The 288,358-nt window shown below is 38.8% G+C and overlaps 1 protein-coding gene and 1 long non-coding RNA gene across 12 annotated transcripts in view; one reads left to right on the top strand and one right to left on the bottom strand.

Annotated features, from left to right (window-relative positions):
* The first annotated feature begins 154,225 nt into the window (after positions 1 to 154,225).
* On the top strand, positions 154,226 to 279,875 carry LRRC3B (leucine rich repeat containing 3B). Of its 9 annotated transcripts, XM_079114302.1 has the most exons (4): positions 154,226 to 154,311; positions 182,504 to 182,570; positions 187,578 to 187,738; positions 273,321 to 279,875. In XM_079114302.1, the coding sequence occupies exon 4, from the start codon at positions 273,481 to 273,483 to the stop codon at positions 274,258 to 274,260; it is 780 nt and encodes a 259-aa protein (XP_078970428.1). In that variant the 5' UTR covers positions 154,226 to 154,311; positions 182,504 to 182,570; positions 187,578 to 187,738; positions 273,321 to 273,480; the 3' UTR covers positions 274,261 to 279,875. The 9 variants fall into 9 exon arrangements, 8 of the variants coding, with proteins under 8 accessions (XP_078970428.1, XP_078970426.1, XP_078970427.1 ...); XM_079114300.1 differs by lacking the exons at positions 154,226 to 154,311; positions 182,504 to 182,570; positions 187,578 to 187,738 and adding exons at positions 190,115 to 190,245; positions 190,926 to 191,691; XR_013759785.1 differs by lacking the exons at positions 154,226 to 154,311; positions 182,504 to 182,570; positions 187,578 to 187,738 and adding an exon at positions 190,564 to 191,691 and having other exon boundaries at positions 273,321 to 275,356; positions 279,223 to 279,868.
* A 5,743-nt stretch (positions 279,876 to 285,618) lies between these two features.
* Positions 285,619 to 288,358, bottom strand: part of LOC306646667 — a 7,302-nt gene continuing 4,562 nt past the window's right edge. For 2 of the 3 annotated variants that reach the window (XR_013759934.1, XR_013759936.1), the window contains 2 exons: positions 286,877 to 286,963; positions 285,619 to 285,844 (listed from right to left, as the gene is read on the bottom strand). This is a non-coding gene — a long non-coding RNA (uncharacterized lncRNA). The remainder of the gene's footprint in view (positions 285,845 to 286,876; positions 286,964 to 288,358) is intronic. The other variant, XR_013759935.1, reaches the window with a different exon arrangement.

Here is a 288,358-nt window from a genome sequence, read left to right as displayed (position 1 = left end):
CACAAATTTACATATTTATCACATGCTTATTTACCTGTGTGTCTTCCATTCATTACATCATTAATTCAGAAAGTAGAACCTGGGGCCTGGCATGTGAAAGCAGCTGACCCATACTCAAGTATAATACTAGCTCTGTTCTCAGCAAGCTCCAAGGTCACTGCTTAGTATAGAGAGAGACACAAGCAGATTGCACACAGTGAGATGGGCTTGGTGATTATTAGTGAGACTCTGCCCCACAAGGAAGAAAATGATATTGTCTTGTTCACCCAGTACGTATCATGATAAATTTTGAATATTTGATAAACATTGACATTGATAAATGTTTTAATAACTTAAATACTGGATGATAAAGTCAGTATAAAATATTAAAGAAAATGTGGCAGTGGAACACCTGGACCTGCCTGTGAGGGTTTGGTGGAGGGTGTTGGGGTGTGGACTGTCATTCAGATGGCAATGTGTGTGGATGAAGGTCCAGACATAGAAAGCAGTGGAAGGCAATGGAAATCCTGGAGCAGATGGGAGAGGTGGCACAAATATCTCAGAAATGTGGCATATAAAGGGTGAGCCATGGTGAGGAAAGCTAGAAATGATCAGCTTTTGCTATGTGATGTTGCATAAAAAATGACCTCAAAATCTCAATGGCTTACAAGAAGTATTTCTTGCTTGCTTGCTTTATCTGTTGATGGTTTTGAGTTAGGTACTATGGTTCTTCTGGCTCTAAGATTATATCTGTTCCTTATTCCAAGACTCGGATGCAAGGATGCTTCTGTAGCATGTTTCTTCATGAGAAAGGGCAGAAAAGCATCAACATGCACATTTTAAAGTTTCCTCTTAGCATGTTTTGTCACATCTACCAAAGCAAGCCAGAAGGAGAAGCCCAATTTCAATGGGGCAAAATAATATACTCTCTCACAAGAATGGCAAGCATGCTCTAGAATCCTTTCACAGGGGAGAGACAAAGAATCATGCAATCTACCCGTGAGGGTTTCCAGTAGACAAATTACTGCGCATTTAAGTCAAAACATAGACTTTGAGGAAATGAAAGGGCTATAATCAGAGATTATTTTGGATTCTGTCTCAATATGTACCATGTAACACTTGGATTATGCAATGATTGGATGACATTAATGAACATGGGCTATTTAATAGTGACACCAAAGAAGTGCCAATTGATAGACAATGTTGCAGGGAGCAGGTAAATCTGTTTCCACCTGAGACCACAATTCAGTAGTGATTGATTTTGCCAAAAGAAATGTTTTCTGTATTTCCTGTCTAGCTCTCTAGCAGAGAGTACTAATGGGGCAAAATCTGTAGCATGCAGAGGTGGCACACCCACCTTAGAGAGATGAAAAGCACCTAGGCATCACAATATTCAGGTTAGCAAAAAGAAGCCTTTCTGAGGGATAAGGCAGATCAGATTTTCAGAACACACTGGAAAGAAAATTTCTTTCATAGGGAAATAATCCAAAGCCATTGGCCAGGTGGTGACCAAGTTCTTTCATTAATTAATCCCTTTTGCTCAGATGCATAGTGACTAGTTCAAGGAATGTCCTGCATGCCACATGAAGTAGTTTCAGTGTTATCCTATAGGTCATGGGGAGCCATTGAAGAAATTCAAATAAAAAAAGATCAGTGAAGACATACCATTTGTTTACAATAAAAATGAATTTTAAAAAAAGTAAAAAAAAAGAAAAATAACCTCGATGTCCTCCACCAAATCATTCAAAACTTTTCCTTAAGTGAATCAGTTTTATCACATTTGTTACAGAGAAATCACACTATGATACAAGCAATTAATTATAAAAAAATCAGTGAAATTATCCATACTATGTACCCAGGCTTAGATGCTTACAGATGGTAGACATGTATGTTGAGTAAGGTCACAGACTTTGGAGCCAGAGCTTTGGCTTTACTCTATACTTACTGCTCAGTCCTGGATGAACTTTTGAAACCACTCTATTTCTTATCTTTGATTGTTTTGTTTTGCAAGTGCTGGGATTGAACCCAAGACATTGCATATACTAGGCAAGTGCTCTACCACTGAGCTGTATGCTCCAGCCCTTTCTTCATCTTTGAAATATGAATAATAATACTATCTCCACTAATATGGTTATTGGGGATTAAACTTCAGTATGTGGAGTGGCAACATAACAAGACCAGAGTCTTGATTCAGATTGCCAAGTTTTAAACTGTGCCCTACTACTTGGTATCTGTGTGACCTACAGCAATTTCTAAACCTCTCTGTGGTCAATCATAATATTCTTGTTATGAAGATTTACATAAAGTGAATATTTAAGTGTTCTGTTGTGAGTTATTATACTTCTCAGCCCAGAGTTTTATGTTTAATTGGGTTCTTTTTTTTATGTAACAGCTGAGGGAAAATTACTTTTTAAGTGTATTTAGAAATAGGATGATTGAATTTTACATTTTTATTTCAATATCTTACTACCATTCAAACCTTTTCCAAATTCACCTTGTGCACTTGACTCTGCAATGGTACTTTCTCGGTAACTAAATTTTTATTCATTTATTCATCTATCCATTCATTCACTTAGAGACCCGTAGTCCTATTGCCGTGTGTGGCACTTAGTTCTGATAAGAAAGCAACAGTATTAACCTATGTCTTCATTGAGGAAGTTTTCTTGAGGATCTATTATTTCAGCAGCAGGAAGCTGAGTTCGAATTTTCTGCGTCCATTGTATACTCCATATTCACCTACCAAAACTTATCTTCCATGCATGAATTGGTTCTCCAAAGTATCCAAGTCTTTAGATTTTAGAAAATGACTGTGGACTATAGCCAACATAATAATTTGGCAGTCACACATTGCAATCTCTGAGTCATCATCAACTTTGGATATCTCTGAAGGGGAACTGAAGGTCCAAAGCAATGGACATCTCACAGAGCAGACCGCCTATGGTCGCTGGAGTTGAATCTCAAGATGCATTTGAGGGCAACACAGTGGGTTTCCTGGCACTCCTTGCTCTATAAAATACTTCCAAACCCATTACGTCATTGCACATTTAGTAACCCTGAGAAAGAGGCAAAGCTCCTGGAAAGGAACTATTTCCAGAGCACTTCTCAGCCATTGGTATTCCTCTGGCCAGTGAATGATACCAAGTCAGCCCCCCAGTGGGAAGGAAAATAGCAAGGAGCAGTGGAATGTTTGTTCTCAGTAGGACTCAGGATGTCAGGACCCTGGGCAAATATTTGAAGCAAGGTATTCAAATCAGCACTATGTCTCATGAAACCTGTTTTAAAATGTGAATTTGTGCGCTTTCTTCCGTATTGCATTATTCCCATCTGTTTCAATTCCTGAATAGTATTTGGTTTGTTTAAAAATTTCACCTTTAAGAGCTGTTTGTATTCATTCTTATAAAACTCTGCAGAGATAATAATTAAGGGTGGTATATATATGGGCTCTAGAATTTTATGGTCCTGGTGATGTTCTTGCTCTCTCTGCCTTTCACTAGCTTTCAACAAATTCTGTTTCTTGAGTTCTTAGTTTCTAAGTCTCTGGATGAGCATTTTATTTGTGAAAACTCACACAAATGCACTAAGATTTATATTTTACATATGAGAGAGTCTTGTACAGGAGCAAATGGGGCAGTTTCTCAACAGACTGGAGTTGAATCTCACTTTTGGCATTTCCTAACTGTGCATCCTGGGGAATTTTCCCCATCTGTGCCTTGGGTTTTTCATCGGTAAAGTGGGTTCCTCCAAGCTTTGTGAATGATCAAATGAGTTCATATGTGAAAAGTATATAGAGTTGTGCACAGCAGGAAGTATTCACATATTTTAGCAATCAGTATGAAAGAATCTTGATTCTGTAATATAATATAAAGCTGCTCCCCTGCCCTTTACACTGTGGTCATTTCCCCACCTCCCAACTTCTTGTCAGTCTGTGAACATCCTAGCTAGGTATTGGTTCATCAGTCAGCTTGTAAGTATCCTTCTCCATTATTGGTCCCGTTAACCCATGGAATTCAACTGCTTAAGGATAGCTCCCCACCATTTTCTCTCTCTCTCCTCCTCACTTTCATGCTTTCTCACTCCTACTCACTTTCTTTCTCTCTCCTTCTTGCTTTTCACTCTCTCTCTTTTCCTCTCATTTTCTCTCTTACCCTGTAGGGAGACACTCTGTATGCTTAATAAACTCCCTTATGTGAGTTCCCATGTCCAGAGTGGTTTCTGGGTTCTTACAGATTCCAGATTCTTGAGTTTAGATAAACTTCATCTGAACTCAGGGAAATAATCTTCAGTTTAAAGACCTAAATATAGACATGTTGGTTTCACCAGTCCCTGGAAAAGAATTTTGGACAAAAGTTGAATTAACCATGTGTGAGCATTGCAACAACATTCACATTTGTTTGTAATTAAGTCATGACTCCATGACTTAACTGTTTCCTTCCCTGCATAAGTGTCTGTTGTGTGTGGCCACATATCACCTGCGGGTCCTCAGCAATCCAGAGATAGGGGCTTGAGAGCTGTGCTCAGCTTTCAGGGTCTCCCGTTAAAAGGTAAATTAATTTAATTGTTGAAGAGGCTATATCTTTTTATGACCTCCTTAGAGGAGGTATTTTTAGTTTTTTGTTTTTTGTTTTTCCTCTTTCTTTTTCTTCTTAGGTTTACTCAGCACAATTTGGGCAGGCAACTTGAAAGGAGTACACATAGGCCTCTCTTTGAAGAGGCCTTTGGAAGTGAGAAGTGATGGTCAGTTAAATACAGATCCTGCCTTCCAGTTCCTTTGGACACTTTTCATGTTTTGCATAGAATCTGCCACAAGTTTGTTAAATGTATTAAAAGGCCACCAGCCCCTCATGCAGAATGTGTCTGTATATACCTGGGATACATGCTACCATCTGCCTGCTATGTGACACAGCAGTACTCAACACTCTCTTCTTGACCAAAACATTTATAACTACATGAAGTGAGGGCTGGTATCCACTCCATCCTATCATGTTAAAACTGATCTTCCTTCCTGCAACCTGCCTTCAGGGTTTGTTTCCTTCTTGGCACTAGCACAAAATATTAAATTTTTTTCCTTAAATAAAAGCATTTGCAACTATTCAAGTGGGCACATGCCTGTATTCCAAGCAGCTCAGGAGGCTGAGGCAGGAGGATCACAAGTTCAAGGCCAGCCTGAGCCACTTGGTAAGACCCTGTCTCAAAATAAAAAGGGCTGGAGATGTATTTCAGGGGTAGAGCATCCCTGGGTTCAGTCCCTAATACCACACAAAATAAAAATCATTTGCCACTTTTATTCCAGAATCACACAGCCTTCCAATGAATAAGTGTGTGCAAAAATATTCACTTTACAGCAAGATACCTGATTTTAGTGCCTTTCTTATGATCTCTTGATCTATAAATCATACCTCCTATACGGGAGAAGAGTAGAATAAAAATGATGAAACAGCTTCAAGTCTTACTTTGAGAACCTTTTCAAGTTTATTTATTTTTCCCCTTAAAAATAGAGCACAAACAAAGTTTAGATAATAAATCTGATTTTGGTTCAAAGTATATGTTGAAGGAAATGATCATTTTTGTATCTATCAAGAAGATTCAGTGAGAGAATATTTTGATTAATTGTTTGTCTAAGTAATATAAGGTGATTGAAACAGTGGTAGTAGTTAAAAGTCCCTGTGTAAGTCAAGATAGGTTAGGTAATGCTGCAGTAATAAGCACTGTCAATGCCTACATGGTTTGATATAACAAATGCTTGTTTCTTTTTCTTTAAAATCTTCAGCAGATCTCAGTGAATTCCAGGACATTGGCCTTCTATGCAGTGGCTTAATATTCCGGGAGACTAATTTGATGGCACCTTCAACTCAACATATACTTACGTGTTCACTGTAACAGAGAACATGGGAAGACTTAGATTACAACCAAAGCCATAAGTAAGAACTGGTTATATAAACCCACCTCTTGCAAGGAGGTGAGGTAAAGTAGAATACATTCAGGGGGCAGAGGAGAACTAGAAACATCTGTGAGGTGATATCTACCTTTGGTAAGTACACAGACAGAAATAAATTAATGAGGGATGAATCCATTTCTGCAATTATAATCTTGGGGTGAATGAGCTCTGATGGGAAAGAATGGAGTGAGTACCAGTGGATCTGAGCTCTGCTCACAGACTTAAGGTACTCCAGTCAATGCTGTAGCCATGACATTAGGAGGTTACTCAGAGACATAGCCCTGCTGGTCCAATAGTTTTAACACAAGAAGGAAGAAGCATGATCATCAGGTCTGCCCCAAACCATGTCAAGCCCACCAGGAGGCAGGTGGGTACCTGAGGGTCATCCACACTGGGGCCAGGGCAGGGTTTTAGAAGGGAATTGACTGACCGTTTCTTTTCTCCTCTTTGCGCCCAAATCCACCAAACACACTTCTTTTTAATCTACATCATTGGTGTTGAAAAAACTGAATTCAATTGAACCTCACAGGTTGACTAGGAAATAAAGTATGTTGTAAATTCTTAGAATTAGCTCACAAAAGTCAGTCTTAGCCTCAGTCCTATCTGGATTTCAAAGAACTACTAATAAGTGCAAATCTTTTATCTTTCAACAACAACTCACAGATCACTGAAACACGTTTTTACTAGTCCCTTTATTGATGGGGATAGAATGATGAGCTTGGCAGTATCTTCCTTTAATGAGATCATAGTGTAGGACAGAGGCAGGTATTCTCAGTACACACGATCAGTGCAGAGGGACAAGTTCCAGATGCAGAGTGAATGAGGAAAAGCAAATTATTAACCCTGGTCTTTGGTGTGGGAGTGGGATCAGAAAAAACTTTACAATAAGGAAAGATGGAACTTGAGTGTGCAAGGGTAAGTAGGATTTTTGGCAAGGAGGCCCATGCACCATGCTGGGCTATGCATGGAAGATGCTTCTCTCAGGTCTCAGAACCAGCAACTAGTTTGTTTTTATCTTGCAGAAATAATGAAGCTTCTTCCTTTGATTTTGCTTGTGGGAAGTACAGGAATAAATCTGAGTCCCTGACAAACAACTTTATGTATTTTGGTGGCATGTATCTTTACTTCTGATTTAATCTTTTATTTTTCCCTTACCATATCTTCTCTTTTTCTGTCTGTTTTTTTAGGTTCTGTTGTATATTTCTCTATAAGTCACCTCCAATGCCTTTTTTAGAAAGCTAAAAAAAAAAAAGTTCATGATATTGGCATAGCTTGGTTTTATTGTTTTTTAATTTTTATTTATTTATTTATTTGTTTGTTTGTTTGCTTGCTTATTGGTAAGGACAGGTAAAAATGGAAGAGGTACCATACTTTAGTCATCAATACAACATGAGGGATGTTGGAGAATGTTGGAGAAGGTCAGAGGAGATTCTGGGAAGCAAATTAGGATTCTTTGTCATTTGTACAGATAATCAAGACCTGTAGGAAAACAGCTCTGGCAATGTTAAAAGAAAAAACTAGATTCAAGAAAGTGTTTAAAGATGTACTGTGCAAGATATGAGGACTGCCTGGATATCAACAATGACTTCCAGATTTATGGCTTGAGTTTCTGGTTAGTGAGAATAATCTATAGGTTCTATGGTGGTGCATAGAAGTTTGAATAAGTAAAATATACTAAAATGAGGAGGAGACTTCATAGGTGTAGAACAGCAAATGGAATCAAAAGCGGGCACTAGATGTTTGGAAGGTACTTTTTTCAAATTAGAGTTTATGAGAGTAAGTCCCAACAGTTCAGACAAAGCAGAGGAAATGGGAATAAATCTTCCTGCCTGATGCTTCATAAGATTAGACTATAGAAAAATGAAAAAAGATAAGTGAAAATGTGTAGCTGGGGCTTAAATGTTGGAGGTACTGAGAACACCAAACTAGAATTAAATCTCCCACGAACTAGAATTAAATCCTTCTCACTCACAGTAGGCTTATTGTGGCTCGCATTCGTTTCCAATCCAGTCATGTCCAAAGCCAACATTTGTTGCCATGTAGCCCCAAGAATCACAGCAGTGTGCCAGGCAGCTCATGATGCCTGAGTATAAACACAGAGCACTAATTGAATATGTGGCTACTGGATAAAAGTAATCCTGAATCAACATGGATGTATGAGAGAATAGAGATGAATTTCACTTTTGTGTTTAAAGTAACCCTACTTAAAGAAATTTTCACTTTTGGGTGGATACTTTGGGTTGCCCTACCATATTAATAGTGGAGATTGTGCTTTCTGCTTTCCCTGATTGACAGCATGTCGAAGAGTTGGAAAGTGTGAATGGGCATACTCACATGAGCAGATGACGGAGGCGACTGTTACAGACGTGACAGAAGTTGCTCAGTGATTGAGTTGAGGGTACAATAGACAGCTTCCTGGAGTGCTGGTATTGAACTATCCAGGAATCTTCAGAAGCAGAAACTCCAGGAAGTTTGTGGAAGGCATAAAGAACATTTCTGTAGATACTCTCTAGAAATACTTACGTGGTCTGACAATAAAAGAATTAAACAATTATGACTCATCTTTATAAGAAAACATTATTAAAATGATGACAGACATATTGAATTATGTGAAAACAATATTCATTTTAAAAAGGTCATTGCAGAAGAGTATTCTGCATAATATTCAGTTATTATTCAAACATTATATTTATTATATATATAAAAAAAATTAGAAATATATATATGTATATATAAGCATATGTATAAATATATATGTATATATAAGCATATGTATAAATATATATGTATGCATATATGCATATATATGTGACTTTTTGGAATACCAGGATTTTTGTGTATGCGTGTGTATTGTTTAATGTTTTTTTGTTCATCAGTATTTTCTAATTAGTCTGCAACAAATACTTATTGTTAGTGTGATAAACACAATATTAAAGAGAAAATAAACAGAATATCTACAGGGAACTCGCTCTGGCTTTGAGCCCCCCAAAACCTTTTCAGAACAGAAGTTTGTTTACAGTGGGTGAGTTAAATCTGCCATTTTTCTGTTCCTACCTTTTCATAATCCTATCCTGTGCATGGGCAGCTTCAGGGTATATTTTGGTTCTGTAAGTGCAGTATTTCCTTTTGACCATGATCTTACTGTGCACTGCAAAATACACTAGACTACAATACCTGCTAACCTTTGAAGGTCATAGATAGAGTCCTGTTATCTAGTGCAAACTTGGCTTTATGCTCACATGCTATAATTCTGCTCTGTTCTGATTTGAGTCTTGAGGGTATGTCTTCAACCCAGCTTTAGAAGAAGCTGCTGCCATTTGTGAATGCAGTTAATTAGAATAACATTTGCTTTTAAATATTCAATATTTGGCACAGTTATCAGACCTAAAGGTTATGTTGTTCCATCAGATAAGCTGGGCTACAAGGGATGTCTGTTGTCTCCCCAGACTGGTTGCTGGCTAAATATAGGAATCCAAGGTGGATAGGAATAATTGCCTTAGATATTAAATCTGTTCATTATAATGAAGCTTAAGTGTTTCATGGTATTATTGACATGTGGATTTCCTCTGTATGGACAACTGACTTGTTGCTTTAAATTTTTCATGGCAAGTAAAGGAAGTAAAGGTTGATTCCCTCGAGCATCCTGGAAGATGTAAGAGGTCCAGGTAGACAATTCAAGGGGAAGCCAGCACAAAAGGTTTGGGCAAAAGCTATATGATTTCTGTCTGGGGCTTACATGCATTTCTAAGTGTTTGGCAGATGGAACTGTCCAATTAAAGGATACATTTCCCTCAGATAGCACAATCCCCTGCCCCATCTTAACAATCAACCAAATCTATTTAACTGAATGGCTCCAAGCAACTTCACCTCTTTTGGGAATAACTTCTCTGCTCTCTTTAAGGGCTAGTTGATGAAGACAGTAATGGGCTGAGTGCAGGGACCTAGGCTTTGTCTTACCTTCAATGCCATGCAGCAAATGGAGGTACTGTGGGAAGATACCATGTAATTCTTTAATATGATCAGCTGCTTTGGAGGGGAAAACTGAGGAATGTGTTTATTTGATCAGGGCTTGAAAAAATGAGTAGGGAAGCCAGTGTGGGAACAGTGCCTACTGCCTCAGGCTGAATATCACAGTTCTTCTCTCCCCAAGAAACTAGCATGCATTGACTGTTTCACTCAGAAACTGTAGTGCATTGCAAAGGATGAAAGGTACATGAATAATATTAGTGATAATGCTCAGTGGGGGCTCAGGCTCATGAAAAGTTTTAAGAGGAAACCCTGTTTGTTTTGATGGCTTCATTCATCATGTTCCGGATGAAGAATCCTGGTGTTCTGGGAAACTTATGCATCTAATCTTTGGCTTAAATAAACTGGCTCTCATGAATTTAGTTTCCTCTCCCTTTCCTTCATTTCCCAGTCTGGGGAGGGCTGAAGAAAGCTTCAAAACAATTTACTGCTGGAAAATTTGCTTTCGTCCTTTGACAGATGTCAGAATTTCTGAGGCCAAGGATGCCAGATTTTGATTCTCTTGAACATGTCCAGTCACATACTTGCTAAATTGGGCTTCTGTTCTTTGCTGTGGGGCTCTTCTTCCCTGCAGGTTGGAAATTTTGAATTTTGATACTTGTATTCATTCTGAAAAATTATATTGAAACTGCTGTCTTGTAGATTATAGAATGTTATCCAAATCTTGACCTACACCTCAAGGAGGTTACAGACTGAATACCCTTATTCCAAACTGCTTTACCCACTGCATCCTGTTCATTAAAATAAGTCAACAGACCCAGCCCTGATTCAAACAGAGGATGACCCCAAACTGTGAACATTAAGAGGCATGATTTATCATTCCCATTGTGTGTCAAACTATAGTTGCATGAATCAGTATAGACCATGCTTAGTGGGCAGAATACTCATCCTAGGTCAGGAGCCAACTTATCGGCAATTGCCTCTCAGGCAGCAATTGACTCTGGTCTCATTCACTGTGACAAATTCAGAGGAGTTACTACCACAAAATCTTCATTACTCATGAACAGTTTCACATAGGCATTCCCCCACCCCCAGATTGGTATTATTGGTAGCAGGGATTCAGCATTTCATAAGACTCCTTGGTAATGACAGTGAGTCTAGAAGTCAGCTCCGGTCTGAATCTTAGTGAACACTTGAGTGTCACATCCTGGGGATTCAGAGGAAATTAACTGCTGCAGAATTTTCCTTTAAAATGTGGCCAGGGTTTTTCTGGTGGTTGTAGCTATGACTGCTGGCTTTTACTGCTTCAGGAAATAGATTAGCAGGAAGGAATACTGGCAAAATCCATGAATCCTATTATTAAGACTTTTCTGGACTCAAATCAGTTTTACTATGCATAAGCAGAAATGATGCACGTTGATAAGCCAATTAATGTTACTGCAACTTAATTTGAAGGGCTTGCAAGACCAGATTTAGATATACTCTGGAGCAGCATTCTCCACATGCTTTCCATTGGTGATTCACCTGAAGGATATGTCCATACCCTTGTGCTAGAATTCTCAGCTTAGTAGTTGTGCTCCATCCCTTGCCCCAGAAGTAGAAAAGTTAGGAAAAAAAAAAAAAAAAAAGCAATTAAGATTATAGAAAGAATAACTCTGCTCTAATCCATAGATTATATATGTTCAAAGGAGTCAGTGCTAACCTCTGTACTACAAGTCTTGCTAGAGGAAAAAAATGTCTCAGGAGGATAGACTCCAGAGTCACTACCCCTGTATATGATTTCCTGTTTCAATTATTTAAAACTGTGTTTTCAAGCTTCAGTGTGTGTAGAAATCGCTGTGGAATGTTGCTAAGCTGCAGAGGCATACACAGCTGATCTTAGGTAGGGCCTGACACTGGACAGAGGATGCTAATGAAGAATCACATTGAGAGTAACAAGATTTTACAAATAGCTGTGATTTTCTCTCTCATTCGGGAGTACTTGTGATATGTAAGTGGGAAAAAGAATGGAGAAAAACCTGTAGGGAAAATTCAAACCTTGATGTTGGGTTACTTGACCTTCTAGAAAGAGAAGAAAAACAATAGAACATAACCGTGATAGACCAAGTATATTAGGAGGTGTTAAATGGGAAAAAGAAAAACAAAAGTAAGCCAGTAAAGTCAGTTTTTCTTTCATACCCATCATTCTTTACACAGTATTTTTGGTCTTCATTTATTGGATAAATACTGGAGACCTTCCATGCGTCAGGGAGCATCTTAGTTCCTGAGAATATAAGAGACAACTGAAGGAAAGCGGTCCCCACCCTCCCAGAGTTCACACATCTCTTCTTCATCCCCTTCTCAACACCACACTGATCAGAGATCTGTCTGTACATAATGCCCTTTCATGCTGTGGATGGCAGCTTCTCAGATGTGCCCCGTGGCCCTTGACTCCCGGCATTCACATCCTGTGCAGTCCCCTCCTTTTGAGTCTGGACTGAATCTAGTGACTTACTCCTAATGAATAGAACACAGCAAAACTAAGAGAATGTTGCTTTGAAATTAGCTTATAAAAGACTGTGACCTCTGTCCTGCTCACACCCTCTTGCTTCTCTTTCTCTGAAAGCCACATGACCCTCAGCTTACAAGAACCTGAATCCTGTCAGCACACATGGAATGAGCTTGGAAGTGGGTCCTCCCCAAAGCAGCCTTTAGATGACTGCAGTCTTTGCAAACATGTTGATTTTGGATTTGAAGGAGGAGGATGATTGCACCTAACTTAAGAAAATTTTTCTTTAACGATTTTTTAATACTTTACAAACTGTGGTGCTGGCCATATAGCCCACCACGTAGAGTGCCTGCCTTGCATGCTCAAGGCCCCGGGTTCGAGTCCCCAGCACTCGGGGATTGCTGACACAAACTGTGCTAGGTGCTTGGGAAGAAACTCAAGGTAGACTGAGATTTTTTTTTTTTTTTTAATAATAGTAATGATGGAGGTAAAAGAAATGGAAAGACTGACAGCTGAATTGGGAGTAGAAAACGGTGCAGAAGGTGGAGAGGGAAAGTCACTTGTGCTGTTTCTAATGCAAGAAGGAGTAGAATGTTCCAGAACTTCAATTAGACCCCAATAGCAGGTGCAGAGTGAGAAAAATGGTTTGGGGAAGTACTAGAAGAGAAATAGGGGCTAGGTCATGCTAATTCTTACAAACCGTGGAGAAAAATTATGCTGTTATCACAATTGCAGTGGAAATGACTTTGAAGAGTTTTATACACAATAGAATGTATGTGCCATTATACTAGGTGAAGAATGGATTTTATGGGACAAACGGGTATAGAGAGGTCATTAGAGGGTTCTTGGGGCAATCCAGGACTGTACATGTACAGTTGTGACATGTACGAAGCTACAGAAACTGGAGGTGAAATGAGCTGATGTGTTCAACGTACACACCAATACTTCCAGCCTGTGCTCGCACCCATCCAACCAGGACAATGGTTAATTGAGAATCATCTTAGACATTATTACCTCTGGGAAACTTTTCCAGATTTATCAAACTGAATTAAATCTACATCCTCTATGCAATTCAACATAGCATTTAATACAAATATTCTCTCCTCTGTTCTGTAACAGGTTTCCATAATAGGTCTACATTTCTATAATAGATTTTTCTTAAATAGATGAACAGTTATTTGGGGGCAGGAACAGAATTTTATCTTCACCCTCAGCACCGTAGTCTGTGCTGGGCACGTACCTGACATTTAACGAATACATATTGAATGCTTTGAGAGACTGTGACTTTCATTATTGAGACCATGAATGACTGTCCCTCTTCAGATAAAAACCTGCTTCTCTTCCTCAGATGATTATTTAAGTATTCTTCCACTACTGAATGTTGGAGGCTCTGCATTGAGGTTTTCTTTTACTGTCTTTACTTATTATCTTTAGTTTTCACTTTCTCTTCCTTGACACATATACAGAATCACACCCATGTTAGTTGCACAGTTTAGTCATATTCTCTATAAACATTCACAAGCAGGGCAGAGTTAAACAGTTTGAGGGCAAACTTCACTTTGATAAAGAACATGTATATATTTGTTCATTGGATTTCATGCAAAGGATGATATATACGAGAAAGAAAAATTTTGTTCTCTCTCTCCCTGTAAGTCTTAATTTCTGTTAGATAATTCTCTTTTCCCTTTTTAGACTTGTCAACCTACCTCTCTAAAATAGCTTCAATGCCATTTCTTGTCCCTGACAAAGCAAAGCCACTTCCACTGGATTAGGTCCAGTAAGACTACAGTTATCAAGACACCTAACTTATACTATTTAAGAAAATCAAGGGAAATCAGTAAAACACTTCTGAATGCTTGCTGACCCTTAACTTAGATTCCAGAAGATACTGCCCAGGATTTGGGTATACTGTGAAATTTTCATTTTACCTGTGCTAACCTAACTAGAGTTGGCTATTCTCACCTAAGCTATATAGATTCCTTACCCTTGAGTATACACTGGTAATAAATTTCCAATATTATATAAGAGTTATTAAAATAAGAATTTGCCACATGGTTAGAGAAAAAAAGATGTTCTACATATTCAACTTGTTTGGACTTAACAACTATAGCAAAAAGGTAGAAGTACCTCAAGAAAAATTAAACCTTGCAATTTTTCCATTTATATTCCATTTAAAATAGCCATAGGGTTATAAGTTACATTTTTCAAAATAAAACTTTGGACAGAGACATACTGTATAATACATTTTACTGGTCAGAGAATTTTTTGTTCTTCATTATTAATCCATGAAAAGAAAAATGTGAAACATAATTGGAAATATATCACATTGAATTTTGCTGTTATCAATTATTAACAGAAGCATGGCAGACAGGTGGAGGAAAGACAAGCCATGACCAGAGGCACAAACACCTTTTCAAAATGTTTTGGGGCTAATGTAAATGAATGTATAAGGTTTTTTGATTATTTGCTTTCAGGGAGTGTTGTTGATTAACGAGTCCTTCAACAAGGATTTCTTGGTGGCGGTCTGTAGGCAAGGAACCTGCAGCATCTTGATACCAGCCCTACAGCCCTAGGAACTCTGAAGCAAGACCAGCTTAGACATGTGACACACAGGCCAAGGTCACTCTTCTGTGGCTGCTGCCCAGCAGGCCCAGTTTCTAGGACACCTCGATGTACATTCATGTAACTCTAGACATGCTTCTATTCTCATGTTAACTTAATTCTTTCACTAGTGAACTTTCTTTCTCTCAGATTCCTAATGCATTCATTCATAAGAAAGCATCTATGACCAAATAAAGACTTGCAAATTATATCATTTATTGAATCTGAATAATAGTCTAAAGACATTTACTAATTATCACAGAAAAAGTATCATTGTCTTAAACTCCAACCAAAGGAACTAGAGCTTAATGAGATTTCATAGCATATTCAAAACTATGTAGTCAGTGCATGAGAAATCAAGTCTTTGAAGCCAGGTCACAGGACACTAAAGGTTGTATTCATGTGGCCAACACTCTAGGAAGATTTTAAGAGAAATCATGGGTGGCATGAATAGTCAAACTAATAGATATTATCTCTAATGACAACATTTCAGACATTGTGGCAGATGAATATGAAGTGATTTCATGGAAAATGGTAGACAGGGAATATTTAAGTCCTGGTATAAAGGCAATTGCTATATCTGTTTGAATATAATTTTGAAAACAACTACCCCAGAGAAGGAATCAGGCATAGCAACTCTCAACCTCTGTTCCCATATCATTCTCTCCCTCTCTTTCTTGTCCAATATAGGGCCTGAATCTGGATCACTGATTGGTTTTCTTAAGCTCAAACAGTATTTCTTTTCTTTTTTTTTTTTAATTAAGCTAGTTGCCAAGATTTAAACATATGCTCATTAAACATAATGATTCTTATCTCCAGTTTTTTTTTAAAATTCAAAGTGTAGCAACACCCAGCTTTTCTATTTCATCATGGAAACAGGAGGCCAGAGATGAGTAATGACTTGGGCCTGAGCATGGGGGCCTGTGCTGTTCCTAGTCTATCACAGTCCTTCCCTGGATCACTACCTCCATTCACGGTACCTGCCTTGCAGGACTTCTGCTACACACACACATCTGGCAACTTTGTTTAGGCATGTGAGACCTCTGACACATCCCTGTTGATGAATCTTAAATGAGTTTGGTCCATAGATATGAAATCTTGGCAAGCAGGGTTGCATCTCAAATAACAATTCTGTATTTCAGTGGTAATGTTTTTGAATGCTTCAAGCAGTGGCTCTCAGACTCTACCATGCAACCGAAGCAGCTAGTGCTTGTTAGGACATGGATTGTTGGGCCTCAGCTCCAGAGTTTCTGATTCAGTAGGAGTGGGCTGGGTTCAAGAGTTTGCATATCTAAAACTGTCCCAGGTAATGCTCATGCTGCTGAACCCTGGTCCACACTTTGTGAACTACTGCTTCAGGGAAAATATGTTCATGATTGTGGAATGAATAGTAGTAAAACCAATAGCCTGACTTCTAACACTTGTATTTTTTTCCTAGATAACCCGCTTCCTGACATTTCTTGAATATATGTCATTTTCCACCAAAATAAAACACTTCTCTTTCTTTCATTTTCCTGGAGTTTCTATGAGGCCAGTGTGTCAATAGCTCTTCACTCACAATGGTTTAGAGACAGGTGGATTGTCCTGGCCACACATGATACATGGACATCTTCTCCTGCCATGCTTCTGTATACTTCTTCTGAAATGTTCTGTATCTTGGTGACCACCAGCTTGTGGTTTCTGTCCAGTTGATCTCACATAGTCACCAGTCCCTGTAGGATTTGAAAATTAAGGGCTTTTCTACTTCCAACTCTTCACAGTCCTTAACCATATCTTCTGCTAATCTATTTATGTAACACAGATGGCTAGAATCATCCAGAAAAGTCACACTTTGAAATCTGGAGAAGTGAATGTACTGTAAGAAAAAATAGTTTGGCAAACTTTTTTTTCTGTTGGCTATTTTCCACTGTGTGTGTGTGTGTGTGTTTCCCCTTCTACATATTGACTCTCATATATTTAATGATCACTTTTAAGTTACCTTTCCCCAATAAGATGACTCATTCTACAAATTTCCCTCTAAATAAATTGTGCCTTTAGATCTTTCTCAGTTCAGCTCAGTTGAAAGGTGGCAGGAAAGTAGGACTGAGAGGCATTAAGGACAGATAAGCTGGGTGCAGAGTGGACTTCAGGCTTAAGCAGGGAAGTGTACGGTTCTATGCAGCCTGACTCATTAGTGTTAGTTTCCTGTTTTCCTGCTTTGCACAGAGGCTGTAAACACTCCCTCCCCAGCAGTGACCTTTTAAGCCCTCATTACATTTAATCGGTGATTAAAAAAAGAAGAAAAGGAGATACTCAGAAGTTGTTTGTTAAAGGCTTCATTTAATAGGAATTCTTAATGAGATGAAGATGTGCAATGGCCAATATGAGGATGGTGCACCCACATTGGAATTTTTTTTAAAGGTAGAAGTCATTTTTTGCAGACATTTTTGATCAATAATCTCTCTTCAGGTACTCTTGTGCATGAGGCACAAGCAGGATCACCTATTCTACAAAAGATGGACAACAAAGTACAAATATATATTAAGCAGAGATATGGATTGGAGAGTGCCATTTATTAAGCATCAACCTTGTACCAGTTTTCATATAAATCAGAGGGTTACAGTCCATCAAAGTACTTTCAATTTCTATTTAATTATAAAGGTGTATGTTCTTGTAAGAAAACCCATTATGTAACCATAAAATTTTATGAAGCAGAGGATTTGGGTTTTGATTGTTCACTTTGAAAAATGATTCTGAGTATAAAAATATTCCTATAAATAGAGAGTTCAACCTAGTGCATTCTCATTTTTATTTATAGATCATTAGCTATTTGACTAAGGAGTGGGACATGGCAGAGACTTGAAACTAAAATCATTAGAATTTCAAAATGAAGAGACAGCATAGAGTAAGCTTCTGGTGATTATTAATTTAGGTTATAAAAGTTGGTTTATGTGCCAATTTTAGATAGACCTCACTGGTGTACCTGGTTAAGGCAAAAATGTAACTTGAATTTAAAAGTAAGAAACCATTTAATCTGGTATTATTTTTCAGTGGGCAACAGAAGCATAAGACTTTTCTCTAAGTTTCTTTTTTCCTGTAATACTGTTCCATCACTTGTTAAGTAAGCGAGGATCTACTTTTAGTAATATGTACTTGCATTTCAGGTCATTATTAAGTTCATTTTACTTATGCTAGAAAAAGGCTCAGGATACCTCCACTTCCTTTCTCACTATCTTTTTTTGAAAACAGAACAAGATATATCAAGGAGTTGGTGTCAAGAGAGGAAGTCTTCTGATATATGTCGAATGGTCTTGGTAACGGTTTCCTTTTAACAAGGTTCCAACAATAAGAATTTAGGGGTAGAAGGAGAGTGCAGGGACAAATGATTTCTACTTAAAGTCATCTTTGTTCCCTTTCATACAATGAAGCAATCATGGAAGAAAATGCTAGAATGATTCTAAGGATCACTCAGGTTCTCTGTCTTATTTTAGATCATCATCTAGTGACAATGTTTCTCTCAAGATGGTAATGGGGGCAAATGAGGATAACAGGGAACAAAATGAGCTGATGGCCCATCCATCAAAGTACTTCAAAGTCACTTCTCTCCTCAGTGGAAGACACCCCCCTCCCACCCCTCTTTTATTCTTTTCTCTTCCTTTCATTTTTTTTTAAAACAAAATTATGTCAGGAAAAGCAATGATTCTTTGAGAACCCAAACTGTTCTCTAAACTATTAGTCCTTGACACAGTTGGTTCTATAATGAATCCAAAAGCAAAAAAGTGCAGAGTGTCTCCAAAGATGAGACAAACAACTCTTCCAGGACAATTGGGAAATTGTGGGTGTGTGGGTGTTGGGGGGATAATTTGTTAAAGGATTTGCAGTGGTCTTCATTTTCCTGATGTGAATAATAGCTTCATTTAATTTAGGATAGACTTATTGGAAGATGTTAATTGCAGTAGATATAGAGTTTTTTACTTTACCTAAAAATATGAGAGGATTTGGAGAATTCTCATACCTTCCATTCCGTGGTTCCAAGACTACCAACTATCCCTACATTATCAACCCCATTCTGTTTAGATAAATTACACTTGTGTTTGAGTTCCTGACATGTCCTCTTGCTCTCATAAAAAATACTCTGCAGCATATATTTCATTTTGAAATAGAGTTAAAATGAGACTATCACAATATTTGCAAAAATAAATGTACATGACCAAGAGTGTCTACAAAAGGAAATCGGTTCTTTGTTCACCTACAGCACAGACATAAGAATAGAGTGTAAATCTTCATCATTACCTGATTGGGCTTTGTTCTTTCTTTCTGGGAATAGTTAAGTGTGTGGTTTATCAGGTTGGCCCATTCTAACTGACAGAAAATTCATGAATATAGTTCTTCAGATTAATTTTAAGCTTTTCTCACTGACTTTGGCTCACACAAGTGGCTTATCCTGTAATACTTTCAATGCACTAAAATAGCTCCTGAGATGAGGCCTCAAGTGACTTACAACGCACCTGCCCAGGGTGGGTGTTAGCCTCAGCGTGAACTCCTTGACTAACTGAAATTCAGACAGTTATAATCCCTCACTCATGCTATTCCCAAAATGGAGGGTGTTTCCACAGACAATAATTGGGCCAGAGTTTCTATGTAAGAGGGAAATAGAAACTGCTGGGTGGATCTGCTTTCCTCCTGGCTTTCTCCTCCCCACTGTTCTTGCTCCATGCTTTGTATGTATGTTAAATTTCTTCATATTGGATAGAAGAGACCTACGATGGAGTTACAGCTTTAGTTATAAGAAAGCAAAAGAATCCTTAACCTGATTTTATTCTCAGAGTTCTCAGTTTAACTCAATTTAGTGTGTTAGTCAGCTTTTCATCACTGTGACCAAAATACCTGTCGAGAACAACTTAGAGGAGAAAAGTTTTATTTTGGTTCATGGTTTCAAAGGATTCAGTACATGGTCAGCCAATTCCTTTGCTCTGAGCCTGAGGTGAGGCAGAACATCATGGCAGAAGGGCATGGTGGAAGGAAGCTGTTCAATTCATGGAATCCAGAAAGGAGAGGGAGAGAAAGAGATAGAAGAGGGGAAGGGAGAGGAAGGGAGAGAAGAGGAGGGGAGAGGAACTCTTCATAGTTCCCAGTGACTTACTGGGCCTCCCCTGCCAGTAGTCCATCCACCTGCCAATGGATTGATCCGTTTAATGAATCAATGATAAGACCAGAACTCTCATAATCCAATCATTGCTTTAGAAGCCACACTTCTGAACCTTGCTTCCTTAAGGAATCATGTTTTCAACACACAAATTTTGGGGAGACATTCCAGATCCAAATCATAACACTACATTAAAAGGGGTCTTAAAGTCTAACTAACAATGAAATATAACTAGGAAATAGTTTCACCTTGTTGTTTTTTTTTTCCTTTTTCCTCTCAGTTTTTGTCTCGGTTATCTCTGTTTAGCTTCTTAGCAAAAATGCGACTTTTATGTTGTCCTATATTTTGACCATTACTATTTAGGGAGGCAGAATAATAGCCTCCTAAAGCTATCCTTGAGTATTTCTAACCCTAGAAACTGAATGAGTTATATTACATGGCAAAGGTTGCAGATGCAATTAAAGTTTCTAATCAGCTGTCCTCAAACTAAGAAGACTATTTGGATATTTTGGGGTGAGGGCCCACCATAATCACAAATGGGAGAGAAAGAGGCAAAAATCAGAATCAGAGAGATGACACCATGAGAAAGACTTAACTGGCCATTTCTATCTTTGAGGATGGAAGAGAGTCACCAGACAGGGAATATAGGAAGACTCTAGATATTATAAAAGGCAAGAAAATAGAGTCTGCCCTACCTTCAGAAAGTGCAGCCCTGATAACTCCTTGATTTTAGTCTAGTAAGACCACGTTGGATTTTAGACTTCCACATTTATAAGAAAACACTTTGTGTTGTTTTAAGCCACTTTGTTTATGATAACTTGTTAAAATAGCAATAGAAAATGAATGGAGTCTGAAGTCTCATCTTAACAGAAACTCCCATCTAAGCTCTCTTTTCACCATCTCACGTCTTCAAGAAACCTCTTCTGAAGTAATGAGCACCGGTTCCCTCCGCTTCTAATGGCCTTGGCCATTCTCCTTTTTATAGCTCCATTTCCTCTGAGTGGTCTCTCTCTCTCTTTTTTTTTTTTTTTTTACTTTAGTCAATAAATGACTCAAAGTAAGAGTTAAGAAAGTCAAATATTAAGAGGTAGAGAAACCTATCACAGAGTGAAGGGAATAGTTATAGTCCAAATTGGGTTGGTTTTGTATGTGTGTGTGTGTGTGTGTGTGTGTGTGTGTGTGTGTGTGTGTATACATGTGTGCAGAATTTTATCCCTTGAATTAGGTAAGAAAAATCTTTGAAAAATACACCAATTTCTTTTAAAACTTTATGATTTTAAAACTAAATGATCTTAAAACTAAATTTTAAAATGCAACTATTTTGCCCATCAATCAAAATAAACAAAGAAAATAATGGTAAGGGCTGTGAAAATTCCTTTGTTTCCTGGGACTGCCCTAACTAAATCAGTGGGCTGTGGCTCACAGGAAAACCTGGAAATTGCAACCAGGTTTTTAGGGCCCTGGCATAAAAATCTCTGCCCAATAACCTTGAATGTGAAATTTCATTTGATATAGCACCCCGAAATGGCAGTTAAGTTCCTTTTGTTTGGTTGGTATATATTTCCCCCCAGAAAGCCTTGACTCTAAATAGGGCAATGATTAAGAGATGAATATAGTCTCAATATTTTTACAAATGTTTTATTTGCACAATGTGTTGGCTTTCAAGTTTTGTAATCATTGTGCTGCTTCAGTGTAAGCTTCATTTATGCAGATTTTCTTTCATTATTTTTCTTTGGCACTTAATTTTTTAAAAAAATTAACCGATACATAAAAACATAAAATTTGTACATATTAATGAAGTACCATATAGTGCAGATGTTTCTTTTATATTTAATGACATTACATTTATAAGTTTGATTTATCTGTTTCATAAATACTTAGATTTTGTTCATAAACATTATTTTTCCTTTCAGAGATTTGAAGTGTTTGAGAGAATGAGATGTGTTAAACTGTACATGTGGTTTCAAATGTTTGGGAGAATCTGCTGAACTAAGTAAGTGATTTCAATGCTTCTTAAATGTGACATCTTAAGACCATGCCTGGCTCTGAAATAAGTTTTGAAATTTGTTATGTTTGTAGTGTAAGTATTCATTCAAGAGATCTAACCACAGATGGCATTTATTTTCTTAACCATCTCCCTCCCAACAATTAAAAACTCCAATTGGCAATGGGAGATTTGAAGGAAGAGAAATGCTGTGATGAGCTTCAAACTTTTGACGTTCATTGTGCCATGTATTGCATGCTTATGTCTTGGATGCTTTCTAGGTGCTGGTGTATAAGGCTTGGAACAGATCTCACCACACAGGACATGCTGAGCACTGGCTGTTGTTCCAACAGCAGCCACTTTTGTGGCTCAGTCCCTGGCACACCAGTGGGTATATATGTGTGTGCATCTGTCTGTATCTATTCCTGTGTCCACATTCATCCCTTTCAATATACCAAGTTATTTGGAAGGAAAAGGGAAAGAAAAGAGGTTATGAAAGTTAGTGAAATTTAAGACATGTTTGTTGATTTGCTATAGATTTGTGTATTGTGTGCATACCCATACAAATCTGCTATGAACCTAGGGGAAAAAAACCACACACATATTGTGACCAGTCCTTTTTAGTGAAATCTAAAAACCAATCTTCTCTAAGATCAAAGTGTAAAAACTGGGATAGGCAGCTATTTGCCTTTGTATGACAATTTGACAGGAAAATGAAGCCCCTGGAAGATGATATAGCTTTCCAAAGACCCCCTCAGGAATGTTGTCCAATTTGGAGATTTCTGCTTTATGATTTATCCAGATTTTAGTAAAGATAACTATACAAGAGATAATCTCCAAAGCTTTTATATATCAAAAAGAAAAAAAAAAAGTTTTCTTTCATCTTTGCTAAGTGGTAGGACCCAGTGTCACATCTGCAGAACTTCTTTCCAGTTTGATTGTCTGCAAGTTGAAGAGATTCTCTTTGTGCACAGGATAGCTGTCCACTTCAATTTGAAATAAACACTCTGAATTTAATGAGTAAAACCCATCATGACTATAAATAACATCATCATACTCAATAGGTACACTTAATTCCTGTTATTGTTTCTACTCTGACAAATAGTACCTGTGTCCTGTCTCAGTGCATTGTGTTCTTTGAAACAATCAGGACATCAGTCTCCAAATATCCAGCGCACTGACAGCCTTGCATTCAGCATCTGTAGTAGGATCAAGGAAAGCATATTAAAGATGCAGATTTGTTTGCTATTTTGTCAATTCTTGAGGTATTTGAGCCTAAAAGATCCCAGTTCCCTTCCTCATCTATTCTAGGTCTCTCTTTGTGAAAGTTTTTGCCTTCTATAAACCTACATATTCACTCATTATAAGTTTGGGAATATAATGAATGTGTAAGTTCATCACACAACTTCTATTTATTGCCCCAAAGGCAATATTATCACATTCAAGGTGGTGACCCTATTACTAAAGGATAGTTTGCTTTCCCCTTTTTCCAAAAAATGATCTATCTTTAGATCTGTTTCAAACTGCTTCCTTTGCTTGAAGTGAATCCACATCCACATTCTTCTGAGCCTAATAGGAGTCACAGAATAGGAAAAAATTTCTTCTTTTTGCAGAGTTTAGTTCACTCTTAGATGTACCTTCATTATTTCTATTTAAGCCACTTTGTTTTCATTCTTAGGAAATGCTTAGAAAAGTTTAAAACTCTTTCACCCCTATAATTTTGGCTAATTCGTAAGAGTACTGAATAGGATGTGTGAAGGTGAATGCACTTTTTTCTTTGTTTTTTTTTCTCTTTAAAAATATATTCTGTCTCTATTTTTTTGTTCCGTTTTCATGCCGCATGTTGCATTTCTTTTACTCTAGCTTACTCTGTTATTCTTTTCTTTATCGATTTTATATCCTTATGGCTCTGGGAATAAGAATAAAGGGGTAGTCAATTACAATTCTAAATTGCTCCTTTCTGCTAAAAAAAATTGTGAACAAACTGGTTTAAAACTTTATAAGTTGGTTTTGTTCAATAACAGCAAGTCTTGTATTTAACTCAGAAATAGAGTAGTTATTATTTTAAAATTTAATTTAATTGCAAGTATCTAATGTATTTTTAGTCAAGATATGGACCTAGAAGCAAGAGTGCCAATTAAAATCACGAGTGGCAGGTGGATTCAGTTTCCTAGGAAAAATTAATCTTTCTAAAGAAAAACTGACATCTGCCATTTAGGATCTGAACTGAAGAGCCATTAATGTTCTTGTAAAAATTGGTGAACCCAATGGTGCAAGTAGGAGAATAAAAATGAGATGTTAGACACTGAAAAGTGAAAATCTGTTGAAATCCTATGGAGATACAATGATGAGGAAAGAACAGAATGCTATCTACTTAAATATTTTTAAAAATGCATTTTAGAAAAGTGTTTTATGACTATGAACCAGAACTAGTAAAAGAAATGGTTAATATGCAAATGTGCACATTCTGTGCAAATTAGAATTGCAGAAGATTAGCTTCAAAAGACAAGGAGATGAAATTAAGCGAACTGGTCAGGTAGAAGAAAATCAGAGGAAAATGATGCTCTTATAACTCGGAGCACTTGTTGCTGTAATATACGTCTTGTTTTGGTGTGGGCCATGGAAAGGAATTGAAGTAAGACACTGAATGTGGAAAAATATTTCCAAGGTCTTGTAAGGGATTAGCATAAATTGTTACAAGGGATATCTCTATCTTTAAGTAATCTTATCTAATGAATTGTTGTTGGCATCTAGGGCATTGTACATATGGATGTAAGACTTAGCTTGTGGAATATGTTATGCTTTTCATTGTGCCTTTACATATTTACCTCAGTGGAATCTTACAGCAACCCCAGAAGCAGGGAAGGTGGTTGCTATTTATCAAATGAAAAAACTGATACCCAGAGGTTATGTAATTTTTCATGTCATAAAATTAATATGTACCCAGTGCTTTTATTAAAATCATAGGCTCAAATTCTTCAATAGGCTTTCCACTAACCTCTTCTTCTTAGAATAGTAATTACTGTGCAAAGATTTAAACTCAAAGACTATGCACAAGAAAGGACAGTATTTCATCATTATGAGGTTTTAGAGGCTATATTTCTTTCAATCGGGGGTTGACAAACTCTGGTCCAGAAGCCAAATCTAGCCTACCACCTGCTTTTGCAAATAAAGTTTTATTAGAACACAGTTAAACCCATGTGTTCATAAATTATCTATAGATACATTTGAGCTACAATAGAATAGTTGTGATAGAGATTCTATGATCTGCAATGCCTGACTGTTACAGAAGAAATTTCTTAGCTTGTGATTCAAATCAGTATGTAAATAGTGTATCACTACTTCAAGTATATTATATTAGTTTATATTTACATTTAAGGTAGATTCCTCCATTTTTTATACTGTAAATTCATGGTAAAAATGTTTTCTTAATTGATGGAAACTTTGAGGCTCCAGTTCTCAAAATTATTATAAAAATACATGATTTATAATCATAATGAGACAAAGTGACTTAGTGCCCAGCCTTTAAAACTCAAACTGATAAAATTGCAATGTCTTAGTCTGCTTTTTGAGGCTATAACATGATACCACAAACTGGGTGTTTTATGAACAATTTTATTTCTCATGGTTCACAATTTATTTCTCATGCTTCTTGAGACTGGAAAGTCCACTATCAAGGTGGGGGGCCTCCTTGGTGGTTCATCCCATGAAAGAAGGTAGAAGGGCAAGAGAGGGTGAAAAGAAGAGTAAAAGGCAGAATTTGCAGCCTCAACTTAGAGACCATTAGTCCAGACAGTTCTCTGTGAAAAGGTTTAGAGAACAATGATGATTTAGAATGTTCAGATGAAAACATTCTGTTCTTTGCTTGGTATGTCAATCTTCATTGGCAGCCAAGAATTTCCCACTTTACACATACTTTTTTTTTCCCTCTTTTGCTGTACTAAGGATTGAACCCAGAGGCACTTTAGCCCTGAGCTACATCCCCAACTCTTTTAAAACATTTTCTATTTTGAGAAAATTCTGGCTAAGTTGTCCAGGTTGGCTTTGAACTTGTGATGCTTCTGCTTCAGTCTCCTGATTTTAGGCATGTGTCACCACACTTGGTTTAATGTACTTTCAAAAACATACCATTGCCTAAAAACAAACAAACAAACAAACAAAAAGAATTTCCCACTTTACAGCAATGTGGGTTTTTTTTTGTTTTGTTTTATTTTGTTTTGTTTTTCAGCCAGAAAAAGAAATAGTGCTGAAGCACTTTGGTCCTTTCTTGATCAGTAACTCTGATTATGCTAGTTTACCCAAATTGGCCTGTTAAAATTTATGTACATTAGAAGATAATCCCTGTGCCTTAAACTGCCTGTGAAGCTAGAACAGGTAGACTTGGGTATAAGAATTAGAGCCACAGAGGCAATCTGATAAGCATGCAAAATTGGCCTCCTTTACCTCTTCTTCCTGTATCCATGTCCTCTTTCAATAGTATCTCCTCCCAACCCCACTTCCAAGTACCCAGAGCTTGTGTGTTGACTATGTATGCTTTGTATTCCCAATGAAAGATTGATCTGGAAATCGTCATCAAAAACGGTGTTAGTTAAGTAATGAATTTGTTTTCCAAGAAATGTTTTAAGAAACTGAGAAAGCTTGGTACATACCTTTTAAAATATTATAAATATAACCCCCCAATAAAAAAAAAACACTGAATATGAAGTTCTGGATTACTAAGAGAATATTTTGGGAACTGCCAATTAAACAATGGTGAGAATGTTCTGGGAAAGCATATATCAGGTTTCCTGTAAATCATATGACCACAGTGACACTCCCTATACTTTAATTAGAATCATTCCAGGTCCGGATGGTGGATGGGAAGAGATAAAGCACCAAATGGAGGAGACTAGATTTGACTAAGGCCTGGGGTTATAAGAACGAGTCTGACTGACAACTAAATGTACTCGAAATAGTTAGATTCAACCATGCTTTATAACCAGAGGAAAATGTCAAGTCTCAGTTCTGTGGGATCTCAGTACTATGGTAGTTCTTAAGTTATATCCGTAACTATCAGGTAGGTTTTAAATTCTAAGTAGGCAGGCTGTGTCTTCACATTCTGGGGTTCTATTCCGACCAGGGGAGATGGGAAAGTCACAGCGTAAGAGGTCTATGGGTGTGTGAAAGAGTCTGCTTCACTCAGAGGGACCTCCCATCAAGGTACCACAGTCATGTATCCTAATCCTGGAATGAAGCTCTGATTTCATTCAATCATCTTAGCATGGATCAATGAGGGTTGACAGATAGGGGTTGTCAACCACAACAAAACTTCCTAGGGGCTAGGGAGTGAAGATTTATGTCCTTATTACTTTAAATGAGGTAAAGGGATGTTTCTTTTAAAAAGTGTAACAGTAATATGTGCACATTAGTAGAAAATTTCTAAAAATATGAATGAGCATAAAAGTATTGAAAATAATTCATCATTTCACTACCCAAGGAAAGTGGCTATTTATATTATAATGTATGACCTTATATTACTTCCTGGCTGTCTATATACTTTAAGAAATCTGTGTGAGTTTATTGTGTATCTGTGTGGGCATTTTAAAAATTGTTTTTCTGAATCCTTAAGAACATTATTATCTTCCAGCAATTAATGCCACCATGTTTTTTCTGACTTATTAAATGCAATTCTGCCAGGTGTCCTGGTCTGTCATAGGGTTCTGACAGTGCTTCAACCAGCTTCAGACCTCTTTATTGGCAGCAGTTGTCATCATACAGTAGAAACTTCCTAATATAGGAGGACCTTGTCACAGTCTTGAAAGGAGAGATACAGGAAGGGAAGTTGATTCAGATACATTTGCTATATAATAAACCATCCAAAAACTTGGTAGCATCAAAGAATCATTTATTATGCTTATGGATTCTGTGGGTCAGGAATTTAAACAAGGTTGAGTGGGGAAGGCTGACTCTGCTCCCTGATATCTGGGGGAATATAAACATTTGGGGCGATTTGATGGCTTGGGTTTAGAATCCACTGTAGGCATCTTGACTCTTCAGCCTGGCACCTATGATAGGAAGACTCAGGAGAAGCTTTTGACCAGATCACATGCATATGTCTTTTCCATGTGACCTGAACCTCTGCACAGTAAGACAGCTTTGGGGTAGTTGGATTATTCTACAGAGGTGGAAGATTCTAAAAGAGAATGTCCTTGCAAACAAGGCACAATCTGTATTGCTTTGTACTACGTAGCCTGAGAAGTCACCCACAACACTTTTTCCATATTGCACTGGTTGAGTTAGTCACAGGCAGCCAAGATTCAAGGCGAGAAGAGGAATAACCTCTATTTGTTCATGGAAGGAGAGTCTTAGATACTCTAACTAAACCTACAATATCCAACTCCTTAGTTCAAACATTGAGAAAGTAAATCAAGCCTCCTAGATTAACTATGTGATGGTTTGGATGTGAGGTATACCCCAAAATTCACATGTGAAACAATGCAAGGTTGGGAGAAGAAATGATTGGGCTATAGCCTTAACTTAATCAGTGCATTAATTCCTGATGAGATTAACTGAGTTGTAACTAGAGGCAGGTAGGGTGTTGCTGGAGGAAGTGGTTCATTGGGGGTGTGGCTTTGGGTATATATTTGTATCTGGTGAGTGGAGACCTTTCCTTCTGCTTCCTGATCACCATGTGAGCTGCTTCACTCCCCCACGCTCTTCTGCCATGATGTCCTGCCTCACCTTAAGCCCTAAGGAATGGAGCCAGCCAATTATGGACTGAGACCTCTGAAACCACGAGCCCCTAAATCAACCCTTCCTTCTCTACAGTTGTTCTGGTGGGTCCTTTTAATCATGGCAGTGAAAACACTGACTAAACCAAACTATAATTTAAGAAAAATGCTTCAAGGTTTTTAGGTCCATTTTTGTGATTTTTTTTTTTTTAATTTCTAGGCAAAAATTGTCTTACACAATTCAAACATTATAGTAAGAAATAAAGAAGACAAAAAATTTCCCCTAGGGCTGCAGCCAAGAGAAACCTAAAATATTAAAGAATAGATTATGACCAAGAATGGATAAGAAAAGGAACCTTTTTGCTGACTCATTTTATATCTAGAAAAATGCAGCTTACAAAAAGACAGAGGGAGACCAGAGGGAAGCAAAGAGCTGTGGCTAGAGAAGCTGGCAGGCTGTCAAGACTGGGGGACTGTGAGAATACAAAGTGGAGCGATCTGCCGGGAGCAGGGTTCATATTTGTACATATCACTGGAGCAGCTAACTCATCCCTATCTGAAATGACCCAGAACAAATCTGTGACTGGCTTTCTTTTTGGTTGTTATATGTAAGTGAAAACTTCAGATTTCTGGGTCTTTACTCTTAACAATTTCTGGTAGCCAAGGTAACATTTTTTTTTTTTTTTCCCCAGAACAGCATATCAGTCTGAAGCATAAATCTGCAATTAATCCTACAAAGCAACTTGTCGTGATGCACCATTTGGCATTATCGACTACTGTTTTCCTGCAGGTGCCAAATACACAAATACATAGAGCTCTTACAGTGCCCTAGGCAATAGAAATGCCATTCTGGAATATTTCCTTCCAAAGTAAGTTGTTTTCTTACTTTTCTTTTTTTTTTTTTTTTTTTTTTTTTTTTCACCAACTTTTTTAAATTGGAGAGAGAGAGATGAAAACACAGAGTTGGGGCAATTTCACCTTCAGAAATTATTTGGCCCCTGGCCTATCAGAAGTGGAGGTTCTTTTTGGATATGAACAAACAAAAATTAATCACGCACTGTAATATCTAAGGTAGAAAAGAGGGAAGGATATGACTGATAACCACCATTCAGGTGATTGCTCCTGTTGCTTCAAAGGAAGCATTCAAGACCACATGACCACCAGCAAGGTTGGGCTTTTAATAGTAAATGTGCAGAATGCAAAAAAAATAGATTGAGCTACATTTGTATGAACAGTGGGTGTACGCACACAAACCCAAATGCTCACTTGGCTTAGTTCAGTTTATCAGGCCAACGTTTATTCACCTGAATCAGGTTCAACAATCTTGTTCGGAGACATCTCTGACATATGGCAAAGAATGAACTGAGAACACAAGTATCAGGCTCAGAAAATATCTGCCATCTAATTTCTAATATTTCAGCACAGGAAAACAAAACAAAACAAAACAAAAATCCCATTTTCTGGTGATAGGTGATTAAAGTTGTGAAGAAGAAATCACCTCTCTGGAATTTTCCTTATCTCCTCCTGTGATATGCACCTACTATGTGCCCTGACATGCCTTAAAATATTTAATATGCATTGTCCCATTTATTTAATACTAAATCCATTACAGAGAAAGGCAAGGCTCAGAGATTTACAGTTGATATGTAGCAAAGTTCAATTTGGGTTCCAAGTTCTACAAATCCAGAGTTCCTTAAAGCACTAAGGATTATCTTGTCCACATTTATCATTCAAACTTTAATCAGTCCTTAGGGATCTCACAAAGCAGCTTAAATTTCATCTTCTCTATACAGCCCTCTTGGTCTCACCGTCAATTTTCAGTTTTTCCGACAATCCTGTGGATGTGGGCCTATACCTTTTATCCAGAACATTTCACAGTCTGCATTATTTTGTCTGGTTAACTTTTTTTAACTTCAATGTTTTGGAGAAAATTTAAAAATCACGGAAAGTTCAGGAAATAATGTGAACAACACAAGTGTACCAAACACTCAGAGTTGATATTTACTTTTTATAATACCCTGTTGAACTTTTTTTAAAAAAATAAAGGATCTACTATAATAAAGTCAAAGATCACTTTATACCTACACCCCAGTCCTACTTAACTCCCAGAGCTATTCAATACCATGAATTTAATCTACATTTTAGCACATTTTTATATATTTAGTACCTCATATTTATGTTTTTAATTATTTTTTTTATTTTCACAGACTGCATTTTGATTCATTGCACACAAATGGGATACATCTTTTTGTTTCTATGGGTGTGCATGATCATATTTATGAATCCACAAGCAATGCACTGCACTGTGTACATTTTTAAAAGTTACATAGATGGGAGTTGGGGTCGTGGCTCAGAGTTAAAGCACTTGCCTGGCCTCTGTGAGGCACTGGGTTCGATTCTCAGCACCTCATAAAAATAAACAAATAAAAGAAAGGTCTAGCAACATCTAAAAAAATTTTTTTAAAGTTACATAGATATATTCATGCTGTGTATTTTCTATAACTTGGTTTTTTTTACTTAATATTATCTTTTAGAGATATGCTGCTCTTAATATATAGCTACATAGTTCATTCCTTTAAACTGATAATATGCTATTCTATGAATGTCAATGCTTCACTGATTCATTTCTTCTTTTCCCTAATGATACTAATTTAGATGAATTTCAATTTTGGGTTGCAGAGAACATGTTTGCACATGTTCTTTTATTCTAGTATGTGCACATTTCCCTAGAGCATATGCCAAAAATGGAATTGCTGGGATGCAGGATATGATTTTCAGTCCTACCAGATCCTGCCAAGTTGCCCTCTAAAGCAGTGTGCCAATTTATACTTCTCCTAGCAGTATAATGTGGGAGTGTGTTCATTTTCCCACATGCTAGTCAGCACTTGGTGTTGCCTAATGCTTGCTGCTTTTTAATGAGGTTATTTATATCCACAGTCAGTTGTCAGTCTCTTACAGGAGGCATGCTACACTTATTATATTTGTTGATATCCTGGAGGTCCTACATGTGGCTAACTTACATTGTACATGATATTTCTGGATTAACTATTTGGCTTATTAAGTCCACTGCCAAAAGGTCCCTCATGATCTGTTGAAATATGTAAGCAACATCCATCTCTCTCTGAATGGAATTGCTCATATTGTCTCAGAATATCTTAAATGAGGCAGTGTGAAAACCCACAGAATAAGATATGAATTACTTGCTTCAGAGCCAGAAATGAGATAACTCATGGGCTATTACAATCAAATTAAGAACATTTAATCATTGGAACTAATTAGTCAAAAGTTGAGCTCAGGTATGCACGGTATTTTTCTGAGTACTTTTTCAATTAGATCATCAGCAGTTGCTGCTATTAAGATAGAGGCAGTTTCCTTGTTTATTCAAGTTTCTCTTCTCAACTCAGAGCTCCCCATCAGTATGAAAATGCTCATGTCTTGGCAATCTTTAAAAACATTATCCTTCACTTTTGTATCTCCTTCAGTAGTTTCCCCACATCTCTTCTTATCTTGGTCCACTACCAGTCTTCTCCAAATCATTTCTTCCTTCTCAGTATACTCCATTCTGGTTGTGATATCCATCCTCCACGGAATCATCTCTTGCCAGTAGCTTAATATCAATGCAATGGATATCTTTGTAGCCCTCATCTTACCTGATCTCTGCAGCATTCTAATTGTTGGCCACTGTTTTAGTCAACATTTTTGCTGCTGTGACTAAAGGTCAAACAAGCACAATTTCAGGAGAGGAAACATTTATTTGAGGGCACACAGTTTCAGAGGTCTCAGTCCACTGATAGTCGGCTCCATTCCTCAGGGCTTGGAGGTGAGGCTGAACATCATGGTGGAAGAGTGTAGCAGAGGGAGGCAGCTCACACGATGATCAGAAAGCACAGAAAAAGACTCTACTGGCCAGATACAAAATATACACACCAAAGGCACACCCCCAAACACCTACCTCCTCCAGCCACACCCTACCCACCTTCAGTTACCACTCAGTTAATTCCACTAAGGGATGAATTCATTGATGGGGTTAAGACTCTTATAACACAATCATTTCTCCTCTAAACCTTCTTGCATTGTCTCACACATGAACTTCTGGGGGACACCTCACATCCAAACCATAACAACCACACTCTCCTTTTTAAAACCTTTGTTCCATGAGGCAATGGCTACTCCATTCCATCCCATTTTTCTATGTAGCAAAATGTAGTTTTGTAGGATACAGGCTAGGCTCTCTCTTCATTTCACTTTATAGCTTTGTTCCTAGATTTACTCACCATGGACCATGATTTTAATTGCCAGTGTAAAATCCCAGCCAACATTTCTCTGAACTGACCTGAGTGAGTGGTGATCTTCTAGTTAAACCACCTGTATAGGCATCCAGAACACCAACATCCCCTCAGTGAAACTCACGTTCTTTCACCCTCACCCATACCTGTTCCACATCCTCTATTCCTCTTATCAGTGATATCATCTCCACTCATTTGGGAATCAAACGAGTAAACTGAAGTTTGCTTTCCCTTTCTTCCCTGACCCTTCTCACATCCACCTTCCCCTGTTCCTTTTGTTTCCTTTGCATTGCTTACATCTGTCCACCTCCCTCCTTCTGCCCACCCCTAACCTTATCCATTTTGTCACAGACCACCACAAGAATTTCAAAACTTGTAGCACATGCTAATTGCTCTTCTTGGAATTTCCTATTACTGCTGTTAATATATTACCCCAACTTAATAGTTTAAAACAACAAAAATTTATTATTGTATTATATTAGTGTTCAGAAATCTTCAAACAAGGTTTCCGTAGGACTGCTTTCCTCCTGGAGCTAAAGGGAGGAGTTTCATAGGACAAACCTAGGCATTTCCCAGCTTCCAGAGGTCACCTCATTCCTGGGTTCCTTCCCTGTCAATCCTGCTCTCCTCATCACATCTTCTTTGACCCTCACCCCCTGCGTCCATCTTATAAAAACCCTCATGATTACATTGGACCCACCTGATTAATCCAGGGTGCTCTCCCATCCCAGGATCTTAAATTTAATCATACCTGCATTGTTCCTTTTGCTTGTAAAATAAAGGATTTGCAGGTTTTTAAGATTAGTGTTGCAGACATGTTAGGGTCCCTTTTTCTGTCTACCACAGGAATTGTTATGGTTTGGATATGAGGTGTCCCCCAAAGCTCCTGTTGATGCAGAAATACTCAAAGGTAAATAATTAGATAACAAGAGCTGTAAGTTAATCAGTGCATCCTACTTTGAAGGGACGGGCAGGGTGGTAACCATAGGCAGGTTGCACATGGATGGAGAAGGTAGGTTGCCAGGAACATTCCTGGAAGTATGGCTCTTCCTGTGGCTCCTTTCTCTACCCTCCTCCCCTACTTCCTGACCCTGCCATGAGCTAAAGAGCTTTCCTCTACTGGTCCCCTCCTGGATGATGTTCTGCCTCACCTTACGCCCAGAGCAATGGAGCCAGCCATCTAAGGACTCAGACCTCTGAAACTGTGAACTTCAAATAAACTTTTCCTTCTCTAAGTTCTTGTTGAATGTTTTGGTCTCAGTGACATAAAAACTGACTAAAATAGGAATGCTGTTCCCCTCCACTCAACTTTCCCCTTGATTTGATAGCTCCCATTAAATCTTCTGATTTATGGTCAGATACCTTCTCCTATACCCCTCTTTCTCAGAGTCAGGTTTATCTCTTAGAAGTGTGAACACCCGTAATTCATTTGTGTGTTTACTTGACTCATGTTCACCCACCCCACCAGTCAGTGGAGTTTATTAAAGCAGGAACCAGGTTGGTTTGGCTCACTGATCTGTCTCCATGCCCAGGAGAGTACCTAGAATACTGGAGTCTGTGGCTTTCAAAATCTATAATTGGTTTTGCAATTTCAATTTGTTTTGTTACAAAACACAAACTTTTTTTTTTTACTTGAAATAATTAGACTTACAGGAAAAAAAAAAAACAGTCTTTTTTGTGAATGTTGGCATAATTACGTTTTGCATTTAGAAAAAAAAGAATAACTTGTTTGTTTAGAAAGTAATACAGAACTTTTCTTCTATATTAGGAGTTTCAGAATCCTACTGTTTTCCTCAAGTTCATATAAGCTTTATCAAGATAGATGACAAATAACATGATTTCAAGTATAGCAGCATTGACAATTACAAAATTAGTTATTTCTGAAAACATCACTTATCGTAGCTGTTGCCCACAGTTATTTTTAACACTCAACTATTCAAAAATGAGATTCTCTCAAGAAAATTATTTTGATTCTGACCAAATCACTCAATGACATTTAATGTATCTTTGGTGAAAATGTTAGAATACAACCTGTAAAAAGAGCAAAATTTCCTTTAAGAATAATTAATTCAACTGAAAAGTAAGAAAACAGATTAAGTAATTGTGTCTTTTTTCTCTCAGAGGAGAGACAGGTTTTGGGGAATATAATACTCCTTATTAAAAAATGATGTTCTATAAAACAAAACCAGATTAGATACAAGGTGTCCTGATATGTGGAATAAAAAGAGAAATACACAAAGCCTTTGTAGGCATAACCACTGAAACATTTCTTAGTATATAGGCGAGTTAGAGGTAAAGGTGCCTATAAAATAAAAGGTTACTTCATCAATTAGTGAGCTGTTAACCAAGAACATCTGGAATTTTAAGATCTAATTAGGAGTGATTAGCATAATGTGAATAAGCTCTTATATAGACACATGGCATGGGAAAGAAATGGGTAATGACACTGAAACAGAACAATTCAGGGTTGACTGAAAATCAACTATTTTCAAATGTCAGTGGTACCCACCCCAAGAAGCTCAGTTTGGTTAAACAAACATTTATTGAGTGCCTAATACTGTGTGCTGGCCATTCTGTTAGAGAAGATGGATAGAAAACCCAGGCAAAGGCAATTACAGACTTAAATCCACTACTTTTGTTACAACCAAAGATAAAAAAAAAAGTAACCATATCTATTCTACCTAAACCCCAGTATTTTAATTTGAATATCATGTAAAATATGACTGCATTTTGCAACGTAAACCTGTGAAGCAGGAAATGTTAAATTATATGTGAATGTATGCCAGTGTTTAGAAATATAACATAAACTTTTGCTTTACCATTGTGAATCCTCAACACTTACCAAAATGTATAGAGGATCATAGGCACTAAATCATTAACAGCTGCTTTTCCATTTACTTGAACTTTCATACTTTTTCTATTATAAAAATATTTGATGTGGGGGTACAGTTCAATGGTAGAGTGCTTGCCTAGCATGCGCAAGGCCCTGGGTTTGATCCCTTATGGGTTTGAACACCATAAAAAATAGGGAAAGATAGTAAAATAGTAAAAAAAAAAAAAAAAAAAAAAAGAAATATTATGTATGTATATATATGAACATCTTTGTACTTAGATGTTTTTCTCCAACTATGATATTTTCATAAACTACGTTTATTTTTTAATAAACATAACCACCAAATCTAAGGATAAAGACATGCTAAGGTATTTGATAAGTATTGGTTAATTTCTTGAGTGTCAATACTACATATAGCCACCAGGATAATACAAGAGTTTTGCATTATCTTTCAGACTTTAAGTAATGCTCTCTCTGCTTCCCTATGTGATACATGATATATGTGTATGTGTGTACATATGTTGTTAATTTGAGAGGTAAAAATGACATTTAATTTAAAATTCCATTGACATACTGATTATTAATGAGTTGAAAATATTTGAATAGGTCATTAGATATTAATTCATGTTTCTTTTGGAACTTCCTATTCTTATTCTTGATTACTTCTGAGCTGAGAAAAAATAATTTTTCTCTTATTTCTGTGTATGACTTCAGATAGTAAAGACGTTCCCAATTTGCCTATGGAATAGATAGGAATAATTTTCTAAAATATGGGATTTTGTTTAAATTCCACTATAAATAAAAAAGTAGGTTACTGTATTGTGTTGTATTTTAACACAAGTGAGAAACTTAGTTAAAAGTTTGAATTTCATTTATTTCTGTAAAAAATGATATGAGGTATTAAAAGTTTCCTCTAAAGTTTAAAATAAATTATGACATATATGAAGAGATTTCAATTCCCACATATTATTTTTAGATTGTGTTGAATCCCTGCTTTTAAAAGATGAGGAAGTTTATAAGAAATCTGTTTTTGCTGCTTCTTTCCTCTATCAACTTTGTATTTGTTAGTCATATTATTTTATATCATGTAGTCTCATGCCTATTCTGTAAACACAACTTTTGATCATCTAATCTTACATATTTAAATGAATTTATTTTATCATAATTCTTTTAGGTTCTTCAAAGATTTTCATCTTCAATCATTTCTCCTTGATTAAATGACTTTTTTTTTTAGTGAATTTTCAAGAAAGATTCATGAATGCTATATTATCTGAATTCCCACATATTTGAGATCATCTTTCTTTTAAAGGACAAGTTAAGTTGGATAACACACTTTGATCTCATTTTCTTTCCTTCTGAATTTGTAAATATAACTACATGGTTTCATAACATTCATTGAGGTCTTAGGTAAGACATGCCCACGAATTGTTTGTTCTGCTGGAATTCCTCATTTTTTTAACTGTCCAGTTTAATGATTCCACCATGTTGTTAATTTTACCAATAAAACTTGATATTATTGATATTTAAAATTCTTCTGATCAATAATTGTCACTTTTATAACGCAGTGAACATTTAATTCAGTTGATTAAACTTTTATTTAAACTCAAGATTTTTTGTATTATATTCATTGTATCATGTTTTCAGTTTGTCTCTTTTTTTTTTCCAAAGGAACCATATTATTTGAATGTTTTTCCTCATATCTTCTATGTTCTGTCTTCCTTCTAAGCTCTTGAATCTCCTTGATACTTTCCATTTAATTTTGTGGATTTTTTTTCTCAGCACAGAAACCTAAGATAGATACTTCAATGTGTTTTCTGATATTTTTTCTTTCCTTTGTGTTGCAATTTCTGGTCAAGTTTCATGGGTTGAATCTTATTTCTCTCTCTCTCTCTCTCTATCTCCTTTAATTTATTTAACATCTCTTTATGATCTAGTATTTCCTAGAGAGCAAATTGTGTTAATTTTTTTCATCTGATAGAGACTAATTTATCTGAGTCATTCCTCTGTTTCCTGGGGAAAATTCTGCTATTACATTTACCAACAGCCTTTATATTATTATTTATGTTCTTTCTCTCTCCCTCCTCGCTCCCTTTCATCATCCTCTTAGTTTCTCTGGTATTCGAGATTGTGAAATGATGGCAGTATCCTTAGTGTAGATGTCTAACCTACATACTCTTTCCTGGGCCACACTAATTTTTGGTATTGCAAAGTCCAGTCATTCAAGTTTTTAGCTTAGGCATACTATATACAGGGACGAGGATGATTTTCTGCTCCACTTGGGCTCTTCCACCCCCAATATAGCATCTTTCTGGAGTTCATGTCTCCTCTTAGTATTAGACATTTTAAAGGTTTCTATGGTTTCCCATGAATCCTTTTACACCACAGGTTTTTCATATTGTCGTCCCAGGTTAGCTGCATGCTTCCTACTTTAGCCCACCTCCCTGGCTAGTTCATTCACCCTAGGAAGCAAAGTCATTAAAAACGATGGTGTGAATGTGTCTCTTTTCACTTCTGCCTGTCCTGCTGTTTCTAGATTGTCCTGCGTCTACCCCCGTCTATTCTAACTAGCAAAGTTTGGTCGGATGCCCTTCATTTTCTTAAGATGTTTTCCCTCCCTGTTATGAGAGAGCTTGTGCCAGCCTTTGTTTTCATGCTTCATCATAATTTGAATTTCACTGTAATTAAGAAGTAATCTATAAATGTGATTTGAATGTGTGAGAATTGGTTTGTATTATTTAATATAGAAGTCTCTTATTTTTTTCCTGTTTTTTAATGTATTTTAAAATAAGAGAACAAAAGGTATTTGAAATAGCTTAATTCCACCTCTATTAACTAAAAAAAAAAAAAAAAACTTCTCAACCTTTTCCTAATCTAACTAATCTTGCTGTATGATTTCTTTAATTAGAAAAAATAAAAATAATTTTAAAATTAAGAAAAATTTCCATTCCCTTGCTGTAATCCTAATTATGATTTGAGGATTAGTCATGAGATAAATTATCATTCCAGTTAATTGAAAAGTCTACCAAAATTAATTTGTGATTATAGCTTAAAATGTAAAATATAAAAAGAATTAAATCCTGCAAGTTTACTGAACATTGTTAAAAGGTTATAAAAACTCATTGGAAAGGTAATTGAGAATTATTTTTTGAATTAAAAAATGGAAGGCCATTATATAAATGTTTGTATAAAAGGGTGGGGAGAATAATGAACTAAGATTTTTCTTTATTAAAATGTAGAATAAAATAGCAATACAAAGTCATGACAGAAAAAAAAGAAAACTAAGAATACTCCCCTAATGGATTATCGTTTGGAAAATTATTTCCTAATAAAAACATGGTTAGAAACATAATAAAGAACTATTATAAAAACACTGGTATTCACCAAGTTGATTCTAGCAGTGATTAAATCATTTCTATTCCAATGAAAATTATCTCGTAAAGCTTGAATAGACATGTTTGTATTTCACATGATTCTCATCATAGTTGCTATTTTTATTATCTTTTCTTTTAAATCTCAATCTATACAGAGATTAACACAAAATAATTTCTTCTGATCACAGTATTTGGGGTTAATTTGGGAGCCAAGTTCGTGAAAATTGTATTGGTCTTTATCTCCAAGAGACAGTTCCCTTACTAATAAGAAATTGTGACCTATCAGTTAATGTTGTTCCTCTGTATTTCTGTGGTCAAGACAAGAGCTTTCCAAGGAGAAAACATGGAAATTTAAGAGTTAGCATTAGCCAGAATAGCATGAAAGCAACATGCTTTGGGGATTCAGAAGAATAAGCATTCTCCTCTCTCTTCTGGGAGAGCACAAACTCTGTGTGTTAGAAAATGAGCATCTCTTCTTTTGCAGCTCCCTGAATATTTGCTGGTATGAGATTGTAAAGATCTGGGCAGGCAGTGCATTCTCTACCCCTCTTGGCTTCTTCTTCTTGTTCTTTTTTTTTTCCAGAAAACCAGAAATTTGACTTTTCAGAAAAAGTATATGTCAGAACGTCAGAACATGAGAACAAGAGAAGAGTGGACTGATTTTGAGGAAAATAAATTAGATGCATCATTTACACTTTAACATATCCCATGAAGTGAAACTCATCTGTTTCTAAACAGTCCCTCAAAGGACAAAGGAAGTTGAAGGTGAGAAGAATTGGAAAAAATAACCAAATAGGAGATAGACACACCTGGAAATTGGACTCTGATGGGAAGGCTCTAAACAAAGTCAAAAGATGGTTACACAACATGATAATCTCATGCAGCTTATATGCAGTGCATTATGACCTCTTCTGAATTACAACATTATTTGGCACTACTGAAAATTGCTATGAATATCATAAGACATATATGGGTTCCAAATTTTCAAAAATAAAATATGATATCATCAACACCAATGGTGAAACTGTCACTTTTTCGTTGACACTGTAAACACCTTGGAACCTCATGTTGCCATTAAATTTAATAATTAATATCTCATTATATTGATGAGGGTACATCAAGATTCCTATTTTCCAGAGTGTTATATGAAATACTTAATGTGTAAGAATGTGTGTTGCCTCTCGTCTTAAAATAAAAGCTAAGAAAACTATGTAATTTAATCTTATTTTGCAGATGTGGAAACTGAGATCCAGATGTGGTAAGAAATTTTCTCATTTTCTTAACAGCTGGATCTACATGTTACTTACTGTGTTATATTGCTTTGCAGGATATTGCCTCTATGTAAGAATAACATTGGAAATACTTGGTTACGTAAACTGGATGCTATGCTAAGTAAAGGATAACTTTACTAAGTTAGTTAATGAATATAAGCATGCATGCACCCCATATGCACACACACATATTCATATTATGAGTAAATGATTTCAAACTTGAAGTTGTTTGTCATTGGTATCCCTTCCCAGGGCCATCATCTCACTCTCTGACTAGACAAAGAATTCCTCTTCCTGAGCCTTAGGGTTTACTTCTTAAATGACTTAAGGGTCTGAGAGCAACCATTTTGCTGTATGTACACCAAAAGTTTAGAAAACAAGCACATTTAATCATACCACATAGCAAGATGATGTTCATTAAACATCAAAGTGAAAATGTCAAACGGGCATTTGAATACTTGAGTCTGCAATTCTGAGAAGAGACAGGAGCTCCACATATGGGATGAGATGAGCAGAGACTGCTTTGCATGAGTGACTGGACAAGGAAAATGGGGGGTGGTGGTGAGTCCTCCCCTCTGCATGTGGAGATCAAGAAGAGGAGAATACCAAGAGGGAGGCGACAATGTGAATCAGAAAAATACGATGTCTTAGAAAGCATTGAGAGAAAGGAGCAGCCTACTCTGCCACCAGGTGCTGAAATGTTAAGAAAACAGTGAGTTAACAGAACACCAGTCCTGTATTTTTAAAGTTCTTAAACTTAATAGGTAATTTTGCATATTGTCCATTTTTGTGACAATAAGGGGAATTTTTTTTGTGTGTGGCATTTTGCATCTCTTAGCTCACGTTCCTAAATGATGAATAAATAAATAATCTGACAATAAATGTCAGGTAGAAAATCTTCTTGGCAGCACATGGATAAAAGACAATAGCTTAGAATCATGTCCACTTTCTGTCAAACTTCTTGACTACTGACAGAAGTTTAATTCATGCCTGGCAACTGCTCACAGACTTGGGATTCTTGATAAATTCAGTGAGTAATGTCTTCAGCTAGCAGGATGGTACACTCACTGTGGGTCCAGCCACCCATAAGTGCTACTCTGCTTCCATAGCATGGGACAGTTTTCTCTCCTAGGGTAGACTATTGCACAGACACAACTGGGATGTCATGTTTTTAAGCAGTGGTGATCATAAAAGCACATCCTTGGCACCTCCACCACGATGCCCATCGACAACAAGGAAACAAAGTCAGATGGCATCATATTCTGGGAATTCCATGATGCTTCACCTTGTTCATTATATTTTTGTAGGGGCAAAGGGGGCCATGGGACATTTGTAGGATCTGCTGAAATTTGTGAAATCTCACTGTCAAAATATGCATGTGCACCTGGAGAAATTATTATGCATATAATTTGCCAGGGTAGAGAGAGCTCTGCATCTGAAGTCCATGCATGGGCCTCTAGAGGAGTTAGAACTTTATGTTCTAAAATAATATAATTTCTATACCTAAGAATAGAATAGCAGGGAGGGAGAACTCCAATCAGATTCTGAATGTTCAGACTGTGGTATGAATGATGGCACTTGTGACTTTGTCAACAGAATGTCCTCTGGTGTCAAAAAACTTTTGAAGACCAGAATGAACAGCTGGTCTAATTATGTTGTTCCAGGATAGTTGACCAAGCATTTTGTGCATGTGCCTGTGTGTAATAAACAGCCTACCCTGTCTAAGGTTGTTTATCATTTCCATCACCCAGAGTGAAGCTAGGCAGCCAGTATTCCTCCTGATGAAAGTGATCAGTGCCTGCTCACAGGGAGCACATTATTCTTCATGAAACATTGGCCTCATCAATGAAAAAACCAAAGTGTCCTCTTTCTGAAGCATACACAGCCCCACCGCCAACTTTCTCTCTTCCTTTCTTGTCACTCAGCTACAATATAAACCCTGTTGGCAGCCAAAACAATAACAGGTAGCTTTGGCCACTTTATTTTGCTCTGAAGAACCTGACATAAAAGTCTGATAAACACATACCCATGAGAAAATTATAAAATCATAATCATCAGGTTATAGGATGAGATGGATTTTCTGACAATCTGGAAATTTCCAAGTGTATACATTGGCAATATTTAGCATTCCTTGGCTTATAGAAGCATCTCTGCTTTTGTGTTCAAGTGACATTCTCTTGATGTGTGTTTCTCTGCCCAAATATGTCTTTTTATTAAGACACAAGTCATATTGGATTAGGACTCACCCTAATAACCTCATCATAATTTAACAAATTGTATCTGCAATGATTTAGTCTCCAAATACCCTCATTGTATGCACTGGGGGTTGAGTGTTTCCACAAGAATTTGGAAGAGTATCATTCAATCATTAATACTAAGTGCTACAGAGGTTTTAGAGAAACAGTCCCCTTATAAATGACGGTAAAAGGAGAAATAGTGCTATTTGTATAGATGAGTGTCTGCAACAAATTAAAAAACTTTAAAAATGTATGTACCTTTTGTGCAAGGTAATCTAAGAAATGATGAAAAACTTGGTGAAATATTCACTGTGAGAGTATAATAACAAATATTCTAAGTTTCTCAATTCCCAAAATAAAGGATTATTTAGTAGTGATGCTATCAGATAATAAAATATTGCTATTGTTTGAGTCCTGTATATCCCCCAAAGACCCATGTACTAAAGGCTCAATCCCTATTCTAGTGCTATTGAGAGGTCATCAGGCTTTTGGGGGCATATCCTTAGAGGGAATATTATAGGACCTTAAACACTTTCTCTCTTTCTTTTGCTCCTGGTCAAGAGCTAAGCAATTTTTGCACCACATGTGCTTCCTACTATTACTATCTGGCACCCCAACCAAAGACTTAAAAGCAGTGATCATGGATTAGACCTTCCAAAACCGTGAACCCGAATAAATCTTTTCTCTTTAGAAGTTGATTATTTCAGGCACTTGTTACAGTAACAGAAAGTTGACTAACTGAATTATTAAGCAGTTTGTCAAGACATAAATATGGAATGGCATTCATAATATAGACATTTTTCTATGTTGCAAAAAATAAAAGTTTATGATATCATGAAATTAATACTTTTTGCATCTATCATCTACAAACAGTAAAATCTAAAATGTATACCCCAAATAGTAACAGTGCATATTTCAAGATATTAAAAATATGGTTTTTATATATTCATTTTTGCTTTGGTATGTTGTATTTTTTCTACACTAAGTATGCAGTATTTCTTTTAAAAAAGGAGTAAAAAAGAATTTTAAAATATCATACATTTTTACTTCATTCTTTTTCATTGACAAACTGCTCTGAGAAACTCTGAATAGTACCAGTTAAGTGTGTACTTACGCTGAAGAGAAGATATATTGAAACACATTCTGTTCTTCTGCTCCATTGAAAGGAAAGTTTTGACAATTTATGGCCAAGCAGAATAAATACATAAAATTGTAGGAATTTAGGTAAGTAATATCAACCTTAAATAAAACATAATAAATATGTTGGGAGCAACACAGTGACCCAATTTGATAAAAATCAAATTTTCCAAGTGTCTTTGAATGATGCTTTAATCCAGGTAGTGTATATCAGGCTAGTTACAAAAATCAGAAGTGTTTTATGGAAAAATGATTCTCTCTTTAAGATTAGATTTTTCCTATACCTGTCACCTTATCTATTGTTACATGGCCACTTGAAACTTTATATGAAGTAACTAAGCACAGAATTATTCCTGCAGCTAAAGTGCAGACAGAGCAAGAACTTAGTTAACCATAGTAACAAGATAGAAAACTTTCTTCTCATTTCAATAGATTTAAAACCTGCTACAAAATTTGCTACGTTGGCATTATCTGACCCTTAAATAGTTCCATGCAGACTTTAGCTGAAGTATGTCAGTTTTTCTTCACAGTAGCCACAGGGCTTTGAAGGGGCAGAAAGTCTTTTATCAATGAGAACCTTTGCATGTGCAGTTTTAGAGAATTCTGAATACCCCAAGTTGCTCAAAGGAAGTTATTCAGAGATACCCCAATTCCTGGTGCCAATTTTTCACTGTGTCTCAGGGGAGAATGTTGAACACAAATGTTGCAAAGAAAGCTGAAAGCTTGTATTCTTGGATGGCCCCTGGCTTGGTGTCATTAAGCAAGATTCAGAGTGTGGATTGCCAAGGAATCCTGATGTTCCCACATGTACTCTTGGGAACAAAAAACGTATTAAGGCTTTGTGAAAGACAGAAATGGGAAACATAAATGCCTGGTAATACCCTGCCCAGCTTTTCAAGTATAGAACTGAGATTTTCCAAAGAACAGATAAAATCCTCATTTGGAAATTTATATTTAGATTCTAGGGTTTTCCCCTTACTTGTTCATTATTCCATTAACTTTTCAACAAAAGTAATTGGACAAAAACATGATGATATTTAAATCAGTGAATATTTTAACAGTAGTATTGTCCTGTAGTGTCTTTGTTTCAAAAAACTAGAAAGTCAATAAGAATCATCCTTTCCCTGTCCAGTGATTATTACTTGCCACATTTTTAGATATTCTAATTTATGTGTATTTATATATAGTAACATTTTTATAAATTGGGGTCAAATTTTACATACTGCACTGTAACCAGAATTTCTGACTTTTCAATTGATGAGCTATAAATATTTAAATCGTATCCCAAAATATTCTTTGAGAGCAAAAAGTAACTGTGCAGTATTTATTAATTTATTCAAGTCCCCTCTTCTACAAATATGTGAAGCAAGAATTGTGATCTCGATATTATGAAGCTACAGGGATTAGTAAGATGAAGTCTCTGCTTCTATTCTAGTGTAAGTGGCCAGGTAGAGGTAAACAGAAGTAAAGATGCCTGCTCTAAGGTATGTACGAAGAGAGAAATGCAGGCCATGTTCATGCAGTGTGGAGGGACAAAAGGCACCTCTGGCTTACAGGATCAGAAGGGAGTGTTAACAGTGGTCAGCCTGATGATAGAATGCTTCTTATCCTACAGGTTATCACCAAGTTCAAATTAACTACCTAGAATAGGTCCCAGCAGATAGTAAGTGCTCAATAAGGCTTCACTGTAACTATTGTTAATAATATGAGCACATGACAACGTAAGGAACATGTTAATTCTAGTGTCATCTGTTTAAGCCCTCTCCCCTTCCACCTCAAAATTCAATGAGCCATGTGTTTCTTATAGCCAATGGGCCTCAAGACTCAATCATGGATCCACAGAAGTGAAGAAGTCAAGATGTTTTCCATGCATCAGGCCCCAATTAACATTTCCCTTACAATTTCCAGTTGCCTAAAATGATCCAAGGAGTCATAAACTTGATGAGAGTATTTAATTACTTCAATAAAATAGGCCCATGGTCCTCCATGCTGGTTTAATAACTGTATTTCCATGCCTTTGGAATCACTTACAATATGCATTTTAAACCTATGACACTTATTTCCTTTTGTTATTGTTCCCCCTCTGTTAATATGTGTTTATCTTATTTTAGTCTCTGTGGCCCTGAAACAAGTACTTATTAATCAGAAGCCATTTAAAGGCTGATGTGCCACATTCTGCATTAGGAAAGAAAAGTGAAAGAATTCCAAGCAGCCGGGCACACATAGGTTCTTTTTGTCTTAATTAAAAGCTGGTTTGTACATATAATTCCTTTCCTAGCGTATTATGTGAAGGTATTAAAATTAGATTCAACGAGGATGGGGTAATTATAGGCATAACGAAAACTTCACCAGAGTCTTGTTTTAGGAACTTTACTCAGCTGCAGATGACAAGTTAATATATTGTGACTGGTAGTTCACTAACGGAGCTCTGCAGATTTGTACAACTAAACTTCCACATGTAGAAACCATGGTTTCTTTTCCTAACTTGGATGCTAAGGACCCTGAATGCTTACAGCCTTGGAAAACATCTTTAGGTCTGTGACCTGATTTGCTCTCCATTTTCCTGAAGGCTTTGATGTACCCAGAGATGTGTTCATTTATGACCCAATATAAATTCTGTGTTGTATGATGGGCTTCCTGAAGGACCAGGAAATACCCCTGTAAGCACAATGATGTAGGCAACAGTGCTAGGTGTTGTAAATAATGACGTAAGTTGGCCTGATCCCCAGATGAGACATTGGTTAACAGCTTTAAGAATGGAGAAGTGTCAGAATTTTTTACTCTAAGACTTCCTAAGCCAAATACTTCCATTCTCGTAGCTAATCAAAGTGATTAGCTAGGAGAACCTGAAGGGCATAGGGTAGCTTTGGGGACAAATAAGTTTAGTATTTAGTAAGGATCTTGGAAACTAGACACTATGTAAGTCTTAGTGGTGTCTCATACTGTGTTCTGTTCGTGAGAATGAATCAATTTAGGGTGGCACTGAGCAGCTTAGAGGGAGCAAGTCAAGAATTCTTGTAGCACCATAACATGACTCTTTATGTTGTTACAACTTAGTATGAGGAGGAATAGATATCCTCTGTCCAATCATTTTTATTTTTCCTGTCATACTGGGGATTGAACTCAGGGGTACTCTATCACTAACCTATAACCTCAACCTTTTCTCAGTTTTTATTTTGAGGCGGGGTCTCACTAAATTGCTGGGGCTGGTCTTGCTTGAACTTGCTGTCCTCCTTCTTCAGTCTCCCGAGTTGCTGGGATTACACGTGTGTCCCACTGTACTCAGCCTCAAACTTCTATTTTATTAAAAAGAGGCCCAGAGTAGATTGACTTGCCTTAGGATGCATAACGTTAGTGTCTGAGCTGGAAAATGAACTCAGTTTTTCACATCTCTGGTTCATGACTTTGTCTATTGCTGATTGTAAACCAAAGAACAGTACTCAATAAAGACTCCTTTGAAAATGACTTTTTCAAACAACTTTTCTTCTTTCAAACAACTCTTTTTTTTTTTTTTTTTTTTTTTGCAAGCATTTTTTATTTGTACAGCCCTTGGAGTTCTTTCATAGAAGAACTTGATATATCAATATCATTGTTTTGTTTTCTTTTTTTGAAGGAGGAACATTATTTCACTTTTTTTTTTTTTAATGTTTCAAACAACTCTTTATAGTTAAGGATCTTTCCTTATGAAAAACAAGTAGAAAATCGGGGGGAAATGAGCTCGATAAAATAAGAGGCCCAGGAACCCCTTTAGGAAAAGTGAGTGCCTGTTCAATTGCTGAGGTCTACCAAGGTGATCAGCCTCATGGATAGCATTGGTGCTCAGGTCAGACCTCTTAACACAGGCAGTGAACAATGTACAATACTGCTGCATTTGCTCTATGTTTTTAATGTAAAAGTCTTCTTCATGTCCATTCTAATGTAAATTAGATGTTACATGACTGAACTCAGAAGGAAATACAGACTTCATAAATTTTTTTACTCCATCAGTAGGGGATCATGGACTGTGTTTCATTTCTGGCTGATGTGCATGGAAAATACCCCAACTGTCAAACTTTCGACATGGCTTAAGTGTTGGTTGTCTTTTAGTATATTTCAAGAAGTTCAACAGAATCTAATGCTAAAATAAACACACAAAAAAGTCAGTTGCTAACGAGTTTCACAATTAGGAAATGCACCATGTAATTTATTTCTAAGAGTATAGACTGCTTTCTTCTGTGGAATCTGAATTGTTGTCTAGACATTACACCTGTTGAAATATCATGTTTCTTCTCCAAATTTGCAGAGTTATAGAATGGTGAGGGGCCCACTGAGATAGCATAACTACCTGAAAAATAGACTTGGGGTCAGAACATTAAAATAGCAGGAAGTGGCTTTTTATAAAGTTCAGAATCACAGCAACAAATTTTCCTCTCATATCTTATCAAATCCCAGGCACCTGCCCATGAAATTGGCAGCGGGAAAATTTTCTGTGCTGCCAATTACAGGTTTTTGGTCATCTTGCCAACTTGCTTTGTCTCCACAACCTGGCAAAATATAGCTATTGGCAGGGAAGTGAGTATTTGAAAATGATTACAGTATATAGGGATTTTTGGTTTCATAATGTTTAATTAAGTAATTTAAATACTATTTTAGCAACAAGAATAGATTTCCTTTCAACTTCATAATATGCAGCAGGTTCTTATAATTTAAGCCCTTTGGTCACCAATCCCTCAAAGAAAGAAATAGAATGGGGTCTTCCATCAATGGTGTCTATAACAAGGATATTTTAGCAAACCATTAATGACCTCTGTATTTTATAACTCTGCAGCTATAATCTTCTCCCTACCTAATCAGAGACCTCCAAGTGCTTGCTGCAGTAGACAAAGCAGAGAGCTAGAGTGTGACATTAGGAATGAAAAGGGAAGCAGAGTTCCTAGTGAGATTCTGAAAGAAAGAGTTAATCTTGAGTTGGACCCAAAGATCCTGCAGAAAGACAATTGTTTTCAAAGTCAGACATTTTTAGAGAGAAATTTTTTAAATGTCTTGAGCATATCCAGAACCAGGTCTTCCACCAAGTGTAAAGAAGCTCCCCGCTTTCCCGTGGCAGCTGTGCAATTTGGCCTGTTGCCTGGGGTAAGGAAATGTTGCATATAGGAGATGTGAAAGCCAAGTCCAATTATTCTGATTTCAAAGAATTGTTAAGGGGTGAAAGGATGTGTGGAAGAAGGGTGGAGGTTGGGACACATAAGAAGCCTAAAGAGGGCTGGTGTTAGATAATGGAAACATCAAAGAAAGGGTCTGGTTTTTTTAAATTCACTTTAGGGAATCAGAAGACAATAATTTTGTAGGTTCTCATCAACTGTATTCAGCCATAGCAAGATAAAACTGGAAGTACTGAAGTTGCAGCTTTCCTGAGCTGTGTTTTGTTCTCCTTTGACCCGTGGTTGTCTAAAGGAGACAGCAGAAGCTGAGTTTCAGCTTCACCTGTGAACATGCTAAAAATGCAAAATCTTGGACCATACTCCAGACCCCCTGAGTCACTCTCAGAGTGCAGCTCCGCAACCTGCTTCAACAAGACCTCTGGGTCTTTCTGAGACACTTTGAAGTTAAGGACTACTGACCAAGGGCCTGAATTTAGATTTCCATAGGTCCCCAGATCAGCTTCTTTGATACCAAAGAAGCTGAGTGAAGTCACACAGCACTGCTTGGGGCCTACCAAGTGACAGGCAGGGAGCCTGAGTCATGAAACACCTAGGCCAATGGCTGGATGGAGAATGTGCAGATACTCAGAGGCCAACTGCAACAAAGGAGCAGCTGAGAGCATCAAGGCACACCACTGGACCCTGACTCAGTAGGGAGAGGCAACCTCACAGCTTTAGGCACACATGGCAACATGCCACACATCAATCAAGGTACAAGCCAAGAGACATCTCAGACAGATGCCTGAGGGAGCAGAAGACACTCACTAATCCTGGAACTGCTCCACTCTCCAGCCAGGCGTGAACTCCTACTGGTGACCCTTTCTTCATCCTACTCTCAGATAGCCGATACCATCTAGGAAGAGGGCAATGAAAAGGATACAGAAGATGGAACAAGGACCATCTCATCAGAAAAGCCATAGTCTCACCAAAAAGTTAAACCAGTTAAGACTTTGGAGAACTGGTATAGGATTCAGTTTTGAGTGAATGTCCTGAAAGGAAGCTATTGAGCCAGAAGACTCTGGAAGTTCCTTCATTGACACATCAGAATTGTCCCCATTCCTGAGAGGAATGGGCTCAGAGCAGCAATAGAAGATAAATAAACCACGTGTCTGAAAGTGAGCTGCGTAACTCACATAGCTACGCTAGACCCTTTTGCATCTTGTAATGCAAAGCTCACATTTATGCCAGCCAGAACACCTTTGGAAAGAAAGACGGGACAGTTCACTAGACAAATGATAGTGTGAAATAATTGTAAAGGGATCTTAACACTGTGAGAACTGCTCATGACACTTTTCAGTTTGTCCTTGCAAATTCTCCTCCGTCTTCTCTCTTACAGCTGAACCATCAGGCAGATCTGCCAGGAGAGACCTCAGAGAGCACTCAGAGTGGGGGAGTTTGGCGACATGAGAGTGATGGACAAATTGGGAGGAGTCAAATGGGAATTCCACATTTGGAGACTTGTTTTAGCAGAATGAAGATGATGGACCTAAAATAAAGGAATACAAAATAAGAGAAAGGACAAGAAAGCAATAGATTTCTTTGTTCCCAAGACCCATCTGCACTGGATTTTTTTGAACAGAAGATAGTCTTGGAAAATCACACCGACGGGTCTTGACTGGAAGGTATTAAAAGCTCTTTAGAAATGTTCCCCAGCAGCATGTTTAAATATTTATGAACAATTTCTATAAATGACTAGCCAGTTGTAATAATTAAATGTATTCAGATGATATAATAATCTTTCCATTGCCTGAAAATGTACTGACTGTATAACACTCACCCTGAAAGAGCCTCTGCTCAGGGGACTGACCAGATTCTTTTCTTCCTGGAAAGACTGGCTTTTTTATTTTTAGTTACTCTTAAAAATAGCTTCATTATTGTGGTCTGAGTGAAATGCATTGATCTATATGTGTACACACAGATCAATATATAAGGTATTTTCAGTGCCCCAGGTCACTCGTCCACTTCAAAGGCAATCATTCCTAAGTCAACTACTATTATATTACTGCCTTTGGTTACTTTTCCATGCATTTGGACTGATAAAAATGAAATCAAAGAGTAATGATATTTTAATGACTGGTTTCTTTTACTCAAAATTTTGTTTGTGAGATTCATCTATGCTGTTGCACTTGACAGTAGTTTGTTCCTTTACATTGCTGTGTAGTATTCTCTTTTGATGGTCACTTCTAGAATATTGTTAAATGACCATAGTGAGAAAGGACATCTTTATCTTCTTCCTAACTTAATTTAGTTCAATATTAATCTTAATGTGAGTTACAATCCTTTTTGTAAAAAATCAATATGAAGGGAATATCTTATTTTCTGTTTTTCTTAAGAATTTTAATTAGACATAGATAATTATTTTTATCAAAGACATATAACATTTGAGATGATGATGTGTCCTTCAATAAGTGGGAAGTTAATTCATACAAATAGGGAAACTGATACCAAATTATTCTTGTATTCAAAGAATAATTCACATAAACTCTAGTTTGTCATGAAGCATTTTTCCTTTTATAAACCCTGGCGTTGATTTGCTAATGATAGCTTAACAATTTTAGGCTTTAAAAGGAAGACTTCAGGTCTGCAGTTTTCTTGTTTGGCAATTTCTTAGTTTTTCCACGAGCGTTTTGCTACCTTGGTAAAAATCACTATGGTCATCTCTGTTCTTTTTCTATGCTCGTAAATATTTTCAATGGTACTCATTACTATTTGCTTCCAAGGATGCCTTCATTAAATAGTAGTATATGTCACATATTTCTGGGTGTTAGAGATACAAATCAGAAGTAATTTAGACATGGTGCCACTCTGAAAAGAATTCACAGCAGAGTCTGCTCTTTGAAAATCTGAAAGAGTCAGTCTGGTCTCCTTTGGGGGGAATTGAAAAGGAGTGCATGCAGTTTTAGACAAATTTTCTCACTTCTTTCCTTTTGATGAATATAACCAAATATATTACTTTTATTATTCATATTTTCTTACAAACTAATTTATCTCAAGAAAAGCGTGGCATTGTTTTTTAAAAGTTTTTTTTTCTCCTTCTGTGACTATATCCTAATTTGTATGTTTAAATTTTTCTTTTTCTTCACTTTGATGTAATTGTTATGATATTTATTTTTTGAATCTAAAGTAAGGAACCTCCTCTCACCATATGATTTTTTTTTAAATTTATTTTTATTGTAAGCAAATGGAATACATCTTGTTTCTCTGTACATGAAGTAGAGGCATACCATTTGTCTAATCATAAATTTACATAGGGTAATAGTTTTTGATTCACTCTGTTATTTTTTCCTTCCCCCCCAACCTCTTTCCCTCTATATAGTCCCTCCTTCCTCCATTCTTGCCCCTCTCACACCCCCCATTTTGTGTCATCATCCACTTATCATCGAGATCATTCATTCTTTGGTTTCTTGAGATTGGCTTATCTCACTTAGCATGATATTCTCCAATTTCATCCATTTGCCTGCAAATGCCAAAATTCTATTATTCTTTATGGCTGAGTAATATTCCATTGTAAATATATACGGCAGTTTCTTTAGCCATTCATACTTTGAAGGGCATCTAGGTTGGTTCCACAATCTGGCTATTGTGAATTGAGCAGCTATGAACATTGATATGGCTGTATCTCTGTAGTATGCTGATTTTAAGTCCTTTGGGTGTAGGCCAAGGAGTGGGATAGCTGGGTCAAATGGTGCTTCCATTCCAAATTTTCTAAGGAATCTCCACACTGCTTTCCAGAGTGGCTGCACTAATTTGCAGCCCCACCAGCAATGTATGAGTGTACCTTTCTCCCCACATCCTCGCCAACACCTGTTGTTGCTTGTATTCTTGATAATCACCATTCTAATTTGGGTGAGATGGAATCTTAGGGTAGTTTTGATTTGCATTTCTCATATTACTAGAGATGTAGAACTTTTTTTCATATATCTATTGATTGCTTGTAAATCTTCTTCTGTGAAGTATCTATTCATTTCCTTAACCCATTGGTTGATTGGGTTATTTGTATTCTTGGTGTAGAGTTTTTTGAGTTCTTTGTATATTCTGGAAATTAGTGCTCTATCTGAAGTATGAGTGGCAAAGATTTTCTCCCACTCTGTAGGTTCTCTCTTCACATTACTGATAGTTTCCTTTGCTGAGAGAAAGCTATTTGGTTTGAATCTATCCCAGTTATTGATTCTTTCTTTTATTTCTTCTGCTATGGGAATCATGTTAAGGAAGTCTGATCCTAAGCTGACATGTTGAAGACTTGGACCTACTTTTTCTTCTATAAGATGCAGGGTCTCTGGACGGATTCCAAGGTCCTTGATTCATTTTGAGTTGAGTTTTGTGCAGGTGAGAGATAGGGGTTTAGTTTCATTCTGCTGCATATGGATTTCCAGTTTTCCCAGCACCATTTGTTGAAGAGACTATCTTTTCTCCATTGCATATTTTTGGCACCTTTGTCTAATATGAGAAAATTGTATTTATTTGGGTTTGTGTCCGTGTCCTCTATTCTGTACCATTGATCTACCTGCCTATTTTGGTACCAATACCATGCCGTTTTTGTTACTATTGCTTTGTAGTGTAGTTGAAATTATGGTATTGCGATACCCCCTGCTTCACTCTTCTTGCTAAGGATTGCTTTAGCTATTCTGGGTTTCTGATTCTCCCAGATGAATTTCATGATTGCTTGCTCTATTTCTGTAGGGTTCATCATTGAGATTTTAATTGGAATTGCATTGAATCTGTATACCACTTTTGGTAGTATGGCCATATTGACAATATTAATTCTGCCTATCCAAGAACATGGGAGATCTTTCCATCTTCTAAGGTTTTCTTTAATTTCTTTCTTTAGTGTTCTGTAGTTCTCATTGTAGAGGTTTTCACCTCTTTTTTAAATTGATTTCCAAGTATTTTATTTTTTTTGAGGCTACTGTGAATAGGGTAGCTTTCCTCACTTCTCTTTCCAAAGATTCATCACTTATGTATAAAAATGCATTAGATTTATGAGCATTGATCTTATATATTGCTACTTTACTGAATTCACTTATGAGTTCTCAAAGTTTTCTGGTGGAACTTTCTGGTTCCTCTAAATATATAATCATATCATCAGCAAATAGGGATAGTTTGAGTTCTTCTTTTCCTATTTGTATCCCTTTAATATCTTTGGTCTGTCTAATTGCTCTGGCTAGAGTTTCAAGGACAATGTTGAAAAGAAGTGGTGAAAGAGGGCATCCCTACCTTGTTTCAGATTTTAGGGAGAATGCTTTCAGTTTTTCACCATTTAGAATGATATTGGCCATGAGCTTAGCATAGATGGCTTTTACAATGTTAAGGAATGTTCCCACTATCCCTATTATTTTTAGTGTTTTGAGCATGAAGGGATGCTGTATTTTATCAAATGCTTTTTCTACATCTATCAAAATAATCATGTAATTCTTAACTTTAAGTCTGTTGATACTGTGAATTATTTGTTGATTTCCAGATGTTGAACCAAGCTTGCATCCTTGGGATAAAACCCACTTGATCATGGTGTACTATCTGGTTAATGTATTTTTGTATGTGATTTGCTAAAATTTTGTTGAGAATTTTGGCATCAATGTTCATTAAGGATATTGGTCTGAAATTTTCTTTCCTTGATGTGTCTCTGTCTGGTTTCGGTATCAGGGTGATATTGGCTTCTAGAATGAGTTTGGGAGGGTTCCCTCCTCTTCTATTTCATGGAATATTTTGAGAAGTATTGGAATGAGCTCTTCTTTAAAGGTTTTGTAGAACTCAGCTGAGAACCCATCTGGTCCCGGACTTTTCTTTGTTGGTAGGCTTTTGATGACCTCTTCTATTTCATTGCTTGAAATAGACTTATTTAAGTTGTTTATGTCCTCCTCGTTCAGTTTAGGTAATTCATATGTCTCTAGAAACTTGTTGATATCTTCAAGGTTTTCTGTTTTGTTGGAGTATAGATTTTCAAAATAGTTTCTAATTATGTTTTGTATTTCACTCGTGTCTGTTGTGATATTTCCTTGTTAATTCCGAATTTTAGTAATTTGAGTTTTCTCCCTCTTTCTCTTTGTTAGTGTGGCTGAGGGTTTATCAATTTTGTTTATTTTTTCAAAGAACCAACTATTTATTTTTTAATTTTTCCGATTGTTTCTTTTGTTTCAATTTCGTTGATTTCGGCTCTGATTTTAACTATTTCTTGTCTTCTACTACTTTTGGTGTTGGTCTGCTCTTCTTTTTCTAGGGCTTTGAGCTGTAGTGTTAAGTCGTTTATTTGTTGATTTCTACTTTTGCTGAATGTGCCCCATGAAATAAATCTTCCTCTAAGTACTGCTTTCATAGTGTCCCAGAGATTTTGATATGATGTGTCTTTGTTCTTGTTTACTTCTAAGAATTTTTTTATTTCCCTCCTGATGTCTTCTGTTATCCATTCATTATATAATAGTGTATTATTTAATCTCCAGGTATTGGAGAAGTTTCTGTTTTTTATTCTGTCATTTATTTCTAATTTCAATCCATTATGATCTGATAGAGTACAAGGTAGTATCTCTATCTTCTTGTATTTGCTAACAGTAGCTTTGTGGCATAAGACATGGTGTATTTTAGAGAAGGATCCATGTGCTGCTGAGAAGAAAGTGTATTTGTTGTTTGTTGGACGGTATATTCTATATAAGTCGGTTAAGTCTAAATTGTTGATTGTGTTATTGAGATCTATGGTTTCTTTATTCAATTTTTGTTTGGACGATCTATCCAGCAGTGAGAGAGGTGTGTTAAAATCGCCTAGTATTATTGTGTTGTGGTCTATTTGATTTTTGGAATTGAGAAGGATTTGTTTGACGCACATGGATGAGCCAATGTTCGGGGCATAGATATTTATGATTGTTATGTCTTGCTGATTTATGCTTCCCTTAAGCAGTTGAAATGTCCTTCTTTATCCCTTCTGACTATCTTTGGCTTGAAGTCCACATTATCTGATATGAGGATGGATACTCCCGCTTTTTTGCTTTGTTCATGTGCATGGTATGTTTTTCCCCATCCTTTCACCTTTAGTCTGTGGGTATCTCTTTCTATGAGATGGGTCTCTTGCAGGCAGCAAATTGTTGGATCTTTCTTTTTAATCCATTCTGCCAGTCTATGTCTTTTGATTGATGAGTTCAGGCCATTAACATTCAGGGTTATTATTGTGATATGATTTGTATTCCCAGTCATTTGCCTCATTTTTGTTTTTTGACATGATTTGATTTCTCCTTTATTTGGCTATTCCTTTAGGCTAGTTCCTCCCGTTGCTGATTTACATCATTGTACTTCATCTCTTCCTCATGGAATATTTTGCTGAGAATGTTCTGCAATGCTGGCTTTCTTTTTGTAAATTATTTTAGCTTTTGTTTATCATGGAAGGATTTAATTTTGTCGTCAAATCTGAAGGTAGGTTTTGCTGGGTATAATATTCTTGGTTGGCATCCATTTTCTTTCAGGGCTTGAAAAATGTTGTTCCAGGCCCTTCTAGCTTCTAGGGTTTGGGTTGAAAAATCTGCTGATATCCGTATTGGTTTCCCCCTGAATGTAATTTGATTCTTTTCTCTCGCAGCCTTTAAAATTCTGTCTTTATTTCATATGTTAGGTATTTTCATTATATTGTGCCTTGGTGTGGGTCTGTTGTAATTTTGTATATTTGGAGTCCTATAAGCCTCTTGTACTTGATTTTCCATTTCATTCTTCAGATTTGGGAAATTTTCTGATATTATTTCATTGAATAGATTGTTCATTCCTTTGATTTGTTTCTCTAAGCCTTCCTCAATCCCAATAATTCTTAAATTTGGTCTTTTCATGATATCCCATAATTCTTGTAGCTTTTGTTCATGATTTCTTACCATCTTCTCTGTTTCAACTTTGTTTTCAAGATTAAATATTTTGTCTTCAATGTCTGAGGTTCTGTCTTCTGGGTGTTCTATCCTATTGGTTATGTTTTCTATCACTATATGATTTTTATCACATCGAAGCTAATATGACAAGGTTTGCCTTCTCTAAGAGGAACTTATGCATATATTGAAGATTGTATTTTTTTTTAAATAGTGGAAAGATCAATATAATGTTTCACTTTGGGCAAAGAACTCAGTTGCCTGGGACTTAGTTTCCTAATGTATTATTTGAGGAGCCTTTGAATTTCTCAGTGCCAAGAGTCATGTTTTCTAAATCTGCCCCAGGGCCCAGGGCAGTGACGGATATAGCAGGCTTTCACTAACAATTTGTTGAATTGAGTTCCCTGCTGGAGGGGCAGTGAATTTGATTAAACAATTTCTCCAGATACATTCTAGTCCTAAGAGCTATAATATTATATTAGAAGAACAATTGAAATGTTGAAAAGAAATGTATTGTCAAAGACACCACTGAAGCAGGTAGATCAGGTAGGTTTTTCGTTTTTATGAACTGTTCAGTAATTATCACTCATGGCAAATGTAATCATTTCCTAGCACCACTGTTGTAAACAACTCAATCATTTTATTCTGAACCCTTTAAGGCCAATTGTTTTGGCAATGATTTTATAGGGGAAAATGAAATAGTTTAGCCGATCACACATTAGTAACAAGTCATTTCACACTTATGCTTAAGTCAGTGAGTTTTCTAATATTAGTGTTTTTTTGTTCGTTAGTTGGTTTTTCCAAAGCTCAGCCCATAGTATGTGCTAAGTGGATAATTCCCATGTTTTCTGAAAAGAGATCAAAGGAAAAAAATTTCACATTTTAATACATACCAAGTACCCTGTTAAGTATTAAGAGTAAATTAGGTAAAGTCATGAAATAAATCATATTTCTGTTATTCTCCCTGAGTAGCACATCGATCCAGCCTATCTTTGTGTTTTTGTTTGTTATCTCTCATGGAACATTTCCCATTGAAGTTGTTCCCATTTCTAAGAACAAAGCCTAGTGGCTTTACTTCAGGATTTAGGTTTTAGTCCTGTGTGGTTAATGTTTTTTTCTTGCAATCGTCTATAACTATGTATAACCACGTATCAACCTTGGGTTTGGAGCAATTTGTGCCATAACCAACCTCACATAAGCACTTGCTAAAAATTCTGTGGGGATATAATCATATTGAAAAATTCTTAAGCACTAATATAAATTTATAAAGAGAATGTTTCTTTCTTAAGCTTCTTGATTTGGGGGATCTTAAAAAATGTTATATAAATATGTTTTTAAAATAAGACCATCTCCTTTAATTCTCATTGGAGAGTCACAATTGTTTTTTTAAACTATAAATTAAATAGAGCCAATAACAAAATAAATCATGAACATCTATATAATGAATACCAAAAGCCTATAAATGAAATAACTTATGAATACCTTGATGAGTGATATTTTGGAGGATATAATATTGAATGTACTCTTACTTTGGACCCAAGCCCACTTTGCCTTGTAAGATGGCAGAATGAATGATAAGTAGCCTGCTAATTGTTTTCATACAGTCATCTTTGACCCTAAGATTTCTTGATGAAGTGAAACAACTACATGTGCCCCTCTTTGTTTTATTTGACTGAATACAATAAAACATTCTGTAGGACCTTTTTCTTTAGGATTCCGTCCTGCAAAGAAGCACATTTGTGGTTTATCCCAACTTTAGTTCCAGGCAAGGTGATCACAAAGGGAATTGAGTCATTGTCCTATGATGAGGGACTCATTCATCCTTACCGCAAGCCAAACTTACTCCTAATGGCATGAATTTACAAAAGCATTATGCCAAAACCCACTTCAACTCTCAATATCCCACTCTTAAAAGAAAGGAAGTACCGTATTTCCAGAGGTTTCTTCTAGTTTAGATATTTAGTGATTCAGGCCTTTGTTTCTGTGAGCTCTGATAACTGAAGCACGCACTTTGAGGGACTGTTGAAAACAAAAAGAATAAACTATGACCTGAATGACAAGGAGATTTGAGCCAAAGGCAATAGGTTGATGGTGCAGTGGATATGTCCCATCATTCAGTGAGGTTTTAGGCTCTTTGGCTTTTGTTCAGAATCGGTGAGAAATATTTATGCATGGCAGTGAACTAAAAAGGCATAAATTGGAAAAAACTGACCAATCCTGAGTTTTCTGATTTTCACTATGTGAAGAAACATGAGAGGTGTTTTAAAACTGAGTTCTTCAATTCTCCTTATTTGAATGACAGTGTTCAATGATAACTTTAATCACTTTACATGTACCTGGGCAGGTGGGAATTTTGAATGGAACACAAAGTACAAAAACTTCCCACTGGATTCCCTGATACCCACCTTCTCTGAATAACTCATATTTTGATGGTACTTTGGTATGAAAGTGAGTTTTCCATTCTATTGCTTGTTAAATTGAAACTATTTGATAAATGACATGTATGCCACACAATGGTATAAACAAATACCATGATGTTTGGTGGTAAGTAATTTTAAAGCTTTTACTTTTGCTTTTTATGTATTTATTGTTCAAGTTACCTTGGGAAATGGCTGGGGTATCAGACCATCTGCATTCCAATGCAGGCTTGTATGTACATTTTGGACAGAAAAGAGATGTGAGTTTGTGTTCTTATTGAAAAACCAACAGCAAAACATGTCCGCTACATTCTAATGGTTTTGCTATAAACTTCAGATTTAGAAATAATTTTATTTAAAATCAATTTTGCACATTAAAAAAAACTGAAATGGATTTTAGACCTTATCCTGCTATCTTTCATGAAATAAGTATGGTTTGGACAATGAGAAAGATTATCGTTTGATGTTGCCTGGCTATTATCTTTCAAAAATGGAATTTGAAACACCAGCAACTCAAATACATGATAAGAAGTACATAGGTTTCCACCTCATACTATCACGTTCTTTTCTTACATTTTGGAGATTTTGCTTGTCAAACAGAACCTTCCTTAATACCTTAGTGAGAGAAAAATATCTAGTTACGTGACAAAAATTATACTAGGTAAAAGATTGATGATGAAACCTGTAAATGACAAATAATTGTCAGTTATTGGTTTCAAGGCAGTAAATTTATGCTCCTATAATTTTGCTTGCACATTTAATGACTGTGTCAGACATTTTTTTCCCGTTATTTTCATTTCCAATTTTTAAAGAGGAGAGAATATTTTTAAAGTGTGAAGTCAACAGGAAAGACACACACAGAGATGTATAATGATTTATGAATTTGTGGGAACTTCATGCCAAATGAAGAATCTTTCTTTGTTGCTGTTCAGATGCAAGATAAGGCAATGTTTTGCTGTGTGTTCTTGACTTTCATCAGAAAGGTACCAGGTGTCACACATCTCTGATTAGCCTTTAGCTGATCAGGTTTTAATTTCTATTGAATGCTAATATTCTTCTGATTCTTTGGGTATCTTTTATAATCATATCAATTCCTGCTATATTAATGACCAATTATCCATAAATATACAGAATGAAATATTTTGCATAATAAAAAATTTCTCTGAATACTGGTGGATTCGGTAGGAAATTGAAAAGCCACTTCTTGTGAGGGAGGACATTGAGGAAAGCTCTACACAGGCCACAAATTTTCTTACAATATAGCAGGGCTAAATAATGTCCTAAGGTGGGCATTAAATGGACACTGGAACAAATCACATCTGTGTCAACTTCTACCTGTGCCATCTAGCAGGTGTGGCATCTTGACCAAACTGCTTTGATCTCCTGGGGCATCAGTTTCTGACTGTATAAAATTTTCATGGATATACCAGTTAGATAGTGTCATTAACATTAAAAGATATATAAAGTATTCATGTTGTGGCTGCCTTAGTGAGTGCCCAATAACTATTGTTCTTTTCTGAGCTTTGCAAATTACTAATGTTAGAAAATTCACCAACAGAATTTTCAAGCATTACCATGTACCTGGAGTCTTCCAATAGCTAAAGTTACTGGAAGAGGCAAGGAGTTAACCATCATTGACAGTAAAATTATTCTTCTCTTTTTGCAGCAGAATACCCAATTACTTAAAAAGTGATTCTCTGACAAGGGTGAGACCAATATAGCTCTAAAAGCATATATTTGACAATTTATTGATAGTTTGTCATCATTAAAAAGACATATGTTAATTTTAGAAAAAGATGCAAAAGTAAAAATAATTCTGTTTTGAATTCAGTTCCCATGCTCCAAAACCATTGAGACACTCTTTCTTTACCATGCCTTTGCTTTGATCTCTCTTCATTTACAGTTTTCTGGCAATTCTTTCTCTTCTTTAGAAGCAAGTTCCAGATGGAAATAAGATTATTTCTCACTTGGCATACAAGACTTTGGCTAGAATATAAATTTTGTGTTGAATAATAGAATGTTAAATCATTGCTCTCTTATCTGAGTTTGTGAGCCACTCGATACCTTGGTTTTCATACTTACAAAAGACACAGAACTAGTGTGGAGTAAGACCTAATCATTAACTGAAGTGTTAGCCCTGTCAACCATTGTGCATCATCAATAATCAGAATCATAATTTAAATTTTATTAAAAATCAATGGTGAGAAATATTTATGCATGGCAGTGAACTGAAGAGGCATAAATCAGAAGGAGCTGCTGGCCTCTGAGTTTTCTGAGGAAAATTTTGATGGAAAGCCAGCTTTGCCATTACTAAAGGATCTATGAATCTTAAAAACTTGTTCATGCTACAATTTTTAGAGTTTATAAGTTGATTATGGTGATCTGTTAAGCCCCAAGCCAAATTTTGGAAGGAAGCTTTAAAATTGTTAATACCATCAAGGATTGAGTAATTTTTGAATTGAATCAGAATGACTTCTTTAACTAGCATTAAAAATAGAATATTTTAACATATGAATCTTTGTATAGTGATTTTGGGGGAAACTATGGGTTCTGAATAAAAATTATTTCCTGGTTCCTGCCTATGGAATCAAAATGGGGAATAATAGTTATTATATTTTTATCATTTCTTGATTGTTTTTAAAGAACAGCTGATGTATATCTGGGGATCAGTGAAAGATTGTCCAGATAGTAACATTTCTTACTTGTTTTTTTCACCTTTTCTATTATTAATGTTTGAGTTTAATGAAAATGCATTTATATATTTATTTACTTTAGCTGATAGAAAACAATACATGCTGATTATAGAATATGTATAAAATACAGAAACGTGAAAGGAGGAAAATGAAAGTAATTACTCAATGTAAAACTATCATTCACTGATGTATTTCTTTACCTGCATTTTCTATTTTTGATTGTTTCACTTTTTTTACATAGTTGGATTTATACCGATATATAAGTTTGTAACAGGATATTGTCACTTATCTCTTCATCACATGTATTTTCTCATCTATCGAAAATGTATTGAAAATACAAGCTAAGTATGCATTTATAGCATCATGCATATTTATTTAACTGTTCATTATTTTTAAAAGTATTAGATTATTTAACCCTTCTACTTCTCTTCCTTCTACTGTTTTTATAACATTACAAGAAGCGTGGCAATAAGCATTTATGTGCATGCATTTTTTCCTGATTCTCAAATTTCTCCTTTATGATAGATTTCTGAAAACAACTTGGTCAATGAGCATGAACATCAAGGCAAATTGAACTCCCAGGATAATACCAGTTTACTCTCCTGTGAGCACTTAAGGGTTGTATTTTTTCCTCTGCTTGGCTGACTTTGAGATGTATGGTGATTGTTTACCCCTTCCTCCATTACAAAGTCTTTGAAAAAATGCAATGACCACTTTCCTATCAACTCTTCTTGATTTTCAAAAAAGGGAGAGTGAAACTCAAGAAGGAAGGGTGGCAGCATATTAGGACATCATCCCAGAAACAGTGGAATGGAGGACAGGGGAAGCTAGGGGTCACCGAGGCTCAAAAGGCTCTGCCTTTGGGAAGAGGAAAGAATAGACAGATGGGCATCATGATGTTTCTTCATAAGCAGGGCAAGAATTAAGGACAAAATATGGGTAAAAGAAGTGGTTGATTGTTTACTTCAAAAACCAGTTTACTTCTTTGACTCATGGGGAAATGAAATGTCATTTCCTAAAATTCCAAGGGAATTGGGTAGTAGAAAATCTGTCCGTGGTTCAAAAGTTCTCCAGTCAGAAGCATCACCAACTTCTGAGGCCTGGGTATTGAGACCAATCCCCTCTGTGCACTGTGTCACCCTCTCTCCATACTCCTGTCTCATGTCCAGGCTTTGCAGCTTCCTTTCAGGTTAACACCTCAGTTAGAGGTCAGCTTTTCCCACAGTGGATTGGCTCAGTTCTTCAACTTCCTAACTTCCTGTGTGTAAGGCAGCTTGGGACCCACGTCGATTGTAGCCGCTACTGGGCACTCCCGCTGAACTGCCGCCTGCTCGCTCGTCTCAGTTGCGGCTCACCAATAGCTCCCAGAAAAATGCACTGCAGACACCAGGTCTCACGCAAGAGACTTTATTATGCCCACGGCTAACGCATCCGCTCAGGGTGAAAAGAAAGGAAAAAAGAGAAAGATGGCGTGTGCACTTATCCCAGATATTGGAATCTCCCGGGCTGGAAGGAATCAATAGTGGAGGAGAATACTTGCAAGCTGACTGATGAACCCATAGCTATCTAGCATGTTAGGACATAACGTGGGAAGCAGGAAAATGGCGAGAGCTAAGCCGGAAATTCCTGTAACTTGTAAGAGGCGGGCAGAGCGCAGATTGACAAGTGGTTGGGAGGCGGAGTATCGGCTTTATATTACACTGTGTAACCAGTGCTGGTTAATTACCAGCATTCCCAAAGCCTCTGTGGTTGGTTTGTTTTCCCAGTAACTGCCTCTCTGCTAAGGTAACTGCTCTCTTGACTTAAACACCAGAGAAGAAATTTGCTTATTTTTAAGCTGTTTTTACAGTATATATTCTGTATCTGCTTCTTTTGCTCAATTTATCTTTGCCCTTATGTTTTTGCTTTAATAAAATACTTTTGTCCTTATTGCTATACATGGTAGTTCATAATATGATATCAGCTTACTTATTCATTATATTATTGAAGGGCATTGGGGTATTGCCACTTTGGGGTTATAAGGAATAGTGCTAGTGTGAACATTTTCACTCATCTTTTGGTGAATACTTGTGTGTTTTGTGAGGTATATGTATAGAACTGTAATTTCTGGATCATAGTGAGGTAGGACAGAAGAAATAAGGATAGGCAGAAAAGAGAAGGAAAGAGGGACGCTAAATCTGAAACTCCATGAATATCCTCACCCTCACCTCTGACCTGTCTTCCTCCAGGCCTAAATTCTTAAAATGTCCAATAAATCTTAGAGTACTGGAAATCTAGTTAATTAGTGCCTGTACATAGTTTACAGGATATATTTTTGTACAGATTAAAAGAATCCTGGGGAGAGAGATCGTCACCCATGATATGGGTACAGTCCGAGCTCTAGGTAACTAGGTATTTAGATACCGTCAACCTGAAGATCCTAAGAAGAACCAGAGCACTGTGGGCTGATGTGTGTCCCACAACGGAAAGAACTAAGCTCATTAGACTGACACCAGGCTCTCAAGCTTCCCATGTTCACCATTTACAAGGTTTCCTTTAGGAGCAATTTGAGACCCCAAAGTGTGTCTCACCTCCGATGCCCACGCTCCCTTCTCCCTCGGAGTGTGTGTCCTTCTCTTGTGCCTGCTTTCCTGAATAAGTCTCCCTCTGTGACTCTTTTGATGAACTTATCTTCCTTTCTGCAGTGTAAATCAAGAACCTGCCAGGCCTGAGTTCTTCTTGGACTCCATTTGGTGACAATAGGATTGTAGACGTATAGGTTTAGGGGTTACTTCCAACCACTTGTTAAAGAGAATTGTTCCAATACACATTTTCCCCTGGAAGCCTCTTGTATGTCACATTTTCACCAGAACCTGCTTATCACCTGCCTAATGTGATCATGTGATCGGGAGTGATAATGATATTAAGGTTATAGTTTCATATTTCTGGCTGAAACATTTAGGTGAGATGATGCCATTCATTGAGACAGAAACAGAGTTTGACCCTAAAAGTTGAATTTTCTTTTTTTTTTGATTTGTTGTTTTTATTTTTAGAGGCTGCATTTTGATTCACTGTGCACAAATGGGGTACAACTTTTTGTTTCTATGGTTGTGCACGATGTAGAGTCACACCATTCATGTAATCCTACATGTACATAGGGTAATGATGTCTGTCTCATTCCACCATTTTTCACACCCCCTCCCTCTCATTTCCTTCTACATAAAGTTCCCCCATTCTTCTGTCACTCCCCACCCCCCACCCCCATTATATATCATTCTCCACTTATCAGGGAATACATTCAGCCTTGGGTTTTTGGGGATTGGCTTATTTCACTTAGCATGATATTCTCCAATTCCATCCATTTATCTGCAAATGCCATAATATTATTCTTCTTTATGACTGAATAATAGTCCATTGTGTATATATACCACAGTTTCTTTATCCATTCATCTGTTGAAGTTATCTAGGTTGGTTCCACAATCTAGCAATTGTGAATTGGGCTGCTATAAACATTGATGTAGCTGCATCACTGTAGTATGCAAGAAGTTGCTTCTTTTAGACTAGAAGATTGTTACACTTCTACCTATGACTTGTAAAATTATGACTCATTCATAGTTTCCTTTACAAGAAGGAAATAATAAATTCAAGAGAGGGTTAAAATGGTGGAATAAAAAAACTCTTAAATTTATTCTCATTCATTTTCAAAGATGACAAAAAAGTAAAGAAAGGCAAAAATGATTATTTTCAAGTAGAAGCTACTTTATGAACTGAAGAAGAACAGAAAGAAGTAGCCTATTCCTTAGCAAATGCTGATTTTCATGAGTACTTCAACACATCTCTGGTTCATAGCTTTCTTTTATTGCTTCTTTTTAGTTACACACAACAATAAGATTCACTTTGATATAATTATAAAAGCATGGAATATAATTTTTCTGAGTCAGTCCTTAGTACTTCCCCTTCCCTCTCTTACCCGCTTCCCTTGTTCCTTTCCCTTTACTCTTTTTGGCATTACAGTTTCTTTTAGTATATGATGTACATGATGGTGAGATTTACTGTGGGATATTCATATATGTAAACAGGAAAGTTAGGTCAGATTCATTCCACCATCTTTCCCTAGCCCATCCCTCCACACTTTCCTTCATTTCCCTTTGTCTGCTTCACTGATCTATCTTTTCTTCTTTCTTAATAATGCCCCCTTTTGGATTAGCTTCTGCATATCAGAGAAAACATTCAAACTTTTACTTTTGGGGACTGGTTTATTTAACTTAGTATGAGAGTCTACCAGTCCATCCATTTACCAGCAAATGTCACAAAGTCATTCTTCGTTTTGACTGAGTAATAGTCCATTGTGTATATGCACCACATTTTCTTTATCCATTTATCTATTGAAGGGCACCTAGATTGGATCCATAGCTTGGCTATTGTGAATTATAAACACTATTGTGGCTCACAGCTTCTTTATGTGTGGGTCCCAACAGCACAGTTCAAAGTCCCTGGGAGGAATACAATTAAAAATTGAAGCAGACGATCCAAGATGGCAGACTAGAGGGTGACTGCATCTCCAGTTGCCCCAGAACCCAGGATTCAAGAAGGGGAGGCATTGAGAGACTCGGACTAAAACAGAGCCACGGGGTGAGTCTCCCCCACCCGGTGAAGCGCTACTCAGGTGGCAGGCCCGGATTCGGGTGGCTTATTAGAGTAGGGTAGAGCAGCTAGAGTCTTCCCCAGCCAGCTCTGAGCACTCCAGCGGTGGGCTCCTCCCACAGGGCCAGATTTTCCAGCATCTTGGAGCAGGCCCCCCAGTGAGAGCCTTTCTGCACAGAACCAAACTTCAAGTCCCTGAACGAGGGTGGCGAGTTCCTGCCCGCAGGTTGCTTCAGGGACCAGGACAGGGCAGCCAGGGACTTCCCCAAGCAGCCCGCAGCCCGGCCCCCTCAGGCGGGAAGCGCCTTTCCAGGCTAGCTTCTTGGAGCAGGCCCCCCAGTGAGAGCCTTTCCACACAGAGCCAGCTCCAAGTCCTGGAACCCCTGCCCAGGTTAGGGGCAGCTTTCCTTGGAAGCACTGCATTATCAAGTTACTCCAAGACTTCAGGCTACTGAAGACAGGAAGGTGATACACTGGAAATCTACAGGGACACTATAAGCCAATAGAAGAATTCTGCAATATCACGAAGTCCCACTGACATCTGACCAATATGAGAAAACAAGGGAAGAAAATGTCCCAAACAAACCTAGATACTATATCAATAAAACCCAATGACAGCACAGCAGAAGAAATGTCAGAAAGGGAGTTCAGAATGTACATAATTAAAACAATCAGGGAAGCAAACGAGGAGATGAAAGAACAAATGCAGGCATTAAATGATCACACCAATCAACAGTTAAAGGAGCAAATATGGGAAGCAAGAGATCATTTCAATAAAGAGTTAGAGATATTGAAGAAAAACCAAACAGAAATCCTTGAAATGAAGGAAACAATAAACCAAGTTAAAAACTCCATAGGAAGCATAACCAATAGGATAGAACACCTGGAAGACAGAACCTCAGACATTGAAGACAAAATATTTAATCTTGAAAACAAAATTGACCAAACAGAAAAGATGGTAAGAAATCATGAACAGAATCTACAAGAATTTTGGGATATCATGAAAAGGCCAAATTTAAGAATTATTGGGATTGAGGAAGGCTTAGAGAAACAAACCACAGGAATGAACAATCTATTCAATGAAATAATATCAGAAAATTTCCCAAATCTGAAGAATGAAATGGAAAATCAAGTACAAGAGGCTTATAGGACTCCAAATATACAAAATTACAACAGAACCACACCAAAGCACATTATAATGAAAATGCCTAACATACAAAATAAAGACAGAATTTTAAAGGCCACAAGAGAAAAGAATCAAATTACATTCAGGGGGAAACAAATAAGAACATCAGCAGATTTTTCAATCCAGACCCTAAAAGCTAGAAGGGCCTGGAACAACAAGTTTCAAGCCCTGAAAGAAAATGGATGCCAACCAAGAATCTTATACCCAGCAAAACTTACTTTCAGATTTGACGATGAAATAAGATCCTTCCATGATAAACAAAAGCTAAAGGAATTTACAAAGAGAAAGCCAGCATTGCAGAACATTCTCAGCAAAATATTCCATGAGGAAGAGATGAAAGACAACAATGCAAATCAGCAACGGGAGGAACTAGCCTAAAGGAATAGCCAAATAAAGGAGAAATCAAATCATGTCAAAAAACAAAAATGAGGCAAATGACTGGGAATACAAATCATATCACAATAATAACCCTGAATGTTAATGGCCTGAACTCCTCAATCAAAAGACATAGACTAGCAGAATGGATTAAAAAGAAAGATCCAACAATTTGCTGCCTGCAAGAGACTCATCTCATAGAAAGAGATACCCACAGACTAAAGGTGAAAGGATGGGGAAAAACATACCATGCACATGAACAAAGCAAAAAAGCGGGAGTATCCATCCTCATATCAGATAATGTGGACTTCAAGCCAAAGTTAGTCAGAAGGGATAAAGAAGGACATTTCATACTGCTTAAGGGAAGCATAAATCAGCAAGACATAACAATCATAAATATCTATGCCCCGAACATTGGCTCATTCATGTGCGTCAAACAAATCCTTCTCAATTCCAAAAATCAAATAGACCACAACACAATAATACTAGGTGATTTTAACACACCTCTCTCACTGCTGGATAGATCGTCCAAACAAAAATTGAATAAAGAAACCATAGATCTCAATAACACAATCAACAATTTAGACTTAACCAACTTATATAGAATATACCATCCAACAAAGAACAAATACACTTTCTTCTCAGCAGCACATGGATCCTTCTCTAAAATACACCATGTCTTATGCCACAAAGCTACTGTTAGCAAATACAAGAAGATAGAGATACTACCTTATACTCTATCAGATCATAATGGATTGAAATTAGAAATAAATGACAGAATAAAAAACAGAAACTTCTCCAATACCTGGAGATTAAATAATACACTATTATATAATGAATGGATAACAGAAGATATCAGGAGGGAAATAAAAAAAATTCTTAGAAGTAAACAAGAACAAAGACACATCATATCAAAATCTCTGGGACACTATGAAAGCAGTACTTAGAGGAAGATTTATTTCATGGGGCACATTCAGCAAAAGTAGAAATCAACAAATAAACGACTTAACACTACAGCTCAAAGCCCTAGAAAAAGAAGAGCAGACCAACACCAAAAGTAGTAGAAGACAAGAAATAGTTAAAATCAGAGCCAAAAACAACGAAATTGAAACAAAAGAAACAATCGGAAAAATTAAAAAATAAATAGTTGGTTCTTTGAAAAAATAAACAAAATTGATAAACCCTTAGCCACACTAACAAAGAGAAAGAGGGAGAAAACTCAAATTACTAAAATTCGGAATTAACAAGGAAATATCACAACAGACACGACTGAAATACAAAACATAATTAGAAGCTATTTTGAAAATCTATACTCCAACAAAACAGAAAACCTCCAAGATATCAACAAGTTTCTAGAGACATATGAATTACCTAAACTGAACGAGGAGGACATAAACAACTTAAATAAGTCTATTTCAAGCAATGAAATAGAAGAGGTCATTAAAAGCCTACCAACAAAGAAAAGTCCGGGACAAGATGGGTTCTCAGCTGAGTTCTACAAAACCTTTAAAGAAGAGCTCATTCCAATACTCCTCAAAGTATTCCATGAAACAGAAGAGGAGGGAACCCTCCCAAACTCATTCTATGAAGCCAATATCACCCTGATACCTAAACCAGACAGAGACACATCAAGGAAAGAAAATTTCAGACCAATATCCTTAATGAACATCAATGCAAAAATACTCAACAAAATTTTAGCAAATCGCATACAAAAATATATTAAAAAGATAGTGCACAACGATCAAGTGGGTTTTATCCCAGGGATGCAAGGTTGGTTCAAAATCCGGAAATCAATGAATCAATGTCATTCAGCATATCAACAGTCTAAAAGTTAAGAATCACATGATTATTTCAATAGATGCAGAAAAAGCATTCGATAAAATACAGCATCCCTTCATGCTCAAAACACTAGAGAAAATTGGGGTAGTGGGAACATTCCTTAACATTCTAAAGGCCATCTACGCTAAGCCCATGGCCAATATCATTGTAAATGGTGAAAAACTGAAAGCATTCCCCCTAAAAACTGGAACAAGGCAGGGATGCCCTCTTTCACCACTTCTATTCAATATCGTTCTTGAGACTCTAGCCAGAGCTATTAGACAAACCAAAGAAATTAAAGGGATATGAATTGGAAAAGAGGAACTCAAACTATCCCTGTTCGCTGATGACATGATTATATATTTAGAGGAACCTGGAAATTCCACCAGAAAACTCTTAGAACTCATAAATGAATTCAGTAAAGTAGCAGGTTACAAGATCAATGCTCATAAATCCAATGCATTCTTATACATAAGTGATGAATTTTAGAAAGAGAAATTAGGAAAACTACCCCATTCACAATAGCCTCGAAAAAAATAAAATACTTGGGAATCAATCTCACAAAAGAGGTGAAAGACCTCTACAATGAGAACTACAGAACACTAAAGAAAGAAATTAAAGAAAACCTTAGGAGATGGAAAGATCTCCCATGTTCTTGGATAGGAAGAATTAATATTGTCAAAATGGCCATACTACCTAAAGTGCTATACAAATTCAATGCAATTCCAATTAAAATCCCAATGACGTACCTTATAGAAATAGAGCAAGCAATTATGAAATTCATCTGGAAGAATAAGAAACCCAGAATAGCTAAAGCAATCCTCAGTAGAAAGAGCGAAGCAGAGGGTATCGCAATACCAGATCTTCAACTGTATTACAAACAATAGTAACAAAAACGGCATGGTATTGGTAACAAAATAGACAGGTAGATCAATGGTACAGAATAGAGGACATGGACACAAACCCAAATAAATACAATTTTCTCATACTAAAGGTGCCAAAAATATGCAATGGAGAAAAGATAGCCTCTTCACCAAATAGTGCTGGGAAAACTGGAAATCCATATGCAACAGAATGAAACTAAATCCCTATCTCTCACCCTGCACAAAACTCAACTCAAAATGGATCAAGGACCTCGGAATCAGACCAGAGACCCTGCATCTTATAGAAGAAAAAGTAGGTCCAAACCTTCAACTTGTTGGCTTAGGATCAGACTTCCTTAACAGGACTCCCATAGCACAAGAAATAAAAGCTAGAATCAACCACTGGGATAGATTCAAACTAAAAAGCTTTCTCTCAGCAAAGGAAACTATCAGTAATGTGAAGAGAGAGCCTACAAAGTGGGAGAATATCTTTGCCACTCATACTTCAGATAGAGTGCTAATCTCCAGAATCTATAAAGAACTCAAAAAACTCTACACCAAGAATACAAACAATCCAATCAACCAATGGGCTAAAAAAATGAACAGACACTTCCCAGAAGAAGATGTACAAGCAATCAAAAGATATATGAAAAAATGTTCAACATCTCTAGTAATAAGAGAAATGCAAATCAAAACTACCCTAAGATTTCATCTCACACCAATTAGAATGGCGATTATCAAGAACACAAGCAACAATAAGTGTTGGCGTGGATGTGGGGAAAAAGGTACACTCATACATTGCTGGTGGGGTTGCAAATTAATGCAGCCACTCTGGAAAGCAGTATGGAGATTCCTCAGAAAACTTGGAATGGAACCACCATTTGATCCAGCTATCCCACTCCTTGGCCTATACCCAAAGGACTTAAAATCAGCATACTACAGAGATACAGCCACATCAATGTTCATAGCTGCTCATTTCACAATAGCCAGATTGTGGAACCAATCTAGATGCCCTTCAGTTGATGAATGGATAAAGAAACTGTGGCATATATATACAATGGAATATTACTCCGCCATGAAGAATGATAAAATCATGGCATTTGCAGGCAAATGGATGAAATTGGAGGATATCATGCTAAGTGAGATAAGCCAGTCTCAAAAAACTAAAGGACGAATGATCTCGCTGATAAGCGGATGAGGACATATAAGGGGGGGTATGAGGGGTTAGCGTTAGGATTAGGTTTAGGGTTAGGGATAAGGAGGGTGGTAAGAATGGAGAAAGGAAGGACTGTATAGAGGGAAAAGAGGGGTGGGAGGAATGGGGGAAGGGAAAAAATAACAGAATGAATCAAACAATATTGCCCTATGTAAATTTATGATTATCAATTAAAAAAAAATAAAGTAAAAAAAAAATTGAAGCATATTCATCCCTTTCTATTTAGCTGAACCCTAAAGAACTATCCTCCAAGTGCTCTGTTACACCTATCAAGGTGTACAGAGACTTTTACATCCACACTTAAATCCAGGGAGTAAAACAGTAATTTTTTTCCCATTGGTGTGCTGCGAGGTGAAAGGTACATTTGGAAGTGGTGGACTGAGAGTCATAATAAAATTAATAATTGATGTGTCTATAGTTCATTTAATCTTTGTATCCCGCAGCTAAGTTGTCATATCAAATTATCTAAATTTCAAACAGAAAACCTTCCCAGTGACATGCACATCAAGGTGAAGACAAGGCTTGGTAAACCTTGAGATGTTTTATTATGCAAATGCATTGTCTGTACGGAGCTTCCCAGGCACACCAAGATTGGATTTCAGGGGTATAAGAAAGGTTTCTTTCCTTCAGCCCATGGCACAGCCCGGTATTGCCCTGGGGCTCATCTCCTCTGATACCAAGCAGCACCTCTGGTCCTTGAGCAATGTCTGAAAGCCAATTCAGTTGTTCCATAGGCAGTGAACATGAGTCATTTCCAGCATCGTTGCTGTTGTATGCCTGATGCCGTAAGGAAGGATTTGCCAATAGCAAAGCTCACTGCGTTCATGGTCAAGTGATCTGTGTGCTGTTGAATGAGTTCAGGTGTTCTCGGAGTGCAGCTGGCATTCCAGAGCCGGAAAGCGGTGGGGAGATGATGAAGAGAAGAGTCTGGATGAGAGCTTCTGATTGGCTCAACCCCAGGCAGCAGCCCTGATTCTGTGACTTTGATTGTTGTGTCAGTTTGTCTGGATGGATGCTTTCAGTAGAATCCAAGCTAGTTTCCAAGTGACGGTTCTAACAAGGTGTGTATTTACAGCTTTGACATTTTCAGAGACTTGGTACAGAAAGGTTCTGCCAAGTCTAAAAGCATTTGCGTTATCGTGAAAAACAAAATGTTATAATTTGAACAACAGGGGATAAAGAGCCATGTGATTACTTTTAATATATTGTGAACTATTGCCAACTTTGAATGGTTGTAAATTCCCTACTATTTACTTGGGCTTACTAATTTTCTCTTCAACATAACCTCAAGAATTTAAGGAGATGAACAATAAAAAAAAAAATCTTCATCAAGAACTGCATGTTAGTAATTTTTACCATAGAATCTGATGTGAAAAATTTTGTCCCCTTATGCTGCTGCCATAAATGAAATTGTGTCCCTCAGGAAGCTATGTTGAAGTCTTCACCCTCTGTGAAAGTGGCCTTCTTTGGGAGTAGCATCTTCACAGAGGGAAGAAAGTTAGGACGAAGTCACTGGATTAGAGGAAGCTCTGATTCTAATTACTGGTGTCCTTCTCAGTGGAGGGGGATCTGGAGACACACACAGGAGAATGTCATGTGATGACTGAAGCAGAAAGCAGAGTGACACGTCTACAAGCCAAGCTCTGTCAACAATTGCTGGCAACCACCAGAAGCCAGAGAGGCAAGGAAGGATTCCCCTCTAGAAGTCACATGCCACTGCTGGCACTCTGATTTTCAACTTCTGGTCTCCAGAGCTAGGTGAATTTCTATTGTTTTAAGCCACCCAGTGCATAGTATTTTGTTACAGAAATCCTAGGATGCAAATAGAGACAGAGTCTTGAGTTTTCATTACAATTAAAAATGTTTTCTTTCCATGTTTTGTGTAAAATTTCTATTTACTATTGTCCCTAATTCTTGTTCTATTTTTCTTTATTTTTATATTACATGAAAAACATTTTTCTCCAAGCTCCACACCAATGTCCCCGAATTCTCTCCAGTTTATAAATAGATGCTTGATGATTATTACAATTTTCTGTGGGTGGAAATTGTGAAAGCAATTGAGAAACATGGTTCTTTGCACCCATAAAGGTATATTATGTGATCATTGTGTAGAATATCTCAATTGATTTAATATTTAGCTGATAGTTATTCAAGTCTCCCATTTCCTTGCTGATTTTCTGTCTAGTTGGTCCATCCATTTAGTTGGTCATTTTCTTACTTATATCCAGAAGCATCTCAAATAATTAGAGATATCTTACGAAATTATATATCAAACATTCAACAACGGTTTACTAAAATAATACTATCATCATCATTACTCTTAGGATAAGTCTAAGTAATAATTGCATTCGCTTTTTTATCACTCTACTATTAGATTTTGTATCATTTGCAGCTGAAAGCCTCAAAGAGCTATAATTTGCAAGTGTGCAATAATAAAATTTAATTTACATAATAACTTACAAGGAATAAATGGCAGTGAATTGGTTTTTCTCTTTTTACAAGCAATGACCAATTGCATGGAAGGCAGAAAATGTGAGAAAACTCTTGTAATGTTAACTTGGGAGGCTGATTTTACGTGATGCCATTAACCAATATAGAGAGAAAATTTGTGAGCTGAGTTTTTGGACATGTACTGATTCTAGAAAGAGATGTTCATGATAAATAGAAATAACAACATTTCTCAAACTTTGCAGGTATTCTTGGGATGGAAGCTTGCTATAAGAATCTACCTTAGTTGACTTCTCACAAAACCTCACTCCTGTTGATTTTGCAACTCCTTTGTACCCACAGTTCCCCTGAATCTGTAGTTGCCATCAAATCTCAGCCATTGCTGTTGACTGAGTGTGCCTTAATATCTTTGAATAAGGACTGCATTATTTTCGTGTGTTGGAATTTTGCTACCCCCTTTAAAAGTTTAGTCCTTTATTAGATCTAGTCTTTTTAAACCTGTCCTCTTCTCTGTCTTGCCTTCCCTGCCCTGAGGACGAATAGTGTTAGCTATTCTGGAAGGGACACCTATGGAAGTTGAGACTGGGAACTTGGAAGATCATCAACGTCCCCAATTAAATGCTAATCTCACACATCTTCTTTCCATGACCATACATTTTACTAATGTACAACAATCCTTCAATTACGTATATCAACTATTTTGTTACCTCCAGTGACAGAAACGCTACGATGACTACTTTTTAAAATTTCACATTATGCTTATTTTCACGTTCACTGAGCACATCAATTTAAATAATCACCATCATCAAACTCACTGATTTTTATATTATATGTGTAGTCATAAATGATGAGCCTGAAGCTAACAGGAAGCTCCTCTATCATAAAGAAATAATAAAAATATTTCCAGCTGATGCATTATAAATTGACAAGCATAGACACTGCAGAAATTAGTTGAGAAATCCCTAAACTGAAAAGTCTAACCTGCCAAGACCCGGCTTGAGAAACAGGCACTCACTGTGGCCACCAACCACTCAGTTTGTGATGACACTCCTTATCCTCATGGAGTAAGCCACTGGTTCCAGAGTGCTACCCTAGAGCACCTTCAATCTAACCTCACCAAGTGAGTCACAGACAGTGTCTGTCCTCATCATGATTAAAATGTGAGCAAAGATAAGGCTTAGATGTCAACTCCAAGGATCTCCTGAGAACTGACAAATGTTCATTTGTCTAGTCTTCAGCTAATCATGAAAAACGTCAATCTAAAAGTCCGCCTGGATAGAACAGTCACACACTGAGCATTGAATGTAGGTAGCAGGGGAGGTGCTTCCATGTGAAAAAGGAGCTCCCTTTTTAGCCTGTTTGAATTTGACACAATCAATAAACATCCATGTGTGGTGAGAACCAGAGGTAGATGGGATATTGTTTATTTGTTTTTGGCTAGTCCCTTCATTCTCTTTCCTTTTGGGGTAGGAATGTCACAGTTCATTCTTTATATTTTCTAACCTATAAAACTCAAGGCCTTATTTACTCATTAACTAACTACCAACAATTTCATTGTTATTAGGAACCAAAGTTTTCCTCTACTCTCTGATCTCAAAGAGGAGCCTCCCTTTGTCTACTTAAAGTTCCTTCTGGTGAGACTGAATCCTGGTTCCTCTTTACTGTCACTCATTCTTGTTCTCAGTCCACAAAAAACAAATGCCATGAAATAAACCCACACAGCAGCTACTTGCAGTTCCATAAATGAGCAGACAGATCTGACTACCCAAATGTCCCTGGCCACTGCTCTGCAGCCTTAGCTTCCTGATCAGCTTGACTCCCTCCTACCAAAGCTGCCTCGCTATCCTTCGGCCATGGTTGCTAGATGCTCTTTCTTCAGCATTCCAATATCAGTTGGATGGTTTCTAATGGAAGGATGTTGACATAATTTCAGAGAATCCAAGTTTCTGGGAAGTGTTACTTTCAGTTAGGACCCTAATTCAGATAACAGATAAACCAAATGGCTTAGTTGACTCCACCTTCCCTTTTCATCTCCCCACCATAGATAGAACTCTCTCTGCAGTTCTGAACCTAAACTGAAGTTGAGTTAAACTATCCCTTTTTTTTTTTTTTTTTTTTTTATCTAATCTCCCTGGTGATCTGAATTTTGATCTGTCTCAAGGAGCATACTTCAACCGGAACTAATTCTTCTACAGCATCTTCTTTCTATGTGATCACTTCCTATTTCTTCTTTCTTTTTTGGTCCTGGGGATTTAACCCAGGGGCCCTTTACCACTGAGCTTCATCCCCTTTATCTTGTGACATAGCCTTACTAAGTTGCTTAGGGCCTTGCTAAGTTGCTGAGGCTGACCTCAAACGTGTGATCTTCGTGCCTTGGCCTCCTGAATCACTGGGATTATAGGCATGTGCCACCATACCTCCATTTATTTTCAAGTATGTACAGTTCTCCCCTACAAAAGAAACATGCAGATTCCTTTAATTTCTCCTTTAGACCAATCAATTATTATTTTATTCTAATGCAAGTTCTGCACACATATACACAATTTGCTCTTAGCCTTCCTGCACGGTTGCTGTGCGCCACCCCATCACTGCAGAAACTACTCTGTAAGGGTGTCAGAATCAGATTTTGGTCCTATCCAATTATTACTGGTTGTTTCTTATCATCTATATCCTATTTGACTTGACAGAATTTTGTTGATATTATAGCAGGTAAGCATATGTAACTATCTTTGGTAAATTTGAGCAGGAAAACATAGATAAAGGGGAGTGGCATTCCATGGAGTTCATTGAGTTGGTATCTATTCCTGATATGTGGGAAAGATTCACTAGACATATATTTACTCTACTTTTGCAGCAATGTGGACCTAGACTTTTGTCTTTGGAGTAAGGAGCTAAGGTTCATTTTTCAAATTAGATGCAACTTCTTAATTCCATGACAGGATAACCTCGCCATTGACCTCTGCTCCCTGGCTGAGACTATATGTCTTCAACTATGTCTCTGGCAGTTTCCCTTATGTATTTCATGTCTCAAGTTCCTTTTATAGTTTACTCTTGAGTTTAGTCTCATGCTGGAGGGCCTTTCAGCTCTCATTTTCAAGACTGAATTGACCACAGACAAGGTCGCAACAAAGTCTGAGACTTTAAAATGTAAATCAAGTTTGAGTGTGCCCAAGGAAGGGACGCTGGCATCATGTTCTCTTCAGCTTGATGGCTGATACATTGCAGAACCTGCTCTGGTGTTGCCATTAGATTGAGAACAATCAAGACACTTAAACATCAAAATGACAAAGCACATGCCTTTTTACCAGTCATCTTTTCCAACGTTCATCTGGAAATATTAAAATAAATACAAAATATAGATTAACCATTACTACCATTAAAAAGATAACCAGAAAAAAACTATTAGCATCTAAGAACCTTGAAGAATTTCTGAAATGTGTACATCTGAGAAGACAGAATTGACAGTGAACACATTATAAGTCAAAGACACCACCTTAAAGAAAAATGTCTGAACAGAATCTTAAAAGTTTATTATCAGAAAAACCAAGGGTTGGGATAGAGAGTGAATGTGAACTTACTTTAATGTGATGAATTATAGAACTGAAAAACACTTGCAAAATGCTCTAGTATTTTTAATTTAGTTCAAGGTCATAGTATTGGTCCTCCGTGTAAAATGAGAGATCTGTCTTTGAAGAGAGTCAGACAGAGTCTGTGGTCCATGAGACAGAGCTTTGCCCAGATAATGTCTAACACCATGACAAAATGGGCTGTCCACCCCTGGAAAGGTTACCAGCGTCTTCTCCCTTTCTCCTGTGTGACCACTCTGGTCCATGCCAACTTCCTCCCTGGTCTGAAAAACTACAGACCTAACTACTGGCCCTGCTTCATTCAGTATGTGCTCTTCTAAATTCTATTCTCCACAGAACAGCCAGTGATTGTATTAAAACATAAATGAAGTCTTGTCACTCTTCTTCCCAAAACTTTGCTCAATGTAAATTCCAAAGTTGTCACTGAGAAATCTAAGATCCTGCACAATCTCATGGGGCTGGGCAGAGGAGGGGGCAAGCTAATGGGTTGTGTATTTCCTCACTCTATCAGAACTTGCTTCAGAGAACAAGAAGGAAGAGAGCTGAGCTCACCTAGGTTGAGGGTTTTCCAGGCAGATAGAAAGGAAAGGAGATCAGGAATTGACAAGTGCGTGATTAAAAAACTCGATGCAAGAATATAAATTAGATTGGGAAAAATCACAAAAGATAATGAACTGGAGTGACAGGGGAGTTGTCTAAAATGATGGCATGAGTTGGAATAAAGAAATACAGCCTCGATTAAATAAATAGGGGGATGGCCACTCTGAGGAAAGGTAGGTGGAGTATGGCAGGAGGGCACTGAACTTAAAGCACCCAGGGTATATACAGTGGTGCAAAGTAGTAGTGGTTGGTGCTCAATAGTGGTCATGTAGACAAGGAGGAAGGGAGCCCCAACTCTGACATGATTGATAGGTGAGATTGGAAAGAGATATTTGAGAAGGTGAAGGGGAAACAGTGTTAGATCACACTAACTTCCCTTAAAGAATTGGCAGGGCCGTTTAGAAAAGAAATTAAAAGCTGGGCATGGTGGGGCATGCCTATAATCCCAGTATCTCTGGAGGCTGAGAGAGGAGGATTGCAAGTTTGAGGACAGGCTCAGCAATTTCTTGAGGCCCTAAGCAACTTAGTGAGACCCTGTCTCAGAAATTAAAAAGGGTTGGGGTTGTGGCTCAGTGGTTAAGCACCTCTGGATTAAATCATCAGTACCAAAATCAAAAACAAACAATAAGAGAGAGATCAAAGAACCCAAACTGACATTTCATGGAATACTAATTTTAAAGGATTTTGAGAAAGGAAAGAGATATGTTAAGTGAAAAAGAAAATTGCAGAGCCCTCTGTGTGTGTGTTTGTGTGTGTGTGTGTGTGTGTGTGTGTGTGTGTGTGTGTGTGTGTGCTTGTGCACGCGTGCTCATTGGGAAAAATTCACACAAAAAGTCTTAGCAGCAGATGCCAGGGCCCCTTTACTGCTGTCAAAAGAGTACTTTCCTGCACTGCTTTTACTTTCTTTCAATATAGCAGTTATCATGTATTTCTTTTGTGATCAAAGTAAACAAAATAGAATATTTTAAGAACCTTACCTGAAACAAATCAGAGCAGGTAGGATTGGGCCTCTTAACAAGAGTGGGGAAGCTGTTGACCTGTCAGAGAACTTTGAAGAGTAGCAGCTAAGACCTTCACACTTGTAGGGCATGCTCATCTTTGGTCATAGAGATAAGGGATTTGGGGGTGAAGTAATTCTTTGGGAGGCGGTAGAATTTGACACTCTTAAAGAAATTTTATTTTCCTCTAAAAATAAAGGGGTAAGACCACACTCAACTGTCTGAAACATGAATTAGCAGTTAAAAGTACAGGTTTTGTTAAGGGGAATGTTCTACCAAATCTTGCCTCTACCCTTTCTTAGTTTTGTGACCTCAGGTAAATCACCCAGGTTTTCTAGATGCATGTTCCTATCTGCAAGATGGAAATCATAATACCTCTGACATGTTTGTGGTACGAATTTAACAAGACAGAGTTTGAAGTACGGTATACTGTTAAGCCATCTATAAATGAAGGCTATAGCTATTCCTACATGAACCAACTCTGAAAATATCTTCAGTACTATCAATTCCTTGTGTTACGCTCTTTTACATTTGCAAAATTTTGATTAAAAATACAAGCAGAAGAAAGCTATGAACACAGATATAAAGTTTGTCAAGAAAATCATTAGTCAACCTCACTGATCACTATTACTTAAAATTAAAGAGATCTGGGGGTCAAGTACAGTGGTGTATGCCTGTAATCCCAGCCACTCAAGAGGCTGAGGCAGGAGGATTATGAGTTCAAGGGCAGCCCCAGCAATTAGTGAGACTCTAAGCAACTTAGTGAGACCTGTATCAAAATCAAAAGAGTTGGGGATGTGGTTCATCATTAAGCATCCCTGAGTTTGATCCCTGGTACCAACAAAGAAAGAAGAAGAAAAAGAAGAAAAAAGAGAGAGATCTGGGGATTATGCAAACATTGTAAAATTGGTCAATTGTTATCTTCGACATTTGTGCTCATATGTTCTTTATTAAAATTTATCCTCTTCATAACCTTTTTTATCATAGTACCAATAATGCCATGTCATTATTGGTGGATTTCTTTCTAAGGAATTTTAAAAAATAAAAGCAGACACTTTCAAATGTGTCATTTTTCCTCAAAACAGATTTTCTTCAAAACTAGAAGCCATAATTCATTGTTTATCATGAGAAAAATTATGAATATTTCAGATCTTTCAGGGATAAAATAGTGAAATTATGTCTTCAAATCTTCAAATATTTCAAAAACAAAACCCTGCTCTTTAGAGGACAAGAAAGGTTCAAAATATATATCATGGCCATTTCGACAGTCCATTTTTTTTCATCCTCACTATAAGAACAGTGTAAAATTATTTATTACTCAGCATTGGACACTATGTCGCTAAATTTATATTTATGCTTTCAGAGAATGTTCATAGCAAAATTGAATAAAGTTGGGAATGACTGCTAAAATGGAAGAAACATGAAGAAAATAGTATTCAGGCAATACAAATACAAACCTGAAACTTCAATTTGCCATGACACTTAACTATCTGTGCATGTGTGATCATATCCATGTCTTACTCAATGTATCTTTGAAAAAATTATTATGTCTGTCTCTTGGTGATTATATATTACTTTGACTTGGTTAATCACTACAGCAAGTATAGAATGCTAATTGCTTAGTTTATACTGCCTATTCATTATCTGGTGCTATAGGGAAGGGCAGATTTGTTGCATTTATTATTGAGTAAAATTCAGTAATACAAAAATTAAGAAACTGAACATTTCATCATGTTAATTAAGAAAAAAGAAGGGGGAAATAAATATGAGATAAGAACGAAATAGATATATGTTGGAGAAGATACTTGGATTCCAAGGGCATCTTACATAGCAAATAGATTTTCTCAACTGAAATGAGGTGATATGGCTTGACTGACATACTGGTTTCAGAACCCAGCCAGAGAAAGTCAAATGATAAGTTAATTACCACAGTCATGGGTTCACAGAAACAAAGGCACCAAGAAAGGTGAGCACAGTGATTCCCAAAATGTGGGTGTTGAAGCAATAGCAGCAAGTGAAAGGATCAGATCCCACTTAGACCTAATGGGCTGGAAACTTTGTGTAAGGCCTGAAAATATGTTTAACGATGACCTCTGATGATTCCGATGATACTAATCATCAATATCTCTAAATTTATATGATCATTTCAGATAGTAATTTCTTATGTTTCATGGCAGAAGTTTCTCTTTATATTTTCCATATGAGAAATCATTTTATTGCCTTTCAGTTTTCTCTTGCCTTGTTTTATCCATTTCATATTTAAGGCACTTTTCAAATAGGATGGGTTATGTTAGAATTTGACAGTGGTGCCTTCTGGCAAAGTTTGATATTCTAGGCTGATAGACATTTTATATATTCAAAACAGAGGCAACTACTGCAAAATGTTATTGAAAATGACAGAATCTATATAGAGTCAGGGAATCCTAGAAACTAGTGAAGTTCCTGAGATGAGGAGAAACGAATCAAAAGGAAAGAGTTTCAAAACACCCAGAAAGTGGTCCTTCTGGTCATTAATCCTTGGTTACCTATTACTACATAACAAACTATCTGCAAGCATTAGCCGTTCTGCATGTTCAGGACTCTTATGTGCAAAGATTGAGACAGAACAGAGCAGAAATATGCCATTTCTGCTCCATGAGATACATCCTGCAGTCAGAATACCCAAGGTTGTTCCTTTATTTACATGCCAGGACCCCAGGACTACTTGACTGGCCAGATACTGACCTCTACAGTCAGGTGCAAAGTCTACCACATGGGAAGAAGAAAAACTCACTGAAAGGGCAAGCCCCAAACTTTCACTTCCCCCAAATTTTATTCTAATTCCAGGGGTTAGAAAAATAAACCTCACATTCTGATGTGGGGTATGAGAAATAATTTGTTGTCATTTTTAATCCAGTATCCCAATGGTTAAATTTTTGTCTGATGGAGGATTTTTACTAAGTATTTCAAAAAATAAAGTAGCATTTCCTTTGCAAAAATTGCTTTATTGTCTTAATTCGTGCAATGTACACGTTGAACGCTTCAAGGATGACAATTGGGTCATTCTCATGACTGAATTTCCATTACCAATTACAGTGTCTCTCACACTGTACGCATTTAGCAAATGGGTATTGAGAGAATGGATACATTTTCTTAATGAGGGTGTATTAGTGTAGACTAGGTTATGCTATTATAAAAAAAAAAACAACCTCCATGTTGCAATTTCTATTGTTATGGTCTCTTTCTAATTTGGTCTTAAGATCTCTCTCTTGAGGGTGGCCATAAGCTAAGATAGCCAATAATTGGGTCATTCTCATGATGGAATTACCTAGTGTGGTGTCTGGCCCACGGCAAGCATTTAACAAATGGGTATTGAGAAAATGGATACATTTTCTAAACAAATGGTGTATTAGTGTAGACAGTTTTCTCTGCAGGAGAGGCCTGGTCATAGGGAGGAGGAGGAGGTATGTTCAGGGGTACATGTCAGGTGAGACACAATGAAGAAGTGAAACAAAAATGCATGAAAATAAGAAGTTCACTAGTCAAGGGTCCCTGGGAGGTTATGGGTACAGAGGGCAGGATGACTAATGTCCAGAAGTGGCGAGGAACTTCACCAGTGGATGAGATGAGAAGGGAGACCCCAAGAGGGAGAGGGAAAGGACCCGTGGAATCACACCTTTACTAGGTCCCAAGGGTGTTATCCTTCAGGCTTTCCTGTGGGAGTTGGGGATTGGCTGTTCAAAAGCAAGCATGTGCAAAAAGGAAGGAACTTATTAACACAACTCTGGCATCACCACTAGGCTTTATCATCAGCAGCAATCATGTGATGTGTTGAATTTGGGGTCAAGAGAGAAACAAGCAGGCTATACGAACAAGCACCCTGGGAGGGAAAGTTTCAACTAGGTCAGAGGTGATAGGACATAACTGGGTTTCCAATAATCACATGAGGCCAAAAATCAGATGTCAAGGTAGCAACTACACCAAACAAATTTATGACACACTAAATCTTATAGTCTGTCTCTCTTGGGTGAATTAAAGCTCTAATTTAAATTGTCATCTTTGTGGGCCCCAGATTGAAGATGTAGACACTCTTTGGGACAGTGCAGACTTTGTGAAAGAGGGAAAAGAGAGGGTGGAAATGCAAATGTCTTCTTACGATTGCACTGTAAATGACACACATCCCTTCTGCTCATATTTCTAGGCCAAAACAAGTCAATGACAGAGGCTGATATCCATAATACAAGGATATATGTTCTTCCCACAGGAAGTAGAAATGAACATTTTGAATAATAACATTATTATGAAGAGGATGTCTATAGTGATTATAGTTTGTTATTACTGTCTACAGAAACATCATGTTTTGTTCTAATGTTTTACAGCATAGTAGATGACTATTATATATTTTGTAAAGAACCAAAAGAGAGGAGTTCAAAGATTCTTATCGTAAAAATATGATAAGCATTTAGGGACACAGAAATGCTAATTATTCTGATTTGGTCATTACATATTGAATACCTATATTCAATTATCACACTGTGTCCCATAAATCTTTACAGCTAAAAATGAAATGGAAAAAATAAAAATGTCAAAATTACTTTCATATGGTATATTACTTTTATGTAGTATTGTTCTAGATGCTCTTTTACTCTTTTTTTAAATTTTTGATTCTTCTTAGTTATACATGACAGTACAATCCTTTTTGATATAATTACATATCTTATTCTAGTTAGGATCCCATTTTTGTAGATATACATTATGGTGGGAGACAGTGGGTTGTTTTCATATATATACAGGGGAAAATTAATGAGATGTGGTTCCTTCCTTGAGAGAGGATGTTGACACACAGCATTATCCCAGCAAAGTAGGTTTGTTAAGTAAGGACATTAGTAGAGAGTGAAAAGTTGCTCCTAAGGCAATCTTTCAGCTGAACTGAATAGCAAAGAGTATCAAGTCCAATTTAGTAATGCCGTCTGCACTGACAGCTACTCTAAAACTAAATAGGCTTGAAGGGACAGGTCTGCAACCAGGCTGGGCTAGTTAGTATAAACAAGATGGTCTGAATCTTGAGTTTCCTTTGTACAACTCTGGTTTCTATGAATTCCACCTTCCTTGTGAATGAATCACACAGAAGCCCAAAAAAATATTATATATGTTGGTCAGTGGCTTCATAAGGGGTAGGAGGCTCCTGAAGGGTGTCACATGAGATTACTTTGACCTACTGTGCTTTCTTTTGAAATGCATGTAGTAGGTCACTATATGGAGGTTTATCTACCTATTTTTTCCCCTTGCGTTTGAAAAGGGATCTGACTGGCTTCAGAAAATATTTCCAAAGGAATAGACTGAAACGTTGCGTATTACCTGGAAACATGGTAAATCGTTAGCAAATTTCATTCTTTGCCAAGACAATTTGCATTCCTGTTCATTCTCTTCCCTTGATCCAAAGGCCACAATGCCTGCAAAGGAAATAGTCTCTGTAATTGCAGACTCCTGTGCCTGCCCAATTGCTGCCCTGCCTGTGATGCTTTCAAAAAGGACTAATGTGGTCTGCCAGTGAGAGAACTGATTACTGCTCTGAAGTTGGTTGGCAGGTTAGTTTACAGATTAACATTTTGTGGATGCATATTTATGGCCTAGAATCCCAAGTACTCACTTTATAATAGAACATGTGAGAGAGAGATGATAAAATGGCACAACCGGGCACGTCATCCCCATGGCAACTGTATTACAATGAAAAGTTACTGCTGGTATAAAGGCAAGATGCTTTCCTCCATGATGCAAGATATGGCCTTCAAAATCTGCAAACTGGGAAGGGGCTCAGAAGAGCAATAGCAATTTCTTGCTCCATCCCTCTTTCTTGTTTGCAGCTGCTTTCTTGATTCCTCGCCTTTTTATCAGCTTCCCTTCTCTCTTTTATGTAGCCACAAATAGCCAAGGAAAATCAGCATCGTTTTCCCCTAGGTGTTCCACCATCCCTAAGGTTAATAACTACAAATACCATTTAAATGATGCAATTAACAGATAGTGAAGAGGCCATCTTGGCACAAGGTGGTTCCTAAATGTTCGGGATTTTTAGAGATTTCTTCAACAGCACTATAGTCCTTCAAATAATGTCTTCTGGTTAAACACGCACAGGAGTGTTGTCTAACAATTGACCTCCAACATTTCTCCAAATGAATCATTCTGAGTCCTACAAGCAGGAATTTCCAATTCATAGGAATTTTAAAAAAAATTCTCTTGCCAGTCACATGCATCTGGGGTGTTAGTGAAATAACTGATATCATGAACCAAGTGTTATTTCTCTTTCACTAGAACAAAGTTCTTGTCCTCAGGACAATGTCGCAAGCTGCTTCTTATATGTGGAAACACTGCCAGTTTTCCTAAATCAAAAGTCAAAAGTGGCCTCTAAAGTTGTCCTAACTCTAACCTTTACTACTGAGGGTTATTTGTTCTTCTAAGTATTTAGTTATTTCCTTCTTTTTGATGTTGGACATTTAAAATTCCTAATGTTAGATGACATTTTAAATCTATTACCCATCTTCCTTATTGGAGAAGAAGGGAGAGAATGCCTTCCATATTATAATTGTATACGTATAACTATATATACAGCTATATACTTATGCACCAATGTCAATACTTGTGATATTGACCAGCAAAGACCTGCTTAGTTTACTTTGCTCAATGCACACCGATATTCATAAAATAACATCCATGAACAACAAGCATTAAATACTAGGCCAGAAATTCCAAATCAGTGTAATGTTTGCTTCCATGTCTCCAGATTCATTTTGAAGCTTGCTCATCAGGTATGGCCCTCTCTCAATGAACACAAAACACAACTTTAGAATTCTTCTTAACCTAGATCTCTATGCAGCCACTATTGATTAATTAGGACTGACCCACATATAAAGTCAAATAATATGATGCATTAACTATAAAATGGTAGTCTAGTATTAGATAAAAATAATTGTCAAAAATGTAAATGAATGAACACAAGTTCAGCCACATGAAGAAAACCTAAGACTTCATTAATTACTACACACAAATTCAAGAGAGTCATGAAACACAGTGACAGATAGAAGGACCTCCCATAGTAGAAGGCTAGCTCTTTAACAGCAGGGCACATGAATTATTTATTTTCAGGTTCCCACACTCTCTCTTCAATACTTGAACTAGTTGGTCTGAATCAATACTTGTTCAACAGAATTGAAATTCCAGAGAGTCAAAGAAGAGAGCATTATGTATGGGGTATATGGTCTCTTGAGCAAGTAGGTGAACACTAAGATGTACTCTAATCAAGTGGTCCTTGATCAAAGCCACTTCCCCAGCTGGGGCATCTGTGATATTCCTTTCTTCCAACTTAGTCTTTGACAAAAGGATGAACATGTGACCAATTCAGACTAATCTTAGAGTCTTGCCCCAGGGCTCAAGGGGAAATACCCTGTGGATAAGCACAACATCTAAGCAAGAAGAGAGGCTTCATTGGGATTCTTCTAACAATATCTTATAAAGAGGATCTCCCTTTCCTCTGGTCATTGAGTTGTAAGAACAGGAAATCTGAATTTTCCAAATGAATACATCCCGTGCTAAGAAGACTGTTAGGGTTAATTTGAATTGTCAACTTTATTGGATTAAGAGATGCCAATGATTAAGAGGCCTCTGCATGTGTTAATGAGGGCATGTCTAGGAATGATTGGAATGTGGGATAGGGAACTGAAGTGGAGCCCCTCCCTAAGCATGGGCAGCACTGCCCAATAGGATGGAATAAAAGTTAGAAGAACAAGGAAGCAGATGCAGATGCAAGTTTGACTCTTCTAGAACAGGTTTTTAATTGCTGCTTTGATAGTCTGAGGATATCAGACTCTTGCTTCTTCACTCTTCCAAAGAAGACTCTGCCAGTGATTCTCCAGGTAGTTTCCAGAAGCCTTGGTCTCAGACTAGAGTAGCACTGTTGATCCTTCTTGTTCTGGGGCTTCCGCCTCTTGGACTGCACAGCTGCTGGTTCTTCCAGTTCTCTACCCTGCAGACTGCCATTGTGAACTATCCAGCTTCTAGTCATGTAAGCCAATCTAATTAATCCCCTTTTTATAATCATACTTCCTGTTGATTCTGTTCCTCTAGAGAACCCTAATACAGAGAGGAAATTAGTATGAGGTGGTGAAGAAGGAGAAAAAAATAATTGGGGGTCACAGAGAGCCATGAGCTCATTTGGGAATGTGGTTTTCATTCTCCTGAGCCCAGAAACATCCCTCTCCTTTCCATGTTTTAACCTGCCTGGCTGACCCTTCCTTTTCCCATCATCCAGTTTGGGTTGGAGTTTTATTTCTCACATCCAGAATAGTTATAATTAATTCATGGAGTCAACATTGTGGTGGGGTGGGGAGTGCCTTGCAAAAGTGGAAACACTTTTAATCAAAGAATTTAGGAAGTTAATAGTATCTCGGAAACATTTTAGGCATGCCAAGAAGAACCAGAAAAATGGGAAGTAGGACACACTGGCCCAAACTATGGGAATGAGCAGAAGAGAAAACATCAGTGTTTGAGAGGATGGCCTGAGGTAGGCAGTACCTTAAAAGGAGTGGTGGATTATCAACAGAGGCATTTAGATATCAAAAGTTGCTTGGAGGCTTGGGCACATTTATGACCTGAGACCTGGACAGTGATGTCAGAGAAGGACTAGGGTGGAATTTGTTGATGTTTTTCTGCTTAAATATTGACCTCATTGTTTCACTCACTCTAGGGCTCAATAAAAACACTGCACTCAGCCTAGAGTCAAGTCTGGCAGGGGATCAAATGGATTTGTTTTTTTATTTTTAGAAATCTCATCCCTGCAGCCACAGACTCTTCTGTTAAAGTGGAGGCATTGATTAGGAAAAAATGGGATCCTGAAAATTGTATTTGAAACAAATGGAAAGATCTCCATAAAGCTGAGGAACTTTGTATTAGTCAGCTTTTAGTCACTATGACTAAAGTACCTGACAAGAACAACTTAGATGAGGAAAAAATTTATTTTAGCTCATGGTTTCAGAGGTTTCAGGCCATGGTCAGCTGACTCCAATACTATGGACCTGAGACAACATAGAACATCTGGGTGGAAGCTACTCATGTCCTAGCAGCCAAGAAGCAGACAGAAGGAGAAAGGGGAACAAAATGTATGCCCCCAGTGACCTACTTACTTCAGTCACACCTCACCTGCTTACAGTTTCCACCCAGTTAGTTTATTCAAATTATTAATTCATTAAATGGGTTAATCCACTGATTAGGTTACAGCTCTCATTATCTATTCGTTATGTATTTGAGCATTCCTTTATTAACACAAGAGCTTTTGAGTGACACCTCATATCCTACTCAAAACAACCTTCAATCCTGAAATACTATGGATACAGCCAAAGTAGCCCTTCCACCTGTCCGAGGAACTCTGCTCTCCTTTGCCTAAAGAATCTATGATGGCATTCTTTTGAAGGGTACTGCTGGTCCTCAGGAACACTACTCCCCTGATTTCAGACTTAGAATGAAGTCTCAGGAGGAACTAAAGGATCAGGGATAAAGAGTCACTTATACAGTCCAAAGAACTATAAGAGTTGTTTATTATTATTATTATTATTATTATTATTATTATTATTATATAGATAGAAATCTGGAGAACACTCATAGGAATGAATATTTAGACTATGGGATTATATTAGGGAAAAAAATGAAATTGGATCAAGCTGAATTTGTTGTTATGGGCCACTAGGTAAATTTCTGGATTGAATATTTTAAACTTAAGGGTCCAGAAACAGCTACAACATTTTTGAGGGTGTGCTTGACTAAAATGGTGACCCAATACTGGTCTGCACAAAATACAACCACAGTGCCACCCAGTCTTAGTATACTGTAGAGTGACTTATGGGGATTTGATTATTAGCATGGAATTTGGATATAAGGCATACATTTTCCCATGACTTAGAAATAAATTTGTGAGACATACTTTAATAAAAGCACTCTACTGGCTCTTCTTTGTATGTCATAAATTATGGTGAGAACCATTATGTTGAGATGGGATCCCTAAACCCACTGGAGATTGAGTTCTGGGATGTCAGGAGCCAAGGGCAACATAAGTGTGGTTATCATAAAAAACAGAGGAGCTAAAATAGTATTCAGAATTGTCTGCCTTACAAATACCATGGTATTGACCAGCTAATCATGATAGTTCTAGAAAAGAAATAAATTGGGCATCCTCAATGGAAACCAGGGGAGGGAAATCATTCCATGTACAGAATTTATAGCATTGCACCTGGTTAGTCATTTTGCCTGGAAGGAGTCAAAGGTATGACTCTAAAATTGGTGGAATAAATTTATCCCACCAACAGTTTGGGTGGATGATCAAGGACTTGTAGTGTTTACAATTAGGAAAATGATGGTGAGAAGATCTGAGGAAGATAGGTGTAGCTAGAACTCTACAAGTTGGCATAGAATCTGAGTATGAAGATTTTTATGTCCCATAAGAGTGTTCACTAAGCGTAACCCTACCAGAGGAGGATTTTAATAAATGAGTGAACAAGGTGGCCCATTCTGTGGATACCAGTCAGCATCTTCCCCCTGTAACTCCTGCCATTGCCCAGTGGGCTCATGAGCACAGAGGCAAAAATGGAGTTTAGGAATGAGTTCGCTAATATAGGCCTTCACTGAGTAAGGCCAATATACTAAAAAGTTGAGTTCTCAGTCAGTCAAAAGCAAAACCCAACACTGAGCAGCTGAAATGGCACGATTCCCCATGGTGATCAGCCAGCAAACCAGTAGCAGGTTGATTACATTGGACAATTTCCATCATGAAAAGGGCAGCACTCTTTTCTCACTAAACAGGCATTCAGAGTATGATTTTGTAATCCTCTGCCAAAACTATTATTAGTGGACTTACAGAATACTTTATCCACCATCACGATATCATATAGTGTTAATTCTTAAAAGTTTTTTATTGGTTCTAGTTAGTTGTACATGACAGTAGAATGCATTGATACATTTCGATAGATCATCCAGAGTGTAATCTCTCATTTTTCTGATTATGCATATTGCACGATCACATGGGTCATGCAGTCAAACATGTACATGAGGTAATAATGTCTGTTTCACTCTACTATCATTCCTTTCCCCATTCCCCTTCCCCTCCCTTCACTCCCCTCTACCTAATATAAAGTAACACTATTCTTTCCCATCCCCGCCCCATTATTGTGAATTAGCATCTGCCTATCAGAGAAAACATTCGGCCTTTGGTTTTTGGGGTTTAGTTTATTTTACTTAGCATGAAATTCTCTAACTCCAACCATTTACCAGCAAATACCAGAATTTCATTCTTCTTTAAATCTGAGCAATATTCCACAGTGTGTGTGTGTGTATGTGTGTGTGTGTGTGTACGTGTGTGTAATCACTTTTTCTTTATCCATTTATCTCTTGAAGGCACCTAGGTTGTGTCCATAGTTTAGCTATTGTGAATTGAGCTGCTCTAAATATTGATGTGGCTGTGTCACTGTAGTATGTTGATTTTAAGTCCTTTGGATATATACCAAGGAGTGAGATAACTGGGTCAAATGGTGGCTCCATTCCAAGTTTTTACAGTGTTGCTTTTGATTAATGCAATAAATTCAATAAATGAAGTATACAGCAGAAACATGCCCATAGAATTCATTGGTTTTACCAGGTCTCCCATCATCTTTAAGCAGTTGGCTTGATAGAATAGCCAAAGGGTTTCAGTTGGGTGACAATGCAGGGGTGAACAAACTTCTTTAAGAAGCTGCCTATGCTCTAAATAAGAGTCCAACATGTGGGGCTGTTTCTCCCATGGTCACCATTCAAAGGTCCAGGAATCAAGGATGGAAATGGGGATCTCTACATTCACTATTACCCTTAGTGACCCACTAGAAAAATTTTCTTTTCACCCATGAGACTTGAGCTTTACTGGCCTAGAGGTCTTAGTTCCAAGGAGAGGAATGTGCCTACCAGTTTCACAGTGTGGTATTGAACTAGAAATTAAAGACAACCCAACAGATTTGAAATCCTCATATCTTTTAATCAATGGGTAAAGAAAAGGGATAATGGGTTATGTAGGATGATTGCTCTTGACTACCAAGAAGAATGGGAACTACTAATCCATAATGAATATAAGAGTATGTCTCATATGTAGTAGACCATGCAGGACATCTCAGTACTACAATGCCCATGAGTGATATCAATTGTCAACTACAACAACTCAATTCAAGTATAAATAGTAGCCACTCAGACTTTCTGGAGTGAAGATTTGGAATATTCTAGCCAAAGGCAAAGAACTATAACCAGTTGGCATACCTACTGAGGTAAAAGAGAATATGGATTATGAGTAATAGAAGAAAGTAATTACAAACAGCAGTTTTACCAATGTAAGTAGTTATAGAAATGAGGACAATCATAGTTATAAGTATTTCTTCCTTATTTAGGATATGAATATGTTACATGCAATGGACTGAATGTTTATGTCCCCTCAAAATTCATATGTGAAACTATAATAATAATATCAGGATATGCAAAAGATCCTTTGGGAGGTCAATAAATCATGAGGGTGGAGCTCTTATGAACAGAATTAGTGCCCTTGTAAGAAAAGACCAGAGAGATGGCTAGCTCTCTTTTATGTGTAGATAGAACAACAAATGGGTAATTTTCAATCCAGAAAAGGACCCTAACCAGAACCTGACCATGCTGGCACCCTGATCTCAGACTTTTACAATCCAGAACTAAAAGGAATAAATTTCTATTGTTTGTAAGCCTACTTCCACCCCAGTCTATGGGACCTTGTTCCAGCAGTCCAAACTGACTAAGAGAGTAGATAAATAGATAGATAGATGATAGATAAAGATAGAGCTATAAATATAGACATAAATACATTTTGTGCGTATATACATGTATATCAAATATTTTCTTTCCTCTTTTATTTCCTTATCATCTAACTTAGAGGTGTTAAGAATCATGAACTTCAGTAGTTAAGTTACAGGATATGAAAGGAGAATGAGAAGACAATGTCACTGCACAACTTTGTATCCTCTTCTGGGAAAAAGGTTGAAATGCTTTTGGTGTTTGCTGGATACTTGTATCATGTAAGGCAGTAATTTGACTTTATTTACTATCCTTGTGTGAACATTAAGTCTGGTTTAGGAAGATTGCATGTAGGGGTCAAGTTGATAAGGGACAGACTGTGACAGCTTCTTTGATGTGTCAATCTGCCTGGTAGAGGGCCTTCAGCTATTCAGTCAGCATTCATGCAGGGGTTACTCGGAAGATATTTCGCAAATGTAATTAAAGTTCCTAGACTTTAAGTCATCCTGGATAATTTTGGTTTGCCCTTAAACGTTGACCTGAAGACTCTTTGGAGGGAGGGAGAGAGAGAATAAATTCCCCATGTGGATATTAATGGACTATCTGACTTTCCCAGTCCATTGTGCTGCTCCTGTCTATGGGTTCCAGTCTGCCCTGATTTTCTGTTCCTGAATGTCTGCCTTACAGAGCACAGCGTTCAGATTTGGAGCTTGTTTACCCACTGCCCACAGTGATATAAGCTACTTCTTATAATAAGTAAATTTTAATATGCACACATATATGTCCATATGTATATTTATGTGTGTGTCTCCTACTGGTTCTGTTTCTCCAGTTAAATCCTGACTGATACACATGATTTGTCTCAACCTCAGCACCACAGAGCAGAATTTGGGAGAGTGCATTTAAGATTGAGAGATGATAAGGTAATACTTAGTAAAAGGAGCTGTTCCATCAAAGGCAGATCAGTCCCTCCATGACTGTGAAGAGGCATGAGCCTGGAGACTGTAGGGGGCCGTTTCCTCCCAGAGAACAGGAAAAGAAATCCTAGATAGACAAACACAATGGGAAACCCCGCAGCCCAGTCATCTGAAACACCAAAGCAACTAGATGAGGGTGATTTTGTGGTTTATGTGGCCTGGGAGAGAAACACTTGTGTCCAAAGGGCTGTGGGTTGGGCTGCTGAACTTATGATAGCCCTAACATCTAGGGTGAAAATAGCATATAATATAGCAGAAAAGGGACTTCTTGCTCCATTCTGTTCCAAAGAGCCATGGTGAAGCAGCTCTGTGGCAGAAGGGACTGGCTGTCTTGCTTTCCAGAGTTCTCCAGGGAAAGCATTACCCAGAACCTCTAATTTCTTTCTACCCCTGCCATGATGCTATCAATGATGGGGCCAGCAGAAAAAGCAACTATGTCAGGCAAAAGCTCTCTGTAGACACAGCTTACCAGAGCCCAAGCCTTGCCAGCAATAGTTCTGCAATGACTGGCCTAGAGTAGCCTGGGGATCTGGATGAGAAAGCAAGAATTGGGGGAATATTCTGTAAGGAGCTTCATGTCTTCAGTACATTTGAGGAATCCCAGAATTATCATAATCCAGTCTTGGCAATCTTTGTATTTTATAGAAAAACAAAACCAGGGCATCAACTCTAAGACCTGGAGAGCCCACCAGTAACATAAGGCACAGGAGAACTTTGGCAAATCAGAAAGCATGTGCTCCTTCTACAAGAACAAAGCTCACACAGCTTTGGCCTACTGATGCCAAGGGGGAACTTGGCCAAATCTTTCCAGATCTTTTAACTTGCATTTTAAAAGACTCCATGAAAATAAATTCAGATTTTGATACAACTTTCAATTTTTAAGTGCTTTTCTCCCTCAACTATTCTGGGATTCAAATAAAATACACCTGTGGGTACCTGCTTGCAGTGTCGGCCCCCATCATTAGCGAAGCTGGAGAACCAGCAGGATTAGCTTAATCTCATTCCCTCTCCCTTTTCACTCTTCTGTCATTTGTGCCCGCCATGTCTGTCTGCTCTGAGATCCTTCAGTATTTTGGGTTCTCCCTCTAAAGGCATTGTCATTGACTGGCCATCTCAAATCATATTACACAGGAATTTGAAAGAGGAAATCTACTTTTCTCATTTTAACCCTGAAAACTCTGACAAGAAGCCATACAAGCAAACACTGAGACACTGACACATTTTGTGTAAAAGGATCTAGTGATGAATTCAAATGGAGTTTGAATTTTTCAAAGTATGTTTTTGAAGATTGTGTGCTGTGTGTGTTTGGTTTTTGTTCTCTATCTTTTGGTCTGTCTCCCAGCAGCACCCAGCATCATACAGATTTAAATTAGCTTTTAAGAGAAGCACATGGGATAATTCTGAAAGTAATTATCTGAAAGTGCATATTTTGATGAGGCTTCTTTGAACACTAATTAACAACTGGTTAACAGAGAGGCCTGTCCATCCTCTCTTTTATCTGTGAAATGTACTACCTAACCTCAGTTATACAAATCTGTCCTGGTCTGCAGTGAGCACCTTCCTGGATTCCTTATGAAATGCTGCTATGAAATTGGATCCTGAATCTACCTGTGGGTTGCATTGATTAAAAGACGAGAATAAGAATTTTAGGTAAGACCTTCATAGAGAAGATGAATATCAGTTAAGTTACCTGCTTTTAAAATATTCTCTCCCAACATGAATTTAAATATTGGCAGATGTTTGAAGAGGATGAGCTATTTCAGACCAAGAAGCACAGAAAATAAATTTACCTCTATAAGTGCTGGCAGAGAATAGGAGTTCTAAATGGATTTTCTAATATGTGCAAAGAATGAAAATGTCTTGTTTTTGTTTTGTGTCTGAATGTTTTCTGTGTAACTAGGATTGAACACAGAGCAGTTTAAAAAGAAATCTGAACATTTCCCTGTGGGAGATTTTAAAAAAAATGGATCATTGCTTTTACTAAGAAGGAGAAAAAAATTAAGTGCCAGACTAAGGTGTGAATTTTACAAGGCAATGAAATTCAAATCCAAGGAGACTATGTCACAGAAATGATAACCTCTTTCATGTTTATTAACACATGAATATTTTGATTATAAATATTGATGAAAGCATTTCATTAATTATTTTCAGATTACCATGTTACTAAAGATATTTGTACTAATACTATTTATTAAATGGAATGAACACCATGCTTGTAATAAAGGCAAATAAGACCAAGAAAAGAGCTATGTATCTAGCTGATTCAGACAGAAGCTATCTTATTCAGGGATGGACGGACAGTATCCCTCAAACCCCTTTCAGCTGTTCTCATTGGTCGATGGGCCAGATAATAGCTCATTTCTTGACTTCAATTTGCTTACCTGTTTCAAATGGTAAACATGTGTGGCAAACATAAGTGGCTCATCTACAGATCTTTGTGAGTTCCTTGCTCAAAGAATAAGGCTTGTTGCTCCTGCTGGTGGAGATCAGCATTCACCATAGTCAGTCATTTATTATGTCTTCTGTATTCCAGTGGTTCCTGTCACACAGTCCTCAGGTAAGCACAGAATGCTCAGACAGGTGAGGAGCAGCATGAATTATCTTAATAAAAATAGGAAAGTCAGAAAATTCAAGACATGTTCTTCCTCACTGCGCCATTTTTGTTTTGATTGTTGACCTGTGAAGCAGCTATGGAGAAAATAGTAGATATTCTATCCTGGGAAGAGATTTGGCTTCAGGATAAGAGGACAGTCTTGACTCAGCTATTTATTGGTTCGTTGCATGAAGCTCATTAACACAATCACTCTACAGTCAGCTTTCTCTTTGAAAAAGGGAATCACTATCCCATACCCCCAAGAACATTGTGAACTGATCAGTTATGGTTTGGATCTGGAATGGCCTTCTAAGGCTTGTGTGTTGAAGGTTTGGTCCCCAATGCAGCAGTGTTCAGAGATGAAGCTCTTGGGAAGTGATCAATTCATGAGTGCTCTGACCTCATCAGTGGATTAATCCACTGAAGGATTTGTATTTGATGGCATTATTGGGAGTAAGCAGAAGCTGCCAAGAGGTGAGTCTAGTTGGAGAGAAGTAAGTCACTGGAAGAGAGAGCTGGAAAAGTATATCTTGTGCCAGCCTCTTCCTTTTTCTGTTCCCTGGCTATCATGAGCTGAGCAATGTTCTTACACCATGCCCTTCTGTCACAGTGTTTCTGCCACGAAGCCAGCTCTGATACTGTACATCCAGTGAAACTTCCCTCTTTTTTTTTTTAATTTATTTTTATTGTAAACAAATGGGATATATGTTGTTTCTGTTTGTACATGGAGTAACAGCATACCATTTTCATAATCATACATTTACATAGGGTAAAGAGTTTGTTTCATTCTGTTGTTTTTTCCTTCCCCCACCCCTCCCACTCCTCTTTTCCCTCTATACAGTCCCTCCTTCCTCTATTCTTGCCCCCCTCCCACCCCCATTATGTGTCATCATTCACTTATCAGCGAGATCATTCGTACTTTGGTTTTTTGAGATTGGCATATCTCATTTTCATCCATTTGCCTGCAAATGCCATAATTCTATTATTCTTTATAGCTGAGTAATATTCCATTGTATATATATATACCACAGTTTCTTTATCCATTCATCAATTGAAGGGCATCTAGTTTGGTTCCACAATCGGGATATTGTGAATTGAGCAGCTATGAACATTGATGTGGCTGTATCTCTGTAGTATGCTGATTTTAAGTCCTTTGGGTATAGGCTGAGGAGTGGGATAGCTGGGTCAAATGGTGGTTCCATTCCAAGTTTTCTAAGGAATCTCCACACTGCTTTCCAGAGTGGCTGCACTAATTTGAAAACCCACCAGCAATGTAGGAGTATACCTTTTCCCCCACATTCTCTCCAACACCTGTTGTTGCTTGTATTCTTGATAATCACCATTCTAATTGGGGTGAGATGGAATCTTAGGGTAGTTTTGATTTGCATTTCTCTTATTACTAAAGATGGTGAACGTCTTTTCATATGTTTGTTGATTGCTTGTAGATATTCTTCTGTGAAGCGTCTGTTCATATCCTTAGCCCATTTGTTAATTGGGTTATTTGTATTCTTCGTGTAGAGTTTTTTGAGTTCTTTATATATTCTGGAAATTAGTGCTCTATCTGAGGTATGAGTGGCAAAGATATTCTCCCACTCTGTAGGCTCTCTCTTCGCATTGCTGATAGTTTCCTTTGCTGAGAGAAAGCTATTTAGTTTGAAACTATCCCAGTTATTGATTCTTGCTTTTATTTCTTGTGCTATGGGAGTCCTGTTAAGGAAGCCTGATCCTAAGCCAACAAGTTGAAGGTTTGGACCTACTTTTTCTTCTATAAGATGCAGGGTCTCTGGTATGATTTCAAGGTTCTTGATCCATTGCAAGTTGATTTTTGTGCAGGGTGAGAGATAGGTGTTTAGTTTCATTCTGTTGCATATGGATTTCCAGTTTTCCCAGCACCATTTGTTGAAGAGGCCATCTTTTCTCCACTGCATATTTTTGGCACCTTTGTCTAGAATGAGAAAATTGTATTTATTTGGGTTTGTGTCCGTGTCCTCTATTCTGTACCATTGATCTACCTGTCTATTTTGGTGCCAATACCATACTGTTTTTGTTACTATCGCTTTGTAGTATAGTTGAAGTTCTGGTATTGCAATACCCCCTGTTTCATTCTTCCTGCTAAGGATTGCTTTTTCTATTTCATTGCTTGATATTGATCTTTTTAAAATATGTATGTCCTCCTGATTCAGTTTGGGAGGAGCATATGTCTGTAGAAATTTGTCACTGTCTTTGGTAGTTTCTATCTTGTTGGAATGCAGAATTTTGAAGTAGCTTCTCATTATGTTCTGTATCTCAGTGGTGTTTGTCATGATATTTCCTTTTTCATCATGAATTTTAGTAATTTGAGTTTTCTCTCTCCTCTTTGTTAGTGTGGCTAAAGGTTTGTCTATTTTGTTTACTTTTTCAAAGAACCAACTTTTTGTTTTGTCAATTTTTTGAATTGTTTCTTTTGTTTCAATTTCATTGATTTCAGCTCTGATTTTAATGATTTCCTGTCTTCTACTACTTTTGGTGTTGATCTGTTCTTCTTTTTCTAGGGCTTTGAACTGTAATGTTAGGTCATTTAGTTGTTGACTTTTCATTCTTTTTTGGAGTGCGCTCCATGCAATGAATTTTCCTCTTAGTACCACTTTCATAGTGTCCCAGATATTTTGATATGTTGCATTGTCATTCTCATTGACCTCTAAGAATTTTTTTATCTCCTCCCTGATATATTCTGTTATCCATGTTTCATTCAATAGCATATTATTTAGTCTCCAGGTGTTGGAGTAATTTCTGTTTTTTATTTTGTCATTGATTTCTGCTCTCAGTCCATTATGATCTCATATAACACAGGCAGTATCTCTATTTTTTTGCATTTCCTAAGGGCTGCTTTGTGGCATAACATATGGTCTATTTTCGAGAAGGTTCCATGTGCTGCTGAGAAGAAAGTGAATCCACTCATCGATGGATGAAATATTCTATATATGTCTATTAAGTCTATGTTATTGATTGTGTTATTGAGTTCTATGGTTTCTTTGGTTGGTCTTTGTTTGGAAGAGCTATCTAGTGGTGACAGTGGTGCGTTAAAGTCACCCAGAATTATTGTGTTGCGGTCTATGTGATTCCTGAAATTGAGAAGGATTTGTTTGATGTACAGGGATGCACCATTGTTTGGGGCATAAATATTTACTATCATTATGTCTTCCTGAGTTATGGTTCGCTTAAGCAGTATGAAATGTCCTTCTTTATCCCTTCTGACGAACTTTGGCTTGAAGTCCACTTTATCTGATATAAGGATGGAAACCACTGCTTTTTTACTGAGTCCATGTGCATGGTAGGTTTTTTCCCATCCTTTCACCTTTAGTCTGCTGATGTCTTTTTTTATGAGAAGAGTTTCTTGCAGGCAGCATATTGTTGGGTCTTTCTTTTTAATCCATTCTGCCAGTCTATGTCTTTTGATTGATGTGTTTAGGCCATTAATGTTCAAGGTTATTTTTGAGATATGATTTGTATTCCCAGTCATTTGGGCTTATTTTTGGTTTTTAATTTGGCTTGGTTTCTCCTTTGAGTAGTTTTTCTCTAAGGTAGTTCCTCCCTTTGCTGACCTACATTGTTGTTTTTCATTTCCTCCTCATGGAATATTTTGTTGAGACCATTCTGTAGTGCAGGCTTTCTATTTGTAAATTCTTTTAACTTTTGTTTATTATGGAAGGATTTTATTTCATCTTCAAATCTGAAGGTTAGTTTTGCTGGGTATAGGATTCTTGGTTGGCAACCGTGTTCTTTCAGAGCTTGAAATATGTTGGTCCAGGCCCTTCTAGCTTTTAGAGTCTGGGTTGAGAAGTCAGCTGCTATCCGTATTGTTCTCCCCCTATATGTAATCTGATGCTTTTCTCTCACAGCCTTCAAAATCCTATCTTTATTTTGAATGTTAGGCATTTTCATTTTAATGTGCCTTGGTGTGGATCTGTTGTGATTCTGTGCATTTGGTGTTCTGTAAGCCTCTTGTATTTGATTTTCATTCTTCAGGTTTGGGAAATTTTCTGACATTATTTCATTGAATACGTTGTTCATTACTTGTGGTTTGTATCTCTGTGCCTTCCTCAATCCCAATAATTCTTAAATTTGGTCTTTTCATGATGTTCCATAGTTCTTGTAGATTCTGTTCATGATTTCTTACCATCTTCTCTGTTTGGGCAACTTTGTTTTCAAGATTAAATATTTTGTCTTCATTGTCTGAGGCTCTGTCTTCCAAGTGGTCTAGTCTTCTGGTGATGCTTTCCATTGAGTTTTTTGTTTGGTTTATTGTTTCCTTCATTTCAAGGATTTCTGTTGGTTGTTTTTGAGAATCTCTATCTCTTTGTTGAAATGATCTTTTGCTTCCTGCAGTTGCTCTGTCAAGTTATTGGTATTATCATTCATTGCCTGCATTTGCTCTCTCATCTCATCCTTCGCTTCGCGAATCATCTTAATCATGTATAATCTGAAGTCCTTTTCTGACATTTCTTCTAACATACTGTCATTGGATTCTATTAATATAGAATCTAGATTTGTTTGGATCATTTTCTTCCCTTGTTTTTTCATGTTGTTCATGTATCTTCCCCTCTAGCAGTGCAGATCTGGGCTATTACAGATTTCCCCCATAGGCTCATAGTGGCCCTATAGGTTTCCAGAATCTTTTCTTTAAGGGGAGATCAATATTAGCAGTGCCCAATTCAGACACTATGCAATCCTAGACCAAATAGCCCCTATGAGGACAATAACAAAATTGTCATAATAAACAGAATGAGTTCAAATATTATCTTCAGTAAAACAGACAGAGTTGCAATAAGGTCTGCAGTTTCTAATGGAGGACAAAGAGGATGTAGAGGGATGTAGAATGTGGTTGTTAATGGGATAAGAAAGGAATATACAGAAGTTCTAGATAATAAAAAAGGTGAGAGTGTAATCAAAAGAAATTGGATGTTAGCATGCAAAAAGGCAGAAAGAGACTCTGAGGGAACAGGTAAACAAAAGGAAAAGGGAGCAAGAAAAGTAAAGAAATAAAAACTTAAAATTTTTGAATAAGGAGAAAAAAGAAAATCTATAATATAACAGTCATATAGTAATGAAACCTCCCTGATGCATGAGAGGTACCTGACATTGAGTTTCAAATCTCCAGCAGGCGTCTCAGAATGGGATTTGCCCCACCTAAAGATTGGAGCTCAGGTTTCTAGGATTATCCAAGATGGCTGCTCTGGCTTCCAAATGTATTAGTAAATTGGGAGCTGCAGCTCAGGGTGTGGCAGTGGTCAGCTGGAGGTCCTGGAGGGAGGGTGCAGTTGGTCAGACAGGGGTCCTGGAGTTCGGGTGTGTTTGATGTGGTTGTGGGATCCTGGAGGCCGGGTGCAGTTCGTCTGGTGTCCTGGTGATAGGGCAGTCAGTTGGTCTGGGGGGTCCTGGCAGCAGGGAGCAGTCAGTCGATGTGAGGGCCCCAGAGGCAGGGAGTGATCAGTTGGGCTGAGGGATCCTGGAGACAGGGCTCAGTCAGTCTAGCCAGGGGCCTGGGTATTGTCTCAAAAATGGCGGCAGCCACATGTAATCAAACCTGCAGGTACTGTAACAGTGAACTTTCAGGCGACAGCTGGCAGCTGGTGCTCCACTGGCAGTCAGCGATCAGTTTGCTGACTGTTGTCGGACGATCGGGAGGTGTACCTCATGCGTTGAGTGATGTATAGGTGTAAGGCAGGCAATGGACAGGCGAGAGGCAAGCAAATGGTGAATGATAGGCGCCTGACAGTGAGCAATCTGCACTCAAAAATGGGGTTGATATGCTGGAAGACTGCAGGTGGTCACAGAAGACAAATGGGGTAAACAGCAGGGGATCAATAAGCAGCAAAAACTGACTCCCCAAGAAACAGATATCCTCTGCTTGAAGCCGGAGTTACAGAGCAATAAGGAATGCAGCCTCCCTCTAGTCTGCCATCTTGGATCCCCAAGACTTCCGTCTTAAGTTGTTTTCCTCAGGTATTTTGTTGCAGCTTTGATAATCTGACTAATACAGTCAGTACCTGGTACTTGGCAGGTAGTCAAAAAATAATAACTATCATCATCATTACTAAAACAGGGACCTCATCACCTTATTTTCATTCTCCTTCACTGACTGCAATACTGTGAAGGATGTATTTTATATGTAAAGTTCCAAATATTTTCAAGTATTGTGACATAAAATACTAGCTATAGTACTATGTGTTCTCTATTATTTAAACCATTTATAAGTTTAGAGGAGCCTTTATATTTACTACTTCATTTAATTTTCAAAAGTGCTTAGTAATTGGGGAATCTTCACAAGTCAGCTTGTTATATGACAAACCATTCCAAACTTAATAGCTAAGACAACACGATTACAATTTGTGCTCTGGAATTTATGTTGAAGTCAGAGAGAGGACGTTCTTCCCGGATAACACCAGGATGTTTGAACATAAGTGAATTATGTTGGCTGGGCAACACAGGACTGGTGAAGCCAGGTCAACCTCATTTGCTTACCTGGGTCAAGGTCTTGACTATCAGAAGGGTGCCTTCTGATAGGTTCTCCTCCACATGGTCACTTTCCATGGGATTTCTCTCTCCAGTAGAATAACCTGGTTCTAAAAGAGCAAAGTTGCCAGGGCTCTTAAGTCCTAGTTTGGATCTAACACAGCACTGCTTAGGCTGAATCCTCTTAGATGAGGTAAGTCATAAGGCCAGATTCAAGGGGAGAAAAAATAAACTCCACCTCTTTTTGCAGGGAGGTAATCAAAGATTGAACTCAGGGGTACTTGACCACTGAGCCACATCCCCAGCCCTATTTTGTATTTTATTTAGAGACAGGGTCTCACCAAATTGCTTTGCACTTCACTTTTGCTGAGGCTGGCTTTGAACCCCAAATCCTCCTGCCTCAGCCTCCCAAGCCACTGGGATTACAGGCATGCACCACCACCACACCTGGCTAAACTCCATCTCTTGATGTGAAGAATGACACGTGAGTGTACAGGGATGGGTGGAATTACCAGCATCCACCTTTGCAGACAATCTGCGAGGCCTCAAACTGAGGCCAAGAGAAGTTAGGCCACTTATTTACTGTCACATAACTGGTATATAGTTGAAGTAGAATGAAAGCTCCTATCTTCTGCCCCCAAGTTCAAAGGTGATAAAGGGATGATGGTGAGAATACTTTTTCAGAGAAGAAACAGAGGGAAGTAAATGGCCCTGAATAGACTAGTCATGGAGGGGATTTACATACTTAGGAAGATCTTCCATATGTCACTGATTGATGGTGTTGGGATGGAAGTGACAATACTGCCCATCGGCTGGACTAGTGTTCACAATATGGTAACCTGTAGGATTAGGGACAGCAGTTAACCCTGACTCCTGGATCCTGAGCAGCACAGGCAGCATCAGCAAGCTCTCTCACTGCCAATGCCGTTCTATGGAAGAATCCATTTAAATAATGTACATTTTGGCTCCCAGAGATAGACAGTGGTGCTTTATTCATCCATATCCAGAACAGCAAGGGTTTCCTGAGATCCTGCATTATAACTACTCTATATTCTGGGAAAATATAAGTTTGAGGATGTGCTGAGAACTGCACAGTCTCAGGTTGTCAGTCTGGTCATTAAGTAAGCCATTCCTCTAATTCTTCCTTCTACTTTCTTTCAAATAAACCAATTGTTCCCACAGCAAAATTATATAACCAGAAGAATAAAAGACCAGATTAATGATCAGCAAATTCAAATAGGGACCAGATGATTCAGGTCTTACCCCAACAGATTCATTATTTTTTTTTTAATTATTGTTTTGTTTTGTGATGCTGAGGATTGAACCTTGAGCATGCTAGGAAAATTCTCTACCACTGAGTTATAGTCCCAGGTCATCCAGGAGATTTTTTCTTAATTATTTTTTAAAATTTTTACAGACTGCCATTTTGATTCATTGTACACAAATGGGGTACATCATTTTGTTTCTATGGTTGTGCACAATGTAGATTCAAATAATATTATGGCATTTGGAGATAAATGGATGGAATTAGAGAATATCATGCTAAATGAAATAAGCCAATCCCCAAGAGCTAAAGGCTGAATGTTTCCCCTGATAAGTAGATGATAATATATAATGGGGGTTGGGGTGGAGTGAGAGAATAATGTAGGAACTTTAGATTATGTAGAAGGAAATGAGAGGGAGGGGGATATGAAAAATGAGACAGACATCGTTACCCTCTGTGCATGTATGATTACACCCAGGAGATTTTGAGTGAGGACTATAAGATAATTGAGAATTCATTCTGAGTTCTGGCTTTACTGGCTACTCAGTCACATGCCATATGAAGGAAGGTCTATTGAATATCTTCTGGTGCCCACTGTGGTCACTTCTTTGGGGGCTTAGGTTGAGGATACCATGGCCTTGGCTTCTTCAAAGTAACAGAAAAAAAAAAAAAAAAAAAACAGTGTGGAGATAATAGAAAGGCCTTCAACCATAGGAGAGTATATTTCCTTTCCTCAGAAATCACTTCTGATTAAGCAGTCATGACATGCCAAATCTTGCGACATTCGCCTGACTTAATTGGAAATGTGTAGTTGGAAGAAGTGTTATTGCTTCCTTTGGTCACCCAGTCCTTTGGCCCCCAAGCTAGGACACTCAGACATGTCCGCTGTGAGTGGATATGACTGAAGGAAGGTGGGGACAGTCAGGGATGTCTCATGCCACAGCTAGGCTGCTGCTGTACCTGTGCCAAAATGGCCTGTAGGAGGGAAGGTCAAGATCTAGAGTTGGTTGTCAGGGCAGGACATCATCCAGAGAAACCGCTGCAACCCAGCATGTGATGGGACCAGGCTTGGTGTGCTTTCTCCCTGGCGCTTTTCCTCTAAACTAGAAACTGGCCTCTCAGTGGCCTGTCAGTTCTAAATGTGCTCCATCAAAAACTGAGTCCTACTTTTTTTATCAGATTACCCAATTCTCAGATTGCTCGGTTACTTAAAGGGTGTGTGTGCTGGCTCAACTGCTTTACATTTCTTCTTGAACTATATTTGGATTGAGCTTAATTATGAGTTGTTCTGATCACTGAAAAATTTCTCTACTTAATATTTGTCGCAAATACAGTCCATGTCAGTATTTAATACTTTAAAGGACGACTTTAAAATCTTGACTATTTTCAGCTCTTTAGAGTTCTCGCTTTCCATCTTTGTTCCTAAGGTCAAAAATTTTGTAACTATTCCTTAACAAATTCCTGGGCACATTCTAAACCAACTCTCTCCAGGTGCTGTGTCCCAGGGCAAGGCTCAGACTTTAGAATAGGGTCTCTATGGCTAAGGACTGTCCTATAATGAACTCAGGTGTTCCAGACGGCAGGGCCTCAGGGAAGAAACAAGGCCCCTTTACAGAGCATTTTCTACTTGGCAGCATTCCGCTGTGCACATATATACGGGATTTCAGTTCATCTCTGCAACAACCTGTAACAACGCTGCCTTCTGTTATGGTTTGGATGTGAGGTGTCCCCCAAACGCTCACGTGTGAGACAATGCAGGAAGGTTTAAAGGAGAAATGATTGAGTTATAAGAGCCTTAACACAATCAGTAGATTAACTCCTGATTGGGATTAACTGAGTGGTAACTGAAGACAGGTGGGGTGTGGCTGAAGAAGGTAGGCATTGGGGGCGTGGCTTTGGGGTATATATCTTGTATCTGGTGAATAGTTTCTCTGTCTGCTGTCTGATATCATGGAGCTGCTTCCCTCTGCCACACTCTTCCACCATGATGTTCTGCCTCACCTCGAGCCCCGAGGAATGGAGATGGATTGAGACCTCTAAAACGGTGAGCTCCCAAATAAAACTTTTCCTCCTCTAAGATTATTCTTGTCCGGTCTTTTAGTCATAGCTGTGAAAAAGCTGACTAAAGCACCATCCCCATTTAAATAAGTAAACTGAGGCTTACTGAGTCCAAAGATCTCCTGCTCCATAAAGGAGCTAGCCAGCAGAGGAACTGGAATTTAAACCCAGTTCAGTCTGCCTGTAAAGCATTAAACTGCATCCTAAGAAGAATAAACCAAAACAAACAAAAAATATGTAGTTGAGGAGACCCTATAAATTACTGTTAAAAAAATGAACACAAATGAAGAATTTGACATCAGGAAAAAAAGTGAAAATGTAAGTAGAAGAGATGAGGGAAGACTTAGAATACTTCTCTAGCAAATTTTTTTTTTTAATTTGTAGATGGATACACCACCTTTATTTTATTTATTTTTTAAATTTTTTTAAATTTTTAGTTGTTGATGAAACTTTTTGTAAATTTTATTTATTTCTATGTGGTACTGAGAGTTGAACCCAGTGCCTCATGCATGCTAGGCAAGTGCTCTACCACTGAGCCCCAGTCCCAGCCCTGCAAAATTCTTGTATTAGTGCTGAAAGTGTTTCTGTAGCTGAGTCTGGATCAGGAAGCTTAGGGCACAATGGGAGTTAACAGAACCCATGTGAAAACCACACAGCCTGCCAGGAAAAGCCCAGGAGAGCACACTGCATATGTCTTTCTCTAGAGGTCTAGACAAGACCCATTTTTCTTTGGGTCTTATCACAATCACGCTCTGCTTTAAAAAACAAACGAACAAACAAAAACCTGGTTTTGGAAACTACGAAAAAAATTACTTGCTTACCTTCCTTCATAAAAGTTTGTATTTTTGACAAGTAAGAATTGTATATGTTTACAGGGTACAATGTGTTGTTAAGAAATATACATGTGTTCTTGAAATTCAAAATTCTACTTTAACAACAACCACAAAGAAAAAAAAAAGATGGGGGGATTCTCATGCTACAATGCATTTTTGATTTATACAAATAAAATTTTATAACATGGTAAAAGACATTGTGAATCTAGAAATAATGGTGATAAAATTATTCATTCAGCACTTACGTCAGTGATCAGTGTTTTATAGTGTGCCATTTATTCTTTTGTGTAATCCAGTGAGGTAGCTATTGGTCCCATTTGACAAGTGAAGACTCTAACGTTTAAAGGTTGGGCCAGATCTTCTATTTTAATAATCATTCTCCTGTTAGCAATTAGATTTTACTTCTGTTAGCCAACATAAATCTCTATATGTCAATATCAATGACTCTCAGATAGAAAGTACATGGGGTAGAAATATAAGTTACCTGCCATCAAAACATAGACTGGAAGCTGTTAACTTATTACATTTCCTTCCACAGCAGTGACCTCAAACTTCAAGTGCATAAAAATCACCTGGGTATTTATTAAAATGCAGATTCTGATTCAGCAGATTCAGAGTGAGGCTTGAGGTTTTGCATTTCTAACAAGCTCTCAAGTGACTGGTTTGCTGGCCACACTTTAGCAAGGGTTAGGTCTTTACTTCTGTCTCAGTCAACTTAGGCTGTCAGTATTTTACACTGGATAACGTATAAGCAAATAGAAATGTATTGGTCCCTGTTCTGGGGGCTGGGAAGTGTAAAGCTCAAGGTGCCAGCAGATTCTGATGAAGGCCCATACTTCATAGATGGTACTTGTAGCTATATCCTTACACTGTGGGAAGGCCAAACAGGGTGATTCTCTTATAAGGTTACTAATCTCCTCCATGAGAGCAGAGCCCCCATGACCTATCACCTTGAAAAGGCCCCACCTCCTAACACCATCACCTTATATATTATGTTTCCATATATGCATTTTTGAAAGACACATCATTTAGACCCTAGTGGCTCCCAAGGTCCCTAGCTGCAGCATGGGATGAATTCTGGGTGTCATTGAGGGTGAGGACAGCTCACATCATTGGATAGGTGCCTGGGTGTTGCACTACAACCTTGTCAAGACGTGGGCATGGGAAGAGGACAGCATTCTCTGAGTGTATTTCTTCATATCCAGAGGAGGAAGATTTACCTCTCCCTGCTGTCCTGTGGCAGATACAGGTTTGGACTACTTTGCTGCTACAAGCTCACATTAGAATGTTTTACATCAATTCCTGGCCCCAGGGTTATTTATGTTCTATCAGGCTGGTGATTAAATGCTATTGTAAGATTAAGAGTTCACAGCTGCATGGCTGTTATTGGTAAACAAAAGATTCCTGATTATTATTTTTAGCTTTTCCTGGAGGCTAACTAGAGACCAGGTGCTTTATATTAATGTGAGTGGCAGCACAATTCCGCTCTGTGAATACTTAGTGGGAGCGTCTGCTGGCTTTCCCCATTTCACATAATTGATGGACTTTTAAATTTACCTTTAAATCCAATATGCGAGTGTAAGTTTAATTGTCCTAAAGACCACATAATGATTTAAGATTGATCTTTTATTATTTTATTCTGTTGTATAAGGAACAATGAACTTTAGCTCATTTTTTCTCTTTTCATGTAACTAATTGTGTAATCTTGAGCTCACTTCCTTTTGGAAGAATATACCCAAGAGGATTAGAAATGTAAGTGTTGCACACAGACAACCCACAACACTCAGGTAGGAGATGGTTTCCTTACCAGCCAAATGGCAAGGTCTTTTCCACCTTAATGAATCTGTAAAATTATAATTTTAGATCAATGCTTATTAACCTTAATATGCATAATTCACTGGGTACTTGTCATAAAGCAGATCACTTTTAGGTCTTTTATGGCCCAAGAGTCTACATTTCTAACCAAAATTCCAGGCAATGCCAGTGATGTTGGTGCATGAACCAAAGCTCTCCTACGCAGGTCAGATGCTCCTCCAACATATCAAAAAGTTAAGAATTTCTTTACCTAAACCAGGGGAATATATATATGTAGGAGAGTTCTTATTTAAAGAAGAGATTAATCTTTATAAGTGATATAAAATTATCATGTAATGTTTCTACCTTTAAAATACATATTTTTCACAACTACATACCCATTAGAATGACTGAAATTAAAGGAAATGTCAGTTCCAATTTCTGAAAAAGATGTGAAGGAATAGGAACTGTCACTCAGTGCTGGTGGGAATACAGGATGGAAGATCGTTTGAAAGTTTCTTATAATGCTAAAATTACTCTTATTTTATGACTTGGGAATCACAGTACCAAGAATTTGCTGATCTGAAAACATGCATACACAAAATCTGAATGCAATGTTTATAGCAACTTTATTTATAATCACCCAAAACTGGAAGCAACCAATATGCCTTTTAATGTGTATTGATAAACAAATCATAATATAGTCTTATAATGGAAAGCTATTTTGTGATACAAAGAAATGATTTACCCAAGCTGCACAAAGACATGGATGATATTAAGTGTATATTGCTAAGAAACTAGTCCAAAAAGGGTACATGTTGTACATTTCCAATTATATGATATTCCAGAAAAAGCAAAACTATAGACAAGTAAGTAGACCAGTAATTGCCAGTGTTTCTAAAGAGAGGGACTAAGTAGGTGAAGCATAGAATGTTCTTAGGGAAGTAAAACTATTCTGTATCATAATGGTAGGTACATGATCCTATGTGTTTCTTAGTATCCATAGAATTTTATGTAATGTACAGTGTATGTTAATATATAAAAATTTAAAGTGATTATTTAGGAAGTTGGGGCATCCACATATGAAATGCAAATTTTTTTCAGAAGAATCTAATTGTATTAAAAATGCACAGTACAACCTCACTATAGAAAGTAAGAGGGAAATGTGCTAAACTAAGTAACTTTGGAAATGAGTGAAATCTGTACATCTAAACCCAAAAGTAACTGTAGGGAAACACAGTGCTCTAGTTGATAAAGTTGTGCCCAAGAGTATATGGGTTAAAAATTTGATCAATAGATATAAAATTAGTTAGATAGGAGGAAGAAGTTCTGCTGTTCTATTGCACAGTAGTTTGACTACAGTTAACAATAAGTATTATATCGCACATTTCAAAATAAGAGGAGAATATTTTGAATATACTACAAATAAATGATAGCTGTATAAGGTGCTAAAGACCCTAATTGATCTTTGATAATGTATACATATATTAAAACATCACACTTAATCATAAATATGTACAATTATATATGTACAAATGTATATATGTATTTACATCATAAATACGTACAATTATTGTTAGTCAATTAAAATAAAAGAAAAAATGATGAAGCAGATATACATATATACTGAAATCGACCTGCTAAGTAAATTAATGGCAGATTTTGATAGCCAGTTTTCTCATTATTGGAGTAAAATTTATAAGCCAAGGAGGAAGCTTAAATTGATCAGTGTAATTATGGATTAGAGTTGAAGATATCACTTTGAATGCATATTTAGTTTAGTCTGGATAGTGAGGGCTACATACAGAAATATTTATAAATATGCAAATAGTCTAAGGTTAGTACCCCACATACATTTCCTTATTCTGTTGATTGGGCCTAGAAGCAATGAGAATTCAGTAGCAAGAAGCAGACCTAGTGCCCAGACCTTGGTTTTAAATATCATTCTCTAATAAAAAGGAAATAGGGGTTCTTGGAGGAATGATTGATTCTAAAACTGAGAAAGGAAATGTAAAACATGGTGTTGAGAATTCTGTAATGCTATCAAGTCAGAAAGTATCCAAAACAAACAGTAGCAGAAGCAATAACGATAAAACCCACAAGGATAGGACTATGTTAAAGAAACACAAAGGTTAACTGAAGAGCTCTCAAGAGCAAAATCAGGAACACAGTGAGTAAATTAAGTAAGTAGTAAATAAGTACCTTGGATCATAACCCATAGCATAAAAAAGTATCTGTGAGCCCATACTGATAGAAATAGATTGAGCAAATAAGTAAATGAGGGAGTATAGAAAACTATACAGGCAGAAGAATCCTAAATAATATATGTAGATATTCCACTCTCAAGGAAGTGGAACTTAACACCCCATTACTTAAATGTGGGCTGTACATAGCTGAGTTCCTTCCAAGGTGTAAAATATGGAAAAGCAAAACAAAGGGTTATTCTGCAGTGGGGAAGCCTCAGTCACAGGGATCAAGGTTAATAACATCAACAGTGAGTGACAAGTCTTGGTAATAGCATGTTGATGTGATGGAAATGGCACTTTACCCCTCTGGTATTCCTTCCAGAATTCTAACACTAGTCTAATCATGAGAAAAATGGGGCATAAATCCTAATTGAGGAATGTTCTTTGAAATACCTCTCTAGTACCCTAAAAGCTGTTAAGGTCATCAAAAATTATCATAGCTAAAATAATTTCCAAAAGACATGATGACTGAATGTAATGTAAGATCCTGGGGAAAATATATCATTAAATAAATTCTAAAGCAATTGACATGCTGTACACATTACTTAATAATAGTGTGTCAATAATAGTTCATTGATTGTGACAAATGTATCATATTAATGGGAAGACGGACATGAAGGATACAGAAACTCTCTGTATTACCTTCCAAATTACATCTAATTTTAATATACTTTATCTGACCCATTGCTGTCAGATTCTCCTCCAAAATGGCATCCATGGTTTGTAGCTTGTTATCTTCCTGATTTTAGCTCATTGTACACTGAACTACTCACTTGGCATGAAGAAGTCACTAGGAAGGGAGAACTAAATGCACAAAAGAAGTAAATGTGCCATGAAAACAGACCATATGGCTCATGAAATGAGAGACCAATCTTTGGATTTTCCTAAATTCCTGAAAATTTTCTTACCAAACTTCCCCTATATATTTACCACCAAACCTTCTTTGTCTGGAGACATAGGGTCTGATATTTCCATCATACTTGCCAAAATTAAATAAAGTCACTATGGAGCTGATTTTGATAAATCAGGTTGACTTCATGTTGAACCATTTTGTTTTGTTTTGTTTTTTGTGGTGCTGGGCCTTGTGCTTGTGAGGCAAGCACTCTACCGACTGAGCTATCTCCCCAGCCTGAACCCTTATCTCTATTGAGTAGAAATAATAGTTTCCCAAAGACTGATGCCCTTTGAACATAGACTTTGTTAATCTATTAGCCAATAACTCTAGAAAGTTGAGTAAGCGGATGGAAACTAAACTCCTTAATCCCCTGGGAAAGAGTGTCTTGGTCAGAGAAGAAATTTATAGAATGCTTAGATATAGAAAAAGAATAGAATGCTTGGATATGGGAGATGATTGTGTGACAGTAGCCAGTAGCAATGGATCTTTGCTGGTGAATGTTCAATTTATGAGACTTGGGCAAGTGTTTTCATGGAAGCACAGGTTTACAGTATATCATGGCTCATCCTTTGTAAGAAAGGATAAATGATTATGTAAAACTAATATGCATGATTGTCCCCCAGGTCCCTATAACCCTTCTCTGCTTCTCTCTGGAAATGCTAATTCTTAAATGAGAAATTTCAACCAAACAAATGAAACTCTTTGAGGGATCCATCTTTCTTCTTCATGGCAGCATGCTGAGATCTCCTTTATGGAATAGCTCAAGGAAGCAGAAGGAGCACATCAGATGCATTTTTACCACCCCTGAGACTTTCTTTCTTTCTTTTTTTTTTTTAACCCCCCATGAATCTCAAGTTAATTTACAGGTTTTGATTGGTTCCAACCTAAAATGAAGCCTAGGTAGGCTAGGTGAGTAGTCTCACTGGTCCAATTTCCTTTTATTACACACTGACAACATCCTTCTTATTTAGAGAGTGCGTTGATGAGGTTTTGTCACTAATGACTCTGACCTACTGAGAGTCCCTGAAGACAACAATGGTTTTTTAAAGGGGATTGTAATTGTTAGACTGTGCTAATGTTCCTTGAGATCCCTGTTGTGCACAGCAGTTATCTAATACCCCTGATATCCCCACAGAGTATTAAACTAAAACCTTCCTATGCCATCTGGTACATAATATTTTAAATAGAAAACTGAACAAAACATTCAGTGTAAAGTTGCAGTAAAATTATAATTTAACCCAAGGAAGGAGGAAATAGGAGTGATAGGAGTGGTAATTTTAACAATTAATACTATATATATTATTTAAATAGATGTGTACTTTCATATGTGTGTGTATATACATATATACATAAAATCTTTGAATCCAAAAGACATGGGATTTGAGAAAAAATAGAGTCTCTGATTTCACTGGATTCACAATCTAGTAATCTTGTAGAAAAAAAAAAAAAAAAAAACAGAAGTATAACGTACCAACAGTAACACAATCAGAAAATGTGCTCAAGTATGTTCAGGTGAAAGAAGTAAGGGATAGAGCCAATTAGAAAGGACTGATATTTTAGGAGTAAAGGGTAGGACAGAAAGAATTTGGGAAGAAATGTATTAGCTGCCAACATGAGTAGAAACTTCCCAAGAGAAAAGACCTGGGAAGGATATTTAAGGAAGAAGGAATAGAAAAATCAAAGGTGTGGCAGTATGAATAGTGCTTATGTGCCAGGGAAGGTTAGATAATATAACAAGGCTACAATAGAGCTGCTGAAAGTGAGTCCAGTGAACTGGGAGCATTGACATCATCACCTGGCAACCTGTTAGAAATGTAGATTATCACACCCCAATACATTCTTCCTGAATGAGATGAACAGGGGCCCAGCAATCTGTTTTTTTTTTTTTTTTTTTAATTTACTCTAACTAGTTATACATGACAGTAGAATGCATTTTGACACATTATACATAATTGAAGTATAACTTCTCATTCTTTTGGTTGTGCATGATGTAGAATCACACATTCTACACATTCTACTCTCCTTTCTTCCCCCATACCCCTTCCCCTCCTTTCACTCCTCTTTGCCTTATCCAGAGCACCTCCAGTCTTCCCTAGACCACCCCTCTTACTGTGAATTAACATCTGAATATCAGTAAAAACATTTGGCCTTTGTTTTTTTTGGCATTGGCTTATTTTGCTTAGCATGATAATCTCCAGTTCCATCCATTTACCTGCAAATGCCATAATTTCATTCTTCTTTACGACTGAATAATACTCCATTGTGTGTATATATACCACATTTTCTTTATCCATTCATCCTTTGAAGGGCACTTGGTTGGTTCCATAGTTTAGCTATTGTGAATTGACCTGCTGTAAACATTGATGTGACTGTGTCACTGTAGCATGCTGATTTAAGTCCTTTGGATATAAACTGAGGAGTGGGATAGCTGGGGCCAATGGTATTTCCATTCCAAGTGTTCTGAGGAACCTCCGTATCTCTATCCACAGTGGTTGTACCAATTTGCAGTCCTACCAGCAATGTATGGGTGTACCTCTTTCCCCCACATCCTTGCTAACATTTATTTTTTCTTGTATTCTTGATATGCCATTCTGACTGGAGTGAGATGAAAATTTAGAGTAGTTTTGATTTGCATTTCTCTAATTGCTAAAAATGTTGAACATTTTTTCATGTATTTGTTAACTGATTGTATTTCTTCTCCTGTGAAGTGTCTGTTCAGTTGCTTAGCCCATTTATTGATTGGGTTATTTTTTTTATTTTTTGGTGTTAAGTTTTTGAGTTCTTTATATATCCTGGATATTATTGCTCTCTCTGAGGTGTGTGTGGTAAAGATTTTCACCCATTCTGTAGGCTCTCTCTTCACATTACTGTTTCCTTTGCTGTGAAGAAGCTTTTTAGTTTGAATCAATCCTATTTATTGGTTCTTGATTTTATTCCTTGAGCTTTAGGAGTCTCGTTAAAGAAGTCAGGTCCTAAGCCAACATGGTGAAGATTTGGGCCTATTTTTTCTTTTATTAGCCAGAGGGCCTCTGTTCTAGTGCCTCTAAGTCTTTGATCAACTTTGAGTTGAGTTTTGTGCAGGGTGAGAGATAGAGGTTTAATTTCATTTCATTACATATTGATTTCCTGTTTTCCCGGCACCATTTGTTGAATAGGTTATCTTTTCTCCAACGAATGATTTTGGCACCTATGTCTACTGTGAGATAATTGTATTTATGTGGATTTGTCTCTGTGTCTTCTATTCCATACCATTGGTCTATGTGTCTGTTTTGGTGCCAATACCATGCCATTTTTGTTACTATGGCTCTGTAGTATAGTTTAAGGTCTGATATTGTAATATTTCTGGCTTCACTCTCCTTGGTAAGGATTGCTTTGGTTATTCTGGGTCTCTTATTTTTCCAAATGAATTTCATGATTGCTTTTTCTATTTTTATGAAGAATGTCTTTGGGATTTTAATAGGAATCACATTAAATCTGTATAGTGCTTTTGGTAGTGTTAGCCATTTTGACAATATTAATTCTACCTACCCAATGGCATAGGAGATCTTTCCATCTTCTAAGGTCTTCTCCAATTTCTTTAGTGTTCTGTAGTTTTCATTGTAGAGGTCTTTCACCTCTTTTGTTAGATTGATTCCCAAATATTTTATTTTTTGAGGCTATTATGAATGGGGTAGTTTTCTTATTGCTCTTTCACTAGAGAGAAATAAGATGTATAGGAACACATTTGATTTATGGGTGTTGATTTTTATATCCTGCTACTTTGCTGAATTCATTTATAAGTTCTACAAGATTTCAGTTGGAATTTTGGAGGATTTTCTAAATATAGAATCATGTCATGGGCAAACGGTGATAGTTTGAGTTCTTCCTTTCCTATTCATATCCCTTTAATTTCTTTCTTCTAATTGTTCTGGCTAGGTTTTCAAGGACTATGTTGAATAGAAATGGTGAAAGAGGGCATTCTTGTCTTCAGTTTTTAGAAGGCATGCTTTCAATTTTTCTCCACTTAGAATGATGGCTTTGGTTTTAGTGTAGATAGTTTTTACAATGTTGAGTTATGTTCCTACTATTTCTAGCTTTTCTAGTATTTTGAACACTAAACATGAAGGGGTGCTGTATTTTTTCAAATTTTTTTTGCATCTAGTGAGATGACCATATGATTCTTGTCTTTCAATCTATCGATGTGATGAATTCCGTTTATTGATTTCTATATGTTGAACCAACTTTGCTTCCCTGGAATGAACCCCACTTGATCATGGTGCACTATCTTTGAAATATGTTTCTATATGCAATTTGCCAGAATTTTATTGAGAATTTTTGCATCTATGTTCATCATGGATATTAGTTTGAAGTTTTCTTTCCTTGATGTGTCTTTGTCTAGTTTTGATATCAGGGTGATACTAGCCCCACAGAATGAGTTTGGAAGGGTCCCCTCCTTTTCAACTTTATGGAATAATTTGAGGAGTATTCGTGTCAATTTTTTACTGAAGGTCTTATGTCTTATAGAACTCAGTTGAGAATCTGTCTGGTCCAGGGTTTTTCTTGATTGGTATGCTTTTGTTAATGTCTTCTATTCCATTGCTTGAAATTGACCTGTTTAAGTTGTGCATGTCCTCCTGATTCAGCTTGGGTAGGTCATATGTCTCTAGAAATTTGTTGATGTCTTCAAGATTTTCTATTTTATTGGAGTGTAAATTTTCAAAATAGTTTCTTATTTTCTGTATTTCAGTAGTGTTCATAGTGATATTTCCTTTTTTAAAAAATTTTTAGCGGTTCATGGACTTTTATTTATTTATATGAAGTGCTGAGAATCGAACCCAGTGCCTCACACATGCTAGGCAAGTATTCTACTACCCAGTATTTCCTTTTTCATCAGGAATTTTAGTAATTTGAGTTTCTCTCTTTCTCTTCATTAGCAGGGCTAGGGGTTTATCAGTTTTGCTTATTTTTTTCAAAAAACCAACTTTTTAAGTTAATGATGATACACAACAGGGGGTGGGGCAAGAGAAGAATGGAGAAACTTTGGATTGTGTAGAGAGAAATGAAGTGGAGGTGGGGGAAGGAAACACAGTGGACTAAGACAGATATTACCGTATGGACACGTATGATTACACAAATGGTGTGAATCTACATTGTGTACAGCCATAGAAATGAAAGATTGTACCTCATATGAGTACAATGATTCAAAATACAGTCTGTAAAAATAAAAAAATAAAACCTTTAAAAGCAAATTTTTGTTGTGTCAGTTTTTTTAATTGTTTCTTTTGTTTTGGTTTCCTTGATTTCAGCTCTAAGCAGTCTGGGTTTTAAACACCTCTCTGGGATGAGAAGCACTAGACTAAAACACTGATTATGGAGACTACAGGGAACAGAGGGTAGATTGGCGGTGAGACCAGGTGTTCATGAATCATTGTTATTAATTAAGTATAGTTTAGCCAACTTAAAGTAGAATGCTTGGAATAAGTATTTGGTTTTGAAGAATCACACTGTATCATCCTAAAATATATATAATCTTGAATATGAATTGCACAACGATGGCACAGGAACCAGGAACTAACTAAATTTGTCCAGTTCACAAAGACCAGACCCAAGCCAGACCAAATTAAATGTCAAGAGATGCAAATTGTAAAAGGGGACTGAAATGTCAGTCACAAAAATTAGTATGAAATTGCTGTGGATTGAAATAAAGCTAGAATTTACCCTTCACTGGCCAAGTTCTCTCAAATATCCCTTTCATTTGGGTGAGTTAAACACCTACTGTGTGCTGGGTGTTTTGATACACTTTGGGGGCATAAGCCAAATGAGATAGTGTCCAGCCTCAAGGATGTTAGGATTTTTGCAGAATGGCTATTGCCATTTTGGGAGTGTCTACACATTACCAGTCACTGTCTAATATTGAAAACAATCCCATTCTCCAAGCAACATAAAGTACTTTGTCCAAGTCTGTCTGATTCTAAAATTTATGGTTCCTTTCCCTAATACTGTGTTGTCTGTTTGCACATAGTCAGAAGAGCTTCATTTGCATTAATGATAATGTGACTAAATACATCTCCAAGTGAAATGAATCAAAGTCATTGTACTATTGATAGGCTAAGGCTCTTTATGATGGACATGCATTTATTCCTGTAAAACTTTGGAACTTATTTTTGCCTCTTATGGATTTGATAATCTTTTGACTCCTCATTTTGGTAGGTAGGTGTGTACTTTCTTCAACATTTTTGGCTTTGCAGACTCCTGGATCTCTCCCATTATTATGAGAAGTGTGCTTCGATCTCTATAAAATCCTGTTTTTACACCTTTGATTCCCTTTCCCTACCATTTAATCTCTCCTAGAGCAATGTGAATTTTAAATAGTAAGTAGGCAAGCTTGGAAAACTGGACCAAAGGTCATAGGCAATCAAGCATATTTGAAATGTCCAGTTAGTCAACACTCCCATATTGAAAAATATGAGGGAGTATGCTGGAGCCGTATTTGTTAGGATTTGACCAGTCTTGATTAGCTTCATGTACTAGGAAGAAGCTTGGGGCCAACTCCATCCAGTGTGGCACATACTGGGGAGAAGAACCAGTCTGATCATATGGGAGATTTTCTTAATAATGGACTGGATTGTCAGAGGAAATAGGAGCACACAACTGGTGATGGCTCAAGCAACTAGTTGGGGTTAGGGAGTTTAGTATGCAGTAGTTGAGTGTCCCAAAAGGAAAATCAGAATCGCAGGCATTGATTTTTGTATCAGGGTAGGCACAGTTGACCAAGCCTAAAGGATGAACCTGTGCCTCAGCAAACCAAGTATGGAATAAGATCAGACGTACAGAATAGTACCCAATACAAAGTGAGGAAGTTTTATGAGGAACATAAAACAAAGCAAACCTCCAGGGTAAGTCTGGACATCATCCCATGGAGCACTTGAAGCACAACAGACTTCCAGGAGGAAAGACCAGGAGCTAAAGCACAGAAATCTTTAGGACAGTTGAGGAGAATACTTGCCAGGGAAGCTGGAGGTCTCCAGGCTATTTCAAAGATCTTGAAGATGCCTACTTTCTCTACCTGTGTAATCATTTCCAATCAAATGTTTCCAAGAGAAAGCCAAAGGTGCTCTAGAGACACACAGCAATTGTAGCAGTGTCAAAATGTTTCAAAGAGTCAATTTTCCTGTCTCTAAGTCTGACATATTTACTTTTTCAAAAACATATATTTGTGTATGGATATATAAATATTCATACTTATGCAGATAGAGATATTGTTTTAACACACTTAAACTGACCTTCTTCTAATTCTTGATCTGTGTTAGTAGCTAATCACATTCTGAGAGAACATGTCTTTCTTTAGCAGTGACCTGCAGCTGACAAGGGGTGAACCCGTGAGGATGTGGGGGAAAGGGCATATTTATCCGTTGTTGGTCGAACAGCAAATTAGTATCACAACTCTGGAAAGCAGTATGGCGATTCTTCAAAAGACTAGAAATGGAACCACCATATCACCCAGCTATCCTACTCCTTTGTATTTATCCAAAAGAACTAATATGAGCATATTATAGTGAAATATGCAATCTAATACACATTAGCACCACAATCCTCAATAGACAAGCTGTGGAACCAGTCTAAGTACCCCAACAGATGAAAGGATGAAGAAAATGTCATACACACACACACACAAAATGAAGTTCTATGCAACCATAAAGAAGAATAAAATAATGTCACTTGCTGGTGTGAATGGAACTGAACATCATGCTAAGTGAAATAAGCCAGACTCAGAAACAGGGGCTTAATGCTTCCTCTCATATGCAGAAGCTAGAGAGAAAAATGGAATTTTAAAAAGTGGGTTCTAAGGAAATATAAGGGAGATCAGTAGAGTAGAGGTAAGAGGCTTGGGAATGAGGGAGGGAAAGGAAAACAACTCTGCTTTCTTGTCATGTCCTGAGCTGCTTTCCTCCTCCATATCTTTCTGCTATGATACTCTGCCTCACCTTGGGCCAAGAGTAGTGAAGTCAGCCATCTAAGGACCAAGACCTCTGAAACTGAATACCAGATAAACTTTTCCTCCTCTCAAATTGTTCTTGTCAGGTCTTTTGTTCACAGTGGGGGAAAAAAGCTGACTAAAACATACCTGTGTGGCCATTTATCTGTCTTGCTTTCAAAGAAATATCCATTCAGATCCTGTGCCCATTTTTAAATGCAGTTATGGAATTTATTTATTTTGCCATTAAGTTGCATGGGTTTCTCCTATTTGGGATATTATCTCCTTATCATATACATGGTTTGCAAGCATTTTTTCCAACTCATAAACTGTCTTTCGTTTTGTTGATTGATTGCCTTGCAATCTTGAATGGGACTTGAGAATAAAGAAAGGCCTGGTGATATGCACTGCTGGAGAAAAATATTACCAAAAGGGCAAGTACAACAACCTGAGGGTAAGAGAAGGTTTAAAGTGTTCATGGAATAGAAAGCAGTTCAGCAAGACTGGGGCGCAAAGAGAAGAAAATTTAGATGAGGCAGAAGAAGCTACATCTCCTAGGGTCTTGTAGACTATTAAACAAGCGTCGATGTTTATTCTATAAGCAATAGGAAGACATAGAAATATGGTAAAGATGGGCTAACTTATTTTTAAAAGGTTCTTGTGAGCAATGTGTGGAGAACAAGTAGTGGTGGAACCGTAATGTGTGCTGAGACAGCACTTGGTGACTTGTACTGGAGAAGGCAAGACGTGACGTTTAGGAGAATCCAGAAGCTGGCTATGGACTCGGAGAGAGGTGAACAAATTAGAGATGCATTTTGTAGGCAAAATGCGTAGAGCTTAGTGGTTGATTAGAGAAGGTAGAAGAAGAGGAGAAGCAAGAATGACTTGGATTTTATTCATTTAATGAATAAAGCAGAACCAGAGGGGAAGTAGGTTTAGGGTAAGCAGTGTAGGCGTTTATCTGGAGCTCTGATTTTAGTCAGGGTAAGTTTGAAATAACTATTACAAAACCTACCAGAGTGTTAAGTTAATGCTTAAGAGAAAATTTTGAGCTGCATTCATGGAGATGGATAAGATTTCATAGGGTCTTGATAGACTAGAGGAGGGTACCAGACCAACTCCTGAGGCAAAGTAATCCACAGAGATGGTGTGACCAAAAAGAACCTACAGAGGAAAGGGGGAAGGGACCACTGGTGAGGGAGAGGAAAATTACAATCTAAAAGAAGAGTGTTTCAAGAAAAGTAGAAGTAAACAGAGCTGGGTGCTGCTGAGGATGTGATCAGAGGAGAGAGAAGACATTCACTCTCTTTGGCAACATGGAGGATGTTGGTAATATGGACAAGAACAGTTCCTTGATTGAAAAGGGATGAACTGTACAGAGAACTAAGTATGCACAAGACTTTCAAGAAATTTTGGTAAGAAAAGACAGAAAGCTGATACTAGTGGTAGAGAAAGATGGAGGGTCAAGGAAGAGTGGTTATTTCTTATTTTATATATTTATTCATTTATCAAAATAATATAATTTTTTATTCCAAAGTAGTAAATAGTACTCATAAATTCTTAAAAATGTCAGTTTCTTGACCCTATAGAAGAGGCCACCACTTTTCATTCTTTCAGCTCTTTTTTCTTGTCATTGCTGTCATATTTCCAAACGGTTAAATAAACAGAAGGTGGTTGGCCCCAGGCTGCCTTTGTACTTTGTTTCCTATGGAACAAATCACAGCCTAATAATTCAGAAACAAGCTGAATGCCTACCTGAAGAGAAACAAAGGGCTGATTCTCAGCCAATCACAAGTAGCCAAACTTCAGCCAATCCCAGGCAGTCAACTGATCAGACCATGACCAATAGGCAAATGGCCTAGGTGTAACAAATCAGGCTACTGGTGTGCTTTACCTCAGCCATAAATAGTCATTGCCCAAGTAGGGATCTGAACCTCTTCTGATTCTGAGCACTGGCTTACTTAGGAATGCTCTTTACACAAATAAACTTTGTTAATTTAATTTGTCTAAATTTTTTTCTTTTTTTTTTCTTCTGACTTAATAATATCTTTTGAGACATTTCCTCCCCTATTCCAGGATATATATTTTTTCTTTTAATAAAAATATATTGCTATTAATTTACTTATTACTTATTAACTTATTGAGACATTTTCTTTTGACTTATTGCTTTAAGAGATTAAAAGTTTTCTTTTTCTTTAATACTAGAGCAGAGACTGGCAACATTTTTCTGTAAAGTGCCAGATAGCTTACACATTATGGGCCATTTGTTCTTGGTTGAGCTATTGTCTTCTGTTGTGTGTAGCATGAAAACAAGTATAGGTAATACATACCTGAGCATGGCAAAGTCTCAATAAAACTTTATTTAACAAAACAGAGATGGATCAGATTCAACCCAAAGGCTATAGTGTGCCAACCTCTATTTAGAGCATGCGTATATACCTGAGACTGATTCCAGAAGAGTGAAGTGAGGGTGATGGATGATGTAGCTCCTAACTATAGGTTTTGAAGGCAGAATAACATACCACTTCATATAAAGTAAAGAGGGTGAAGAACCTTGACATCTCATCACATTCTTGGCACTATGGCAATAAAACGGGAGCTGTTTCATTTTCTCCAAGGGACCACAATGTCAATGTGGATGTTCTTGCCCCACTGGGCATGTCTCTATTCATATACTGTATTTAGGTAGAATTAATTTCTCCATCTGGTAATGCAACAAGTGAGCTCAGCTCTCTGTATAGGTATATTTGTAGACCTCACCCTCCCTCTCATCCAGAGCTCAAAAAATAGAAATAATCCACATTTTCTATTAATGTCCTCAGAATCAAAAAATACACATGAAGTCTCAAAGTTTCCTCAGGAAACCTGGTCAAAAAAAAAATCACAAACTATGTTCTTCATGCTCCTACCAATGAGCTATGATTCTTCCTAGAAATGGCTCTGGTTTTGCCATATCTCAGAATAGCCAGTGGTTCAAGGACAGAATATTGTCCTTGACAAAATGAATAAGCTGTAAACAGCCTTAAAAATAGACCCTATTAAATTATCCATGCTTCCTTGTGGCCTTCCTTGTTCCTTGCTCCAGCATGGCAGAGACAGATTGGGAACCTCAGTGCACCACATCAGCCTGACACTAACAGTGATATATGCAGCAGAGACCTGGACAACTTCAGGCAAACCAGCTGATAGCTTACAAAATGTCTACTTCAGTTCCAGGACTTGAAAGGGTACGAGGACTGCTGGTAAGTATTTTTTGAAGACTTTACTTTTAGAACAGCTTTAGGTTTGATACAAAATCGAGCAAAATTTATACAGAGTTCCCATACACCACCTCCCTCCACATTTGTACCACCTCTCCCATCACAGAGGTACCTTTGACACCACTGTGAACCTACAGTGACACATCACAGTCACCCAGACCTCATCCTTTATATCAGGGTTTGCTCTCGGTGTACTTTTTAGGGGTTCAGACACATGTATAATGGCACATATCCTTAGTATCATGCAAAGAAATCTCACAGTTCTAAAAATTCTCTACATCTGCCTATATTTTTTGTGGTTGCATTTATAAAGTTTATAAGGATGGTTATTTAATTAAAATGATTCAGTCTTAGTCAAAAGATGACATTATTTTCAACATAAATCTACTTTCATGCTTACTCTAAACATCAATTAATGGTTCATTTAAATACAGAGATCCCATTATATTTATAAGAGATGTTGTAAAATATAGAACATAGATCCTCACATAGACTAATTAGTATTTTGCTTGATATTGTGTGTGTGTGTGTGTGTGTGTGTGTGTGTGTGTGTGTGTAAATTCAACTAGTTCAATTTAAAAAGTCTTTACTGTTTGTTTTCCTTAGAGAAATTTCCATCTTTCAGGAGATTTCTTTATCCAGTGACTGGGAGAGTTGGCTGGATTTGGGATTTCCATATCAGCCAACAACATGGTAGGGAGAGAGACCTGGCATATGACAACTTCTCTGTTTGTCCTTGTTCTAGTTTATAGTGGTAATAATGACTGAAGTTACAAATTTAAACTGTACTGGTATTTATCTTGGCTCCACAGAGACTTTCTTGGAGAGCAAAATTGGTTCAGATCTTCCATTGCTCTGTGGAGTTCCTGTGGATGAGGCTGTTTAGCAAAATGAATTTTCAGCAGGATTACATTAGGCTGGCACTGGTGCCCCATGGAGAAGGGCCAGATTGCAAAATGGTGAGAGCAGCCTGGCTAGCCTACCATCCCAAGTGCCCATGAGTTAGGAGAACTGTATCGTGCTGGCTGTGGTGGGAATTTGTTCAGGGCTCACTTTGGAACAGCAAACTTATGTCCCATTTTGAACCAAGAAAACTGGCCCTTCAGAGAACAGCAGGTGCCCACAGCTCAGTGCTCTCAGCAAATGATGTTTTCTGGTGGCAGAGTTGGAGAATGAATTTGTCCTAAAGCATCAATTGCTTTCTATTAGACCACTCAATGGAAAGAAAAAATACTCAGCAGTGGAATCTCTACAGTCTCCATGGGCTCCCCTCCCCACACAATGCCTGTTAACACATATTTTCCATTCCACCTCCCCTGGATCTATTTTTGCTGTCCAACCTGCTCTCCTAATTGAGGCTGACAGAAGATAAAGATGGAACTGGAAGGGAGGAAAGGGATCTATCTTCTGCCAGGCTCTCCATTGGAGACCTTGAGATGAGGCTTCGTGCAAGTAGGTTAAATATCTGGACCTGGGCAGAATGCTAACATAGTCCTCTGGCACACTGCAATCTATGAAGTTCTCTACCATGTGATAGGTATTGTTTAAGTACTGGCATATATTATCTGTACTGAGGATGAATATTATTTCCTCCATGTTCTACTTGAGAAATGGGGCTTAAAGTAATTAAATAACATGCCCAATGTCACAGTTTCTTGGTTGTAAAGCTGGAATTTGACCTAAGTTTTGTCTAACCCACCATCATTGACTTCCCAGGTATAGGTCTGCCTTTTCAAAACACCCTCCAAACTAATTACATTACTTGAGATTGTCCAAACATCATCCAAAGTTTGACATACTCATGTCTTTAATGGTGCTGTCTCTTGATTGCCCTTCCTCAGGTTTCTATGAGCTCATGTCGCTCTCCTTCATCAAAGCCACCTGTCTCCACCATCAAGTGTGCCCTGTGTTTCAGGCCATTTTGTACTCTGCCCTCCCAGTGAGCACACCCATTCACATCCTGTGGGATTACATAGACCTGTGTTCTCATATTAGACAACAAGCTTCTTGACATCAGGGTCCATCTCTTCTTATTCTTTGTACACTGGCAATAAATTAGCACTGGATAAACAGTAGGTGTTTAATAAGTGCTAAATTAGATGAGTCTATACATAGTAGGGAAGACCTGTGGTCTTCCAACTGCATTGCAATCAGTGAGTCAACTGACAAGTATTGGATTCATAGAAGAGAGAAGATTTATTCCAGTCAGGATTTGAAGGAGGTTCCATGAACAGTTTGACATTTGATAGGGAGGTTTTGGGGGAAAGAATTTTCAGGTGGAAAATTGGCACTTTGAGCAAAGTCAAAGTCTATAAAATGCAGATGTTTGCAAAACAGAGAACTTCTATGTGTCTGAAATACAGGATAGATTGGAGAAGGCCAAGAAAGTGAATGTATTCCAGCTCTCAGAGAGGTTTGAGTGCTCTGCTAAGTAGAATTCTTTTATTTTGTAGACAACTGATGTTGAAGGATCTTATTTCCTTTAAGGAGTGTGTATGTGTGTGTGTGTGTGTGTGTGTGTGTGTGTGTATACACACAGTATTTAGGATAGTGCCTGATACATAGTAAGTTCACAATAAAGGTTGAAATAATATTATGATAATTTTGGGCAGAAAAATTTAAGTTATTGTGATTAGATGAATGCATGCAGTGGGTGGGCAGGATTGAGGGGCTAGAACCTATATCAATAGCTACAACCTCACTTCTATTATAGATCATGGTATTAGGCAGCAGTGGGGGCCAGTACCATATATCCTCAGAATACAACACATTCACTACCACCCAAGGATTGCAAGAGGAAAAGGCAAAACTAAAAATGAGGTCAGAGGACATGGTCAGGCAGGTCACTGCATGGGCCATTCCCTTGGCTCTAACACAGGACTGTGTGATTGACATACTGTGCATTTACCCATTGATTACTACTTGGATCAGCTTTCATGTACCTGACTTAAGCTTGAAAATAGATTTTGCAATAACTGGGCTGAATTTGGGATGACCCTTTCAAATTTCAGAGAAGTGGGATCAAAGATTAGTGGATACGTTTCTCATCTTTTTGGGGGGGAATTTGTTAATCTATTTTTTAAATGTTACATTTTTTATTTTAAGTTATTTTTATTGTAAACAAATGGGATACATGTTTCTGTTTGTACATAGAGTAGCAGCATACCATTTGCGTAATCATACATTTACAAAGGGTAATGATGTTTGATTCATTCTGTTATTTTTTTCCTTCTCCCCACCCCTCTCACCCCTTACATTTTTTATTTTTATAGACTGCGTTTTGATTCATTGTACACAAATGGGGTACATCATTTCATTTCTATGGTTGTGCACGATGTAGAGTCATACCCTTCGTGTAATCATACATAAACATAGGGTAATGATGTCTGTCTCATTCCACCATCTTTCATACACCTCCTCCCTCTCATTTCCCTCATCTTCTTCTTTTCTAATTGACATGGACAGCAAGTTCTGGCAGCTCCAGCTCCTACTCCCAAACCCCTACCTGCCAAGTACAACCTTTCTCCCCCACATCCTGAAGCTCAGTCTCTGTTCTTCATCTCAAGTCCAGACTCTATCAAGGAAGCTAAAGTCGGCTCTATCCAAAAGGAAAAGGCAAATTTTGAGACTTATACCTTCGCCCTTTCCCTAAGAATACACCTTATATAGTGGATGACTTCTCCTGGGCTCCCCAATATTTCTCTTCAACCTTTACCAGTAGATCCCTGTTGTTAAAAAGGGAACTATTTCATCCTCTTCTCCCAGTATAGACCTCAGATGGTTTAAACTAACCCCCCGCCCCAAGTCCATCCATTCACCTAGTTACAGGTTCAAGGATGAGCACACAATCTAAGTTAGGCCAATTGGGAACAAGTCTTTTTCTTTCTGGAAGCATGAAATGAAAGGAGACTGTCACATCTGAATGCCCATAGCCATCCTACAGCCACAGAAGGAAAGCAGTCTGTAATAAAAAGAGAGAGACTGAGTCCTTGACACACGGCTTGAGTTATGACCAGACTTGAAGCCCTTTCCACCAAAACTTTCCAGTTGCAGCAGGTAACATTAAAACAAAACAAGCAAGGTAACCTCCCTATACCAGGCTACATACTGTTTTCTATTTCAACCCCAAAGTCCCAATTCCTGTCTCCGGGGGGTCTCCCATTGCCTCAGCGTCTTACTTAGATAACCTGGAGTTTACTGTTCTCCATCCAGCCTCCTCCCTTCCACAGTGAACACAGGCAGTTATGATAGCAAATGCTTGTTTACAGGCAGCTTGGAAGTATAAATTTATGAGTAGGTTATAAATACTGTAACGACAACATTATCCTACACGGTAGGGGATAGCAGCAGCCTTGAGTCATCATCTGCTTTATGTTGAGAGCACTGACAATTTTCTCTTCACAGTGAATGCATCCTGAACGTTCTCTTAACTACGGATCACATTGTTCTTTTAAGTTTTATTTAAGTTCTTCACTTAAAATAATGCAGTTTGAATTATTTAAATCTTCAGTGTCAACTCAAGCAATACGTAACTAATTAATAATCAGCTTACCCACAAGGCTTTGCTAATCAAACTGTATAATCAGTTCAATTCGATAGACAAATGCAACTACTGCCCAAGGGCTTTACCCAACCTTTATATTCTTCTAAATTTCTACTTGTAAGAAATGAGATTATTACTAAAGATTTCTCTCTACTTCTCCACTGTTAAAAACAGAAAGGTCAGGTGTGATGTCACAGATCTGTAATCCCAATGAAACAGGAGGCTGAGGCAAGAAGATCACAAGTTCAAGGCCAGCCTCAAGCAACTCAGTGAGACCCTGTCTCAAAATATAAAATAAAGGGCTGAGGAGGTAACTTAGTGGTAGAATACCTCTGAGTTCAATCCCTAGTACTTGGAGAAAATTGAAAAGTAAAAGAACCAACTTTAAGCCAATGCTGGGGAAATCATTCACAAAATGGCGTAGAAATTCTTGCAACGGGAGGGTTTATCCAATGCTACAATGCTGATGATGGGACACTTTGCCAACATCTCTCATCTTTTGCATATATTCAAGACTATGAGATGCTCTCTTACAAGAAGGTTTCTTTCCGATCCAATTTTAAATGCACAGAACATCAATTTAACCCCTACCCAGCATCAGAAGTACAGAACTTTATACCAAGGAAGACACACTAGGACTTCACTCCCCAGATAAACTTGGGGGCCCAGAGGTTTATTGAACAAATAATTATTTAACATTACCTAGGAAGAACCTCTTAAAGAAATAAAAACATGTCCACAATTACCTAGGAAAGTGCCCCCACCCCAGAAAGACAAACAAAGAGCATAGTCTAATAGCTAGGACATGAACTTTCACCCTTTTGACCCTTTGGACCTCTTTGGTCACTTGGAGAAGCCTTCCTGGAATAATGTTTTTCAACTCAGAAGGTTAAAGGACCTAGAATTACAAAGGAAACCAATTATATTAAACCATAGTCATGAAATATTTTAAAATTGTGATTGTTGTTTTGCTTCTTTATTAATGAATTAAATAACAGGATCTAGAAGGATGTTTGGTAATTACTATAATTTTGAAGTGATGACAAGTGTAAACAATCTCTCACAGTGTTTGTAAAAACTCTGTGATGTGAAAATAGGTATTTTCAGTTGTGGCAAAATGACACGGACTGCCAATAGAACAGTGGGCTGTAACCTATATTGGTAACCAAAGGAGATACTAAATTTCACTTTGAAATGAAATTGAAGTTGTGATCACTTTTTTTTTTCTATCAAAGTTCATGGACTCTCAATTCCAGGTTAGAATGCTTAGTACAAGAGCATAGGCTCTGAGATTCGTTCACAGCTTTTCCCTGTGGGCCCTAATTTTAGGGGCATTTTGATCTCTTTAATAATTGAATTAAATTTGAAGACACTGCACACATTGTAATCCACACAGCCACACACAGAGAAGCTTAGCCTCTGATTCACTGATGGTGGTCTGTGGTAACCCTCGTGCCTGCTTGCTTGTTTATTATCTAATAGGAACAAGTATTTTCAGATACTTTTCAGACACAAGTATTTCCAGATAATGGTAGCTATTAGAAAAAGGATGAAGAAGATGCTTGGACTTCATGGCAAATGGTAGAGACAAGAGGAGGCAAATCTAACAGATTTAAGCAATCAGACATTAAGTAGAGTATTCTGGACGGATTAGAGTGTGCATGTTACCTACATAAGTTCACTACTTTGGCCTGCTGGGTGTGCATTTCCCGTTCATCTGATGATGATTCAATTTTTCTTTGGAGAACAAACTCACCTGGTCTTCCCTCACATTCTTAGTCAAGTTTATTGGAATGGATATTCTCTACCCTCAGCCCCAAAGTTAAGCATATGCCTTATCAGTCAGAATACTTTCTCCCAGGCCAGAGTGATTGAATCAAATGTTAGCTTGCAACCTAAGACAGACCAGTGGTACTCGATTCCAAGACTTGGTGGAACTTGTGGGCAGGATCTCTTTTGAGTGATATAAATGAGAGCAAAGAATACTGGCCACCAGGAAGGAACAGTTTGCCTGAGAAAGAGAAAATGAAAAAAAAAAAAAAATGGAGGTCAGAGATGAGGAAAAACATGAGTCCTAATGAAATCCTCTGAACTCCTGGATCCTCCTGTGACTAAAGAAAAATGTATCCATGGTCTCAGTCACATGCCAACACATTCCATGCATCCCCTTCTTTTCCATTGAGTCATTTTGAGTTTGATGTCTATCCTTGAGCAGTCATTCTAATAAAGTACCTATCTGCTGTTTAGTGAAACTTATGAAAAATGGTTATTGTGAGCAGAGATATTTTTTCTCAGCAGTCAATGCTTAACCTGACAGAACATTTGACATTTTATAGACTGTCTCTGCTAGCTTAGGGTTTCCTTTACATCCCTGTTTCCAAACTTCCTACCTCCCACCAATCCACAGGACCCAGCATTCTGATGTGAGAGGAAGATGGGACAGAGGGATAGATTCTCACCAAGGGAGCAGTACGTGAGTGAGTGAATGAGCCTGAGGGTGTGCCTCTTGAAGTCAAAAAAATTACTTTTTTACTGTTAGTTCATACTAATTATCCAGCTTTTAGCATAGCTACATATGTCACCAAACATCTGTAAATGATACAATAACATACTGACCTCAATATTCTTAGCATTCTGTTTTATTTTTAGAATTTCCACATGCAACCAATTTTGAAGCAACAGTGTAAATATGGAGGGGAAAAAAAGTATTCCTGAGATGAATTGAAAACTTTCTTAAAAAACAAAGGTACTGGGGATCAAATCCAGGGCCTCAAGCATGCTAGGCAAGTTCTCAAGCACTGAGCTACATCCTCAGTCTGATGCAAAGCTGTGTAAAGCTCAGTCAGAGCCCTCTAATATATTAGAGGCCCCTACATAAACCAGCATTAATAGTTGAATAATAAAACTATTAGCAGTTTCTTACTCCACAGATATTAATTACCTACCATCTGCCACCCACTATTTTAGGTTGAAGGGAAACAATTGATAGTTCAAGTCTCCACTCTCATAGATCTTCTTACCCTAGGTGAGAGGAAAAAATAGGTAATAATGAACAAATGAGAATTTCAGATAGGAATTCATGCTCTGAATAAAATAAAGACAGACCAAGTAATGGAGAGAGACTAAGCAGAGGGAGTGGCCTTCACACTGAATGGACAGTGTTGGCCTCTTAATGGATGCGACTTCTATCATATATTCGTTTTGCCAGGCAACTGGAATGCACATGTGTTCCTCTGGGGAGTATAAGTGGAAGCAAACATTTTGCATGATTCAAACAATTGCATGATTTGCTTGTAGAGATGCAGCAATTTTTAAATCTTTCATCTTCTGTTGTGTATGATACAATGGAGATTCTTCTTCCTTTTCACTCTTTTCTTTTCCTCAATTCTTTTTCCTTTTCACTCTTGCTGGGAATGCACCTAGATTATCACAGGCAGACTGGATGTTGGGGAAGAGTTTGAGTGTACTGTGGCATGGAGACAGCAACAATTGCAACCACAGCATAATTTCAGTAGGAGTCAAAGATGTCATGCTCATTACATGCCAGACACTCTTCTAAGAACTTTATCAATATTAATTCATTTAAACCTGTGAGATAAAATTTAAAACTAAGCCAGTTTGTATATGACAAAAATGAGGCACAGAGACTTGCTGCTTAAGTGACTTGCTTTCTTTATCCATTTATCTGTTGAAGGGCATCTAGGTTGGTTCCATAATCTAGCTATTATGAATTGAACTGCTATACACATTGATGTGGCTGCATTTCTACAGTATGCTAATTTTAAGTCCTATGGGTATAAACTGAGGAGTGGGATAACTGGGTCAAAAGGTGGATTCATTCTAAGTTTTCTGAGGATTCTCCACACTGCTTTCCAGAGTGGCTGCACCAATTTGAGGAACTTCAACTATTAAAAAGTCAATTTTCAGAGAATGAAAAGACAAACCAGAGCTGGAGACAAAATATTTGCAAATCAGTTGCTTATAAAGGACTCATGTCCAGATTATATGAAGAACTCCTAAAATTCCAAAGATTTGAATTAACATTTCATCAAACGAGATATACAAAATGGAAAAAAAAAAAAAACACAAGAAATGCACATTCTACATCATTGATCCCCAGAGAAATGCAAATTAAAATTGCAGTGCGATACCATTCTGTTCCCACTAACAGTAAAATCTCTGACCACCACATCAGCGTTTGGCAATGATGTAGAGCATCTGGAACTCTCATATACTGCTGGTGGGAATGTAAAATGATATGACCACTCCAGAAACAAGCAGCAGCTTCTTTTTTTTACTTGTCAATTAACCTTTTTTTTAATTATTTATTTATATGTGGTGCTGAGAATCGAACCCAGTGCCTCACACACGCTAGATAAGGGCTTTACCATTGAGCCACAACCCCAGCCCCCAGCACACATATCCAGTAGTCACAAATCCAACCATTCTTCTCTCACCCAGGAGAACTGAAATCTATGTCCATACAAAGACCTGTATGGAAATAATCGGTAATTGCCAGAAACTGCAAAGAAGTGAAATGTCTAGCAGGTGAGTGGATAAATTATCATAGTGTATCAATACCATGAAAAATAGCCCAGAGAAAGGATAACCTATGAATACAAAATAATTATGCTGAGTGTCAACATCCAAATAGTAAATAAATAAATTAAAAAGAGCACATACTGTAAGAGTCTACTTATATAGAACTGTCTAGAAAGCAACTCATTCTCAGTAATGGAAAGCAGATCTGTGGTGGCCTGGGAACGGGGACGTGTGGGAGAAGGATTATAAAGGGGCTTGAGGAAAACATTTCTCCAGTGATGGATATATTTATCATCTTGATTGTGGTGATGATTTCACAGCTGAATTTGCAAAAATATAGTAAATTATAAAGTCTAAACATATGCAGTTTATTGTGCATCAATTAAAACCATTAAAAATATGTTGATGATGATGTTTGTCCCTGAGGTGTGGATGGGAAATTGCCAGTGCAGTCTCTATGCCCTATGCATGACTGCTCTCAAAATGCAGGTTGTAAGTGGCCACCCAGGTTATCTGCTCTCAAGGCCACATTTAATGTACCCTCTCCAGATTTCTTATAAAAGGAAAATCATTTAGGAGTCTTTAGCCTTGACCTGGCATGTTTGTCTTTGTGCATTTGCCACTGCACTGGGATTAATGTTTTAACCATCTCATCTTTATGGTCAACAATCCCAGGTCCAGATGGCATGATAAAGATTAAATTTTATCCTCGTCTCTTTAGAAGACTGGACAAATGCCTCCGCTCAGCATGTTTCTTTCCAGTGCCCATCAGAAAGACGTTCCCACCAGAAAAGTGTTTTAATATCCTTCATTTTAAAAATAAATTTGAAGACATGAAATTTGTGGTAGATATTTTTGAAACCCCATGTCAGATCCCAGCCCCAATTTCAGAACAGCCATGGAACATTACTAGCCACTAATGTTCCCCCTCCCAAGTTTGCCTGTTTTTCTTTCCTGGTATTTTCTTTATAACCTGGAAGTACCCCCTCACTCAAAAATAAGGTGAATTTAATGCCTGTGGGGCAACCTCAATTAATGCAGCATGGGAGTTGACGTAAAATGCTACCTATCTTCTTCAGAGTCCTTCAGAGAGGAAATTCTTAGGCATGTACTACATGGTGATTTAGCCTTCCGTCTTAGTCCATTTTTTGTTGTTTTAACAAAATACCTGAGGCTGGATAGTTTATAAAGTAAAGAGGCTTATTTGCCTCATAATTCTGGTAGCTAGAGGGTCTAAAGTGTATGTGCTGACATGCTGGTGAGGGTCTCCTTGTAACTAACGGTGGTCCACCTCATGCTTTGAATATAGCCCTTGTTGCTCTGCCACTGAGGCTTATTTTAAAATGGACATGCTTTCTTTTCCTTTTCTCTCTCTCCCACTCCCTAATCTGGGGGTGGAGAACAGGCCTACCTTGAGTTATCTGTCTTTGTGCACACACTCACCACAGGAACCAAGTAATTCAGACTTCAGAGATGGTGCCGAAAGATCTAAGGGATGTCTATCTCCCAGATTAACTAGTGAATCATGACCACCCCCACCCCTCAGGGAACACCTGGAATGAATCAATTCTTTAAAAACCCTCTATTCTTCTGGATGGACAGAATCACAGCTTCTGGGACAGGAGTCACCTATACTTCTCTTTGGCTAGCAAAGCAATAAATCTTCTTTTTTTAATTTTTCCTTTTTCCCCAAACAGTGTCCTTGTTATTTAATTGGCTTGAATACAAAGACCAAACTTGTGATTACACGCTGTCTGTGTCACAACATGGCAGAGAAGGAGAAAGGGAACCAGCCACCCGCAGGAGCACACAGGCAAGCAAGGAAACCTGAGCATGGAAAGGGGCAAGTTTCTCTCTTTTATAACAACCACTCTTCAGGAACTAATCCAGTCCCAGGAGACTTGGCCCACTCCCATGGGACAGCATTAATCCATCCATGAGGGTGGAGCCCCATGACCTCATTACCTTTCCCCAGGTCACCTCTTAAAGTTTCCACCACCTCAGCACCACCATACCAGGGTCCAAGACTCCAACCCAGGAACCTTCAGATTCCAACACAGGAACATCTTCAAACCCTGGCACACCCTCTGGTAGGAGTGAGTCCCAGGGTCCACAGTGATAACCCACTTATAGTTGTTTCTGTTTATCAACATTTCCACAATTTGAGGTTTCAATTAATTGCAATCAACAGTGGTCCAAAAATATTAAATGGAAGTTTCCAGGAATCACCAGTATGCAAGGTTTTCTAATGCCTATTGCTCTAAGTGTCCTGAGGAACTCTCTCACCCTCCTGTAAAGGATGTAGATTTTTTCCCCCAGTGTATCTGCACTGGGAATCTTAAGTGCCCACTAGTCACTTAGTAGACTTACGGGCGATCAGATCGACCTTCCCTGCATTGCAGAGCGGTGTTCAAGCGAACTCCAGCAGGCTGGCACAATGTCACACAGCCATCTCATTTCTTCTTATGTAGGTGTTGTATCATTTCACATTACCACAAAGGGTGAGTAGCATACAGTTAGATATATTGAGAGAGTGAGGGAGAACACATTTGCTTAACTTTTAATACAGTTTACTTTTGTGTTGTGATTTGGATATAAGTCCCTCAAGAGCTCCTGTGGAAAGCCTGGTCCCCAGCACAACAAAGTCTATAACTGGTTTTTCCGGCAATGATTGGGTTGTGTGGCTCCGATCTCATCAGTGGCTTCATCCATCAATAGCTGGAGAGACTTCTGGGAAGAAGGACTGAGTTGGAGGAAGCAGGTCACCAGGGGCATGCCCCGGACGGGTTTATTTTCTCTCTGGCCCCTTCTCCCCTCCCCCGCCCCTCTCTTCTTCCTGGCTGCCATAAGCCTAGTGGCACTGCTCTGCCCTGCCCTTCCACCATGACATTCTGCCTTGGAACCTGCTGACCGTTGACTGAAACTCTGAACCTGTGAGCCAAAAGAAAGCTTTCTTGCTCTTAGTTGTTCTTGTGAGAATTTTGGTTACAGCAATGCAAACCTAACACGTGTTATACTTGTTCTATTTTATTATTGGTTATTATTGCTAGTCTCTGACTGTGTATAATTTATAAATTAAACTATCATCGGTATGTGTATAAAGGGAAAAACATGGTATTTAGGGTTTAGTACTATGTGCTAATTCAGGTATCTATTAAGGTTGTTAGTAGTTATCTCCAGAGGATAAGAGGGAATTAGTGTATACACCACAGTTACCTGTGATGACCTGTTTTCCTCCTCTTGTCTCCTCATTCTTACCTCCAGAGTCTACCTCTTACAACTAACCACTGTTTTGTCCTTGACTCAAGCTCATGTTTTCATTATCACCACCTCAGAAACTGAACTTTTAAACTGAACTTTTAAACTGAACAAATTTAAGATATAGATTACGAACTAGAGTAGAATGTAAACCGGACAAAGAACTTTGGTGGTAGAATGGAATATTTCAATATCCTAATGTTTAATAGAAGTTTTGATTTTTTTTCTTTGACCTTTCAGTGCCTCTTCATGAATACAATTTCAACAGATTTTTTTTAATTACTTAAGCAAGGAGAATGAGAAATGATATTTGTATTTGAAATCAGGATTGGTCTTAGAATCTCCAATTTGATAGGGCCCTTTGATTTTGTTGTCATTTAACAATCAATGGCACAGATGCATGAAAACATTATCTGCACAGAAATCACATTTCCCCACCCTAAACTGGCATACTGATGTTAGAATCCTCACCCAATACTACTCTGTTTCTGCCTCACATATTGATTATTCCATTTGTCCAGAAGACTCCTGCTGTCATCAGATATAACTTAAAAACTCAAACGTAGATGCCAAGTGTTAGTATGATTTATTATTTAAGATAGAAAACATTTCTGTCATAATACATTTATGATGATCATTGGTTGTGTTTGACAGAAATGGGCCCATGGAAAAACACTAAGCCAAGTCTAACCACTTCACATAAACCCTTTTCTTTGACAATCAAATAAATTATGTCACAAAATGATGAGAGAGATCCTCATCTGGCTCTCCCTATGTAACTGCTAATTTAAGCATCAAGCAAACTTTACTCAAGGTATGCTGGATTGCTGTGCTCTTTGGAATTTCATTTGTGGAAAATTCCCAAAGTTTGCTTGTTTTGCTTTCATAAGGAAAGTTTTATAAACACAGATGAATTGAGAAAGACCAACAAAATGGAAGATGTGCATGTCACAAGGATGATGGGGTATACTGTTGAATTTCTTTATTTTCTGACATGGGAAAATTCATAAGCTGCCTAGGAGTAACACTATATATTTAGTAAAACTTTAAGACTAGGTATTTTAAGAATATCTGCCCACAGTTCCAAGAATATAATCTAGAGATATTTATCTGCTGTTCAAGTATGTCCTAAAGGAAAGCAAACTATAGTGGTCAAGAGCCAGTGCTCTGGAGCAATACTTAAATTCAAATCCAAGTTCTTTGGATTATTAGCTATAGCACATTAGGTAAATTGCTTAACTCTCAGAGCTTTAGTGTCCTTAGATCTAAAACTGAGTTTATGATATCTGACAGGGACATTGAGAGAATTAAATGAGTTAAAGTATAAAGTGTGCTTATAAAATGACTGGCAAATAGCTAGTATTCAAAAATTCTGTTGCTGGCATGAAAGAGAGGTCATTATCAGGCTGTTTCTTATGGGAGAGCTATGTTTTTCCCCACCCACACCACCAAACTCATATGCTAAAGCCCTAACACCCAAATCTCAGAATGGAAGTCTATTTGGAAACAGGGTCCTTAAGGAGGGAATTAAGTTATGATGGGCCATCATCCACTATGAGTGGTGTCCTAATAATAAGAGAAAATCAGAGCACAGCCACGGAAAGGGAAGACCACATAAAGACACAGGGAGAAGACAGCCATCTGCAAGCCAAGGAGAGAAGCCTCAGGAGAAACCAGCTCTGTACAGATACCTTGATCTTGGACCCTCGTCCTCCGGAAATGTGAGAGAATAACTTCCTGTTGTCACTCGTCCCTGTTACTTTGCATATGGCAGCCCTAGCACATTAATACACTGCCCAAAAACTATACAGGAGTGAAAGTCTGGACACAGATGAAACGATTGTTCTCAAAGACTGTATAACAGGAAACCAAAGAAAGTGATCCTGCAGGAAGGGAATTAAAAGTGCTGAGTTCCTTTGTCATCCTGGTTTTCCACCTGGAGGCATTTTTGGAGAATGCAGTGCAGGAGGACACAGGCGTGCATAGTGATCTCTCTGAGTTCAGAGGTAGAGATCAAGGTCCAATGAACATAATTTGAAGTGAATATAATTTGCCTGAACAGAGTACCATTGAAAAGGGATCAAGGCAGAGAAAATACTCCAGACATGTACAGTAGGGTCTCCTCAAGTATTGGCTGAAGTCAAATCTTTGAGCATGTAAAACAGAACTTTTTGAAGCCAAGGAAAGGATCATTATGAGAAAAAGCCACTCTCAGGGAAAGAACAGTTACCAGGAACCCCAGAACCACATGGGGTGGGCCAGCCAATGGGGAGAGGTCTCACTGAACACCCAGGCATTTGGTAGAGACACTCATAGATGGCACCTTAGTAAAGGGGTAAACTACTCATAGAGGAAGGCCACCCTAACAAATCTTACAAACATCAAAGGATGAGACTGCTCTGTAAGTAGCTTAAAGATGGACATTTTATAATCATAAAAAACTTCAACTCATTAAAGTCATAAATAATCTTTAATGTATATGTTTCTAAATCAGTGCTTCAGAATATGTTAAGAGAACGCCGACAGAAGTAAAAGGATTAGACAAACCAACAATTATACTTAAAGATTTCAGTATTTTTCTTTCATTGATAGGCAAAAGTAGACACAAAATTAATAGATATACAAAAAACCCTAAACAACCAAGTATACATAACTCATCTCCTCAAGTGGCAGAGCATGCATTTGATGCACACTTGAAATAGTCACCAAAGGAGATCATAAGTTGGCCATAAAACAAGCCAGGAAATTTAAGTTTTGTAGAAACAATACAATCAAGTTCAGTAGGAATTAATTCCATTAAGTAATACAATTAATCAAATTAATTAGGAAACAGTTAAAAAGAACATTTGGAAGATATCCAGTTATTTGTAAATTAAATTTTACTGTGAAATTAGAATGAATGTTTAAATTAATAACAATGAAAAAAAAAAAAAAAAAAAACAGTGTATCTGCACACAGCAATTGTGGAAAGCAACCCAAGTTGTACTAGTAAGAACTGGTCAGCTTTAAATTTTTGTATCAGAGAAGGAAGTATAATAGGCCTCCATCTCAAGAGGCTAGGACAAAGAAGGGAAAGCTAAGCCCAAAGAAAGTAGAGGAAAAGGGAGAAACAGTGGAAAGCAAAAGAGAAAATGACCAATAATAAAGAACAACAATAAAATCAAAACTGTTTCTTTAATAAAGTCAATAAAATGCATGAACTTCTAAATAGGTTAAAAAAAAGAGAGAATTCACACATTACAAATCTCAGAAATTAATTAAGGACATAACTACAGATCTTATGTACATTTAAATTATATAGAGAATATTATTCATAACAAAAGTAATTCATAACTTTATACTAATAAATATAACAAAGTAGATAAATTCCTTGAAATGAAAAATATCAATATAAAAATTACATGATGAAAATAGAAAATTTGAACAGCTCTATACCTATTAAGTTAATTGGTTAAATAGTGAACATCTTTTCACAGAGAGAACTCCATGCCCACATGGCCTCACCAGTGAATTTTATCAAATATTTCAAGAAAACAATAGAAACCTAACATAAATTGTTTCAGAATATACAGGAGGTGAGAATATTTTCCAAGTCATTGTACAAAAACTGCGAAGTACATGGATCAGAGGAAACTAAGAGGAGGCATGATATGAGGACTCTCATATCAGGGAGACACAGAAATCCCTGATCACATGCTGGAAGAAAAAGAGGCATCAGCAAAAAGACATTTAAAACTTTCTAAAACTGAAATAAATCATAAGTAATTCTCTAGTTTCGTTAATAGTATTATACCGATTTTAATTTTTTACCGATTTTAATTTCTTACTTTTGATAAAGGTGTCATGGATATAAGATGTCACCAAGAGAGGAAGATAGGCAAAAGGTGAAAAGGAAGAACAGTTTATACAATCACTGCAACTCTGGTAAATCTATAATTATTCCAAAAAAATAAATGTTTTGTGGACATGTGGAAAGGAAGATGAAAAATCGTTATTCACAGACGACATGATTGTGAAGAAAATCTTTAAAAATCTACATTACAAGAATCAATATGTAAACTTAGCAAGTTTTCAAAATCAAGATCAAAATTTTTAAAAAATAATTTTCTATGCAAATAATGACCAAGTTGAAGTTGAACTGTAAAATACCAAAATTTGACAAAAGATATGCAATCCCTATACACTGAAAACAAAACAGTACTTGAAGGAAATAAAGACACAAATAAATGCTGAGATATAACCATATGTTGTCAATTATCAAATTCATCTAAAGATTTAATGTGATACCAAAATAATTCTAGTAGGCATGTTTATAGAAATTTCTAAGCTGATTACATACTAATATAGAAATACAAAGTATGTAGATCCAAACAACATTAAAAACAAAGTTGAGAGGTTGCACTACATGATTTTAAGATATACTACTTAGCTACAGAAATCAAAATATGGAGGTACTAGGATAAATTTAGACAAAGAGATCAATAGGACAGACTGAAAGTCCAGAGGAGGAACAAGACACCAAAGTCTATTAATTTTTGACATAGGTACAAAGAAAAGACAATTCTGTGGAGGAGGGATAAGATTCTTCCACAATGGTGCTTGAATTATGTAATATATATATGTAACAAATAGACCACAATTCACAACTTAAATCATACACAAAAGTAACTCAAAGAAGCATTAGACTATATGTAAAATCAATAACTATAAAACTTATGAAATGATATGCTGGAAAAAAATCTCTGTGATTTTAGAAATAGTTCTTATATGCTGAACCAAGATCACAATCCAAAGAAGGGAAGGAAAAGGGGAAATACTGGGGAATGATATTGGTCAGATTATATATATTGGCATCTTATGTGCATATATGAATATGTAACAACAAATCCCACCATTATGTACAACTGTAATGCACCAATAAAAATATGGAAAAAAGAGAGTGAAAAGATAAATATACATATACATTTGCAAATCACTTACCTTTAAAAGGATTTTAAATAGTATAAAGAAACTCTCAAAAGTAAGTAATAAAACAAAACACCCAATCAAAACATGAGCAAAAGATTTGAAGATATTATTCACATGGGTAATAAAAAGAGATATGAAAAGTGTTCACCATGTTAGATGTAGATGTTAGAAAAATTGCAAATTAAATGAAATACTACTAATACCTCTTAAAATATCTAAAATTAAAAAGACTCAGCCATACTTAGTAAAAATGTGGGGCAACTGGAATTGTCACACTGTCCTAACGAGGATTTAAAATGGTACAAATATCTCGGCAGTTGACAATTTATTTAAATGATTAACATAAACTCACTAGAGGACCCAATTTTTCCTCTCCCAGGATTTTACCCAAGAGGATCAACAACATATGTTCCTAAAAAGATTTCGTATGCAATTGGTCATAGCAGTTTTATTTGGAGTAGTAAAAAAAACTGAAGACAGCCTAAATGTCCATCACAGCTGAAAGGGTAAACAAATGGATTTACATCCCTATAATGGAGTACTGCTCAGTTCATCGAGACAAAGAAGCAACTATTGCCTACATGCAAAAAACGAAAACCTCAAAATCATTATGCTTAATGAAAGAACAGGCCACAAGAATACATAGCTTATGATTCTATTTATATAAAATTCCAGAAAATGCAAACTATAGTGATAGAAAGTAAATCAGTAGTTGCCTCTAACAGGCAGATGGGGTTGTTCAAAGGGAAGAATTACCAAAGAGCTTTTGGGGTGTGAACCATGTGTTCATTAGAGTAGTCAGGATGCTGATTTCCCAAGTGTATATTTATATCAAAACTTACCAAAGTTTAGACTTTAAATGTTTCTATTAGTATGTGTCAAGTATACCTTTAGAGGCTATAGAAATGATACATAAAAAGCTAGCATAGAAAGATGGAAAACTGTCCTAGACTGGTGCTGTGGCACACACCTGTAATCCCAGTGGCTTGGAAAGCTGAGACAGGAGGATCACTTGTTCAAAGTCAGTCTCAGCAACAGTGAGGTGCTAAGCCACTCAGTGAGACTCTGTCTCTAAATAAAATGCAAAATAGCTCTGGGGATGTGGCTCAGTGGTTGAGTGTCCCTGAGTTCAATCCCCTGTACCAAAAAAGAAAAAAAAAAAAAAAAGAAAGAAAGAAAGAAAGAAAGAAAACTGTCCCTATGTGGCCCCTATCAAATTATACACAACTACCTAAAACCATTCATCTTACATTTGTATCATCCAAAACAAATAAATATTTGGATATAAAATCACAGGTTACTTGAGCCTAATTCTAGCATTATATTCCCAGAAGTGGAAATGAAAGAATTAAAATAAATTGTGAGAAAGGAGACTAGAGGAATTTTTTTTTTTTTTTTTTCTTTATGGCTTCACCATTAGCCCTTTACTTGGAGAGGACAAATGAGTCTGGGAAAATTAATATCAGAGCTTCCAAATTCTCAGACCTGATCACACCCTTGAGTTTTCAGAATATTGTACTGGGCCCTGCTGGCTGTCATCTTCAGCCTCACCAGAATGAAAGGCATTAAGTGTCTATCTGTGCAGAGTGAACACTGAACAGAGCATGTTGATCACTGCATATGATTATCCCTGCCCTCTAGGAATTTATTGTCTCTGAGAACACATATAAAATCAAAATGCAATGGTCTAGTCAAAATAACACACAGCACTGAATATGTGGCCACAGCTTTTTCCTGGCACTATTAGGTCAGTGAGAGGCATCAGTTTTAAAACAGATCTACTGGTTCTTGACAAAATGATGTTTCATGTGCATTTGGTTAGACAGTCTGCTTTCAACATATTTCTTTTTTTGGTCAGGCTTTTAGCTAAATGGGCAAATAGCTTTTCCAACGAGTTTTGCATTTTCTTTCTTTTCCCCAGATTCTCTCCCCAATAGCCTTTGGTAAGTACCATTCCACTCTCTGCGTCTATGAATTTGACTTTTTTAGAGTCCATATATAAATTAGATTATGCAGTATTTGTCTTTCTGTGTCTGGCTTACTTTATTTATAATGTCTTCCAGGTTTATCCATGTTATAACAAATGGCAGAATCTCCATATTTTTCAAGGATAATAATATTCCATTGCACGTATATACCACATTTTCTTTATCCATTCATCCATTGATAAATGTCTTGGTTTATTCTATATCCTGGATATTTGGAACAGCATTGCAATGAACATGGAGAGCAGATTTTATTTCTTTTGGATACATAACCACAGTTGGATTTGGATTGTATGGAATTTTCTGTGAATATTAATATCAGTAGATGATAAGCCTGAGGCAAACCTAAGGACTTGAAGGAATCTGCAGGCTATGGATAGAGCAGCTAGAGGGGATAGAACAATAGCTATATATCCAGCAGTTAACACATCTATATTTCTAATACCTTTGACAAATGCTGAGTACTAAATGGATAAATGAATGAATGAATGAAATAAGGGCAGGTATTTTTCTTTGGAAAATATGTTTCTACTTTGGAGATAGGTAGATAAGAAGAGATTTGGAACATGTAGGTGGTTTATCTTGGATATTATCTATCACTGCATTATAAAGAGTACTTACCAATTAGCTCAAAACAATAAACTTTCATTATCTCTCAAAATTTCTGTGGGTCAGGAATTTAAAAGGGGCATAGCTGAGCTATTTGGCTCAGAGTTTCTCACTACATATTGCAGACAAGATGCCAGCTAAAGCTATCATCAGATGAAGGCTCCACTAGTCACTCACATGGATGTGAGTTATGGCTGTTGGCTGGAGGCCTCAGTTTCTTACATGTGGACCACTCTATTACTGTTGCATGAATTCTTCATAACATGACATCTGGCTTCCTCAAGAGTGGGTGGTCCCAGAGAACAAGGTGGAGCTACAATGATTTTTGTGGTTTAGCCTCATAAATTAAACCCCACTATTTCTGCAATCTATTGTTTGATAAACCAGCTCTATTCAGGACTGGAGAGGACACTACAAAGGCACACCCAGTGTCATCAGGGGCCATCTTAGAGTCAGGCCAGGACACCACGCTTGAGATTCTTGGTGTTTGGTTGCTATTGTAGCCACGACACGTATATGCTCCTTGAACTCTGTCAAAAACACCATGCTCATCACTATGATTCTGTGCCTTTAGTTTTCCTGTCCATATTAACTAAAGTTTCTTTCAGTAGGCAGCCAACGAAAAAGGAATCTAGACAGCTTTATTTGAAGGATAATGAGTCTGTGTAGTTGATACTATGATTGTTTCACTCAAATCTCCTTTGACCCTCATTTCTTGTAGCATCTCCATACAGTCCTCCCAGGTTTCTGTTTGCTTTTGCTTCTGACTGCCTGCATCTACAACTGTCTTTGGAAGACTGCCCTTGGATTATGAGAGTCAATTTACCTTTAAGCACAGAAAGCTGTAACTGCCTAGAATTGTATGTCCTCATAGGGAAGGTTTTAGCCAGTGATTGGCGTTGGGGGTGTGAAATCTAAGCTCACGGTTTGGGTAGAGACAAATTATATATAATTTACTAAAGGGATCCCTTTCAGAAAAGGTCTGAAATTCTGCATCTGATATCATTCCTTTGTTAGCTTCTTTCTCTTCCCATTTCTCCTTCCCACATTCCCTGGTTTTGCCTAGGATTCCTGTTCAAGAACAATATTTGCCCTTTGTCTCAGGGTTTGATGCTGGAACAATCTGACCCAAGATAAGCTAGGTGTTTACAGGCATAAGGAATGCAAAATTCAACTCAATGGACTTAATAAAAGAGATTTATTGACTCAGAAAACTAGAAATACCTTGCCACAGGGAATGTCTCAATGATTTGTGATGACATGAAGGATATGGTTTCTTTATGTCTCTGCCCTCCATATGTTCCATCCTCAAGTTTCCTTCTCTCAGGGTGAAAAAAAATGGCGGCAGCATTTCCAGTTTTCACTTCTGGAAAGCATTACTCCTAAGAGGAGAAACCACAGCTTATGATATTTTCTTTTGGAAAGCAAGAATTATTTTCCTACATTTTCTCTCAAAAAGTATCTCTTTGGTCTGAATTGGGTCATGTGCCCAACACTTAACCAATCTCTGTGACCTAGGGAATGAACTGGTCTGGGTTACCTGAACCCATCACGATGACAGGAAAATCGTGACCTGATTGGCTTGGTCCTACCAGAGCCAACTTCTGACTGAGGGCAGGTCATTTTTATACAGGACAGATCCCTAAATATAAGCTGGGTCCTGTTAAAAAGTAGATATTGGGAGACAGGAGCTAACTGGGGAACTGTGAATGTCCACTCTGCTTTGCAGTCTTAAGTATTTAGTGACACTGGGATTTAGGACTCCCACCCCAGAAGGGTATATGAACTCTTCTTCCAGAATTCTACCACCTTAAATTTACAGTCATTTTTGCTCTGTGTTTCTTCATTCCAAAATTCAGATTTTTTAGGGAGCATCTCTGATTGTCACCACTCCTATCAGATATTTACTCACTGTGGTCAAAGGAGCAGAATCATCTGGGAGAGACGGCTCTACCGCAGCTTTACTCCTATATCCTGGGACCAATCCTGGAAAAGGCAGCTTGGCTATTGGAAAGGCATCTTCTCTGGAGGTGGCTGTAATCATGCATTGCCCTTAGGAAATTAACTGAGCTGAGATTGGATTAATCTCCTACAGCTAATGATGTATTAACATTATTACACATTAACATCATCAGAAGCCCTGAGCTCTGGTTGCCATGATTCCACAATATAATTTCAGATGAAAACAATTTTTACTAACATGTTGACAAAGGAGGTTTGATCAAATTGTGTTATTTCTCATGATCATAGTCTCAATGCTTTTTTTCCTGCCTAGTACTCTAAACTCTGACCTTTAGTGCCCTTGTGAAGTTGGCTATGTAATTCAGAATCAAAATCAAGAAATACAGTAAATAAAGGGCAGCATAGGTAGGATGATGCAGGAAATACAAGATGCAGCCTCACCTGTTGATGCTATTCATGGACACTAATGGATCCTGCTGATGACCTGCCCCTATTTAGTCAGTTCTCACAGTTCCCTACACCCCAAGGTTTTCCTGCCACCAGCATCTGCAGCTTTATGACTGAGGACGTTCTCTGTCCAAAGAAGTGTGCTTGGCTTAGGCACATTAGGGAGTTAGTGCCCCAGAGGGGCAATCCCCAGTTACTGAGGGATCTGATGAAGGATGAATATTTCACTTTTCCTATGGGGAAAATGTTATGGTTTAGATATGAGGTATCCCCAAAAGCTCATGCATGAGACAATGCAAGAAGGTTCAGAGGTGAAATGATTAGATTGAGAGGTGTAGCCTCTCAATCAGTGGGGTTTATGTTTTGCACCTGGTGAACAAATCTTTCCCTCTGCTTCCTTGTTGCCATGTTCTGAGCTGCTTTCCTCTGTCATCCCCTTCTGCCATGTTGTTCTGCCTCACACTGGGTCCAGAGCTATGGAGTGAGCTGACTGTGGACTGAATCTCTGAAACCATGAGCCCAAAATAAAATCTTGTCAGCAGGCAGATTGGAGGTCAATTCACAATAGCTAGATTTTGCAACCAACCTAGATGCCCTTCAATAGATGAATGGATAAAGAAACTGTGGTAAATATACACAATGGAATATTTATTCAGCCATAAAGAAGAATAAAATTATGGCATGTGCAGGGAAATGGATGGAGTTAGAGAATATCATGCTAAGTGAAAGAAGACAATCCCCAAAAACCAAAGGCTAAATGTTTTCTCTGATAAGTGGATGCTGATACATAATGAGGTCAGGGGGTGGTAAGGGAAGAATGGGGGAGTATTGGAGTGTGTAGAGGGAAGTGAGAGAAGGGGAGGGGCAGGGGAAGGAAAGATAGTGGAATGAGACAAATATTATCCTATGTACATGTATGATTGTACGAATGGTGTGAATCTGTGTACAACTATAGAAATGAAAAGTTGTACCCCATTTGTGTATAATGAATCAGAATACAGTCTGTAAAAATAAAAATAAATAAGTAAATAAAAATCCTTAGATATCAACTAAAAAAAAAAGATCTTGTCAGGTATTTTGGTCACAGCAAGGAAAAAGCTAACCAAAACAATCACTCTGGCAATTCAAAACTGTCTCCCAGAGTCTCCCAGCAGGATTGAGCCTCATCTGGCCACATTGTGTTCTTCCCTTCCCCTGGCTCACCTCTCCTCTTCCCTTTGGATGCTTCTAGAGGTCATCTCCCAAATGAGCTTACTAGCAGTCAAATCATTCTCTCAGGAGTCTGTGAGAGCCCAATCAGAGACAGACTTGAAGACACGGTCATCTCCAAGCCTCACAGGTCACTGTTTCCTAGATGAATAGATAAATTTAGTCTGGGACAATACAAAACAAAAAAAGGCTAGATAGTCTCAGTTCACTGGCATGATCAGTGTACTAGTGTTAAACTTCTCTTCACTAGACATTCACGACTACTGAGATGTCAGAAATTCCATGAGCAATGTTATACCGTAAGGCAGAGTTTGTTCCAGGAATCTGTATGTTTTGCCTTTCTGTACCTACTACTCCCATCCAGGTGCCTGAAGTCAGTGAATAATCAGAACTTGTTGGGTGGCATTGATACAGCACAGAAGGAAATACATATTCGTGGAGTTACTTCCCAGGCCATGGTAAGGGCTGATGAACTTTCCCTGCCCCACCATAGAGCCCTCTGTTACTGAGGGCCAGAATTCCTCCACCCACTAGATGTAGGGATTCTCTCTGCGGCAATGGGGCACTGTCAAGCTGGCATTTGTGAGTCCGTTTGTTGTTATTGTTGTTTTGTTTTATTTGTCCAAGTTACCCCCTTTAAAGTGAAATATTCCTTTCCTACAAGAAACGACCAATCTGTGATCATAACCTTTGGGACACAGTCTCTCTTCTGCAGGGCGGGCTCTCTTCATTTTTAGCCATGAAGGACAAGTGTTTTCACTCTCTTGTTCCAAGTACCAAGTAGGTCTCTCACTATCGCCTACAAATGCTATTTCTGAACATTTTTATGCCTCCCTGTCCTCCCCAAACTACCTAAAGTAGCTTATGATAATGCATAAAATTCTACAAGAGGATATAAATGAGAAAAAGTTAAAGGGAAATATAGGTCAAATCAAAGAAAGTGTTACAAAATAGAGCCAAGAATAATATGCAAACCAATATGACATGCCACTTTAGCTCTCAGTTTTCTTAACACTGTAAGGAATTACATCCATGAATATAAACCCAGTAATAGAAGGCCCAGTGTTCCTGGCTCCCAGAAGCTGGCGTTTGTTCTCTATCTGGGACACAAGGCCTTTTGCTCAGCCACACGGGAGACTCCATTAAATCCAAGGTAGTGCATGTTCAAAGGACTTACAAGCTTCCTTGCCACCTCAAATCAAAACAGCAATAACCAAAGTTATTGTTCTCCTTCCCTTCTGAGATTCCTGCCTGCCAAGAAGAAACAGAATCAGAGAAGTGCCATGAAAATAAATAGACTTGGTGTTATCTATTTATTTCCAAAGCCTCCACCTTTGACAAATAGCAGCCAGAGCCTTTGTCATTTGAAAAGATTTAAGCTGAAAATATGAATGGCCTTGCTGCTGTTCTAACCCAGGCAGCCACGCCACCTCCATCCCTCCTCACACCCCTGCCCCATTTATTTTTACGGTGACCATTTCAGAGCTCTCCTCTTTGATTTTCTTAATGAAATTCATGAAGAGGAGAACAGAGAGGTTTTCAAGGGGGGTTGTAAGCATGACAGACTATGGCCATTTAAATTATTATTAAAATAGTTAATTTAATAGTTAATTAATAAGTTCTAAATGCTTTAAGAGAGCTCAGCAATCTAACAATAATACCAAAGCGACTTAAGAAGGGCCTCAGCTAAATAAAATGAAGTAACACCGTCTTTCCAATACAAATCTTCCTTTATTTCTCATGCTGTGCTCATCATGGGCATGGTCTGATATTATATATATATATATATATATATATATATATATATATGGCCTGTGACAGAGCTCCAAGAATCAGCCTTCTCTTCCATTCTCACATCTGTGATATGAGTCTTTGCAAGCTGTCTCCAGCTTTCCTTTGTTGTTGGGAAAGATAACTGAATTCCAGGAATGCACAGAAATCTCACCTTGCAGGCCATGCTGAAAACTTCCCAGGTCCATTTGATGTCCACCATACAACTTGCTCATGAACTAAAGTGACCAAGGGTTACTCTCTGGCATGCAATTTAATTTTAACCTTGTTCTGCTTAAGTAGCAATTATCAAAATTATGTTCAATCTCTAAATTCCTTTTTTATTTAAGTAAAGGATTGAATTTTAATCTGAATGATTCATTTAGAAAGACCAAAACCATTTTGAGGCATTTTAAAACATAGGTTTTCATAATAATACTCAGTTTTCTCAATCTCTGTAGTAGTGGGAAGATCGGTACCTACCCCATAAGACTGGTATGAGAATTAAAAGAAAACAAATGCTTTGTACAGGGTCTGATGCACAGTAAGCATTCATTGAGTTCTTGTTACTAGTTGCATATTCTGTTTTTTAAAGAATCACACAATGTTGTAGCCTGGATCTGGATTGTGCCCCAAAGGTTTGTTTGTTGCAGGCTTGGTCTCAATACAACAACATTCAGAGGTGAAGCTTTCAGGAAATGGTTGGGTCATGAAGGCTCTGATCTTATCAGTGGGTTGGACTTTTGAAAGGCAGTGGAAACTGTAGGAGGTGGGAACGGGTTGAAGGAATGACTCCTTGTTGTCACACTCTTGGGAACAGTATGTTGTCTTCTTGCTCCTCTCTCTCTCTTTTTGCTTCCCGGCTGCCATGAGCTAAGCAGCTTTGCCATGATGTTCTGCCTTCCCTTAGGCCCAGAACAATGGAGCCAGCTGACCATGGACTGAAACCTCCAAAGCCAGAAGCCAAAAGAAATCTTTCCTCCTCTAAGTCATTTTTCTCAACTATTTTGTCTTGGTGACAGAAAGCTGACTAGCACACACATTAAGCACAGGTTCTGTGTAAGGCACTATAATAAACCCTTTTTTTGTATTATTATCTATTATCCTCTCAAGAGCCCTGAAAAATTTGGTTCCATAGAATCTGACTTTTTCTGATGATAGTGTAATATGTGTTCTTTGGAGAAAATTTGAGAAATGAGGAAAAATGTACATAGGAAAGAAATCATCTATTCTACCACCCAGAATTAATCACCCTTAAATCTCTTAGTGTATTTTGTCCCAAATGCATAAAAACCATACATACTTCACAAAGTTGAACTCAAACTGCAAACAAATGTGACCATTTTATATCATGAGTCTTTTCCCAGGTCATTAAATATTTTAAAATAAACTGGCTATCATATAGGCCACTGAGAGGAAAGTAAGATCATTTATTTAAAGTTGTACAAGGTAGCTATTGTTCTTCCCAATTTGTAGCTAGAGAAACTGAAGCGAGGAAAGCTGGGTGATTTGTCAAGCAGTATAATTTATGGGAAGAAGTTTGTATGGGTCTAAAACATGCTCAGTACCCTCCTGCATGCCCTTGGTCATCTCTGGAGGTTACCACCAAACATTCCTGGACCAAGGCTTCCTGTCACTGTCTGAAAGTGCTCTCTAGCTAGAGGGAGTGTGCATGGCCCGGAAGTCTCTGGGATAATGCGAAGGCTCCAGGAGTAAGCTTTCCATGGAAGGATGAGAGCTGGCACCTAAGATCCTGACTTCCTCCTCCCCTCAGCGGGCAATTCTGAGAAGTGTCCCCCATAGTCCTTTGGAGGACCCCTGGTGGATTGGGCCACCCACAGTGGCAGCCTGCTCTCTTTTCTATCCTTGTCTTCTCTCCCTCATCCTGGACTCCCTTCCCACTTCCTCACAATGCTTCCCAAATAAACAATGTGACCATGAACCTTTGCTTTAGTGCCTCTTTAGAGAGTCCTCATGCTAAGACAATCTTGGTCACATACACATTCAGCATCTCTCGGTTGCTTGGTGATCTGACTCCCAAATCCCCTCTGTCTATCTTATTTTTGTCCTTATAGAGGAATCTCTTCCTGGTGACCTTTTCCAGCAGTGATCACTTCCTTGCTTGTGAGTTTCAAGTCTCAGAATGTTCTTTCATGTGTTAATCTAACTTTTAGTTAAGTCAGTTGTTGTTAGGACCATTTTGTAAATGAAGTAAAACTGGCTTAGCTCAGATAGGTTAGTTATTTTCTTCAGGGTCTCAGAGAGAGTTAATGACTATTTTCTATAATTTCCTGTTTGTTAAGGTTTGGATGTGAGGTGTCCCCCAATGGAAGAAGGTTCAGAGAAGAAATGATTGGGTTGCGAAAGCCTTAACCCAATCAGTGAATTAATCACTGAAGGCAGGTGGGGTGTGGTTGGGGAAGGTGGGGTATTGGGGGCATGACTTTGGGGTGTATATATATATATATATATATATCTGGCAAGTAAAGATCTCTCTCTGCTTTCTGATCATCGTGTGAGCTGCTTTCCCCTGCCATACTTTTCCACCGTGGTGTTCAGCCTCCGAGGAATGGAGCTAGACTTCTATCTGGACTTCTATCCAGACTTCTGTGGACTGAGACCTCTGAAATTATGAGCCCTCAAATAAACTTTTCCTCCTCTACAATTGTTCTGGTCTGGTCTTTTAGTCACAGCAGTGAAAAATCTGACTAAACATTGTAGAATTGCATTGCATACAGATTTTCTGCTTGGCTCTCCTGAATTGTTCTATATTTCCTTGTCTGGATAATATGTAGTTAGAACTGATTGGCAATTGGAGAAAAATAATAGTTAATGTAAAATACCTAGGTGCAGTGGTAACATTCGTAATCCCAGCTACTACAGAGGCTGAGTCAGGAGGATGGGAAATTTGAAGCTAACCTCTGCCAAGAAAAATAGCCGGGGGGTCGGGGGAATATAGCTCAGTATTAGAGTACTATTGGGTTAAATCCTTGGTACTGCTGGGAAAAAATTATGGTTATAATGTCTAATATTGTTAAGTTTTTCCAATGAATTCAATGAATCAGCATTACAGTTTAAACAGCAAGGAGTTTAACCTTATCTACTAAAAAATATGAATAAAATATGAAAAATGAAAGGTCACAGCTTTAAAGGTAACTGACTCTCCCCTTTTGGTATACATTTTCCCTTTGACAAAACTTCCCATTAGAGCTAATTGGCCAGAAATGGGAAATGTACAAAAGGAACTTCATTCTGGGGAAAAGATTTTTGAATTGGCAGCATAAGATGGAGTTGCTTTGGGCAAAAGTCTGAGATTTCAATCTCACTAAAGTTACATAGGAGTTATTTACACGTACAAATAACTACAAGCCCATCTCCCTCATGCATGCAGAACTCATGGATGGTTTCTTCTCTTGAGGCTGCTCCCCAGACTCTAGGCAGCTCTGTCTTTCTTAAATTCTCAGTCTTGGAGAATCCATCATTCAGATGCTTCAAACTGCTTTCCTTGTGGCTCTTTCTTAATCTGAAATTCAAGATAGCTTCTTTTATTCTGACTCCAGCCTCTTATCTTTAGTTACCAGCTGGGGATTTTTTTTTTTATTTATTTAGATGTCCTAGTATGACTTCCAAGTCAACACATCTTAAAAGCAACAACACTGCGTATGTCCATATACTCATTTATCCTAGAAATCTGACATCTTGTTTGACTCATTCTTCCTTGTTTTGCAATCCCAAAGACAAGTTCCCATCATCTTTCCTATTCAAAGTGGGATCCCATTGCCACATCAGACCATCACATCTACCTGAGTTACACCTTCCATTCACCCCACCTTCCCTAGTCCTGTGATGTTACTGTTGCTTAATGTATCAGAGCATTCCTCTGCAACAAATCCCCCAACAAATCCCTGCTTGAAGTGTAATTTTCTCCATTGGATTCTCAAGACCTTTCCTAATATTTCTACATCTTTGTTCAATTCTATTCTCCTTATTCTGCATATGAACTTTTCATTTTAGTTCACACACCTCTGATCTTTCAACTCAATTTTTTAAATATTTTATACAGATGCATAAAATAGATGCTCTTTGAAGACAGGATTTAGTTCCTTTTTGCTGTTCATCAGAAGTGCCTACCAAAGTGGTAAGCACAAGTAGAAACTCAATAATTATTCAATAATAGTTAAAACCTGATTTTTTTTAAGAATGCAAATTGCAGGTACTGATAAACAAAGCTAGTATCCTGGGTAACCTAGCTAAAGCATTTCCTTAGGGCTTGTGGGAGGGGCTCCTGTGACCTATGTCCCAGGCAGAAGCACCTAGTTGCCCAAGCCAAAGGCCAAAAGTCCAGGTGACTCAGTATCTAATGAATCACCTCCCCAGTCTTTGCTCATATCCCAGTGACTTCCATCAGATGGTGCTGGTTTAACCCTGGAGAGGAAGTAGAAACTCAGGGCTTCCGTCAAGGACAGTAACAGGAGCATCTTGCCTTTTCGTTCCATTCAACCCAAACCCCATCCTTTCTCACTCAAGGTCTGTTCTCTTGACTGTAGAATAAAGGCAAAATTCATCTTGTACCTATAAAGAGAAAAACAAATGAAATACCACATCAGAGTTCATTTTTACAAGTTGAACCTTTAAAATGTGTCAAGCGTTGCTTGACTCTGACTTTAGAAACAAGCTCCAACAAGCTCCCAACACTAGAGGTGAGTTTGAATTCCATGTCAGTGATCTCTAACCCACATTGCTCACCAGGGTCTTGGAGCTGGAGGGGTCTGCACTTGGAAATACTGACGCCTGGCCCCAAATACCTCAGGTGGATCTGATAGCTCAGGAGGGGAACCTGGGCAATGTTTTCAAGCTCTCCAGCGAATCCTGATTGGCATCCAGAGTTCAAAGCCATTGCTCTACCTGCACCTGTTCTAAATGTAGCAGGATATGGTTATGCACAGTCACATTCCTTCCTGTCTGAGGAGTATTATTGTGACTTGAATGAATAAACCACAAGGTGAGTTAAGAAAGGTGCTTCTGGGTTTGGAAAAAATTGAGGATTATATTCCATATTCCATATCATTTATTTTGACTCTTCCACCAGGAAGACTGTTATGCAATCACATGTTTAAGCTGTTCTCTTGACAAAGGTTAAAGGAAATAGACCTGTTGGTCCACGTGGTCTTCAAAGATTCTGAATAACCACAACTTGACACATCTATTGACCTCCCATCTTAGAGCTCAGAAGTATTTTAAGTCTAATTAAAAACATCCTCTTCAATCTTTTCAAGTAGTTAAAGTTCAACATTGAATCAACAAGCTGGGAAAGTTCAGGTAGAAATTTGTCAACAAGGACAAATTCAAATGACTTCTACTTAAAAGAAATTGACATATTTATAATGTGGAAAAAGAAACCTCTACTTTCTCAATTGTTTTGAGAAAAAAAAACTCCTTAATTTTTGTAGAATTCCTGGAAAGTCTATCATTTTCTCTTATATTCCCTTCCATTTTTTTTATTCTATTGTATTTGAATTTCTATATGAAATGTCAGGTTACATCACGAGTCCACCTAGCAGAAAGGCACATGGAAACATTTTGATCTTCCACGAAGAGCCTTTATACATTCTTGCCACCTCAGTGTGTTTCAATTTGAAGAATCTAGAAATGAGTTTTTGCTTTGAAGTAAATGTGTTTGTTCTTAGAAACAGGATAAAGCATTTGTCTGAGAAGCTCACTAAGTCTACCACTGGACTTGAAAGAACACAGCCATGTCACTAATTGGCACCTTTATAGGCCACTCTCACCCAGTCCATGGAGACTTCAAGCCCAGGAGGCCTGTTGATTTAGGCTAACCTTAGAGGACTAAAAGGATGTACTTCCACTTTGAAATGAAGCCCCAAGAATCTGAAACTGTACAAGTGGTTCATTCCTTTGGAATTTTTGATGGTGGAGTTTATAATTAACCTGTTCATCGTCATTTAGACCACAATAAGTTAGTTCATTAACCATTTTCTGCTGTTATTTTCATCTGGATCAGGGAGAACGAGACAGGTAGAATGATTTCCAGGATGCCATGACACGATGGGATGGACTACTGGTGCCTCAAGGGAAGGGTAGGAATTCTACTGCAACTATTAAACACTGTCTCTCTGAATAGTGAAGCAGGACCACCTGGGGTCATGGAAATAGTTTTTTCCAGCAGCACAAAGGAGTGATGTGAGATGCAAATACCTGCTTTTAATTTCTCACATTCACCTAGCTACTAAGTGAAAAAAAGAAGGTCCTGGTGTGTTCCTGGACTCCATGCAGCTCCACCTGGATTCCTGGGTGAATTTTGGAGGTCTTGCCTCCCCTGTGCTTGCCTTTCCTTTCCTTTTACAAAGTTTTCAACTGTCCAGTACCAGTTGTGGGGAGAAAGAGAGGGAGAGGGCAAGGGAGGGAGGGAGGAAGAGAGAGAGAGAGAGAGAGAGAGAGAGAGAGAGAGAGAGAGAGAGAGAGAGAGAGAGAGAGAGAAGGTGTAGTGATCTTTCTTCAGCCTGCTGCCCACCTTGACTTAGTCCTAGGCATTACACTGGGTCTGGAGTGTAGTCTCTTCCCCAGGTCTGACAGGGGTACCCTGAAGGTCTGAGCAACTTGAAAGAAGCAGAAGGAGCCTGGAAGACCGTGACTAGACAGGTAGAGAAGAGAGTCATGGGTCCATCACTTGTGGAATTCATCTTTCCACTTGCCCACCTGGGCCCTGGAAGGCTCTTACTTTCCTTCTTTGCACAATCATCAAGAACAACTTATATTCACAGAATATCCCATGGAAGCCTTCTCTCCTTCCCATAGCACTTCTCTTCAGTTAGACCTTTACTACCTCTCACCTGGGCTGCATCATCTTCTCCTCTCCCTGCATACACCCCCAAACATTCACACCCCCATACATTCAAACCCCACAAAATAGCCAGAAAGATATTCTTAAAGTATAAATTTCTTTCCTTAGAACCTTCTAAGAAATCCTTCCGTCACTCCAAAAGTATTTCTCTAATGGTGGGACACTGGTCCCTGGACACCCTGAGGATGCTTTTAAGGTTCACAATGACAGTACCACCTCATGTCATGTCCCATAACTGCTTCCTATCAGACCTCTCTCCACCCTTCTAAGAGTGAGCTGCAGGTGAGCTTTATAATTGTCTCACTCATGGAAAACCTTCTAATTTCCCTTTTTCCCTGAGAAACAGTAGGCTCTGTTCAGAGGTTTTAGCAGCAGAAAATGTACAGCAAGAATTTAATCATATACTTTGTTTTTACTTTGTTATTACCTTACAGTTATAACAAATGGTACAGATAATTATTTATAAATAGTAAGAGTTTCCTTATAAGTAAGTTTATTAGATTAAGAAAAAGGTGAGTCAATTTAAAGAAGATACCAAGAAATTAAGTAAGAGATACCTCATGACTCACCTTTGACCAAAATTGTGAAGTTGATACTGATTGACGTTTAGAACGCTCTCACCCCAAGAGTTACAGTCCATGCTACTTGAGGTGTCATTCGAGACCTTCAGCATCTGTTCCCACCTCCCTCTCCAGCCATATCAGTGACTGCCTCATCCTCTTTCTTGTCACTCTGCCAGAGCTAGATTTCTGCCTCCTCCTCACCTGGCAATGGCTCTGAGTTCTTTGCATCTTATCCCAGTGTTCTGTTCCTTCAAGTTCTCCTGACATGCCTGCTTCTTATATTACAGACTGAGAGAGCTGGTCTTTCTGGGTCCATTTCTTTTTCATCTAGCATGTGCCAAGCAACCTGGTCTTAGTGTGTGAGGATCAGCTCCAACATGCCATGGGATCAAAAAAAGAGACAGAAAGATCTAGAATTGCACAGAGTACTGTTTATTGGTAGGTTTACTGATGGAAATACAGCCCTGGGCAACAAAACCAACTGATACCTATACTTTAGAGCCAAAGAGGAACATATTTGGGGGTTATAACAAAGGTGACCTTATCCTAGCAGGAATATACTTGTTTATCTTAAGCCAGTATCAAAGTCAGGCACATCCCCAGAGCCAAGGGACCCATTGCAAAGTTCTACATAGCACTCTAATGGTTTTGTCTATTTATAGTTTACTAGGAAACTGTTCAGGAAAAACCAACTAGAATTACTCTGGGACAGCCATGGTGGCTACAACTCAAGATGGCTGGAGTCATGTCAAGTTGAGTCCATACTCAGCCTCACCCCCAACTTCCTGCTACTTCCATGCAACATTCAGTCTGATAGAATGGAATCTCAAGTAAAGGAATGGTTGTGATATACTGTGGTAATCACAATGCTAATGGTAGCTCATGGTAGCTAATATTTACAGAGTGCTTATTATGTGCTACTCTCCTTGTATAGAGTATCTACGTAATCTTTATAATACTAGTACTATGAAAGAGATTCCATCGTTATCCCAGATTTGAGAGCATTGACACACAGAGATTAAATAGCCATCTCAAGACCACAGAACTACAACTATATAGTAGCTGACAAGTCAGTGAAGGGAAGCAGTGAGACGGATACTTCTGGATCTGTACTGTTGGTTCAAGGCACACTTAAATGTGAATGCACCTGGATGTCACCATCTCAAATGATTGCCAGTCCACACAGGGATGTAAAAGTGATCAGAGACCTTGCCTGAAGCAGGAGCCAGCAGTGCCTGAAATCCTCCCTTCTGCCTGCCAGGCAGAGACACCAGAGTCTCTGTATATTGTTTTTGTCCCCTGTTTTACTCATGGGGACTTAACAGCTCAGGACGGAGACGGTGCTGGGAACTTTGCTACTAAACAGCTTGGGGAGCGTGCTAGGAGAGGCGATCACATTTTCCTCCTATGCCAAAATGACTTCATTATCTCTCATGCAGCCTAAATGTTCACTTTAGAATAGCAGTGAGTTTCATTCCTGTTATCTCATTTCTGCACATATCCACCCTGGGATAGCTGTCCTTTCCTTATAAAGTAAGGCATGCTTTCTTAGTCCTACTTTCTAGTTAAGGAAACAAGCTCAGAGAGGCTAAGCATTCTGTCCAAGATCACATAACTACTTAGTTCCAAGAGTCAGGGCTTGAATGTGAAGTGCTGGCTCCAAAATCAATGCTTTTTTTTCGCTAATACCGTACCCATTCCCATAAGGAAGAACTCGGGGTTTTTTTGATTTGGAATCAGATTATCTCTAGGATGGTATGGGAAAATAATAAGATCATTAACAAAAAAACCTGGACTTCACATCTTTCTGAATCACAATTCGGCAAAACATTGGCTGATATGGAATGGCTGGTTCCAGACTGGGGTTGCTGGGGGATCATCAGTGCTGCCACGGGAGGCAGAGGAGATTCCTCCCCGCCATGGCTTGGTGCCCTCTGAGCTCTGCAATCCATTGGGCTGGTGACCAAGGTTCAGAAACCTTGGTTTTTCTCTGCTGCTTATTTCTCACTATCAAGCCCAATCTAGAGAGCTGGGCACTGGCAGTGTCTAGAGTCCCAAAGGCTGGGCTCTGTGCCGCCATCTTCCGATGGTGATGCAGAAACTGAGCAGTACCCAAGGGTACAAGGCTAGTGGGGATATAATGCCAAATGTTGTTATTGTAGGACCTGGAACCACTCCCTCACCTCCTTGACCCTACCCCTAAGAGAGGTTTATGTTTCCACTTGGTTGAGAAAATGGACAACAGACCTTGAACTTGCCCAGATCCAGCTGTGTCTCCTACCTCATCCCCATGCTTTGACCTCACCAGACTCTTCCACATTTTTTTTTTTTTTTTTTTTTTGAGTACTGGGGATCGAACCCAGGGCCCTGTGCTTGCAAGGCAAGCACTTTACCAACTGAGCTATCTCCCCAGCCCCAGACTCTTCCACATTTTCTAGGAGGTTCATGACTCTCAAGCTCACATAACCTGTAGTATTTCTTAATCCAGAATGACCTAACTTACCTTTCCTATATCTAAAATCCCTTCCCATGTTTAATGCTCATCTCTCTCTGGGCCAAGTTCACCATTTCCAATCATACTCTGAAATGCCATGACTCCTTATCTCTGACACCCATATCAGAGGAGTCATGAGCACAAGCCTCAGAGTCATAACCATCTAGGCTCAAAACCCAGTTCCTCCAATTACTAATAACACTGAGAAACTTAATAACTGCTCTGAATGTTTATTTACTCATCTTAAAATGGTAATCATAATAGCTTCCCCAGAAAGCTGATTTAGAGTTAAATGACATGGAATAATAACCCACATCTAGCACGATGCCACAATGTAGACAAAATACTATACCAATTAGTTCTACTTCTTTTGCTCCAAGTAGGATTTCCCACCCCATACTCTGCCTCCCAAAGGGAGAAGTGGGGAAGGGGAGAAATAAGACATGAAGATGGGAGCAAGCACAGGCTTTTATTTGCCATTTTCTGCCCAGCATAAGGCTGCTGTAGACTTTACCCTTCTTTCTTTCATGTCAAACTTGCTTTCCCTCAATCCCAATCCCACTCTCCACCCACCGAATTGGTATTCTGAAGAATGGGTCATGCTTTAATTGTCTTTACCATACCCGTGTCCAGCCCAAGACCTGATCCAGCAATGCTGAACGAATGCATAAATCATTGAGGCTCTATCGGTTCATTCATTCTATAGGAATCAATCTATACTATCTCTTTTCTGGAAAGCAGGGCCTATGTTTTATATATATTTTATATCCCCCTCCCAATGCTTAGTAACTCTTTCATAGAGAAGGTTCCCTATTTGCTAGTTGAAGAAGTGAATGAATAATCAATCCTTTCTGGAACTCTTGGTAAAGCTTGCCCCTACCTCTTCTCTGCTCAGAGTCTGTCTAATGCTGAGCCCCACAGGCTTCCTCTATGTGGTTTGTTCATGTTTAAAAATGAAGATGACACTACACTGTCTTAGAAATACTCTAGACTCCAAATGCTATTTTTAAAAGTGACGAGTGTAATTGTGGTTATGGATCTATGTGAGGAACAGCAGGAGTTTATTATTTGTTGGTGCTGTAGAATAATTCTAACATTTATGGTTCATTTCTCCCTTTCTCTCCCCATTGGGTTTTCTCAGTTCCCAAGCTAGATAATGCCCTGCCGTGTTATGAGAAAAATAATAATAAATCTGTTGGTGAATCTGTGTCCAGGGAGTCTGGAAATGTTTTTCCTCTCTCTCTTCTCATCAAAAATGGCAGGGACAGAGTGCATGTGTCCTGAGAGGCAGCTACCCTCGACTTACTATGTGCAACCAAAGTTATTCGAGGTACTGTGAAGGATGCAAAAATAGTTTATATAGACCTCTTTTTCTCTTCCACGATCTGTGTTACAGAGAAGTCATCCTCTACGTTTAGCGTGCTGATATGCAGCTGGTGAGGAGACCTGGAGCCAAGGAATCTGTTAGGTCCTTTCCAAGTAATAGCATAAACTCTAGTAGGTAATTGTAGCAACCTCCAAGATGTCCTACAGTAATCTCTACCCCCTGGTATTTACACCCTTGTACAGTTTACCTCATACTGCACTAAGTTTGGTCTCTCTGACCAATAACATAGGGCAGAAATGATGCCACATCTCATCCAAAATTAGGTTATATGTAAACACCTCCTGGGGATTGAACCCAGGCTTTGTGCATGCTAGGCAAGCACTCTAGCAACTGAGCTACATCCCCAGCCCCTCCTGTGACTTCTGTCTTGGTCTTATCTTCCTCCTCTCATTCTTTCTCAGATGGTTCACTCTGGTGAAGCCAGCCATCTTACCAAAAGCAGCCCTATGGGCAGGCCAAGGTGGTAAGGAGCTAAAGCTTCCTGGCAGCATCAAGTAAGGCAGCATGGAGCTTCTAGCTCAGTAAAGCATGGCTGCCTATGGTCCGGACAACATTTTGCTGCAACTTGAGAAACCCTCAATGTGAACCATCTGGAACCATTCAGCTTAGACATTCTTTGATTCCTGAGCCTGAGAAGCTGTGTGAAGCAATCACTGTCTGTTATTTTAGGCTACTAAATTTTAGGGTGATTTGTTATGCACCAATAGTTAGCTAATACAACTTGGAGGTTGCTACAATTACCTGCTAGAGTTTATGCAAGGAGTTGAAATCAAACTGACTGAGATTGGCACTGCTGTTTTTTAGTTGCGTGACCTCTGTGTGCCCTTTATATCTCTAAACCCCAGGATTGTCACCTAGTAATACCAACTTAATGTTATATTATCCATCTCATAGTGATATGATTAAGATAGAGAAACGTGCATGTGAACACTTAGTACTGGGGCTGCCACCTAGTTTAGTGCTTATTCATTCAAAATTAACTTACAGAGGGCTGGGGTTGTAACTCAGTGGTAGAGTGCTTACATAGCACATCTGAGGCACTGGGTTCAATCCTCAGCACCACATAAAAATAAATAAATAAAATAAAGGTATTGTGTTCATCTACAACTAAAATTTTTTAATAAAATTAATTTACAGAAACACCCAATACAAATTTAAATATTTTTTAAAATCTCTTTTATCTTCATTTAGTGAATAGCTAGAGTTCTAGTTAGTGGTAGAGAAAATATACTTCAAGTAAGACTCCAAGGAGCATAGTATAACCATTATGAAAAATAGTAAGGAGATTCTTTAAAAAATTAAAACTAGATCTACTTTGGGCATACATCCAATGGAGATGAAATCAGTATGTTGAAGAGCCATCTGCACTCACGTGTTCATTGTGCACTATTCACAATAGCCAAGAAAGGGGAACAATCTAAGTATCTATTAACTGATGAATGCATAAAGAAAATGTGGTATGTGTAAGTAATAGAATACTATTCAGCCATAAAAAGAATGAAATCCTGTCAATTGCAACAACATGAACAGAACTGCAGATCTTTATGTTAAGTGAAATGAGTCTGGCACAGGGAGATAGGTACTATGTGATGTCACTCATACTTGGAATCTAAAAACATTGATCTAACAGCAGTTAAGAGTAGAATCGTGGTTACCAGAGCCTGAGGGTGGCAGGGTCAGAGAGGGATGAGGAAACATTGATCAAAGGTACTAAGTTAAAATTAGATAGGAGCAAGAAGCTCTGGGGTGCTGTTGCACAGTACAGTGACTGTTGGTAGCAATGATACATCATACATTTCAAAGCTAAAAGAAAGGATTTTTAAAGTTTTCACCAAAAATGACAAATGTTTGAGGACATAAATATGTTTAACCCGATTTAAACATTACACAATGTATACATGTATCAAATATTACATGCTCCCCAATAATAGGTACACTTTCTTGTGTTTACGTTTCTGTGATAATTTTTTTTTTTTAAGTATCCAATAAGCTGTATAGATGAGATGGGCAGGAAGAAGGTAAAAATTTGGCTGTCTGGTGATCTAGAAGGGAGCTTTTGGCCTGACTCATTTGTGCATTCACGGAAGTTCCCACAGAGAGATTTTTAGCTCACCAGCAGCACTTTGAAATTATTTGCATGACAACCTCAAACCCTGGTGAGTTGTCCTGATTCTAGAGACTTCAATAGCATCTTCTTCTTTTTACTTTAAAGGATGATTTGTCCTCAGAAAAATCCCCATGAGAGATGAAGACATAGTTTCCTACTGCATGGATAGGAATACTGAAACTCAGAACGTTTAGCCTCCTTCCTGGGGCCCCCGGATGGACATACATAGGAATCGAACCCCAGTCTTGTGCTCTGTCCCTGATCCTCTCACCTCATCTCTAAACTACAAGGCTGCATTCCAGGGCAGCTAAGATGCAGTCAATGTCTTCTCTTGCTTTGCTAAAAGGAGAGTGACCTTCCGCCATAGTGTAGTGACTTTTACCTGACACTTATTAAGTTAAACTCAGGTCAAACGTATTGCCTGGAAATTCTGCTCCATGCTCTGGTTCTTGTGCTCTGCATTCAAATGCAGTTTATGCAGAGCTTTAGCAGTGACAAACATTCTCAGTCTAATTGCTCCTCAGGTGGTCCAGATGTACTCTGGCCAACTCTAGGCAGGTTTCATCATAATGGGGTCATTGCTGACACCCTAGTGCTTCTAAGCTATTGAAGATGCTATTGGTGCTGGGTTGCTGCTGAATGCTTCACAATTCTAAAGCACCAGGATGCTGTTGACTTTCTTCTAGGAAGCAGCTTTTGCTGAAAAGCAAAGCTTCCCTGTGCAGATAGCAATGGGGAGGACTGGCCAGCTCCATGCTTCCCTTGCACATGAAGGTCCCCTCATGATTACAGTCCTAATAGGAATGCAAGAGTCTGCAGTGGTTGCTGGCTTTGCAGAATAATTTTCTCAAGCTGCCAATTTCATGCAAACTTTTTGGGCTATTTTCCCAGTTTTCTCAAACTTGTGCTCCAGATATAAGAATTTATTAGATCACAAGTAGTTTACAGCAGCATGCTCAGAATCAGGGCCAACTAAGATAACTTTTCTCTTTCCTAGGATGAGCCATTTTGCTTATTGCAAAGGGCCCTCGCCACAGAGTTCAGGAGGGTGCAGTAGAACTGAGCTTGACACTGGAAGTGCTTACCCAAGTGGGTCACACATTTTGGGGTCATGCATTTTGGGGTATTCCTTCATGTTCTGCACCATCACCTCTTCAAGTCTTCCCAGCCCCAGTTTTATTGAGGTATTATTAATAAACAAGCATTGTACGTATTTGTCATGACCTTTCCTGCAGAGCTGTGATTTTTTTTCCTACATTTTTTAATTGGTGCTTTATAGTTGTACATATTGATGGGATTTTTTGTTACATATTTTTACGTGCACGCAATATAATAATATATAATTTGACCAGTATCACTCCTCAACACTTCCCCTTCTCTGTCCCCACCTTCCACCCTTTGATCCCTTTCCCCTACTGATCTCCCTTTGACTTTCATGAAATCTGCCCCCACCTGTATTTCCCTTTTTCCTCTCTAGCTTCTGCATATGAGAGAAAACATAGCACCCTTAGCTTTCTGAGCTTGACTTACTTCACTTCACATGATGGTCTTTAGTTCAATTCATTTTCCTGCAGATGCCCTAATTTCATTTTCCTTCATAGCAGAATAAAACTCCAGTGTGTATATATGCTGCATTTTATTTATCCATTCGTCCATTGATGGACATCAAGACTGGTTCATTAGTTTGGCTGTTGTGAATTATATTGCTATAAAGATGAGTATGTGTTTATCACTGTAGTAAGATGGGTTTGATTCTTCAGGATAAATAACCAAGGCATGGTTTAGCTGGGTCGTATGATGGTTCCGTGCCCAGTCTTTGAGGAGCCTCCATACTGATTTCCATAGTGGTTGTACTAATTTATAGTCCCACGAATAGTGCAAAAGTGTTCCTTTTTTTTAACATCCTCTCCAGCATTTATTATTGTTGGTATTCTTGATGACAGCCATTCCGTCTGGTGTGAGATGAAATCTCAGTGTAGTTTTGATTTGCATTTCCCTAATTGCTAATAATGTTGAACATTTTTTCAGGGATTTGTTGGCCATTTGTTTTTCTTCTTTTGAGAATTGCCTGTTTAATTCTTTTGCCCATTTATTTATTGGGTTATTTGATATTTTGGTATAAAGTGTTTTTGAGCTCTTTATATGTTCTAGATAATAATCCCCTGTCAAAAAAGTAACTCACTAAAATTTTCTCCCATTCTATAGGTTCTCTCTTCATATTCCTCATTCTTTCCTTTGCTGTGCAGAAGCTTTTTAAATTGACACCCATCCCATTTATCAACTCCTGACATTATTTCCTTAGCTTTAGCAATCCTATTGCAAAAGTCATTGCCTGTGCCTAAAAACTGGAGAGTTGACCCTACATTTTCTTCTAGAAGTTACATATTTTCTGGCCTAGTACCAAGATCTTTGATCCATTTTGAGTTGATTTTTGTACAGGGAGAGAAATAAGGGTCTAGTTTCATTCTACATGTGGATGACCAGGTGTTAAAGTGCCATTTGTTAAAAAAAAAGCTGTCCTTCCTCCAGTTCTTGGCACTTTGTCAAGGATCAGATGACCAGAGATGTGTGGGTTGGTCTCTGTGTCTTTATTCTGTTTCATTGGTCTATGTGTCTGTTTTTGTGGCAGCACCATGTAGTTTTTGTCAAGATATTTTGATGTGCAAATATATTATAAAAAGATTTCCCCTACCAAGATAGTTAATTAACCTGTCCATCACCTCATATTTTTACCTCTTTTGGTTGGCAATTTTTTTCTCCCATTCCGTAGTCTTCCTTTTCATTTTGTTGACCGTTTGCTGCACAGAAACATTTGAGTTTGATGGAGTCTCACTTGTTTATTACTGCTTTTGTTGCCTGTACTGTTGGTGTTATAGCCAAAAATTAATTGTCAAGGCTAATGTTAGGAGATGCTCCCTTATGTTCTCCTTCGGGATGTTTACAGCTTCAGGGCTTATATGTAAGTCTTTAATCCATTTTGAGTTGATCACCTCTTCAAGTGTTTATCCAGATGCCTCCAGCTCAATGAGGCCTCTCCTGGCCACTCGATCTAAAGTATAACTCTTCCTTCCAATACCTCCTCTGCCTTTCCTTGCTTTCTCCCCACCACCATAGGACTTCGTACCCTCTAGGAAACCAAATAGTTCACTTAATTGCTTACATCAGAACTCTTGGCAGAGAATTCTGCTTGTTTACTTACTCTGTGTTCCCAGGATCTAGAACAGTATCTGTCACTCTGAATATAATCAGTAAATATTTATTCCACTAGTTAATATGGGCAGAATTAAGAGAAAGGACACATAGCCTGCTTTCCAATGTTTCAAGCCATGAACATCTTATAGCATTTTAATATTCACAGAATTCTTTCTGTTCCTTGCCTCATTTTGATTCTTACATTGGGTTGGCATAACCAGTACATTCCTGTCCTCACTTTATGGTGAAATGTGGCACAATTTTGTGTTGAGTTGCGGCACAATTTCCTAAGTTGCATAGCTCTGGCTTGAACCAGACATTCAACTGCGATGTGCTATAACTCTTGGGTGTTTTCTTCTTACAGATGCAACTAGTGATTGAGAGGTAGCCCAGAAAAGAATTCTGAAAACTAAAGGCTCTAGTGTTTTCTTAATGCCCAAACCTTATTCTCGTAGCACTCCCACCCTCCTTTAAACCAGAATAAATTCATCATCATCACTAAAGTAGCACCAGTTTTTGCTGTTGTTGTTGTTTACTGGGATCAAGAATCGACAAAACATATAAAGCTAGACCTTCTTTGTTTTATTCGTTAAACAGCTTCACATGTTGGAAAACATCCAAGTAAAAGCATTGGACAGTTTCAGGTCATATGGTAAACCTGGGGAGACCTATACCCTACCAGGATTTACTCCCTCTCACTACAGGATTGTGGATGGGAGTGAGCCAAGCTACCCTGGGTGGGGCTCCAGGAGATATGTCCAGGTCTATTCTTCTAGAAAACCTAATATAAGGCTGAATCCACTCAGGGACCTCCAGGAAAATGTCTGCTAATTAGAGTAGAAAAAATGCACTAACTATAGACAGAATGGGTTCTGATCTAGCCTGATCCCTTGCCACCTGTGGGGACCTTTGACAAGTTAATTAAACTTTCTGAGCCTCAATTCCTTACATGAACTACAGTGTCAGTTCTGGTGCCAGACTGCCTGACCTAGAATCTAGACTCCTCTCTTAGACAGCTGAATGGCTGTGGAGCCTAGGAAAGACTAAGACTGTGAATGATGTATGCCATGCTTTCCTTACCTATAAATAGGCATAAGTTTAGAACCTTCATTATTACAGTGATGTGAGAACTAAGTGGGTTAATATGGGCAAAGCACTTACAAGAGGGAATTAGCATGGTCATTATTATATTATCTGACTTAGTTATTTATTATGAGCATCAGATGAAACATATGTGCTATCTTGTGTCAGCCTCCCCCCAAAGCAGACCCTGAAACAAAGAACTGTATGTAAATAGTTTGTCTGGGAGTGGATGTCAGGAGGCACCTGCAGGGGGCCAAGGAAATGAGCAGTTCAGAGTGTGTTAATGGTCAGGGCACTGCTATGGGCATTGGAGACATTCCTGCTGAAGACCTCTGGGACATAGGGACAGCATGAGGAGAGCTACCTCTCCAAGAAGGGAGGAACTTACTTGCCCACCATTGGTTGCCATTTACCATTGGTTGAAAGCTTTTTCAAGAATATTCATTCTACCTCCGTTCTGAATTGTACAGCTGACAGGCAGAATATGCTCTTGACGCCAAAGAAGCCAGGCCTTGGCTAGGGTGTGTGAAGAATTTGTGGTGAATGGCTTTAGTGTGCACAGATGAGTGCTAACAGGAGGTAGATGGGGTGAATCCACTCCTACCACAGGGCAAAAGAGAGGTAGCAGACCTGTTTCCTAATAGGTTTGCAGTAAATATCTGAAACTGTCCCTCTAACTATTCTTAGATGTTCCACAATCAGATTCTATTCTTTAGGTCTACTCTGGCTGTACTAGGCCATTCCCTCAAAAAAAAAAAAAAAAGAAAAAAAAAGTGCGATGGAGGTTTGAAGACAGACGGCTCAGAAAGTAGGAGGAGAGAGAAGGCAGCTAGTAGAGGGGATGTTATTGATCAGGGTTGTGCAAGGGCGACAGGACCTCAGTCTTTCGGGGGACTCTTGAACCACTGCAGGGTACACACAGAGTCATGTCCACAAAGGAACAAGGATGCTGCAGTGACTTATCTCCCAGATCTCTGTCAGTCACTGGATGTTGGCTGCTGCAGAGATTTATCTCTCTATTGTGAGGGAGAAATGTGACTAATCCTACTCCTTGTTGTCATATTTCAGTGCTGAGTTTCCAACCATTAAGCCCCTGCTTTTCATAGATTAGGAATTAGAGGTTAATGAATTGTGCCAGTTCTTAAGCATCTATCCTGTTGTATCAAAACTGGATTAAGAATTTTGCCAGGTGTTAAGCATGTATCCTGTTTGATCAAGTTCTGGAAAAGGATAGTGCACTTGGGCCATGACCAGCCATTTTTTGCCTCTCCTTCCCCATGAAAGCGACACTATACTAGGCCTGGTGCTTCCCAATCTGTGAAAGAGACACACATCTGTCTGACCCTACCCCAACACCTATGTGATCCAGCGGAGCCTCTTCAGGTTCTTAGGATGAACAGCCTGTCATGAGTTATTTTCTCCCATGGGCGATTTGCAAACCACTCACATGTGGCAAGTGCACCCCAGAGACCTGTAACTCCAGTGATTAATGCCAAACATATTTTCAGGAATGCTTTGGAGTTGAGTCACACTAAGTGAAACCCAGGATCACATTTCTGGTGGGCTCAGTCTGTCCAGGTTAGGCTATGTTTCCTTAAGGCAGCATCAAACACTTGGGAGCAAGACAGAGCAGACACTTCTGCTGGCTCAAGGCAGCCTTTGCAGGCTGGGGTACACTCACAAGGATGGGGAAAGCAGTCCATAGAGTCAGTCCAGTGCCATCACCCTGTGGATACTCATTATCACAGGATGATCTTGGGGCAATGGCTTTGAAGAGATAGGTAGGACAGCATCTTCTTTGTGTGTACTTTTCCTCTTAAAAAAAAAAGCCCACCAGAAATATATTTCTAAAATAATTTCTACCTACCCCTTTTCTACCCTTGCACCTCTTGTGCTACAAGCTACTCTGGTTTATTGGCTACTCACAGTCAATACATTCATATCACTTTGAACTTAGAACTGTGGCTCATGTCATTCCTCCACCTGGAGGGCATTTTTCCCAAGCAGTGCTCAGTCTGAAGGCAGATGAATTTCTTATCTCTACTACCATTCCTATCACTTCCCATGGAACAGCTGATCTCTCATTCATGGTCTTGGTGGAGTCCGTACATACTAAAAGACGAGCACTTAAACTATTGCATCTATATATGCATCTGCTTCTCCCAGGTTGAACATGAACTTCCTGAGTGCAGGAACTCTTTTATGTGTTGCAGAACAAGGCACATTTCAAGGAATTATAAATTAATTTGAGAAGACAAGTGTAAACAGATAAACAAATATCCAGTAATTCTTTGTAGTATATGGTTGTGCCAAAAATGACATAAATAATAAAAACCCAGGATGCATAGGAGACAGAAGATCTTCAGATGATAGATTGAGGATAACCACCATTATAAGATGAGGCCAACACTGAGTCTTGTGGAATGAGTGGGATTTAGGTAGATGGAGAAGAACCTGAGGAGGAAGAGAAAACACGTGTACTTGCAGAAGCCCCACCACTATAGAACAAAGCCTGAATTCCTCAGTCTGTCAATGAGGGTCTTTTATACCCAACTGTATTGCCTGTTCCTACCTATGGTCATGCAGCTATTGAATCAGCACTTCTCAGCACTTGCTATGCATAGGCATTATTTTGTGCACTACAGATATAACAGTATACCAGACAGCAAGGAAACTTAGATCCTGGTGGCATACACAGGCAATAAAAAATGGAAATGATATTAGAGAGTAATCAGAGTAGTCTATTTTGCTCCTGGTTGTTGGAAAAATTTCCCCAACATCTGCGCTGAAACCTGGATGATAAGAAGATAGTCTTCCAGGGAAAAGGGGAAGAACTCCAGGTAGAGTTCTTGGCAGGGGTAAAAACCAAGAAGTGGTGACAATTTTGATTTGTTTGAGGGACATAAGTAGACCCTTGTGACTGAGATGAGAGATGTGGTTAATACAGGTATATTATAGTGAAGCCAAAATGGTACAAAACCCTGCAGGAGAGAGAAAGGGGTTTGGATTTTATTCTAAGTGAAGTGGGAACAACTGAGTGAGTTTTAAGTATATAATGTGATTTATACTTTGGCCAAATGTAGAAAAAAATTTCTGTTCCACAGGATCAGAAAAAAAGTGGAAGCAGAGAGCACCCACAGGTATTCTTCATAATATTCCATATGAGTGAAGGTGACATCCTGGACTGGGGCCTTAAAGGTGGAGATGAAAATGAATGGATGGACTCAGAGTGAACAGGACACCCTCACCCCAATCTGAGCCATCAGTAATGCATGTTTCCTCCCAGCTCTCCCTTCCTGCACACTGCATCCCAGCCACAGCAGACAAAGCTGTCATTTCCCAATCTCTCCAACTACCAGCCACAACCAACCCTCGTGATAGTTCCAAAATAGACCTTCTCCTCTCCGGGCCCTTCCCATCCTCGGGCCCAGTCATATCTGATCTCCCCAAAGGCCTCCAAAATCCTTCAGTGGAATTTATCTCTCTTCCTCCACTCCCTGTGTGCTTTATTTATAGCCATCATGACAATCTGCTTTAAAGTGGAGATATTAATACACAACGTTTTTCAGACTGGAGGTTAGATTCAACTGAGTGTCTCCCTTGGTACTACTTTGGTTGCAGTAGGCACTCAATAAGTGTCACTTACAGTGAATTAAAGTAACCCAGATAAAGGGTAAAAGTCCAGTTTTTCAACTTGGGGAAGCTTCCTGGAAGGAAAAAATCCTGAGGATGATGATAACTATGGTGACGTCACTGACAGCCATGATAGTGATATTGATGGTGACAGTCAATTATCACGCATGCTGGACACTGTGCTGAGCACTTTATGCATTTTATCCCCACATGATCCATAACACAATATTTCTTTTCATTCTTATTTTCTCCACAAGGAAGCTAAAGGGTGTGAGAGTCAGGTAAGTTAGCTAAGGATCACATAGCTAGTAGTCAGGGTGAGGACTTAAATCTAGGGCCTTTGCTCTTGGAAAGCTTTCTTTACTATTTTGGTTGTGGAAGATCAGACGTAGGTAAATAGGAATGGAGATAGGAAAGCCAAGTAGGTAACAGAGCCTTCTATGTTTTAGAACTGCACCTACAAGATTTCTTACAACAGAGTATCCTGGTACCTCAAGAGCACTGTACAAAGGGTGTTTCAAAGTAAGACCTGTGCCTGACAGTTGAAAGTGTTGTTAATCCCAATATTCTCTTTATGAAGGCAAGCCTCTCCCACTTCAGGAATGTTCTGGGTACCTCTGTTTCAGCATTGTTCTTATAAAAATTGTTCACAGTAAGACATATACTAGCACCTTATGAGAACTATTCATAAAGCAATTGAAAAGAATCTGAGCCTGGTAATTGGAAGGGTGATCATTTGTAATGGTCCTTCTATGAATTCAAACATTTCCCAGCTTAGGAAACTTTTGCATACCTCTGTTTCAGAACTGTTTTTAAATTGTCTTACAATAGCCCACATTGGCACTTTATTGAGCATTATACACAGGGTGGTTTCAAAGAAGAACCTGAGCCTGGTAGTTTAAAGCTTCACATTTCTGATACACTTTTGAAGAACATAAGCCTGTGGCATGTTTGAAACCTTCTACTGGCTTGTATTTAAAAATTACTGATATGAGCTTTTTACATATTGGCACTTTATGACCATTATACACAGAGGGTTAAAAAAAATGAATCCCCTGGAAAAATATGGTAAGCTTGAATAAGATCAATTCCTACAATGGAGAAGAGGGGAGGAATCTGAAAAACATTTATGAGGTAGCAATGACAACAGCTGATGACTAATTGGATGTAGTGATAGAAATAGTTGAAGACCATGTCCAGGTTTCAATTTTGGGCATTTGAGTAGCTATTGATGGCATTGGGGAGCATATATTGGCACCTTATGAGCACTGACTTTGGGGAGAAAGTAAGACTGCAGAGATCTTATTATGGATAAAATATGTGGACACTGCTAAGTGGTGGGCATGTTATGGTTTGAAATGTTGCATTGACAGCCTAGGAGGCATTGGTTCTTTCCTAACATTGAATATGAAGCCTTGAATTTGTCCCCATCATTTTATATGTGAAAGAATAATTTATGCATAACAAGAATTCTTCATTTGCTTATGTGTGATTTTAAACACAAGAAATATTAGGTGAATGCAGAAAATGACATCAAATTGATTGGAGTCACACAGGCACTCACACCATACATGTGTGAAACATCTACTGGTATCACAATCCACAGGGTGTGCTATGAGCCACATCCATGCACACCTGATGTTACAACTTTCTGATTGATTTTATATAATCACTTCACAATAAAACATAAGTACAATCATTCCAAAGTCCAGGTAGATGTCTACAAGCAAACCTCAGGCTCTTCATGGTGAGGTGCCATATTTATTATAATATTTATGTATTTATATACTATTTAACATGTGTAAAATTATGATATTTCTTTTATTATCTTCCTATTTTTTCTGTTGTAAGTTTTCTGACTTTGTCCCTTTGGGCAGTTATGACAAAAATCATGTAAATAGGGCAGTTTATTTCAACAAGAATTTATTTCTCACAGTTCTGTTGGCTGGGTAGTCCAAGATCAAGCCACCTGCAAATAGTGTTTGGTGAGGGCCCTCTTTACCATGACTAACCTTCTCCTCAGTGTAACCTCATGGTAGAAGACGTAAGGGAAAATTCTGTAGGCTCTTTTGTAAGGACAAATTCCATTCACAAGGACCCAACCCTTATTGTCATTTTCCAAAGTCCTCGCCTCTAGATACTATCACCTTAGGGGTTAACGCTTCAACCTGTGAATTTAGGTTGTACACATTCAGTCTATCACAGTTACTAACAGAGTTTGTGATTATTTTTCCTCCAATTCTGTCTTTCCCATAACCTCTGTTGTTTTTTTATTGCATGGTGTTGGAATGCATAAGTTACATTAGAGCAGAACAGACTGCCGTTAGTTGAAAACAGGAGCGTGGGCCTCAGAAAAGAGACAAGATATAGATTTTGCTGTCTTTAGCAGGTCAGCGGTGTCAGGGCCATGGGAACAGATGAGAGCTCTCTGAGAGAACTTATGGAAAATGAAAAGAATTGAGGATGGGACCTTCAGAAACACCAGCATTTACATGGAAAAAGAGCCAGAAAATGAAATTAAGAAAGGAACTACTATGAAAGGGAAAGGAACCTGGAAACTATAAGGGAAGGAAACCTTGAGAAGAAAGGGATGGTTATAAAAGGAAAAGGTCAAATGAAGTATATGTGTCAAAGAGAGTAAAAGTTAAGAAATAGACAATGGGTTTAGTTATTTCATTATTCATCCTTCTTTTTTAGCCACAACCAGATAAAGAGGCCCTTTCCCCCACAGAGCAGAGATATCAGAGCCATTTCACACTGAACTCAGAGATATAAGGTGAATAAAAATGACGATTTATTCAAATCAGGAGAAACAGGATTAGAGGAAAGAGGGAAAATGGTACAGGGTAGAGGACCAGAAAGGGGCTCGAAAGTGCTCGTCTATTTTTGGATCTGTCACTGAATAGTTTCATAATCTTAAATACTTTTTCCAGGCACCAGAAGTATTCTCCAGAAATACTTCCTTCCACTATAATTCATCTTTACTAAGTGTGTAAGTTCTAAATCTGACCAAAGTATTCATTGTATTTTTCCATTTTTATAAAGAATTGTTTGTTTGATGATGGGGTAACCACTCCTAGGGAAGCCAAAAATGAAGCATCACCTACTTGGAAGAAATATGATCTAATTATAGGTAAAGTCCTGGGTCGAAAGCATAGAGAATTGATAGTAGAATAAACATACACAGAAAACTAGACCCTTCATCTGAAGTCAGAAAACTGTGGCCCATGGGCCAAATCTTGCCCATCACCTGTTTTTACAAATAAAATATTATTGGAACACAAACCCACCAGATTGCTTATATATTGTCCATGGCTGCTTTTGAATTATAGTGGCAGAATTGAGTAGCTGTGATAAAAACCCCATGGCCCACAAAGCCTAAGAAATTTACTACCTAGCCTATTCAGAAAAAGTCTGCTGGCACCTTCTTTAAATAAGGAACATGAGGATGCTTAACCAAGGTTTAGAGACTAAAGGCAAGTTTTCTAGTTCAAGGTCATGAACCCTTCATTTCAAGGTCAAGGTCAAGATCTCTGATTCAGCTGGGCGTGACAGTGCATGCCTATAATCCCAGCAGTTTAAGAGGCCCAGGCAGGAGGATTATGAGTTCAAAGCAAGCCTCAGCAACTTAGTGAGACTATCTTAAAATATAATGTAAAAAGTGGTGGGGGGCGGAGCTGAGGATGTGGATCAGAGGTTAAGTGCCCCTGGGTTCAATTCCTGGTACCAAAAAAAAAAAAATCACTGATTCAGTATCAAGGAATTTTTAGGATGAAAATAACTCAGACTTATTAGTACTTGATACCCAATAGATAAGCCAAACAGGAGAAAATACTTTTGAAAAAAATGTAATATTTGTTATTTCATAGAATCATCAAGATATTCATAATGAGAAAAACAGAACTCCCTCTGGGTTTTATAAATTTATGTTAGTGTCTTCATTTGAATTGTACACGGTGTTATGGTTTGGATGTGAGGTATCCCCGAAAGCTCTCATGTGAGACAATGCAAGAAGGTTTGGAAGTAAAATGATTGGGTTTTGAAAGCCTTAACCCAATCAGTGAATCAATCCCCTCATAGGGATTAGCTCAGTGGTAACTATAGGCAGCTAGAGTATGGCTGGAGGAGGAGGGTCCCTGGGAGTGTGTCTTTGGGGTTTATATTTTGTCCCTGTTGAACAGAGCTCTCTCTGCTTCCTGGTAATGTCCTGAGTTGCTTTCCTCCACCACACTCTTCCGGCATGATGTTCTGCCTCACCTCAAGCTCCAGGAAATGTAGGAAGTCTTCAATGGACTGAGCCCTCTGAAATTGTGAACTCCCAACTTTTCTGCCTCTAGTTCTTTTTGTCAGGTCTTTTGGTTGCAGCAACAACAAAACTAACTAAAACATATGGAACATGGGGGCAGAGAGGCAACTTCAGCTCTTCCATACTTAGGGTCTCTGAAGTCTTAATTCAAAGCAAAGAAGAAATGTGTCTCCAGGACTATATGGTGGAGGCAGAGTGAAATGCCACTGTCTATTCATTGTGACTGCTTCTTTCCATGTATTTCTCTTTCCAAAACACCAACCATCTTTGTAGATACTGACATTGCTCTTCCAATTTCCAATAGACTACTGGTGTAAATTCTAGGTCCACTATTTCCTGTTATTTTGGGTAAATTACTTACCCTCTTTTTGCCTCCTGTTTGTCATCTATAGAATGGGAATACTAGTATCTACACAGAAATAATCTATACATAGAATAGAATCTGACACATATTTGAGCAATCAGAAAAATGTTAGTTATTTTAAATGCCCAATATATTTTCCTTGAAGAATATTGTGTAAAAAACTGGAAAGGAAAAAGTGGGAGTTACATCTTTTCCAATTAGAAGGAATTACTTTACTCTCTATCAATAGCATCCCCTTGAAGTCATGTATCATATCCTAACTTGTGTAAAATACAAGTTTTCACTTTTTTATCTGTAAGAATATGAAACAGTTTTGATAGTATTTTAGTCCAAAGGGGAAGAAAGAGAAGAAATTTGATTGACAAATGTGTCAGATACTATGCTATACAATGTTTTCTACTTAAATCATTAGAACAGTCCTGTGGATTTCCATTTCACGGAGAAGGAAACAAAAGCTTAGCATACCTTTATAGCTTACTTAAAGGGCACAATTAGTGGATAGCTTTGCCATGACTCCAAAGACTATCCTGGATTCCTTTATCTTTATCAGTGGTTCTTAAAGAGGGGCAATTTTGCCCTCTAGGAGCATTTGGCAAGGTAAGGGGGAACAGTTGGAGTAGACTACTAACATTTATTGAGTAGAGGCCATGGATTCTGCTATCCTAACAATGTACAGTACAGTTCCAAATTATCTGACCTAAAATGTGTATAGTACTGAGGTTGATAAAACCCTGGGCTATATTACATTGCTTCAGAAGACTTAAATAAAAATAAATGGAAAGAATATACATGCAAATAAGATTTCTAGAGGGTTTGCTGAAATGGTTTCACTTAATTATTATTCTAAGTTGCTAATAAAATGAACTCTTTTTAATATTTACATCAGATGTTTTAACATTTATGCTTAACCTCATCCACTGTTCTCTGAGACTTGTTAAAATGGCTCTTTGTGAAATGCTTGGAGAATTTCAAAGAGAGAAGAAGATGTTATTTGGCATTGCAAATACCATGTGGACATTGCCCTACATTAGCAGAATTCCCTTAGAAGAAACTCAGGATGCCAGACATGATTCTCAAGGCCACAAAGACTAGTGCTGTGCCAAGCAGTGATACTTAGAGAGAGTGTTTTGGGGTTAAAAAAAAATCAAAAAGCTAATTGTACCTGGGATTTATGAATCTTTGAGACTCTGGCAGACATGAGGCAAATGCTGTTGGTGCTTCATCCAAATCTCCTTCACAGGAGAGGGGTGCTGCCCCCACCCCACATACTCAGGCACACTCACACACACACAGCAGGTGTGAGTGTTGGTTGCTAAGGTCTCCTTTCCTTAGAGAGCTGTCCTCCATGGGATAGGAACTCCTCACCAGGGAGGTCATATCCCACCCTCCTGAGCAGTCAAATGCCATGGGCTGATGAAAGGATGCCCTCCTTGCCTTCTGGAGAACCAATTTTGGGGTATGTGTCAAATTCCAGAACTCCCCCTGGGTTCAGGCTGAAGCTGGACTCCAGTTAAGACTCCATCTTTCTTTAGATTTCTTCCCTCATCTGATTCTGCTTTCTATACCCTCCTGCTCCTGAGAGCAACCCCTGATAAATCACTTTCTCAAAAACACCCACTATGGACTCTGGGTCTCTGGGAGCTGGCCCCCAGTTCACAGATCCAGATGAAGATGAGTAGGTGCTTCCTCCTGCATGGCAACACTCTCCCTGCTCTGCTCTATCTCCACTATTTAGCCGGGGAGCTAGAGGACGCATGGGGACAATCAGAGCTCAGGAAATTTTAGACAGGGATGACACCATGTTCTGCTTGCTGATCAAAGGGCTGTTGGGAGTCTGTCTCGCCAGACTAAAACTTTTCCCTGAGAGGAGAAATTGTTTCCTTGGCCTGAGACCAGACCCCAAGGCAACAGCAGCTTTGTCAGACACCAAGCTCCCATCAAAGTTAATGGGGAGGAATTTTCCTTACTTCACCAAACCTATTGAATGTACACATCTGACGCTGTCATCACAAAACAGTCCATGGAATTCTGTATCCTTTAATAATATATCCTTTTATTACATCTTAGGTGAAGTACAGCTCATTGAATGTGTTCTCCTCTTGTTCATGGTTCCTGGAGTACTTTGAGAAATATCTGGACTTATTTATAATACTCAATCTACAAAGCTAGATAGGCTCATCAAATAATTAAAATAATAATTAGAACAATTTCCTCCCTGCCCCCCACTGTCCCCAGGTATACGAGATGGAACCCAGGGTCACTTTACCACTGAACTATATCTCCACTCCTTTTAATTTTTTTATCTTGAGGAAAGGCCTCTTCAAGTTGCTGAGGTTGGCCTTTAACTTGCCACCCGCCTGCCTGAGATTTTTGAGTGGCCATGTGGCTGGGATTCCAGGCATGTCTACTTGGAGTCTTTTTTAATTTTAATTTTCATGCAGGTCTTGGTACATGTGGAAATTTTTGTAATGTTAGACTTTTTAAATGTACAGTCATTAAGTTATAAGGGAATTTATGACTTTCCCTCTACTCTGGCCATATATTTTCAGAGAGTTTTTTTTTTTTTTTTTTTCTTAATCCAAAGTATTTGTTCATTTGTTCGCCCCTCACATATTCTCTGTGCTGGGAGCTGTTCTTAGTATTAAAGAGACAAAGATGAGCAAACAAAGTTCCTACCCTCATGTAGCTCCCTTTCTAATGGAATACACTTATAAATATATACTATATTGTGATATCAAATAATGGTAAGTGAAATGAAGTAACAGCAGAATAATCTCTCTTCTAAATGAAAGGGATATAACTTAGTTAAGATTGTGAACTTATGTTTCCCTAATGTGATACCAATGTAAATGAGAACTGAATGAAGTAAAGGAGGAAGACATAGGGTATTTAGTGAATAGAGGTCAACTAGTTCCATGTCCCTGAGATTGAAACATAATTGGCAGGTTCTAGGAACTCCAAGTCAGTGACTAGAGCACAGAGTGCCAGATGGACAGCAGAAGAGGAAAAGCAGTTACTGCATCTATCAGAAGTGCTTAATAGTTTGGGCTAGGCAGTTCTTCACAGTCCCTCTTGTTGCAGAATAATTATCTTCCTTTGCCTGCAGGTACTAAATGCCTACAACGCCCCATTTGTTGTGACAGCCCAAAATATGTCCCATATATTTTCTATTGCACTGAGATATGACATTAGTCCCAGTGGATGATTAAGCTTTACAACAAGGAAGTGACATGATCAAAATTATATTATCGGGCCATCGTGGTTGCTGAGAAGAAAACAGAGTGAATAGGTAGAGAGTTGAAGAAGACAAAACGTTTAGGATGCTAATGCAATGGTCCATGCTAAAGATAATGATAGTCAGGGCTATGAAGTATCAGGGGACATGGTACTGAACAGCTGGTTTGGGGATGTAGTTCAAGGTAGACGGGCTGACATGGGAAGTGAAGTAAGAGTGAAAGATTAGAGTCATGGAAAACTCTAAGGCTAGTTATCTCTATAACTGTTCTTGATCATTTATGACCAAGTCTTAAAAATAATATAGGCAGCTATTTTATTTTTTTCTGGTCATCTTTGAATTTGTGTGTGTATATGCCTTTACATTTAAAAATAACTTCAGTCTCTGGGTTTCTTAATCTTGGCATCACATTTTGGGGGTGCATTGTGGGATATTATCAGCACCCTTAGCTTCAACCTTGTTATAACAACAAACATGGTCTCAAGACATTGTACCAAGTTCCCTGGGGGCAGAATTGATGCCAGTGGAGAATCACTGCTCTAAGCAAAAGCAACCATGTGTTTGTAGCCTTGGTTTTACCTGTCAATGAGTGAGTTTGGACAAGCCATTGAAGCCTTTCAGGACTTGATTACTTCCTCAGTGTTTTTCATCATAAAAGTAAGACATCTGTTAACCCAAGTTGCAAACTAGAAATTGGTTAACAAAGTCTGTTTTCCTGGGAATTAACTTCCACAGAATTTCAAATTAATAGTGCCTCAAAAATGTCTTACTAATACAACATAAAGTTAGTTTTTCTTCTGGGAATGAAAAAAAAAATGTCCTATCAATTAAAAGACTGATTTTCTCAATGTGGAATGTAATTGGAACAAGCAGAATTTGCTGTTAGGCCTTCTCAGATTCTGAAATTTCTTCTGAAATTTCCTATTTTTCAAAAGGCAGTTGGGGATAATATAGCCACAGTTGTCCATATGTGTGTTTTTTGTGAGCCTTGCTTGTGAAGCATTTGGTACAAAAAACTTTGACTTTTGGTTGACAATATTAAATTGTCGTAGGCACTGCTAGGGATTGTTTTACTGCATCATGTCTGTTTATTTGCCCAATTAGAGCTATCCATGCAAACATATAAAATTGTTATAACAGGCAGATTTACTAGCAACCTCTTTTGAATTATGTCATTTAACTCCCAAGAATTTTTTTTTGAAATGATTTTCTCTTAAAATTTGCATGGTATTTCTTTTCCACTCCAAAATTTGAGGTGGAGGGGTATTCATAATCAAAAGGGTGGTTCTTATTTGAACACTAAGGCTGATTTGGGGTTACTTCCCATCTCTCATCAGAATGGAGTTGTGACCAAAGCTTGACTCTCTTCTTGGGTCTGGAACTTTCTTTAGTTACCACACCTGCAATGTCAATTGCCTTGCCAGATATTGAGGAAGCAGGCCAGCATACAGATTGACAGGATGACTTATGAAGGTTTATTGACAAAGTCATGGATACAATAGAAAGTTAAATGAAATTCTGTATCTTTTTGCATGTATTGTAAGATGACTAAGAGTTATTCTGTGTGTATTTGTGTGTGTGTGCGTGTGTCCTCTATTTGGATGACCTATATGCAGGGTTTCTACTTTATTAAATCTATAGATGCTTTTTATTAAATGAAAAAAGTTAAATCAATTTTCTATATTTATACTAGCATTCTAGCTTCTCTAAGCTTGGCCATTGCCAGAGTCTTTTAAGGAAGGCAGAGTCAGCTGGAATGTGCTGTTACTCTGGTTTTTCCTGAATTCTAGGAGGCTAAGGATTTCCTCTCTGGTCTTATTCAGTGGTCAATGCTTGATGCTAAATGGAGGACTGATTTCAGGAATTGATTACTTTAAATGAAGCACCTATGTGTATAGAATGATTCCCAAGGGGCCTGGAGCTGGTGACTCCAACAGGGACAGCCTTAAAATGACTTTCACTTTTCTGGTAACAGTAAGGCAATTAAGTTCTAGGAAGAGAGTAGTGATGTGGCCCACCATAGAGAAGACCCAAGTTTCATTGAACATCTTGACTCTGAAGAACTCTGTAGAATAGGGCTTTACCTGGGAAAGTGGTTGCATAAGAAAACAAAATTCATTTATAGCCCCCAGGAAGATCATCAGCATGCCTTTGAATCCATTTTGCATAATTGTTGAAGGTTCTGAAATTTTCACTGGTCAAAGGAATGGCAAAGAAATTATCATTCTTTTTATCTTTTTATTTGACAAATATTTGAATTCCTAGTTTTACAGAGTTTTATTCTTAGTTGCAAGGGAGAATATTAAAAAGAATAGGAGATAGAGCCTACCCTGAAGGAATATAGAGTTGCATGGGTGAGACCGTCAAGGATGATTTCTGCTGTACTACTCATATATGAGAAAATAAAATGCATTTGGTGTTAGAGGACTGGCCAAATATTGTAGAATAACAAAAGAAAGTAAAAATCAATTCTATTTACAAGAGGATCAGTGCATATTGTGAATATTAATTAGGATGCTTACAACTTCAAGCAACAGATTACCCGATTAAAAGTAGCTTAGATTTGTACTGAAGACCTGGTTGAAGGGTAGATTCTGGTTCAGTATTTCTGGGATAATGCTCAAGATTCCGCAGTTCTAACAAGTTTCTGGTGATGTCAAAACTGTTGGTGTGCTCACCACCTTTTGAGTAGCAAGAACTTTTAAAATAAGACTTTGTCTTATATAATCAAAGTCCCAACATAGGTGGTTATAGGGCTGATTTAACAGCTCAAAGGACATCAATAAAGACCCAAGCTTTTTCTGTTTTTCTACTTTCCATCTTCAAACTGACTTTTGTTTTCAGGGCTTTTCCCTCATGGTCTCAAGATGGCTGCACTGATTTTAGGCATCATGGTGACCAGTAGATGCAAAGCAGTGACCAGTAGAAGAAGGATATCACTCATCTTGTGATTCAGTTTTAGGGAGAAAAATCTTTACTAGCAAACCTCCCAGCAGGCTTCCCTTTAGGTTCTGTTGACCCTAATCTTGTCTGATGTCCATCTTTCACTGCAAGGGGAGCTAGAGAAGTAGATTTTCAACTTCTGTGATGAGACAGGAGCTCTGTGGAAAGAAGGTTGAGGAAGATAACAGTCATTGGATGGGCCACCGTGTCGGCCACAGTAGAGCTGGGATCCTTTTGGTCATGGGTCGAGGGTGAGGAATGCCTCACTAACTGAGCACATGGAAGGGATGATGGAATCTATCATACCATGAGTCAGTTGCACGATTTATCTCAAAATCATCTGCCCTTGTTTTTCCATGTCTCATCATTCCCCCTTCCACTGTCTTGATTCAGAACACTAACTTTTCTCACCTAGAGTACTGTCTCACCATTCTTCCCTCTCCATTTACACTTCCAGTCCATCTTACAAACAGCGGCCAGAGACATCCAGCCTGCGAATGTGACCATGACATACCTTGTTTGAAATTCTATCATGACCTCCATATCCTTCAGAATGTAGTATTAACTCCACAGGACACTCTTCAAGGCTCATCATAATTTCCTGTCTGCTCTTTGTCCAACCTCACCTCCCAACACTCCCCACTACAAGTCAAAGTCTTTGATATTTAAGAGAATTAGAGAAAGTTTTTGCTATAACCTATTACTAAATTATACAGGTATAAATTATCTATGTGAGAATTCCTTTTAATATCTCTGCAGCTCATGAAGAGTGATTACTGGACTTCCCATAATTTGTGACATCTACACTTTCCAGTCCACTTCATATGCCAGATGCTGATCATCAAAGTCAATCTCAAACATGCCAGGTAGCTTTGATAGTTAGGGTCTTTCCTCTCCCTCCAGTAATGAGAGGTATTTGGAAGTAAAGTTCTTATTTCCTTAATATTATTCCTAGTTTTCCTTCCCGTACGTGATTTATTAAATTCTACTCAATACAAGAGAACTTTATGGCTTATTGACTTTTTAATATATATGACTTTTATTATTAATATATCTTCTCATCCTCTCATTACTTTTATTATTCTATTATTCTTCCAGATACAAACTCATAGACTATTTATTTTCCCTTCTTTCTTCCCAACCCCAAATACAAGAGCTTTAGTAAAAATCACAAGCAGGCAGCCTGACATATCTTATGTGCTTCATAAATATTCTTTCCAGTCTCTTCCTTAGGCATTTACTGAGCAGCCCTCCTATGGTTTAATGCCAAGGAGAGGAAGATCCAACAACTGTCTTGACCTTTAGGAAATCACAACTGAGTTCACCCTGCCTGTGCTAAGCTTGATTATTGCCATATTGGAAATGTGTAGATGGAACATTGAGAATAGGAGGAAATGATCCTTAGGTTGCCTGGAGAGTTAGGCAAGCCAAATCAAGAGGATGCTGGTGAGAGACACATAAAAGTTAAGGAGAAGCTGTCCGTGTGAATTAGAAAAACCAGAAAGTATTCCAGAGAGAGGACAAAAATGTGGCAAATTGGGGGGAATTGTGAGCATCTAAATTTGGCTGGTTCATAAAAGAAGGGAGAATGGCAGGGGATGGGGCTGGTAAAATAGCCAAGCAAGATTATGACACTCATTGACTCTGTAATGAAGTTAAACTTTTATCAAGAACCACTGAAGAATTTTGAGCAAGGAATATCACAGTCACTTTTGGAGGCTAGACATTCCTGGGTAGAGAATTGAAGGGGATTGGTGAGAGGAGCTCTGGGGATGGCAAGATCTTTTAGCAGAGTATTGCAGACCTCGGGTGAGAAATGATGGTGTTGAATAAAGACAGCAGCCGGAGAGAGAAGAGGATGACAACATTGTATGGACCATTAAAAGATCTCTAGAAGGTAAATTTGGTTCTATCTGTGAATGAGTATAGAAGATATGGATGGCTATGACCTAAAAGTAAATGAAATATGAAGAGAATACTGTAACTTCCAGGGGGCTTCATTTTGAAAATGTCCCCTTTGCTGAAATTGTCGCAGGGCTCCTTGTATGCAGAGTGTACACCAGACACACTCAGCAACCTGTTAACATACCACCATCTTGATCCTGATAAAACTCTGCACAGGTGCCTCTCCTCTTCACTCTTGAGGAACTGAGTACAGTGCCTGATGAAAGCAGAACACCGGACACATGTGAGTATTGTGCTTTTTCTCTTGGGTACGATCTCTATTTTTATTGAACAACTGTCAGTAGGCCATGCAGCATTGCCAACGACACACTGAAAATAGAATGAAGGCAATTACCTCAGCAAAGATTAACGCAGAAAGTAAAATTGCACTTATGTAATACTCATCTTCCAGGCGCTGAGACCAGCTTGCAGTTGGTTTCTCTGACTTGGTGTCAGCATCCTCGTACGCTGACACCATCCATGCCCAGGTTGGAGGAGTCCACCCTCTATATGGCTCCCTTTTCCTGCATTCTCCACAGCTCTCCACAGAGCAGACATCAGAAGGCTGAACTGCTCCCAGTGATGATTTCCCAGCAAGAAGCTGCAAACAGATGAGAGATAATATTAGCTAACAATATATCAGCACTCTGCTGGTGTTTGGCAACTGCTTGTCTGTAAGCTTCAGGAAAATGCTTGCATTTTGGAGAATGTCAAGACTGATGAGGAACTTCAGAGATGATTTTAGCCAATCCTTTCATTTATAGAAAAAACACTGGAGCCAGAGAGGAGTAGATGGCTCATCTGTGGCTTCTTTTGTCCCTTAAGTTTACAGAAAGGACTGAAACCCTGGGCTCTACTCCTGCAAGGGCATTTGCCTCACACTATTTGATTCTTACAAAGAAATGGGGAAAGGTCAGAAAAACTTCCTTGTCAAATCCCTAAAACAACCCCAGTGAGTGGAGAATTCTTAATACAAAAGAGGAAAACCAACCCCCTAATTAGATACAGAGTTGACTCCAGACCAAGTAACAGAAATATTGTGCTGATTTCCATGAGTGCCACAGGAGGAGGAATGGAAAGCCACCTCAGCAACTTGTGGCTTACATGTGGGGCTGGTGGTTGGTACTATTTTCATAATATGCAAATACAATGAAAATAGCTAGGACGGATTGTAAAAGAAATAAGAATAATTAGTAGCTGCAGAGGGCCACTTTGGCATCAGTTGTTGATAGCACCTGCTTTTTCTATTTTCTTGCAAACCTCTGCTGTTGCAAACTGAGTTGGCTCATTTTATTTAGTAGTAGAAATATTAAATTCCACTCCTGAAATTCTGACAACACCATGTCAGGCCAAATCTCACATCTGAAAAGTAGCAGGAAGACAGACATGGAGGATAATGGAAATCTTAGGAAGAAATGGGATGTCCTATACACCTGGGTCCTTACTTTAATTAGTTCTCAAGAGAGAAGGATGAGGAAAGAGTTGAAAGAATAATATAGAGTTTGCATGTATCTTTCACTCAGCTTCCTTTAACATCAATATTTTTCATTATCATGTGGGTATAACTTTAACAGGCTTATAACTCACATCCTATATAATTCACCTATTTAAAATATACATTTCAACAGTATTTAGCATATTCACAGTTATGGGCAGCAACCAATTGCGGTGATTTTAGAACATTTTCCATCACCTCAAAAAGAAGGCCCAGGGCTGGGGATATAGCTCAGTTGGTAGAGTATTTGCCTTGCATGTACAAGGCCCCGGGTTTAATCCCCAGCACCACACACACACACAAAAAAAAAAAAAAAAAAAAAAAAAAAAAGAGAGAGAGAGAGACAGAGAGAGAAAGAAAGCCCACACACTTTGACAAGTCCCCCACCAACCCAGACAACCACTAAACCATAATCTAATTTCTCTGTAGATTCTCCTGTTCTGGCAATTCCATATGAATAGAATAGTATCATTTGTAATCTTTGGGAACTATTTTACCAACAAGATTGTTTTCAAAGTTCATTCACACTGTAGCATATGTCAGTACTCCATTCACCTTTTAAAAATATATCTCTATTTTTAAGTGATGCATAATAATTGCACATATTTCTTGGGTGAAGTATGACATTTCAATACATGTGTACAATAGGTAATGATCAGAGCAGGGTAACCAGTGTATCTCTCATCTCAGACACATGTAATTTATTTGGGTTGGGAACATTAAAAATCCTCTCTAATAGATGTTTTGAAATATTGACTTAATTTCAATACTTTTTATTGCCAAAAAAAAATATTCTATGAATATACATATTTTGACTATTTGTCAGTAGGTGGATATTTGGGTTATTTCCACTCTTGGGCCATTATGAATCATGTGACTCTAATATAGATGTAGATCAAAATGTCCAATATAATATATATAAAGCTTACTGGGAAGCACAATTTTAGGTCACTAAGGACCTGGAGATGTCCCAATACATCATTCCTGAATTAAATTCACTGGTTCATTCAGTCACTCAGACCTTCCCAGGAGAATAAGCTCGGCACAGGACAGAGGGCAGTCTGAACTTCTTGTATGTTCTATAAACCTGCTATCTGCAAAAGAGAGGACTACAATGGTCAAGGCTCAATTTCTTCTTTTAGACTCATCTGGATAATCTGACCCTTTCCTTTAAGAATCAGTGAATGGGCTGGAGAAATACCTTAGCTTAGGTTATTCCAGAAGCACATCTTTGGGCTAGGGTAGGGGTTCAGCTAGCTTATTTGGAAAGCTGTAATGGAGGTTTTAGGGCACATGGGACATGAAAGGGAAGGAAGTCAATACAAGGTTCACTTTTGAGTAAGTTAGTTGTGTGGATCATTGGGGCTCAGTTATACAAAAAGCCTCTAGGAGACAGTGTAGAACATGCCTCAGAGTCCTACCAACAGAGGTGGGTGGAGATGTTTATCAATCAATTCCTTTACCCAGCATTTCTGGGTTCATCCTCAATGGATCAGGCATCTGGCTGGTGCTTGCAAGCTATGAGGTTGAGAATGGAGATACCAGGGGGCTTTTGTGGAGGGCCAGTGATGTCAAAGGACTAGGGTATTATGCAGACTCATGAAGAAATGGCAAAGGAAAGAAGAGTTAACTTACATCTTGATAACAAGATCTCTCAAAGAGATACTGAGGGCACTATCGACTTCTGCTTTCATCCATAAAGGGGAACTGATTCTGTGTTCATTAAACCCCTGATATTCAGAGATAGACTCACATATGAAATACAACTCTACCCCTTTTCAACTGACTACCCAGAAGAGATTCTACCATATAGAAAAACACATTATCATGTGACTGTGTTATGGTAGAGAGAATACACATTTTGGAGATAGATGATCCTGAGTTCAAATCCTGACTGCAACATATTGAACCTGTGTGCCCTTAAACAAACTGTTTAATCTATGGCCACGACTCTTCTAAATCCTTAGTTGCTCCCTGCACACACACATCCGGGTCTGCCAAGAAATTAAATGAGATTTTGATGACACTTTAGCACAGTGGCTTGTTTACAGTGTAACTTCAAAAAATAATTACTTTTCATATTTCTACTGGAGGAAGGAAGAGGTACAACACACAAATACATTAACTTAATAAATAAATATGTATTGACCTCCGACTCAGTGCAGAATTCTATTCTAGTTAACAGAGCATAGTGATAAAGGATCCATACTTCTGCTCTTATGAAGCATACATTCCAGGAAATCACAAACACTGGGATCCTGTTTTTACAGTTAAGGTCCTACTTTTATTGTCTGAAAAGTAAGATTCAGTATATGTTGTTTACTGGGCTTTTAACTTCAAAAGATATAAGCCTCTTATCAAAGCATCCTCATGTGCTCTCTCTCCAAACTTTAATCAAACATTTTCTGGGAGGCATTTTTCAAATCTTTCTTCGATGCTGCATTAGTTGGAAGGAAATCTTTGGGTCCCAAGTGACAGAAACCAAATTTGAACTACTTTAAGCAGAAAGATGAATTTATGAATAAAAAGCTGTAGAAAACCAGAGACCTGGCTGGACCTCTACCAGTGATGCAGACCTGACACGGAATCACTGTCATTAACGTCATCCCCATGTGGCAGTTTTATCACTCACACTGCAGTGTGGTTTTCTTCACATGGCAGACAATGCACAAGCTCGTGGCTCCTGTGATTTATATCTCGCAGCTTTAGCCACCAACGAGGTTAACCCAATCCTCCGAGTTTTCTTGCGCAGAGTTCCTAGGGAAGAGATTCAGAGACTTCCAGCTTTGGAAGAGGGTTATCTGTTAGACCATGAGGTTTGTAGCTACGTGGCAGTAAGTATATGGCTGCCGCACCACTAGAATCCCATAGGAATCCACATTACCTATTATGACACAGAACCCCCAGGAGGCTGATCCTCATGTCATGGTCACTGTTCTGGTAGGAAGCATGTATAGGTAGCAGTTCGAAAAGCTGAAGAAAGTAGCAAACAATAGAACTAGAAGAGACCATGTCTTATTCAGTCCGCATGAGGTGTCCATTAGTAGAAATGAGCCCACAACACATTGCTCTCTGCAAATTTGTCAAGTGTATTCAAAACAAACACATTAAAAAGGGATTACTCACCATTTATGTGTCAGGGAAGTAATAATAATGTCTTTATTGCACATATTAATGTTCTTGAGTGCTTCTAAAGTACTGTGGAACTTCAAAATATTTTCCAGTTTCAGAGAATTAATTAGCTCCCCTGTGGAGTGGCTCACGAGTAATATTGCCATTTTGGAGATGGAACGATTGGGTTGGAAAGGCAAGGGGTATTGAATTATTCATCTTTTCAGTAAGTATGTATCAAGCACATACTCCATGCATGGCTCTGGGCTGAGAGTTAAAGGGACATAGCTGTCTGATGAAAAGCTATAGGAAGTTTTGATACAGGACTGGTAAGAGGGCTAAATTTAAAGGTCTTTAAAGACCATGATAAGGAATTCAGTCTTCACTATGTGGATTCATCACTAAAATTTCAAAAATATATAAAAAATAGTGACTATTTCTTGAATTAACTTGTTCTTCAATCCTTAATGAAATTATCTCCACAAATGAAAGAAAAAAATGATCAATTTTCCTAAATCATTTAAATGATCGTGTAGTTCACTTTGCCTGGGTAAGTTCTGGATTAAAATTTATAATATCGTATAATGACTGGAAGAACTGGTATAACTGACACTGCTAAACCATTTTCTGTTGTTCATTATCCAGGGTAAGTCTGATTGCTACTAGGGCTATCTTTGTGAACCCAGCCACCGTGAGATGAGGAAGATTATGAGAACCTGAAAGATACACATGGAGAGAAACTAAGGTCCTTGGCCCTTAGCTCCTATTGAGCTTATGAACAACCATCAGTACAGCCTGCCAGGGTAGTGAGTGAGCTATTTGGGAAGTGTGTGCTTCAGTTCTGAGTCAAGGGCTCCCAGAGGACACTGAGTAGGGCAGAGGTAAGACTTCCTTTGTGAGCCTTGTCCAAACTCCAGATTCAAGCTGAATAAATGATTGTTGTTATTTTAAGTAAAGAAGCTTTAGAGTGGTTTTCTATTAACTGGACCACCTTTCACATTGATGATAATAGCATCTTCATGCCTTGATCCCTATCACTTATTAGATAGCAGGACCTCAGGCACCCCAACCATTCAGATTTTAGAAATTCAGTTCCTGGGTAGTGAGAACAATACATTTCCATTTCTGAAGAGTGTTTCAAAGGGAGACTATAATTCAATAATTAAGGGATGTTCTTTGATGCAAAAATTTCTAGAACACATCGATTTTAAAACAATACACTTTTATTCCTAAAGAAAATTAAACAAAACATTAATAAGTCATATTTCCTGTATATTTCTGTAATGGTTCTAATATACACAGACAACTTATACAAAAGATCCACCTCTGACCCAGAGGGGCCACTACTGTAGAAGTGAAGGTCACTGACTCATAACTCTTCAATGCAGGCTTCCTTCTCTTGTTCACTAATCCAAAGCTAAAAATGCAGCTTCTGATGCCTCCTTTCTTCTTTTTCATTTCTTTTAATTGGCTCTCAAGACAAGGCAGAAGTAAGAACCAATCAGCTCTTCATATTTAAACACCATATTTTGCTGAGCTGGGCTTGACTCCTGGTTGCTACAAAACAAATCTAAGTTTATATCAGAGGTGACAAACTCCATGCCCTGTCATTTATCCTTTTTATAGCATGGGTGACACCAACAGTCAGCTAGCCATGTTGATGACTTGTTGATGAAATCAACTTAAAAAGCAGAAAGTCACCAATCTATATTAATAGTTAGAATTTTTTAAATTTAATTAAAAGATAACTGAATTAAGAACAAATTCCACTGGGTTTTACTATATGACTTTTACTTTATGTTTACTATAAATTTTTTTTTTAAATCTCAGTACCAAAAAGGATGATCACTGTTCAAAGTAAAATGTATTTAATGTAGAGCTAAGCCTCTTTATATATTTTTACCAGAAAATATATTGTAATTTAAGCTTACTTATGTACATTTAATGATTGTCAATGAAAACCATGTTGAGATTTGATTATATACTATGGACTATACTATGTGCTTTATAAATACCATTTCATTTACAATACAATGCTAGGAGGTAAATACCATCAATCCATTTATGTAGCTCAGGTTCAAGTCAAAGATCAGGTAGCCAGTAAATAGAAATGCCTGGTTTTAAACCATATCTGTTAACTCCAGATTATAATTTTTCTTATTCTAATTCAACTTGTGCATCAGAAGTTTTTCAACTAAAATTATATCCATCATCCTTGACAATATTCACTTATTTACCTAAAACAACAGCTTAATTTCCTATTAACATTTTTTGAATAGATTAATAAACTATTTCACCATTCTTCCCTGTTAGACATTTGAGTTTGGTTTTGTTTCAATCTTCCACTTGTATAAAGGGCACAGCAACAAATATCTCTGCAGATAAATCTTGTTGTATATCCTCAAATATTTCCTGAGGAGGAATTTTTAGAAGTATAGTCCCTGGGGCAATAAGATGCAAAAAATTTTATCCTTTCAATAATAATACCAAATTTCCTTTCAGAACAATTATATCAAATTGGATACCTGCTATCCAAATGCTTGCATCTGAGTCCTAAAAATCTCATTTTTAAAAAAATGCAAAAAGAAAAAATAAAACTGCACACCGTTACCTTTCAAATCACAGTATTTTAAGATTGTAGAAATAGAAGATATCTTAAGAATAGTTTAATATCCTATCCTATATTATGGAGCTTTTTCATAATGCATCTGGGTGTCCATTCTGTAATGGAGTTGGGACAGAAAACAAAGAAATGATTTAAAATATACCTAAACTACCAAGTACATCTCTTCACTTCTTAGCATTGAAACATTGCTTAGCCTGTTCTAAAATGCATCCAGAATAAGAGAGGTTCATTGGAAATGAGGAAGCTTTGGCAGACTTTCAACATACTTGACACAGGTCACAAAATGATAAAGATTTTTTGGTCATTCTCCACCTGGAATGGGTTTGCTCCGGGTGCTGGCAGTTGAGTGTGTAACTCTTGCTCTCTGCAGTTGCTCAACAGTGTGGTTTTCTTTTGCCTTTGGGAAGCCAGCAATCAGAAGTGAGATGGTCAAGGGAGGAAAATTAACTGAAACCAAAAATGCATGAAATAACAAAGGGGCTGTGAATGTATTTAGATATGGCCTCTCCTTTAGACACTCTTAAAAGTCTCATCATGTGCATCCCTTTAATTCTAGAGACACTGGATTTTAGCTGTTTTTAAAGGAGAAAATGACCTTCAGCTGGAGAAGCATTCCTTGAGTAGTCATTAGATACAGAACACTGTTGGATGTTGCAGTGAGAACCAAAAAGAAGGAGAAACTCAGATGTGAGTGAAGAGATACAAATCTATAAATATGTAAGTTCTGTAAGCCATCAACAAATATAATTCTGTGACAGCAAAAATAAGACGAGAAAGATTAATTCTGCCTGGGTTGCGGGTAGAAGGGGGTGGAAAGGGCTTTAGAAAGAAGGTGGTATTTGTTGAGTCTGGGGAGGCAGAATTCTCTGTCCTACATTGGGTCTGGCACAGATCTGATATATAATTAAAATCATAAAATAAGAACATCACTAAAACCAGTAATTTCCCTTATTCTTAACACACACACACACACACACACACAATTTTTAAGGAACCTGTACATTCCATTTTTGCTGCACATTCAGAGCTATCCCTGGAAGAGGAAGGAAAAATTGAAACCTAACACCTCCTGCTTTGGGAAGCTGGATTGGTTGGGGGTGGGGATTAAGGGCCACCTTACTTCTAAACTTTGGACTTCATTAACTGCAGGGAAAATTCATCCTGGGATCTGACAATGGGGCCTCCTGGGCAGTGGTGGTCGTGGTGGTCTGGGTTGCGGGGGCGGTACTACCTTACTCTCCCGCCCCCATAGCTTAGCATACACAGTACTTTGCACTCAGTAGGAAATAATTTGTGGAACTGATTTTGAACATTAGCTTTTTCCTGTTGAGGACAATCGACCCATCGCCTCCTTTTGCTTCTACCAGCTTAATTCAGCTTTGGTCTCAGGAGTTAGAAAAACGGGGAAAAGAATGGGGCCATAGCATCCTGCAAATGGAGATATGCAAGGTGAGGACAGACGCGAGTGCATCCCAGGGAGCTAATGTTCCTACCTCCCGTTCAACTCCCGCAGCAAACACTCAAGCCCCACCCTCTCTCTCCTTTCGGGACCCCTCAACTAGCAGAGAGAGCGCTGCCAGCGAGGTAATAGCATAACTCTGTCATGTTCATTCCCTGCTGCTTTTCTAGTCCCTAGCAGCCTCGCCCCTCCTCCCTCATCCCCAACCTGGGTCTGGAGGCGATTCCCCTTCTAGTGACTGAGCCGACTGCATTTGGGCGAGTGGCTTTTACTTCCCTCGCGTCTTTGTCTCCTCCTCCTGCAAGGCTCCGAGCCCGGCGCAGGGTCTGCAGCGGCCGCAGCAGCAGCGACAGCCAAGTCGTGCCCCAAACGGCCGCCCGGGGCCGCACCCTCGCTTGGTGGCGGCGCCTAAAGACGCCAGCCGCGCCACGCACTGCCTGCGTCCCGCGCCCCAGCCACCGCGCATCCACTCCGCCGCCGCGGTCGCTGAAGAGCCGAGCCCGGCCGGCCAGCCGGGTCAGGGGTGGGCAGCCCAGCTTGCAGCCAGTTGGAGGTGGCTGCCGCTGCAGTTCTGGCAGCTCGAACACCCCTAGGCAAACGCACCAAACGCACCAAACGCCTCCTCCCTGCGCCACGAGGATGGAGCAGCCATCCCAAGCCCGGACTGGCGCAAGGTAAGGTGCAGCCGCCTGTTGCTTTTCGCAGAGCGCGGGATTGTCTCTCTGCACGGGTGCTTAGGCCGTCCCTCCCAGAACAAGTAGAGGAGAACTATCACCCCAGTCCTGAGCCATGTCTGTCCAAATCCCCTGGACTCTTTGACACAGACCCTTGGAGAAAACCCGCCTGGCCATGAGGAGCCGACCCTCCTTACTCGTGTGCAGCCGACTGCCTTGCACATAGTCTGCAAACTTTTGTGACCCCCGTACTGCTGTGCGGGGCTCACCGGGCGCAGAGCAAGTAGCACGTTTAGTTCTCGCACGCGCCCTTCCCCCAGCTCCCCTTGCCATAAGCATGTGCCCATTTCTCTCTGTATGCTCTTGCTAGTCGACTTTTCAGTCCCTGCAGCTCCCGCTCCAGAGCAAGGGTTTGGGACCCAGCAGTGCTCATTTTGCCCAGTGAAGCTGGATGAGCAGCAGAAGGAGAAATAGGTGGGACGTGGGGGAAGGCTGTAACCACCACTGGAATCTCTATTCATAGTGGGGGTCAGTCCTCCCTTTCGCACGCCACCCCCAACTCGGCAATAAAATCCTTGGAGTGGCTTTCGGTTGTGCGCCGTGGGAACAGCTAGTGCAGATCTGGGTGGGTGAAGTAAGTGATTCTGGGAGGAAAAAATTGCTGGTGGGGGTGCAGGAGGAAGCCGGGGGTGGTGGGGGGAGTAGGATCTGCCCAAGGGTGAGGGGGATGAAATGGCTCTGATAATGCAGGCAAGGGGCTATCCCTGAGTGGTATTGGAGGAGGGGAAAAAGAGATTTAAGTCCGGAGGGTGCTGCTGGCCCTGGTGTGTAAATAAAGATGGGGGAGGGGCTGGATACCTGGGAGTGGGGGGGATGCGCAGAGGTGGAATGGAACCTGGAATTCCAGGACCCTGGGGGGATTTGGGGAGGCAGACTGCTGGGTTCCTGGGGTGGAGCGATCTCCCTCCCCAGGAACAAACAAACCTCCCCGCTGTAATGTGAATGCGTTGGCATCTTGGGCGGTGACTGAATGGTCAGATCATGAACCAGGGATGCCTTTCCTGGCTCTAAGAGGACCACAGTCCCCTCCCTTCTCCAGCACCCGCTTGCTTTTACACCCCTTCATCTCCGCAGCCGGGTTGGTAGACCCACGCCCACCTTCCCTGCCAGCACATGGGCGGCCACAATATCTCCACAGTTCCAGGGTGAGAAGGGGACTCCTGGCCCTTAGTTGGAGCTGCGTGTACCGGGTAGGGGGTGGGAGTCCCCAACGCCTAGTAAGTAGGGAGGGGTCTGAACCGGTTGGAGGACAGCGCAGGGGCGGAGGCTGCAGTGAGAGCCACTTTCTCCCCCGCTGCTTCACAAATCGCACCTGGGCGGAGCAAGGGAGTCGGGGAGCCCTGTGCTGCGCCTGGGAAGATCCGGAGCGCAGAGCTGGAGGGCGTGTGGGGAAACGCAGAGCGAGGGGTGTGCTCATCGGATGAGGGGAGACCCAATTGCCAGACTCCGGGCCGGGCAGAGGTGGGTCTACGCAAATTGCAGCCCCCAGGTAGATCCCTGTGGTTGTTTTAGATGCTTTGGCGGATGCAGAAAGGCAAGACTCTTTCCTTCTTTGCACTTCAACAATCTGGTGTGCAAGACTATTTACGGGAGGGGATCTAGTCTGTTGCAAAGGGGCAGCATTTTCTTCTTTAGCCCCCCAAGTCCCTCTTTTCCGGGTGGGGAACACACTGGGATGCAAAGACTGGGAAGCACCTCACTTAACCCTTCTCTCCCTAAAGAGGTGCACGCCCCTCTCCAAGCAGTGCTTTTGACTGACAGCTGGGTCCCTGGTTTCTACTGATTCTATAAGGGAAGCATTTGGAGGCTGTGTAGGTCTGCGACCGCATGCAACTTTCAGGTCCTCCCTATCCAGACCTCTCACCTGCAGTCCTTTAGGAGCACAGCCTTTTCTACCTTGCCCTATAGACGCGGCTTTTTTCCCTTTTAGCAGCTGAGAGAAAGCAGAATTTGGTCATTCCTTTTCTGGGCCCTTCGGTTAGATCCTTCCAGAGGAGACTTCGACTCATCAGGGCTCCAGGGAGGAATCCCGGTGTCGGTGTGGGTCATTGGCGTTCCAGGGCACACCTGGAGCAACTAGCTCCCTGCCTTTCTGTGGCAAGCTCCACCAGAGCCCCAAGGAGCGGGAACAGGGATTCCCTCCACGCGGGCTCCTGGTGCAGTTCCTGGGCACAAAGACCACACCCTCACAGGCCAAGCCTGGCTGGTGATAACGCTGGCTTCTTCTGATTTACCTGGATACCTGAGGTAGGATCCCAGACTTAAACCCCTTATTCCACATAACTTTGTTTCTGCCACCCTAAGGCCTGTTTCTTTCTGGACGCTTATAACCTGGATTTGTGTTCTGGCTCCTTCCTTTGCAGAAAAACAGATTAGATTGTAGCTTTTGGTTACTCAAGAGAAGGCTCCAAATCCACACTGAGGTTTGAGGTGCTTTTTTTGTTTTTTTTTCAGGGTGTCAAGCTATTCTGGGGAGACTAATAATAATAAGAATAAGCACTACTTTGAATTTATTGAGTTTGTACTATGTGCCAAGCACTATCCTAGATATGGTATGTCCTTGTGTTAGTTTTAACTGGTACAGAAACTATGAAAGTTAAAGTTATTTTTTACCATTGTATAGGGAGGAAAACCTGGCCATAGAGAAATTATATTATTTATTCACTGTCATCTAGCCAGCAAATGATGTGTGAAGAGAACCCTGGTTGTGTCCCATGCTCCCAGTCCTATTTGGTACTCAAGACTCTGACCACAAGAAAGCATAAGGCCCCTTCCCTTTTTTTCCAAACCTCAGAATATACTACAAGTGCCATTCCTTACCTGTGAGCCCCTGTGGTTAGAGTTACAGGGAGACTGACCTTGCCTATCACCCACCTCAGAGTCTCTTAGGGTACATGTTGGTAGGATGAAAACTGAATTTGGTAATTGGCTACTGGTGTTGAGATTCTCTTTTGAACCTTAAGCAGACATTCCTTTTTAAATGAAAGGAGAAATAGAGAGAAGGATTTAAATGTGAACAGAGATTTGTTTTGTGGTCAAAAACCAGAGGCAGTTTTAGGTAGCAACTGTATTCTGCAAATGAGTGCCTTTCTGGAGATTGAATCACAGAATGTTAGAGCTAAAGGGGATCTCAGACATCATCCCTCCCAATCCAGGCTCAAGGAGGAGCTTCTGTGCTGAGCTGCAGGCCACTCAGTGCATCAGTAGCATTACTAATGCTAGACACTGTCTTTTGACTCTTAGACAAACTATGTTTATGTGTAAATAGATTATGCTCACTCCTCCTGTTTTGCAGCTTTTAAAAATTAATTAGGAAAGAAGTCTTGTCTATGTTTTTAAAGACTGTTTTGCTCATTTTTCACAAATGTTTTTTAGTCAGTGTAATGGGAAAAAGTCAGTACCATGTAATGGAGAAGCCACCACAAATGTGCCTCTTTTGCAAAGAATTGCATCAAAATATTGATGAGCCTTCAAATCAACAAAAAGCAACTAATTATGCAACCCTTTAATGATTTTAAATAATGCTAAATGGATTCCCAAGCATTTTGGCAAAGTCCTTCTCTCAGGACTGAGCAGCTCTGTCCTGCCTCATTACCAGGTATTTATGAAAATACGAGAGAATGTAGTATATCAGAGGGACAAATCCTTTTGATGCAATGAAATGAATTGGTGTGGCTTCTCCTGGATTCCTGACACTTGCGTTAAACTTGTATGCTGATATAATTCTGAAGTAAAACAATATATTCCTAACAAATATACCCAAAACTCAGAGGAGAAATATTTCTTTGTCACTTCCTCCCTTATGGAGCCCTTGCACAGAGGGAACTTTTTCCAGCTATTTAGGAATTCCGTAGACCTCTAAGTGTTCTTGTGAGATGGAATTCTGGTTTCTAGGAACACCCTATGTCTTTTCTCTGAAGCCACAGTCCTGTCTGCTGCCCTTCCCTTGGAGACAAACCAAGAAAAAGTCAGTTGGAGGGAACAGGACCGGGAGGGGGAAAAGTCTGTTTTTCAGAATTGCATCTGGGCAGCAAGGATTATAGGCAGACTGTGGAAACCTGGTGGCTTTTGTGTCACCTGTAATAGGATTTCCAACCCTGATGCTGTGACACACCAGGACAGCAGCCCTTGGCAGTGACTGGTGTGGAGTAAGAGGTGACAATGAGGTAACAGTGTCCTCAGAGGAGGCGAGGTTTGGCTCATGAGGAGCCGTGGTCTGATGGAAATGCCCGTGATGAGTGAGCATGTGCCAGGGATTTCTCTTCCTCCCCTTCCTTCCTACCTCTGCCTCAACCTGCCATCTGTGCCAGGTTGACTGATCGAATTCCAGAGCCCCCAATTTCTCAAGGGAAGCCCTCACTTTCCAGTCATGAGAAATGAATCTTGTTCTTAGGTAAGTAGGAAAACATTTCACACCTCCTGTGGTCTTCAGAGAGAACCACTAGAAATCAGATTACCCCAAAGGTGAACCTGAAGGTGGGGACACTGGTTTGGTTGGATTATAACAGTTTTTTTTTTTTTTTTTTTTTTTTTTTTTTAATGAAATCTTGAAATCTATGGTGACAAAAACGTAAGAATGGTCTCTGTTTGAAGTCCCAAAGAAGGAAGAATTAATTTGAAGATGGGCAACATGCTGGTTTCCAATTGCTAAATCTTCCAGGGAAGGCAGGGGAGCTAGCAGTAGCCTTGTCTGACCTCATCTGATTCTTGTGGTCCACAACTCCTCTTCCTCTCATGTGTGGTATAGTGTCAAATGACCTACATAACACTTCTGTTGGCACAATTCTTGGATCATGTGTTTATTTTCAATCATGTAAATAAGTTTGTTGACATTTAGAACATCAATTACTATTAAGCAGCATCCTCTGAGATAAAGGATATAAAAAATGAAAAAAAAAAAATTCATCCTGAACATATCAAATAAATAGGTTTATATAATACACAGGGTATGAATTTTCATTTTGAGTTTGATATTTAAAAGAAAATATAATCAAGATCCAGAGCATCTGACCTAGACTATTTTTAATAACAAGAGAAAACAAGTGATAAGATTCTGTGGAGTTTGATGAAAAGATTGGAAATAATTTTTTAAAAGGCCAAAGTAAAGCCCGAGAAGCTTTACCCTCAAGGATTTTATGTTAAATAAATATGTATCTTAATTCACATTTAGATTTGAATAATCCATAAGACTAAGAAATTTAGCGTAGTATTTATTTCCTCTGTAGATTGTATCTTTGGTGAACATTGACAAATGGCTTGAAACCAAGTTAGAAGTTCTTCTATCTGGGATACTAGTAAATATATATTTTAAAAAAATATTAGTGAATCAGCAAATCTCAACAGCATATGAAATGGCCTTTCCATATGATAATAAAATTTGGAATCTTCTCATTAGCAGATAGTCTTCCTCCAAAGTGGTAAGTTAATAGTAAAAACCATATAATTCTTTAAAAATAAATGAATAAATACTGAAAAAAGAACCACCCCCAATAAAGCAGATTTTGTTCTTTAAGAGGATAAATGAACAGATTAGGAAAGGTTATGAAATTTATGATTTCATTTGATCTTAAGCTCTCTGATCTACATTTTATGTTAATACTTGTCCAGTGCAAATGTCACTACAGTTTAAGACGTTTTTTTCAAAAGTGTTTGGTGCCTTTTATTAAAAGTGGAATGGAGACAAATATCATAAAAGGTATGTCAAGCCATCTCAACCATGGAATAATATTTAACAAAGTAACATGCTTCCAAATATAGGTTCATTTCATTTTTTTTTTTTAGCTTTCCTTTCCCTCTTCCTTTTTCCCATTCCTTCTTTCCTTCTTCCTTCCCTATTCTCCTTTCCTTCCTTCCTCATATTTTTTAGGTCATTGATAGACCTTAAGTATTTCAGTATTCAGTGCCTTATTGGGAGAGATTGCTTTTTCAGAATAAATGTGTCCCCTGGCTAGGCAGAGCTGAAGGCCCAGCATACCTACATGTTTGTCCAAAGCTAAAGCAGGGAAGTTACAGTGTCTCTCATTGGCTCTGTCCCTAGTCTTCTAACCTCGCTCTAATTTGGAGGAACAGTCATGGTCCAGGCTTGCTTACAATGGCGCCTCTGTTAGCAGTGACTAAGCAGTGTCTTTTCTGTGTGCTATACTGGGAGTTCTTGCACTAAGCAAAGTCCTGGTCCAGACTGCTGCTCTTCCCTAGACATCTGGTCATCAGGGATTATCTTCCACCCTTTCCATGAATTATATTTATGCTTGGGCTTACAAAGCTTTTATCTTTCTGATATGGGGTAGCCAGTCTGTGTTTCCAATTGTGTCTCAGAAATATCTCCTATAAATAAGGTAGATATTAAGACTGAATGAAAAGTTTAATATAGGTTATGAGCGCCCAAAGCCTCTGCCACAGAAGTGGTGAAGGATGGCCTGCTAGGTGAAAAGAGCCAAGAGAGACAGCAGAAAAGGAATAGAGAAGGAGCGGGTGGGAAGAGAAGGGGGAGTCAGAGGCTTGGCCACAAGCGGGGTAAACACTCAAAGGAAGAGCATCCAGTAATTAACACAGGAAAACCAAGAGATACAGATATATAGTATATCTTATCCCAAGGATAAAAGGGTAAAAACATAAAAATAAGAGAAGACAAAGAAAGAGATGGGAGTAATAAGGCCTGAAAAGAAGAGGTGTGCAGATAAAAAGAAGGTTCTAAATAATTTCTCATTGTCTAGATCAATTCAGAACAGGCTAATTGCTCAACCAGAGCACATGGTCCTTCTCACATTAACATAGCTTCTCAATCATCAGGCCAATGACTCTTGGTCTCATCTATGTCATGGTGCCCTTTGATGAAGCCTAGGAACCCCAGAAAGATGTGTTTAAATGCTTAAAATATAACAAACTAAATTTAGTAAGATATGTATTTGTCTAGTTATGAAAGAAAACATTGTCACTAACAGACATGCCCCTCACGTAATGCACATTTAACAAGCTCTAATGGGGTGCTAATGGTCCCATCTTTTCAAAGCAGGGTTGAACATCAATACTTCTGTGAGATACTTGTAGCAACTATATTGTGATATGAAAATCCCTGATTTATATTGGTGACAAAATCACAGGTTCTGCTTCCTCTTGAATGTTAGTGAACAAAGTTGTAACTTGTTTTCTTTCAAGTTCATGGATGGATCAGTTGGATTCTATGGGGAGATGTCACAAACATGAATGACCAGAAGCACTCTCTAGATTAGGGTGATTGTAATTTACCATTTACCATGGGGACATGTTGGAAAAATGAAAGGGCTCTTAGTTATTTCTTCAAGATGGTAGGTGTAAATTGGGGTGGGTCTGGGCAAGTTTTAATATAGGGCCCTGTTAGCTGATTTAACTCTCAGAGAGCTTTCTTCCTAAACCAGATTTCACTTCTTTGACCCAAGGAATGTAGCTGCCCTATTTGTAGGGTTAGAGGGCATTGAGAAATAGAAAAGTGAAAAGACAGTCCCTTGTCAGGCTTAGTGCTAGGAATGTCTTAGAACTGAGAATAGACTTCTAAGGGGAGCAATAGCCTGCCTCCATGAACATTGGCTTGCATTTGGTTCCCAATAGCCCTTTTGGCTAGGTTCCCTGTAGCCATGGCCAGTATCGCTTGAAGGGAGGGAGAATTATCAGCCTACATTGCACTTAAGCCAAAAGTTTTAAATTCCCTTCAGGCATATGTTTCTTTCAGCTGAGCTGCCACTATGGTTTCTGAAGGTTCACTTCCTTTCTCTGCCCACTTCCTAACTATCGGAAATGGCCTCTGCAAGCAGGTGGATGGAGACCCTTGGGAAAAGGCCAGGATCTAAAGAATTCTTAATCTGAGTGATGGAGAAGGACTGTGATCGTGGAGCGTTTCCTAAACAGATGGCTTATGTTGTCCAGTGTTGGAGGAAGATGACAGAAGGTCCCTACTCCTGGAGATTAACATGATTTTGTCTGTAGTGATGGTGCAATGAAACCTGCATAGTAAAAGAAAAAAACTCCTAAGAAATAGATTGACCCAACAGGAGAAAGTAACATCTCAGAAATTACCCTGTGCATGCTGCCTTTTGGGGAACTAGGTAATGCGGTGCTAGTTTCAGCTTTGGCTCTAAACAGCTCCGTGGCATCTGGCTGGTTAAATCAACTGCCCTTTGTGCTACTTTCCCAGTGAGACATTGACTAGGGACTGAATGCTTCCAAAACCCCTCTCCAGCTCTGTGGTCTATAACGTCAAGGGTGTGTCTGGCACTGTTTTATTATGCTGCACATGGCAGCTTCCCTGTTGATGCTGGTTGAGCCTCACACCTTTGCTTAGGCACTTAGCCCTTCCATGCCACACATCCAACAGTGACAGAGGGACACTGTACAATTCTGAGGGTCGGTGATACCTGGAGCACTTCTAGGACCCTAGGATAAGAGAATGACAGTGGAGAGCTGCAAAGAATAGCTGACCAGAAGGGTCAGGTTTGGAAAGAGATGAAACAATTGAGAACTTTCCTTGTAGTAATAATCATGCAGGCAAGATGTAGGAAGATGAAGGAAGGATTCCTGAAATTTTGACTGTGTTGTGTCCAACTCATGAGAGCCACACGATCATATCTTTCTCTACTGAAATTCTCTGAATTAGTACTAGTTGTATGCAGGAGGAGTACATCTGTAGAATGGTCTCATAAGGCCTTCATTGCCTGATGGCTCCCCTTCTCTTTGTCTGTCCTTTTCCTTGACATGCCTTTAAGTCCTGGTGTGTTAGAATGGCCCATACTGAGTAGTCCACAGTTCTTCTCTGCAGCTGTATTGGTGGCTTGAAATCAGCCATGGTAGGAGTGTTTACACCATAGACACTGGAAGGCAGGACTTCCCCTGTGAAATTCAGTTGCAAAATATATCTGCACACATGCCTGCCCTTGCCTTCCTGGAAGATCTCTTTCAATCTCTCCCTCCGTTTGCATCCTGTTCTTGATAGTTCATCCCTTCTTCCCTCCTTGTCTCTTTCTCTACTGTTTCTCTTTTCTCCTGCTTGTTTTGACCCACCCATCCATCCAGAGGTAGCCAGACTAATAATTCCTTTTCAGCTATTTAATAGCTGAAAGTGACTGGGAATATTCCTTAACCTTTAATATCCTTCAGTTTTCTCTGTGTGAAATTTGCATAATCATAGGTGGTTGGTGAGACATAAATTAACATGTATAAGGTGCTTTTAGCAGTGCTTGGCACATGATAAATACTACTTAAGTTATTGTCATTAGTATTGATCAAAACACTATGGATCACATACAGTGTGTGCAGCATGGAAAAATGTGTGTATGAAAAGAGTTTAATAAAAGAAGTATAAGAATATATTCAAAAGTCCAGAGCAAAGCCTGATTAACTTCCAGGGCTAACAAAATTGGCTTCATGGAGCCAAGGGCATTTGAACTGAATCCAGAGATCTGATTGCAGGTACCCACCAAACTGACATGATGGGGCACCTCAGGAGAAGGGACATCACATGAGCACAGACACCACAGAGGGACCGTGATGAATGGTCAGTTAGGGTTTGTGTATCTGAGCCTGAAATCCCAAAAAGAGAAGGGATTTTTTTTTTTTTTTTTTTTTTTTTTAATCAGCTTTAGGTTATGGCAAGATCCTCCAGGAAGTGAGTTATAAACTTTTAGTTCTGCCTTTCTGTTGCCTGCACCAGAAAACTGAGCTTTGGTTTTACAAAAAAAAAAAAGAAATCCAGATTTTTATGTGAAAGCGCCCGATGTGTAATGATAGGACTAATTCAATCAAAAGCAAAACAAAACAGAACACATCTGCAGGCGATATTCAGCCTCCCACGGAAGACTGGAGTTCTGGGTTCCCCAGAGCTTGTTTAAAACTGCTAAGCTATGCAATTCAAGTTTCTGATTTTGAAAATGGTTCTTCCCTTAACCATGTGACACAGGTGAAAGTCCCTTAAGCTCTCTGAGCCTCGATTTTCTGACAAATGTCTATCATATTTCTTGTCCTCTGTGTCTTGCTGTGAGAAGACTTTCAGACGCTGGAAATCAGAGCTTCTGCAGACAAGGGTTAGAATTATCCATAGACCCTGTCGTGCCGTGGGAGAGTTGTACACATCATACAGCCCCGAATGTAGTTTAAGTTACCAAGAGACTCCTGAGTGTCCTCACGTGCCACACTCATTAACAATAGATGGGGGAAGAGAAATGTAGGTGTATTTCCCCTTCATTCTGTTAAGAAATCACAAGGAACTCGACATTCCATTTTGGAAGTCTGTATGTCAGCGATCCAGCTAAGAGTTGTTGATTGATTCTTCATGGGTTCAGGTGACAGGTAAAGGTGCACTCCACATTTCTGTGGTGTGTGCTGATTGATTCCTTGAAATGGAGGGAGGGATCTCTGTAAAGGAAGCTGCTACATTAAATGTTAGGGTTATGTCAAAATGTGCCGTTTGCATTTGTGTTATTTCCTTCCTTTTGATCCCTTTCCATTCCAGTCCGGTTTTGATCATGCAGGCTTTTGAGGAAATGATCAAACCCTAGAACAGTCAAATTATTTCTGGTTGAGGGGATACGCGTGGTGGATGTTGGCTTTGACACTGATGAGGGATGGGTATGCCCAGCCTGGTTCATCTGGCCTGCTTAAAAGCACTCCGAAGCCACAGCTTTGTGAAAACTTTGTGCTTATTATAATCCCATGAACCATGGAGTTGTCTGATTGGTGTTGTCTTTATTTGTTTTGTTGTACTGCCTGATTGAACTTGATCATAAGAAGTTTCAAAGATGCCGGCAGGCCTTGAAACAGGGATGCCTGATTTACGAGGGAGCATTGGCTACAGAGTTTGGTTTTGCTGCAGGGATTTGACCCTACTGCTTCAGGAGCTGATGGAGCCTCAGAGTCTCTTCCAATCTCTTTCAAGTGCTGAGCCACCTGGGTGTTCAGGACTGAGGTGTCTGATGTCACCATAGCTCCTTTCCCTTGCTGTATCTGGGGCCCTGTCCCCCTGACCACTGCAGGAGCCGAGCCCCCAAAGAGCCAAGTTGCCACTCCTCTGAGGTGGTCTATCCCATTAACATTATAGACGAAACAGCACAATTTATATTAAGGAAGTATCAAAGACCGAATCCCCAGTGTGATGGTATTTGGAGACGGGACCTTTGGGAGGTAATTAGGTTTAAATGGGGTCATGGAGGTGGGCCTTCATTATGGGATTGTACTCTTAAAGGAGAGACATTCGAGAGCTTTCTTCCTTCCTCTCTCTCACACACCAAAGAAAAGCCACATGAAGACACAGCAAGAAGGCATTGCCTGTCATCCAAGGAGAGCCCACACCAGACACTGGCTCTGCTGGCATCTTCTCCAGAACTATGAGAAATACATTTCCATTATTTAAAGCACCTAGCCTGGGGTGCTTTGTTGTGGAAGCCCCAGCTGGCAAAGATAAGAAGTTCCTACAGTTTAACCTGGGCACCAAGCTGCCTTGTGAAACCTCTCTTTGGATGGAGATGTGCCTTTTATTCTGTATCTGTTATACACCACCAGCCTGGTGTGTAGTAGTCACTCAGCAACTACCTGCTGAATGGACAAATGAACTCTAATGGATGCAGTGAAAAATATCCAATTTGGGTAGTTTAAGGACTTTCATGCAATCATGAAATTATAGGGTGAGATGAAGAAAAAAGGAAAGTTAATTTTAGTGTATATATGTATATATACATTTTATATATATATTTATGTGTATAAGTGTATACACACACACACACACACACACACACACACACATATATACATCAAGATGTTAAACAGCCTCTACTTTCCTTACTGGCTCGCCCCATGGAGACATAATGATAGTAAAATAAATACAGTCAGCATGCTTTCCTATTTACCCAGCATGCAAGCCAGTGACTGTTTCTAAGCATTTGCAATTCCATCAAGGTCTTCTAGAACTATTCTCAATAAAGAGATGCTGAGTTGGGACACTGACCTGCCAAATCCTAATTAACTTGAGTTAAGTAAAAGAAAAAAGAAAAATCCTTCCTTCATAAATAAATTCTAGAACGTTGATGTTGTCGGGGACTTCTGAGTCCTTTTAATTTGGAATCTCCAATGGGCAGACTACAATAGAAAGATGGGATTTTACCGACAAAAATGGTAGCTTTTAGAATTCTTTCTTGCCCTAAGAAATGCCTCAGACACTACAAGGTGTTTCCTTCATGGCTTTTGCTGCTTGAGAATGGAGAAGCAGTTTCCTCAAGATGTTATTGATCTTTTTTCATATCTGGATGCAAATGAGTTCAGAACGTGGGGGTGTGGGGTTTGAAGCATCTGAAGTGCTTAGGTAACAGTTGGCAGCCAGTTGTGTGATGAAGAGTATGTATTGACAATATTAAATTGTGAGTTGAATCTCATTTTGGGTGGTTAAGAAAGAGAGAAAGAAAAAAAAAAAAAAAAAAAAGGAACACAATTTCTTGAAAACAATAGCACGGCTTTTATGCCAGGGGTGTTTCTAACTGTTGGGCAACAGTACTGAGAAATATGGGTCTCTAGTATGTGACACTTTCTTCTCCTCAACCTAGACTTACTGAGTTCACCCCACAGAGCTTCCTTTTAAACTGGAGGGTGCCGTTGTTTCTAAACATACATTCATACCTCATGTATGTGTATGACTGCATGACCAATGTGATTCTGCAATATGTATAAACAGGAAAACGGGAGATTACCCTCTATGTATGATCTATCAAAATGTATGAATGCATTCTACTGTCAGGTACAACTAATTAGAACAAATAAAATTTAAAAATTAAAAAAATTAAACATACATTCATATTGTATTCAAGTAATTGTGGGGAATAGTTTCAGTAGGTAAGATGAATTCATTTTCATACTAAGGGTGGAAGAAGAGTCAGCTGGTTTCTAGAAATGTTCATGGTAATTTATGGAGCTACCAGAAAATTGCTCTTTGCTTCCCAACCTCCAATACCATAAAGTGACCATGAACTTCTAGGACTTCCTCAGATGAAATTGTGTGCCCTTTCTTCTTTTAAAGAGTCATGTTCCTTTCTCTACTTTTTCTTTGTGATGATAGCAATAGCAAAGTCTTCTCTCCACTGGATTGTGAGTGGACTGGGCAGTTTGAGCATGACTGTGGCCAGGGTTGGGCGCCTTGTGTTGCTTCCACATATAGCAGAAATAATACATGGATACTCAAGATTCTGGATTGGTCATGAAATAGGTAAAGCAGGGATTTTTAGCCATTTTTCCTACTCTGGATCCCTTTGACAGTCTGATGAAAGCTGTGGACGCCTTCTCAGGATAATACTTTTAAGTGTAAAAGATAAATACATAGGATTACAAGAACAAAACAACCCAAAACAGATTCTTGCAGAACCTACATTATGTATGACCTTTATCATTGCCTAATATGACTTCAAAAATTACCTTAAGTAACACACCTACATAATGGTAGTTTGCTTAACCCTCAGATTGTGTTTGAAATTGCCTGGGCTAGACTTGTAGCCCAGATGCACAACATAGTTCACAAGACAATGGTGACTTATGAAGAATTAAAAATTCTCATTTGATGGTCTGGGGTTGTGGCTCAGTGGCAGAGCACTAGGTTCAATCCTCAGCACCACATAAAAATAAATAAATAAAATTTTAAAAATTCTCATTTGAACTGTCCATTTGCAAACTATAACAATTAATTTAAGTGATCTATTTTTATGTATTGATGAAGAACAAACAAGGATAGATAAGAAAGACCATAAGGCATTGCAGATATTTGGGTATCTGGGTCACTAAGGTAGAAGATGCATCTTTTACACCTTGTGGCTGAATGACTACCAGGTGAAGTATTGACCAATTATTGCCTCTATGTAGTATGAGGCCTATGATCAAAGGGAATTGTCTTGATTTTAAAATTATGATATTTCAGAATTTCTGGAAGAACTGTGTTTCCACAGAAAAAAAGAAATTGTGAATTTTATTGGTGATGCCACAGAACTGATAATGGTAATGCAATCTTTTTTTTTTTTTTTTTTTTTTTTTTTTTTTTTCTGTCTTTAAAATTGGAGGCAATGTCAAACTCCAGTGGGAAATCAATGAAAAAAACTCAGGAAAGGTCCTACATAGTTGTTGATTGCCTCCCTTCTAATCATGGCCTCACTGGGGAACTAAGGATTCCAAAGTAAAAATGTCCATCTCAAAAATGAATCAGCACCCAATGACATGGAGAAAAGTAGTTCTTAGATAGATGAGACCTGTAGCGGAATTCTAATAGAATGTCATTTTCTGTTTTCAATTTTATTTTTAACAAGCATATCAGAATTTAACCTAAAGATTCTGCTTAGCCTCATAATTGGTCCCTTGGAGAGAGTTGCTATTGCTTTTAATCAAGATAGTGTTTGGGTCATCTAAGAGAATAAGTGGTAAAAGATTTTGAATAACTTCATCAAGAAGATTTAATTTTCCAGTTTTTATGGTGCTGGGGATTGAGCCCGTGCTAGGCAAGTGCTATACCACTAAGTAGAGCTACACCCCAGCTTGATCTTTACTCTTAAACTGCTTTGGAGCTGGAGTTGGGGCTTGGAATATGCCAAAGTCATTTAAGGTAAGACTATTGAATATAGAGTGTGGTCAAGGTGTGTGGACACCAGATTGAGATCTGAAAGTCCTAAGGCTTCTTTTCAGAAGGGATTTCATCAGCTACCCTAAAGGCTGCTCCATAGCAGGCAGAGGCAGGGTACCATGAGATCCAGAAAGGACTGCATTTCCAAAATTATAATATCCCCCGGCATCAGCTCATCATCCTCTGAGGACATTCATTTCCCCCTTTAAAGTAATGTTCTAAGATGGTTTCCAAATACTTTGACACCATTTAATAGTCAGGTTCTATACAATTTTGAGTAGTAACAGCACTGTTCATAGAAATATAGTGCTAGCCACTTATGTAATTAAAACATTTTCCAGTAACTACATTAAGCTACTGAAAAGAAAAAAGGTAAAATCAATTTCAATAATATCTGTATCCCCACATATTCAAAATTATAGCACCATATAATCCAATTAAAATTTATTGAGTGTACTCACACTAAGTCTTCGAGATCTGGTATGTGTTTTATACCTAAGGCATATTGCATTTTGGACACTGAATTTTCATCAGAAATACTTGACCTATATTTAGATTTCATAAAAGTTGGAAAAAACCAATTATATATCCAAGTTGTTCCCAACATATTGGAATGTTTTCCAATAATGGAATTGAGTATTAGTTTTTAAATCTAAATTTAAATTACTCACAGCTGAATAAAAAAGAATATTTAGTTCTTCATACACTCTAGCCACTTTGCAAGAGCTCAGAAACCATATATGACTAGTGGGTAGTACAGGTATAAACTTCACAGGGAAATCATCAGGGAAGGGGGGCATCCATGGTAGGCATTTACATTCTCTGGGACAATTAGAGACATGCTTGCTCTTCCAGTTTTGGTGGTCCTTCCTATGAATCACTTCTTTTAGTCTTCATATTAATTCAGAATTTTTCCAAAACCTCAGTATCTCTTTAGAATCCTCCCCAGAAGGGCCTTTCCTTATGAGTGCTCATTACGTACATCTGGAGGCACCATAGGATCTCTGCTTCATAGACAGAAGGTTTGAGGATGAGTTTAGATGACTCAAGGAAGACAGGAAGTTAATGCTCCTATCCCAGTTCTCATGACTAAGCACTTCAGCCGCAGTAGTGAATTTTCCTGCTGAGTACCATTGGAGGTTCACCACTTTGGAAGCACATTTGATTCTGACTCTGAAACCCAGAAAGCTGAATTTTAACCATCTCCTTTGCTCCCCACACCATCTGCACTAAGTGGTTTAGAAGAGCCCAGTTTGAGAACCCTTACCTTACCTGAAGACACCCTCCTCTCACTGTGTTCTTTTTTTTCTATTTTGTACTGGGGATTGAACCCAGGGTCACTTAACTGCTGAACCACATCTACAGTCTCTTTTAAATATTTTATTTACAGACAGGTCTTGCTATGTTGCTTAGGACCTCAGTAAGTTGCTGAGGCTGGCTTTGAACTTGCGATCCTCCTGCCTCAGCCTCCCAAGCCACTGGAATTACAGGCGTGTGCTACTGTGCCCAGCTTTCACTGTGTTCTTGATGTCAGTGGTCCTCAAGGTGTGTTCTGAGGACCTCCTTTATGAGAATTCTCTTAAACCAGGGAGTTCTAGGCCCTATCCAAAACCTGCTAAATCAGAATACCTGAAAACATGATCCTAGAAATCTGCATTTTGAACAGACCCTAAATAATTCTTATGCCTAGTAAACTTAGGGAAAAATTGCTTAGTGAGGACTCCCACCTTAGAAATATGGAATTCTTTAATCCTACCTTTTCCCATTCATCCTCTTTCCCCGTTCCTGACATTTAGAAACCCACATTGTCATATTTCTTCTGCTTCCTCTTTGTTCAGGTCATATAACCAAGAGATGGGGGATACAAAGATAGAGAGCATGAGGTCCTGTCTCTGATCTCAGAGAGCTCGCGGACACAGAAGGGAGAGCTGGGCATGGCAGATGGAGGGCTGCAGGGGCATGCTGCTGTAGTAAGGGCATGAAGAAGGTGAGCATCATATCCAATTGGGTCGTGAGTTGATGAAAGGGCTTCAAAGGAGCTACAGGGTCTCTAAGTTGATTCAGAAAAGAAAAAAAAAATGTGTTCTGCTAGACATAGTCAGGAAAGAACACTGGAGACTTTATATGAATGAAGGTGTGAACAGGGAAGCAGAGACACTATGAATGAACTGGAATAATGGATTTGTTGCCAGATCATACGTTGCACAGTATGGCAGATGCTCAGGATGCAAAGGTGTGGCTGGGCACAGGTGGAGGAGAAGGGAAGTCACTGCAGGGACCAAGAGGGCACTGGTGAGAGATCTGTGGAGAGTGTTGTTTGTGCTGCTGCTGGTGGCCCTGAAGTTGCACTCGGCCAGCAGAGCTCAGAGCATACTAGAACCCCCACACATGAACTGAGACCTGTGCTTCAGCAGCTCAGGTGACATGAAGCATGTGGTGCGCTTTGCTCTGGAGTTCCACACACAGACTCAGAAACTGAAGGTGGAGATCAGTGGGAACTCCGAAAGCTGTGGGTTCACTTCTGTCCTCGCTAATGAAGCAAGTCAGCAGATCAGTGACAATGCGTGTCCTCTGGGATGGTGCCAAGTTAATGCTTCCAGATCTCAGGCAGGCTTCTCTCAATTGGAATCCCACAGGAATGGAATTCTGGGAGACATGGTCCATGTAACTAAGTTCACAGGATGCAGCAGACTGCAGCTGGCGTAGGGGGCCTGCACTGGAGTGGCTGAGTGCAACAGGGAGCATCCTCAGGGAGGAGTGAGGTGGTAAGGCAGGCGTTAGCCTGTGTAAAGAGCACAGGTTGCAATGGATGACCTTGAGCCTTGCTAAATATTATGTACATTATCCTCTGGATATCAATAGAGTAAATACAAAGGTAACTTGATAAAATGAGTTTTCTGTTTAAAAATCCCCCTGACAACCCTGCCAAAAATAGTGCTCAAACGTTTTGGTGCCAGAAATCTCTTAGACACTCAACAGTTACAGAGGAGCCCTAAGAGTTTTTGTTTATATGGATTATATTTATCTACATTAACCCTATTAGAAATTAAAACTGAAATTTTTAAAGTTTATTAATTCATTAAAAATAACAAAAATACCCATTATAGCTAACATAAAGACTTTTTTGTGTAACATAATTTTATTTTCCAAAACATAATTTAATCAGAAGAGTGGCTACATTTTTGTTCATCTCGTTCATGTCTGGCATAACAGAAGACATGTGGACTCTTGTATTTGCTTCTGCATTCCCTGTTGCTATACCACATGTCAGGAAGCTTCGGGCAAACTCCACTAATGCTTGTGAGAAAATAGGCAGAATTGGCAAATTGTGTCTCAGGAGCATTGTGGAAACAGTCTCATTCTCAGGAATCCCTTGAAAGGGTCTTGGAGAGACCTCTGGAACACCTGCTGCACACCTTGAGCCACTGGTATGGTGGAGAAGTTGCCCAGCAGGCAGGCAGCTTGGCAGGGATGCCATGAAGGAGACTTTGTAACAGCTTGGGGGAGAAAGATGAAGGCCTGCACCAAGGCGTATTCACAGCTAAAGACAAGAAGATGAATGGGAACGAAGCTAAGAAGATAGAAGCCTCAGCATTTCATAGCTGTTAGAAGGTGGGGTGGAGGAGAGGAAGGGGTCCCTGACAACATCCTGGCTGATGGAGAACTGGAGAGTTGCCAGCTACTGGCATAGGTGTGTGTGTTCTTCAACCACCTCTGGGCCCAGCAGCTGCTCTTCCCCACTGACCTGGGATGGAAGGGAGGTGAGAAGTCCAACTTTAGAACCATACTTAATTTTTAAATGTATTTTTAATTATATGATCACATATCAGCAGAAGTTAGAAGCATTCAAGTGTGGTTGACCCAGGTGGTTCCCATAGGCAGGGTCAAGGAAAAATGGTCATTTGGTGGCAAAAACAAGGGTTGAGGTTTGCAGAAAGCCCTTCTTCCTGGGTCTGAACACATTTGTGGTTATAAGAGCACTTAGGAGGGACTTAGGAAACCAGAATGGTCATGTGGTTTTATATGCACATATGTCCATGCATACACACGTCTACATGTGTGTTGGTGTTGTACACATCTATAAAACCATATTTGCATACATATGAATATATAGATACAAGTATATTTCATGTTGTATATGTACATGGTATAGCTATGTAGATGGCTTTGTGTACAAATGGCCTTATCAGCCCAGGCCTCAGCATGCAGTGGTGACATGACATGGCCTGGACAGCTGGCATCATGGATGCAGCTCTTGGTTTGCCACCCACACTGGCTGTGTGATCTTGGACAATATATCAAGGGTCTCTGGGCCCCTGCCTCCGTGTCTGAGGAGTGGGGAGGGTGTGAAATGTCAGGAATCCTGGCACCCGATAAGTGTTTTGTACGGGTCAGAAAGACTGATCTGGAGGACACAGGGATTCCATCACGGTCAGAGTTTGCCTGAGTAGCATTTTCCTGAGCCTCTTTTCAGTCTTGCCAGTTGAATGATTTGGAAATGAGTGAGGAAGTCATCAATCTGATGTCAGAGGGCTATATATAGCAGCTGGGAGTCTTGGGAGTTGCAGGTCTTGTCATTGGTTTGGATGTTGTCCCCAGGTTGTCCTGACAGCCTTGGCACCTGCCTTTGCCCTCACTCCTTGAGAAGGCCCTCCTTGCCAGTGAGGTCCCAGGAGCTCTGCACACATGCTCCTGTGCATTACACTCCTCCCCTGTCCCCGGAGACACACGCTGCTCAGTGTCTCCCCTGTACACCACTATATCATGGGAAGTGGTTTCAGATGGGTACTTGTATCTTTGTATTTATGTTTGAAAGATATTAGAAAAATATAGCAAGCATAGCAAAATCATTTATATAGATCATATTTTTAGGATAAGAATAGTTTCAATAAGTAAATTGATTTTAAGAAAGCCTAAATAGTAATATGGATAGAACTTGATGTAGCAAAAATTTTGAAGATGGTATTTGAGTGACCGATATGTTGGAAACCCTAACTTAATCATGTTGGTAAGGCTTTTGTTTGAAAACTTAAAGAGAAGAGAGTCTCTTACCCAGTAGTACCTGATACTTGCCAGAAGGGCTTTTGTTCTTCCTTTTGGATACTTGAGTTATTTCAGATCTACTTCCTATTGGTTATGTTTGGTATGTAGAATATTAGACTTTAGCCAGGCACGGTGGTGCACACCTGTAATCCCAATGGCTCAGGAGACTGAGACAGGAGGATCGTGAGTTCAAAGCCAACCTCAACAAAAGCAAGGTGCTAAACGACTCAGCGAGACCCTGTCTCTAAATAAAAATTTAAAATACAAAATAGGACTGGGGATATAGGCTTAGTGGTTGAGTGCCCTGAGTTCAATCCTCAGTATCCATGCTCCCAAAAGAGAATATTAGACTTTACCCTGGATATAATTAGGGTGAAAAATTAGACTAATTAAAATGAAAGGAAATTATACAGAATGACTGGCTCTGGACTCAACAAAAATATCAATGTCATAAAAATTAAAAACAAACAGACATGGTGGGAACCTTTTTAAATTAAGGGAGACTAAAGAGACTTGGTAACCAAACATAATATACAATCCTTCATGGGACCTGGATTAAAAACAAAGTTAAAAAGCAAATTTTGGATCATTTAATGGAAGTTGAGAAGTGAATCTTTTATTAGAGAATAGGGTAGTTATCAATTTTAGATTTCATAAATGTGATAATTACAGTATAGGATAATATTCTTGCCATTAGGGTACTCATACTGAAGTATTTAAGATTGAAGTACATCAATGTATACAACTAACATCTGAATAGTTTAGCCAAAATATACATACACTCATATACTCATACACCTAATGACCATATATACATATATGCACAGATAGTGCACATACATGCATACACGGGCATACACACAAATATAGACCCATGCACACAGACACATGCATACATACACTCATGTATACTCAACATACACAGGTACAGACACATACATGCATGCTCGTAGGCATGGAGAGAGCAACAAACAGCAGAGCATAAGCACTTGGTCAATCCAGAGTGTTCATTTGCAATTATTGTAATCTATCTATAGACTTAGGATAATTTAAAATAAAAAGTTGCAGAAAAATATTAGATATTTTTTTTTTGTTAGAGAAGTCTCGAAGATAAATCTCAAGTTTTCATTATGTAGACCATGAAACAGGTGTTGAGAAGATGACTACCATTTTTCTTCATCCTACTAAGGAGTGAGTTTACATTGTGCAAAGACCTGCAATGACTTCCCAGATATTTCACAGACAAGGTACCTGCTGCAAGGAACCAGTTAGACATATAGCCAGTCTCTGATCAGCAGAACTGACAGTTCAGTGTTGACTGCTGGATTCTAGATTGCATATGCTTTACTATAACAGCTAATCAAACAATGTTCTTACACACAGAATGGCCCTGCGATCATATATATGATTTTTGTGATATTTGATATTCCTTCAATGTGCATTTATTGAGTTCCTACTATGCTCTAGGAATTGTTCCTTAGGGCTGGTGGTAAGACAGTCAAGATTCAATTTCCCTTGGAGATTACATTGTGGAGTGTAAGGGATAGAAATCAGCCAAACAAGTGATTAAATGAATGAAGAGACCAAATATCACTAAGTCTTCTTAAAAAAAAAATAAAAAATGACAGAGGTGCAACCAGAGCAGATTTCCCAGGAAATGGCCAGCCATTAGGATCAGGAGGAAGAGTTTTGTTTTCCAAGTCTCTGTTCTGCATTCCGTATTTCCCCAGTCTTTGTGTTCACCCCCATGTCAAGGTCCAGGAGCTTCTAAATCTATTTGCCGGCTCCATTGCAAGGTCTGTTTCTGGTTGTGGGCCACACCAGGTGACTACAGTGTGTGGCCAACCAAGGCCTCTTGTTTCCTCTTCTCTGGCAGATGGATGCAGATGTTGACCCTATGCATGTACCACTCCCAGTAGGTACTCTCATCCTTATGATGGGCTTTGAGAGTTATTTAATCCAAAACCCACAGAAATCCCATCATTTGCTTGTAGCAACACACAGTATGGAAAGCAGGTTGGAGCCCCTGAATAATGCTATAGCCAGCCTTCCAACCAGCAGTTTTCTGTAATGCCACTCGGGCACCCCTCAGAATTACTATCTGCTTTTGCTAATTCAATATGACAAGTTTCTAAAGCAATTTGAGTTCATGTAGAAGCAGTGAGAGAAGGACTGTATTCAAACTCACTTAAAGAAGAATGGGAAAGAACCGATATTACATTCTCCTTACAAACACCCATCAAGATCCACGTGGATTCATTCCCTGGAAGTAGTATGCATGTTTTATCTTTTTTTCTACGGTTGCCTTTTTGGTTTCTTCTGATAATTATATTCTATCTGCAGTGCTTGAATTTATCCCAGAATGTAGAACTAGTCAACTGATTCTTCAACCCAGAGGCCACCAAGGATAGGAAGGAAAGACAACATTCCTTCGTAGTTAGGGAAATTCCATGTTTTAAAATTCAGGCAAAAAAAAAAAGATGCTGTTCACTTAAAATCAAATAGTCCATCAGATCAACAGGATCTAAGGTTGGGTTTGGAATATCAGTGTTCCTTCTTTTCTGCCTGCTTCCAAGACTGGCCTCGAGATGGCAAGGATGGATGAGGAACATGGAGTAGTGGACAGGACATGGAGAGGTACTGGAGCTGTAGTCAGAGAATCTGGTTTGACTCCCAGTCCCTCTGCTTATGACTTATGTTTGAGCCTCAGCAAACCCACTTGGCAGTTTTAAACCCTATGTACTTCTCCTTCATCTTGATTCTCCACTCTCAAGTAGTTAAGCCCCTTCCCACCTCTCCAGATTATCTCTTACTGTTCTCTCCCTTAGCTCCAGCCATGTTGACCTCCTTTCCATTTGCAGAGCATGCTGTTGGATTTCTCCCCCATATACCAGCACCTGGCACCTATTAGTTGCTCAATAAATATTTGTTAGCTCCATAAATACTTGGAGCTCAATAAATACTTGGAGCTCCATAAAAACCAGAACAGCCTCCGGGTGCTCTTCTGAGGACCAGATTGCTGAGAGTTGCTGAGAGTACTTTGGACATTATAAAATACTATGCAAATAACATGTAACTAAGGTTCAGGGCCACTTTGTCCATGAAGAACCCTCTTTTGTCCCAGCCTCAGATATCTTTTTCCTCTTCTTACAGTATTATGCATCACTCTAAAGATCTGGTGTTTTGACACACGATCTTGACTCCTGATACAACTCATTGGTGGGAGTTACAAATGAAATTTGCAGAAATTTGAAGGAAGAGGAAAAATCCTCCAACTTATAACTTGCTACTTGGCAAACAGTTTACAGATAGTAGCTTTAATCCTACAGAGTATTGAAACAACATCCAGTCTCAGAGGAGACTGCATTGAGATCTGAAGCTACGTGAAAGCAGCATCATATCTCTGGTTTGGGGGAGCCAGAGGTACGTGGGGAGTTGAGCTTAAAGGCAAGCACCGGGGTGTCAGCATCCATTTTTGTTTATTGTGGTCCTTCAAGACATTAGTGTGGTGATGAAGGACAGGGCTGCTGACAAACACACCTTGCCCATCTGTGGTTTAAGTAGTTTTTATTCATCTGCTTACCTTTGTGGAAAATTTTCAACCTTTACTATTTATAACCTTTGCAGACTTCAATCAATATGTAGCATGTTGGCTTTGAAAGAGCTTGATTTAAATTGTGGAGGGAAATGAAGGGGGTTTCAGAAATCCCAATCCATTATTCATGATGTTTAGAAAGATGTGTTTTTTTAGAAGTGTGAAAATCACCCTGACGGAGACTGAATCAGGCAGCGATTGGCACTGATTTCAGACAGTGGGAACCCCGCCTTCCCTGACACCTTGTAGATAAGGTATGCCATGGGGCTGTGTCCCCTCGACGTCCCTTATTTTTACAAGAAATGAAAAGAGATTTTTGTTTGTTTCAGTGGAAATTAAAATCTCCAGGTCAAGACAATGAAAACAGATCTCAAATCTGAGACAAAATTGCTGCATGAGAAACGGACCTCCCCATCTCTTGAAGTGTAAAGGTTTTCCATCCCGCCTGATTTCCTGCTCTCCCCGCCCCAGAGAAACAGAATCCTGCCTACCCTGCCTCGGATGTGGGGTCTCTTTTTTTAAACTCCTGAGAAAAGTCCTCACACACATGCTCATACAGAGTAAGGATTTTGATGCTATATTTATAATATTTTAACTGTAGCATTTATTATTATTATTATTGGTACAGGGGATTGGGATTGAACCCAGGGGCTTTTAAGCACTGAGCCACATCTCCAGTCCTTTTTATATTTTGTTTAGAAACAGGGTCTTGCTAAGTTGCTTAGGATTTCACTAAGTTGCTGAGGCTGGCTTTGAACTCGTGATCCTCCTGCCTCAGCCTCCCGAGCTGCTGGGATTACAGGTGTGCATCATGGTGCTTGGCTAGCATTAATTATTAATTTGAGTAATTTGGAGAATGGACAATTGCAGCTTCAAATTTGTTATATGAACCATGCCTTAAAATAAGCACTAAAGACCGTAAATATAATGGCCATTTCTCAAAACTTGTACTTTTCCCTTAGAGCAACTCATGAAAAAGAACAGGGCATTTTTATGATTTGGAGAGCTGCAGGGTTTTTATGGGAAGTGCTGTTTAAAGACAAGAGTCGATGAAGTATCACAGAAGTCACCAATGGAGTGTAGCCCTGAAGTACAACTCATTCAGAGAAAGAATTAAAACACAGCTTTTTAAATATGTCTATGATAAAATCCACTTCTATTTTCAAGGAAAAGAGTTAGAAATACAGGCTCTTAAATTCCTAAGAGGATCATTTCATTCTCTGTCACCTGACTGAATGCCAGGCTGTCCAGGTAGTTCAAATTGCTGGAAAGAATATTCTTAGAACATTACGCAAAGAATTGTTTGCTTCTTTGTGAGCTTGGGTACTTTTTTTTTTTTTTTTTTTTTTCTTTTGTAGATGGGAACAATACCATATTTTATTTATTTATTTATTTTTATATGGAGGATCAAATCCAGTGCCTCACATGTGCTAGGCAAGTGCTAGGCATGTGCTAGGTTGTAGGTGAGCTACAACCCCAGCCCCACTTTACTGATTTTTATGGAGAAATCATGATTCAAGTTTTGATTCTCACAGAGAATGCTTTACCCATTGATTTTTCCTCTGTCTTATTTCTTTGGGAATCTTTAGTATACAATATTTTACAAGTATTAATACATTAAAGAATAGAAGACAACTTTTCTAGATGCTAGTCATGTGGCTATTTTTCCCAGACCCTTCTCTTCATATTCCTGATATTAGAAATAAAGTCACACTGAGTTTTAACTTTGTGGCATTTGACCCCTCCTTGTCCAATCCTGCCCATACATTTCTATCATATTTGAAGGTGAATTTCCTCAATCCCGGTCTTTCTCTCCTTATGCTTGTGTGTGCATTTTTTTTCTCCTTTGCCTTCTACCCTTATACCTCCTGCTTCATATTACCACCAGGTTCATCTTCCTAAAATACCTCTTTAATTTGATCACCTCCTTGTGTAAAATACTCGATGACTCTCAACTATCTATAATGCCACATTCTTTAACCTGCCACTTGAGGCCACCTTCTGGGCCCATTCTACTTCTTGTGTTTTTGTACTCATATTGAACATCATCCAGAATGTTGCTTGACTTCACAACACGCTCTGCCTTCCCTACGTTCCTGATCTCACCTCTTCTTGGAGCCTTCTCCTCCTGGTCTTCTTTGCTCATCGCATGGTATTTCACCCTTTGGAGACCCAGAGCAGAAGAAATGCAGAAGTTTTTATTGGTCATCCCTGGTGAAAGTAATCCCTCTATTTAATAATCTTCTCTCTCTTCAGTTTACCTCCTCTGTGTTTCTAGGTGTAAACCGTGTATCTTTCTGCTTTATCTCTCAACCCTGATTATGAAACTCTTACGGTCTAAGACCATGCCCCAAATTTTGTATATCCCCTTCACCTCCTAGCTTGCCTTCACACACATTGTGGGCACTCAGAAAATATCTGTTATCTGCTCTCAAAAGTAAGGTGCTGCTCTTACGGGAGGCCAGGGGCTCCCGTTTCTATGGGTGTCAAATAAGTTTTTCTTCTGAGTTACAGCAGGTGGGTCAGATTGCTTTCCTTCTAGGATCTGGGCTACTATACTCCAGGCTCAGAAGAGTCCAGGAGTGACAGCATGAGACATGTTTGAAAGAAGGGTCATGCTGCACATGGAAATGAGAAGGGGTCATCACCTCCCCTAATCGGGGGCACACTCGGTGCAGGGCAGTGGGAAAATACACCCCGGATACAGGCAGGAAGCCAGCACATAGAAAACTATCCTAAAACCAGCTAAGAGTCATTCTGCTTTTTAGGATAGTCAAACACTGGCATTTCCAAACTATGTCAGTGATAAAATACTTTTTCTCCCAAAAAATATGTCGCAGTAATGGTTTCTGTTAATTTTCAAGGATATACATCAACTCCAAATTAGCACATTATTGTTGTTTAATAAACACTGTTTTCTACACCAAAGCTAATGCTGAGAGGTCCAAGTTTTGCCTATGGACGCAGAGTCTTGTTATAAACTCGTTCAGTGTTAACAGTTTCAGGTCCTTCTCTTGCTTCAGGTAGACCTCTCTTCCCCAGCCCCTGTTTCCACATTTGAAAGTTGATTTTAAATAATCAGTGGAAGCAGCGTGATTGTAAAATTGAAGAAATGGGTCTTGAGTTACAATAATTATGTCATTCTCTCTTAAATCTTGTGAATTTTTTGTTTGTGCTTGACATTTGGGTACTGCAAAGAACATGATTTTGCTTGGTGAGGGCACAGTTTATATATGAATTAAATTTGCTTCATTTCATGATTATTATTGTAAATCATTTTGTCACATGGAGAAGGAATGTGTAAAAAAAATGATTTTCTCTGAAAGTCGTGTATATTAGGGATTCCCATGCACCGGATTGGCTTTTGCTTTATGGAAGAACACTTTCCTGAGAGATCTCCAGAGAAGATTCTACCGAGACATCTCCTTAGCAGAGAGATTTTCTCTGACCAGTCATGTGAAATGGGTAAATTATTCCCTTCCTTTCTCTGCCTCAGTCTCTATAATTTTAACTCATTTGCTTTTCTCCACATAACTTGCAACACCTGAACCATTATAAAGGAACAAGTCTGTGTGTGTGTGTGTGTGTGTGTGTGTGTGTGTGTGTGTGCGCGCGCGCGCGCGTACCTGTTTAATATTTGTCCTTCTTCTAGACTCTAAGATCTACGGGGTAAGGGAAATCTGCTTTCTCAAAGCTGTATCCTGGTCTCCTACAAAAGTCGACATTGGCATCAAGTCAAGGCTCAATAAAATCTGTTGAGCGCATGAATGAAAGAGAGAGAGGCATCATATTCTATCCTGAAGAGATGTTTCATCTCTTCTTTCTAGAGCAGCTCATCAGCATTGGGAAGAAAGAAGCTGAACTTCTGCTGGGATACAGAAGTACCTTTGCTTCCCCCTAACCTAAAGAATGCGGCCCTTTTGGAACCAATGAAAAACCGCCTCTACTTTCTTATTGGTTAGTTCAGCTTGCAGACCTAACACAGAGGGTGACTTGATAATGAAAACTACCATGTATTGAGTTTACTATAGTGAGACCCTTTAAAATCTGTTATTTCAACGAGTTCTTAAGAATAGACATTTTGTAGATAAGAAAATGACAAATTGTCACACTCCTGCTTGTCCAGGTCCTGCCACTAGCAAGGACCAGAGGTAGGTTTTGCAAAGCTGTAGCTGCAGAGCCAGGCTCCACCGTGTTTTCACTGGGCACTAGAAAAGGGTGTGAAGGGCATGTACAAGTATGTGATCCCACCGTGCCTCCTATGAACTGGAAGAAAAGCAGAGCGGTTTCCACCAGCTCAGGTGACACTCGGTTTCTGCTGAAAAAAATGCTTGTGCATGTGGAAATGACACCAGTATGATCAACAGGGGCTGCCCTGTCCCTGAGACCCAGAGGAAAGGACAGCCAGGATATACGAGGCAGAACCCGGCCCTTTGTGGAATCCTCTCCCTTTTCTAGCAGTCTCCGCTGCTTTGGCACCTGCTCCTGCCAGCATATGCTGCTGGGAAGTGTTAGATGTCACCTCCCAGCTGTGAAGTGGGGCGGAAGGGAGAAACCAAAGGACTGGCACAAAAGAGCTGGGGAAGTAAATGCGAGGCTGAAGTGGGTGGGAGAATTGTGTCAGCTCAAATGGAGAGGACATGATCCTCAGGGAAGGATGTCGCTCAGTCCCCACCGTCCCCTGTGCCTACGTGGGTGGGCAGCGGCCTCTGTCCAGGTGCTCAGCTTTCTTCTACCGAGTTTCTATTTTCTTTCTCACTCTTTGGATTACGTTCGCCCAAAATATACTTTGGTTTTCTTTCTTTCTTTTTTTAATAACCCTCACATGTTTTAGAGACTTTGAATCAACTTTCGAAAAAGTGCATAATTTATTTTTTGTTTAAAATTATACTAACAAAGTTATAACAGCACTCAGGAAAATAAACAAAGCACTCCCCTACATCTCTCCATGCTAAGAGTACTTTCAAGTTTTTTGTTTTCTGTGTTCTTCCTGGTAAGGGTCTTGACCACATCCATGTACATTTTTACTGTGGCAGAAGCCCATATCTTTTAATGTGCTGAAATCTATATCTGAAGGGCACTGTTTTCACTGCCACTAGCAACTTGCATTGCCTGGCATGTGGAGGAGGTGACCGGGATGATGGTGCCCCTGGTAGATTTATCCTTGAAGACGTGGCCTCAAAACCTGAGATGGACTTTGTAGGATGAAAAAAAGATTAAATGAATGGAATATCAGAGGTTGTGCTAAGGATGAGGGAATAAAGGTGCCTAAAAGACTGGAAAAACCTGAACAGACATAGGTGTGGAAAGGGGAAAGAAATGAAGGAGGAAGATGATAATAATGAGGAGCGACGAGAGGAGAATCACTTGCATCTCCCTGCCTTTTAGTTCCCTGCCAGGGCCGGTAGCTGAACAGTCTCTCCATGGAGCCTAGACTTTGTCACTTCTCTTCAGTCAGAGGAACGAAGACGGTGGGAAGACTGGATATACATGTGAGTTCAGATGTTGCTGAAATGGGCCTGTCATTAATAATGAGTTCAGAGAAGCTGGCACGCCATTTCTCACTGATGGAAGCCTCTGGGGGTGCTGAGAAAGATGGAGTAGCGAACAAAACATGTAAACTGTCACTGGGAAGAACTCAGAGAAGAAAGCTGAGGGTGTCTTTTAAGAATCAGTAAGATAACCTGAAGTCTCACCCGAGACAGAACTCTTGATCATGCTGGGTGTTTAAGGCTCTTAAATCATGTCTCTGATGACAGTTCAGGGCCAGGTATTAGATTTTTGCCATGAATTATAATGATACCCATTTAAACTCACTGTGAATTGCTTGCTTTTGAGGGCAGACCATACCCATGTGTGTACCCTGAAGTTTTTCACATGACCACAGTGAAAGACACAGGATTGAAGGCAGCAGTCTGTCTGATGGGTGCACATCGATGAAGAAGGGAATTGTGCTATATGGAGAAGTTTCTAGTGTCCATACCTGGTGGCAGCAGATGGCTCCTTTTTCCATGACTAATTAACAACTGAAAATAGCCTGCATGATACATTTCCTAGATGGGGGAAGCAGTCCAAAACTTGACTGAGTTGCTGTGATGCTTTCCTGTTTCTGGTGGTCTGTTTCTAATAACCTGCACAATAATGTAATAGAATCATGATTTAAAAATCTGTCAGAGATTTGTATCCTGGAATAAGACCAGGATGGATTTAGAAAAATGCTGAAGCGGATGCTTGAGTATTTCCCCACTGCCATTCCTTCTATACCAAGTCGAGCAAACATGAGAAACTGACTGTCCAATAGCAAGGGCTTGCAGCAGATCATAAGCGTACATGAGAGGTTTTCAAACATTGCTGTACACCAGACTCTTCTAGAGAGTTCTGAGAAACATCCAAGTCCCAGGCTTCACTGTATATAACTCAAGCTAGAAATTCCAAGGTGGGGCTAAGGCATCAGTAGTTTTAAATTTCCTAGGTGGTTCTTATACATGGCTATGAAATAAAACATGGCATAACAAATGCTAATGAGAAATACCTGTGTGTGCTCTAGGAGTACCTCAGAAGAAGGAGAAATGGCAAATATTTGTGTGACAGGAAATAAGGAGGATGTTCTAGCCAGAGAGAACAGCAGAAGCCAAAACAGAGATGGGAAAGCACATAGTGGACCAGAGCAAAGTTCTTTCTGGCAATAGCTTGGAGACAGGAGAGACAGCCATAGAGAATACCAGAGGGCATCAGAATGTACTGCAAAGGAGCTTGGAAGCCAGGCTGATGCTGTCTTAGGTGTAGTTTCATAGGCAGAGGTAATCACTGGGGAAAGAAGGGTCTGTTTGTTATTTGTTTTTAATGAACAGAGGGCCAGTGAGCAAAAAGTGCTGGAAGAAAGCATAAATATAAACCTGTATCACATTAGGATGCTGATTGCTTTAAAATGGCATTTCCTTCTTTGAGTTATTACTTTGCCATCTCCATGATGTTTGCGTAGAATTGCCTCATCATTTTATTTAAATGGACTTAATTATTTTAATTTAAATATATCTATAACAGATATCTATCAGTCCACCTTTATTATTTACCCATCAAATATTTATATAAATTTCTCAGTGGAAAACCAGTATCTCTTTTCATTAGAAGTTTAACCTTAGAATCCCATGAAAATAAACAAAGTGGTTTCTTTTATTAGTGCATTATAGTTCTACACAATACTGGGGTTAATTTTGACATAATTATAGAAGCATGGAATATAATTTTCTCCAATTTAGTTCCCAGTACTTCCCTTCCCTCCCCTCCTCCTTCCCCCCATTCCATCTTTATGTATGCTATAAAGTGATTTCTTAAAGACGCTCACCTGCTACAGATTCTGAGTTTGAGGCCTGGTCCCTTTGTTGAAAAGGAAATTCACAAGTGATGTGAAGGACCAAGTAGCACCTAACGGGATGGTCACCCTGAGGACAGAGAAGAGGGAGTGGAAATGAGATAGCCCAGAGACAGATGTGCCCAGCCTTTGTCCAGGGGCTTTTGGGGGGCCCTGCTGAGGGTGATGGACATTTTGTCAACATTGCCCCTGAGAATGCAGCCAAAGTCTGCCACATATCAGCTTGAATGCTAAACTGCCTACCAGTGATGTGGCTGAGAAACAGTAAAAATCACAGTAGCCCACCTTTGAAGGTCCTTTCAGATCTAATCATACCCTCTTTTTCTTCCTGTACAAAGGGCAGCTCCTGTTGGTTTGATAATCCCAGGAATTTGCTCTCAATGTAAATTAAACTTAATCTATCCATTGTACAGATGAGCAAACCAAGATATGGAGAGACTAAGAAACTGGCCATATTTTGCATAATTAATAGACCATAGAGTTGGACATCAAATTGAGGTTTGTTTGACTGCAAAGCCTGACCTCATCTCTTTCTTTACCCTGCCCCCAAATGACTGTGTCTGGTTGTTCATTTTCCCAGATGATTTTGGCTTAATGATTTATGAGTGCCCTGAAGAATCACTGCAGGGATGGAACTGATCGTCTCTGTAAGGCAGAACAGGAGGCATCTTGAGCTGCTGCAGTTGCTGCTGTCCACATGAGCTGGTATGCAGGGCTGGCTGGCTGTTATAGCTAAGAGAGTCTAATGACAAGTTAACCCAGACATGTGATGACTCAACATGAGTTCATTTCTTGATCACATGATTGTCCAGGGCAGTTTGAGATCGGTGTCAAAATGGGAAGTGAAGGTGACTTTGATTCATTTAGTCATTCAGAGAACTAGGCCAACTGTGGCTCAGTTATCTTCGATTCTTAGCTTCTAAGACTGCCATTGTTATCTGCTCTTCAGTCAGCCAAAAAGCAAAACAGCTTAGAGAAATATACATGGGCTGAGTTTGCAGTCTCGGCCTCAAAAGAAGCTTGCATTCCTTGCATTCCCATTGCACTGGCCAGAATTCAGATCCTTTGCTGCACCTATTTGCAAGGAAGTTTGTGATAAGCTAAGAAGAAGAAGAAATGGTGTTCAGAGATCACCAATACCAAGGGAGCAGGAGAAATTGTCCAAGACTAGAAGTTTGAAGCTGGGGTTTTCAGTTCTGAGGACCCCATTGCTACAGCCACTTCACAAGTTGATTTCAGAATAAAGTGGTCCCTGTTGCTTTCTATTCTGCAGGGAAATTTAAGATCAAAATGGGGATGAAATGTGGTATGCAGGTCTTCTTCATAAAGAAACTTAGAACTTAGCATAGGAGAATGGACATAGACCTGGTTTGCACTCCATAGCTGTGCTAGCACAACTCATTCATTCAAGCTCTCTGAGTGGCAAAATGTTTTCTGTTCATTTAGAAGTCAAAGCACTTACCTTACTTTTTTTACAGCATCCAGAGTATAGAAGTTAGTAGTGTATAGAAACTGAAAACCACAACTCATCAAAAAGATTCAGGTTTTGTTTTAATATCATCAGGACCTTGTGCTTTAGGGTCTTTTGCTGGATAGTTGCTCCCAATTTAAACGTCCCCTCCTGGATGATGAAGATCATTTATGCATGCAAACAGTAAAGTTTGTTAAAGAAGTGGAATAAATGCTTACTCCCAACCTTCCTGGTGACTGTCAACTCTGTGAGGGAACAGCCTGGTCACCTCCAGGTTTGAATTTACTAGCATACCAGGTACTGTATATGGTTTGTGTCTGGCCGATAACTGAATTGAATTCAACTTTAAAATATGCTTTCTGGCCAATGACAGAACTATGTAAGTGACTGCCACCGCAGTATTGCCTAACTCCCCAGGGAGGGATGTAGAGCTCTTTACAGCTCCTGTGTCTCTCTTTGGGGTAAGTTTTCTCCCGAGCGGTCACTCTCCACCTTTTGTATTTGCTAAGTCACTTCTCTGATTTGAGGGTGTTAGTCATTGAAACAGACTCATGCCGACTCTCATGTCCTAGTAGTTCCAGAATTAGAGTGATTCATTAAGTTATTTTCCTTTTGCTCTTTTTACCCCCTTATTGGAGTCTCTTGAAACTTCTTAATTCCAGCCGAGGTGCTCATTACCTTCCAGGTTGCCTTCTGAGTTGCATTTTACAGAGGGTTGATTGCCTAGCCTGACTTTTCATTCATTTCTGGGCTCACCCAGCTATGAATCGGCAGGCATAGACTGTTCTTCTAATAGTGGAATGAGGATGACTCACTCTTTTATTTTCCTGGGTTGCTGCAGGTGAGGCCGCATCTGCCTTTTTAAGCTTGAATAAGCAAATAGCAAGAGTGATAAGAGCAAATCAGGAAGAAACTAGCTACCTTTAGCTCCAGAATGGAGGCTGCGTCGTATCACATTACTATCTGTTTTACTCAGTTTTCACTGCTGTGACCAGAAGACCTGACAAGAATAATTAGAGGAGGAAAAGTTTATTTTGTGGGCTCATGGTTTCAGAGGTCTCAGTTCATAGATGGCTGACTCTGTTGCTCTGGGCTGCAGATGAGGCAGAGCATCATGGTGGAAGAGTGAAGTGGAGGAAAGCAGAACAGGACACGGCACCAGGAAACAGAGAGAAAGAGCTTTCCTCACTACCACAAAATATAAACCCTGAAGGTATGTTCCCAATGAACCACCTCCTCCAGCCACACCCTGCCTGCATACAGTTACCATCCAGTTAATCCCCAGCAGGATGAATGCACTGATTAGATGCAGGCTGATTATGTTAAGGTTTTCATAATCCAGTCATTTCACCTCTAAACTTTCTTGCATTGTCTCACACATGAGCTTTTGGGAGACACCTCGTATCTTAACCATAACACTATCTAATTTGATGAATTTGAATTTACCACCACTAAACAATTTGCAGAGTATCATGTTTTACATGACCCTTCAATGAAACAGAATTTGCAAATAAAATAGCTGCAGAGAGGGAGCCCTGTGTTTCTCAAAGTTTCATGTGCAAACGAATCAGCCAGATTGTCTTAAAACACAGATTCTGATGTGGTAGATCTAGGATGGAGTCGGGGATTTGGAATCTCTCTCCAGTTCCTAGGGATGCTGCTCATTCAGCTGTCCCACATTGAGGAGACAGAAAAAGATGATGAGACAGGTCTCAATCTTACCAAGGCCTCATTCTTTATACTAAACATTTTCAGATGACAGTCTCTATGAAAGGAGTAAGAAACAGGTTACACTTACGATAATAGAGAAAGAAATTGCAATCAAGGGGAAAGTGAGATCTTTTATGTTTTCCAATCTACAGTACTTTTACAAAGTACCTCCTTTAGTTCTTTGTGAGTTTGCATAATTTAGGCAACCCCACATCTAAGATTCCATCTATGCTGACAGTGAAAGGAAAATAATAGCCTATTCCTTCCCAGTAGTAGTGTGAGCATAACTACAACAAATTACCTGACAAAAGGGATGGTTAGCTATAAGGGTAGGTGTGGTTGGGGATTCACAGACAATTAAGATCTGAGTTGGGACGAGATGCTAACTTGCTAATGATTCTGTGCATTGGAAACTTTAATATTTGGTATGTCAAAATACAAATATTGGGAACATAACTTTGCAAATATATTCTTATGTTAAAAAGAGGAGATGGAACCAAATATCTGAATGCATATTAATAATTACAGCCATGTGCATGGTGATTACTGATTGCCAAGTTTTGTGCAAATAGCAATTCATTTAATTCTCACAATGAGCCTATGAAGTTGGTACTATTATTGTCTCCACTTTGTAGATAAAGAAACTGAGTAACAAAAAGGTTAAGTACATTGCCCAAATCAACAAAGTTCGGTTCTTAAATCTGGCTGAAGGTTGCCAAGTCTATTCTCACTACCATGTTTTTCCTGATCTCACATATGAAATTCACATACTTATATATGTGTGATTTAAGATCACATCCTTCCTCTTGTCTCTGAAAAATATCTTTAATTTCTTTATCATTCTACCAACTATGAGATGGACCTAACAATACCCTGTCAACCTCTCAAGATTGTTGGGAAGTTGAAATAAAGTAATCCATGTGAAATTATATAAAAAATGTACAGAAGACTCAAGGATTAAATAGAAGTACATAAACAGTGTGTTTGATTACTAGTGAGATAATTGTCTAAACATCCAACTTGTGTTTCTTTAGTCTCTATATTTTTGCTACTTCTTCAGGAAGAACTAGTTTGGCATGGACCCATAAATTAAAAACAACAAGATTATTTTTGAATTTGCTTTGTTTAGGTTTTCTGAAAATAGAATGTTCTGTAGAGGCTAAACACTAATAAAAGATCCATCAGCTGATTTCATTCATTCATACATTGAAAGATTATTCCCTATGGATTCTTCTCTGAAGTGTTAGCCCATCTGGGTTGAAGTGATTCTCCCACACCTCCTGTATTTAGCTCTTAGGTGTTTTGTGATGAAAGTAATTTCACCATAGAATTTTGCACTCAAATTTAGCCCTTGCTTTTTCTTGTTGCTTTGTCTCATCCCTGCAAATTTGTCATTCTGCAAAAGCCCTCACTTTTTAGTGTATCAATCTTCCAGCTGCACATATTTTTCTTCCTCCAAATTTTAGTTGAAGACAATATAGCAGTCCCCAAATAATTGTATTACTCTGTTCTCTCCAAGAGTTCAGGGCACCTGAGAATATGGAATTATGATAAGGAAGGGCCATAGCTTTTGCTGTGTTGTGTTGTCTCTGGTTCTGGCTGCATGTGGTGAAGGTGTATAAATTAATTCTCTTTTCTCTGTATCAGAAAGCCCCAGTAGAAAAGCAAAAAAAAATTTTAAATCAGAACTAGCTACATGAAATGAAGTAGAATCCAGATCAGAATTTATTTTATTTCCTTTTAGGCCAAGATCATGGCACATCTTTTAGAGTAAATGTTAGAGTTAGATAGGATATGTTAAAATATCACATTCAAAATAGAACCAAGTTGGAGTACATTTTGTATGTGTGAATAGGTAAGATTTTAAAGCTGATTGAATAAGAGGAGAACCATCAGACAATTACATCATGATTTCCTTTAACTGCAGCTTCTACAATTGTATTTGTTTCGGTTTTGGAAGTGGCTAGTAGTTAATAGGAGACTATGTTTTTTAGAGCATTTTCTGCCTTCTGTGATATTGTTCTAGGACAAATGTTGACAAAGGAAGGTGGTCCGTGAGAACTGCTAGCTTCTGAGGTATATAGGTGCCTAATTTTGATGTAAAAGGTGCAGACAATATAGCCTAGAGATCAATGATGCAGACCTTAAAGTCCCCATACTCAGTTAAAATCCTTCTCTGTCCAGTTCTCAGCTACATGACGTTGAGTGAGTTACCTCTTTTGCCCAACCTTGTTCCTTTATCCTTGCAATGAAGATAAGAATAGTCCCCATCTCAGGGAGTTCTGGAAGAGATTATGCATAGTGTGTAAATATCTTTAAAAATAATAAAAATTGCTAATATAAGGCTTAATGTTTAGATAATTTTTATCCTTGACCCATGTGGCATCATAATCACTTCAATATTTATTCTTGGATATTTGGTAATTTGAAAAACATCCATTCAAATCAGTCAGTACTAATGCTGGCCCCAGAGGTGTGTGTATCATTGACTAAAATCCCTTTACTATACACACACAAACACACATACACAGGGCCTAAAGGAATGCAGTGTACGGCTCTCAGTATGAACCCAGAGTGATCCTGCTCTTCTGACCACAGCTACTACTTACAGAAATCTGTAAGGTGTAAGTGCCCACTCTTCATCCAAAAGCCCACTATTGTTTCCAGCTCATTATGTTTCTAAGTATTTATTTAAAGTAAGTCGGAAAAAAATGCTAATAAATCAGAAAAATGAAGACATGCCATTCAAAATATCATTCCCTACGCCTAGTTAATATTTTGGTGATTGTTACATCTTCAGGTGTTTTGTTATTAGTTGTGATCATGTTGTACAAGGTAATTTTATATCTTCCCTTTTCACTACATTTAACAATGTTCTCAAGCATTATTACAAAGCCTTTGTAAACATCACTGTAATGGCTTCCTAATAATCACATTCAGTGGGCATGTGGTAGTTAGTCTAACACACTTGGTAGTATCAACCATTTATGTTTCTCCAGTTCTTTGCTATTATAAATACGGCTTCCATAAACATCTCTGTATACACTAATGTTACAGTGTTTATGTCCATGGTCACACTCATGCTGGCTTATGCCAAATCTGTAAATCATCAGAGTTGGAATTTGGTTGATACCCTTGCCATTGATTTCTCACACTGCATTTCTTGATTTACTTAGATTCCTCCAGCTCAAGTTCAATGCCCAAAGTTCATTTATGACATTTCTGTGCCTTTCAAAGTTTAAAGTTCAGGAAATCATAGAATGGTCCAGAATGGAGAAAAGTTATCCAGAAAACTTGTACTTCTCAGAAGAAACTGTATTCTCAGAATTTGAGGTTCTAACCTCTGTGATCTCTCAGAAAATTCTAGTAGCCTCCTGAGGCTGGAGGATCCTAAACCTACTCTGAGAAATGCCATTTTTCATGACATATCTCCCCAGCATTCACTTATCTCTTCCAAAAAAATAGTCTTATTAAACTCACCATGAAAATATGAGTTTTGGACCTTTTAGTGAAAGGCCTCTATATCCTTCTCTTGAGTTAGATAATTGAGTAATTTTTTGCTAGCTACTAATGCTAGCCAGCTGTATCTTCCCCCCACAAGACCATTATGGTCAATTAAAGCATTTACTGTCCTTAGACTCTCTGCCAAGCCCCTCTGTTCTTCTCATACTGGAATTTGTACAGTTCAATACAAGAAAAATATTATTGCTTGCTCAGACTTTTATTCATATATAATATGCATGGGAACAAACATACAATTTGTTGAAATGTGTTAATACTGATTAATAGTTTTTGCCACTCTATTTCCTTAAAGCACCTCCAGTTTACCCCTCAACTTTCTTTTGCTCCTGATTTACCCAGAAGCCACATCCCCAGCCTCTCCTAACTCTATGATCCAGTTCCTCCCTCCTGCTGAAGTTATAGCACAATTAGTTCTGATTGTTTGCAGTCCATGCCAATAGATGATAGATGACAGACATGTGGTATGAATATGCATGTTTAAACATTATCTCTGCCTCCTTTAAACTGGGATTCCAGTTTGTAACTTGGAAGTACATTTCTTAAAAGAAGTATGGCTTCTTGGAGCTGGAGATATCTCTTGATTCCTACCACTGCCTCTTCCTCCTACTGACCCAGCCTGCTTCTTTAACAGATAGGACATCTTTTCTCAGGTGGATGGAGAGATGATAAACCCAATTGACATCTCATCATTTGAGAAAGCCTGACACTGGCCCTTTTTTCTGTTGCTACTTCTCGTTTGACGTACCAAGAACTTGAAGTCAAATGGAGCAGGAGCAGAGAAGGAACATGAGGTTGTGCATCTCTGCTACTCAGGGGGCCTTCCTAGGAACCAACAGACTGAGCAGTAGGTCAGAGTGGAACTGAGTTTCTGTGCTGACTTAGCCACTCTGTCACTTTTGTTCCCAATGCATCAGTTTCAAGAAGTTAGGGATTGCTGGATTGTGCTTTAGGCCCTCCCAGGCATGGTGGCACTAATGCAAACCTCTTCCAAGCTATTTCCACAAGTTTCTGTCTTTCACAGTCAGACTGAGTTCTGTCTTTCAGAAGGATGCACATTTAAAGGTAATATTAATAAACCAAGGGGAGGTATTGGCTCTGTCCATACAGTAATTTCTGAGATTCATTTTGCCTTACTGAAAGCTCACCTAAGTTTTCACTCCCCACCCCAACACACAAATACATCTTCATTTTGCTGTTTGCTTGTCTAGCAAACTTTTGCATATCTTTATGTCCAATTCTCTAGAAACTTAGAATTTTATTAATTACTCAAGAAATATTGAAAAACTATCATAAACTTTTCATTTAAAGTAATCATGCATAAATTGTGTTTAGCTGAAAGGGCTTGTGTATTAATTGTGCCTGGTGTTTTTGTTGATTAGGCAGTTCTGTAATAGTGCTAATCAGAGCTGCCTCCTGTCTATCAGCACCGACAAGCTTTTCCATTGACTGTGCCGATTTAGAATATTAGTTGTATCTAGCTTTCCCAAGGTAGGGGAGCCATTCTCAGCATGACTGTTTTAGTCCTTGCTCTGAATTGGCAAAATGAAAATGATTATGATGCTAATTGCATAGCTCAAGCCAGAATCCTGAATTTCTCTTTGCCTCATTCCTTCCTGTCATTCAGTACTACATTTGTTCAGTCAAAATCTTGCCAGTTTGGGTACTTATTTCCTGAGTTCCATATTTGCATCTGGGTCAGGTTCTGCCATTTCTTTTCTTTTCTTTCCTTTTTCTTTACTTTTCTTTTCTTTCTTTCTTTTTTTTTTTTTTTTTTAGTACCAGGGTTTGAACTCAGGAGCACTTAACCACTGAGCCACTTCCCCAGTCCTTTTTATATTTTATTTAGAGACAGGGTCTGGCTAAGTTGCTTAGGGCCTTGCAAAGTTGCTGAGGTCAGCTTTGAACTTGTGATCCTCCTGCCTCAGCCTCCCAAGCTGATGGGATTATAGGTATGCACCACGGAGCCCAGACTTACCATGTCTTTCTTGGACTATCACCATAGCTTTTGACTTCCTCTCCTTGCCAATAGAATTGCCCAACATAATGTAACCAGAGGATTTTCCCAAGAGCAAATTCAAACATGAAACTGCCACCTTTAAAACTTGTCAGCTGATGCCTATTACTCATAGGATAAAGCCCACGCTGCAGAAAGGGCGGAGAAGTCTTGTGTTTCAGAACCTCCCCTTTCTTTTCAACTTTATCATCTGCCCCTCTCCAATTTGAAATTGACCCCCTATCAACACCAACTGACTCAGGAATCTCCTCATTCTTTACTGCCATAGTTTGGCTCATGGTTTGCTGGACTATTTTGGTACCTGTTTGTATCCTCACTAATCTAGACTACACTCAAGAGTTAGGTGGACCTCTTGCCTCTTCTGGGAATTTTGGGCAAGATGATTTTCTACCACTGTTGAGAATCTCAGTATCTCTTCATGTTTCTGCTAGTCCTCAGTTCTCTGAGGGCAGAGAACCTCCTATTTCTCTTGTTATTCCCAGCCTCTAGTGTTTACCCTACAGTTTAGTAACTATTGCTGATGTTATGCTGGGTCACCAGGTCATGACCAATAAGGTTGAAGTTTTTACCAAAGGAAGCATTTTTGTTTCCAGTCTCTAGAAGCAAACCCTGAGTAAAAGATCCTGAGAAACTGATTTATTGGGAAGTAGTCCTATGAAACAGTGGTAGGGGAATAAGGAAGTGAGACAGGGAAGAGAAGAAAAGAGAATAGAAGGGATCAAGCAAGATCATGCCATCAAGAGAGCCCCACTGAGAATAATTGTGGTTCAGTTTTGCAGGGAGTTCTGGAGACAGTTTAGGTGATACCTCTGATTTGTCCCACCAGGGACAAGTAGCTGGAGTATTGAGATTCTCAAATCCATCAGCTAAGGGCTGATTGACTTCTCTCCAAAGTAGAAAATTCCAATCACTTCACTTTCTGTATGGACATGGAAACAGATCAGCAGGACCACAGTTCTCAAAAGTAAGCAGGTATAAGAATCACCTACAGAACTTAATAAAATGCAGATTGTTGGGCCCTATTCCTAAAGTTTAGGATCCAATAGATCTGGAGTAGGAGCCATGAATTTGTATTTCCAGTAAGTTCTTGGATAATACCGATGTTGCTGTTGTGCAGTTTATACTTTTAGAAGCAGTGGTTTAAGCAAAGTAGGTTCTGGTTTCCCAGGGGCCATACTTCAATAAAGACATAGGTGCTGGCTGCTGGAGTGAGACCTTACCAGACTCTGGTGTATTTGGAAATCCTTGAGGGACCCACCCAGGAGTTGTGAGTAGCATCTGCTGGTCCCATTTCTAATCCAACCATGTTCCAATGTGAAGGATGAGCTTATCTCCAAATTTAACTTCTCATTCAAACTTCACTTTGTAGAGATGGAAAATCACATGTGCTAAGTTATTTCTTCTTATCATCTTTGTTTTCTTTGTGTCTTCCTCATTCGATTCTGATAAGAATATTTCCTGCAGGCACCACTGTTATGTTCTGTGGACATGTTTTTCTGCCCAGCTGACTTCTTTGTGTGTTCTCTTTCATTAAAGTCTATCAAAACAAACTTCAAAATGTTGTTATTTAGGCAGAAAGGAGCGGATATCAGTATTGACAAGTATAGAAGGGAGAGTTGAGGCAATATACCTTAAAGGAATAAATAGCCAGGTACAAAAATCAACCAAATGAGTGAAAAAGGACTTGGAATAAAGATTTGCTTTGTTGATGTAACAAGGTGTTCTCTGCAAATAAATAAAGAACCTTTTGGCAACCTTTTGGGAATTCCAGAAAATCTGTAGGTGTGTTTTTACTTTTCCAAAAGAGAATTTCCTTCACTGTATTTGTATGGGTTGTTTAAAAAGTTCTTGGAGCTCCCCAAGGCCTCTGATGCTCAGCAGAGTAGCTCATGAACTGCAAAGTCTGTCTAACTTAGTGCTTTGAAATAAATATGAGAGAGTTGAAAGTTTAGTCTTGTAATTAAATCTGACATCAAGCTGAAATGATTGCAAAGGTGATAAATCATTCAGGAATTATGAAATAGTCCTTTTACTATACTCCTTGTTTAATTCAAAATCAACAGAAACACACAAAGTACCTACATTATATAAAACAGGGAAGGTTCAGGAGGAGGGAGAGTTGTGGGCAAAAGAGGGCCTTTGTCCTGAAGAAGCTTGCTGTGAGATTCCTTTGTGGGAACATGAGTTTGCTTGGGACCCCAAATTTGGTCAAATATGTTGAATTTAAGAAGACTACAGAGAGAAAATATTTCAAGACAGAAAAAAGAGTACCAATGAGAAAAAGTTGAAAACAAATAGATTATTGATGGTGGAGAAGAAATGGAGAGGAAAACATAACCACCTTCAATTTTATGAACATTTGTTATAAGACAATGGGTTTGCCAGCCATGGCCGTGACCTAAGTACACAGCAAAGAATGTACCTAACAGGAGTTGGTGGGATGTTAAGGATTTTCCTTGGAAAGAAGTATGTTACGTTTTATTGAATCTCTACTATAGTCCCAGGGCTCTATACCTATTCTATCAACCAATCCTCCCAACTCATTGGCAATAGAATAAATTTTACATTTAGACTTAACAAGATGTACAGAGCATCTTGGTTGTAAAGATAGAACAGAGAGTTTCTGAACACCCTCACTCAACTTTCCCTATCCTATTTTGTAAGTCTGGTACACAGGTACATTCCTATCAGCTGAACGTGAGATATTATTTAGATGTAACCAGTTTCCCCACTAATGTGTTTTACTTTTCAAAAATCCCATTCTGGATCCACACTTGTGATCCTTTCTCAACTCTATATCCTGTCTACCTGGGCCCTATGACAGTTTTTCAATCTTTCCCTTTTTTTTTTTTTCATGGTTTTTAAAAGTTTTGAACAATGCCAGTCAGGTATTGTGTAGAATAGAAATGGCTACTTGAATAGAGATACAGCAAGTATAGCATCTTCCTCAAAGTTAAGGATTTGGGTTGAAAAGAACTGAACACTTTTACCAGCAATGACAGTTAAAACTAAGACTTCACTGTTCAATAGTGATACTTGAACTCCTTGAATTCTGTTTAGTTTCCTCTCTGTGATTGCTTTCACCGTTAGTAAAGGTTCATTAAAAAAAAAAAAAAAAAAAAAAAAAAAAAGAACTCCCTTCACACTGGTGTACCTAACCTCATGGCCTCTTGTCCTTGGTAGATCTAATGAACATGCAGCCTTCTATGTGAATTCTTACAGCTCACTAGCACTTGAAATTTGTGTACTGGACTTAGGGCATTACTAAGTTTATTGGAAGTTCTAATTCTGTATTCTACTAAATGTCTGGTTATCATGCAGTGATATGGAGATAGGTATAGCTCAAAATATCTACATAAATTTATATATATATATATAAATTTATATATATATATATATCCTTTAAGATTAAGTTTGGGTGCAAGTACAGAGATCTATAAGAAAAAAAAATGCTCTGGCTACACAGAGACTTAAAGAAGGTAAACTTGTATTCCTTCTCACCTAGAAACGATTCACGGTAGGCAGTCCAGAGCTAGACTGGAAGCTACAGAAATCATTCAAGGACCTAAGGCCTTCCCATCTCACTGTTCTTCCATCCCCAGAGGATGGACCCATCATCCTTATGATCCAGAAGCACCGGTAAAATTCCAGTCATCATGTCCACATTCCACTCAGTCAGATGGAGCAAGAGAAAGGTGTGACTTCTCTATTGTAGGAACATTTTCTAGAAGTGCCACATAATGTTTCATCCTTCAGTTTATTTCAACTTAGTCACAAGGGCATTCCTAACTGCCAAGCGAGCTGGGAAGCATGATTATAGGTGGTGATATTCCTAGCAACAATAGAATAGTTCTTATTAAGAGAATGAGACTGGATATTGGGAGGTAAAGAGTGGTCACTATCATACTGGGCAGTATTGTCCAACTGCTCCTGAAGGTTCAGGCACAGATCATTGGAATACCAAAAATTTTTCAATACACCATCATATACGTTAATTTGGCCTTGTTTTGGACCTGACCTTAAGTTTTGCATGAACAATAGTTTAGACATATATTTTTTCCAAATAACTAGATGATGGGGATATATCTGGGTTGCAGTTAAATACTAAAAATAAATAAATGGGCTTCCTCTCTTTATAATCTATGCTGGGGATACAGAGAGTATTTAGGGTTTTTTTCCCCTACATAAATGAGCCCCATTGAGAGGACTGGAAAGCATCTGTTCACAGTGTGGCTCTGAGAAGTGACTAGACTCTTCTGAGAGTTTGAAAGCACCATGGTCATAAAGACCACAGCAGAGCCAGGAGAGGTTGCTAAAGCAAGTGGTTGGGCATGAAGATAGAGAGGTCAGTGGGGCAGGGTCAGAAAACTTTTGAGGCCCTGAAATTGCCACACAGCTCACCAAGGGAGCCATGGAAAGACTTCAAGGAATGTTACAAGGTGACATTTACAATGAAAATATAGTTGTTCTGCCAGAAACTTAGCTTTAATGGAGTGCCATGGCACTGGAATGCACATTTAGATTTCCACAATTTCCTGGTCACTTTGTAGGAATGGGAACCCAGGAAAAGTGGAATCAACAAGTAGGGACATTTTAAGTTTACAGAGGACTTAGAGAATTGGTCATGTCTTCCTGATGTAGTGGCCTTGAAGCCTTTGGTTAGTTTTTTGTTATTGTTGTTTGTCTTTATCACAAAATGAATAAATAATTGTGGTTGAACATTTGGAAAATACAGAAAAGTGAATAAATCACTCTAAACTATTATAGTCAGCTATGAACAGTTACCATTTTAATGTATGATCTTCTGACTCCTTTTCAGTGCATACAGATTACACAATTTTGCAGGATAACATACTGGAATGCCTTCCAAAAGTGTATTTTATACCACGTAGTCTTTAGTAGAAGAATTTCACTGGTTTCCATCTGGCAGTTAAAGAGCCCTGGGGAGCCATGGATTACTTATAAGTGGCCTCAAATCCACATGCATATCAAGCATCTATAGACTGAACAAACTAATATATCACACACATGTTCGACCACTAGGTAAATATGTGAAGATGCTATTCCTTGAGATCAACAAATGCCACTTCATTCACAAGTCCTACTGAATTTGGAGTCACTTGATGCCTTTTTTTTTTTTTTTCCCTCAGTCAATGAACTTTACATAAATTCAACTATTTCACGTTAGGTCTACAGATGAGCTAATGTTCCAGAGGGTCCTGTGTATGTGAAGGTGAAAGAAACATGTGATGAGACTGTGACTTATGGAATCTCTGCCATTTCCACATCACAACTGAGCACCTCCTCTCCCTTCCTTTTTAGCTCCTTTCCCTAAAGAGAAGCAAATTGCTGACACTGCTGGGTGGTTCTTCTTCCATCGTTGGATCAACATCCAAGAAATTAAATTTTCAATTCCTCAAGCATAAAACATCCTCAAAATGTATGAGCATCTGTAAAATAAGTTGATGATGATGATTACCTTTTCACCTCAAGGACCCCAAGAGTCATGTAGCTGAATCCATATTCACTAATTGCTTGATTCTTATTTTCTAAGATTTACTTTCTTAGTGTGTGTGTGTGTGTGTGTGTGTGTGTATATATCTGCCCTTGTGAAGAGAGCCAACCAATAACTTAGAAAATAAAACATTTCCCATTTGCCATTAAAAACATAAAACTATTTCACACTTCATTACTTTCTTTCCCCAGAACTGAATCTTCTCACAGTCATCCAGTTGCTGGTGAAAGGGGACTTCTTGGATTTTTTGTAAGTGGGATGTATTAACAGATACTCCTTCCATGATGATTATTTCATTTTAGATTATGGGACTTGGTTTGCTTAGATTCTATTTGCTTCCTTGGGGCTGAGGTCTGGCACCCAGGTGAAAGATCAAGTCCTCCTTGTTCATTTCTTCAGTTTCCAATTTTAATCACATTTTCTTGAACTGACTAAATGTGCTTTCCCTCTCTTTCCTGTTTTGCTTTTCATCTTCTTAAGTAACTTGAATTAATATTCCTGGTGTTTTCTGGACCTGATTGATTCACTATCAGTTTCATCTCCTCATTCTGATCTTTTCTCTCCTTTGTTTCATTCGTTTTTATCCTGCATGTGCTGCTAATGAATCTGCTTCTTTCATCACGGGAAAAGATGAGAGGGTAGTTTTGGAAAGGTCGTGCATCTCCTGGTAGATGCTCAGTTTCAAAGGGAAGCAATCTTCTAGAACAGGGATGCACTGAGTGGTGTGTTTCCAGAATAACCGAGGGGTCTGGTTTTCAGTGCTGTGCCCTTCCTCCTACCCCACTGCTTGGTGATACAGTCAACATTCATTGCAGTATGATTCTAGACTGAGTCCATATTCATTCTGCCATGTACAGCCCTGGGAAAATTCTTTCTTTCTTTTTTTTTTTTTTTTTTAGCCTTGGGTTTTTTAAAATCTATAAAACAGAGCAAATTATCTTCCCAGGTTGTTTGGGGATCCCATGAAAGACTGCATGTGCTATAAAAAAAAAAAAAAAAAGTCAAGACTTATTACTGTATCAAAGGTTTTATTAACAAGCTGAAGGCAAAAGTCATTTCTTCCTTCATTATAGAGAACAATGGTGAGCCCAGATAGGAATCTCCAATTCTACTAACTGTGTGACCTTGAGCAAGTTACTTGACTTCCTTGACTCCATTTCCTCAAGCACAATGTAAAGATAATCATAATTACAACATTAGCAGGATAGACGAATGAAAAAGCAATAAGCTACACAGAAAGTTCCTGTGATTTTGGCACATAGCAAAAACTCAAGAACCAATAAAGGCTTTATTTCTTTACATACAAAGAAATCAAGAAGAATTTTGATGTTTTAGTTCTTTTGTTCAAAGTGTGTTCACTGACTAGCATGCCAGTTGCATAATACTGTGCTCAGCATTGGGAGAGGTGGGCACAGTCCACCTTCTTATGTATCTTACAAAAATAATTTTTATTTATAGAGTGATCAAGACTAGCCTCATTTTGCAGATGATGTTGAAACTCAGAACATGAAACATACTCAGAATATAAGGCAAATTATTTTAACCAGACTGACATTCAAGGCCTTCAGATTTCTCTTCCTAGAGTACTTCCTTTTACATGTACAGACTTGATGTTGATGGCCTTCCTTGATAGAAAACTCCCAGAAAGGCCAAGAATTAAAATGTTATGGATTTTAAACACAGGATCTATTAAGCTGATAGAAAATTGAAAACATACAAAGTAACAATTACTCATTGCTAAGCTCATTTCAAACACATTTTAAAGACATTTCAAACACTGTGATATTCTGTGCACCCCACTTTCACCCCAGCTCAGGCCTCAACCAGTTGAGACAGACTGTTGTCCAGTAATAGGTGTCCATCCTCCAAAAAACCTGCTTTTGGGTTAAGCAACTCAGTCACTCTTCATGTTTCAATTAATAGGAAAAATATTGAATATATAAATATCATGTATATACACATAAGTACGTATATATGTGTGTATATGGGTGGGTATGTATCCAAAGGCAATGTTAATCTTTTAAAATGTAATTCTTCAGATTAAAATTGAGTCCTTTTTCTGGAAGATAAAATGCATTTCAAAGAAATAATTTTGATTTTTCAAAAGGCTAGGCAGAAGACATTAAGAAGAAATATCCAGCATTTAATTATATAATATTCTAGAAATTATAGGTTGGGGGGGGTAGGAGGAGTGGTGATAAATAGTTTGCTACAGGTATGCACTATTGCTAGCCTGATTTGTTATTATGCTCACCTGAGTTGTTAGTTCAGTTCTTAATTATTTGATAAGAGCTGGTTGTGATACAAGATATGGATATTTCCTCCAATAATTTCAAGTTAATTTTAATGAATCAAAAAAAAAAAAAAAAAAAAAGAAGCTTCTTCACTTGGGTGATAACACTGGGAAGAGCACCTGCCTTTTGAAAAAAGAACACTAGTTCCATCCTACACTTGCCAGCAGTTCATTACTGTTTTTGCTCCAACTTATTCAGCCTAATGGTACTACCATTTCTATTATTAAACATAAAATCCCAATTTTATTATCCAGTGTTCATCAGCAATTATAACCTAAGTCCCAAATCTACTGCTTAAGTTAGAGTAGCTAGGTAGCTTCTCAAGATTTTTAAATTCAATAGTTTCTCTTCCCCTTGAAGACATTTCTAATAGACAGTGTTCACATCTTTCTGCAATATCTTCATTCTGAAATATCTCTATGGCATGCTTTTATGTGGAGACCACTTTTTGGAAAGCAGCAATATTTTTAGCGCTCTGCTGGAATGGCTACACAAGATGGCTGTTTGAGCTCAGCAAGGGTGCACATCAGATAAGAATCCTGGCTAGTTTTACCCTTGTTCACTAGCCCGTTCTAGAGCATCTAGGATTCAAATGCTAGTCTTGGCAAATGTCAGCATGGCCACATGAAATGAATCTTAGTGATTGCTCTTGAATAATCCAAACAAAGGTCTGCTGCAGTAGAAAACAATCTTTTTTTGTACAACTGCCAAATCAAGAAAAATCAAAGTGTCCATAGATTGCTTTTATCTTTTTCCTGTGGATCGTGTTCTCTTAGAAACAAGAGCATGTGGTATCCAAACTGAGCTTATGCAGACTTTATTTTTCTTATCCTAAGTTTTCCAGTTCAATCTGCACTGATTATAGTGTTGTGCCTTTAAAAGAGATACTTTATGTGAGTTGAAAACCCAATGACTGAAGAAGGAAGATACTGGGAGATGTGTAGATAGGAAGAAAAACAAAATGGCATCAGAGTTGAGCCACAGAGCAATAAAAATTTATTTCTATTAGGTTTTCTTTGCTGCTTGGGGGAGGTTAAGGAACAGACTTAGAAGTAGAACATCGCAATCAGATAGGGTGGACACAAATATCCATGGTGAGGGCTTTTCTATCCCCCTCCCATTCTCAGTCAGTAAAATAGAAGAGAATATTCCAGTGGTCTAGTCCTCTGGCATAGGATGAAATGGGAAGGGTGCCCTCAGTCTTGCTTCCTGGCACAGGTCTCCTGGGCTGCCCTTCATTCTCTTGTGTTGGATGCCTATGAGGTCCAGCTACCACCTCTCACATTGCCTCCACCCCTCCATTCAGAGGTCTGGATGATCAGCCAGCTGTAGTGCAGCCACAGGAATTGGAGAGAGACACTCACCCTCTCTACTTTACTCTTGAGTTTCTCGTTCCTGAAGTTGAGCCCTGAAATGTGGACCACTTTAGAAAGGGAAGCAGGCTCCAGGAGGCCCAATTTCATCCCCCAACCTAGTGTAGATTGCAAATAACAAAGAATAAATAAATAATAGGTCTGGTGAGGTTGGAACTCAGTCAACTCTGTGATCTGACAGAAGTCATTTAAACTACCTGAATTTTTGGAGCAAGCATTCTCTGCATTTTACAGGAGAGGAGAGTGAGGTTAGTTTTTGGATTAATGATGCAGCACTATTAGAAAAATGGCAAGGACTTGCATCACCTTCCAGAGCTAATCGTGGAGAAGAGCCTTCTGCAATCTGTGGGAGGTCATGCTATCTCCAATTCAACAGGTTAATTATAATATTTGGTAAATATTTTAGGTCACGCTGCCATAGAACAAAAGCAAAGCATGTACTTGTGAATATGAAAAGCATTAGAATGAAATTGATGAACTAAAATAAAATTTTAGCTTTGCTAATTTAGCCAGATCAAAATAAAGCAAAATATTGGCTTTATGCAAATGACTAGGTACTTGGCTTCTAATCTTGTTTTCTTATAAGAATGAAAGATGTTCTTTAAAATTTCCAAATGGAGCATATATTTCAAAATAACTTTTCTCAGAGAATACAAACATTCTATTGGTTACCCACCTCCCAAATTGTTACTGTTAAAAATCTAAGTTCTACCTGGAAGCAGGGCCCATGTTATTTCTTAACCTTAGCACCTAGCACAGGGTTTGAACATTCAGTAAATATAAAATAATAAATGTTTTTAGATGACTAAATGGATTTGTAAATACCTACTAGACATCTGAACCTGGAAGTCCCATAAGTAACTAAATCTGAGCATATCTAAAATGAACTTGGCCTTGTCCCTTCTTTACCTGTTCCAACTCACAACATACTTCTACTTTCTTTCTCAGTGATGAGTCACCAGACTTGACACCTGGGTGACTCAAGGTAGACCAAGTCCTGTCCATTGTCCCTCCTGACTATTTCTGGAAAAAAAAAAAAAATCCTGTGCTAACCATGAGTAAAAATGAATTCAAAGGAGTTTTATATTGGCCTGTTTTGCTGATGTCCTGTGACTTGACTTGAAGTGATTGGAAACAGCATGAGGTAGATAGCACAAGCAGAAAGGACATGGAATCCTTCTCCCAAGATTTCGTAGGCTTTGACCTTTGTTTTGTGTGTACCTTAGCATTATCTTCCCAATGTGGTTCTTCCCACCTAATTGCTATAGCATCTAAGTAGATACTGCAACGGATAAGCAGATGTCACCTGTAGAAAATGTTGTCACCTTCCTAAAAGAAAATGGATACATGTACACAAAGCCAGTGAGTCTTAAAATCAGGTCTGCATGTAAGAAAGTGTCTGAGATACCTTGATCAGATGACTTCCAACTAGAAGTGTGAGTCAGTCCCATGCCATCAGCCTTGGGTCTTAGCCGTAACTCTAGGTGCCACATCCCCCTTCCTGCAGCTCTTGCTACCTTCAGCCAGACAATCTGCCAACTACCCACTGTCTTCCTGGAGCTCCAGAGAGAGAGAGAGAGGGTGGGAAATGAGGCTGGTGGCATGGAAACAATTAATTCTCGACTTCTTTCAGTTTGCTCAGAATATTCCAAGCTGTGTGAAGAAGCCCCAGTGAGTGTTGTTTCCATTTTTGCCAAACAACGTGTGAAACTGGATGTTTGACAATGGTATTGATAAAAAAAGAAATTAATTGGAATAACTTTTATCTTACATTGTTGAATATATATATATGTACATATATATGCAGTGGAATATATGCTTATCTATATACACAGATGACACACTTGTATTAAATAATTATATAAAATCGTAGTTAATAGAATGTATTTTTGGATTTTGTATTTCTAAGATAAGATGATATAAAATGCTTTAATGGTCGTTTCTTAGGGGAAACTAGCTGCTATTCTAAGATGTATCCTTTCCTATTATTGGCGGTGAAACATGTCACCGCTCTTATGAAATAATGGTGGTAGTTAGCAAAATATAATGTGGCAGCCCTACCTCAGCCCTTGGTATATTTCATCTCTAAACTTTGTGTGTCTGTGCAGCATGGTTTGGAAAATGGAAGTCCAAGCTTCATTACAGAGACTCCGTGGGTGGAAGTAAAAGATGGAGGTGTTTGTGCTTAAAATCATAAAGCAGAAGCTAGGTGATGTGTCACTGTCAAACCAAAACAGCAATAGTCTAAGGGTAGGAAGCAGCCTAGAGGTGAGAAAGCATGCGTTCTCATTCGGGCTCCGTCATTCACTAGATATGAAGGCAAGTCATCAATGTCCTCATCTGCAAAATGCAAATAAAGTTCCTCCTTCCTCACCAGGATGTTGAGCAATCCAAGAAACTAGTATCTACGAAGTGCTATGAAAGTCAGATGATAATATGTACAAAAATACACTATTCATCAAGGAAAGCCATGCTTTCCTCCAGGGAGTGGGAATGAGGGGTGACTTTGAAAACGTGTAACCTCTGGTGCTGTGTGATGCAGAGTGCTCTTCCTCTGAGCTTCCACATAGGTGGGAATCTGAGGGAGGTCCTTTCAGTGCTGGGCAGTGGTCACGACTCTGGACAAGAGGCATTTTGTGAAACAGGCATTTCTTGCCATGCAGCTAGATCAGCTACCAGGGGCAAGCTCTTCCATCCCAGTCCTAGCCCAGCCTGGAAGGGTATATGTGGGGAAGACACGAGCTGTCCAAGTCAAAGTAGAGTGGCCAGTGGGCCAGCTACTGGGGGACACTAGGAGCACCCTTGTGCGAAGGCGAGAGACATTTGAAGAATATTTAGATCATTTAATGATGATAATGTTAAAATTCCAAAGAAGCACATTGTGTACATGTAACGCATTGGTAGCCAAAGTTGAACTACCAATATGGTGGGTGAGTAGCCACATTGGAACTTTTAACAGTCATTTTAGCTATGTATAAAAATCTAAGGGGCCTTTTTGGTGAAACTTATACACCTCTGGCAGAGGTAGTGAAGTTCTTGGTTCATGTTGGTGCCTGAGGAATCAGATTTTGCATCCTGGGGAGCTTCCACACCCAGAGCCAGGGATTATTGAAGGCAGATGAGAAACATGATACTGGCATTGGAAGCTTTCTCTGAAAGAAGGAGTGGAAAAGCACCACCATCGGGAAACATAAAATCATAGATTCACAGGACCAGATATAAAAATGAGTTAGGAGGATATCCAATACCCAATTCGTATTCTGTTGAAGGTTATTACAAAGCCTTTGAGAGAAAGGAGGAAATAAAGGCTTTCAGTGAGGAAGAGTTATGAATTTTTCCCCATGAGAAAAATATGTTCCTTTCCTGTTGTTTCTTATTGGGAAAAAAGAAAGGCAAAATTGGTAGTACTCTAAGAAGATCAGATATTCCTGTAATATTTGGGTGGAGTCTGTTGACAAGAGCCTGCTATCCTGTAACAAATCCAAACATATTTGATAATAAAATATCCAAATGAATGTAGCATAGTATTATTAGCACTGGGTAGCTGTAACCTGGGTAAGTAGAACCATTCATTCACTCATTCATTTGGTTATTTATTCAGTTATCCAAATGTTTGAACAGAGTGGTACAGAATCCTCAAGATAGGACATTCTGTCACTGCAGATGCTTCTGTAGGAAAGGCAATAGCAGGTAGCCTTGGTGTAGTTCAGCAACCAGAGTGATCTTTTTCAGTATGTAAATCAATTTCATTTCACTTCTCTGACCAAAACCCAGTGGCTTCTCCTCATGTTTAGAATAAATCTAAACCCTCTAGCGTGGTCTTAGAGGAGCTCTGTGATTTAGCCCCTGCTGATCTCTCCAAATTTGTCTTTACCACGGTGTGCCTGCCCACTGTGCTTCAGTCACAATGGACTTTTCTCTGTTCCTCAAAAAAGTGGAGCATCCTTGGGGTCTTGGCACATGCTGTTCCTTCTGATCCTCTCACTGTCTTCATAGATTGTGTGCTCACTTCAGTCAGTTCTCTGTTCACATTGCCCCTTCCAAGATGCACTAGAAACCCCTTTTTTCCTTCCCCCCCATCATATCCCCACCCCTCATTTCCCTCTACACATCCTTCCTCCATTCTTCCCTTACTCCCTCCCCCTTCTCATTATGTATCATCATCCACTTATCAGAGAAAACATTCAGCCTTTGGTTTTTTGGGATTGGCTTATTTCACTTAGCATGATATTCTCCAACTCCATCCATTTACCTGCAAATGCCATAATTTTATTCTTCTTTATGGCTGAGTAATATTCCATTGTGTATATATACTAGTTTCTTTATCCATTCATCCATTGAAGGGCATCTAGGTTGGTTCCACAATCTAGCTATTATGAATTGAGCTGCTATAAACATTGATGTGGCTGGGTCACTGTAGTATGCTGATTTTAAGTCCTTTGGGTACAGGCCAAGGAGTGGGATAGCTGGGTCAAATGGTGGTTCCATTCCAAGTTTTCTAAAGAATCTCCACACTACTTTCCAGAGTGGCAACCCCGCCAGCAATGTATGAGTGTGCCTTTTCCCCCACATCCTCACCAACACATATTGTTGCTTGTATTCTTGATAATAGCCGTTCTAATTAGGATGAGATGAAATCTTAGTGTGGTTTTGATTTGCATTTCTCTTATTACTAGAGATGTTGAACATCTTTCCATGTATCTGTTGAGTGCTTGCAGATCTTCTGTGAAGTGTCTGCTTACCCCTTTTATCTGAAATAGCACTATCATCACACTGTCGCATGCCCCATCCTTATGTTCTGCTTTTCCACTACTCTTCTTTGCAGGTGTTACTTTCTGACATTTATTTATTTATGTGTCTGTCTCCTGACTTCCCTGCCCTCTTCCACCACAATATGAAGCTTATGAGGGCAGGGAAGCTTTATGTCGTGATCACTGCTATGTGGCGAATAGTACCTATCTGGCACACAGGAGGCTCAGAAGAAAATAGGTGTTACCTGAGCAAATGAATGAATGAGAAAGGGTTGTGATGCAGGGGTTGAGCTGGAGAAAGCAAACAGCAAGGAGAGTGTGGAATCGCCAAGCTTGTCCATCGGCCGCCACCCCATCCTCCGTAGAGCTCGTTTGCTTTCTTACTGCAATCTGCAAAGGATGAGGTGGGTCATCCCCTCCCATGGATCACATGCAGCGGGTCCAGGCTGGAGCCTGAGGTTCTGTGCTTCTAAGAATCTCTGAAGTGAAGCCGATGCTGCTGGTCCACAGGCCAAGAGAGGAGAGGAGCCACAAAGCCCATCCCACGCACAGGGCACGTCCCAGCCCTTCCGGTTCTACCTCCCCCTCCTCTGCTCTTCCGTGGGTCTCAGGTGAAGTTGAGTCAGTGAAAGGAAAGCCTGGCTGAGGGAGGGTCCAGCATGAATCACCTGTCCCCATGGCAACCAAGGATCCACCCCGAGTTAGTCCTCGTGAGCATTGCATTTCTTGCTGTTAAATTTTTAACTGCTACTGATGGTCAAGGAGGCTATAAAATAGCAAAACTCAGACTATCTGGAATTCTGGGATTCACACTTTTTAAAAAAAAATTTTGTTTAGATGTTGATAGACCTTTATTTTATTCTTTTATTTGCACGTGGTACTGAGATGGAACCCAGTGCCTCATCCATTCTAGGCCAGCGCTCTGAGCCACAACCCCAGCCCCGGATTTACACTTTTGACTGTATTAATTTTAAAAAACAAAAACCTGGTTTCCCCAGATTAAAGTTACATGATTTCAGTTCCCTAGTCATCTTTACTAAAGAGTCAAAATAACATAAGAACCTTTGTATTTGGTATCTCCTTAATGGATTTTGAGATCAATTCATGAAGAGTTATTTATTATCCTTTTCCCTCTGTTTCTACGGAGTGTGGAAAAAGACAATCACTCTGACAGTCTGGTGATGTATTGGTCCAGTGTTAGTAACATGGTTGGAGAATTTAAAGTTCTAGAACAGCCAGGAGAATGTATGGTGGGAGGTCTTTCCCAGTATGAATTAAGACCCACGTCAGACAGCATTAGGTATCCTATGCCTGTAGCCCTCCATATTTCCACAGAAGAAGAAAGTAGCTTCTCTCTGTGTTTCACTTATAAATAGTAAGTAAAGTCTAACAAAAACACATGAAAGATCATATGGTCTCGCTTTCATTTTGTAGGTGAATTCACAGAAGCTCAGAGCAGTTGGGTTATCTGCCCAATGTCATACTTTGGAGCCAAGACTGCTGGTCAGGGAGCCTCAAGCCCTTTTTTTCTCCCCCTGATGCCTTGTCACTAATATTTATTTATTTATTTACTTATTTATTGTCACTCATATTTAGAAACAGGAATTTTTCATCACATGAGCAAGTGGGGACCCTCCTCTGTGACATCTAGTCTCTGTTAGAAAGACAAGGACTCCCTTTTGCATTTATTTCTGCAACCGCAGCTCCTTATTCAGTACCTGTCTTATAGGAGGCTCCAAATAAATTTTTTATTAACGAATGAATGTCATTGCTCTTTGCTAAGATGAGTATTACATTTTTCACTTTCATTTACATTTGCTTAGACTTTTTAATTGTTCTTTTGTGTTTAAACATAGTTAGCACGATGTCAAGCCTTTTAAATCACACTAAACTGTATTAACAAACATAATTGTAGGTATAGATAATGTGGTGGAAAACTTGTAACAGAGAAATAGATTAGAAAACGAAGGTTAAATTAAATGTATTTATTAAACATATTAGTAGCATAAAGTCCCTCTTCCTCACAGTCTAATGGAGAGGAATAGACATAAACCCCACAATTGCTTCTCAGCAGGAGACATTTTCCCATAATGCTTATGAGCTCACGGTCTGGCATTGGTAAATCTGGACCAAAATCCAGGTTTTCAACTAACTTAAGCAAGCTTCTCTGAGCCGTGATTTCCTCAGCTGTGGAAAGGGGTGACACTGGTTGATAGTGTTCAGGGTCACTCTGAAAGTGCAAGAGATGTGTTACAGCAGTGTTCAAAGTAAGGGCTAAGTCCATGTCGGCCAGTACGATCATAACTGTTGTTCTCATCACTACATCATCATTAATGTCAATCACTGTCTCTACGGGAGGAACCACCAGCCATTGATGGACCTTGTATAAACAATAGGCATTTCTGAAATAAGTAAAGGCTCTTGAAGTGAATGTTTAAACAAAATGGTCCATTTAATAAGTCAGTGACGACGATGTGTTTACCAGATTTGGTAGTGAACTGGATCCATTTTACACTGTAGCCAAGTTAAATAGTTAACCCCTAATCCCTTCTCAGACAGGGTTTGGCAGAAGCTTTGAAGCTGGCCCTCCTCTAGTCCAGCTCTTAAATTCATTTTCCTTTGGCTTTCCTTACACATAACCCAGGATTGAGAGTTCCTCTACAAGTAGCTTGCATATCATTATTGCCACCATCTCCCCTGCAAACTCTCGATTTACCTTCTTTCCCCTTTGCTTCCCCTCCCCTCCTCCACCCCGACTCCCAAGTACACACATGTTGTCACCTGCAGAAGAGAACTTCTTTGGTTGCTTTTTGTCAGGTCACCTGGTTTACTGAGAAACTACATTTCCTTTTGCTTTTGTTCCTGGTGGGAGAAGATCTTTATTTTCTCCCAGGAAGTTCTGTCAGTAGGACAGGATAATCTGTTTCCTGGCTAAGTTCTACTAGGAGGATAGGCCCTACCCCAAAACCACAAGCTCCCTGTGCAGGTGGCTGTTGGTCACTTTGAAGCACACCAGACCTCCCGACAGCTCCTTTCTTCAAGTCCTCACGTTGCCTCAGCAGGATCCTTCTACCCCTTCCCATTGTGCATGTGGCAATTCAGCCACAGCACATTAAAGATTGCTGTTTTTCTTTCCTGCACTCCAATTAGCTCTCTATTTCCTGATTCACTTTTCAATTGTGTTTGCCCAAAACAGTGCAAGAGCTGAGATTTCCTAGTTTACACTGTATTTCTCTACTTGGGCATTCTGCAGCATGTGAGTATAACACACAAAAACAATCCTGGCTTCATTTTTATTCCAGTTCAACCCAGGCAGCTCAATTCCAAGGTCCTTTGTATTCTGGTCATGTTTAGTTGCAGGACATGCTGGGACTTCCAGGCCACCATTGAAGAGTGGAGGTTAAGAAAGGTCAGGACCAGGAAAAGGGACATCAGAGACTATGTGGGAGACACAGTAAACATGGTCAACACTGGCTCACTACAGGATGGCATTTTAACACCACTTCTCTCTGATCTGTTGGGAAAATTGTGGCAGCAGGAACCGGAATCTCCAAATGTCACCAAAGCTAGATTTAAGCAGCTGAAATAAGATAGTTCCTGGGGGCCCATCAGTTTAAGCCAAGCATAACTCCCAGAAAGGTCTAGGGAAATGAAGAACGGGATCAGAGGTTCATTCCACCAAGGGATGGTGAGTGCATCAGAAATGAAAGCTATTTTCAAAGTCCTGGTCCAGTACAGAGAGATGGAAGGCTTGTAACTGGGCGGACTCATGGTCCAACCTATTGGGGCAGTGAAACTAGTCCCAGACTCCATTCCCCAAATGGTACTTACTCAAAGCAGAACTGCTTCACCTCTCCATCCTGCCTGAGACAGTAGACTTCCAGATTTCCATTTCTCCCAGCCTTGCTTACTTATGTAGACCTGGGATGCCTACTTTCCTATGGTATCTGCAGAATTTCTCAAGAATAAACCTGCGCTCCTACTTTAAAGTACATTTCCAGACAAATCTTGGTGCCAGCTCTCTGGGCTTTGTTCCTGAGTATCTTGATGTCTGACAGAGTCTGATCCTGAGTCCACAGGGCTTGTTCCTTTTACTATTTTCTTGGGGTCCTTCTGGCAGAGTTGCCTGCTGTGGATTTGTCCCATTTCTGCTAGTGAATCAGCCAATTTAGATGATTTACTCAAGATATTCAATCAGGATCATGGCTGGCTCAACAATTTTTTGAAAGCTCCCTGCTCCCCTTTTAGAAAACAAAACCTGAGAACCTTTTGGTTCTCTGTAAAGATTTTGCATTTTGTGATAGCATCTATTGATCCAAGGGTGAAAACAGATCCTATGGAACTGGTCAATCCGGCTGGTTCCCATGAAATCAAGTCAGTCTTGATCTATGTGGCATTTAACAGACCAAGCAGCATTAAGAATTGGGCAGGTTGGTCTGAAAATCTTGACGGATCCTGACCTTGACAATCATATATACTACCTCTGGTGCTTACTCTTTTCTATCTCTTGTCTGACAATTTCTGCCCTCTTACTGACTATCTTAGTAAGTAAATGGACTTAGCATTCTATTTCATGCTGTTATAACAGAATACCTGGGCAGTTTGCAACAAATTTATTTCTCACGATCCTAGGACCTAAGTCCAAAATCAAGGTGCTGACCTCTGGTGAGAGTCTTCCTGCTGCATCATCAAATGGTGGAAGGCAGAAGGGCAAAGAGGTAAAAGGGGACCATAGTCTCCCTTTTATAATGGCATTAATCTTAGCCATGAGGGCCAATCATTTGGCCCCATCATATCTCACAGGTCCGTCATCATGACACTGTTACAACGGCAATTAAATTTCAGCAAAGGTTTTTGGAGGCTACAGACATTTAAACCATAGCACTGACTTTCTGCAAACATGTTTAACAAGTTCACAATGAACTCTTCTTTCATGTGGCATTCAGAACCTCAAATTCACCAGGAACAGCTCTGTTACTCCATTTCCACACATATTGGAATATTTGCAGTAGTCAGATGTGCTTTTCTTCCCCTTCTTGACTCTGCCCGACTTTCTGATTTCCTAAAATAATCCCCTCCCTCAATCTCTGCTTGTCCAAGTGCTGCCCATCTTACAAATATGTAACTCTGGACAAGGCCTTACATTTTTCTGAACCTTTTTTTCTTTAACCCATGGAAGGGAAACCCTCAAGCTGTAACAGTGAAGATGAGCTTATAATGCATTGGTACCAATGAACCCCAAATCTCAGGGTCTTTGAAGGACCAGAGTTACTCTATTTCTCATTCATGTAATGTGTCCAGCATGGGTCAGTGATTGGATCTGCTTTTCCTACTTACCCACTGACTCAGGAAGTAACTGATAGGAAAAAGTGAGAGTAACTTTGAAAGGAGGCTTAAAACTCCCTGAAGTTCTGCTCAGAATTAATTAGCCAAAGTGATTATGTAGCCACATCTAACTTAAAAGAGAGTAGGTGTGTTAGCTTTTTGTTACTGGTACAAAATATGGGAGAAAATCAACTTAGAGGAGCAAAGATTTATTTGGGCTCTCAGTTTCAGATGATTGGTTCATGATCAGCTGGTTCTATTCCTCAGGGCCTTAAGCAAGGTAAAGATCATGGCAGAAGGGCTGAGGAAAGCAGCTCCATTCTATGGAGGTGGGAAGAAGAAAGAGGAAGGGACCAGGGATGAGATAAACCCCTCCAGGGCACACCCCAGTGACCTGCTACCTCCAGCTAGGCCACAAATTCTACAGTTTCCACCTCCCAAGAATGCTATGGATTAATCCATTGGTGACATCAGAGCCCTCATGATCTAGTCAGTACCCCAAAACCCCACCTCTGAATATTGCTGCACTAGGGACAGAGCCTTCAACACATGACCTTTGGGGCACACTGTAGATCCAAATTATAACAGAAGGGAAGGCCAGTTCTCCCATTTTCCAGAAGAAATGGCACTGAAAATCTTGTGAAGTACTTTAATGACAACCCTACCCCTGGAAAGGTACATGATAAACTTACAAACCTGCAACACTATTCAGATGCCAGGTTACTTCCTTTTTGAAAGAGAGTAAGTTCAGTATGGTGATGGATAGATATATACATACACACACACACACACACACACACACACACACACTTATATGTATATGTATATGCATGTATACATATGTGTCTGTGTGTGTGTGTGTGTGTGTGTATCTATCCAGTTTTGTGCTTTTCTATTATATGGCTATTCCTTAATTTTCTTAGGCACTTCAATTGATGGAAATTTCCTATAATTCAGAAAGATCTTGGTTTCATGCATCTTCATTCACTGAATATTTTCGTGCCATTCATTGGTTCAGTAATGGATTCTGTGCAGATATGCTCTGTCAGTAACTTAGTCCAGTCTTGATATTCCTATTATTCTCTCTATGATTTTATTACCAACAGTTCCCCCAGATAGAAAACACCATCTTCTTAGGCTTAGCCAAAAAGATTACTTGTTCATTAATAAACCCAGTCCCAGTATAGGATATTTCCAGATTATGTTCCCTACCTTGCCCAAGTAAACTCATTATCTATCTCCTTTACTCTTCTTTTCCAATGACATGATATTTTCTTCTTTTCCATTTATCGGACCTAATGTGCTTGCCATAAATATTTTAAAAGTATTTTAGTAGTCATTACATCTTAGTGATCTGTTCCTTATGATAGCTACAACACTGCTTCTTTCAGTATTTAATTTGAAACCTAGTATTTTTATTCAATTCCCATTTGGATCATCCATGCCCTTTTTCACTGTGGCATTCTTCACCTTCTGGATTTATATTTCTTCTTCACTGCATTATATCGCCTCTCTTCTTAAGGTATGCACCAACCTCATATACAAAAGTAAATTTTGAGCTTAGAAAAAAATAAGAACCTGAACATCCCAGATAGAGTGAGCAAAAAAGTTGTGACCACAAACTATTGCCAGTTGAGACACCAGGGCAGAACACTCTGATTTGGTGTGTAAGAGGCTTATTGAGTACTCTGGGCTTTAACATTTGTGGACAGGAAGGAAGGACTAGAGAGAGTGAGGCAGCAAGAGCCTCAGCCTATGCCACAGGCAGCTCAGGATCTAGAATGTCCCTCCAGAATTGCCCCAAGTTGGGTTGCAATAGCCAGACCTTTTTCCTCCCCCACTGATCAGTCATGGGATGAGGGCTATCCCTAAAAACAAAGTGGCAGTCCCCAAAAGAAATCCCCGAAGGGACTGAAACTTGAAAGCTCTCTGCTACCAGCACTTCCAGAAGCTAAGTCAAGCCCTTCATTGCAGGGGTAACTGGGTGGTGCCTCACGGTGTCTGCCACAGACAGAGCAGATTAGGAAATTGATAGCTTCAGTCCAACTCCTCCCTGTCTCATAAGCTCAGAAGTGAAAAAGGCAATTCTGCCTTACCCTAGGGATCTGTCCTCTCCCTGCCATTCACCCATGTTGCTGACAGTGGACTTGAAGGTTCTTAATGCATTTTTCTTGCTTTCCATTATCCTTCAGTATTTCAGTACAGCCCTTACTGGCTTCTGCTTTGGTTGTCCTTGGCACTGTCTTTTAAGGAGACCTCCTCCTTTTTGCTGCTATGACAATCAGTGCATCCTTTGCATTATAATTGCTCTAAATATGGCCTCACATTCCTCTTCTCTACTTCAGATGGGATAGTATGCTTCCAAACCTGAGTTTGCTTGGTAAAATTTGGGCTACTCTGTGTGGCAGGCTGCTGAGCATATGATTCCTTTGCCTTTTCTTTGAAAAAGCTACTGCTGGAGAGAGCTCCCCACCCTTTCTTCTTTCGTCCCACAGATCATTTCCATACATCCCACTCGATATTGCCTGGCAGCCTGGGGGACAAGAATAGCATGGAGCATTGAAACCCACAGAAGAGCTGCAGCCTACCCCCACTCCCTTGTAGACTTGTGAGCTGAGCTGCTAACAAGTGGCAGAATCGATTCATTTGAATTTCATCTCCCTTCATTTCCTCTGCCTTCCCTCTGGTGCTGGTGATAATGAGCAGACCCAAGGAGGCAGATGGAATGGGCAGAGAAGCAGAGGTTGAGATAATCCACAGTTTAAATAGTCAGGAATTAGTCTTGACGCCCCCACCTCCCACAGCTTTATTCCATCCCGCAGTGGATGCTGGATAGAGCTACCAACCAAGGAGCTACTTCCAAAGTTGCCTCTGGAAAGGTTTTTTTTCAGATTCTTTTTTGCTTTGGTACTCTAGGGAGGTCTCACTGAAGCATCCATCTTGGTCGTCTCAGAAGGAGGCTCAGATATTTCTGCCTGGAAAAGACACAAGATGGAAGTTTTAAGACAACGAAGGTTAATATGAAAGGGATAAATGTTTAAAAATATGCCCATAGATCTTCCCAGCCAGAATGGCATCTGCCCTTTTCTGGTAGCAGAGAATACTCCCTTCCAGAGGGGAACAGGCACTTTTTTTTTTTTTTTTTTAAATAAAGGACCACTGAAAGAGTAATGCTGCTTCTTTGTGCCAAGGGAAGGATTTTAGTGTGGCCAGGGAATATTTGCCAGCACAGTAGAGAATAATGACTGTCCCACCCGCCTCCATGACTGCCTGGAATATACTGGTCAACCTATCCCTCCCCGTTCTGCCTGTAGACCAGTAAGCAGGGCCTCTACTGTAAATAACTGTCAGTCATCTAGGAACAGATCAACTGGGATCTCCAAATATACAAAAATCTACCGCCTAGAAAGTAAAAATTCAGCTATTCACATAACCCAGACCTCAGTGTCTCCGTTACAGGATGAGTGCCACCTGGTTCTGCGTCTGGAGAGAGCCCAGTGTCTGCAGCCTGAGGTGTTCACCTGGACTCCAGACATCCCATCCTCAGCAGAGCTCAGGAGTCCTTGCAAATGCTCGGCTGCTCCCTCTTCATAAGGATGGATAATGATGTCTTTCCTTCTAAACCTGAGACAAAGTAGAGGCACAGAGGGAAATGCTGACACTTCAGATGAAAAATCCACTAGGAGAGATTCAATCTCTCCTTGCCTCACCCCCCATACATATTTCACCTTGTTTCGACTCGGAGTTTCTGTGGGCCAGGCCAGCATCACAGGCCTGATTACGGTGTATCTTAGACACCAAGACCATTCCTGACATGCTAAACAAGAGCATCTCCTCACAGAGCCTGGCCTCCTGCTGACCAGGGACATCTCTGGGTGGTTTTGGGTGAGCAGAGATGTCATTCTCAGGATCTGGCTAGATATCAGTGTTCATGGATTAGAGGCTACCGTCGTCTTTATTTTCCCAGTGAGAGAGGCCCTGTGTTTTATTTTAAACCTAATTGTATGAGGAGAAGCTCATAATTAGTAGCTCTCTCTTCTCCTCCTCCTCCTCCTCCTTCATTTCCACATGGACTGCATACAGATGAGAGATGGCCAAGTCTGCATAGGAAAGGAGGAACCCAACTCTCCCCTCATCAGGCTGTTAGGTTTTTCAAGAAACTCACCATATTTGCAGCCCTTTACTGAGTAAATATGTCCCAAGCCTACACTCTTGCCAGCCCAGAGGTAGCTCTGGGGTAGCCCACAGTTGTGATATTCAAATGTTCCACAGGCCCAACCTACACATGGATACTTTTGCTCTGCTCTGTCCAATCTTTCCGAATGTGACTTTAGGAATTGCTGAGTCAGCAACAAAATGGGAAAGGAGCGCTGGCTATGTGTTGCTAGGTCAGAGAATCAGGGAGACCACGCTAAGCACGTTTTCTTCATATTCTCAAAAACTGTGACTCTGTATAAAGCAAAAACAAACAAATTAAAAAAAAAAAAAAACAAAAAAAAACAGTGGGGTAAAAATAACATGGTAGCTCCTGACCGAACACATGTTTGAACTCACTGTGTAAAAATTGGTTTGATAGACCTGCTATTTGGTCCCAATTCCTGAAACTATCCTTCAGGCAAGGAAATTTGTGACTGCATGTTAATATGATGATGGTCTACTTTTTACAAGTTGGACAAGGCTTTAAAGAGGAGGCAAGATGAGGATTTACATTATCTTATTCTAGAAATGGCTATCTTTCTTCTGCTTAACTTGCTTGGTTTTTTGACCTGGACTGATTCCTACCAGTTTTACTTATCTGACCTGCCAGTTGCTTCACTGAGATAGGGAAAATGCTAGGTTAGCATTTCAGATTTATTTAAACCGTCATGTTACATCTGAACAAGGAGATAGAAGAAGTCTTACTGCGTTGTGTAGACAATTAAATGAGCTTGGAAAGTTTTATTTGGTTTGTTGTTGACAAAAGCTAAGTCCCTGGGTAGCTGTTAATTTTTCCGGGTGGTTCCCAGTGGAAAATCAAGCCAACTTCAGATAACATTTTTCCCAGTAGAGATTTGATGAACTGTACAGTATGGAAAAGATAGGACATAACCTTAGTTCTGATTTCCGTTTGTTGATTTTGGGGGGTTTCTTTCTTGTGAAAGGGAGATTTCTTTTGGTTGGAAAAATGTATGTCTATCTGAGAAGATGAAGAACCTATTTGGAGTCAGGCTCAGTGGCACACACCTTTAATCCCAACAGCTCAGGAGCTAAGGCAGGAGGATCACAAGTTCGAAGCCAGCATCAGCAATATCGAGGGGCTAAGCAACTCAGTGAGACCCTGTCTCTAATAAAATTCATCCATACAAGGGCTGGGGATGTGACTTAGTAGTGGTTGAGTGTCCCTGAGTTCAATCCCTGTACTCTCCCTCCAGCCCAAAAAAAAAAAAAAAAAAAAAAAGCAGCCAGTTGGAGAACAGAGAACCAAGGACATTTCTAAACTAAATCCAAGCCATTGAGCTAAAAGGGGCTGCCTTGTTGATTCATTGGCATAATTAGGTCAACAGGAGCTGGTGATCCTACTGTGAGAATTAAATCTCCAATATTGGTATTCAGGCAGTTTCTGTTTGACTTTGTTTTGGTTGGTTTTCACATTTTGTCTTCTCCTTCAAGGAGGCCTTCAGTTTCTTTGAACAATATATGTCATGGAATAACATAAATGAGGAAAATGTTAACCTTACACGACCTCCCATGGGATCATTGAGAAGATGACTTTAAAATGAGGCTAAGGTGCTTAATAGGCTGAGAAACCTAAATCTGAAATCAAGGGCACATTGCATGAAGGTTGGGCATGATTTGCACTTGGTTTCTGCTAAGAGGTGTCAGGGTAGCAGTGCCACTTGGCTGGATGGGAAGTGGTTCTGAAAAGAAACATTATGAGATTCAAAATGGCTGCTCTGGTTATGAGCTGATTCTCAACTACCTGGCTTCCCACTGTATACATTGTCCGTGGAAGCCGTCTCAACCCTGGGTCTCTTATCCACTTCACTGACTCTGTAGCCAGATTTTGAATTCCTGATTAGGAAAAACACTGGATGGAAGGAGAAGCTGAGTACAAATGATGTCTCTATTCCTCTCTAATTGAAATCAGGACCCAGGCATCAGTCTCAGGTCATCAGCTTGGGTAGTTTAGGGAGGATTTGTGTGAGGCCACAGTTCTGGGCAAGGCTTGCTGGGGCGTAAATGGCCTAAGTCAAGTGGGGAAGGGATCTCCTGGGGCTGTGCTCTTGAGGCTGGCTAATGGAGAGCAGGCTCCATTTAATGGAAGCCCCTTTGCAGACAAAACAGGCGGTAGAACCTCATACTATCCTCGTGCTTGCAGTGACTCCTGAATTAATAAAATGTTATTTATCTCAGTTCTGGATCCTCAGGATTTCCAAGACATGGCATTTAAATTCTCCATTGGATCTCTGGAACCTTTGCTTCCTTTGTAGTCCTCTCTTTGATGTTTGTCTTTGTGTTTGCAGGAGAGCTTCTGAGAGCTGGAGAGAACCAGGAAGCACACACATATATGCTTGGAATTTCCACATGGGCGCTGTTTCCATGAGTAATGTTTAAAATGAAAACTGTTCCAAAAAGAACGCTAGCTTACATTTATTGTGCACTGACTGTGTGCCAGGTTCTGTTCTAAGTACTTTACCTAAATAATCTCACTTGATTCTTAGTACGAATAGAAGAAGTAAGGACTATTGTTTTGCTCATTTTATAGATGGGGAAAGCAAGGTTATTGAAGGAACTGGGGTTTAGAGTCAGACAGTCTAATGTCTGAGTCCTTGCTCCCAACCACTAGGCTACCCTGCTAGAGCACTAACTGCACATAAAACACCGTGCTGGACACCAGGGATATATGAACAGACAATATTTAAATTTGTTTTTCAGATCTGACCTTAAAATTGCATAAATGTCTTTCATTTGTGTATCAGTTTTTCCGGGCTGCTCAGAGGTTACCATAACAACTTGGAACATTATTGTCTGTGATGGTCAGCAGATAGAATTAAGTAATTTGGTTTCTAATGACAATGGAATGGCTGATGTCCTTCAGCATGGAGCAATTATAACATTTTTAAATGAGTTTCTTATTATGCTTTTCTTAAGAAGCATACGCTTTCATTAATTGTTACTGTACATGTGTTCAATACCACGTTATGAAAAGACACATAAATATTTATGTATTTAATTGTTAAAATATTCACATATATCAATTAGCTTCAGCCACATATTAAGTATGCCTAAAATTAGTGGGATTTATTATTGTTCACAAATCTGTGAGTAGCATCATGGTCCTGGTCTTGGCTGGGCTCATTTGTTAGTGTGTGGTCAGCTAAAGATTAGAAAGTTGGCTCTGATGATCTGGGCTGGACTTTTCTCGTGTTGGAGTGTGGCTGGCACTGAGCTAGGACAGCTCGCTTCTCTTTTATATTGTCTCTGATCTTTTAGCAGGCTAACCAGGACTAGTTAACATGGAGACAGGACAGAGTTCCAAGGGCAAAAGCAGAAGCATTCCAGTTCTTTTGGAAGGGCCCAGGACCAGAACTGGCACAGGGGCCCTCCAACCTCAGGTTATATAGTCAAAGCAAGTCCCAAACCAGCCTAGACTCAAAGAGTGGGAAAAATAGACTCCAACTCTTGGTGGGAGATGATTTTGACTCTCTTTGCCAAAAAGCATGGATTACACAGAATGAAGAGCAAGCAAAGCCATTTGTGGAAACAGTCTACCAAACCATGTGAAATAGGTATTATCATACTCATTTTACAGATGAAAACATTGAAGTCCAATGTTAAGTAACATGCATTGAAAAACCACAAAACTAATAAGTAGCAAATCACTAGCAATAACTACTAAGTGGTTGAACAACCAAGTTAAACAAACTTAAATATGTCTCAAAGCCTCTTTTTAAAAACACCATTTATAAGATTTTATGGGTCTTTAAGAATTATATTTTTAAATAATATTTTTGCAAATAGAAGTAGTGACTAAAGTTGAGAAAATAGCGAAAGAGAAAATTCAAACACCATAATAGCCCATTTGTTTTAATTTACTTATAGGCCTGAATAGTTTTAATCAAGGGACATTAATTAAACAAAAAAATGACCCTTAGCAATAGCTGTGAATTATTAATTTTTTCATCTTTGCCTGCACATATAGTCATTGATGTTGGGTATTTCTCCATGTTAATACTATGCGGCTTGATAATGATCAAGTGCAATTAGAATTCTCATTTGCAAAACTCATCACTTTTTACTCTCACAGAACATTTTGGTAAAGTGAGGGGTATAACCAGTAGTGGAGATAGTGTTAGATGCTGCTCAATTAGGTCTGAATTTAGCAAATGTCTTGTTCTATGGATGGTTACACGGTAAAAACAAAGAGAAGGGGACAGGGGCTTTGGCAGGACATCACATCTGTTTGGGAAATTCTGGGTTAGTAGATACTTGGCTGCAAATTCTTAGAAACTTTAACAGATTGATGTCTGTTGGGATGCTCATAGACTTGTATGACTTCAGGGTATTTATTTGATAGAACTCTCAGACATCTAGCTTTTTATAGAACCCTTGGAAAATCCAAACTCGGTTCTGACTCCTTTTTAAGTGTTATTAGTAGTCATTATTTGTCAAGCATCTACTGTGAGACAGGCATTATTAGCAAAACCATATCACAAACGAATGAAATAGGCATTATTCTCACTTATACTTCCACTTACACTTAAGGAAACAGATCTCCCAGCTGGTATCAGAACTGAGAGTTTTATTGTAGTAAACATAGTTTTATCTAGCTTGCTTAAATGACTATCCAGGGTGGCTGATCAGAAAGAAATACTGTGTCTCAGATAATTTGTATCTTTTTTAGTTCCTAAAAGATTAGGTTATCAATCAGTGCTAACCGATCAATCCCTTTTATGGTCTAGTTAATATTATGATATTGTTCATGGCAAAAAATTACAACAGTAGAAAGTGGTATAAGATAAAAAATATAAATTCACTTCCATATATCCAGAACCATTTCTAGAGGTAAGATTTTTACCAGTTTTTTCATAATTCTTCCATAACATTTTAAAGCTCTTGTGTGTATATGTGTATGTGTGTATCTTTCTGTTTTGCACAGATGGGATCACACATACAAATTTTACCTGTGATATGTAATTGATTTTTTTTTTTTTTTAAATCTGGACTTGTAGATGACCTCATTCTTTTTATCGACATAACCATATTTATTTAATCAACCTGTTTTTGTGAGGAATAGATTTATTCTAGTTTTTAAAATTCTTTTTCTTTTCTTTTTTGCTCTAGCAAACAACGCCTCAAAGGGGGGAAAAATCTTATACATATATCTTTGCTTAGCTATGTTTGTCAATGAAAATACATAAAGGCATCATTTTCCCCCAGTGATTTGTCTTGGGAAAAACAATGGACTCTAGCCAAGAAAATGTTGCAGGAGCTGTAAATAAACAGGTTTTTTTAAAATATAAAGTTTTGACAAAAAATATAGGATCCTGCCTGTCCGAACTGCTCTGTGCTACCCAGGAAGCAGAAGGACTGAGACAATGACGATGGTCCCCATCACTGTACACCAAGGCCCACAATGGCCAAAATGAGGGGAGGGCAATTCAGCCTCCTCAAGCTGCTGCTTTCCCATGGAACAGCCCAGCTCTGCATAGTTCGCTGTTGATTCTGTGGACACAGGTTCTACACCAACAGGATGATATAGCCAACTCTCAATTTAAGTCATTATCCATTATGTTATCCAGTGGCTCTTTGAACAATATGGACCATAAATGTAATTATTTTAATTCTACCTTATGTATGGTAGCAAAAAGTAGGAGACGACCTAGATCGCTAATAAAAGACTAAGGCCTCAATAGACCCATAACCCCATTTCCTTAAGACTTTGAGAATTATGGTCCCACATCTGGAAGTTTCAAACTTATACTGATCTGTGCTCGGCCCAGATGTTCATTTTATTCTCAGTCAGGGTCAACATATTCTTTTTAAATGACAACCTGTGAGGTTGACCAGACTCTCACCCAACTCTTAAGCAGGCTGTCTGTGAGACAATCCTGCGTCTCGTTGTGCCTGGACGGTTTCTGCCAGAATAGCTGGTCTTGCACAGTTGTTCCCAGCTGCTTTTCGTTGTCACATGTGTCTTTGTAAATAAGCCCTTCACAGTTAGCCTTCCTGTTCTACCACACTTTTTGTCCCATCCTGATTTTATCCTGCATCTCTAGTGAACATCATCCCCAGCTAATAATTTATTTTTCCAGGGCTCAGAGAGTCTTTCACAGATCAATGACTTGACTTTATGCCTAAGGCCGAAGAAGACTATATCCATATCGCTGGTGAAAATTTAAAGACATTGTCCATTAATGTTGTGTCATGGTCTTTTTCCAGGATCTTTTAAAAATTCTGAAACTTGAAAATACGTATCTCTGTTAAGAGCTAATCATCTTTTGCTGTATGAGATAATACGAGTTTTGTCATTTGACCTTTTAAAATTTTCTTCCCCTGGCTGCCAGGAAACTCAAGCTAAGCCAGGTACTTAATTACCCACATAAAGGGGAATCAGGTAGAAATAGTCAAGTTCTATTCTGCATTTACTCTATTACTTTACCACAAATGTTGTAAACACATGTCTACAAACCCAGTTAGCTAAAACAACACACATCAAATCTCTGAGAGTTTCAGGGGCAGATGTCTGAAATCAGTTTCAATGGACAAAAATCCATTTGTTGAAGGTCCACTTTCCTTGATATTTTCAGTTCTAGTTTCTAGTGTTTGCCAGCATTTCTTGGTTTAAAGTCACATCACTGCAATCTCTACCTTAATAGTTTTGTAGTCTTCTTTTTTGTTAAATCTCCCTCTGTCTCCTTTTTATAAGGACACTTAAAATTACATTTATGGTCTATCTGGATCATCTAGAACAACTTGTTTAATCAAGATACCTAACAATCACATCCACCAAGTTTCTTTTTCCATAAAAAGTAATATTCATAAGACATGAAATCCAAATATTTGGGGGTCCATTTTTCGGTCTACCCTCTGGCCCCCGAAGATTCACATTCATCTACATGAACATATGCCAACAACCCCAAAGTCTCAATGCATTATCAGTTCAAAAGTCCATAATCTCATCATCTAAATCAAGTATGGGAAGACTCAAAATATGGCCATCCTGGAGAGCAATTTGTCTCTGTCTCTAAAGTAGTTTGGTCCAGTGCCTCATACATAGGAGGTGTTCACAAAATGTTAGGGGACCATCAGAATCAACCCCTCATCCTTTTGCTCCTAACATGCTGCATTTTCTTTACCATTCCACAATTCTGCTGTAATTTAAGTCTTTGAATGTGGACTATTTAGATACTCCTTGGCATAATATGGAAAAGTTAATGATAAATGAAAAATAAAATTACTTTTTAGGAAACGTAGGAAAAAGGACTATCAGACTGGGAGCAAAGTGGAGTGGTTGTTCTCTACAGGCTCCATATTGTCGTAGCAGAGAGATGACAGTGTGAGATGATGGTGATGGTGATGAGGAGGACCGTGACAACAAAGAAGTATGACTGACAGTGGTAGTAACCCTTACTGAGAGTTGTTATGTGTCTTACATGTGTTATCTCAATTAATTCTTACCACACCCTTGTGATATGGGAGTTGTATTTACCCCATGTTCAGATGAGAAAATTGTGGGATAGACAGGTTGCACAATAATCAAGCAGCTACGCTGTGCTCCGTGGTCTCCGATTAAAGCCACATTCACCCTGCCAAAGTCTCACATAGCCATGTATAGACCTTCTTTTTTATTCCTGGAGTTCATGGAATGCTATTTCAGAGAACTGTTGCTAAATGCACTTGGGGTTTCCATTTAAAGGGATCATCCATATGCTAACTAGGATTCCTAAGACTCTCCTGCTTCACCAAAAGAGGATTTCTTCTCCTCTTCAAGTTCTTTTTTTAAGACCTAGCAAATTTGCTTTAGAAAAAATTTAAAACTTTCCAACAAGTTGAAAAAAAATTGTTCCAGTGAACTGTATATCCATCGGTTTTTCCTGAACTAATTGTTAATCATTTTCCACTTCTGTCTCCATTTCTACACTAGAGACAGAGAGTTTGTATTTGCCAAACACTTTGAAAATTGAAGTATTATAACAATGTACCCCTAAATACTTCAGCATGTGTCTCCTAAGAATAAGGACTACATCTATCCTTCTATATCAGGATAAGCTGAGAATTTAAACTTTATAAAATAATATCTAACATACAGTCTGCATTTGAATTTCCCCAGTTCTTCCAATGTTGTCCATTTTTAGCATCTTTTAAAAATCTAGTTCCTCTCTCACATACCTTTAGTTGTGACATTTTTTCCTCTAGTCTACAAGTCCTAGAATCTGCTTTGAAGATGCCCTTTCATTTACTTTTGTTTTATATTTTTGTTTTTCGTTGTTATGTTTTCTTTCAAACTTTTCAAAGAAGCCATTGTCTGAAAATGCCTCAATTTCTGGATTGGCCAGATCCTTTCCTCATGACTAGATTCAGGTTAGATATATGTGTTTTAGTGTGGGTACCATACAGGTGATATGAGAATCCTTTCCTACCTGATTATGTTTAAAAGAAATATGAGGTTCCCTAAATAAAAGGATCTGATATTTTAGGAAAACAACAAAATACTAAAATTATGCTACAGCATCATCTTTGGCCACTGAAAGCTTTTGAAACACATCACACATGTATTTATGTCTGTTTATCCTTGTAGCTGTGAGACCACTGAGGTAGATAGTATAGATGTTTTGATTTATTAACGGTGTATTGAATTGATACTAGAGCAACCAAAGCATAGAAGTGTAAGTAATTTGCTAAATTCCTGATGTTCATTCCTTGAGAAGTTGAGGATCGAATCCAGGACCTTTGTTTTGAAAGATAATCTCGTGCTTTCCCACCAAGTCGGTAACTATTATCATAGAATCTAATGTTAGAAGAAAAATTCAGGGTTAAGCAAGATAAATATTTTTTTAAAACAATGATAACAGTCACTCATCCTACACAGAAGTATAGCTGAATTCAGCCAAAGTTGCCTCTCTAAAGGCAACTTTCAAACTATCCTGGGCTATGCTGAGTATTTGGGACTAAACTTCCATAGATTTTATTTTAAAAATTTGCAAAGCTTTCTCAGTTGTAAATTCCATAGAGAAAATGCTAGGAAATAGTAGAAAAACGAAAAGAAACCAAGGTGGATGATTCCCTCTTAATCTCCCTATAAACTTGCATCATGTTGCATAACAATTATGGATGTTAGCCAAGACATAATGGTATCTTTAATTCTATGCTCAGTACCCAAAGAGGGATGAATCCTGGGTTTTTAAAAAGTAAGTTTGTTTGTTTTTCCAGTGAATTCATGAGTAGAAAGAACTTTTATATCCACCCTGGAAATCTATGAGCTCTAGATCATTTAGGGAGGAGACAATGTGTTCAGAAGCCTCTGGTTCTTTCCAGTATATCAAGGGTCTAAACATTTATTTCATAAAATAGTTTTCAAAGAGGAAAAGTAGTACCTACACTGACTGAGATCTGGAACAAATAGATTGCATGCCATTTTGACAGCAGCTTTGTATCAGAGTGGACTTTAAGAGAGTCTCAGGGCTGGGGATGCAGCTCAGTGGTAGAGTGCTTGCCTAGCATGTAGGAGACCTTGGGTTCAGCATCCACCATTACCATAGGAAAAGGTCAATAGAGAACTTGTTTGGCATTTGAGACTCAGCACTTGTGTTAACAGACTTTCCATATTAAAAAGTGACCAGTAAAAGAGATGCACAAACAGATGCATGTTGAACAGGAATTGCTCTGAGGGACATCTGGGATCTCGGTTCTGTCCTGCTAATGAATAGTGTGACTTTGAGGAGTCTCCATTGTATGGGTTCCTCCAGTGTACAGGATGCATGACATCTGGCCTGTGTATCTGACAGGGCTACTCATGGATAATCAAATGAAAGCATATGCGAGAACCTGCCTCACAAGCATCTACAGTAGTTCACAAATGTAAGACAAATGTCTAATCTTAGAAATTTGGATTTGGAAGCTCTTCAGCCTTTCTTCCTCCCTCTTTTTACACCACCCATCTTTCTTTACAATATGCAATATAAACTATCTTGGTCCTTATTCCTCATCTCATTGGAGTCAGTTAAGAAGAAAAAGAAATATTACAGTTTATAAAATGTCATATGGTGCTATGTTAGACCACATGCTGTGGAGGACAAGAGCCTTCAGATCTTGCTTCTGAGCTGGGTATGATGATGTACACCTGTAATCCCAGCTACTCAGGAGGCTAAGGCAGGAGGATCACAGACTGAGGCCAACCTAGACAACATAATGAGATCAAAGAAAGAAAGAAAAAGAAAGAAGGAAGGAAAGAAAGAGAGAGAGAAGGAGGAAGGGAGGGAGGGAAGGAAAGAAAGAGAAAGAGAGAGGGAGAGAGAGAGAGAAAAGAAGAGAGGGAGGGAGGGAGGAAGAAAGGATGTTAGTTCTGTCACTTAGCAACTGTTGTTATAGACAGGTTACATAACCTCCTTAAACCTTCATTTGTTCATCTGTACAATTAAGGGTCTTAATTGCTCCCTTTTATGCTGTGAGGATTCTGCAAGATGATATATATGTAACAGGAATAAAATGCAACTTTACTTTTTTCTTCCACTGTTTGTTCCATTTCTGTCCCATTGATTGTCCTCCTCTAGTTCCTAAATGAAAACTTCATTCAACCCCATAATATTGTGCCTAGTCTGTTACCTTAGACTGTCCTACCATTATTTGAAGTCACAAACTCAGTTAATTTAAACCAAGGTAAAAAATATGATAATTTCAATGTCTAGTCCAAAAGATTGAAAACACTGAAATTTATATAATAATTTAACTATTCTCCACTTCCTTTTGTTTCAGGCTCAAAGAGAAAGGGGGAGTGATGGGCTGCTTGATTTCTCCTCTCTGCCTCTTTGTCCCACCCTACCCCCATGTCAGCGTATCTTGGTGCAGCTGCTCAGGAAGCTTCATGGTCTTTGGACCTGGTGCTTCTCACCTGAGACTCTCATGCCACAGCCCCCTTGATATGGTTCCCTGATTCTGGTAGTGGCTGTGTTCTCAATGGTTATTTCTCCAGATCTAAGCACATACTTTTCAGTTTTTTGTTTCTGGGTTCCCTCTGCCCTACCAAGAAATCTCATAAGACAGTGAGATAGGACTCAAGATGCTGTCAACCTTGGGGAGCTCTTTGTCCTTGGTGATGATTGGTGACACATAGGAAATTGTTTCTCATCCCTTATTGACCACTCTGGAGGTGTTTGCTTGCTCCATCAAAACATCAGGTTGACCTGGTTTTTCTTCTAGGAAACACTGCCCCCAAGTTCCAAGGGTCATGTGTTAAACTCTTTCCTTGGTGAGGTGACGGGAAGGTACCTCTTGACCCTTTCTACATTTAAAGTAGGGAAGGAGATGTTCGAGCCACAGAACATGTGTTAGTTCAGCACCGTATGATAACTCAATTCCTCACTAATGTCCATTTAACTAGGAACCTAGCCAAAACTTCAGTTTCGCCATTCTGTTAGATAAATTCATCACTTTTGTTAGCTATGTTTCTTATATGTTGTTTTTAGATATACATGGCAGTAGCGTGTATTTGGATATATTATACATACATGGAGTACAACCCACTCCAATTAGGATCCCACATTTGTGGTATGCATGATGTGGAGTTACACTGGTCGTGTATTTTATATATTAACGTAGGAAAGTTATCATACTTGGCATGGAACAAATTCCGAGTAAATTACAGCTGTTTTTTTGATGAAATGAGAATGGATCCCAATTCACTTTGATAAATGTTTGTTAAATTCTTACCACGGGCAATGTGAAAACATAAAAAGGATTAAGATACTGACCCTGCCCTTGAAGACCATATGGCCTATTAATAAAGAAGATAACTTGATGTCTTTAAGAACAAAAATGACAAATGATATCATAAAGACTAGGATATTAGAGAAGTGAGAGACTGTGGATTTCAGAAGCTCCCTGCCTTGAACCATTCTGAATCCACAACCATATTATATTTCCTTGAAATAGAAGGGTGCTGTATTCCTCCTGTGTCTGTTCATATCCCCCCTTATCAGTTCATATCCTGACTAAAGGACAGCAGCTATTATTGTTAATGGGCCACCTAAATGATTCATGGGCCACATCTTCATAATTGCATTTGAAATCAGGAAAGCTGTTTCACATGGTAGGGATCATCAACTGAGATGGTGTCTGATACATTTTATATTTGTGGGATACAGTGCCCTCATCAGTTTTTTTGCTCACTGTTCTGTGCTTATTAAGCTCAGGTTTCTTGGTTTGTGCAAGAAAGCGTGGAGGGAGATATGATTGGAAAAGGAGGTTGTTGGGAACAATAGTGGGCCATTAGAGCTTTTGGATCTGTGGGGACAACATGGATCAAATGCTACTTTAGCCTGACAATGGAGAATGGAAGCAAAGCAAATCTGGACAGAGGCAGTCCAGGAAGAGGGCTTGTTCTCTTTTTATGAACAAGATGGTGATTTGAGCGATGAGAAAGGCAATGGGAAGCAAAGCAAGGGAGAGGTGGAAGAGAGAATGCAAATAAAAACTGTTCAAGAAATCAGAAGGGAAGAACAGTGGTTGAAGGTGGGGACGGGGAGTCACTGTAGAGAGCTGAAGGGTGAAAACTGAATTTACTTTTAGGTATGCCCTGATGGAAATGTAGAACAAAAATTCAAAGCATGACTCAGGGCTCAAGACGTGAATGAAGGAGAAGCAACATGATCCCAAAGAGCAGCAATGGAGGGAATCACCTGTGCAACTCATTCACCTGAGTTATTTCGACCCCAACACAATTTCCCTGATTTTTTTCCTGGAGGTAGGAAGGGTCAGGATTATACAGATTAATAGGTTATGCAGCCTATACTTAGTTTATAGGAAATCTAATCATATAAATAAGTCAGTATATGATTTCCTTGCTAGGTAATACAGTTAATTTTGAACATACTGTCTTAAAGGATATCAAGTACTCAAACTTTAGCTTCGATGAATGAAAATCACTCAAATGAGAATAAGTGAAGGTTCTTTATTCAAAGTTTCTAAGCTGGGGAGTCAGCCACTATCCCTTGTATTTAGCAAAGACTGAAAGGCAGGCAGGGATGAGTGGAAGCTTTACAGTGAAAATAAAGGAAGCTTCAGGTAAGCCCCAGTTGGAGGTCATTGGCCTGGGGAGGCTGAAGGCAGGGTAACTAAAGGACGGCATCCTATGTGACTGGTTAGGGGGTGCACATTTGGCTCTTTCTGTTTGGTTCCAAATTGGAAGCAGCAACCAAATTTAGGGAGTTTGTCATTTATTGGTCAAGTCTTGGCTAATTTCAGCTGGTTGCCACAGAGGCTGAGGTTGGCTTCCTGGACTGATTGCTGCAGGTTGTGGGTCAACCTTCTACTTTTATATGTTGTCCATTTATATATCCAGTCTCTTCAAACATGCTCTGCTTTTTAAAATTCATCTTCTCATCAACTTTGCTACCTGGGACGACACCATCCAACACTTTCACGTGCTGAATAGTTACTTTCTGAGGCACTAAATTTGGGTTACTTTTTCAACTAATCTCTGATGCTTCTGTGTTATCATCTTCTAAATCTTCATTATAAAATAAAACACACTTTCATAACAAAAATTTAGGATCATGTAGAAGTACAGAATATGCATTCTTCTCTCGTTGCCCCATAGTTCCACTACTACACAGAATTAACCTTTATTAAAAGTTTCTTTGGTTTCTTGGGGCAGGACGGTACCAGAGATCAAACTGAGAGGTGCTTAACCACTGAGCCACATCCCCAGCCCTTTTCATTTTTTATTTTTTAGGCAGGGACTTACTAAGTTGCTTGGGGCCTCCCCAAGATGGCTGAGGCTGGCTTTGAATTTACAATCCTCCTGCCTCAGTCTCCCAAACCATTGGAATTACAGGAGTGCACCACCAAGCCTAGACATTATTAAAAGTTTCTGATATGATCTTTTGGAAATGCATATGTGATCATATTTCATATACATATATTTGCTTATTTCTTTTTAAAAAAAATGACATACAAATGTGCTTATACTATACATATGATTTTTTCCAGCTGCTTTTAGGGATCATATTTGGACATCTTTACATCAATACAAATTTAAGAATTAAGCTTCTTTTTAAATTTTAAATTTTTGAGATTTGTAAATTGCTCATAAAAAGGGCTCACCAGTCTATTTGCTCATCAAGTGTTTGAGAATGCATAGTTCTTCACATGTTCATTGACTTTAAATAGCCTTCCTAATTATAAACAAGATTATAGATGCTTTAACTTAAATTTATTTTACTGTCAATGAGATCAAGGATCTTTTCATATTGTTTCATCAACATTTTATATATATTGTCATTTGGATTTCTTGTTTTTCCTGTCCATTTTTCTATTGGTTCAGTGTCTTATCCTTTGTAAGATTTTTTTTTTTTGTACACTAAAAATAAAATCAGCCCTTTATTTTGTCATCTGTCCTTTGATTTTATGGATCACCTCGATTTTTTGCCATGCAGAGGTTTTAAGTTTATGTAATTAAGTGTATTTTCCCCCATTGATGTGAATTTTGTGTTGTGAGTCAAAGGACTTTTCTGCTTTGCTATTTTTCTGCCTTTTAATCAAGTCCTCCCATTTAATAGTAGAGTTGCACAGAATGTAATTGAATGAAATTGGTGTACAGATATCTTTCTGGATTTGTGCACTCTGTTGTCTCAGAAGGGTTAATAACATTTTCGAGTTAGAATTCCTAAGTGGACCTGAGTATTCCTTTTTGATGAGAAGAAAGAAATAGAAAGCAAGACAGAGTTGTTAGTCAGCCACTGAATGAACTGTCTTCTCACTAAATGAATAATCTGCTAAGTGCACTTTCTTTTTCCTTCTGGAAACAATCTTTGAAGCTTGCCACCCAATCCCAGTATTAACAGCTATAGCTCAGAAAGATGGGTGCCAGAAAATGTGAGCAAAACATGAGTTTGGGAATAAAATAATCTTTGAAGACACAAAGTATACCTAGGCACTACTTTAGAAAGACTGTGGCCTCCTGGTTGACACATTTGAAGGGAATAAGTGGATAGGAACGAGGTTGTCCAGTGAGTTGAGAATTGCAGAGAGGGCGTTGGGAGGCAGAAAAACAATGAAGTTTTGTTTGCCTCTTTATTGCGTCTGGTTCCTTTGGAGGGGCAGGCAGTGACTGTGGTTACTGTTTTTCCTTCACAGTGTGACCTCAGGGCCTTCCTTGTATCTACCCACTCATTCTGAAGTTAGGAAGGAGGCGCTCTTCCAAGAGCACATCTTGTTTGCTGCTTTGGGTGTATGTGTGCAGACTTGATCCAAAGCAGAGTGGGAGGGAGTTTGAGGTTTCCAAGCTCTTGTTTAGCATTGTTCTCTGCTGGATAATAATCAGTCAGAGGAATACCCACCTATTTTTTTTTTTTTTTTACTGTGAGGTTCATCTCCCCATGTTTTCCTTTTTCAACAGCTGCTGTTGATCTGTCCAGTAACTTAAGGTAGTGTCAAACTGACCTCTTTGGAAACTAGTTGTCCAGCATCATGGAGTGAGAAGAAGCTCTTCCATCCCTGCTGAGGATGACTTTGACCCCACATTTTCAACCTTGCTTTCTATCTCCTGGATATCTGTCTTTGTTCATTTGCGCTGTTGAAGCAATAGAAATTTATTTTTTCATACTTCTAAAACCTGGGAAGTCCAAACTCAAGGTTCCAGATTGGTGTCTGGTGTGGGCCTGTGTTCCAGTTCAAAGATGCCCAGCTTCTCTCTGTGACCTCCCATGGCAGAAGGAGCAAAGGAGTTCTCTTGGGACTCTCTTATAAGGACACTAAAACCATTCATGAGCGCTCCACTCCCATGACCTGTACAACTCGCCCAAACCCCTCCTCTAAATACCCTCACAATGGGAATTAGATCTCAACATGGGGACTCAAATACTCAGACCATCACGACATCCAAGGACTCAACTCTCTACATCCTTCATCTGTTGTCATTTTATCCTGGCAGGGGATGGAAGCCAAGTGATTGTCCCAGCAATTTAGCCAATCTCAGAAGGTTTTATTCTTCTTTTATCAAACATCATAGAAAATTAAATACTTAGTTTTAGTCTAATGTCCTTGAATGCAAGAGATTCTCTGTATTTGTACTCCCCGAGAGCATTCCATCCGTAGTAGGAGTGACCCTTTGGGGGCGTGGAGATTCCATCTCAAGATTTGGTCTATGATCTTAAGAACTCACAATGTGTCCTAACCATTTCTTGTCTGTGACTGTGGCCATTGGAATGATCATTCTGGAGAAACCATGACTAAGCCTAGAGGAGTCTGTCTCTCAGGAGCCTATACTTACGTTTCCAAAATCTACCACATTGGCATGGAAAACTAGTAGACATTTGATGAGCCACTGTTTATGTTAAAAATAATAACAAAAATAGTCACCATATGGAGGAAAAAGCACAGCTAGACTCTCAGTATTGCATTGCTTCATTCATATAACAGATATTTATTTTGCCCTTACAGTATGCCAAGCACTATGGTAAGTGTCAGGCATGTATCTGGGCATAATAAAAGTGACCACAGCTGACAAGCACTGAGTTCTTCCTACCCATGAGGCTCTGTGCTGAGGGCTTTATGTGCATTATCTTGTGTAATTCTCAAATCAACCTTATAATTGGTATGTTTAAAGTCTCTAAAAAATAAGGAAAATAAGGTTGAGATAGATTGATCAACCTAGCCAAGAGCATCTTGCTAACGAGGATTAAAGTTCGTACACAACCAGTATATTTCCTAATCTGAAATTATTTACTCTTGTTCTTACAAGAGGCACAAAAAGTCCTTGGCCTCATGGAGTTTTTAGTCTGAATTAAATAGAAAACGTTTCTACAGAAAAACTCTTTTAAATAGACTAAGGGAAAAAAAAGAACTCTCCCCAGAAGCTTCCCACCTTTTTAGAGATTTTAGGCTGGTTCATACTCTGTTAATGAAAGTTGCTTAGTTGACACAACCTTCCTTTTTTTTTTCCCCTCCAATCAAATTCATTTCTATCTCCTGGATCCTTCTCAAGTCTTCCTTCTTGCACCCCTGCCTTGTCCTTCTGCTCCTCTTTCTTCTCCGAGTGCCCTGCCTTCCATATCTGTTTATTTTGCCACTCTCCCATCTAAATAATTACTACAGTCCCTAAATGTCATACAAAGCAATTTGGGAGGAAAATATGGAAGGGAGGGACACTTCACTGCAAATGAAATGAGCTATTGATGGATGGCTTAGCCAGCCTAGGGGTCCTTCTTTAGTATTTTTTGGCATTTAAGGGATGCAGGATTCCAAAAGCACATCCACTCCATTTGGCTGTTGTTAATCTCATTTTTCCATGATTAACAACCCAGTTCATTATGTTTTCAGCTCACATTAATCATCTCTTCTGCAAGTTTGGTAACATTTGGAGTCATTTCCCTCTGTATTTATCCATCTGGGATCTTTATAAAGGATAAGTTTGCAGAAAGTCATTTGTTGCTTATGCAGAAAGACTTTTGATGCTCACTGCTGTAAGAGGAGTGAATGCTCTCCTTATTTCTCAGATCCTGGGAGAGAAGCTTCTGAAATCATGCATGGATTTTTCCCCATCATGCAGAGTGTCCCCTCAACTGAGCCCCATGAGGTTCTCAACTTGGAGCAAGATCCACAGGCTACTGGATTAGGCTACAACATAACTGCATCAGAAATCACACAAAAAAGCAATGCTTGCTGGATCCTGAGTATCGTCATAGAGCAGATGGGATTGGAAGAGAGCTGTGGGGGCAGTGGAAAGAGTTGTGAGATTAATGAGTCAGAACAAAACTTTGGCTGCAGTTCTATCTCTACACCTACAAGCTGTTTGACCTTGAGCAAGTCGTATCATTTCTACCCACTAGTCTTGGTAGACTGGTCCCAAAGTTATGTCTGTCCTCTTTATATCAGAGGGTAACTTTCTATATTCATCTCTGCTCTTTGCTTTTATTAAGCTTTATAATCTTGCTTATATCACTTAATTTTATAATTTCTGTGACTCTTTCTAGTGCTAATATGGAAAGAAAAAGTAGGCTACTGGATAGATTTTAGAGACCAGTATTTCTAAATTCTCTTCTTTTACGAAAAAGTTTTGTAGGTATGTGTCATATTTGAAGATCCCTTGGGGAGGGGATATGTTGTTTAAAAGACAGAAGGAGAATCCTTTGGAAATTCAGTTGGAAGCATACTCCTAGGTCTAATGTAATCTTGGGAGGTCACAAGGGAAACAACTCTTCTGAAAGTGCTTGTTTGTCTGCCCCCAGCAATATTTTGTTGTGAAGGTTAGAAGGCATTTATTCATTTCTTAATTCAAGACTTAATTTCTTTAGAGACAATATTCCAAATTGGGCACGTATTCAAAAGCCATGACACATATTCCAGACTCTGACCATTAACCATGAATTATTGGTATTATTTCTCATGGCTGCTCAAGTTCAGGGTTAAATTGCATTAATGCATCTGTTTCTATAGGACGGGTGAAAGACATAATTAAATTTCATTGCGGTAGAATTTAGAAGGGTTCCAGGAGAGAAGTCGAGATGAGAGAAATTGGGGCCGTTTGCTCTGATTCTGCCCAACTGAAAACAAGGAGACAGAATTTGGAAATGTCATTTATCGACGGTCCTCTCCCCAACACCTGGGATTTGAGCAGGAGATTCCCATTACACAGATGATTCCCAATGGCATTAATGGAAATTATCTGCATAACTAACCTTCCTGCCCACGTAGAACCCGACGCCTGAGAGCATTTTTAATTGCAGTGTTTCTCCCTTTGCGAAAGGGCTAATTGCATCTGCTTCCCTTTCCTTTAGGTTCCCGAGCAAGGGCAGGAATGATGAAGAGACACCCGTGTTAGCGGCAGCCTTTTGAACCATACAAGAAGAAAATCAACAGTGTGGCCAGAGCTGGAACCATTGCCACAGTTGTTGGAGTAAATGAGGAATGGACTTGTGATTATGCTGACATTCCAGCATGAATCTGGTAGACCTGTGGTTAACCCGTTCCCTCTCCATGTGTCTCCTCCTACAGAGTTTTGTTCTTATGATACTGTGCTTTCATTCTGCCAGTATGTGTCCCAAGGGCTGTCTTTGTTCTTCCTCTGGGGGCTTAAATGTCACCTGTAGCAATGCAAATCTCAAGGAGATACCTAGAGATCTTCCTCCCGAAACAGTCTTACTGTATCTGGACTCCAATCAGATCACGTCTATCCCCAATGAGATTTTTAAAGACCTGCATCAACTGAGAGTTCTCAACCTGTCCAAAAATGGCATCGAGTTTATTGATGAGCACGCCTTCAAAGGAGTAGCTGAAACCTTACAGACTCTGGACTTGTCTGACAACCGGATTCAAAGCGTGCATAAAAATGCCTTCAATAACTTGAAGGCCAGGGCCAGAATTGCCAACAACCCCTGGCACTGTGACTGTACTCTGCAGCAGGTTCTGAGGAGCATGGCGTCCAATCATGAGACAGCCCACAATGTGATCTGTAAGACCTCCGTGTTAGATGAACACGCTGGAAGACCATTCCTCAATGCTGCCAACGATGCTGACCTTTGTAACCTCCCTAAAAAAACTACCGATTATGCCATGCTGGTCACCATGTTTGGCTGGTTCACCATGGTGATCTCATATGTGGTGTATTATGTGAGGCAAAATCAGGAGGACGCCCGGAGACACCTCGAATACTTGAAATCCCTGCCAAGCAGGCAAAAGAAAGCAGATGAACCTGATGACATTAGCACTGTGGTATAATGTCCAAACTGACTGGCATTAAGAAAGAAAGTAGTTTGAGATTGCAGTAGAATAAGTGGTTTAATTCTCCCATCCATTGTAAACATTTAAAACTTTGTATTTCAGTTTCTTTTGAATTATGCCACTGTTGAACTTTTAACAAACACTACGACATAACGAATAATTTTAGTTTAGGTGATCGACTCCCTTAATTGTACCCCTGGTGGTATATTCCTGAGTAAGCTACTATCTGGACATTAGTTAGACCCATCTCACTATTTAATAACGAAATTTATTTTTTTAATTTAAAACCAAATAAAAGCTTAACTTTGAACCATGGAAAACAGAGTGACTTTTTGGTCAAAAATAAATTAATAAATAAAGTACAGTCATTCTACTTGTTTTGAAGACAAAGAGACCACCCTGTGAACCTAAAGAACCATCAAAACGAAAGATGTGTTATTAAGACCTACTGTACACTGGGGAGACACAGCTGAATTATTGACCAACTTGAGTATCAGATTTTGAAATACTAAGTTTTAGCAAACCCAGGTGATTATCTAAGTATGGCTTTCTGTAGATGTTTAAGCTGAAATGCCTTTTGGCATTTTAGGTATGTTAATACTTGCTGTGTATCTACTCTATACTAGACATAATGACCAGGAAAAAGATAGCACATATTCTGTCCTCGCGATTACCTTCTGATAGACAGGAATGTATAGCAAACATAGAATTAACAATGCTGGAGAGGAAAGTCGTAATAATCATATAGCTTCAACTGTGTGAGGCATTTTGACACCATGATCGTCTCTAAACCCTCACTACAGGAGGAGAAAGTGGCTATTGCCTTATTTATGTAAGAGAGACAGCAAGTAAAGAGATTCAGTGATTTTCCAGGTAGAAAGTATTTGAACTTGAATTTGAAGCAGATCTTTCTGTCTCCAAAGATTAGATCTTCTCATTGTATTCCTATTGAGTTGGTTTACAGAAGTATAGGTTACATGATTAAAAAAAAAAAAAAAAAAAAAAATCACCCACATTAACTGTACAGTTCTGTGAGATTTGAGGGGGAAAAAAAACATCTGTCACACACCAAGATCCCTGTCATTGATCCAAGGTAGGAGAAAGCACACTTTGTTCTTGAAATCGTGAATTATGGGTTTCTTTTTGGTTTTAAGATGGCATTACTGATAATCCTTGAGTCTTGGATGGGATCTCATAAGGTGACAATGTGGGCAAAAAAGACACAGAAGGAACAAAGGGATAAAGACACAGGGAGGTATTTAGAATGAAGAAGCCTCTGCAAAGAAATGAGAGACAAAGCTGGAACCATATGACAGTTATCTCAAATACAGTCTAAGGAAATAATTATAATTTGCTTTCAAATATCATCTGTGGAACACTTACTATGAACTGAGTGCTTTCTTTGGATTGTCTTAATTATCACGTTTATCATATGAGATGGTAGTCTGTGGATCAGAAATCAGTTAAGTCATTGATTCAGTATCTTAGAACACAGGGTACAGCAGATTATTAAAATTTGGTCAGTCAAATCTAGAACCTATGGACCTCTGGGCCACTGTATTATATTAACTTATAGTCACAGACTTTACTACATAAAGTTGCCAGTTCCTCAGACTCGGATTTTCACACTCCTACGTAATAGTTTCCTTTAAAAATAGCAGCACGAATTACTCTTTGTAAGGTTGGCATAGGAAAGAAGGATTCTCTGCCATTTTGAGACACACAGCCTTCTCCAACCCATATTAAGTTATCTCTGGCCTCCAAAAACCATATTTCTACCTCAGGGAAGTCCTAGAGTTCTGATCTGTAGCAATACTCTATTTAAAAGTTAACCAGAGGGTAAGACAATCTAAGACCTTTAGGGAGTCACTCAGAGGTTAGGCTCAGGACACACACTCCAAGGCCATTGTTTCCACACCCATCTTAAACATACTAAAAAGTTAGGTCTAATCTAAAAGGCTGAGTTGTGAAAGTCAGGATATAGGTCCTAGAACTTCTGTATCCCAGTGAGAAGAAACAGGATTATTTGCTTCTGCTTAACTGGATTTGAGAGCCTTGCAGTGATTATTGGAGATTTGATGAAGATTTAACGCCCCCTGCAGGCCAACTCCATAATAGACCTCTGTAAGTTCAACCACAGAAAGATGACTCAAAGAAATACACGTTCCGCCCCCCCCCCAAAAGAACAGGAAAATCAAGTTTTGCTCAGACAGTTCTTTACAATTTAAATAAATTAGTTGTGTTTATTTGAGTGTATGAGTGTATTCATTTTAGAGTAGCTTTCACAAATTTGATAATCCATTCCAGGTTGCTCCTTCAAAATAATCCTGTATCCTTACTAATGAAAACTTATTTTCCTAATGGCCAATTGCATTAGTCAAGTGAAAGTACTTATAAAGGAAAAAATCTCTGAGGCATGTTGTAAGTACGGTCATCTCTGCTCAGATTCAGGAAAGCCAAATGCTCACATTTAGTTTCTTTCTCCACATATAAAGGGCTGAGGGGTGTGCAGTAGGTTAATAATTCCTCTTCCTGAATACATGCAGATGATCAGTTAACAGTGACCTTGGTGCTTTACAAAAACAAATGATGTTAGGTTGCTATGATTGCACATAAGCCATTAAAAACAAATTAAAAACAAATAAAAAAGATTGTTGGGCTTCTTTGTGGCCAGAACTGAATGGAAATGATCTGTCAGTTTGTAGGGATGTTCTACCCCACTAGACCAAAAATGTATGGTGCCGGTGAGTGGAAAGAACTTACGGAGGCTTACACATGTACAAAAAATGCCCAATCTGCAGGCTCCAGCCTTGATCCCAGCTTGCTTCTTGATTTTCCAAATTCTTACAGATGTTCGTATTTATGGTGAGCTATTTTTGGACTGGAAGGTATTTTTAATTAAGCATCATCTCATTATCTGAGGCACATACCATCCTGCTTCCTAAATATCATTAACAGTGTCTTCCTCAAACTTCTCCACTGGCGTTATTCTCTTAACCTCAATGTTTTTAAATTCAAAAATACCTGGGAATGTTAGTCTAATCCTTGAGAATGTGCTTATCTCTGAAGTAAGGAAAATCATAAAACATGCCAACTCAACTGGAACATTATTAAGAAAGTGATAAAAAAAAAGTTATGTAATGGAAGATTTAACTTTCAAGAACACTTTGGCAAATTGTAATGCACAGATATACAAAATCTGCTAGGTATGTGCTATTCTTTTTTATGTCCTCTTGATTTCTCACACTAATTCTTGCTCTGACATCAACAAGAATAAGGCATTCTGGGATGTGGGTAAGTTTTCCTTATTGGCTCAAGATTTTCAGCTCATATAGTAAGTTCTCTCATCTCTGGCAGAGTTGGGGAATGGAAAATTAAGCTTAATTAAATGTTCAGGTTACTGAAGATAAGTGAACTTTTAGAGTGTCAGGGTTAGAAGAAGCCTAGGAATGATCTCATCCACTTATTTTACAGCTGTTGAAATCAAAACCCTTGCAGGCTTGGTGATTGTTACCTATGTCTCCAAGTTACCCATACAATGTCCCTTAAAGGACAAGTGCCTCTCCTGAAAATTGTTTCCCAATCATCAAAGAAACAGAATAACATAATAATATACATCATGAAAATGTCACAGGCAGTCAGCAAGTTTCTCTGAGGACTGGAAAGGCAAGGTGGGCTCTTAAATTGCCACAGCATCATAATAAAGAATATCTGTTATGCTAAAACCTCCTTTTTCCTTCAAGGTATGATAAAGGGGATCTGTTTGCTTTACAAATGCCCCTCCCCCAATAACATGCTCAGCGCTATGTATGACCTGGCTTCCCAGGGAAGTGATGGGGAAACTGATCCTGGAGCAACTTCCAAGACAGGGAAAGTCGATAAGTATTTGTTTCCTTGAGCAACGACATAAACCATGAGTGGCCAAGTGCAGCTCTACTGGCAGAAGGACTGCCATTGAGTCATGCCCTTCTCCTTTTCCAGAGCTCTTGTCAGCCCGGCTTCCGTAAGTGGTATCACTAATCCATCCATTCAGCTGGGTTTGCCCTGGAAAAAGCAAACCAGATGCAAGTGCAATGACCACACATTGTGGTCATTTGTAACCTTCCCTCCTTCTTTCTCAAATCCACATAAATGAATCAGAATTCAGGAAAAAGGAAGACCTGAATTCCTCTTCTCACGTGTGTCCACACTAGTAATATGGATGGTCTAGAATATACCAAATGACCCTGAGTGGTATATTCACACAGACCCTGACTAGGGCGATCTTTGAGGTTCACGACTTTTACTTCCCAACGCAGAAAAATTATGTCCATCTTGAGGCCACAAGATGGACATACCGTCCTGTGGTTTCATGAGTGGGCAACAGTTAAAAGGAAAGTCATCCATTTTTGTGGCTGGAACTTCTTCAGCATTAAAAGAATCAGAGACTGGTGTGAATCGCTTAGGAAATACGTGTGTGTGTGTGTGTGTGTGTGTGTGTGTGTGTTGTCACATATATGTTGGGGTAACATGGGGTGATAATGAGTTCTAAAAGCATCAGGAAAGAAGTCTGTGGGAACACTGAAAACAAAGTGTACACTCGGCCAGTAATTTGGCTTAGGGATGGCCCAAGTCTTAGATTTCCAAAGAAATTTAGTAGTTGTGTTTTTCAGGCTGTCCCCAGGTTCAGTGCTAACATTTCCACTTGTCAGTAAGAGCAGCTGAACTCATCAACTTCATGAGCTATTCCTTCTAAGGTTGACAGATGTTCTGCATGTTGCTCAGTACTTTCAAAAAACAGAATCAATGCATTCGCTGTTTTTCTCTGTAGGTGTTCAGGCATTGAAATGACAGGCATTCTCTGGATCTGACCTTAGAAGCAGGACCTAAAGTCAGTACATTGTGGATCTTTCAGGAGCTGGGTACAAAACCTCATTGTTTTTCTTTCTTATTTTTTTTTCTATTATATTTTTATTTCAGAGAAGAGATGGTAAAATGGAAGGCCAGCTGAAATCAAGCCGATGTTCTGAGGATTAACAAGCTCTCCATTGAGCGAATGGCATTGATTGTTGAGTAGATCTTAAAATGACCCACAGGAGATAGGAAGGGGTTGACTCACACAAACCCAACTTCCTTGGGATTGTCTACCTTTCCTCTGAAGGAAAATATCTGAAAAATGCTGGTCTTCTCTCCAAGTCTTTCATCCTCACAGACAACCTTGACAATTACCAGGCTTTCTGAGGATCCAGCTGCAGTGACAAGAGAAGAATATGAAATGAACAAAGAAAATCTTGGGAATGTGCTACCTGACTTACAGACATTGCCATTGCTTAACGATTGCCAAGACCTTCTGGTTTCACCTTATGAACTGCATGATCTCTGTGTATAAGTCACAAAGAATTTGTATCAAATAATTCCACCTTTCTCTATAAACAGTTACTATTTACTTTGCACAATGCAAGTTTTCTTTCCCTGATGCTCATATTCATTATGAAGTAAATACTATCATTTTTTCCCATTTTACAGATGATGAAACTAAAGCCCTGCCTAAGGCCATATAGCTAGTATGCAGTACTAGAGCCCGGTCTAGCCATCAACAGTGGTCCTTTGGTCTGCTCATGTCAGATTTCCTACCTGTGCATCATCCTTTAATTTTATGAAGTCTCATCTAAGACTCCTGAAAGTAAATTGTGGAGGGAAAGGAAAGAAACTTCTTTCTGTTCATCTGTACCAAAGGGTAGCAAGGTCTTGAGGGACAAAGCCAGCCTGAGCTCACTCAGTTGGTTAGCAGGACCTGGTGTTTGGGCACTGCAGAGGTCTGTCCCCTTTTTATGTCCATACCCCCTATTCCCAGATCCGAATCCCACTGTATCAAAAGCAAATCAGCTCTTTGGTGGCAAGATGTGTTTATATCTCTCAACCATAAGAATGACAATCCTGAGTTCCAAAGCTGCTCCTGAGATGGTAGTGAAGGCGGCATCCATGCACTGATTTGTGGTAGTCACGTTGGTCCTCATTCCTACCATTTCCAAGTATACCAGCCAAATTCCAAATGGTGTGCATTTGCCTACATGCATTTGCCCAGGATGTCCGGCCACCCAGAGCACACTTTGCCACATATACAGGAAATTGGGGATACCGGGGCATTGCCATCCTCCAAGGGCAGGCTCAAGTGATAGCAACTCAGAACTTAGCATATAAGCACACTATTCTGTCATGGAAACAGGCTTCTTGGTGAGGCGAGTTTATGCTCTCTTTTTCCCTTCTCCACTCCTTTATTGATGTCTCCTTCACCTTTCAAATAAACTCTCTGCACTCAAATCCTTATCTCAGTATTTACTGGAGGAACTCAAACTAAGATACGTGAATATCTTATCCCACATCATTGCTTTCCAAATCTATCTAATGATCAGACACATTGAGATTGCTTTTGAAAAATATAGATATGCATGACTCACCCATAACCACTAAACTGGAATCTGAGAGTGGACTCAGCCTGTTTTAGTCAGTTTTTTCACTGTTATGACCAAAAGAACGTATAAGAACACTTGTAGAAGAGGAAAAGTTTATCTGGGGCTCACGGTTTCAGAGATTTCAGTTCATGGATGACTGATTCCATTGCTCTGGGTCCAAGGTGAGGCAGAACAGCACAGTAGAGGGCTGTAGCGGGAGGAAAGCAATTCAGGACTCAGCAACGAGGAAGCTGAGAGAGACCAAGGTCAGAACACCAGGGACAAAATATGTACCCCAAAGCAGGCACCCAGCAAACTACCTCCTCCAGCCACACACTGCCTGCCCACAATTATCACCCAGTTAATCCATTCAAGTGGACTAATGCACCCATTAGGTTAAAGCTCTCATAACCCAATCATTTCACCTCTAAACTTTCTCATATTGTCTCTCACATGAACTTTTGGGGGACACCTAATATCTAAACCATAACACAGTTCTATTTTTTCCTGTTCTTCCCCTCCTGTGGAGACCTAAGTTAACTAGTTAAGAGTAGTAATGCTGACCTATTGGGGGACCTGCACTAAAAATTTCCTTGGGAACATTGTGCTTGAAAAACTCTGCTGCCTTATTAAAGAAAAAAGAACATGAATTCTATCCTCTCATGGAGAATGTCTTGTGAATTCATAATAAGATTCCCCTTTCTGCTTCACATAATGGGAAATTCAGAAGGAAAAATAACCGTGCTTCAAATTTAGTGACTATACATAATAACTCCAGTCTATTTTCTTCTGCTTTTCACCATCTATTACATGTAAGTCATCAGTTATTCAGGTTGTTTTTAAGTTATTGTCTTCATGTTTCTATTCTAAATATTTCTCAACCTGTTACATAATTAAATAGGGAAAATACAGTTTATTTGCCAACTTTAAGATTTTCCCCAAATTTATAGCTTGTTCCCAGACTCATTTCATACGAGTCCTGAATTCTTATCCTTTGTTTGCCCAGACATGGTTTCATGTACCAAAAATGTCTGATAGCTGTGAAACTATGCCAGAGTCACCAAGATTCAAGATCAGGCATGTGTTCAAGACCCCCACTTCTGTAGCCATCATGCCTGCTCCCACCTCCATGATTTTTGCTCATATTACCCCCCACCCACCTTGCAGGGATGGAAGTAGAGTAAATAAGAGCATTCTTTTCCAAACGAGGAAACTGAGACTCAAACAGGCTTGGTGACTCACTCCAAGTGTCCCCAGGTAACAAGTGAGACAGCTGGGACTTGCAAGAACTGGCTGGACACCAAAGCTCATGCTCTGTCCACTTCTCATTTCTGAGGCATGGACACCTTCAGGGAGACCTTAGGCAAGGAGGAGGATGACTGTGTTTGTGGGGGTGAGTAAATCCCATATTCATCTCTTTATTCAGAGTTGTCAGATTGTGTTGATATTGTTTCTGAAATTATAAGACAACGAGCATGATTTTAGTTGCTTTATCCATTTTCTTATCTCAATTTACTCTTTATAACACATGTCATATGTTACGGACTGAATTATGAACCTCAAGAATTGTACATTGAAGCCCTAACCTAATAACTCAGAAGGCAGTCATATTTGAAGACAGAACCTTTACAGAGATAGTTAAGTTAAAATGAGGCCCTTAAGCTGGGCCCTACTCCAATCTGGTTCGTGTCCTTATGAGATTAGAACACACAGAGAGACACCAGGATGTACATGTGCAGAAGAGAGCACATATAGGGACACAGTGCATTCTGCAAGGAGAGAGATCTCAGAAGAAATAGAACCTACCCAACACCATGATCTTGGACTTCTAGACTCCTGAGCTGTGCAAAAATGAATTTCTGTTTAAAATATACAGTGTGTGGTACTTGGTTATTACAGGCCCAGCAAGGCAATATTCATGATCTCTGGGGAGTATTTTGAAAGATTTGCTTGGGAGACAATCAGGGAAGATTTTTAGAAATATCATTAATCATTTAATACTGCCATACTTTGGGTACTCTATCTGAATCTTTCTTTGTTGCCCTAAGTTTTCAACTTTGCTTTTGAGATTGATCTAACTGCATCTTCTGGAACTGTTTCATGCTGGGAAGAAAGCATAGTAACTGAGAAATGAGGACATTTATGTAGACAGATGACAGTAAAAGAGACGAAATGAATAAGTGATTGGATTGTGATGGCTTCATTTCCAGATAACTGTCTTAAAGGGGGCAGTGGCCACAGGTAATAAAACATCTTAATTGGAAGAATGATATAATTATCTGCATTTCCCATATTTAATTTACTTACATCCAAAATCTTACTTCACCCTCTGTCCCAGATTCATTAGGAATTTTCCTCTGAGCTAAACATCCCAATAACCCCATTAAAATAGTTATCCTTAAAAAAAAAAAAAAAAAAAAAAAAAAAAAAACAACAAAAACAAAAAAAAAAAAAAAAAAAAAAAACCTGGGGCTTGAAAATGAGAAGAGGCTTTTATCAATTCCCTTCCAGCAATTTTCACAGTAGATTGGTTGAGTTTACAACTCCAATGATCACCTCTCTGATTAGGGGCTTTAAAAACTCTGTCCAGGATTGTAAATAGGGCTCTTGTCTCTCACCTCTCAAAGAGCAACAAAAACACTGTAATTAGAATTGGCTTGCCATTTGGTCAGTGATGCAGAGTTGGCTCTGCTCAGCTAGCAGCAGCTAGGGTTCTGTCAGTAAAGGACTCCAAAGACTTCTGCAGACAAGCAGCTTGGAAGCCAGAGACAGTGGGAAACCTTTGAGAACACAGTCCTTTTGCCACAGTTCAGCTATGTTGGGACCCCCAAGTGCAGAGAAGCCCAGCACCTGGTGTTTAATGTGCTTTGTGGTATGATTAAAAAAAGACCACAGGACTTGTTTTACTTTGGTTGCAAAATGAAAATAACTGCAATGTTTAAAACTCAGAGGGTTACAGAATCCTCTGGAAAGTGAAAGCAATCTGCAGGAACACAAGAAATTGCAAATTACTCCAAAGCTCAACACCCCCAGAAAGAACTACTCTTATAATTTTTAACTTTCTTTTAACTTTCTTCTAGATCTTTCTGCCTGTATGTATCACATTTCATATAAACATGATGTGCTAAAAATATTTTATTTCTTTGTATTTTTCTCTTTTTAAAAATTTTAATTTATTTTTAACTGATACATAAAAATTGTACCTAAAAGGTCACCATGTGGTATTTCCATACTTGTATGCATTGTGTATTGTTCAAATCATGGTAAACATACCTCCTCAAATGTTGATCATTTCTTTATAGGAAAAACATTCAAAATCCTTTATTTCAGCTTTCTGAAATATGAAATACTTTATGATTTTCTGTAGCCATCCTACTGTTCAAGCACCCCATCTGATTAACTTAGTACCCATCAATCAACCTTTCCCCATGTCTACCTCTACTGCACACTCCTCAGCCTCTGGTAATCACTCTACTTTCAACTTCTATGAGATCAACCTCTTTTTAAAATTTTACCTATGAGTGAGATCATGTGATACTTGTCTTCTGTGCCTGGCTCAATACAACAATTTCTGGTTCAATCCTTGGTGTTATAAATGACAGGATTTTTTCTTTTTATGGCTGAATAGTATTCCATTGTGTATATGTGCCACATTTTCTTTATTCGTTCATCAGTTGATAGATGCTTAGTTTGTTTCCTTTTCTTGGCTATTGTGCACAGTCTCTCAACACTGTTCAGGACCGTAATGTGGTCTTTCCTGATCAAACCTGTCCATTTCTAGAATGATCTCTTGTCTTGATCCACATAACCCACTAGGTTCCTGCCTCTCCTAGCTTGAATTCTTAGAAACATTTTTCCCTGTCCCTCACAATCCTGTGAAGAATTCCAAGCTGGGATGGAAATGTGGTCAGTTTTCCATTTCTGAACACTAACTGGAAACAGCGGATTATCAGGTGGGATAAAGCTTGGAAGTGAGGAGCTCAGCTTTCTGTTGCACTAATCCCAAGCGAAACATGCTAGTGATCTAGACTGGAGTATGACAGTGGAAACTGAAAGCAGGTAAAATTTGAGAAGTGTAATCAGGCATGTGTTAAATGGCATCTATCCATCAATTATCATCCTCCTCATCATTTTGTACTTGTTATTGTTGCTGTGCTCTGGTCCTTCAGTTTAATGATCATGAGGTTGATGATGAAAATACTTGGTATCAATGAGGCTTCAGAAACCCAGGTTAATTATTCTAGCCAAGCAACATGGTTGAACTTGACAGTTCAACCTGATCCAGCCAAAAATAGGTTTGATGTAAATTGCATCATAGATCAAATGTTGTTAAATCTTTTCTTGTGGTTGTCAGAAAAGGATGGAGTTAATTTTATTTGAAGACCTCTTTTAATGAAGGCTTTAATTATAACTGCCTGTCACCTTGCAGAAAAAATGACTAAGCTCATGTTAATGTAGTTTATTAAATTTTTTGTCTAATCCTTGACCTGAGAGTTGTCATCAGCTGAAATGTCTGCCATTTGAGCTCCTCCTACATGTCCTCACATGCAGGAAGCTGGTTTCTTAAAGAGTCTGGGTAACCTTCATACTTTTGTTCAAGAAATTAGGGTTTGGGGTGGTGTACCTGGAGTTCACCAAAAAAAAAAAAAAAAAAAAAAAAAAAAAAAGCTGTTCTTTAAGAATGGATGGAATGTTCTGACTAAGCCATTCAGGTATCATCACATGAAGTCTGAAAAACCAATTAAAAATGTTATAAAGGATTAATGTCTGGTCGTCAAAATAAGATGGAGTACATTGTTTTAAAGATTCAATATAATAAAATGCTCTTTGGGATACTTTTGCACAAATTAACACACTCTGCAAAATAACAAAAATAGTAATTTTTAGCTGATAACATTTATTAAGCAATAACTGTGTGCCAGGTACATGCTGAGCCCGTGTCTTTATTATACTGTTACAATACACATCCTTAGCGTTGAGTCAGCTGAAGCTCACAGAGGATGACAGACTTACTCAATGTCCAATCTTCTTCAAGTGATAGAGAATGGACTGCAGTTCAGTCTGACTCTGGAAGCCATCTCATGGACCCAGTACTGCTCCATGCTGCAGAACACGGGTTCACATGGTTTTCTTCTTCATGAAAATTAGCACTAGGATAATTCATTTAAGCCTCAGAACACAGATTGTGAACATTTATTTCCCACTAGATCCCAAAATCTTCAGTGTCTCACCAGGTTCTCCAAAATAGTAAGGCAGATGGGGACCCTAACCTCAGTCTCCTGAGGTGTGGTGTGTTTCACTGCCCCTCTCCATGGGTCAACATCCCATAACCTCAAGTCTGTCGGTCCTGAAGTTAATTACCACTTGCCAGAGGTAAGAGCAGTCGGTGAGCACTTTATGAATTAAAGGACATTGAACACCATCAAAGTTAATCCATTATGTTTTCAACAAGTTACTAAGTTTCAATAAGAACTCTTGTTCACCATAAGTTATAGACTAAACCATTTAATAATGGATAAACTGTGGTATATATACACAATGGAATATTATTCAGCCATAAAGAAGAATAATATTATTGGCATTTGCAGATAAATGGATGGAATTGGAGAATGTCATGCTAAGTGAAATAAGCCAATCCCCCCCACAAAAAAAAAAAAAAAAAAAAAAAAAAAGGTCAAATGTTTGCCCTGGTAAGTAGATGATGATACATAATGGGGGAAGGGGGCGGGGGTGAGAGACGAATGGAGGAACTTTAGATTACGTAGAGGCAAATGAGAGGGAGGAGGGGTGGGGGTATAAAAGATGGTGGAATGAGACATTACATACATGTACATCATTACCCTATGTACATGTATGATTACATGAATGGAATGAATCTACATTGTACACAACCATAGAAATGGAAAGTTGTACCCCATTTGTGTACAATGAATCAAAATGCAGTCTGTAAAAATAAAAATAAAAAGATATACACGGTTGATTTTCACAGGTCTTGATTTCACCCATTGTTGCCAGCCCCAAGAATCTACCAACCATCTTAAGAATTGACAGTTATGTTCAAGATAAAAAGTCTTATTAAGAGAATAAATTAAAATGCTTCACTTTATGGGTACATTTTGAGTCCCAACTCATGTGTGCTCTTCTCTATGACAAATGGGGTGCTTTAGTCCCAACGTACTTACTTTTCTTTGAGAAAGTATGCAATAAATTTAGTTTCCAATTTTTCCTGAACAAGGGAGATAGCTCCAAACATGTCTTTTTGATTCATCCTGAAAAAGAAAATTCAAAGTAAGAAAAACAGAAGCTTTGGGGATGAAGTAAGCCCTGTATAATTTTAATCTTTTTCCTAGGGTTTAGACTTGCCTAAATTAAATGACATTTTAAAGTAGATTTTCATCTAGCTATTTACTGTGATTTTATATATAGATAGTGATAAGGAAATGAATCAGAGACAAAACTTAAAGAGCCAATAAGAGGGAAACTAATAACAATACCTCCCCTAAAACAGCAGTAATGATGTCCAGTTCAGAGCCCAGGATCAGGCAGTGTCAAATGCTTCCCCTGGCCCTCCTGTGCTCCTGCTCTTCATTATGAAAACATACCTCATGTTGCCTCTGCTCTGAGGAGAAGCCCATACAGCAAACTTCCTGAACTCCCTGAAATAAACCACTGGGCAGCTTGAAGCAGTCACCCTTGCCAACTTTCAGAACAGTGACCAAGAAAAATAACTGCTTCCTTCTTTAAGTCACTGAGGTATTGAGGTCGTTTGTTATGCAGCCTATGTCTTCAGAAGCTGACTACTACAACCCATGAGGAATAACCCTAAAAAGATATCTAAAGGTAAAGGAATGAACAAAAGAGAGCTCTCCAGTATTCTGCCTGCTGGTATAAGTGAAATGGTCCCCAGAATTAGTAAGGAGAAATTGATCATTTCTACTGCATTATGAGCCTGGAGGGTACAATCACTTTAAGAGGAAATAAATTATGTCGTGATGTTCCTAGAAATAATCACGTTCTTCCTTGTAAAATTCTTTGGGCAAACTCTTCATCAACATCAATATGACCCTTTTGTGTGTTCCGTCTAATTCTGACATAAAAGATAAATGACAGCAGGTATGAATATCAGTTCACATTTAGCTTACTTTGGAAAATTACCATAGATGTGTTTGATTAGAACTATTCCAAGTTATGAGTCTACATTTTAATTCAAAATGCCTCCCTCATATTAGCCTAAAATTATAAAACTCCAGGGATCATAACCCTTGGGAAGCGGAATCTGTCAAGGTTTTGTAAGGTCATAAGCACCTAAGGACCAACACATTCACTGGACCCAAAGGCTTCCCATCACTTGAGCTGTGGTTCCCTGAAAATATACTAAGTTGGTGGCAGTAGCATCAGGAAATTCCACCTCATTTATTCCCCCTCCTCCTCCCTGCTTCTCCTTCTTTTTGATACATTCTGGTGTCAAAATGCACTGTTAATTGGAAGTGTGGCCCGCTATGTTTCACAAGAACTCCTCACCATCTGTATCACTGTACATGTCACAGTCAGAGTGACACAGATTCAGCTTTTAATCTCAGATGCTCCATGTACTAAGAAGTGACCTGGGGTGACTTCAGTTCTTTGACTTTGGTTTCCTTTTCTATCACATGAGAGGTAGTGAT

The sequence above is a fragment of the Sciurus vulgaris genome, assembly GCF_902686455.1.
Source record: "Sciurus vulgaris genome assembly, chromosome: 16".
NCBI lineage: Eukaryota > Metazoa > Chordata > Mammalia > Rodentia > Sciuridae > Sciurus > Sciurus vulgaris.
Note: the sequence above shows the minus strand (reverse complement) of the source record. Positions and strands in the feature narration are given on the sequence as shown.

Excerpts from the sequence above, each read along its gene's own strand:
- LRRC3B (XM_079114302.1), top strand. The coding sequence starts at position 273,481 with ATGAATCTGGTAGACCTGTGGTTAACCCGTTCCCTCTCCATGTGTCTC.